Source organism: Rhinatrema bivittatum, chromosome 6, assembly GCF_901001135.1.
Source record: "Rhinatrema bivittatum chromosome 6, aRhiBiv1.1, whole genome shotgun sequence".
Taxonomy (NCBI): Eukaryota; Metazoa; Chordata; class Amphibia; order Gymnophiona; family Rhinatrematidae; genus Rhinatrema; species Rhinatrema bivittatum.
This window is the reverse complement of record NC_042620.1, coordinates 135,349,382-135,612,767: the sequence shown is the minus strand read 5'-3', so window position 1 is coordinate 135,612,767 and position 263,386 is coordinate 135,349,382. Positions and strand designations below refer to the sequence as shown.

Here is a 263,386-nt window from a genome sequence, read left to right as displayed (position 1 = left end):
GCTGCCGCCATGTGACCCAAGGCTGTCAGAATGTTTTGAGCCGTTGGGTGTTGCGTATCCTTTAGTGACCGAAGGAGATAACGTATTGTTGTCTTCCTGTCCTCCGGAAAGAATGCTCTTGTGCGAATGGTGTCCAGGCGAGCTCCTATGCAGTGTAGAACTTGTGTAGGTTGTAACGTGGATTTTGGGTAGTTGATGAGCAACTCCAATTTCTGGAGGCAACTGATTGCTATGGTGAGATGATCCTTTAATAGAATTTGGTCCAACGCTACTATCAACCAATCGTCCAGATATGAAAAAACTGACAGATCTTGTTGTCGAAGGTAGGCCACCACCACTACCATATATTTGGTGAATACCCTGGGTCCTGCCAATAGACCAAAGGGAAGAACCTTGTATTGGTAATGTTGATTGTGATATTGAAAACAAAGATATCGCCAAGAGGATCGGTGGATTGGAATGTGTGTGTAAGCATCCTTCAGATCTATTGAACACATCCAGTCCTTGGGTTGTTATAATGGAAGGATGGACTTCAGAGAAACCATCTTGAATTTTTCCAGAACTATCCATTTGTTCAATTCCCTTAGGTCCAGGATAGGTCGGTTTCCCCCGGATTTCTTTGGAGTTAGGAAGTAAGGGGAATAAAAGCCCTTGTTCCGGTCCGCTCGGGGAACGTACCGGATAGCCCCTTGATGGTGGAGTAGGGTTATCTCTTGGGCGAGCTGAGGCTACAGAGTTTTCAAGCCCCGAGGTGTTAGATGTGGAATTCGGGGATTGGTGACAAACTGAAGTTGATACCCATTCTTCACTATTTCTAGCATCCATTGATCCGATGTTATGGACTCCCAGGCAGAGAAGCGAGCTGTGATTCTTCTGGGCGGTGCTTCTGTTGAGGGTGGCCTGGTCCTTAAAAAGACTGTGAGGTCTTTACTGGGGTCGCTGTTTGCTGCGGTTGCTGTTGTCTTTGCGATCGTGGTTTTTCCCTCCTCTGCTGGTGTTGTGGAGGAGGATGAGTCTGCTGTCTTTGATATGTAGGATAAGACTGCATTCTAAAGGGTTGATAATTCCTATACGGTCGTCTAGAGAAGGGTTGTCTACGAGCCATTTGATAGTATCGTTTGGAGGATGTTGGTGTTGTTAAGGATTGTACTGCGAGAGCTTGATCCTTCAACTTGCTGACTGTATCATGGAAACGTTCACTGAACAAGTTATCTCCCATACAAGGAAGATTAGCTAACTTTTCATGTAAGTCGTCTCGGATAGCACTGGCTTTTAACCAAGCCAGTCTGCGTGTTGCTATTGCTGTGGCTGATGTCAAGAGGAGTTTTCAAATCCTTCATAGACTGCCCGAAGCAGATGACGTGAACATTCTTCCATGTCTAAAATAGGAGAAGGAATGTTATCCCCAGTCAAGGTAAACATTCCCTTGGTTGCTTGAATACATTCATACATGTACTGGACCATGTAGAATTGATGATGATAAATGCAAGATGTTAGCATAGCATTTTGGTAGATTCGCTTAGCAAAATCATCTAAGCATTTATTATCCTTGCCAGGGGAGTTTGAGGCATGTGTTTTTGACTTTTTAGATCTCTGTAATGCTAATTCTACAACGATGGAGTCATGCGGTAACTGTGGGGTGGTATATGTAGAAGGTTTTTGTAACTTAAACTTCAAGTCCGTCTTCCTAGATACCACTGAGACTGTGAACGGTGTCTCCCAAGATTTTTGAAGAACACTATGTAACACATTATGTGGTGGCTGTGATGTAGGCTCCCCCGGTGTATCGAATATTTTTAAAAGGCCCAACGTTTCCGCCCTGGGCTCTGGTAATTTCTGCACTTCCAGTTTTAAAATGGCTCCCATCTTTTCTACAAACTTTGGGTAAGAAAGATCCTCCGGAGGAGAATACGGTTCAGATGGCTGTTCTGGTGGATCTGAAGGGTAGCCTGTGGATGAGGAAGGTGAAAATTGTGACACTACTGACTCCCCTTGTGTGGAGTGAGAGTGAGCTGGAGACGAAGGCTGTGGTCATATTGGAACAGGTGTTGGGTCTACTGGTAATAACTGTGGCTGTTCTGTCGGTTCCCGTGGACTAGATATGTCTTCTGGTGGCAAAATAAATGAAGACTGCAGGGTTTCGAAGAATCCTGCAAGGGATTGTGAGAGATCCCAGAATGCCTTTTTGGTTTGTGCTGGCATCGGAGGGCGTTTATGAGATGTGCCCAATGGTGGCAGGTCATCCGGTGGCTGGACAGACTGCGGGGTATGAGGTCTCGAACTAGTAGCCTCTACTAATGTTTTAGCATGATTCCCTGATTGTTATCCGGAGGATTCCCTGTCAGAAGACTTTGAGAGGGAACGAGATGAATTAGAGGATGAAATTGGTATTGTTCGCCTCTCCGAAGGTCCTGACCTTCCTGCTTGATTGGAGGAAGATGAAGCTGGTGATTTGTCTCCCGTATAATCTGAGGAATGGTGACGTCTATGCCTGTGAACATGTCTGGAGGAGGAAGAAGAACTTCTAATATGATGTTTCAACCTCTTTCGTCTATGCGAATGTGCACTATCCGTTGGAGAATCCCTCCCGGATATTGAGCGTTTTGAAGATGTGTGACTTCTGCCCGCCGAGGACTGTCTTTCATGCCTCGATCGGGATTCTATGTGCTTTATGAGCTGTCTTCGTACTTGCGTCAGTCCTGGAAGTATTCCCGAGACCTGACGCGACGTACTCGGTACCGGCTCCGGAGACTGCTGCACCAGCGTTCGCTTGTGCAGCGCTGGCTCCGATCTCGTCGGCGCCGACCTCGGTGTTATCTGCTCCGGTTCCGGTCTGGTCGGCATCAGCTCTGGCCCCGACGGTGCCGGTCTTTTCGGCGCCGTCTCCGGCCCTTTTGGCGCCAGTTCCGGTCTCTTCGGCGCCGGCTCCTGCATCATGGACGCCGTCTCAAGTGTTCTCGGTGCTAGATTCAATGCTCGCAGCAACGGCTCCGGCCTCTTTAGGCCCATCGAGCGGTGCCGTTTCATCGGCGCTACGTACTTCGGATGGGCTTTAGGTTCCGATTGGGAATCTGCTCTCTGCGTCGATGGATCCCAGTGCGTCCGTACCTGTTCAGATGATCGTCAGCACCGTCTTTTTTGAGTTGATGGTGAATACTGCCTCGAAACCCTCCGTTTTGATATGGGGTTTTGTTTTTCTCCATGGCGTGACCCAGATCCCTGGGCCTTCTCCTGTCCCATGGCCTTACCTCCGGTCCCGGAGGCCTGCTGGTCCCACGACGAGGCTCTTCTCTTCTGGGGTGGCGCCCTTGGCGCTGGCCCCAGTGAGGAATGAGTCGTCGACGGCCTATTTGTGAGCTTGAGCTCCATCATCCTGTAGGGCCTATGACGCCGGGCTCGCGGGGACATCCGTCCACAAAAATCACAATTGGACTGATTGTGGTTCGGTCCCAAACAGTGGTAACAGCGATCATGTTCGTTGGTGACGGACATGATCTTACCGCGGGGACATGGTTTAAAGCCCAAAGGCTTTTTCGACATTTTCTTCTCAAAAAAAAAAAAAAAAAACTGTGTGAGGAGAATATAGCTCCGCGTGCGGGAGCGCATGCGGAAAAAACAGACTGAGGAGAATCTGTTACTTTCCTGCGTGGGAAGATATGCGCAGCCGCAGAGACTGAAAAAATCTACACTCTGCTACTTAAGCTCCACCTCCCGGGCCCTGATTGGCAGTTCCCGTGACAGAATGGCTAATTCAGCCCTGCTATCGACGGGAAACTCCCCTATGGGTTCAGGTTTCTGCTCTGGGATGTTTTAGGGGATGAATAGATGGCAGATCCCTGGCCTGCCACCCCGATGTGGTTCGCTTCCTCAAAGGGGTCAAGCATTTGAAGCCGCCTGTTCGGAAACTGTGCCCAGAATGGAACTTGAACCTTGTCTTACGGGCGTTGTGTATACCGCCCTTTGAGCCAGTGGGTCAGGCTTCTCTCAAGGACCTGACCCTGAAGACGGTCTTCTTAGTGGCTATTTGCTCAGCATGACACATTTCGGAATTACAGGCCCTGTCCTGCCGAGATCCGTTTATGCGGATTTCAGCGGACAGAGTGTCCTTACGCACGGTGCCGTCCTTTCTGCCTAAGGTGGTGTCCGCATTTCATATTAATCAGTCGGTAGAGCTCCTTGGTTTCCCAGTCTGGTCCCGTGATTCGGCAACAGATAGAGATCTGCATTTGTTGGATGTGTGTAGGATTTTATTGCGCTATTTGAAGATCACCAATCCCTTACAGAAATTGGATCATTTATTTGTTCTGTTTGGAGATCCTAGGCGAGAGGACCAGGCGTCCAAGGCCACTCTGTCTAGGTGGCTGAAGGAGACCATTGCTTCAGCATATATTTGCAACGGCTATGCCGTTCCGGTTGGCTTGACAGCACATTTGACGCAAGCACAAGCGGCCTCTTGGGCAGAGTATCAGCTGGTTTCACCACAGGAGATATGTAGAGCCGCGGTTTGGTCCTCTCTGCATACCTTTTCCAAGCATTATCGCTTGGATGTTAAGGCGCCAGAGGACTCCAATTCTGGGGAACAAGTACTTCGAGCGGGTCTTTCGGGATCCCCCCCAGTGTAGTGTGGCTTTGGTATATCCCACTGGTCTAGACTGATCTGGGTATGTCCAGGAAAGGAAAATTGGTTCTTACCTGCTAATTTTTGTTCCTGTAATACCACAGATCAGTTCAGAGGCCCGCCCAGACGTGGCTGCCGAAAGATTGGCTGTCCTTTAGGGGAGCTAATGTGTTGAAGAATTCTGAAGGAAGTACTCCTTATGCCAATATTAAAGGAGACGGGGTTGGGTTTCCAACCTAAGGGGAAGCCAACCCTCCTGTTTTTCTTTTTTCTGGATCTTCGCCTTGTTCAGGGTGAATAGATGTTTAAAAGTTATTTTCAATGTTTTTTTTTGCTTGGGGATTGACCAATACTGCAGATGGCCCCAGGCGCAAACAAAAGTACGCTGGATTTTATAAGATACGCGCGTAGCCGTGTGTATCTTCTAAAATCCTGGATCGGCACGCGCAAGGCTGCCGATTTTGGGCAGCCGGCGCGCGCCGAGCCGCGCAGCCTGTCACCATTCCCTCTGAGGCCGCTCCGAAATCGGAGCGGCCTTGGAGGGAACTTTCTTTCGCCCTCCCCTCACCTTCCCCTCCCTTCCCCTACCTAACCCACCCCCCCGGCCCTATCTAAACCCCCTCCCTACCTTTATCCACGGATTTACGCCTCCCGGAGGGAGACGTAAATCCACGTGCGCCAGCGGGCTGCTGGCGTGCCAAGACTCGACCCGGGGGCGTTTCCGGAGGGCGCGGCCACGCCCCAGAAATGCTGCATCATCGGGTCCCGCCCCCGACACGCCCCCTTCCAAAAACCCCGGGACCTACGCGCGTCACGGGGCTCTGCGCGCGCGCCGGCGGCCTATGGAAAATAGGCGCACCAGCACGCAAGGCCCTGCTCGTGTAAATCCGCCCGGATTTACGCGAACAGGGCTTTTAAAATCCGCCCGTAAGTGTTGGACTTAGCATACTATGTCACATGGAGAGACCAAATCTTATCAAACTTGGAAACAACATTCCTCTGCAGGGTCGAGATCCTGGATAAGTGTAGCAGCCAAAATTAGTGCCTCATGTTATCTCCAATATAGGGCTATCTCACAGCGAGCTGCTAGAAAAATCTGGGAAAGCAATTTTTGAAGCGAACCTCCACACTAGGTACTGGTAAGTTCAATAAAGTATATCTAGTATTGAGAATATCTTTCACCCCCACTACTTCATCGATCCAAGTGGCCAATAACTGTCAGAAAGAGATTACCCCACATATCCATCATATGTGGGGTAATCTTGGACCATATCCCATCAAACCTCCTGAGCTCCATCCCTGACATCGTAGCCAAGCCACTCACAGATATCATTAACTGCTCTCTCGCCCAAGGCCAAGTTCCCAATCAACTCAAGTCTGCAAGGCTCAAACCTCTCCTCAAAAAACCCAACCTTCCCACAACAGATCCTGCTAACTACAGACCTATAGCAAACCTTCCTATGTTAGCCAAAATTATGGAGAAAGTGGTCAACCGACAACTTTCGGAATTCCTCGATGACAACAATATCCTCACCAATAACCAATTTGGATTCCGGAAGAATAAGAACACCGAATCACTATTAACTACTCTAGCTGACACCATCATCTTCAATCTTGAAAAAGGCCATCCTTGCCTTCTCGCACTCCTGGATCTCTCAGCGGCGTTCGACACCGTGAATCACACTAGCTTACTACAACGACTCACAGATATCGGCATCACAGGAGCAGCATTCAACTGGTTTAAATCCTTCCTAGAGAACAGAACATACAGAGTCAAAATAAATAACAAGGAATCTCATCCCATCCAAGCCAATATGGGAGTACCACAGGGATCCTCACTCTCCCCCACCCTCTTCAACATTTATCTTCTCCCACTCTGTCACTTACTCTCCAACCTCAAGCTTACCCATTTCCTTTACGCGGATGACATTCAAATTATCATCCCCATAACCGACACCTTACACAAGACCATGGCCTTCTGGAATAAATGCCTCTCATCCATCAACGAGCTGTTAAGCAGCCTCAACCTGGTTCTGAACACCAACAAAACAGAAATCCTGATAATAGCACCGGAAAAACATACCTCACAGACCTCAAACAACTCTCCAGACACCTCAGGATACACCACCTCACCACAAGTCAGAGATCTGGGTGTGATATTAGACGACAGATTCAACCTCAATAAATTCGTCAACAACACCACCAAAGAATGCTTTTATAAATTACAAGTTTTAAAGAAACTAAAACCACTTCTACGTTACAGAGACTTCCGCACAGTACTCCAAGCCATCATTCTCCCAAAACTAGACTATTGCAACTCACTTCTGCTGGGACTTCCTGCCTGCTCTACCAAACCCCTCCAGATGGTGCTGAATGCCACAGCAAGAATTCTCACCAACGCCAAAAAAAGAGACCACATCACCCCGATCCTCCAGCACCTTCACTGGCTCCCCATTAAATACAGGATACAGTTCAAAAGCAGCATGATGATGCATAAGGCCCTTCATAACATATCCCCACTCAACTTAACCTTCAAGCTGCAACTACATACTTCGGACAAGCCGACTAGAAGTGCATACCAAAACAGAATGATTACTCAGCCCGCAAAATCCTCACTGAGAAAACGCGCGCTATCAACCGCGGGCCCGTCCCTCTGGAACTCCCTACCATCAGACCTCCGCCTGGAGCCGTGCCACACCACTTTTAAGGCGAAATTAAAAACTTGGCTCTTCCTGCAAGCATTCCCAGAGAGCTAAGAACTAACTGATATAACAACCCATAATTACCCTGATCCATTGGTTCTAATGTATTTTTTTTCTCTGCACTACTTAGCTAAGACTAAATTGCCTTACTTATATGTTTAAAGTTTGAAACTAGTTAGTTGGTTTGCTTATTCTTCTCATATCAAGTTCTGATTTGTTCCAATGAAAAAATTTGTTCCATGTAAACTGCCACACGGCAGTAGTTATTACCGTTTAACTGTGAACCGGAGTCATATGTATTGTATACAGGAACTCCCGGTATATAAATTCCATAAATAAATAAATAAATGTGATAAAAAGAGCCAACTTCTCCACAGTCCCTCTAGTATCTATTGTCTGCCTGGGGATACATCTTATGTAGCTTTTCTGGTGTACAGCACCATCGTAATAACACTTTATAGCCATTCTCTGCCAAAGTAGCTGAAATGGAGACTTTACTCATATTGAGGAAAGAGAGATCCCATTTTGCGAATCAGAGAAGTTCCCAAGTTTCTTTCCTAGTCCCTGATAAATTTAGGATGGTCCTTCAAATTACAATTGAGATACTATATAATTTAGAGGTGATGTCTTTTAGGACATCAGTATTTTCACAATATGATTCGAAAAGAGTTTTACCTTTGAATAGGGAGTCTTTGACATTTGTCACAGAGATAAAATGACTGAGTTATGCATATGCTAGGACCTCTTGATTAGTGAGACCATACTTCTGAGCCAAAAAGTAAATGTCATTAACTTGCCCTCATACATTAGATCCCGCACACAGTAAATCCCTTTTCTTTCCAATTATGAAAAGCCCTGCTGGAAGACCCAGTGGAAACTCATGGCTATGGAATAAGTAGGTACTGAAAAAAATAAGACCTCTCAGCCACCAGCCTGGAACGCCAAGAGGACCTGTACGTACCAGGATCAGTCCATACGGTGGGTTATGTCCCCCGTCCAGCAGATGGAGTCAGAACAGAATTCGAGGGACGTCACCAGTATAAGCCAGTGCACCCTCTGCTGGAGCTCAGTATCTTTCTGACTCCAGCAGAGCCATCTATTTTTACCTGCATTTTCAGGGAGGAGTTTTTGGGGTAGGGTTATGTGGGGAGAGGCAACAATGCATTCTCCAAACCATGCGTGTTGTTTCAGTCGGAAAAAGAATCAGCAGGAAAAGCAGGTGCAAATTTGTGCTCGTAGTTTTTCCTTGGATAATTTTCAAAGGGAATGTATGCAGACACTTTCTCTTTGAAAACTGGCACATAATCCACAGGTAAAAAGTTCCTTTTTACCTGTGGTAATTTTCACTTGCTAGAAGATTTTTGAAACTTGCCCCCTAAATATCCTCTTAAATATTTCTTCTCGGAGGTGGAGAAGGGAGAGAGGTATTACCTGCGCTGCCCGAGATAACATCACCCATACCGGGGGGAGCTGGAGTCGAGCCCCCGACGGGGCAAGAAGCAGCTGAACTTGATTGGTTTCCTGACGTCATTTTGAGGGGCCGGCCGAGAAGCCTCAAAACCAGCCCCGCAGCACTCTCTCTTGAGGTGGAGAAGGGAGAGAGGTATTACCTGCGCTGCCCGAGATAACATCAGCCATTCCGGGGGGAGCTGGAGTCGAGCCCCCGACGGGGCAAGGAGCAGCTGAACTTGATTGGTTTCCTGACGTCATTTCGAGGGGCCGGCCGAGAAGCCTCAAAACCAGCCCCGCAGTACTCTCTCTTGAGGTGGAGAAGGGAGAGAAGTATTACCTGCGCTGCCCGAGATAACATCAGCCATACCGGGGGGAGCTGGAGTCGAGCCCCCGACGGGGCAAGGAGCAGCTGAACTTGATTGGTTTCCTGACGTCATTTTGAGGGGCCGGCCGAGAAGCCTCAAAACCAACCCCTCACTGCGGCGCGCAGTCGACGCCGGCGCGCTGCCTAAGCCGCACGCGCCGAAGGGGCGCGCGCGGCTTTGTATCCAAAATTTGAAAAAAGAAAATTTCCTTTTAAATAAGGTAAAGAAGCCTCAATCCCAGGAAATCTCCATCCCAAGAGACCCAAGGAATTATAGTGAAGCGTCGGCGAAACGTGAGTAGAAACAGAGGGCTATAACTTATGAAAACGATGCCTCATTCTGTGAGAAAACGTAGGGCCAAGGAAAAAGAGGCCCAACCGGAAGCAGCTACAACTAAGTTAGGCCCAATGGACGCTCACGTGTACCGTGGAACTCTGATATCGGGTGAAAGTTCGCTGAGTGTGGGTGAGGAGAAAAATTTACCAGGCCCCTCTCCTGAACTGTGTACTACTCTATCCCCGATAGAACGAACGCCCCCTGGTAACCCTGCAGAGAAGAGGCCGCAAATTCAAACCCCTGATACGGTGATGGTCATGGAAGACCATAATTCACCTGAGCAGGGGATTATGCCAGCTATCGATTTGCTTAGCCCCCTGACATTGTCATCGGAACTTGGGGGTAATGTCAGAAATACTAACATAGGGGGGAACTCTGAGGTGAAACATGCTTTTCCACAGTTAAAAAGAGCAAAACTGATTAAACCTACAATGATTTCTTTAGATTCGATTTGGGATGCCATTCAGTCTTTAAACGATAATATTTATAATCAAATGTCGCCGGTATATAAATATGTGGAAGAAATGGATATAAGACTTAAGGGAATAGAAGAAGGAATTAAAATAGATAAAGAGAATATTGCTAAAGTGAAAATAGAATTAGAGAGCAATAAAGTCACTCAGAGTGCTATAATAAAAGAAAATCAGATTCTGACTACTAAGTTAGAAAATATAGAGAACACTTTGAGAGGAAAAAATTTACATTTTATTAATTTTCCCAAAAGTCAATTGATATCACCTAAAGAAATGTGGAAAAAGTATATGTTAGAGATTTTGAAGGTTCCAGAACAGGCAGTGCCAGTAACAACTAGGATTTATTATATACCAGCAGGGAAAATTGGTAAAGTAGATGAAGAAAAAGGAAGTAAAGATTTACCTCCAGTAGATAATCTACAATTAAATCTTACAGATTTTCTAGAAACATCACAGAAAGACCAGATCGTACCAGCTACATTAATAGTTTCTTTTTTGTTGGAAGCAGAAAAAGAATGGTCATTGAAAATGTTTTTTAGGCATAGATCTGAGTTGTTCCTAGGTTATAAAGTGAATGTATTCCCAGACTTATCTAAAATGACCCAAAAAAGGAGAAAGCAATTCCTAGTTCTAAGACCTAGAGTTTTGGAAATTGGAGGATTGTTTTTGCTAAAATTTCCATGTAAGTGTTTAATTAAGTATCAAGGTTTATCCTATGTCTTTTTTCAACCAAATCAGTTAACGGCCTTTTTGGTTGGGAAAAGCTCATTACCTGATAGTTCTACTCCTAAGGATTAGTGAAAGAAAGATTTGTTCCATGTAAACTGCCACCCGGCAGTAGTTATTACTGTTAACTGTGAACCGGAGTGATATGTATTGTATACAGGAACTCCGGTATATAAAAACCATAAATAAATAAATAAATAAATGAATGAATGAATGAATGATAAGTTTGTTTATATGATGATATATATCAGCAGAGTTTCCGCTTCCATTTTCCTTTGAAAAATGCTTAGGCAAAAAATTTCTTGTGGTAAAAACTTGGATCTCTGATTGTGGGCTTGGAAATGATACAAGTAATGAATGTTTATAATATTTAGATTTCCTGTTTATTAATGTAACAATTTGTATCTTGTTTTCAAACAAGAAGTGTTATCTTTATTATAAATGGTTAAAATAAAAAAAATTAAAAAAAAATATTTCTTCTCCGTTTTTACAGTGTGTTATATGCAGGAGCAAAAATTGTGTTTTTCAGTTCTAACCAATTTAGTTTTAAAAACTTTCCTGTCTAATGATGTCATCAATGATGTAATCCAATGTTCCGCTGGGCACGTTCTCAGTGTTGCCGCTGCTCTTATTCTGTTGCGGATTCCTAGCACTACTCCCTCTGATGCAAAACTCATCCTAACTTGTGCTGCATGGGATAAACTTTCTGCAATCTGGAGAAAGGCTGAGGCTGCTGTCTTTGGGACTGTCCTCATGCCACTCTGGAGGAAGGTATCCTGCCCCTTTGTAGAGATAAGCAGTAATTCTTTTTTTTTTTTTTTTAATGACTTTACCACTACCTTTATCAGCAGTAAGGCAGAGAGGATTGTAATACTGTAATAGCATTTTAGTTATTTAGGACCAGAGAAAGCTGTTGCCCCTCCTGCCCTTTCTAATCAAGTATGGACCAAAAAAATCAACACATACTACTAAATGAAACAAACAGTTCTCAGCATTTAAACAAGTGCGTGTTTTGCTTTTTTTTTTTTTTTTACTGCTATTTGCCTCTATGTACCTCCATGCACTCTCCCCCAAGCTTCTCCTGCTCTAATTGTGACGAGGGAGGGAGTAAAGATGTTTGGCTTCTAATTCTTTCAAAAAAAATCTCCGCTCGTGGTGAGATCAAAATATTGAATCCAATAAATTACTCCACAATACCCCACCCACTATTAATATAATACATTTTTAATATGGGATGAGGTAGGTTTCATACTTTATCTGTTGCATGCCTCCACAGCCTTGTTGATACATTTTTATGTAAAAGCAATGGTGTTTGTGAAAAAGTACTTTGTGCTTTCATAAGTGCTATTGGGACATCTAAAGCAAATAAGGAACTCGAGCAGCGTGCACAGCCGACATCGAAAGTGTGTAAGAAGTTGTAACAGTGCTGAGCGCCAAGCTAGTCAGATTGGTGTTAAACGCACAAAGTGCTTTTTCACAAACACCATTGCTTTTACATAAAAATTTATCAACAAAAAAAATAAAAAATATTCAATAAAATTTGTAATTGAAAGTGGGAGGGAGGTAGGTTTATGATTACAATCGAACCATTGCTGTAGCAAGGCCGTGGAGGCATGCAACAGATAAAGTATGAAACCTACCTCATCCCATATTAAAAATGTATTATATTAATAGTGGGTGGGGTATTGTGGAGTAATTTATTGGCTTCTAATTCTGTCAGAACTTTCCTGAGAAACATACTGTAACCTGTTAATTTTTGAAAAAATGTTTACCTGTCGTGCAATATTTTACTTCTTCATTTTTATTTTAAAAAATTGCAAAAATTCGTAATCATATAAATGTTGAGTTGATTATTGTAGTTCTAATATTGAAATAATAAAAGCATCAACAAAATGGAACATAATTAGATTTATGCTTTTTAAATTTAATACACCTAAAATGGTATCCAGAATTACACTTTGTGTCATGAAAACACTGATAAACACTGAATTTTAGTTACCACCAAACCAGACCGCCCCCTCCCCCTAAATTTATACTTTTTAGACCCCTAGGATCAGAAGCCATAGCTATAAAACAAGGGCTGTTGTGAAATATAAACAAGTCTATGGATATGCTTTATAGCATGACTGAAATTCTGCTGCTAGTTTTTCTCCAGAACTGCAAATCACAGTTCTAGAAGGGCACAAGGCCCTCTCTAAATTCAGAAATTACTGGGAGATGACTTTCTCAAAATTAAATCACATCCAAGGAAAGATAACCCGAGGTTCCTCCTTGATCAAATCCTCTCTCTCTGCCCCAGGCTCTTCCAAATCTTCCTCTCATCCTCCTTCAGAAACATTAATGCATTCCCTCATGTAATTGGAATTCCTCTGCACTCAGGCAAGCCAAACCACACCAGTGGGTTATGCACCTCTGCCAGCAGATGGAGATGGAGTAAAGCTGACTCGCTTATATATAGCCCTGCTCTGACATTAGCCCACCAGTATTTTCCAGCAGATGTTGGACATGCATCTCCCTTATGGGGATTGCTTGTGGTAAAAAAAAATACAAAGAAATATACAGAAGATAGAAGACTAGGAGAAGATTCAAATGCTCTGCTTGAGCTCCTGAGGTGACACCCTTTTGGTCCCACCCTCAGCTGAGCGCTTTTAAGTGTGGAAACCTGGACAGCTGTAGATTAAAAAAGAAAAAAGCGTAAAAGAGGACGAGGGAGTGCTCAGCGATGAAGGTTTGTGCCCTCTTCTCCCCGCCCCTGTAGCCAGTGACTCAATCATATTCTCAGCCAGGGAAGGCTGAGCTCAGGTAAAAAAAAAAAAAAAAGAGTAGGGAAGTATTTCCTTACCGGGTCCTCCTCCTCCTCTTGGCATTTTTCCTCTGCGTCTTACTCCTTTTTCCCTCTTGCTTCTCTGGGGAGTTAATGTAGAGTGGAGGCAGCTCAGGCTCAGCAGGTTGAGCAGCCATTGCTTAAGCACTTCTCAAGCTTGGTTCAGTCAGCCGTATGGTAGGCTGCGGCGGTGTTTTTTTCCTGACACGCTTAAGCATGCATTTTCACTGTGCGGCAGTGTCTGAACGGTGCACAAGTGAGTAGGTACTTGTGTGCATAAGGCCTTAGCCACACCAGGGCACTATAGGGGTGCGCACAAGAGGCCGCCTAGAGACGAGTGCAAGAAAACTATTGCACCAGGGACAAAAAAGTCTTAAATGCCCTGCTATCTGTGAGGTTTGCCATATAAAGGCAATCCAGCCATCATTTTCTCTATGCCTATTTCAGCACTGTTTAGATGCTCAAGGTGATTTGGCTACTACAGATGTTGCATGTTGCTGATATTGGGACATCCCCTCAGCCTATGGTGGCTCCAAAGGAGAGTGGGGTGGAAGGCGACACTTTGGACAGTTCCCCCGCCCCCTTATTCCCGATGGCAGAGTAATCCCTGAGAGAGGAGAGTGCCAGGTTTGGGCCTATGGACCCTGGTATGGATCCATCCTCCTTCTCCTCGGTGGAATTTTTCCAAGGACTGCAGGCTTTTCTGCAGGGATGCCCAGAAGAAGTGAAGCAACCTACTAAAAAGGGATTGTGTGCTCGGGTCTCTCATTTGTCAGCCACTGCAGGCAAATGCCGCAGGGAAGCTATCCCTGGAAATGTTCAGGGGGATGTGGATCATGATACGTTGGATGACTCTGATGACTCCGATGGGGGGGTTTAGTTTTCTCCCCTCTAGAAGAGGGAGAAATTCCACTCGATTTGGAGCCACATTGGACTCTACTCCATTTTTGTCACAAAGATGAGTTGCCGAGTCTGTAGACTCAGACCCTGAAGAAGTTCAGTGTAGAAGGGGGTGTCATTATGGGCTTACAAAAGAAAGATCCCATATTGTCACTTTATGCAAAGCGTCCTGTTTCTTTCCCCTCCTGGATCCAATTCAAGAGTTAATTGACCTTGAGTGAAATGTCCCAGAGGCAAGTTTTAAAGGGAGACATGCTTTAGTGGGTTTCTACTCCTTGGATTTGAAGGCAAGCGAATAGCTGTGATTCCCGAAGGTGAATGCCTTGGTATACACTATTACTAAGTGAACCACCATCCCTTGGAAGGAGGGGCAAATCTAAAAAAATACTCAGGATAGGAGGATTGAGGCTATCCTTAAACAGCCTTTGAGGCCATAGCAATGAATTTGAAAATTGCTTCTTGTTGCTGCTTGGTGGCTTGGGCTGATATGCGCGTCTCTGAAGAGGTGAAAGGAGCAGGGTCCGATGATGGATCGGTGATGGAATCAGGAGTCGCATTCTTGGTCAATGCAGGCTATAACTTGGTGTGGACGGCCGCTAGAGCGGTAGCTTCCATGATAGCAGCTAGGCACCTGTTGTGTCTGTGAAATTGGTCAGCAAACACTATTTCCAAGTCAAACTCACAAGGTTAGCCTTTTAGAGTTCTCTTTTATTCAGAAGTGAGTTGTATATCCAAAGTTCCTTGATTGCCGGAGGACAAGAAAGAGGTGTCGTGTCCTTTTGGGGTGAAGTGCCACTCCAGGAATTCCCATCCGTTTTGTCCCTACAGAGTAACTACTCAAAGGTCTCATCCCTTTGGAAGATCTCAGTTCTTTTGGCCTAAGAAGCTTCATAATGATGCCAGCTCCGAGCTGCAAACTCTTTCTTGCTGGGGCACTTTGATCTTCACAATGAATGTGGGGGTGCTTGTCTACTGAATCAGGAGATAGATGGGCATTTATCTCACTTTTATCAAAGGTGGGCCCAGATTACGACAGACTAGTGGTAAGGGATGGCTATGCTCTAGAATTTCTACAAATTACTCCAGATGCATTTATGGTTTCTCTGTGCAAATCTCTACAGAACAGAGTGACAGTTCTTGGAGGAGAAGTCCATTAATGGCTTATCAATTTTACTTAGGGAATAGCCACTGCTATTAATTGCATCAGTAGCATGGGATCTTCTTAGTGTTTGGGTACTTGCCAGGTTCTTGTGGCCTGGTTTTGGCCTCTGTTGGATACAGGATTCTGGGTTTGATGGACCCTTGGTCTGACCCAGCATGGCAATTTCTTATGTTCTTATGTTCTAAGTAAGGACTACATTAAGAGATTTGAAGGGCCTAATTCCTGATCCCAGATCGCAAGAAAATACAGGGTGCAATTCCATTTATTTTGTTGTTCCCAAGAAGGAAGGGGTCCTTTTGGCTCATCTTGGATCTGAAGGGAGTCAATTGACATTTACATGTGACTTATTTCAGAATGGAAACTCTACGTTCCATAATAATGGCAGTACAATCAGGGGAATTTATCACGTCTATTGACCTGGTAGAGGCCTATCTACATATTCCCAATCACCAGAAACACCAGCGTTTCATGTACTTTGCCATTTCAGGACGTTATTATCATTTTCAGGCCCTGCCCTTTGAGCTGGGTACTGCACCCAGAACCTTTTCCAAGATCATGGTTGTGGTAATACCATTTCTCTGCAAGGAGGGCATTCTGATCCGTCCATATGTGGACGACTGATTGATTGGGACGTGAGTCACTTAGCATCTTACAAGGTGATCTTGCTTCAGGGGCTAGGCTGGGTGGTGAACTTGGCCAAGAGCAGTTTACAGCCATCTCAGATGCTAGAGTATCTCAGCATGCGATTCAATATGGAGCAGGGCAGAGTGTTTCTACAGCAGAGTTAAGTTCAGGTTTTGAGACGGACTATTCGCCCAATGCTGTAGTCTTACTGCAGGTCCTGGGATTGATTGCCACCACATTGGACATAGTCCCTTGGGCAAGGGTGTTCATCTGGCCCCTTCTGCGCATTGCTCTTCCAGTGGAATCCGCAGTCGCAGGAGTACACTGTGAGACTTCACTTGCCATTGGAGGTGAGCGTCCCATCACAGTAGTGGTTATAAGTGGATCTTCTCAAGTAGGGGTTTCCTTGGAGATATCGGCTTGGTTAATGCTTATGACAGATGTGAGCCTTCTGGGTTGGGGGGCTCAGTGTCAAGAGTTGCTGGTGCAAGGTCAGTGGAATGCCAAGGAGCAGCAATGGATCATCAATCAGTTGGAAGCACATGCAGTTCAATTGGCATGCTTGTGGTTTTCTGAGTGGCTGGAAGCTCAAGCAGTAAGGATAATGTTGGATAATGCCACAACAGTGGTCTACATCAATCATCAAGGTAGAACGAGAAGCCAATAGATGTCAGTGGAGGTAGATGCGCTCATGGAATGGGCAGAACAACATCTCTATGGCATATCCATCTCCCACATTTCCAGGACTGAAAATATAAAGACCAACTTCTTCAAGATAGATCTTGGACCCAGGAGAGTGGGAGTTGGCAGACAAGGCCTTTCAATTCATAGTGACATTCTGGGATTGCCCATACCTGGATGTACTGGCAAACTCCAACAATGCAAAGGTACCATGGTTCTTCTGTCGCAGAAAGAATATGAGAGCTCTGGGCATCGATGCTCTCATTCAGGTTTGGCCACAGAATAGGGTGTATTATGCCTTCCTACTATGGCCACTGATAAGCAGGATCTTTCAGAAGATTGTGAGTCAGACCAAAACTGTACTTCTGGTGGCTCCAGATTGGCCTCGGAGGCCATGGTATGCCAATCTTCAGACCTGCTGGTGGACAGTCCTTTTAGACTACCACTAAAGAATAATCTATTGCATCAGGGGCCCTTACTGGTTAAAAGGTGAGGTGAAAGAGGCTATTTTAGCCAAAAAGATCCTTCAAAAATTGGAAGAAGGATCCATCTGAAGAAAATAGGAAAAAGCTTAAGCATTGTCAAGTTAGGTGTAAAACACTGATAAGGCAGGCTAAGAAAGAATTTGAAATAAAGGTGGCCGTTGAGGAAAAAACTCATAATAAAAACTTTAAAAAATATATTCGAAGCAAGAAACCTGTGAGGGAGTTGGTTGGACCGTTAGATGACCGAGGGATTAAAGAGGCTCTTAGGGAAGATAAGACCATTACAGAAGGACTAAATTAATTCTTTGCTTCTGTATTTACTAATGAGGATGTTGGGGAGATACCGGTTCCAGAGATGTTTTTAAAAGGGTGATGATTCAGATGAACTGAACCAAATCACTGTGAACCTGGAAGATGTAGAGGCCAGATTGACAAGCTAAAGAGTAGCAAATCACCTGGACCAGATGGTATGTACCCCAGGGTTCTGAAAGAACTAAAAAATGAAATTTCAGATCTATTAGTTAAAATTTATAACCTATCATTAAAATCATCCATTGCACGTGATGACTGGAGGGTGATCAATGTAACCCCAATATTTAAAAAGGGCTCCAGGGGCAATCCAGCAAACCATAGACCAGTGAGCCTAACTTCAGTGCTGGGAAAAATAGTGGAAACTATTCTAAAGATCAAAATAACAGAGCATATAGAAAGACATGGTTTAATGGAACACAGTCAACATGGATTTACCCAAGGCAAGTCTTACCTCACAAATTTGCTTCATTTTTTGAAGGGGTTAAAAAACATGTAGATATGTTTTTGAAGGGGTTAATAAACGTGTATAAAGGTGAGCCAGTAGATGTAGTGTATTTGGATTTTCAGAAGGTTTTGACAAAGTCCCTCATGAGAGGCTTCTAAGGAAACTAAAAAGTCATGGGATAGGAGTCTGTGTTCTTTCATGGATTACAAACTGGTTGAAAGACAGGAAACAGAGAGTAGGATTAAATGGTCAATGTTCTCAGTGGAAAAGAGTAAACAGGGATCTGTACTTGGACCGGTGCTTTTCAATATATTTATAAATGATCTGGAAAGGAATACAACGAGTGAGGTAATCAAATTTGCAGATGATACAAAATTATTCAGAGTAGTTAAATTACAAGCGGATTGTGATAAATGCAGGAGGAATTTGTGAGACTGGAAGATTGAGCATCCAAATGACAGATGAAATTTAACGTGGACAAGTGCAAGGTGATGCATATAGGGAAAAATAATCGATGCTGTAATTACCTAATGTTGGGTTCCATATTAGGAGCTACCACCCAGGAAAAAGATTTAGGAGTCATAGTGTATAATACATTGAAATCGTCAGCTCAGTGTGTTGCAGCAGTCAAAAAAGCAAATAGAATGTTAGGAATTATAAGGAAGGGAATGGTGAATAAAACAGAAAATGTCATAATGCCTGTGTATCGCTCCATGGTGAGACCGCACCTTGAGTACTGTGTACAATTCTGGTCGCCACATCTCAAAAAAGATATAGTTACAATGGAGAAGGTACAGAAAAGGGCGACCAAAATGATACAGGGAATGGAACAGTTCCCCTGTGAGCAAAGGCTAAAGATGTTAGGGCTGTTCAGCTTGAAGAAGAGACGGCTGAGGGGGGATATGATAGAAGCCTTTAAAATCGTAAGAGGTCTAGAATGGGTAAATATGAATCGGTTATTTACTCTTTCGGATAATAGAAGGACTAGGGAGCACTCCATGAAGCTAGCAAGTAGCACATTTAAAACTAATTGGAGAAAATTCTTTTTCACTCAACGCACAATTAAGCTCTGAAATTTGTTGCTGGGTTTAAAAAAGATTTGGATAAGTTCATGGAGGAGAAGTCCATTAGTCAAATTGTCTTAGAGAATAGCCACTGCTATTACTGGCATCAGTAACGTGGGATCTACTTAGTGTTTATGTACTTGCCAGGTACTTGAAGCCTGAATTGGCCACTGTTGGAAACAGGATGCTGGTCTTACGGGACCCTTGGTCTAATCCAGTATGGCAATTTCTTATGTTCATATGTACTGCACAATGATCCAGGTCAGTTTTGTCTTACAATTTGGAACATGAGAGGGCTTGTTTGCTGAAGCATGGTTATTCTTCTGCAGTGATTTCCACTTTGCTGTGGGCCAGGAAATGTTTTACATCTCTAACTTATGTTAGGGTTTGGAGAGTTTTCAAGAGCTGATGTGAGGAACGAGGTTCTTGCCCTCTTCAAGTTGAAATTCCACTGCTTTTGGAATTTTTGCAGGAAGGTTTGTTAAAGGCTTGGCCTTAAACACTCTGAAGCTGCAGGTGCTCCATGGTGGAGGTAAACAAGGAGAACCGGTGATGCGGGTGACTATAGCATGATGGGTGAAAAAAATCATCACAGTTATGTGTTATTATGTGGATGCAGAAGTCCCATTACCTAGACAGGTCAGGGCGTATTCCACTAGAGCTCAGGCGGTTTTGTGGGCAGAGCTTTGGCTGTTGTCTCCTGTCGAGATTTGACAAGCAGCGACATGGTCCTCCTTACACACTTTCTCCAGGCATTACTACTTGGATGTTGGGGATCAGGAGGATGTGGCTTTCACGTGTGCTGTGTTATCGGCACCACAAGCAGACTTCTGCCCTCTTCGAGGGTAGCTTTGGTACATCCCACTCATGTGGACTGGCATGCCTGAATGCAGCGGATGGAGAAATGACTATTTACCTGATAATTTCCTTTAGTCTAAGGAAGGCAGGCCAATCCATAACCCACCCTGGGCTGCCTATTTGCTTTTAGTTTGTTCTTTATATGCAAATGATGAAAAGTGTTATTTCTGTTAATTTGTTTGAAGGACTTGTAAGTGACAGAACTAGCCCCTAAGATTAGTTGATGTTAACGTTTTTGCTGAGCTCAGTGTTTGCCAGTTGGTTGGAAGCATGACTGTTAATAGTCATGTACAAATATAATTAGTTTGTCCACGGTTTGGCTTTTCTAGAGATATTGGGGCAGAGCTATATGACAGTGAGGTCCATGAGTCAGCTTTACTCCATTTCCATCTGCTGGTAGGAGTGCACGACTCACTGGTGTGGATTGGCCTGCCTTTCTTAGAGGAAAGGAAATTATCAGGTAAGTAGTAATTTTGCCTTTATGAAGTTAACTGAGGCTATTAACAAAGCATGATTATAAGATAAGTATGTCTAGAATACTACATTAGATAGAAATGAAACCGTTTTAGCTGCATTTCTTTCAAAGTGAAAGTTAACAGTACAGACTATATTCTATAGAAGCAGTTGCTTTCATGAGTAGTGCCCAATTAGTGACTGCCTAAATGATGAATTTGAAAAGTATAGGAAGTGAGAATGAAAGGCCTCCGTGGTCCAATAAAAACACATGCTCATTTATTTGTAGGGAAGATTTGTGAGGGGTTTCTACTATGGGAAATTAAAAAGGTTCTGGAAATTCATTATCACATGGCAAGCTCCATTTAATTCCATACCTGGAGCAAATTAGAATTTTGCAGTGAGTACAGTATGTAGGATTGCTACCTGCTTTAAAGCTTGGTAAAGGAAGGCAATTAATCATAAAGAGAGCCTGCTACGTGCCAGAGTCAAATACTGCTATTATTATAGCAAAGTGAAGTTCAGTGTCTGGCCACATGCAGATTTAAATGAACACAGGGAGTACAGAGATAAACTTCCATCTGGCTAATGTTCAGTATGCAGTAGGGGGTACTCTAGTTGTATGAAATGTTCAGGTTTTGTACTTGACATTCTTTTGATTCATATTCTTGTCTTTTATCTTTTCTGACTGCTACTCCCAGCAAGCTAGGTATTGTTGTATATTATAAAAGTTGGTTAATATCTGCCGACTCCACCTCAGCTAAACTATTTCTGGAACGAGAATGGGATCCTGCTATTGTTAATATGCACTGATGGTAGGAATGTGCAATGTTAATCAGTGAGTCCAGTGAGCCAGCACTCAGAGGTTAAGGCTGTGCGTAGAAATCAAAGCAACACGTTCACCTGCAGTTATGGCCACTGTTGGTTACATTCTGGATTTTGATGTTAGAAAGCTCAATGCCTGAGACGTATATGCAGAGAGACAACTACTCTATTTGTATCTCCTCCACGTCAACTCGCCACGCTTGAAGGCTCGTGTTCTACTCTAGGGTCCAACCCATTCTAGGGAGCCCTTTCCTGCGCAAAGGAAAGGGAACTCTCCCCAGGTGTAGCCAGCCTCTCTCTTAGCAGCCACTGACCCATGTTGAACCGCTGTTCAAATGGAAACCTCCTCCACGTCAACTCGCCACACTTGAAGGCTCGTGCTCCACTCTAGGGGCCAACAGCCAATTCTAGGGATCCCTTTCCTGCGCAATGGAAAGGGAACTCTCCCCGGGTGTAGCCAGCCTATCTCTTAACACCCGCTGACCCATGTTGAACCACTGTTGACATGGAAACCTCCTCCGCCTCAGCCTTCAAAGTTCTCGTTTGTATATCTGCTATCTCCACCAGATTTTAAAAGACCAGCGAGAGCTCACTAGATGCCAACGGAAACACCCCACTCTGTGGGTGAACCCATTCTAGTGAGCCCTTTCCTGTGCAAAGGAAAGGGAACTCTCCCCGGGGCCAGCCTGTCTTGCCCCTATCAAAACCACAGGGACCTGACTACCTCAGCTCTGCCAGCCTGTCTTGCCCCTATCAACTTTCTGCCACTCTACCTTGCTGTCATACACCAACCGACTCACTCTACTCCTTGTGGTGTTCTTGCCACTATCATGGTTCCTCAGTGTATTGGTGCTAGTCTTTCTGCTGCTTTGTCTCTTTATCGGCGCCTTGTGGTTTTTTCTGACACTCTTTCTGCTTGCTATGTTCCCCCTTCAATGTGCTGTAGGATGTTGATGCCACTTTTCTTGCCACTTTGCCTGTCGTGCTGCCTTCGAGGGTTCATGCAACTGTTATTGGTGCTCTCTTTTGAAGCTGTGGTGTGTTTTTGACACTCTCGCTGCTGCTTTGCACCTCTGTTAAAGCACGCTTGCCACTCCTGGTACCCCTTTGCCCCTTTACAGTGCCTTAGGCTATTCATGCCACTTTGGTGCCACTTTGCAACAGTCTAAGTACCTTGGAGCTCTTTTCTCATTCTGATGATTGCTCCCCAGAAGTTTCATCAAAATTGATAAGAAAACCCCAATTCTGCAGCCAAAAGTAGGCTGCAAATTCTTCCTCCATTGACTTTAATTGGAAAACGGGAAACAAATAAAACTAATCAACAAATTGGTTTTTCCTCCTATGAAACTAATGCAAAGAATTTGGGTCCCGGCAAAACAAAAACTGAATTGAAACAAATGTTTTCTTTCTGCACATCCCTATGCTACAGCTAGCATAAAAATGATTGATTAAAGAGCACGGTCTTCAGCATAGATATAAAAGTATTTAAGCAGTCCAGCTGCCTGATCTCTTCTGACCGTGAGTTCCAAAACATGGGCATGGCAACAAAGGAACCACACTCACGAGTGACAGCCAAGCGAACCTGTGGAGCTGAGGGAATATCCAAGAGTCCACGCTGTTGCGACCTCAAAGCATGAGTTGGACAATACAGATGAACCAATGTATTAATCCAGGGAAGCTTGTCAGAGCTGATCAGTTTAAAAACAATCGTGTCCACTTTGCATTGAACATGTTAGACTACAGGGAGCCATCAATGCCCCACTGGCCACCGTTACCTCCTCCTTCTGGTGCGATCCCCATTGTGGGTGCCTTCGAGGAGGAAGAGCCTTTGAAGCCAAAGGCACCGTCGAACCCTCTGGTTCCATGATCAGTGTTGCCTGGACCGGTCCTAGGGCCTTCGATGCCCTCAGTGCCCAAGCCGCTGGGTCGGGGAAGGGTCCCTCCATGGATGTCCTTGGGTGGTGTCAGTGATGATGATGCTCCTTATGACCCATGGGGGGATGATTCCTTAGTGTCTTCCTCTGATGACTCTGGGGATCTCCCCTGTGACCCATCTCTTCCAGAGGTGCATCGCTGGACCCCGCCTGAGGACTTAACCTTTGTAGGGTTTGTCTGACCCATGGCAGAAGCCATTCTGTTCAAGCTTTTGACGGAAGAATATTCCAGATACAAAATGCTGGAAGTTCTCCAGTTTGTGGATGTCCCAAAAGAGGTGTTGGCTGTTCCCATTCACTAGATGGCCGGCGCCATCTTTAAAAATGGCGCGGGCCATTCAGTGCTCCTACCATGTGACAGGGGCCGGCCAATGGCATGGATACCCTGTCACATGGTAAGGGCAAAGGGCCATCGGCGCCATTTTGATTAGTGGCAGCAGACGGCCCGGGAATGGGAGATTGCTCCCGGGACCCCCACTGGACCACCAGGTACCTGTAAAAAGTTTTTTGGGGGGTCGTGAGGGTGGGGGAAGCTAAGGGATTAGTTTTAAATGGTCGGGGTGGGTTTAGGGGTTATTTTTGTGTGCCTTTTTTCCCGCCTTCCCCAAAAATGATAAGAGAACCCCCAGGAACAATATCATGGGGTTTTCCTATCGTTTCGGGGGAGCCCCCGATTTCTGACGATTTTGAAAATATCGTCTGATATTTTCAATCGTCCGAAGCCCGATTCGCATCCGTATTATCAGATGCCTGTTAGGGCATATTGACAGAATGGCACTCATTGCAAAGAAGCCTAAGCGCCTTGCCCTATGTGTTGCTTGTCATATTCAGGCATCCCAACTTAGCTTTCCCTCTAACTTGTATTAGTGCTGTTTGAAAGCTCAGGGAGAATTGCCTCCATCTGATTTTACTAAGTCCAGTTCTTCACAGCCTGGTGCGGAATGGAGAAAGAGCTGCCAGAGGTGTTGCCTGCTTTTAGGACTCCCCTAACTGGTTTGTCAGTGGGGAAAGGTAGTTCAGTGGGTGCAGGTCTGATGCCCCCTGGTTTTGGTATGGATCCCTCTGCCTTTTCTTGGGTAGAATCTTTTCAAGGACAGCAGTCCTTTCTTCAGGCTCAGTCCTTGGCCCCAGCCAATCTTGACAATTTCAGGATCGCAAGCTGCGGATTCCCGCATACCATGTGTTGTGGCTAAGCATTGGAATAAGCCCAGATCTGCTGCAGGCCTCCATGACAGGGACCCAGATGGCACACATGATGAACCGATCCTTCCTTCCTGGAAGATGGAGAAATTCCTTCGTGATTAGAGCCGTATAGAACTACGTTGTATTTCTTTCTTAGAGACGATTTACCGATTCTGATTTCCCAGACATTGAAGATGCTGGGAGTTCCGGGTGCTGAATCTGTGTCTGAGCCAAAGAAAGATCTAATTTTGATTTCTTTGTGTAAAGCCTCTTGTTTCTTCCCTATTATGGAGGCATTCAAGAAGTGACTGATCTTGAGTGGGGCGCCCCGGAAGATAATTTTTGAAGTAGGATGAGTCTTGGAAGGACTGTACCCCCTGGATCCAGCTGCGAGAGAGCAATTGCACTTTCTGAAGGTGGATGCTCTTGTGTGTGCCATTACCAAGCAGATGACTATCCCCGTAGAATGGGGAGTGGCCTTGAAGGATGTACAGGATAGAAGAATTGAGGCTATCCTTAAGCAGGCTTTTAAAGCAATGGCAATTAATTTGCAGATTCCTGTTGTTCCCTGGTGACTTACTCTTCTTTACTTCTCTCTCAGGAGGTCAATGAATCTGGTGTGAATTCCAGGGCAGTGATGGAACCACTGCCCACATCTGCCTTTTTGGCAGATGTGGGCTGTGATTTGGTCAGCGCTTTGGTAATAGTGGCTACGCATCAGCTATGGCTGAGAAATTGGTCGGCCGATACAACCTCGAAGTCTAACCTTAGGAGGTTGCCCTTTAAAGGCTTGCTCTTATTTGGGAGTGAGCTGGAGAAAATGCCTAATAAGTAGGGTAAGAAATAGGTGATGAGCTGATGAGCTCATTCAGCACAAGAGAAGGTTCAGACATTTTTGACCCTTCAGAGAAGTGGCTTTTCAGAGGACTTGTGCTTTGGGTAGGTCTCAGACTAGTCCTTTCATCCCAAGCAGCCCAGACGGGGTTCAGGCTCGGATAGTGGAGCATCCCAACCCACATCTGGGAACAAGAGATAGGAGGTTATCTCTCTCTTTTGTACTGGAGGTGGGTCGGGATCATTTATTTATTTATGAAAAATCATATCGCATCGGTTTACATATAACTACAGTTGGAAAGTACAATAAACAAGGGACTTTAACCTGGAAAAAAAGACAACTCTAGTGAGAGTCACAAATAAGGGTAGAGGTGGAGAATGAATAGTAACATTAAGGTAACAACAATGATAACTGTGTTAAATAATGTGGTGAGGTGTAAAGAGTTTGATGGCATACTTCAGTTCTTCATGGAAATGCTTGGCTGAAGAGCCAAGTCTTAAGCTTTTTCTTGAACGTCTTTTGGCAAGTTTCTTGGCGTAGGTCAAGTGGTAGAGAATTCCATTGTGTGGGCCCTGCTGTGGAGAGGACGCATTTTCTAAGTGCGGTCTTGGCGGGGGGTGCATAGAGTGAGCCTTTGTATGCTGATCTTATAGGTCTGGTGGACGAGTGAAGTTGAAGAGGGAAGCTTAAATCAAGTGGGGTTTGCATGTGGATAGACTTGTGGATCAGCATTATAGCTTTGTGAATGATTCTGAATTTGATGGGGAGCCAGTGTAAACTTTTTAGAACTGGAGAAATATGTTCACTTCTTTTGGTATTCGTCAGAATCCTTGCAGTAGAGTTCTGTAGCATCTATAAGGGTTTTGTGGTGGAAGCTGGAAGGCCGAGTAGGAGAGAGTTGCAGTAGTCAATTTTAGAGAATATGATCGCTTGAAGGACCGAGCGGAAGTCATGAGTGTGCAAGAGGGGTTTAAGTTTTTTTTAGAATTTGCAGTTTGTAGAAACCTTCCTTTGTTGTATTGTTAATAAATGTTTTGAGATTCAGCCTGTTGTCGAGCGTGACTCCGAGGTCCCTCACATGGGTGATGGAGGTCAAGTGAGGAGCAAGAAGGTTGCTAAGGGCCGGGTTATTGTCGTTCTGTGAGATAAGTAAGAGTTCAGTTTTTGAAGTGTTAAGAACTAAGTTTAGGCTGGATAATAGGTGGTTGATGGAATGTAGACAACTGTTCCAGAAGTCGAGGGTTTTTGACAGAGATTCGGTAACTGGAATGAGAATCTGGATGCCGTCCGCATAGATAAAGTGAGTAATTTTAGATGTGAGAGAAGTTGACAGAGTGGGAGGAGGTAGATATTTAAAAGTGTAGGGAAGAGCGATGACCCCTGTGGGACTCCGAGTGTTGAACTAATAGGTTGAGATTCCTTGTTGTTTATTCTGACATTGAATTTCCTGTTGCAGAGGAAGGACTTAAACCAGTTGAGGACAGTTCCTGAGATGCCTATGTCAGAGATACTTTTTATGAGGATGGAGTGATTCACAGTGTCGAACGCCGCTGAGATATCGAGTAGGGCCAAAAGGTATCTTGTTTTTTTATCGAGGCTTAGGAGTATGTTATCAGAGAGAGAGATTAGAAGGGATTCTGTGTTCAGTGATTTGCGGAAACCAAACTGAGCTGGGGAGAGGATTTTGTGTTCCTCAAGGTATTCAGAAAGCTGTTTGTTGACCATTTTCTCCCGGGGTTTGGTGATGAAAGGGAGGTTGGCTATGGGTCGAAAGTTTGCCGGGTCGGTTGGATTAAGATTAGGCTTCTTTAGCAGGGGTTTAATGGAAGCAAGTTTGAGAGAATCTGGAACTGAGCCTTGAGATAGAGAGCAGTTAATAATTTCAGCGAGTGGCTTAGCAATTGCATTAGGAATGTTGAGCAGTAGTTTTGAAGGGATGGAATCAGTTGGATGATAGGCAGGTTTCATCTTTTTTAGTATATTTTCTATTTCGAGGGAAGAAGTGTATTGGAATGAATTGAAGTTTGCTTTCTGGGTGAAGGTAGAGGAATGAGGAGGAGGTAGTTGTGTCTTTGAAGCGGCGAGCGGGGCTAGAAGGTTTAATTTTTTTCTGAAAGAAGATAGCCAGTTCTGAAGATTTAGATTGGGCTAGGTCATCTGGGATGGTGGGGGAGGCTGGCTGTGTAAGATCCTTGACATAAGAGAACAGGGCCTTGGCGTCGAAGAAGAAGTGGTGGATTTTGCGAGCGTAGAAGTCTCTCTTTGTACGGAGGATTGTATTTCTGTAGTTGTGCATAGCTGATTTGTATGCTGATGAGGTGGCAGTGGAGGGATTCTTGCGCCATTGGTGTTCTTTATGTCGTAGTTCTAGTTTGAGGTTCTTCAGTTCTGGTGTGAACCAAGGTTTTTTGTTCTCTTTTTCCTTCTGAGGGCATAGATGATCTGCCACCTTGTTGGTGATGCTAAACCAGGAGGTGAGGGCTGAGTTTGCATTGGTAATGTCGATGTTCGCAAGTTCAGTGCTGAGGCAGGAACTGAGGTCTTCCGAAGAGCAAGATTTTCTGAAATGGATAGTAGTTTTGGGTGGTGGGGGGGCTGAATTGGCTGGGATATAGAGATCAGTTGTGATCAAATAATGGTCTGACCACGGTATTGGGGAGCATTGAGGAGGGGAAGTTGGGGAAAGGGCTGAGTTTGTGAAGAGGAGATCCAGAGTATGACCAGCTTTGTGAGTGGGGCTATTGATAATTTGTTGGAATCCCATGGCCTTGAGGGAGGAAAGTAAGGTATCGCAATTGGATGAGAGGGGTAAAGAGTCTACATGTAAATTGAAGTCTCCCAGAATGATAGCAGGGGCTTCTGAGTCCATGTGTTTAGCGATGAGTTCAATGAGTTGAGATGGATCTGCCTCAAGTATACCCGGAGGGGCATAGATTAGGCAGATTTAAAGTTGTTTAGATTTGAAGAAGGTTATTTCGAGTCTAGAGACATGTTTGGTATTCAGGAGAGTTAATCTTAGCTCTTTTTTTGCTGCTAAGAGCAGGCCACCCCCTCTTTTTTTGGGTCTGGGAACAGAAAAAATGTCATAGAGCTGAAGCGGAAGTTGATTGATTAAAGCACTGTCGGTGGGTTTCAACCACGTTTCTGTAATTGCGCAAATGTCCGGTTGTGAGTCCAGAAGGTAGTCATTGAGTAAATGGGTTTTTTTTTAGAGGGATTGGACATTGAGGAGTGAGAAAAGAGAGAGTGAGAAAAGAGAGAGCCCTAAAAATTGAGTGAGGGGGGGAAGTCATTATAGGTAGCAATCTACTGTGTTGGGAGGAGGGGGGGAGGGTGCTGTACTTTCTTCTGTTATTGTATAGGTTCTTAATAGTGGGGATGGGAAAGGAAAGCATAATGGAAGCTGGAGAGCAGCCGAGTTTGTGGGGGGAGGAGGAAGCTGTTTAAGTTTAAATCCAGGCAAGTTGTTGGGGCGGGATGGCAGCAAGGAAGTGGAAGCTGTTACGTCGGAAATGATTTCTGTATAGCCGAATTTAAGTGTTTAGTTTCTGCTGGGAAGGAGTCTAGGGCCCGACCAAGGAGGATAGCTGAGTCTCTTATCCTTGAGCTGGCAATTTGAATATATACTAGAAGATAGGCACTCTCACTAGGTATAGGTCTTTTACATTTGAAATTCTTGAAATGGAAGGTGAAGGGTGGATGAAGAGTTTGCATTGAGGATACCTGGGGTGATGTCCAATTGATCAACGCTTCTGAGAGGCTCTGAAAGATGAAGGTCACACTAAGGGGCACACCAAGGGGCAGGCCCCTTAGGTCGCACTCCTTCGTGTGTACGACGCCCGGCACGCGGTGCCGCAGGATTGAGCCCAAATTTAAAGGGCCTTCCTTCCCCCCTCCCAGGCGCTGATGTCAGCGCAGCTCTGACCTGCTATTGGCTGGTGGAGGCAGGAGGCGGTCAGCGCTCAGGGAGAGGAACGCCGGGGCGTTGGGGCTGTGTCCGTGTGGTCCGGGGTCTGGGTCAGGTCGGAGGCTCGGCGAAGCAGGCGGTCTATCGGCGGTCCGAAGGGCTGGAAGATCCTGGGCTGAAGGGCATGTCAATCAGACATCATGTCAGACCAGTAGGCTCTGGAGGTGATAAGAGATGGCTATGCGCTGGAGTTTTGCAGTGTTCCTCAGGATGTCTCTCTGCAACTCTCCGCAGAAGAGATAGGCAGTGGAGTATACATTGTGAAGACTCTCAGCCTGCGGGCTATGGTTCCAGTGCCCTAGTCTCAAGAAAATGTGGGCCAATATTCCATTTATTTCATTGTGCCCAAGAAGGAGGGCTCTTTTCATCCTATGCTGGATCTCAAAGGAGTCAACCGTCATTTGCATGTGACTCATTTCCATATGGAAACCTTGCATTTAGTGATAATGGCAGTACAGTTGGGGGAGTATCTGGTGTCTCTGGATTTGTCTGAGTCGTACCTGCATATTTTCATCCAGCTAGAGCATCAACGATTTCTGCGTTTTGCGGTTTTGGGACGCCATTATCAGTTTCGAGAGCTACCTGTTGGCTTGGCCACCACACCCAAAACTTTTTCCAAGGTTATGGTGCAGGTGGTGGTGGCGGCAGCAGAGTTGAGAGAGGTTGGGATCCTGGTACACCCGTACTTGGATGACTGGCTGAGTTGGGCCAAGAGTCTGGAAGAGAGCCTTTGAGGTGATCTCCTTGTTGCAGGAGCTAGGTTGGGTGGTGAAACTGGCCAAGAGCAAGCTAGAGTATCTTGGTGTTCAGCCAAACATGAAACAGGGCAGGGTGTTCTGGCCAGAGGGCCGTATTCAGAAGCTGATGGTGCAGATGTGTCTCTTGATGAACACAATACGCCCGATAGTGTAGACCTATCTACAGGTGCTTGGATTGATGGCAGTGACCCTGGAGGTGATGCCATGGATGAGGGCGCATATGTGTCCTCTTCAGCGCATTCTGCTGTCTCATTGGAGCCCACAGTCTCCGGACTATTCCATTTGGGTTAGCTTGCTGATGAAGGTCTGCACACAACTGCAGTAGTGGTTAAAAGTGAATCATCTAAGAAAGGGGTTTCCCTAAGATCACTGAACTGGCTAGTATTCACGACAGATGCGAGCCTCCGGGGTTGGGGAGCTCCCTGTCAGGAGCCGACAATGCAAGGGCACTGGAGTGCAGAAGAGTCTGTGGAACATCAATTGGCTGGAAGCCCGTGCAGTCTGGTTGGCATGCTTGCAGTTCGGCGACTGATTGCAGGGTTGAGCGGTCTGGATAATGTCAGACAATGCAACGACAGTGGCTTACATCAATCAGCAGGGAGGAACCAAGAGCCAGCAAGAGTTGCAGGAAATAGCCCAACTTATGGAATGGGCAGAAGTGTATCTTCTGGAGATCTCGCATATTACAGGAAAAGACAATGTAAGAGCAGACTTTCTCAGCAGACAGAGTCTAGATCCAGGAGAATGGGAATTGTCAAATGAAGTGATTCAGGTAATAGTGGATCAATGGGGCCTTCCATTTCTGGGCCTGCTGATGACTTTTCAGAATGGGAAGGATCCAAAGTCCTTGGGCATCGATGCCCTCATGTTGGAGTGGCTGGAGGGCAAGCTGCTTTGTGCTTTTCCCCGTGGCCCATGTTGGACAGAATGATTCAGAAGATTGAGAGTCACAGGGTGATGGTGCTTCCAGTGGAACCAGATTGGCCCAAGAGACCGTGGTATGCAGATTTGCAAAGGCTCCTCTCCTGATTACAAGGATCTGCTATGGCAGAGACCTGTTCTTCATGAAGATCTGACTCAATTTTGTATTACAGTATGGCTCTTGAGGGCTCGGTTGCTGAAGCGTGAATATTCTACTGCAGTGATTGCCACCTTGCTACAAGTGAGAAAGTTCTCCACTTCCTTAGCTTATGTGCGGATTTGGCGAGTGTTTGAGGCTTGGTGAGAAGATCAAGGGAGGTTCTTCCTCGTTCGGTTAAGATCCTGCTCATTTTGGAATTTTTGCAGGATGGATTGGCCCTTAATTCATTAAAGGTACAGGTGGTGGTTTTTGCCTGTTTCTGAGGTCAGGTGAATGATGGACCCTTGACTGCTCATCCAGATGTGGCCCATTTCTTGAAAGGACTGAAGCATCTTCATCCTCCCTTGTGGTTACCGGTGCCCTTGTAGAGTTTTAATCTAGTATTGGATTTTTTTAGCGGGCCCTACTTTTTGGCTGATGCATACCCTTTACTTGAGGTTACTGACCTTGAAAACAGTGTTTCTTGTGGCAATTTGTTTTGTGCATCAAGTATCCGAACTGCAGGCCTTGTCTTACTGGGAGCCATTTCTACGAGTGACTCCGGGGGTGATACAGCTGTGTAGTATTCCTTCCTTTTTGCCAAATGTGATCTTGGATTTTCACTTGAATCAGTCCATTTTCCTGCTGTCTCTGGAAAGGGAAAGAAAATTGGAGCAATATTGCCTGTTATAACAATAGGATGTTAAAAAGCAAATATCTTGAGGTATTTGGAGGTTTCTTAACCTCTCAGGAAGACGGATCGCCTATTTGTTCTCCATGGTGGAAGTAAACAAGGTGAGCTGGCGTTGTGGGCTACAATAGCCTGCTAGATTTAGCTGGTACTCACGGCCGTGAATGTGGGTGCTGAGCAGCCATTACCAAGTCAGGTTAGGGCTCATTCCAGACAGTGTCATGGGCAGAGGATAGATTGTTGTTTCCCATCAACATTTGCCGAGCTGTAACATGGTCCTCTTTACACACCTTTTCCAGGCATTATCTTTTGGATGTGCAGGCCTGGGAGGACGCAGCCTTCACATGTGTGGTTTTGACTGGACCACGGGCAGCCTCTTGCCCTGTTCGGGAGTAGCTTTGGTACATCCCAATGGATCTGGATTCACCTGTCTGAACGCTAAGAAAGGAGAAATTACTACTTACCTGATAGTTTCCTTTTCTTTAGTACAGACAGGTGAATCATCCTTCCTGTCCTTGCCTGCTAAATGGTTGTGCTATGATTGTCCTGCATGGCTACATGTTCCAGGGAGTACTGGTAAATGTCAATTCACTCCCTAGATTAGTGTTATTGCACTCCTTGTCTGAGCTCAGTGGTTTCCTGTTATCTGAGTGCTAGAGTGGTTGTCTGTTAATAATCAAGTTTTTGTTAGTTTGTCCACAGTTGGCTTTTGCAGAGAATACTGGCAGGCTGATGTCACTGCAGGAGTATATATACTGTGATGTCAGCTTTGCTCCATCTCCATCTGCTAGTAGAGGTGCATAACCCACTGGTTCTGGAATCACCTGTCTGTACTAAAGAAAAGGAAATTATCAGGAAAGTAGAAACTTCTCCTTCTGTTTTTTTTTAAGTTTAAAAATAACTGATTTGCCTTCATCCACATTTGTATAGTCTTTAATAGGGATGTGAATCGTTTTTTGACGATTTAAAACAATCGTCAGATTTATTTTAAATCGTCAAAAATCGTTAGAGCCGCGATACAATAGCAATTCCCCCGATTTATCGTCAAAAAATCGTAAATCGGGGGAGGGGGAGGGCGGGAAAACCGGCACACCAAAACAACCCTAAAACCCACCCCGACCCTTTAAAATAAATCCCCCACCCTCCCGAAACCCCCAAAATGTTTTAAATTACCTGGGGTCCAGTGGGGGGGTCCCGGCGCGATCTCCCGCTCTCTGGCCACGGCTGCGTTAATAGAAATGGCGCTGGTGGCCCTTTGCCCTTATCATATAACAGGGCAAAGGTAGCGCCGGCGCCATTTTGGTTCCTGGCTCCCGGCGCTATCTTTGCCCTCACTATGTCATACGGGCGACGTCAGCCCGTATGACATAGTGAGGGCAAAGATAGCGCCGGCGCCATTTTGAATATTGGCAATACAGCCTGCGTGCAGGAGGTCGCTCCCGGACCCCCGCTGGACTTTTGGCAAGTCTTGTGGGGGTCAGGAGGCCCCCACAAGCTGGCCAAAATTCCCTGGGGGTCCAGCGGGGGTCCGGGAGCAATCTCCTGCACGCGTGACGTCGGGAGCCAGGAACCAAAATGGGGCCGGCGCCATTTTGGTTCCTGGCTCCATTTCTATTAACGCAGCCGTGGCCAGAGAGCGGGAGATCGCGCCGGGACCCCCCCCACTGGACCCCAGGTAATTTAAAACATTTTGGGGGTTTCGGGAGGGTGGGGGATTTATTTTAAAGGGTCGGCGTGGGTTTTAGGGTTGTTTTGGTGTGCCGGTTTTCCCGCCCTCCCCCCTCCCCCGATAAAACGATATTTTAACCAAAAAAACCAAGACGATCAGATTTCCCCCCCCCTCAGCCAAAGTCGATCGTTAAGACGATCGATCACACGATTCACATCCCTAGTCTTTAAACTATCAATAATGTTCTGTACCGATAGGATAAAATCCATTTCCATAGGAAAATAAACCTGGATTTTTCAATTTAACTTCCCTCTGCTCACAATACCATTGTAGCAATCTGGTTTCCCACTAACTATCCACTTTGTAACAAAGTCCATAGGTATTTTTTACTTGTGTTCATAGCATTTTTTAACTCATCCCATTCAAGTGCCCTAGCCAAGATAGAGAATGTGACCACACTCCTTGACCTTCATAGTTTCCATGATCTATGTACTAATGCAAAATAGTGTTAGAATGTATTTAAGTCATTCATTCATTCATTCATTCATTCTTTCAAGAAAACTAAATAATAAAGTAGTGGGGTTGCAGTGTTAATATACTTGAATATACAAAAATAAAGATCAACACGCAAAAAAAAAAATAGTGATTCCATTTTATTGAACTTAAAACAAACATAGATTTTATTGGACTAATTTAATATATACATAAATAATGATATGGTCATAATGCATAATCCAGAAAACTATGGCCATCATAATTTGGTGATTAATACCTACTGAAACAGCAATTAGATTACCATACCCTTTATATGCACTATACATTCATTCATTAATGCCTAGGGACCTTACAATGAATGTTGAGCTAATCACTAAGTTACATACAGACTGAAACATATTATATTAAAATTACTGTTTCCCTGCCCCTTTTTGTGATGTTTCTTGTGTGTTAGCACAAATTGCCCTAATCAGGGTGTACAGCACCTTAACTATTCTTGAGTCCCAGTTACCATACTAATATTCCACTCGAGTGGTACAAGACCTTTGTAGCTTTATGTGCCCTTATGCAATGGCCCAAAAAGTTGCATTTAATGACAAGCTATTAAGTTTAGAATTTTATCTCCCACTGTGTTTAACTCTCTGTTTTTAAAACTTTTCGATGTAATAGTCTCAGTGAAACAAGGTGACATCTAGGTCCCAGGCCTTGGAGTAAAATGCTTTGTATTCTCCTTTTTGTTTTTTTTGTTAATGAATCATTGGGAGGAGAAAGCTGGAGTTTCTAGATATCTTTCCAGTTTCATGTTAGCTTACATTACACTAGAGGTGTGAATCGTGTGCCAGATCGTCTTAACGATCAGGTTCGGCTGGGGGGGGGGGGAAATCTGATCGTTAAGATATGTGAATTGGAATCGTTTCCGATTTCAATTCACATCGCTAATTTGTTTTTTAGGGAGGCCCGCGCCGCTAAAAAAAAAACCCACCCGAGCCTTTAAATCGACCCCCCTTAGCCTCCCCCACCCTCCCGACCCCCCCAAAACCTTTTAACATTACCTGGTGGTCCAGGGGGGCCTCGGGGGACGATTTCCCGTTCCCAGGCATCAGCTGCGCTAAAATAAAATGGCGCCGATGCCCCTTTGCCCTTACCATGTGACAGGGTATTCGTGCCATTGGCCGGCCCTTGTCACATGGTAGGAGCACTGGATGGCCGGCACCATCTTTAAAGATGGCGCCAGCCATCTTTACTCATCAGCCCCTAATGTACTATATAATAGGGGCTGATGCCATCTTTAATTATCTTTAAAGATGGCGCCGGCCATCCAGTGCTCCTACCATGTGACAGGGGCGGGCCAATGGCACGGATACCCTGTCACATGGTAAGGGCAAAGGGGCATCGGCGCCATTTTATTTTAGTCAGCTGATGCCTGGGAACAGGAAATCGTCCCCCGAGGCCCCCCTGGACCACCAGGTAATGTTAAAAGGTTTTGGGGGGGTCGGGAGGGTGGGGGAGGCTAAGGGGGGTCGATTTAAAGGGTCGGGTGGGGTTTTTTTTTTAGCGGCGTGGGCCTCCCTAAAAAACAAATTAGCGATGTGAATTGAAATCGGAAACGATTCCAATTCACATATCTTAATGATCAGATTTCCCCCCCACCTCCAGCCGAACCTGATCGTTAAGACGATCTGGCACACGATTCACACCTCTAGTGTATTGTAAAATAACATGAAACTGGAAAGATATCTAGAAACTCCAGGGGCTGATGAGTAAAGATGGCCGGTGCCATCTTTAAAGATGGCGCCGGCCATCCAATGCTCCTGCCATGTGACAGGGGCCGGCCAATGGCACGGATACCCTGTCACATGGTAAGAGCAAAGGGGCATCGGCGCCATTTCTTTTTAGCGCAGCTGATGCCTGGGAACGGGAAATCGTCCCCCGAGGCCACCCTGGACCACCAGGTAATGTTAAAAGGTTTTGGGTGGGTCGAGAGGGTGGGGGAGGCTTAGGGGGGTCGATATAAAGGGTCGGGTGGGTTTTCTTTTTAGCGGGCCATCGGCGCCATTTTAATTAGTGGCAGCCAAAATGACGTCGATGGCTCGAGAGAGGGAGATCGCGCCGGGACCCCCCCCCCCCCCCCATTGGACCACCAGGTAATTTAACATTTTGGGGGGGGTTTCGGGAGGGTGGGGAGGGTAAGGAATTGGTTTTAAAGGGTCGGGGTGGGTTTAGGGGTTGTTTTGGTGTGCCGGTTTTCCCGCCCTCCCCCAAATAATTCCCGTGCCCTATTTAACGATTTAGGACGATTTATGACGATAAATCGGGGGCATTTGTATTGTATCGTGCACTCTGATGATTTAGGACGATTTAATGGCACTGATTCACATCCCTACAATACACATGCCTGCAGAACTGGAAAAAATATGGCAGGGGAATTAAGTTACCAGGAGAGCAGCATATTGTGGCAACGGATCTGGGATTAAAACTGAAAGCATAACAGGCTCTGTTCTTTATAAAACAGGTGAACAGTTTGAAGACTCAATGATGGGCAACTCTAAAGTTTCTAACAAGTGTCAATATGGAGAATACTTAATACAGTAATGGTGGAGAGATCTGAGAATGCCCAACATTCTTGGATGCCTGCATTTCAGCTCTTTAGAGTCTGTTTTCTCAGCTCTAGTCACACCCTGACAGCTCTAATCATTTATCAAACTTATCAGCAGTGAGGAATTGAAAGTATTGGGGTAAGGGGACATAAACAGGTAGCATAGAAACACCAAGCCAGGGGAATGAAATGCAATGCAGGACGCTTATTCAAGACTATGCTGGCACAAACCCAGAAAGTTGGAAGTAGTGATGTAGCTATGGGTAAGCCTGGGTGAGCCACGGCCCAACCACTTTGGGCTCAGGCCCACCCAATTAGTGTATCTTGGGAATTTCACAAGACCAATGAGGGAAGAATGAGGTGCTGGTGTCGGTACCTTGCAGCTACAGAACTGAAATGGAGAAGGTGGTGTTAGTGCTGTGTGGGTCAAAGAGGCGGCTGGGCATTAAGAAGAAGAGTCAGAGCTGTTTCAATGCCGCATGGCCAAAGAGAAAGATAAATTTGAGCTGTTTCGGTGCTGCACAATGAGAGAAAGAAGAGTCAGAGCTGTTTCAGTGCCAAAGTGAAAGAGGCTGCGGTGTCAAAGTTTGTATTAGTGGCCCTTGGAGACTTATGGCCTGAATGGGATTGCTATGGGGTGACAAATGACTCCCTTTGCCACCCCAGCTAGAGCACAGCAAGCAAAAAGAGCTCTGGGAGCCTAGTTCTCCACACCACACCCCTTTTCCTTCTGTGATTGTTATGGTGGGTGCACCATGATCAGATTCAAAACTTGCATGTGTAACCTCCTGTGTGCTAATCTCACAAGCTCAGCAACAGGAAAAGCTGCTAGCAACTATTGAACGTGCTGGTGATGCCAATGCCATAATAAAGAAGAGTGGTGGGGAGGGGAGGAACAGGCTTGTGCTGCTTCATTCATTTGAAGGAGAGTAGGGAAGTAGGAAGTGGTGAGGCAGATGCTGGGAGAAGGCTGGACATGGTGGGGCAGATGTTGTAGTGGGAGAGGCAAGGGGAAGATGTGGTCTTTTTCTGCTGTCAATACTATGTTACTATGCTGTGGGGGAAGGGGAAATGGGGAGGTAGGTGGAGGGGAAGAGACAAATTACTGGAGGGTGAGGAAAGAATGCTGAGAAAGGAGGCAAGGGGAGATGTGGAGAGCAGCAGGGGCAGATGCTGAGAAAGGGAAGGGGAAAAGCAGTGGGAATGGATGAAGAAGAAAGGCAAGAGGGAGGCTACTCGGAAAAGAAGCAGAAGGGCAGGTGCTGGAAAAGTGGGCAAATGGCAGGAGGGCAGATACTAGAAATGAGGTGACGGGAGAATAGGGACAGAGTAAGGTGGGGACTCAAATTTTGTGGGAGAGTAAAAGAGCATGGACTTGGGGATTAGGAGGAGAGTGGGAAATCAGGACTTGATTGGATATTGGGTAGGGTGACAGAATGCTAAGAGTTTGGGATCTCAATGAATAGGAAGAGGGCAAGGACTAGGCAATTTAGTAGGCAATGAATAGGGTTATTTTAGATGGCCAGTGGAGTATGAAACAGGGTAACAAACAGTGCAGAGCCATGGGGAAATGGTGTGAATGATCTGGAAAGGCTAGAATGGGCATGGAAGGCAGTAAAAAAGGAAGAGACTGAGCAGGGAATAAGAGACAGAAGAAAAAATGAGTCTTCAAAGGGGGTGGAAATGGAAGAGGTGAAAGGGGGAATAGGAGACTAGAAGGTAAGAGACAGAAGAGGGGGCTGGAGGCAGAGAAGTAGATGTGTGACGGAAGGAGCTGGGGCTGGTGAGGTATGACAGGCAGAGGAAGGTAGATGAGGACTCAGGAGGTGGTAAGTATGGTGGATGGAAATGGTGAATATGAAAGCAGGTGAAAAGGGAATAGAAGTTCAGGGAAGGAGTGAAAGGGGGGAATGGGAGGACTGGGGAGGTGAGAGTTAAAGAAGGAAGACTGGTAGGTAGGTTAAAGTAAAAAGAGGCAGACTGAAGACTGGAGGTGAGAAGGGGAGGAGAAGAAGTAAAATCTAGCTATGGGTGGATAGAAAGGCTGATGAGAAAAATTGAGGAAGAAGATGAAAAGGAAAAACCATTGTCAGATGCAGATGTTGTGGAGGAAGAGAAGAAGACAGGAGGAGAGAGAAGAAACAGAAAATGGAAACAAGACCCTGAAAAGAATTTAAGACTGACATGGGGAAAGTGGAGAAAAACAGACTGGGAGCAACCCAATCAGAAAAATAAAAAGAACAGACAACAAAAGTACAAAAAAGTAATTTTATTTTGAGTTTTTATTGGTTAGAATATGCCATGTCAGTCTTTACTTAAGTTATTTTCAGGGTCTTGTTTCCATTTTCTGTTTCTCAGGCTTTCCATTTCAGTTTTGTCTGCATGTTTCTATTTCTAATGTTTGGTCCCTTATTCTGTATTAGGTAAGTGTTAGTCTATATTCTGTGTGCCTGACTAGGGTGCAGTATTTCTAGTAGTGTGTAGTTTTTTATGTAAGGATTTGTAGCAGTCCAGGTTGTTCTGTTTTACCAGTAGGAGGTGTATTGGTGTTCTAGGGCCTTGTGGAATATTTGCATTACTGCCTTTTCATATATAAGGTTGCTGCTGTTTGAATCCTGGGAATTAGTGCTCTTAACATATGGCAAGGTTGTAGTATCCTTTTTTAAATACATTTTTTGCAGGGAGTTTGTGTTACTTCACAAAGTGTTTGGCAGTGAGGTGACATCAGAATTTCAATATATATTTTTTCATGTTCGGGTTGTAATGTGAACTATCCTAGTGCTGCTCTGCACCCATAGGAAATCTGAAGTTCTAATGATTTTTATTGTTATTTTATTGTAGTTATGATGCTCTCTGTCTTTCTGGAAAGGAGAATCATAAAAGAATACATTGATATTTGTTTTATTACATGATTATTGGATATGACGTTTCTGCAATGTGTTGTTTTTCAAATGATATTCTTGTGTATTTATGAATTTCAATAAATATAAAATAAGACTTCAAAGGTAGATGATTTTATAATACACTTGTGTCTGGTCACGTTTAAATTAAGTTGTGAGATATTGCTTCTTGAGTCATCTTTAAATATAATTGAATTGTTTCTATAAGTGTGCATGTGGTTCAGTATTGGTAAGGGCTTGAAATAACTGAGTTAAAATATTATACTCACAATACATGACAGATGTAGCAGGCTATTTAGAAATCCACTGTCAAGTGTACTCTACGGCATTATTTAACTTTAAGAGTACAACTAGTAGGGTTCAGACCTGTATGCCTAGTGCTCACCCATGTTAACCTTGGGATCCTCCAAAAAACCAGTTCTGGCTATACCACTGTTTGGAAGGTTTAGTAGATAGTAGGGATGTGCATTCGAGAAAAATTTGTTTTCGGGTTTAGTGCGCACTAATCCGAAATTCGGGTCCCCCCGAATTTAAAAGGCCTGAACTGCAGGAAATATGAAATTTCCTCCAGCAGGCTTCGCACATCTCTAGTAGATAGGAAACAAGGTGGCACAGGCCATGCCCAGAAATAGTGAAGGAGTCCTGGAATCTATTTGCATGGGCTGGGGGAGTCCATAAAGCATTCTGGCTATTAGAAAACCAGTAAGTGTGGGGTTATTTTGTACATCTATATGCAACATTTCATTTGTATTTTATGGTTTACACAATTACAGAACAATTTGATCCTTCCGATAAGAGTATGTCCTTGCCAGCACCTCTGCTTCATTTATAATCTATAATTAACTGATGATATTCAGAAAATGATAGTAACAAGAAATTTACAGGTTAATCTTTAAAGCAGATTAGTTTGTAGATACAAGCCCCCAAGTACCACATGAGTAAAGTTGTGCTGTCCGATATTTCCTCTGCAGGGGCAGGCTCATACATGGCAGCAGTGAATGTTTAGCAGTGAATGTTTATAATCAATATAATGGATGTTTCACAAAACACAGTACATAACAGATTGGTAATGTCATGTCATCACTTGGAAAAATTGTTGAGAGCAACCATATAGTATAGTGTGATGCATGTCATCAGGGAAACCAGGGATCAAATCCCACTGCTGTTCTATGTGATCTTGGGGAAGTCACTTTACCCTCCATTGTCTCAGGTATAAACTTGGATTGTAAGCCTTCCGGGGATAGCGAACACCTACAGTACCTGAATGTAATCTGCTTTGAAGTGCCAAAAAGCAGAATATGAAAAACAAATAAAATAAAAATACTGGTGCAAAACTGGCCCTTAAACAACTTGTGATGTTATGTGTGATTATACCCAATGTGAATGCTCCTTGTGGGAAGGGAAATTGCTTAAACAATTAATTTAAAAATAACAAAATAAAAACTAAGACTAAGAGGATTGGCCTGCTGGAATGGAGGGTGGAGAGGAGACTCTGATTATCAACGACAGATAGGCCATATAACCTTTTTGCTACTGTCATGTTTCTATTTTTCTATTTTCGTGTGTAACATTTTAAGTTGTTTTTGAAGTACATCAGTGCCAGTTTTGACCGGACTTGATCTTGTTTTTCATATCGGAAGGTGGCATAGATTTTCTCCACATTCACCATCTTAGGGTCAGACAGCGTGTCCTTCTTCTGGTGTCCTACAGAAACATCTCTGCAGGAACCAACGAGCAGGGTGCCCAGTCCATCAATAAAAAACTCTGCAATGAAAGCAACTACTGGTTAGCACCTGCATGCCACACAATCTCCCTATGCTACAGCTGTGCAATTAAATCAAGCAGTATACATAATTAGCACACATGATGGATTTCAGACAATAAACCCTCCAATCACACAATATATAACCACATGATAATATCCTAATACTAAGCAAACAGGCAGGGAAAATCTAGGAGGATATTATGCAATAGAACCTGTTCATTGGTTTTTAGGTGGGGCTTTCCTCTTACCACTAGAGGGCACGTATGATGTATCCTAATACTCAGAGTCTCTATTTTACTGATCTTAGGAAATCATTGTCTGTATTTAAGGCAATGTCTAAGAAAGGTGTGTTAGAACTGTTGAAAACTGCATCTTTAAGTATTCATTAGTCATATAAAGGTATCTCAAAACAGCTACTTTGATAGTTTACTTTCCATGAACTATACTTTTGCCAGATCAGGCAAACCTCCCTATTTTCTGAGATAAAAGATACAACAACCGATCTCATGCCAAGTACAGGACTAACTGACAGTATAAAAAACAAACATAAGTTAGAAAGCTGATATACCACTTGGGTACAATAAGAAGTTAATATTGTCTTTCAGTACAGTCTGGCAAACATACAGGCCGATACAGTAAAGCGCGGCCATGGTTACCCTGCTTCTAACCCGCTTTGTACCCACAATTTGGCCACGTAAGTCCAACCCGCGATTCACTATCCCTTTTAACCCATCCTTACCACTTCTTTAAATCAACGGGTAACCCTTTCCGCCCGCGGCATGTATATGATATGTAAACGATCGGATTAGCTATTCCCTCCGATCCAGGTTAGTACGCCTCGATTATCGCCTTTTTTAACCTGCAGTTTTGCCGCGTGTTTAACCTGCTAATTTACCGCCTACCCTTACCCCTGCGTTAGTGTGGAGCGTCAGGCAAGCCCCAGCAGAGAGAGACGAAATTTCACGGGCAAACTTTCCTGTGAGGCTTCAGCAGCCTGGGGCGGATCGGGCGCTCCCCATGTGAGGCGGCTTCCAGCAGCCCCTGCCGGCGAAGGTGCATGAGCGCATGCAAATGATTGCTTCACTGCCTGACCCCCTCACCCCCCGGGACAAGACCTTTAGAGGAGCCAGGATCGGGCAAACTTTCCCCCAGCACCCGCTCACCTGCCCTGGTCGCGTCCATGGGTGCCGGTCTCCCGTGCGGGCGCGCTGACAACTCCGGAGCAGCCCCAGTCCTCTTTCCCCTCCTCCCGGGGGCAGCCGGCGGCGAAAGCGGCTTCAGCAGCCCGGGGCGGATCGGGCGCTCCCCATGCGAGGCGGCTTCCAGCAGCCCTCGCTGGCGAAGGTTCATGAGCGCATGCCGTGACCTGAGCGCCCGGCTGGACGTCCAAGGTCACGGCATGCGCTCATGGCAGCGAAGGTGCATGAACGCATGCCGTGACCTGAGCGCCCGGCTGGACGTCTGAGGTCACGGCGTGCGCTCATGCACGTACAGGCGGGCGTTCATGCACCTTTGCCGGCGGGGGCTGCTGGAAGCCGCGCCTCGCATGGGGAGCACCCGATCCGCCCCGGGCTGCTGCTGAAGCCGCTCGGGAGGAGGGGAGAGAGGACTGGGGCTGCTCCGGAGCTGCCAGCGCGCCTGCACGGGAGACCGGCACCCATGGACGCGGCCAGGGCAGGTGAGCGGGGGTTGGGGGAAAGTTTGCCTGATCCTGGCTCCTCTAAAGGTCTTGTCCCGGGGGGTGAGGGGGTCAGGCAGTGAAGCAATCATTTGTACAGGACAACAAAACAAACTGCACCAGCCCTTCTCCTGTATCCACTTCCTGGTACCTGTCATTTCAAATGTCATTTGAAATGACATTTGAAGTGACAGGTACCAGCGCACCCAGGATACTGTATAGGCGCTGTATAGCGCTCTATACAGTAAAATGGTTTGCGCTTCATGGACGCTTCATGGACGCGCTTTGGATGCGGCTTACATGTGCATGCCATTGAAATACTGTATCGAGCGGTATGTGATCCGGACTGTGCATGCGGCAAACGAGGGTGCGCCCGGCACTACGGCACTCTTTCTTCCGCATCCTTACTGTATCAGCCTGATACTGAGGAGGGCTTTAAACTAGGATCATCGGGGAGGGTGAACAAAGCCCTAAGGTAAGTAAAAATACTCAGGTAAGTAAAATATTAAAACATCTGTATAGAAATGGGGAAAAAGGGCATTATCTGGAAAGATAGGTACACTAATGCTCATAGTATGTAAAATAAAGTCCTGGATCTAGAGTCAGTTAAGTGTAGAAGCTGGCTATCATGGAAAGAAAGCCATGATTGGGACATAGTTATACCAGGTGACAATCTATTCAGGAAAGACATGAAGAAGGAATGGCAATATATATAAAAAATATTAAAGCAACAGAATTGTTGGATTTATAGGGTAAGGAGGGGAACTGTGGGTTAATCTTGAAAGAGAGAATGAAACATCTATTTATATTGGTGTAAAGCAGAGTTGCTTACCTGTAAAAGGTGTTCTCCCAGGACAGCAGGATGTTAGTCCTCACAGAAGGGTGATATCATCAGATGGAGCCCTGTCACAGAACACTTTTGTTAGTTTCTAAAACTTTGACTGGCACACTGAGCATGCCCAGCATGCTACCAACCCCATGGCCACAAGGGGTCCCCCTTCAGTCTCGTTTTATAGTAAAAAAGCACGAGCGAAAAAATAAAATAAGAAAAGGTCAGCAAACCCAACTCCACGGGGTTGCGGGTGGGTTTCGTGAGGACTAACATCCTGCTGTCCTGGGAGAACACCTGTTACAGGTAAGCAACTCTGCTTTCTCCCAGGACAAGCAGGATGGTAGTCCTCATAGGTGGGTGAAAAGCAAGCTCCAGGCTGTCCCTGAAATACCCTGGGCCAACTAACACCCAAGAAAGTGCAACAGGCATAACAATAGGGGCGCTGTTGGCAACAACGGGGCAGCTTGAAGATCATACTGGGCCCTAGGTAGGAAGAGTTGGATTGTTATACTGGAAATTATGAAGGACAGATTGGCCAAAGATGTTGTCATGTCGACCATCCTTGTCCAGGCAGTAATGGGCTGCGAAGATGTGGAGGGAGCTCCATGTCACAGCCTTGCAGATTTCGGTAATAGGAACTGCTTGGAAATGCGCCACTGATGCTACAATGGCCCTTACTGAGTGCGCTTTCACTCTTCCATCGAGCGGAAGGCCTGCTTGCTGGTAGTAGAAAGCAATACAGTCCGCCAACCAATTTGAGAGGGTCTGCTTGCCTACTGCAACTCCCAGTCTATTCTTGTCAACGGAGACAAAGAGTTGGGTGGACTGCCCATGGGCTGCGGTGCAGTCCAAATGAAAGGCGAGAGCACGCTTGCAGTCCAAGGTATGCAGAGCCTTCTCCCCTGGTGTGAGTGTGGCCTTGGGAAAAAGGTGGGCAACACAATGGACTGATTTAGGTGGAAGTCAGTCACTACTTTAGGCAAGAATTTGGGGTGAATGTGCAGTACCACCCTGTCATGGAAGAACCTCGTGTAAGGTAGGTAGGTTACTAGGGTCTGCAGCTCACTGACTCTGCGAGCAGAAGTAACCGCCATGAGGAAGAGAACCTTCCAAGTGAAGTGCTTGAACTTGCAGGAGCGCAGAGGCTCAAACGGAGGCCGCATGAGCCACGCTAGCACTATTTTGAGGTCCCAGGCCACAACAGGCGGACATAATGGAGGCTTCAGCTGAAGTAAGCCTCTCATGAAGCGCCCTAACAAGGGCTGCACCGAGACTGGGGTATCGCCCACCCCTCAGTGGTAGGCACTAATGGCACTCAGATGTACCCGGATTGAGGTTGTCTGTAGACCAGACTCCGAAAGACACTAGAGGTAGTCCAAAAACCTCGGCGTGGGGCAAGAGAAAGGGTCAAGGCCTTCCTGCATGCACCAAGAGGAGAACCTTTTCCACTTCATCTGATACGATTTTCACATGGAAGGCTTTCGCGAAGCTACTAGGACCCGCAACACATTATCAGAAAGGTTGAGGGACTGCAGTATCAACCTTTCAACATCCCAGGCTGTTAGGGTCAGCGACTGGAGGTTTGGGTGGTGTAGTCTGCCCTGATCCTGCATTATGAGGTCAGGCGAGGTGCCCAGGCAAAGGGGCTCCTGGATAGAGGTCATGGAGAATGGGAAACCAGACCTGATGCAGCCAATGTGGGGTTATGAGGATCATGGAGCCTTGGTCCCGCTGTAGCTTCACAAGAGTGTTGCCTATTAGCGGAATTGGAGGGTACACATATAGGAGGCCCGCACTCCAGGAGAGGGTGAAGGCATCTTCGGCCAGTCTCTCCCGGTCCTCATGCAGGGAGCAGAATTGGTCCACCTTGTGGTTCTGTGAGGACGCAAAGAGATCCACGTCCGGCAGACCCTATCGGTGGAAGATCCTGTCCGCTACACCGGGGTTCAGGGACCACTACATTCTCGGTGCCTGCCAGGTAGATGGCTTGCAGGAGCATGGCATGCAACAGGGCCCAGGCCCAGATCTGTTCTGCCTCTTGGAAGAGCAGATAGAAGCTTGTGCTCCCCTGTTTGTTTACGTACCACTTGGCTACCTGGTTGTCCACCCGGATCAAGAAAACATTGTTGGACAGGCAGTCCTGGAATGCGTAGAGGGCGTACCGCATCGCCTGGAGTTCCAGGAAGTTGATCTGGCAGGCCGCCTTGGCTCTTGACCAAACTTTTTGTGTCTGTTGTTGCGTCTGTTGGTGGTAGATGGCTTCGCCCCATTTGCCTCACCTTGTTCATGGCTCCACCCACTTCCCTTGGGAAAATGGCTATCGCTGCATCTACAAGCCAACCTCTCCCGCGTCTCTGGAATGGCTATGGTGCTGCCTCCCACCATGCTCCTCCCAAGGGCCTACTAGGGTGTGCGCGCGCATGCCACCCACGTCTTTATTCCAGCATTGGCGTGAACCTCGGGGGCGTTCCCCTCTACTGACGTCACCCCATCCGGGTATATAGCCTGTACTTTGTTGCTAGCTCGTTGAGTTAGCAAAGGATTGGTTTCGGCTGGTCTAAGCTACTCTGCCGCTTCCGTGCTGCCTCTGGAAGCTCTCCCTCTGCCCTTTGGGGTATTGCTAACCTGGGTACCCACTTCTCGGGGGCTCTCTGCTTTATATAGGGTGCCTTACAGGGATCAGGTACTCGCTCCTCGAGGGCCTGCTCTCCCTGCCTCGGTGCTGCTACCAAACTTCTTCAACCTGGTGGAATCGCATACCAACAGCAATCATCTAGTGAGTAATCTAACTCTCAGTCTATCTCATCCACAGTACTGCCTTGCTGGCAAACCTACATCGGATTCCCCCTATACCAATGGGGTGAGAAGGGTCCCCTCTGCCGAGGGTCCTGAGACTGCTACATCCAGACTACCTCACTACTGCTATCTCTGGTGGTACACTTCAAGCTGTTTAATAAAAGAACTAAACTCTGTGTTTGTGCGTCTGTGTTTAGCCTAGTACTGTGGCGCCTCATGGGGCTCCTCCCCATGGGCATGGTCATCTGCCACAGTACCCAAGAATCCACCCAAATACCGCTTAACCATAACATCTGTAGGCCGTTAACATGGGCTTCCCAGACTAGGTTGGAGTTGTCAGTGGTCAAGGTCACCTGAGCAGCTGGGGGCTGAAAGGGAGGTCCCTTGCTCAAGTTGGATTCCTGCACCCATCAGGCGAGGGAGAGCTGGAGCGGGTTGGTTATCTGGACGAGTGCTGGGAGTTTCTAAGTGGCTTGTTGCCACTGAGACCGCAGGGTCCACTGCATGAACCTCATGGCAAGGTGGGCTATTGGGGTGACATGCACCGCTGCTGCCATGTGATCCAGCAACTTCAGGAGCAGGTGGGCGGAGGCTGACTGCCGGTAGCGGATGGATCTGGATAGACCGGCCAGGGTGGCTATGCATTCGCTGGGGAGGAACGCCTTGGCCACTGTGGTTTCCAAGTCCGCTACTATGAAGGTCAGTCACTGGGATGAAGTTAGCTGGGATTTCGGGTAGTTGACAAGAAACCCCAGTGACTGGAGGAGGTGTAACGTCATGCTGAGGGACTGAAGGGCCCCTTCCCTTGACGAACTGTTGAGCCAATCATCCAGATATGGGAACACATGTACCCCGTTCCAGCACAAATGTGCTCCCACCACTGCCAGGCACTTTGTGAAGACCTGGGGCGTGGAGGCTAGCCCAAAGGGAGAACCCTGTACTGAAAGTGTCGGTGGCCAACCACAAAGCACAGATATTTGCGATGAGGAGGAAAAATCGCAATGTGCGCATAAGCGTCCTGTAGATCCAGAGAGCAGAGCCATTCCCCTCAGTGCAGAAACGGAAGCAGGGTGCCCAAGGACACCATTCTGAGGAACTTGTTTAAGGCTCGAAGACTGATGATGGGACGGAGATATCGAGAGTAGAACCTTTGCCCTCACTGAGCCCGAAGGACCGGTTCCACGGCTCTGGACTGCAGCAGGGCCAAGAGTTCTAACTCGAGGGTCTCCGCCTGCTCTACCAGGCTCCACACCGGGAAGGGTAGAGAGTCTGGAGGAACAGCAAGGAGATTCAGGTGATAACCATGAACTACAATGGACAATACCCATCGCTCGGTGGTGATTGGGCACCAATGGTTGGCAACGTGGCATAGATGACCTCCCTCAGGTGGGCTGGACAGTGTGGGCAGAGGGGATTGGTTTCTGCTCTCTGGATGCCAGTCAAAACCCAGCTTCAGGACCAGGCTGGGGAGCTACTGAGCTCTAGGTGCTCTTTGGCAAGAGTGCCCTCTTTGGGAGGACCGAGCTACATGAGCACGGGAGGCCAGAAGGTAGTATCTCAGTTGTTTGTAAAATTGCTCCTAGTATCCCTATGTGGACCTTTATGGGTTGCTGAGGGGTAATGGACAGCTGATGCAGGGTCTCATGGTGGTCCTTGAGTTGGGCCACTGCATCACGGATCTTGTCCCCAAATAGGTGTTCTCAGCTAACTTTTCTGGACCTCTGGACAAAGGTCTGAGGCTTTGAGCCATGCCCAGTGTCTGGCACTAATGCCCGCAGCTGAGACCCTTGATGCTGTTTCAGAAACATCATAGGCTGCCCTCACTTCGTGCTTCCCAGCTTCCAATCCTATCTGGAGGATGGAGCCCAGGCCCTCCTGAAACTGCTGTGGCAAGGTGGCCGAGAACTCTTGAACCTGTTTCCAGAGGGTCCTATTGTACTGATTCATGTAAAACTTGTATGCAGATATACGCATGATCAGCATAGACCCCTGGAAAACCCATCGCCCAAGGGTGTCTAAGGCCCTTTGGTCTTTTACTGGAGGGGCGGAGGAGTGAGGGAAGGTCCTCTTGGCCTTTTTCTGGGCCTATTCCATCACCACTGACTGGTGAGGCAACTGGTTCTTTTGAAAACCCAGGGCCTGTTGCACTAAGTAGGTGGCATCCGTCTTCTTGTTGACCAGGGGCACAGTACCTGGATGTTCCAACAGACGGTAAAGGAGGTCCAGAAGAACCTCATGTACCGGGACTGCCATTACTTCTTTAGGAGCATCCAAAAATTGTAGGACCTCCAACATTTTGTGGCGGGCATCTTCTTCTGTTGACAGCTGGAAGGGAATGGTTTACGCCATCTCCCTGATGAAACTGGCAAAGGAGAGATTCTCCGGAGGTGAGCGCCATCTCTCTTCCGGGGGGGAAGGCTCTGAAAGAAGGTTCTCTGAGGCCTCCGAGGAATGTTGAGAGGAAGCGTCCCCCCATGGGTCATAGGCGGCCTCTTCCTCACCGGCGAAGCCTCTGGGTCAAGGAGAGAGGCTAAACCCCAGGGCACAGGCACTGATGGATGGTACAGTGGCACCAATAGTGGTGGCACCGGCATCAAGGGCACTGGGGCCTGTGAGGGACGCCGAGGCACCGGGAGGTACGATGGCCCAGGGACAAGCTCCAGCATCGGTGGCTCTGACCACAGAGATGGGTGAATAGCCGCATCTTCTTCCTCTGAAAAGCCCGGGATCGGGATCGAGACTGGAGAAGGCTCCAGTGGCTGGCTGGGCACTGAGGGGCCCGCCAGTACGGGTTGCATTGGTAAGGTACTGAGCAAGACGTCCAGCTTTTCCAGGAGAGGTGCTAGCATGGAGGGCACTGGTTCCCATGCCGGTATGGGGGCTGGCATCAGTGGCAGTTGAAGGCCCCAAAGGGGATTGAGCACTGCCTGCTTGACCATGCAGTCCAGCTCCTTTCAAAACAAGGGTGCGGACAAAAACGACCCTGGAGAAGGAGGCAGGCTGGGCATCACCAGAGCGTTCATGGGGGTCCTTGGAGGCTCGGTGCCCGGCACAAGTATCATTGGGGAATGCCATGGGGCTTCTTCTCCCCGGGGCCTCTTCAGAGGGGGCTCGGTCAAGGTCGATGCTCCTCCGGTATCGGTGCCGGCACCGGACGGTGATGACAGTTAGTGCCGGTGTTGATGCTTCCCATGGTGCTCAGCCCAGTCCTTCTCCAGTGCCAAGGACAACGATGCGGAAGTCTTCGAATGGGTCGATGCCAGTGAGGGGCGGTCTCCCACTCCTCTGTCTTCTCGGCAGTGCTTCAATGGGAAAGATCCCGAGTCAGAGTGATCCCCACAACTCGATGCACCCGGCACCAGAGTCAATGGAGCAGATTAATTGAACCCAAACAAGTGCACCATCTTCTCCAGGTGGGCGCACTGGCCTTTGGGGGTCATCTAAGCACAGTTTGGGCATTGACTGATATCATGGGAAGGCCTGAGAGACAGGCCACAGACGTCATGTGGGTCCATTATGGATATCGTCCGCGGACACTCCGGGCACTTCCAAAAAGCTGTCGCCATGGCAAAAAAAAGGTGGCGTGCAATCGGTGACCATCGGTAACCGAGTTAAACAGCTGGGAACCGAACGCAAAAACGCAAACGGACCTACTGGACGTTGGCGAAGTCGATGCGCGATGGGGGACCCCGAATGGGGAAAAAACATTTTGAAGAAAACTTCAAAGTATTCCATGTAAGGAAAACCTCTCACAGAGCTCCAGTAACCGCGAGGCAATTGCTGCATGGAAAAAAAAGAGACTGAAGGGGGACCCTGTGTGGCCTCGGGGTTGGTGGCATGCTGGGCATGCTCAGTATTCCGTGACAGGGATCCATATGATGATGTCACCCATTTGTGAGGACTACCATCCTGCTTGTCCTGGGAGAATATACATACTTCTATTGTAAACAGAAAAAATGGATAGAGATTTAATTGAGGATATTCACAAAATTGCTATGAAAGAGGAAGTGCTATTGCTATGGGATTTCAATCTCTTGAATGTTGATTAGGACAGCCCAGCTACATGGTCTTCTAGAAGCAGGGAGATCCTGGAATCTCTGCTAGGAGAACTGATCCATGGCATCAACTGGGAACGGAACCCACACAGGAGGGATTGATACTGGATCTAATGCTTACCAATGTGGACAGTGTTTCTGATGTTGTGGTGGAGAATTTGGGATGCAGTGACCAACATGCTGTGGCTCAGAGTGCAGGAGATGAAGATTCATTCAGCGGTGAGGATCCTAGATTTCAGGTAAACTAACTTTCGGGCCGATTCAGTAAAGTCCGCGGGAGAGTCACTTGCCTGCGCACGCGATTCAGTATTTAAATTAGGTCCGGCGGTAGAAACGGGCAAAAGGAGGCGCTAGGGACATTAGCGCATCCCTAGCGCCTCCTTTTAGCCCAGAGCGGCGGCTGTCAGCAGTTTTGACAGCCGACTCTCAATTTTGCCGGTGTCGGTTCTCGAGCCCGCTGACAGACACGGGCTCGGAAACCGGACACCGGCAAAATTGAGCGTCCGGTTTTCGACCCGACAGCCGCCGGCCCATTTAAAATTTTTTTTTTTTACTTTTTTTTACCCTTCGGGACCTCCGACTTAATATCGCCATGATATTAAGTCAGAGGGTGCACAGAAAAACAGTTTTTACTTCTTTTCTGTGCACTTTCCCAGTGCCGGTAGAAACTAGTGCCTACCTTTGGGTAGGCGCTAATTTCTTAAAGTAAAATGTGCGGCTTGGCTGCACATTTTACTTTCTGTATCGTGCGGGAATACCTAATAGGGCCATCAACATGCATTTGCATGTTGAGGGCGCTATTAGGTGCCGCGGGTTGGACGTGCATTTTCCGCCCCTTATTGAATAAGAGGTAAGGGAAAACGCACGTCCAAGGGCAGGTTAATAGTGCGCTCCGTTGGAGCGCACTGTACTGTATCGGCCTGTCTGTTAAAATAGGTGGGTGGGGGTTGGGTTAACCTCAAGGATTCATTAGCTGGATGGGAAAATTTAGGGGAAATAGAAGAGCAGTGGGCAAAACTAAAAGGAAGTATTTTAAAGGCAATCTTTTTGTTAGAAACATAAATAAAGGAAAGAGAAAAAAGAGGCTGTTATGCTTTTCTAAAGGAGTAGCTGAAAAGAAAGAAAAGAAAGGTTAGCATTCATAAATTACAGGAGACTGATGAAAAAGGAAGACAGGCAACACTATCTGGAACAGTTAAGAGAAGCTGGGAATGTAGTCAGGAATGCAAAGTTGCAAATGAAAGAAAAAAAATTGCAAATAAGTTAATATTGGGGGCGGGGGAGGATAGGACTCTTGTTAGAAATGTTAGGGTCAGAAGGAATTGCAAGTGTGGCATTGTGAGAATCAGAGATGACGGGGGGAATATGCAGAGGCTGAAGAGGAGAACGCAAAATTTCTTAACAGATATTTCTGTTTGGTGTTCACTGTGGAAGAGACAGGAGTGGGCCTATGTAAAATAAACACAAATAGGATTGGAAATGAGGAAAACATCAAATGATTTTCAGAAAAAGTGTATTTGTGAGGAGCTAACTAAACTGGATAAAGTGATGGGGTATTAAGGGAACTTAAAGAAGTTCTGGCAACATCTCTGGCTGACCTTTTTAAAGTGGATGTGGTTCTTGTTCACAAAAGTGGAAGTAAAGAGGAGGCTGGGAACTACAGATCAGTTAGTCTGACTTCTGTGGTGAGCAAATTAATGGAATTGCTGCTAAATTCTGGAATTCAATGGAGAACAAGACCAGAGGTAGGTCTTATCAGACAAATCTGATCAATTTCTTTGAGTGGGTCACCAAAGAGTTGAATCAGGAGAGCACTAGATACTGTGTAATTGGATTTCAGTACGATTTCAGTAGGTGACTTATAAATTAATTGAGGACTCTTGATATGGGCCCTAAAGTGACTGAATGGATGAGAAAGCGGATGAGTGGGAGATGAAAAAGGAGGGGAGGGGAAGAGGGGGGACCATATAGACAGTTATTGAGGAGCATAATTAGATCAGCAACACTACTAATAAGGGTTCTAAATGGGATGTGTCTCACTCCATAGCTAACTCTGTCTCCCTTCTGTGTAGTAATGCTATGGTGCAAATAGATAGTGCAACAGAGTACACCTTTCTATATTCCAGGCCCCACAAGTACACAATGTACACATCTGGGTGCTGAAATGTCAGTGTTACTAGCAAGGTAAGAAGGAGTGATGGTGAGAAATATGCTGTGTAAAAGCACAGATCATGCACTGAAACATGTAAGGCACCGGCGAGCGGGGAGGCCACCCTCCATCCTGGGCCCCCGCGAGAACTGAACACCAAACTGAATGGCAGGGGGAAAAAAGATACGGAACCAACAGCAGGAGGTGAGGGAAATGAATGACTGCGATGTGTGACCACGCCCCCCCTGACGTCACTGGGTGCCCCGGCGATGGTTGAAGAGCGCCTCACCATCAGGCGCCGCGCCGTGTGTCGCGCGCCGAAGGGGCGCAACAAAGGGGCTCTCCCCTTTGTGCACCCCTTCGTGCAACCCTTGTGCTTCTAAAAAAAAATATATATATTTTATATTTTTCTGTAATTTAACCTTTATTCCAATTCTTTACCTTTTCTTTTCGCTTGTTAACAATTTTAATTAGAAATGTTCATTGTATTAGACTATGGAAATTTATTTCCTGCTATTCTGTTTAATGTAAACCGGTATGATTTACATCGGATGTAAGAATGTCGGTATATAAAAATTAAAAATAAATAAATAAATAAATAAGATGATAAGTAATTACATACCTAGGAGCCACCCGTTTCCCACTTGGCCACTCTCAAATTTCTCAGACTGGGTAAGAATGTATGCATTGTGGTGGGACCCTGGGTATTTGGCTAAGATATCCGTGATAATATCCAGGGTCGTTACTAGGTACTTAAAAGATCCAGGGTACGAGCCCATAGGTCCTTCTACCACACCCCACACCCAAAGATTTTGATATACATTGAAGGATCATAATGACCTCCTCCTTCCAAGCACAATCTTCTAAAAATACATTAGCCATCATAATTTAAATTATTTTATGCTTTTATTGTATTTCACTGATGGTAAAAGTACAGAGAAAGAAAAACAAAGATATTGTATAAAAGAATAAAATATATATATATAACATACTTTCAGAACTTCAGGATTTTACATTACCTGAACACTGCAAATATTCAGCAGGCCCCATAACAAAACACCAATGCACCTCCTATTAGAAAATCAGAAAAAGCCAGGCTTCTATAGATCCTTACACAGAAACTACATGCTAGCAGAATATCTCACCTTTGTCAAACATGCAATACTCAGGTTCGGGGGATGCGAACCACAAAACGGATTTTCTCCTCACTTCGGGGAAAATTAGTTTTTCAGATTAGTGCGGAGGGGAGGGGCACATTTATTTAAAAAAAAACCCCACCCCAACCCTTAAAATTTACTGTATTACAAACCCCCCCCCCCCACCATCCCGATCCCTCCCCAAGACTTACTAAAAGCCTTGGTGGTCCAGCGGGATCCCGCAAGCGATCTCTCCCTCCGGGCCATCGGGCTGTCAGGCCTGCTACGAATCAAAATGGCGCCGATGGCCCTTTGCCCTTACGATGTCATGGGGCTACCAGTGCCATTGGTTGGCCCCTGTCACATGGTAGGAGCAATGGACGGCCGGCGCCATCTTGTGCTCCTATCATGTGACAGGGACCGACCAATGGCACCGGTAGCCCCTGTGACATAGTAAGGGCAAAGGGTATCGGCGCCATTTTGAATACTGGCAGGCGATGGCACAAGTGCAGGAGATCGCTCCAGGACCCCCGCTGGACCACCAGGGACTTTTGGCAAGTCTTGGGGAGGTCAGGAGTCCCCACAAGACTTTCCAAAAGTCCGTGGTGGTCCAGCGGGTTTCCTGGAGCGATCTTCTGCACTTGGGCCATCGGCTGTCAGTATTTAAAATGGCGCCGATAGCTTTTGCCCTTACTATGTCACAGGGGTTACCGGTGCCATTGGTCGGCCCCTGTCACATGGTAGGAGCACAAGATGGCGCCGGCTGTCCATTGCTCCTTCCATGTGACAGGGGCCGACCAATGGCACCGGTAGCCCCGTGACATCGTAAGGGCAAAGGGCCATCGGCGCCATTTTGATTCATAGCAGGCCTGACGGCCCGGAGGTAGAGATCGCTTGCAGGACCCCGCTGGACCACGAGGGCTTTTAGTAAGTCTTGGGGAGGGATCGGGATTGTGGGAGGATTGTAATACAGTAAGTTTTAAGGGTTGGGGTGGTTTTTTTTCCGAATCAGATTTTTTTTTGTATTCGTTTTTCCGGGTTCCAAAAAACGATCCGTGGGAAAATTAGTTTTCCCACGAAGTGCTGAACTGAAACCTGAACCGACCCAGAAAAACGAAGCTCATCTCTAATAGCCTGGAGGCCCGAAAGATCCGCTGAGTCCATGGCCTCAGCAAACTGTTACGCAGAGTGGACTCTTGGGCCGAGGTGAGGTTGATGCCACCTGCAGAAGGAGGTCCTCATCGTCAGTAGGTGGTGCAGGTGATGCGTAAACCCAACAGGGCACCAATACCAGCCCTCGTTTCCTGCAGGTTGAGCCCTTGGGTACCGGGGCTGGTTGGATAGGTCTCCAAATAATAAATCCAAGGGCAATGACAGATAAGTGGAATCCAGAAGACAGTCTGAAGATTGGGGCAGGCAGCAAACAGACGAGTCCAGGAGGAGGCCAAAGGTCAGGGCTGGCGGTGAAGAGAGCAGAGTCCAGAAAACAGGCAGAAGATCAGGGCAGGCAGCAGACAATCTGAAATTAGTGGAATGTACCAAGGTCAGGCCAGAGAATCAGTCCTTGGAATGGGATCTCGAAGTCAGGATTAGGAACATGGAAGCAAGACCAAGAACATGGAGGCAGGATCACCATGCTGAGCAACTCACTACTCGTAAGAGTTTGATCTGTTGTGGAGGCAAGGGTTGGGCAGCAGGGGCTGCCTTAAAAAGTGCTGTGGGCTGACATCAGCATCCGGAGATGCGGGAAGTTTTCCCACCGCGGTCCCTTTAAGTTCAGCAGAGAGCCGGTGCGCATGCCTAGTGGCGGCTGAGGCGGGCAGTGCGGCAGCGGCAGTGTCGGCGCCCCACCACACTGGAAGTAAGCAACGATGGCTGCTCAGGGACGTCATGAAGGGGCCCAGACTGGCTAGGAGGGTGAGTGTGGCTGGCCGTGTGGTTCTACGGTCAGCCATCACAACATCTTCTTAGGAAAAGAAAATGACAACAGCTGCTTTCTTATTCTAATATGCCCAGCTATGCATTATTAATCGCTTTTTTCAGATCAGACGTATTTGTTCTGATACAGTAGAATTTGAAAAGCAAGCTAGTGAGCTATGGCTTCACTTTAAATCTAGAGGTTATCCGACTAAAGCGATTAATAATGCATATAAGCGAGCTAAATTCTCGGACTGACAATCTCTATTACAATATAAACCTAGAAAGGAAAATTCTCAGTTAGTTTGCGTTTTAAAGCAGACTATAGCAACGGCAGTGATTTCATCATCAATCCGCAAACACTGGCATGTACAGTCTCTGCATGAGGTTTTCCAGGAACCCCCTTTGATTGTTACTACATGGGGGAACATTATACGGGACATGGTTGTTGATGTTCAACTAAAAGCCTCCTCGGAAAGGGAAGAAGTGGGACACTTTAAATGCGGACAAATGTTCTCATTGTGTAAAATGCATTGAAGGTGAAGATCGGATAGACCCCACATTTGTAGTATATGCATTAATATGCACCTGCCCGATGATTTATGTTGGACGTACTACTCGTTCGATACGGGTTTGACTATGCAAACATAAATCACGCTTAAAGAACAAGCAGCTTTCAGCCCCGATCATGCAATATTGTATACAGTATGATCACAGTTTTATGCAGTTAAAATGGACCATTATAGATCATGTGAGCATTTCTACTAGAGGGGGGATAGAGTGACTAAATTGAATTATCGGGAGGCATTTTGGATTTTTACTTTAAGAATGCAAAATCCAGGGCATTTAAATTAAGAATTGGATTGGTTCGCTTTGGTCCAGTGAACACAGAGTATTCATGTCAGTTACTTGTTTCTGATTGGTCAGTTTTTATTCTTCTGGGTAGTATATATTGGTCAACTTAGAAAGGATATGGCATCTGGAATAGTCAAGAAGTGAAGCTTATGGAACAGCGCACCTTATTGAGTTAACAATTCATGATATGATTTGGATAAAGAAGTCAATGGATTAAAGACAAAACATCCCCTGAGGAAAGACTATGGATGTCTGAAACGCAGCCTTGTTGGGAGGGTGGTAAATTTTTGATTCACGTCAAGTTTAACTTTTTTGATTTATAAATGGAGACGCGCTTGAGAGCATATTGACTAGTATGAAAATAGATAGATGTTACGAACTGTAAGATTAAATATTTAAAATTGTGAACTGAGATGTACACAATTTTTATTTTTTTAAATAAAGTTTCCTTTGATAAAAACCTCAACACATTAATTGGATTGATTTATCATGCTCAAAAATATAAACAACAGCTGGAGGTTGGAGGGTTGATGATTAAAACATGATTATATCATTACTGGATGGTACTGCTTAAACGATATGAAACCTTCCACTCCATCTTTAAAAATTATTTTCATAGTTTTTTTTCATAGTGATGATTTAATCGATAGCACAGTTTATTAGGAATGTGAATTGGGTGCCCAATCATTCCCGCTTTCGGGTTCGTGTGGCCGCGGGAAAATCTCATTTTCCCGTGGATCCCCCTTTTTTTTTTTTAGTGAAAAATCATTTTTGGGTTAGTGCGTGCTAACGGGAGTTAGCACGCACTAACAAAAATAGCAAAAAGTAACAAAAAATAAAAAAATATACGTTATTTTTGTTAGTGCGTGCTAACAGGAGCAAGAGAACCCCAGCAGTGGATTAGGAGTTGAGCCCAGGTCCCCTGAGGAAGAGAATCCTAGTGGCAGTTCAGGAGGTGACCCCAGGTTCCCCAGGAGGAAGGGGACCTCAGCAGTGGATCACAATTTTATGCCAAGTCCCCCATGAGGATGGGGAAGCCAGCAGTGGACCAAGAGGCAGAGTCAGGTTCCGTAAGAGGTGGTGTTGTGTCCCTCAGAAGGGTGTGGATTCCAGCGGTGGACCAGGAGGTGGAATCAGGATGCCTAGGAGAAAAAGGACCCTAGTGGTGGGTTGGAAGTTGACCCCAGGTCCCCCATGAAGAAGTGGACTCCATCAGTGGACCAAGAGGTGGAATCAGGTCTCCCATGAGAGTGTGGACTCCAGCGGTGGACTAGGAGGTGGAGTCAGATTGGCCAGGAGGGTGTGGACCAGGAGGCAGATTCACATCCCCCAGAAGGGTAGGGACCCCAGAAGCAAACCAGAAGGCAGAGTTGAGTCCCCTAAAGAGGGCACAGACCTGTCAGAGCAGAAGTGGCTCAGAGGAGCTGGCAGCAATTTAGACATAATGAACTCCAGCCCACCCTAGCCCACCACTGCCTAGGAGCCTAGTTGCATCTTTTCACATGAGTGAGACTTGGGATAAAAGGGGGAGGATAATAATAATAATACTTGATAAAGTGGGAACACAAGAGGTCCCTCTTATTCTATATGGTGGTATACTGTGTTGACCAATAACCCCAAATTGCCAAATATTACATGTTCTTGCTATCTTGCAGAAATGTATATAATTGCATGGCCTGAGATTACTAACCAAAAGCAGATAAGAGTGTTTGATATCCTATTAGCAATGTATATAATCAAGTAGAAATGTATAATTATATAGTCTAATAAACCTGTATATATTTGTATATATTGCCAGTCTTGTTCACAGTCCCAGTTCTTTTCCTGGGGGAAGGGAAGGAAATCCCACCCACTAACACCTTCTTCCCTAGGAGGAAGCACCAGGTGCCATGAACACAAGGACTGGCGGAGTATGCCCTGGGAGGGGGTGTCTCTCGCCAGATCATTCCCCAACCCAGGAATGCCCCATGAGGTAAGCGGTGAAGGTGGCATTACAAAAAGGAAACAAATTTCATGTAAAAAAAAAATACCTTTAATATTCAATGAATACCCTCTCACAGGCATATCTGTTCACCCTGGAATGCATGACATCATATACAGAATATGCTGGTGATCAAAACTGAACCAGAAATTATGTTTTGTGTAATTAAGAAGACAACTGTGCTTGTTCTGCGAGGTATAGCACCTTGGGATGATATAATCTTCTGATATATTGTGTGCACTAAAGAACTTTGACACATAGTCCCATGATGCTGTCTGAATTCTGAAATGACAATGCTCAAATCTCAATATTATAGTAAGATTTTGTATTACTTATGTAATGTTCAGATACATTATCTTTTCAATATAGTGTATTTATCTGCACAAAAAGAGGCCCTATTTAAATGCATGATATTTACTTGTGGTAAGCAGACTCTGTTCATGTGGATCATTATATGAAGCTTAGTTAATCTGTGTGACAAACAGAGGCCTTATTTACCTGTGTGAGCCACTCTCTGATATTTAGGATCAAAGCCAACACTTCGGATTTTCTCAGTATGTGCCAAGAAGAAATTCACCACGCCTCCAGTAACCACACAATTTGGAAATCCTTCCAGTGGGTGGTAAAAGCCAGACCTCCAATGCAAACAGTCCCCATCTTCATCTCCTTCTTGCAACAACAACTTAAAACTGAAGAAGTTTCCATCCACTCCACCACTCACCTGTGCAGAACAGAAATCTTCTTTATTTCTTGAAGGTATCCTTGTATACATACAGGTAAATTTTAAAAGGAGTGCACGTGTGCATGCAAGTACATGTGTATCATTTAAAATATCTCTGCTGTGCATATGTGTGCAGCCTTTATGTGCACAAGTGACCATATGAGAGAGAAAATCTGACACTCTGGGGTAGATCTTAAAAAAAATACGCGATCGTGTACTTTTGTTCGTGCACCAGGCGCGAACAAAAGTACGCTGGATTTTATAAGATACGCGCGTAGCCATATCTTATAAAGAGGGGCACTTTCAACTCAGGGTGGGTTTTGGGGAGGCAGTGTTACCTTGATCTGCCTAGGGTGCAAGTGTCTGTAGACCCTTGTAACATCACCCCCCCAAACGCCCCCCTGAATTGAAATGTCTCTGAGATGCCAATTAAGTCTATATCATCATTCATTGTTATGCCCACCTCTTTATCTGTTACCTGTTTGAAGTGTTTTTCTCGTTTCAATGTAAATCGCCCTGCGAGGCGTTAGTTTTATTTCCTTGTAAACCGAGGTGATATGTATTTTATACAGGAACCCCGGTATATAAAAACTAATAAATAAATAAATAAATAAATTCATTGCTTTGCATTCTAATTCTCACATCTTACTTCTTAGACTTCTGGCATTAGCATACAAACATTTCAAAGTGTGTTTTTTGTTTGTATTTTCATTCTGCTTACTAATTGATAGGGATAAATTGGAATCTTTTAGCTCAGGTGAGTTTAATTGCAGACACTTGGATTACTTTTCTTATTAATGGAACCTCACTGTTGGAACGCCCTAATTCTAATGCGTCATTAGTATCCTTTGAAGATACCTCCCTTCGAACCATGCACTGCTGAGCGACTGTCTGCTTTCCCCTTTGTTCTAGTTTAAAAGCTGCTCTATCTCCTTTTTAAAGGTTAGTGCCAGCAGCTTGGTTCCACCCTGGCTAAGGTAGAGTCCTGCTTCTTATTGTCCTCCAGCAATTGAGGAAGTGAGGACTTGCCCCAGTTACTGGCCAGCTTTTTCAATTCGCAACCAAATAAAAGTGGGCCTTTAAAGAGCATTTTCATAAGATTAGCTTTGGACCCCACATCAGCTGACCAATTCTGCAACTAGAGCTGACATCTGGCTGCTACCACCGAAGCCAATCTTCTGGTTGGAGTTCGGACTAAATCACAGTTCACAGATGCCAAAAAATCAGCAGCAGGTTCCATAACTGCTCTGGAATTGACCACAGAATCATCTACCTCCTGAGAGAGAAGCAGACAAGAATGGACCACAAGAGTGCAATAGGAAGCAATCTATAAGGTCATTGCCACTGCATCAAAGACCTGCTAAAGGATAGACTCAATCCTTCTATCATGTACATCTTTCAAGACTGCTCCTCCCTCCACAGCTATAGTCATTCGCTTAGAGATGTCATAAACCAACGTATCCACCTTGGGAAAATGCAAATGTTCTCTCACAGCTAGATCCAGAAGGTAGAAACCCTCCAATGCCTGACCACCTTTAAAACTGGCTTCTGGGGCATCCATTCAATCAGTTCCTGAACAACAACCATAACAGAAAAAGAAGCAAGAAGCTTTGTGCAAGGAAACCAAAATGGTATTCTTCTTCTGCTCTGACATAGGATCTGCTCCAAGCACTCCCAGCATCTTCAAAGTCTGGGAAATCAGGGCTGGCAGTTCATCTTTATTAAAGAACCGTAACATGGTCCAATATGGATTCAAATCAGGTGTTATGCCTGTCGGTCGCAGACGGCTGCGACCGCTATTGCTCACCTTATGTCTGACTGCTCTCTCCCCTTCGGGAATACTGGCGGCCTCCGCCAGTTATCTCCGGCCGTCCTGCCTCCATTCCCGGGCCTCCCAGGGTGGCGAGAACGCTGCCGACTGCCTTGTTATCTTCGGAGTTCCTTAGGCGCTCGCGTGCCCCTGGGCCTATTTTAGGCACGTCATGGTGGGAACCTCGGGGGCGTCCCCTCTGGATGACACCACTACCCCTGGACTCTTAAGCTGACTGGCCCAGACTCTTAATGGCTTAGCAATGAGTTCCTTCCTTGCTGAATCCTGCTACGCTTCAGATGCTGATCCAGTTCCACTTGCAGCTGATGCCAGACATCGGGTCCCCGCTCCTTGGGGGCCCTCTCTGTCTCTTGACTATCCGCTCCTCGGAGGGTCCTGTGTCTTGCTTCCTTCTTCTACCCGCGCTCCTCATGGCACCTTGGAACCTTCTTCATTGCCTGGAACCTACTGCGACTCTTCACCACGGTGTACCCTGCTCTGCAGACCATTACCGTGCTAAGCTGTTGTGATTCCCTGCCACGGTATACCCTGCTCCTCGGATTACTACCGTTCCTTCACTTCTGGGAGTTCCTCCTCAGTGGCCTCTTCCCATGGACAGCTACCGTGAGTCTCTGCTATGGTGTACTCCGCTCTGCTGGCCATTCCTATTCTTCTCAATGGGACTCTCTCTGTCAGTATACTTTGCACTCAGGACCACCCATGCTACACTGCGGTGCTTACTTCCCTGCACCCTGTGCTACAGGCCTTGCTAGCTCTCGAGCTCAGAACTGTATGCCCTACCCCGCTCCTCTGGATAGTGCATCCATGGACCAGAGACTGTTCTACACCTCCAACTCCTCGGAACAACGTCTTGTCTCCTGCTTCGAGGTCCCAACCTCTCTGTGTGCCACTTGGTCCCAGCTTCCTCCTCAGTTCGGACTATCCCATGGCTCTGCCCCTGTGAGTCACTCTCTCATTCTGGCACTGTCCCTCTCCGCATGCACCTCGCTCTCCGGAGTGATTCCAGCACTCCACCACTAGAGGGACCTACTGGGGACTTCACTCTCTCTCTCTCAGTCCTCCTGTCTCTCGGACTGACCACTGGCTGAACCTCGCCTCCTGACGGTGAGGCTCGCGGGGGCTCCTCCCCGAGAACTGTTCATCGCTCACCTCAGACCAAGGGCCCACAAACCATAACAGATTGCCAAATCCATGGACCCGGCAGAGGTCTCAGTTCTCCAGGCCATTCCAGGCCTAGCACAATGAATTTCTGAACAACAGATGTTTTTAGAGACTTTGGATACAGCCATAGATAACCTCACTAACCGGCTAGACTCCACCTCGACGTCTTCCAAACCAGACTCTGCTTCACATGTGCTGCCTTTCCAGCCTACAGTGCCCTTGCCGGCACCTCCACGCTTCTCTGGGGATCCCTGTATGTGCTGGGGTTTCCTGAACCAGTGTAATATGCACTTCTACCTACAACCTGCATACTTCCCAGATGTGTTCACTAAGACCATGTACATCCTTTCCTTCCTGGATGGAAAAGCTCTAGCCTGGGCTTCACCCCTCTGGGAGCGAGCGCACCCCATTCTCCAAGATCTGCCCGGTTTCCTCATGCTGTTCCGCTCGGTGTTTGATGATCCAGGATGGAGAACCATATCCAGGTCTTCCCTTCTCCATCACCAGCAAGGCTCCAGACCCTTGACCGATTACGTCATCGAGTTCAGCACCCTTTCATCTGAACTCCAATTGAACTCGGACTGCCTACGGGCTATCTTTCTCGAAGGCCTGGGCCAGCATATCAAGGATGAACTAGCTGCCTGGGAGCTACCTGAATCCCTGGATTCCCTAATAGACCTTACTGGCCGTAATGATAGCCACCTTTGAGAGCGCTGACTAGAGGCTAAAGTGTCAAAAGGGATGCTCCGAGTATATCTACGACATACATAATCACCTAAGCCCAATGCTGCTCCAAACAAAGAAGGGGAAGAACCCATGCAGATGGGTTGAAGTAGACTCTCACCGAAAGAAAACGTCGTCGTCAACAAACAGGGCTTTGCTTGTATTGTGGCCAACCTGGACATGCCCTTGCTTCTTGCCCTGCTTGTCCGGGAAACTTCCAGGCCTAGGTGCTGCCAAAGGACTACTCCTAGGCCTGACATATCCCTCTCCTCCACTAACCCTATCGGTCTCTATTAAACTTGATGCCCAGGAATTTCATACACTGGCATTAGTGGACTCAGGAGCTGGTGGGAACTTTATCCTGAGACACCTCATGGAACACCTTCGAATACCCACCGTCCACTCCCCAGTCCCATTATTACTATCCTCCATCCATGATGAACCACTTCTTGGTGAGGTTTCTCATTCCACAGCTCTCATCCAGCTTCGTACCAGCTCTAGACCATAACCTTTTTTGTACTGGACAAGGCCATTCACCCCGTGGTCCTAGGACTGCCATGGTTAAAGTTGCATACCCCACAGTTTTATTGGACCACCTTACAGCTCTCCCAATGGGGTGATTCCTGTCACAGTAAATGCTTGGAGTCCGTACCTCCGGTACCCTGCTTATCCACTTCAATGTCTCTTCCAGGCCTTCTACCGCAGTATTCTTCATACGCGGACGTCTTTTCAAAGAAGGCTGCTAATACCCTACCACCGCATCATTCCTTTGACTGTGCAATTAATTTACTACCGAACACCGAACCTCCTTGAGGTAGGATTTACCTACTCTCTCTGACTGAGACGGAAGCCATGTCAGTATATACAAGAAAATCTCGCTAAAGGCTTCATCCGGCCCTCCAAATGCCCCGCTGGTACGGGTTTCTTCTTCGTGGGGAAGAAAGATGGATCTTTGTGACCATGACTACAGTGGTTTGAATGAAATCACCCAGAAGGACCGCTACCCACTACCGCTAATTTCTGAGCTCTTTGACCAACTTCATGGAGCGCAGATCTTTTCCAAGTTGGATCTCAGAGGGGCTTACAACTTAGTCCGAATTTGTCAGGATGACGAATGGAAGACAGTGTTTAATACCCACGATGGACACTTCGAGTAGTTGGTGTTGCCATTTGGCCTTTGTAATGCTCCAGCGGTATTTCAGAATATGATGAACGAGGTATTCAGTGACATGCTCTACTACTGTGTAGTTGTGTACTTAGACAACATTTAGGTCTTTTCTTAAGATCTTGCCAGCCATGGCAGGATGTCTGCAGAGTACTCCAATGACTACGGGACAACCAATTATATACCAAATTGGAGAAGTGCTCGTTTGAGCAGGAGTCCGTTCCCTTCTTGGGCTATGTGGTGTCCAGCCTGGGTTTCTGGATGTATCCTCAAAAGACCAAAAGTATACATGATTGGCCGCAACCCACAGGCCTCAAGGCTCTACGGCGATTTCTGGGCTTTACTAACTACTACAGATCTTTCATCCCACATTACTCCATGCTCACTGCTCCACTCACTGCTATGACGTGTAAAGGTTCTAATCCTTCACAATGTTCACCCGAAGCCATAACCGCCTTTCAAGATTTGAAAGCAAGTCTTGAAAGTCTCCGCCACCTCGACCCTCAATGACCCTTCATCGTTGAAGTTGACGCCTCCGATGTCGGCGTGGGAGCAGTTCTTAGCCAGCATTCAGACTCGCACACCTTACACCCCTGCTCCTTCTTTTCAAGGCGCTTCTCACCTGCGGAATACAACTATGTAATTGGGGATAAGGAGTTGTTGGTGATCAAACTGGCATTCAAGGAGTGGCACCTTGGCTCGAAGGAGCTCAGCATCAAATTACTGTATACACAGATCACAAAAACCTTGAATGTTTGCACCAGGCACAACGCCTCAATCATCGCCAGGCTCGTTGGGCTCTTTTCTTCTCTCAATTTAATTTTTTGTTGAAGTACTGCCCAGCCAACCAGAATACTCAAGCCAACACACTTTCCAGGTCTTTTGTGACTGAAGACGTCCCAGATGAACCGCACCACATCATTGACCCAGCCAAGGTCATTCTAGCTGCCACATTCACCGTACCGCCTGGGACAACGGTACGGTGAATGTGACAACTTCGCCAGAAACTACTCCATTGGGCCCATGACTCTCTGACTGCAGGTCATCCAGGTCAAGCCACAGCCCTTTCTACACTTCAACATTTTTACTGGTGGCCCTCCATGAGGAAAGATACACAAGCTTATGTCACATCGTGCCCCTCTTGTGCGCATCATAAGCCTCCAGCAGGCCTTCCTTGGCGTCTCATGCAGGCACTGCCTTCACCTAGTGAACTGTGGACACACATAGCCATGGATTTCATCATGGATCTCCCTCCTTTGGACGGTAACAACACGATCTGGGTTACAGTGGACTGGTTCTCTAAAATGGCCCACTTTGTGGCACTTCCTGGTCTGCCCTTGGCCCCAGAGTTGGCAAAGCTGTTAATCCACCACATTTTTCGACTCCACGGACTCCCAAGACACATCTTATCCAATCGAGGAGTACCGTTCACCGCACGGATTTAGATAAGCCTTTGTAGAAAATTTGACATCACCTTGGACTCACATCAGCTTTTCACCCGCAGCTAATTGTCAGACGGAAAGGACCAACTGGACTCTAAAGCAGTTCCTCTGGGCATATGTAAATTCTCGTCAGAACGATTGGTCTGAACTACTACCATTGGCCGAGTTTGCCCTTAATTCTCACCAGTCTGCATCCAAGGGTCTTCCCCATTTCAAGTGGAAACGGAAGCCAGCCATTGCCTCACCTTCCACTCTCTCTGTCAGTGCCGTCCCTGGCGGCACAAGCAACCGCTCAAGAGCTGCACCATCTCTGGATTCACACCAAACAACTTCTTCAACAAGCCGCACAAAGGGCAAAGACGTTCTATAATTTCCATCATCGTGAAGCACCTCAGTTCGCTCCTGGGGATAAAGTGTGGCTCAGCACACGTTTCATTCGCTTGAAGCTCCCTTCAGCGTGCTTTGCCCCCAGATATATTGGACCACTCCCCATACTCCGTCGGCTAGGCCCAGTAAGTTACAGTCTGCGACTCCCTCCATCTCTCAAAATTCATAACGCCTTCCATGTCTCACTACTCAAACCACTCATACTGTCTGACTTTTCTAAGAAACCGCCTGAGCCCCAACCACTGACATCAGAAGATATTACCTATCAGGTCCAAGATGTCTTAAATGTACGGAAGCACGGTAGGAGTATCTCATTTCTTGGGAAGGCTACGGTCCCAAAGAAAACAGCTGGGAACCTGCAGTCAATATCCTGGACAAAGAGCTATCAAACAATTCCATGCCTCTCATCCAAGAAAACCCAAACCCCCGGGGGGCCTCCCTAAGAGGGAAGGTACTGTTATGCCCATCGATCGCAGACGGCTGCGACAGCTGTTGTTCACCTCATGTCTCACTGCTCTCTCCCCTTCGGGAAGACTATCGGTCTCTGCCAGCTATCTCTGGTCCTCCTGCCTCTGTTCCCGGGCCTCCCAGGGCGGCGAGGACGCTGCTGACCACCATGTTATCCTCGGATTTCCTTAGGCACAAGCACCTGCCCCAGGACCAGTCTTAAGCACGTCATGGCGGGAACCTCGGGTACGTCCCCTCTGGCTGACATCACTATCCCTGGACTCTTAAATTGGCTGGCCCAGACTTTCAACGACTTGGCAATGAGTTCCCTCCTTGCTGAATCTCACTACTCTTCAGATGCTGATCCAGTTCCACTTGCAGCTGATACCAGACATCGGGTACCTGCTCCTCAGGGGCCCTCTCTGTCTCTTGACTATCCGCTCCTTGGAGGTTCCTGCATCTTGCTGCCTTCTTCTACCCGTGCTCCTCGCGGCACTTTGGAACCTTCTTCATCACCTGGAATCCACTGCGACTCTTCACCAAGGTGTACCCCGCTCTGCGGACCATTACCATGCTATGCTGCTGTGACTCCATGCCATGGTGTACCCCACTCTGTGGATCACTACCGTTCCTTCACTTCAGGGAGTTCCTCCCTAAGTGGCATCATCCCACGGACAGCTACCATGAGTCTCTGCTATGGTGTATCCCGCTCTCCGGACCATTGACATTCTTCTCAATGGTACTCTCTCTGTCAGTTTACATTGCACTGAGGACCACCCATGCTACACGGTGGTGCTTACTTCTCTGCGCCACGTGCTATGGGCCTTGCTAGCTCTCGAGCTCAGAACTGTATGCACTACCTGCTCCTCGGGATAGCGCCTCCGTGGACCAAAGACTGTTGTACACCTCTCGCTTCTCGGGGCAATGTCTTGTCTCCTGCTTCGAGGTCCCAATCTTGGGACCTCGAAGCTTGGTCTCAGCTTTCTCCCCAGCTCGGACTATCCTGTGGCTTCGCCCCTGTGAGTCACTTTTTCCCTCTGGCACTGTCCCTCTCCGCATACACCTCGCTCTCCAGAGCGATTCTAGCATTCCACCACTAGAGGGACCTACTGGGGACTTCACTCTCTTTCTCTCAGTACTCCTTTCTCTCGGACTGACCACTGGCTAGACCTCGCCTCCTGACGATGATGCTCGCGGGGCTTCTCCCTGAGAGCTGTGTCATTGCTCACCATGGACCAAGGGCCCTCAAACACCACAAACCATAACACCAGGAGGAATTTCCCCATCTTCCAAGGAACCAGGATTCACCTCATCATCCATGCCATCTGGGTCCCTGTCAGGGAAACATGGTGAAACGAGACGTGCCTCGATGCTTAACGTAGGAGTGGAAGAGGGAGGGGTCACTGGCTGAGCGTCTGACCTGATAGGAGTGGGCGAAGTAGAAGCCTGAGCCTGAACAAAGGCCTGTACATCCTGAAAAACCCCCACCCAAGAAAAAGCAGCTGGATCCAGACCAAGCCCAGAAAGTACTGGAGGGGGGCCAACAGAACTGCCATCTCCTGTGCATCTTAAGTCAAAACCGTAACCAGACCATCATCAGAATGGGTGGATCCAGGCTTAGCAAAATCCAAGGAAGACAATTCTTCCTGAGGGTATGTACAGTGCTGACACATGTTGGAAGACAGGTCAGGCTGAGAAGCCCTAATATGACAGGCAACAAAAAGAGCAAGGCACACAGGCTTCTTGGTTATCGGTGCTATCAGCGACGGTAACAGTGCATGCAACCAGCTTGCGCAGAAAAATTTATTCGCACAAAATTCAGGCGCCAAGGAACAAGTGTGACAAGGCACATGCACCACATGTACACCAAGACAGAGCATTGTGGCAATGCACTAAAAAGTTGTGCATGCAGGGGTGCATGCCAAACAGTATACACTGTGCATACCGGCATCCTGTAGAGGGCAGTATGGCATGCACAAGAGCACACGAAAAAAAGTCACCACGGCCTACCATAGAGAGTGCCAACAAAGCCCAAAGCAGGGCCTAGCCCAACAGGGATGCTCAGCCCACAAGGCTGCCCAGGTCCCAAAATCCTGATGGGAGTGGGAACGGATATTGGAATGGCGTGTTGAGCACGGAGACCGGAGGAAGTCCTGAAAACCCCTCTGACTGTCTCTGTCGCTAAGGGTAAAACCTTTTCCTTTTCTTTTTTTTAACACTTATCTGAGATCAGTGCTTACCGGCTGAGTACAGAGATGATCTCTGGCTGTGGGGCGAGAGGGCTTTAGCCATCACTGTCACACTCGGCCTATACACCTGCTGCCTTTCAGCTGCACAAGCAGCAAAGTCCACGCTGGGAACCAGCTACAGGAGCAAGGCACACCTCTGAGGGATCACAAAATCACCTCACAAATATCTCAAGTGGGGGAGGGACCTTTAAGTATCACCGCAGGATAGTGGGGCTTTTCCTTTTTTCTTAAATTAGAATTCTCCTTTCAAAAGAAGGGCAAACCCCATAGGGAGATACACGTCCACCGTCTGCTGGAGATGGAGAATACTGGGAGGCTGGGATCACTGCATACGTATATATACTGTGGAGTATATATACTTTAGTGTCAGCTTGCTCTGTCTCCATCTTCTGGCAGGGGAGCATAACTCACTGGTCCTGAGTCTATCTGTCTACATGCTATGAAACAGGGTAATTTAAAAACTGCAAGTTGCTGTAAATTTTGCACTTACCTTTTATGTGCAGACTTTACTCATAATTTTCAAAGCAAGCTTTTGCACATAAATTCACTTTGAAAATTCCTGGATTAGTGGCCTGGAGAACACCCAAATTAACCCTGCTGTATGGAGGGTGTAACTTGTGCATACAACTGTGTTTTATGCATATAATAGGTTTGAACATCTGAGCCTAAGAGACAAACAAATACCTTCAGTTCATCTCTGCATACTCATTACCCATGTTCATAAATATCCTTTTTATTCTTGCATGTGAAGAAGTTGAGCCTCTAGTGAAGCATCTGGACTCTCATTAGCAGGGTTTGAAAAATGAGCTCTTGCTTTCCTTGAGTCAATGGATTTTTTCATTATGTCAGGGCAGAGCCTTCAGTCTCAACTGGGGCCCTAATAGAGGAGGCTGCATTTCTGGATCCAATCAGGATCTAGGAAAGAAAAGGCTGTGGAATAGGTAGGAGAGCAAGAAGATAGAAAGTGGGGAGGAAGAGAAAAGTGTTGTGCTGGGAGGTGGACCCTTGGCCTAGTGCAGGATTGGTAGGCTCCCTGGTCGGACCCAGAGAGCGCTTGTCACCAGGAGGTGGAGCACAGGAGGAGACAGAGGCTTAACTGGAGCTTCAACACTAGCAACCCGGGATTCCCTCAGGTTGAGCCCTTGGTTACCCGGGCTGCCTGGTCTTAGGTGGGCCTCGCAGGATCTCTTTGAGAGAAAGTTCAGAGGTGTGCCCATCATGATCAAGGGTGCGCGGTCGATGTTCTGGCTAGAATTCCGGGGTGCCAGATAAGGCCAGAGTAGAGACTTGGAATGAATGGCAAGGATCAAGGCGAGAGTCAAGATAGCATAGTCAGCCAAAGCAGAGGTCAATATCAGTGGTCAGTCCGTCGATAGTCAGCCAAAGCAAGGGTCAGGTTCCAGTGGTCAGTCCGTGGGTAGTCAGGCAAAGCAGAGGTCAGGTTCCAGGCAGCCGTCAGAGGTTAGGCAGAGGTCGGTTCCAGGCAGCGTGCAGATGTGGTTGAGGAAGCAGGCAAAGATCAAATCCAGGCGGCGATCAACGTAGCCAAGAACAGGCAGAGGTCAGTACCAAGAAGACAGTCTGAGAGGCACTACCTGGGGAGAAGAAGAAACAGGAGAACACAGGAACCGAAGGATGCTGGAACAGGACTGGAACGAGACTGGAACAAATACTGGGTATGCAGGCAAACTAGAAATCACAGGCGTTATCGACCCGATTGCCAAGGGAAGGAAGTGTAGGCAGGCACTTCTTTTTATACAGTGTTCAATCAGGACGTGCCACGGAGCTGGGATCCACCCCTGGCCCTGTAAGGGACTAGGTGGTCCGCGTGCACCTAGGGGCGGGGCCGACGCCATGGAGGACGCCGAGCCCTGCTGTGAGGCCTGGCTGGAGGTAGAAGGCCCAGCGAAAGACCTCGTGGGATGCCGAGACCTGGCTGTGCTCGCTGCTGCTGCAGGGGAGGACGACCTGGGACCCGTGGCGGAGTTAGTGAGGTGAGCAGGCCTGGACGGAGGCCGATTGTGGACGGGATGCACAACAAAAAGAAACTTGGGGGGAAAAGAGGAGGGAGAGTGAGGGTGGATAAGGAGAAAGAGTGAGATGAGAGTAAAAGTTATGGCTGTCAAAAGAAGAATAAGGCAGGAGAAGAAGAGGAGAGGGCTCCATAGGGATGGGATGGGGTGTGTCTTTACCAGGGAAGAAATGCACTTATCATTTACTCCTGCCTCTTGCTACTCTCAAATCAAATTATATTTTAGGGAGGGGGAGGGAAGAACTGAATGGGAGTACATGGTGAGTGCATTTTTCCCTAAAGAGTAAGTCCTTCAGGGTTTTTTAAAATCCTGCTTATTCAGTTGTATTTTCTGAACAAATCACCACCTTGTCCCAGGAGTATTCTTAGCTCTTACCACATCCAAGTTTGTCTTTTCCAACACATCAACCAGCTTCTCAATTTTAGTTTTTTCATTGAATAAAAAGTCATCATCAATCCAAAGGAAGTATTTGGTTGTAACCTGAGATACTGCCAGATTTCTCCCAGCAAACCAGCCCTGTTACAAGAGAAAATCAGATTCATTAACCGACTCACCTACAGCAATGAAGAAATCCAGTCTTAGAAAGGCAGATATAATAAAAACTAAAATAATCTGTTGGTGCAAGAGTTTTAAAAACTGGACTTCTCCTTCCATTGTTTCATAAGTTTAGTTACACTATACTTTCTGTCTATTCTGTCCACTGGCCTGAATGGCCTCTTACAAATCAGCCAATAAAGGACATGTCTTTTGTCTCAATTAGTTCTTCTCATGTTTTAGAGATACCTCTCACTTCAATTATGTCATAGTTTCCTAGTTACCCCAAGTGCTTTTGCTTCTTTTGAACACCACATGGCCACTTCAGTTTTTGAGAGGTCCATATGCAGTCCATTTGTCTAAGTTTAGCACATTATAAATTAATCAATGGTTTAAACTATACAGCTACTAACACAAACATAAATAAATAAATAAGTATTTATATTTATTAATATATATCTCAAAAAACAACAAAATCTGTACCCAATTATTTTAAAATAAGTATACCATAATCAAATGTACTAAATAATGATAACATAACAAAACTTATGAAACTTGAATTTACATCAACAAATATTGCATATAATACATAATCTCTGGCCACCACTGATTTACATTAACCAGTAAACATAAAGAAAAAAATACAACAATAAAATAGACATAGATTAGGGCCCACAGATGAAAAAACATATAGTACACACACACACACACACACACACACACACTCTCACACTTACATATCAATGACAACATAAACCTGGGACACCACTACCCAAAAATATCTCAAAAGAATCCCAAAACAATAAAAAGATAATCTACAAATAAAAAAAAAGTGTTCATCAAAATCCAAATAAAGAGTAAAAAATAATAATATTCAATGTCCATCAAATCTTTAAGTGCTTTGCTATAACAAATCCACAGATAAACTTAGTATAAATTTACAAAGCTTCACAAACAACATTGAATTACCAGATGATTTCTAGTTTTATTGGGATTGTTTTGAGATGTTTTGGATGATGGTGTCCCATTTTTATATTTTCTTTTATATTTGATTGTGTGTGTGTGAGTGCTTTTTCATGTGTGGACCCTTATCAGTGTCTCTATTTTTGTTTATTGGTTTATGTTTATTGGTTAATAAGTATATCTGGCTAACTTAGCTGATTTTCAGTGCTATCCTGCTAAGTTAGCCAGATAACTTTAGACCTACATCAGAGCAGGTCTAAAATTATCCTGCCTTGTGTGGCCTGATAACTAGCTACTTAACCAGATATCTTTAAAAATAAAAATCCAGATAAGTAGTACTGTCAGAATTAAAAAAAAAAAAAAAGAAAAGGGTCTGTGGACAAATCTCTCCTTTCCCCAACCTAATTATTAAATGGCTCTATCAGGCCATATGCTCCCCATCCCCCAAAACATCTCTGATATTACTGTAACTTTCAGCACTTATACTTCTAATGCTGAAAGCATAAACCGATCATAGATTATGCTTTCAGTGCTGCTTCCATCAAAAGCGGTGCTGGAGAGGCATGAATGGGAGAGTTAAGACCTTATGCCCAGCAAGGATTTTTTTGGGGGTATTTCGGCGTGGGTTGAGGCAGTCTGAAGGGGTGGAGATGACCCGGGCCTATTGGGATTGCAGGAGAGAGGAAGATCCAAGGGGAACAATTTTCAAGAAAACATTGAAAATGGGGATGGGGAGCTGTGGACTGTAATGTGTACAGTAATGTTGGAGATGTTTAGCGGATTGCATGACCTGACAAGGCCCTTTATTAATTAGGTTTGGAAAGGGAGAGAAACAGGCTATAGGCTCTTTTATTTCTTTTTATTTTTTTAATTCTGACTGTGCTACTTGATGTTTTTGAAAATATCCAGTTAAGTAACTAGTTATCCAGCTACACAAGGCCACAATAATTTTAGACTTGCTCTGAAACCTGTCTCACGTTATCTGGATAAAATTGAAAATCAACTAAGCTAGTCGGATATCTCAACTCCTCCCCAAAATGCACCTGGAATGTCTTTTTTTTATCCGACTAGATTTTAGCTAGACAATGACTTATCCAGCTGTAATAAATGGCTTACCATATAACTTTCAGCACTTATACTTCTAGTGCTAAAAGCATAAACCTCCTCTCCCACCGTTTTCCTCAAGCTAAGCCATCTTGTGATACCTCCTCCGTTTTTTGTTTATGGCTCCTCTTAGTTCAACTCTCATGGTTGTTTACCTTTCTTCTATGCTGCGCTTAAGTTTTCCCCCCTCCCAGTTCCTTCTCCCTGTTACATTGTAATTTCAATCCTGTTGTTCTTATGTAAACCGGTATGATGTCCCTACTAATACCAGTATATAAAAGCCTATAAATAAATAAATAAATAAATAAATAAATAAGGGATAACCTTTGAGTTATCCATCTAAATGACTTTGAATATTGACCTCCTTGTGTATTCATTAGGGACACATTATTTAGAAAATACAGGGAATGGTAAGGCAATGTTTCTAAACTCGATCCTCTTAACCCACCCAACCAATCCAATTTTTCAAATATCCACAAAGAATATGCATGAAATATACTGTATTTGATTCCACAAATTCCACTGATTATAATAGGTAGAGGCATGGATAGCAAAGGAACAAATAACATCAGAAAGGGAAAGTTGAAAGAGTGAGGAAAAAGCATAAGCATTGCCATGTTAAGTGTAAAACATTGATAAGACAGGCTAAGAGAGAATTTAAAATGAAGTTGGCCATAGAGGCAAAAAGTCATAATAAAACCTTTTAAAAATATATCCAAAGCAGCAAACCTGCAAGTGAGTCGGTTGGACTATTAGATGACCGAGGGGTTAAAGGGGCTCTTAGGGAAGATAAGGCCATTGCAGAAAGACTAAATTAATTCTTTGCTTCTGTGTTTACTAATGAAGATGTTGAGGAGATGTGAGTTCCATAAATCATTTTCAAAAGTGATGAGACAGATGAACTGAACAAAATAACGGTGAGCCTGGAAGATATAATATAATATAATTGCGATGGAGAAGGTACAGAGAAGGGCTACCAAAATGATAAGGGGAATGGAACAGCTCCCCTATGAGGAAAGACTAAAGAGGTTAGGACTTTTCAGCTTGGAGAAGAGACGACTGAGGGGGGATATGATAGAGGTGTTTAAAATCATGAGAGGTCTAGAACGGGTAGATGTGAATCGGTTATTTACTCTTTCGGATAGTAGAAAGACTAGGGGGCATTCCATGACGTTAGCATGTGGCACATTTAAAACTAATCGGAGAAAGTTCTTTTTTACTCAACGCACAATTAAACTCTGGAATTTGTTGCCAGAGGATGTGGTTAGTGCAGTTAGTATAGCTGTGTTTAAAAAAGGATTGGATAAGTTCTTGGAGGAGAAGTCCATTACCTGCTATTAAGTTCACTTAGAGAATAGCCACTGCCATTAGAAATGGTAACATGGAATAGACTTAGTTTTGAGGTAATTGCCAGGTTCTTATGGCCTGGATTGGCCACTGTTGGAAACAGGATGCTGGGCTTGATGGACCCTTGGTCTGACCCAGTATGGCATTTTCTTATGTTCTTATGTTCTTATTGATAAACTAATGAGTAGCAAATCACTTGGAGCAGATAGTATGCACCCCAGGGTTTGAAGGAACTAAAAAATGAAAAATGAAATTTCAGATCTGTTAGTTAAAATTTGTAACCTAGAATTAAAATCATCCATTGTACCTGAAGACTGGAGGGTGGCCAATGTAACCCCGATATTTAAAAAGGGCTCCAGGGGTGATCCAGGAAACTATAAACTGGTGAGCCTGAATTCAGTGTCGGGAAAAATGCTGCAAACTATTCTAAATATCAAAATCACAGAGCATATAGAAAGGCATGGTTTAATGGAACACAGTCAGCATAGATTTACCCAAAGGGAAATCTTGCCTGAGAAATCTGCTTCATATTTTTGAAGGGCTTGATAAACATGTGGATAAATGTGAACCAGTAGATGTAGAGTATTTTGATTTTCAGGGGTTTGACAAAGTCCCTCATGAGAGGCTTCTAAGAAAACTAAAAAGTCATGGGATAGGAGGCATTGTCCTTTCATGGATTGCAAACTGGTTAAAAGACAGGAAACAGAGGAGACCAGGAAGGGGAGAGAGTGAGCATCCTGTGTGTGTGTATGGAGAAGGAGACTGGAGACCTGTTGGGAATGGAGCGTTCTGGGAGCACCGACGAGGTGGGCCGAGGACACATCCTAAGTGACGTCACCGGCATGCGACGTTGGAGGAGGCTTAAAAACCGCCTCCCAAAGTACTTTCCCCAGTTGACCGGGAAGGGGAGAGAGTGAGTGTCCTGTGTGCATGTCTGGAGAAGGAGACCAGAGACCTGTTGGGCTAGAGCATTCCGGGAGCACTGATGAGGTGGGCCGAGGACACACCCCCAAGTGCCGTCACCGGTGTGCGACGTCGGAGGAGGCTTAAAAATCTCCTCCCTGCAGCGTGCAGCTGCCGCTGGCATGGCTTTGGTTTTGATTTATCTAAGAAGCTCCTGTACTCTTCTCATCTCCACCAGGGGGAATTCAAGAAAAAGATGATCTAACTCAGCTAAGTACCTTTGTTTTCTGGATTTCTTTCTTTCTTAAAGTTATGCCTCACTCAGCCCGTAAACGTAGGGTTAGAGAGAGGCTTACAGTGGAAGGTACGGTAGCGAGTCCGGTGTTGGGCCCAATGGATGCCTACATCAAAAGGGGAGTCATAACTCCGGGTGAAATGTCACTTGAAGGGTTACAGGAAGGCATTGTACCCCTTCGTGACTTAGAGATCTCGTTGTCCCCAGATCAAAGAGCACCCCCTGAAAACCCTGCAACGGTAAGATTGGAATCATTTAAGGACACTCTGTCACTTCTTGAAGAGAGTAGCGAACGAGGTGGTGGACTAGGAACAACTTTGATTCCAGTTGCAGGAGAGACCAATGTGGTTAATATTTCAGAGGGGAATGTTATAGAGGGTTTGTTGTCGCCCCAGGAAGCTATTCAAGGTTGTGATGATGCTGGAATATTGCAATTGTAAGACCACCTGCATTTTCACTAGACTTATATGGGAAACCCTAGTGGACTTAAATAAAAATGTTACTCTGCAATTGAAACCTATGGTTAACAATATAGAAAAATTGGAATCCAGGGTTAACAAGATAATTCTTGATGATAAAAAGAGAGATCAGGCAATAGAGAATACTACTTGTGAATTAAAAAGATTAAGTAACCAAAATGAGTTGATAATAAAAGAAAATCAATATTTGTCTAGGAAGATGGAAAATCTTGAAAACCAAATGCGAAGTAGAAACTTGAGGCTGGTAAACGTTCCGAAGTTGCCAGCCTTATCGGCGAAAGAAATGTGGAACAAATTTGCTTTAAAATTTCTGAAAATTCCCCAACAAGCGTTGCCTCCTCTTACTCAAATTTATTACATCCGTGCTTGGAAAATTACGAGAAAGAACAAGAATTTCAGTCAATAACACCATTAAATGTTACTGAAATTTTGGAATCTACAAACTTAGAAATGGCTCAGCTAGCCTCTTTGATTATTTCCTTTTTATTAAATTCGGATAAAGAGTGGGTACAAAATTATTTTTCAGAAATATTAAAGAGAAATTTTGTCAGTTGAATGTTAGAATGTTTCCTGTTGTCACTAAAGACACTCAAAGGAGAAGGAAGGAATTTCTCAATATAAGACCTAAACTTTTGCAAATGGGAGCAGTTTAAATTAAAATTCCCAATCAAATGTAGTATTACATACCAGACAGTACAGTATTGTTTTTTTCAGCCGTCACACCTGATAACGTTTATTACAGATAAGGATATTGAACAAAATGTAGAAGCTGCAATTCCTCAGTAATATACCTAGAAATAGCTCTAAAAGATGGAAATAGCTATCCTAGTAAGACCGTCTATTATTTCTTTAGAATATCATGTGAATAATATGCCTTTGAAATGTTACCTTTTGAATTTTCCCCCTATTTAGAGGACTTGGAACTTAAATATGGTTTTGACAATGTTTCTTATTGGTAACTTTATATATATGTATTTCTGAATGGCCATATATGTCTATCAAGGTATTCTTGATTGTATTGTTAAAAATTTGAGAAATAATAATAAAAAAAAAAAAGACAGGAAACAGAGAGTGAGATTAAATAGTCAATTTTCTCACTGGAAATGGGTAAACAGTGGAGTGCCTCAGAAATCTATACTTGGCCTGATGCTTTGCAATATATTTATAAATGATCTGGAAAGGAATTTGATGAATGAGGTAATCAAATTTACAGATGAAACAAAATTATTCAGAGTATTTAAATCACAATCAGGAGGAATTGGGCATTCAAATGGCAGAAGAAATTTAATGTGCAAGGTGATGCATATAGGGAAAAATAACTCATGCTGTAGTTACACATTGGGCCTTTTTTTCTAAGGCTATCGCACGCTTGCTCTACCAGCACAAGCGTGCGATAGCTAGAAATCGTAGCGCACACCTGCGAAGGGGACATCAGGGCGGAGTCGGCCCCGGAAGAGGAGGAGTCGGTGCGTCACCGGAGCCAACTTTGCGAAGATGGCGCAGACAGCGAAAAGGTAAGGAGCCTTTTCGCTGCCTATTTTGCGCCTAATAACTACACCTTTTATGGTGTAGTTATTTGGCGCGTCGCCGGCAGCGATCGCAACACGGCTGTGCGATCGCTGCCGGCTAGCGCAGGTCCGCCCCCCTGTTTCACCCCCCCACCAGATTTTCTAAATTCTGCGAACTTAGAAAATCCGCCCCCTTATTATGTTCTTGTTATATTCTTGTTATATTCTTGTTATATTTATTCTTGTTATATTTATTACCATGTTATAATGTAAAATATTCTTATATCTATTTAATACCATGTTATAATGTAAAATAGGGCTGTTATCACCCTATTCCTTTAGTTATCTGGAAACCGATGTGATATCTCGATCGAATGTCGGTATACAAAAGAAATAAATAAATAAATAAAATAAATGTTCCATATTAGGAGCTACCATCCAGAAAAAAGATCTAGGCATCCTAGTGGATAATACATTGAAATTATTTGCTCAGTGTGCTTTGTCGGTCAAAAAAGCAAACAGAATGTAGGAATTATTAGGAATAGAATGGTGAATAAAATGTTTTAATGCTTCTGTATTGCTCCATGGTGAGACTGCACCTTGAGTACTGTCTACAATTTTGGTCGCCACATCTCAAAAAAGATATAGCTGCACTGGAGAAGGTACCAAGAAGGAAGACCAACATGATAAAGGGAATGGAATGACTTCCCCATGAGGAAAGGCTAAAGAGGTTAGGGCTGTTCAGCTTGGAGAAGAGATAGCTGAGATGGGATATGATAGAGTTCTGTAAAGTCATGAGATGTCTAGAATGGATAAATGTAAATCAGTTATTTACTCTTTCAGATAATACAAGGACTGGGGGCACTCCATGCAGTTAGCAAGTAGCTCATTTAAAACAAATCAGAGAAAACTCTTTTTCACTCAATATGTAATTATGCTTTGGAATTCATTGCTAGAGGATGTGATTATGGCAGTTAGTGTAGCTGGGTTTAAAAAAGGTTTGGATAAGTTCCTAGAGCAGAATTCCATAAACTGCTATTAAACAATAAGGATTAGTAGCCTGGAATCTATTCATTTAAGGGTAGATTTTTAAACATATGCGTGCACATGCATCCGTACGCATGCTATAAAATCTGGGGCGGGGCGTACAAGGAGCGGACTGGGAGGGAATTTCCCTATCCCCTTGCCCATACTCCGTCCCTCTTCCCCTTTCCTCCCTAACCCCTTAAAATGGCCTACCTTTTTTTTGTTTCAGAACTTACACCAGCTGTATTGGCCACCTCCAACTCTGCCCCTCCCTGCCCCCTGGGACCGTCCCTTTTGCGAGGCCCAGCCGCACATGTAACCCCTGGAATTTACGTGCACGGGGGAATAAAAATGTGGGTCTTTAATGTTTGGTTACTTGTCAGGTCCTTGTGACTTCATTGGCTACTGTTGGACACAGAATACTGGGCTTGATAGACTCTTGGTCTGACCCAATATGTTCTTATGAGTCAGGATGATGTGTTCCTTAAGTCAATATCCAATGATGGAATGGAAATACTAAGAGATCCATATGCAGCTGCTTGCTGGCTAAGAAAGTTAGCTGGATAGTAGGGATTTGCATTTGTTTGAAATAAATGGGTAAAATGCAACCAATGAGACAATTTTCATTTCATTTTTGGCCCTTCAAACAAATAGTGTCCATGAAATAAAATAAAAATTCTCATTTAATATTTTTCTGTTTACTATTAAAGTATATGGGCTATGTAAAACTGCAGTAGAAAAATTGGTATTTTTCACCTCAGGGAAACTATAGCAACTAAGAAAAGCAGTCAGAAATTATGAGTGACATGCAATATTTGTTGATGTCAAGTCAAGTCAAATAATTTGTCATGTTATTTTATTTATTTATTTATTTTGTATACCGTCGTTCGGGGATGCCATCACAATGGTTCACATGGTTACAATGATTTAAAATAAAATAAACATAAAAGTTAATTAAGTTATAAATACAAGTAAAAGAAAATAAAATTCAAGCTTACAGTAGAGCTTCATCCAAGTAAAAGAAGATAAAAGACTAAATAAAAAGGAAATAGGCCTTGACAAAGAAACAGAGAAACAGGCTACTGCACCAGAGTTTTGTCATAGATATTATTCTGAGTCTTGATAAGCCTTGTTGAATAACCAAGTCTTTAGGTCTTTTCTGAAAGACTTTAGATCCGATTATAAATGTAGTTCAGTTGGCAGGGAGTTCCAAATTTTAGGACCGGCAAGTGAAATGGCTCTAGCCCTAACCTGACTGGTATGATTATTTAATACATTTTATTTGGTATACTTATTTTAAAATATTTGGGTACCTTTTGTTTATTGATATATTTGTTTGGTACTTAGCAAGACAAATGCTGGGATTTCAAAATCTTGCTTGTCTGACCACCAATCATGTTGTGTTCCGTGCTCGTGGAAGGCCACGAGCGCGGCCCCCTACCTTGCCCGTGTTGGCGACCCGCTGCGGGAACTCTGGGGGAGACCCCTGACCCGATGCCCGTCGCTTCGGTGCCGGTCCCCACTCTGGCCGCCAGGTGGGGAGCCTCCCTCGCGGCGTCCTGCAGCATTTCCTCCGCGGAGGAAATCCAAGATGGCCTCCACCATCTTTAGGTACGAGGCCATGCCTCCTCATTAGATTTAAAGGGACCTGATCCCTTTAACCAGGTTCAGCTGTTCCCTATGAGCCAGAGCAGAGGAAGTATAAAAGGAGGCTTCCTCGCTCATTCCTCGACTTGGCAACTTTTGGGTTAGTTAGTTCTGCTTGCTTCGGTGAGTTCTTCTACTTCGGATCCTTGTTCCTGTCTTGTCTTGGTGTTCCTGGTTCCTGACTTCAGATCGACTAGCGGTGATTCCTGGTGTTTGACTTCGGATTGGGAAACGGTGATTCTCTGGTGTGTGCCTTTGGACTGGCAAGAGGTGATCCCTTGGTGTGACCTCGGACTGGTAAGCGATGACCCTCTGGTACTTGACCTATGACTTCTTCTGGACCATCGTCTCCAAGGGCCCACCTAAGTCCCAGCGGCCCGGGTCCCTACGGGCTCCTCCCGGGGGGACCGCGGGCTTCCAGGGGTGAAGCTCCAGTCGGCCCTTGCACCAAACCCACTGCTTCTTGAGCTCTCAAAGGTCCACCTAAGTCCCAGCGGTCTGGGTCCCTAAGGGCTCCTCCTGGGGGGGACCGCAGGCTTCCAGTGGCGAAGACACAGCTCCTTCCTCGACGTCACAACTCTTCGTCTGCCTCCACAGTCGCCTCTGTCTCCAGTGCCGAGGGTCAGCTGGTCACGTCTTCTGTTCCTGCCTCGCAACCCGACGGGAGAACCTACGGATCTTCCTCCTAAGGTATTCCATCCTCCCTTCGGCCCAAGGGTTCACAAGCCTGAGCATAACAAATCACATAGCATGATAAGTTTTAGCTCGCTGAGAATTTATCCAGCTATGTCAAGGGTAGTTTAGGGCATTCTGGAGCAGAACAGCTTTATCCAGCAGAAGCCTAAATTTATCAAAATGCTGTAAATATAGAGGAAATAGCCCCCACGATTAAAAAGTGGGCATGGTTAGACTAATTTCTTGTGTACTGCATTGCATAAGCAATTTTCACAAAGCATGTTACATTATTGCATCTCATGTAGTGTCAGTGTGTCGAGCATCATTTTACACTGTGCACTTTAGTTTACACGTGGCAAGTTATATTTTTTGGTTGTTTATATATACCAGCTTCCTGCAGCTATCTCTTTGAGGTTGTGTCTAGGCGCTGCTTAGAGGAGAGAAGGTGAGTTGGTGATTTAGGTAGTTGATCGGTGTAAGAGATTAGCAATATTTGAATGCATTGTCCTGTTCTTTTCTGTTCTCATCTGTTTTCATTTACCTTTGTCTCTTGTCTTTATCTCTGTGTGAAAGTTTTTGTCAGTTTGTCACATTTGACTGTCTTTTTGTTTGGAGGAGTTGGGAGGAATAGTGGTGATTGTGGTGTGGAGGAGTGAGGAGGAGTGGTGGTGGGGAAGGGTGGAGAGGATGGAGTGGGAGAGGCAGGGGAGAGAGGAGAGGCGTGAGGAAAGAAGAAGGGGGAGGGAGGATAGGAGGAGGGAGTATGAGGGCAGGAGTGCTAGGCGAAGGAGTAGTAGTAGAAGTAGGGTCAGGGTTAAGAGTAGGGAGGGGGAAGGAATAAGAGGAGGTGGGGGGAGGGGATAAGCAGATGAATCCAGTGGAATGAAGATGACAGGCTAGGGATAGACAGAGAGGGCAAAATGGAGGGGAGTTGGAAGGGCAAGTACAGGAGGAGAGTGAGGAAGGGATGGGAGAGATGAGTGAGAGTGAGCAAAGGGAGAACATCTCTCTGGAAGTAGAAGTGGCAGCCAGGCAGCAGGGTGTGTTTGTCTGAGGGATTGAAGAACAGCCAGGAGGACAATGAGATGATCATCGCAGGGGTTCTGGAATATTTTGCCATGCTCTTTGGCAACCATGCGTCCAAGACCTTGAGGGCATCCAAGGTCCAAAATTGGCCCACCATTGTCCAGGCTATGTCCTGGCGAACTGGTGTGAAATGCAATGGGGAGCAGGTGGCCCAAAGGTACCGGGACATAAAGGCACAATTGAAGACAAAGGTTGCTAACCACAACAAATACATATGGCAAACCAGTATAGGAGCCCTTTGTCCAACTGTGCTCATACCCATGGAGGAGCACCTTGTCCAATGGCTGGAACCAGATGTGCTCGAGGGCATGGCTGAGTGGCTAGACACCACTTGAGCCAGAGCTGTAGATTCACCTTACCTTAAATGGCAAGGCTGCTACAGTTGTGAACATCATTTGGCATAAGATGCTCACATTGATCTGGATTGAAAATGTGCATCTCATGCCAAATGGTGCATATGTGCACTTCTTGGCTTTGGTACTTATGTCTTCTTTGTTTCCATAGCTTTCACCCAGGACTCAGTCAGATATTAATTGTTTGAAAGCCAGTGCACATAAGGTCTTCAATTTTTTTCTTGAGCTCCTTAGGATTGGATAGTAGCCTTAGGGAATCTGGTATAGAGTTCCAAAGCGTGGGACCTGCAACTGAAAAGGCACGCTTCCTTGTGAGATCAAGCCCTGACTAGTTTAACTGATGGGACTTCAAAAGGTGAAGGTGATGTGTAGGTTGATAAATGCGAAAACTTGAACATAACCAAATTGCTGATTTCTTGTACATGAGATTATGAATGATCGTGAAAATATTGTACTGTATGCATAGAGACAAGGGGAGCTGATGTAAAGAACAGAGAACATGTGTTATGTGATCATGGTGTTTTGCATTTACAAGAATGCGAGCAGCAGTATTTTGAAATACCATATATACTTGTGTATAAGTCAAGAAATGTATACCAAAAAAATCAGCATAAATTAGCTGGCTGGACTTATACACGCACACTATACACATGTTGTGCACACCCCCCCCCCCCCCCATAAAAAAAGAAACAAAAACTCACTGAAAGTCCATGGTAGTCCAGTAGGGGGCCTAGGAGCGAACTTCTGCTCCCGGGCTGTCAGCTACCAGTAAATCTCTCCCTTCCTCCATGGTTGCCCTCCCTGTTCAAGGCCCCCTCCCTCCCTAACCCCTCCAGAATCAACAAAGTCCCTGAAGGTCCAGCGGGGGGCCTGGGCATGATCTCCCATGCCCGGGCTGGTGGCTGCCAGTATTCAAAACAGTGCTGGCAGCTCTTTGCCCTTACCATGTGACAAGGGCTACTAGTGCCATTGGCCGGCCCCTGTCACATGGTAGGGGCCATCCATTGCTCTTACCATTACATTCTGCAATTGTTTCTATTGCACACAGGGACCACAGTAGTATCTCAGAAAATATATTGATGGCCAAGCTCTATTCTTGACTTCTCATGTCTTTAGAGTTGCCTTGTAGGATCTCTTTCCTTCCTTCTACCTGTCACTGGTACATATTTATAATCTCATTGCCTCTTGTCACTTCATGAATTTTACTAAAGAGCGTGATTTGACATGATTTATGTTTAGGAAATAAAAATCCTTGGTGGAAGTACTGTTATGTAGAAGATATGGTTCCCATGCAAGACTTCTGTTCTTGAGCCGGCCAGAGCTAGGGATGTAGTGAAGACAACAGTCACAGCCTCTGTGGTGATGGAGTCTTAGCTACTGCTCAGCAGTGGCACTTAGTGACCAGATTTAGCATCCATCTGAGCCAGATTTTGTAGACATGTGGTATGTGACTTTTGACCAAATACTATCACGATAATGTTTGAGCTAAGTGGGAGATATAGAGAAGGAGAAAGTCCTCCATGTAATTGCAAATGGAGGCTCATGAGAACATAGTTCTCTGGAGGCGAGTTCTATTGAATTTAATGAAAACCCAGAGGAACATAAAGAAACTGATGTCTCCTCTCAAAAAAAATAATTCCTTAACCTTAATAAAACCTTTCTAATTAATTCCCATTTAATAAAACAATTAATTAATTCACCATAAGTTGAAATGCCTCACAGCCAAGGGTGGATTGCAGGAAAACATCAGCCCGGGGGATATTTTTCAAAACCATCCCACAGGATATCTGTGACTCACTTGTGTGCTTTCTGTGTAGCACATATTTTAACAGTTCCATAAACCACACCGTCAACCTGTGAGAGGCCTGGCAGAATTAAGAAATCTTCAACAAATTTAATATTTTTCCTAAACAACTAACTACAGAACGCCTTAGACTAGGGGTGAGCAAACTGACTGCAGTCCCCTTCCGCCCAAGCAATTTGTTGGGCCCCCACAAGTTTGGTTACATCTCTCATATATATATCCTGGTCTGGAGTTAAAGTTGCTTGCCCAATTAAGCTCTGGAATTTGTTGCCAGAGGATGTGGTTAGTGCAGTTAGTGTAGCTGGGTTTAAAAAAGGTTTGGATACGTTCTTGGAAGAGAAGTCCATTAACTGCTATTAATCAAGTTGACTTAGGGAATGGCCTCTGCTACTACTGGCATCAGTAGCATGGGATCTTCTTAGTGTTTGATTATTTGCCAGGTTCTTATAGCCTGGATTGGCCACTGTTAGAAACAGGATGCTGGACTTGATGGACCCTTGGTCTGACACAGTATGGCAATGTCTTATGTTCTTATGTTTTTAACCAATCAAATGTTGAACCAGTTGCCAAGAACTTAGACAACCACACTGCCAACCAGTGGGTCATTCGCACATACAAAGACATTTGGTGATGTGCTGCTGCTCATATGCTCACTCAGCAAGTGCCCCCTACCCCAGCACTTCCACTTCATTATATAAAAATGTGCTTGTTGCCAGCCTAACCTCAGGCTACTCTCTTTCCCATTCTCACTCCCTCTTGGCATCCGTTCTCGCCCACAGACTCACTGATTCCATAGCCAACTTCCCCTCTCAAAGCCCAGCCACCTCTGACAGAAGCCTCACTAACGCTGTACAGGCACTTCATTCTGGCTTACCACTCTCTTTCTATGATAGTAGCTTGCCTCAACTTGTCAGGGCCCCACCCCAGCACATTTATATTGACTGTGTGCTACATAGAATGCTGCTTTTATGGTTCCCTAGGCTCTTCTCTGCCAACCAACTCCAGAGAAGGGGGAACCAGAAGTGATCCATGCTGCCAGCTTCCTCCAGGGCCTAAGAAAAAGAAAAGAAAAATTAAACCCTGGTCAAGAAAGAGGTTGGGGAGAACCTGGCCCAAAGCAGCACAGCTCCAGATGGGATCCTGCTTTCCTACATGGAGCCAGTGCAGTTAGAGCTAGATTGGTGCAAGGGTATTAGGCAACCCTTACAGCCTTTCATCCCCCCCTCCCCCCAGCCCCAACCTCTCCACATGAAAATGGACAGAAATATCTTTACAAGCACTGCTGTGGTACCAACCAGAAAACCCTGTAAAAAAGTAAACACCACAATTGGAACTCATATTATATTAGACCTATTGTAATATGTTTTGGCTGTAGGTTTGGCCCTCAGAAAGCTATGAGTTAACTAAATTACAAAATAGTAAACCTCCCATATGAAAACATCACTGCCAGCGCTCAAACAGTAACAAACCTATCTATGAAAAGGCAACACTGCATAACCAAAAACACTAATACCCCTCCTATTAGGAAAATAGAACAAGCCAGGCTACTATAGATCATTACAAAAAAACCACACGCTAACAAGATAGCTGACCTCAGTTACACATGCATAACAAAAGCAGACCCTCATCAAATTCAGAATAAAAAGAACAAAAAGAATAAAAAGGAATGTGCAGACAATAACTAAACTGGAAAATGCAACAAGCCAGACTCTGTATGTAGTGCAACAATAAAAAACAAACATTACTATTGCTCATAAAACATTGAACAATAAAAACTAAGAAATATAAAATATAATAGTAAAACCAAATCAATAAATATAGTAAATGCTAATAAAAACACATATTTCAAAACTATTTTTTTAAATTTCCCAATACCAATAAAATATTGAAAAAATGAGTAGATGCATAAAATAACACCCAATATTTAAAACTAATAAGGATAAAAAAATACCCTCCTTTCCATACCTAGAAACATTTGATTTCTAGTCATTGTGAGATTGTCATGGATTAACAAAATGCAAAACTACATACACAAGCTTCCCTTCTCTCTCACAAAAAAAAAAAGCTGCCTCTCTCACACACACACTGCCTCTCACACAAACACACATACACACACACAAAAGCTGCCTCTTTCTCATGTGGGGCCTCTTTTCATTCTTCAACCCAGCAGGCATGGACTCCGGCGGCAGCCGCACAGCCTCTCTTTGATATTCAACCACTGCCAGCCTCTTTCCGCTATTCAGCCGCTGCCAGTCTGGGTTCCAGTGGCAGCCTCCAGCCTCTATCCACTCTTCAGCCGCCACTGGTCTAGGCTTCGGCAGTGGCCCGCAGTCTCTCTTCGCTCTTCAGATGCTGCTGGCCTGGGTTCTGGAGGCAGCCGCCACTAGCATGGGCTCCAGCAGCAGCCAACAGCCTTTAGCTGCTAATGCCTGGCTCTTCACTCTGCACACCAGAGCACATGGACATAGAACAACAGAGGAAATGCCTATACCAAGCATCATGTGACCAGCTTCATCAGCTGGTCACATGATGCTTGGGGGATGCCCGATCCCCCAATAGGCCAATCTGTCCCTGCTCAAAGCAAAGTTAAAATTTCATAACCATACAAATTACTTTCCTGGTTATTCCCTCCTCAATTCTCTTAGGACTGAAGGTACCTTTGCATATGGCATGAAATATTGTTCCACATGGGGTTCCTGCAGTTTTTCAGGGGGATCACTGTCATCTGCAACAATTATTGTCATGTCTGGATAATACTGACGAATACTTTTAATTAAAATTCGCAGTTTATGATAACGGAGAAAAGTCTTTGTGGTAATTGTCACCAATGAGCTGATTTTCTTGTCTGCAAAAAAAGAAAGGCAAAAATAAATGCAGGATTCTTTCATCTTAGGGTATCAAATCTCTGAGAAGCGCTCGCTAGGGTCATTGTGAGTCACAGGGTTTTGTTTCTGAGGGTAATCGCTGGGGTTAGTCCCCAGTCTCAGGTGGTCCTGTACTCTAAAGGGGAATTGTAGGAGTTGGATCCCAGTCTCAGATGTTCAGTTCTTGAGGGGTTATTGTTGGGGTTATCCCCCTGTTACAGGAGTCCTGAACACAAGGAGGCACCGCTAGAGTTGTTCCTCATTCTCAGCGAGCCTGTCACCAAGATGGAATCTCTGGAGTTAGACTCCAGTTGTAGTGGTCCTGTCCTCAAGGGTAAATCACTGGGATTGCTCCCTAACTTCAGACATTTCTACAGTTAATCTCCACTCTCAGTGATTCTGTCCCTGAAGAGAGTTTATTTCCTGTCTCTCTCCAAAGCATTCCCAGGAAATGCACTTGCCAAATCGCAAGGAACATCTGCCAGAAAAGTTCCTGCACAGCACATTTCATGTACCCTTCTGGCAAAGCATAAAACAGAATATAGGCTGTAACTGTATGATTGTGAACTATGGTAATATGCATCACCCACTGTGGCACTGCAAAGTTGACAGTAACAAAGTTCATATACAATAGTAAACAGCTGAAAAATATACATAACTTGGGCTTATTCCTTTCCACATGATGCTGAATCATCAAAAGAAAAGAAAATGCTCTCAACTGAGGTAAAAAAAGAGGGAGAGGTCATTTGTCAGTGGACACAGGACAGGAATGAAAGTACCAAGAGTAATGTGGCATTGAAACATTCTAAATCACAGGCTGGCCAGGAGGAAAAGTATAGGGACAGAGAAGTGCTGCGACAGAATTAAGTTAGGAGGGAGAGGAAGTTCCCGAACTGGGGCTTGAAGGGTTGAAAGGCCATAAGGTGGAGTGGAGGAGGGGCTTAGTGATTAGAGCAACAGATGGAGAACCAGGGTCAAATTCCATTTCTCCCACTGATGTGACCTTGAGCAAGTCATTTCGTCTTCCTTTATCTCAGGTACCAACTTAGATTATAAGCACACTGGGGCAAGGAACTACCTACTGTACCTGAATTGTATTTTGCCTTTAGTATGAGCTTGGAAAGACAAACAATTATTATTATTTTATTTGTATACCGTCAATCTGGTAAGACAATCTTGGCGGTTCACAATAATTTACAAATACAGGTATGTAATGACAAATAAGCAACACACATAAACTACATTAAAAATCGTACTTAAAATACAAAATTGAAATAGACTCAGCTGCTATAATATTGTCCTGCTGTCTTTTCCTATTTATGGAAACATGATGCCATGTAGCAAGGTTAACGTAACTTCACTGTTATGATGTTTCCCTGTTAATCTATCTCTGTCTGTGCAAAAGCAATGCCGGATAGCCATATTTTTAATGCCTTTTTGAAGATTGTAATATCTGGTTCAAGTCTTAGCTCGACTGACATGGTGTTCCAGAATTTGGGACCAGTTATGGAGATAGATCTCTCCCTGACTTCACTCAGGTGAGCGCCCTTAACCGATGGTATGTGTAGAAGCCCTTTATTAGCTGATCTTAATGTTCTATTGGGTCTGTAAAGATGTAAGGAAGCATTTAACCAATGAAATCCAATAACCAAATACAAAATTACAAAGTGGAGATAAAAGGACACGCACAGAAATCCTATGATGAACCTCCCTGTTCCACAATGAAATATGAGTTTTAATTAATATTAGCGTTGGAGATTTACCTGCTCCAGGATCATATAACTTTGCAATGTTTGGTTGTCGGATAGCCACAGGAAATTGAACTACATGTGATCCCATCTCGAAGGTGACTGAAAAAGAGTAGAATAGAAAATTAATATTTATAGAGACCTCCATCCCTCTCTTCTCTATCCCTATCTCCCTTCTCTGTCTCTAATATGCAGTAGGGGTGGGGATTCATTTGCATTTCCTTGGACTAAAAAATGAAAGAAAATCTATGAAATTTCCTGTGTTTTTTTCTTTTGTTTGCGTTTTTTTTAAAGATGCAATGTATTTATTTTTTTTAAAAAACCCTGCATCCAGAACCCACTCCCAACCCTTCCCCTTTAATAAGCAATTGAACCCCGACCACTTTAACCCACCCTCCTGAGCTCCAATGGACTCATCCAAATGTTCCTGGTGGTCTAGCGAAGGCCCGGGAGCAACCTTCTACTCCCGTGCTGGCAGCTGCCATTATTCAAAATGACGCCGGCTGACCCTTTGTCCCAATCTTGTGATAGGGGCTCCCGCTGCCATTGGGCAGCCCCTGTCACATGATAGAGGCAAGTCTTGGGCCCCTTTTGAATAATGACAGCTGCTGGCCAATGAGTGAGAAGTTTCTCCCGGACCCCTGCTAGACCACCAGGAACATTTTAGTGAGTCAGGGGGAGCTCGGGAGGGTGGGCTAGAGTGGTCGGGGTTGAATCACTTAATAATGGGAAAGGCTTGAGAGTGGGTTCTGGGGTATTTTTTAGTTATGAAATAAAAAAAAAAAATCTGGGTGGCCTAGCCCCGAACGAAATTCAAAATGCAACACATTTTTTTTGAGATACCACTCCTACTGTGCAGCAGTCTTCCCTCCCCTAAATAGCACCTCCCTCCATCCTACACCTCTATCTTCTTGCGTGGCCACACCCCTTTCATCCTTACACTCCGCCCATAACCTGTAAATTGGTGTGTGTGTCCAGTATTATAAGAGGAAACACTATGCACTGCTGCACTGCCCTCCTGCACCCCTCAGAAACTAGCATCTCAGTATGCATTACGGTTGTACATTCCGGTGAACAAATGGGTAAATCTGAACCAAAGAAAAGTCCATCTTCATTTTGTTTCATTCTTTTTTGTTTTTTAATTTATATTTTATTAATTTTCAAATAATATAACAAGACAACCTTGTAAGGAAATACAGAAACTCAAATCTTAAAGATTATTATACATACATCCACATGTATTTATTAATACATATATGTGAAATCCTATTTTAGCTGCATTTCATTGGTAAAGAGGGGAGGAGGAGCAAGGGGAAAATCAAAGGAGAACAGAGGAAATTTATATCACTTAAATTTGCTGCTGTATAGGTCTCTACTTACTATATGCTCCCTTTATACATGGTTTATGTCCCCCCTTCCAGGAACTGTCTCAGTTGATCGGGCGTAAAAAAAAATATATGAATTACCAGCATACTTTATAACACATTTGCATGGAAAACGTAACAGGAAACTTGCCCCTTTGGCCAATACCTCGGGGCGCATTGTTATAAACATCTTCCTCCGCTGTTGGGTGGCCCTGGAAAGGTCTGGATAGACCCTAACTGTACCTCCCATAAAGGGAGTATTGATATTTTGAAAATATGCTTTCATCATTTGTGCCCTTTCTGGTTCGGTGAAAAAGGAAAGAAAGAGAACTGCCCTTTCTATAACTTCCATATTTGTGTTTTCTAGATACTCCGTTAAGTTTACTAAGTCAACCCTATTGTCCCTAATAGGTAACTGAGAAACATCTCTTCTAGTTGGTAAAAATAAAACTTTCTTGAAGGAAGGCAACAATTCTACAGGGATCTTTAGTATTTCAACCATGTATCTTTTAAAAGTCACTATTGAAGGTTCTCCCATTATTTTAGGAAAGTTCACCACTCTTACATTCATATGTCGCAGGTAGTTTTCAATTGATTCAATTCTTCCTTGAGATATAATTCGATCTTTCATAAGAGAGGTATTTAAATCTTGAACCTGTTTTAAATTAACAGAAATATCTTGAATAACCTTAGCTTGTTCATGGAATTTTCCTTTTTGTTCTTTATCCACCAAATCGAGTCTTTTATCGATATTTCCCATCTGCTGAGACTGCTCTCTGAGGGTCTGGGCATTTACCATCATTAGATCCCAGAGGGACTCTAATGTTATTTCCGCTGGTTTTTTAAACTCCCAGGGCGCCAAAATATCAGTTCCTACCTCCTCCCATCGGGGCTTCACGCCCAATGTTCCTGGCGAGTCGACTCCCATTTCAGGGTTTCCCCTATTTGAAGTCTATCGTCCATCAGCCGGGAGAGATAGTCCCAATACTCTTGTCCCTGCTCCTGTAGTGTTGGTGGTTCCTCCACGCTGAGTCTGCCCGGTCAAACTTGGATCAGCAATCTCAGTCCCACCGACCATACCGAGGGGAGAGCTGCACAGCGGACCTCGAGGGTCAGGTGGGCTCAGAGTAATCTCGCCAGGCAAAAGTTCCGCTCCTCGCAAGACTTCCACAGCGGCGTTTAGAGCCCCTGGGATTGCGAAGTCGGTCATAAACCGCTACCCTGTCAGGCCAGGTAGGTCAGGAGGATAGACTCTGACCTTTCCCTTCCTCTAATAAGGCATTATCGAGAGAGGTTTTGATAAAGAAATTTCAAGGAAATATTAGGATGCAAAACAGTGAGACTCAGCGTCCAGTAGCAGCGGCCATCTTGACTCCTCCCCCATTTTGTTTCATTCTGAACAAAATGAATGGGCAGAGCTAAAAAATTACTGAAATACTTCTGATTCCTTTCATTTTCATTTCAATTAAAATCTATGGATCAAGTAAAACAGCATTTTTTTCCTTTGCACAAGGAAAAGATCAGAACAAATCATGAGGAATCACTTTTTCAGCCACCCCCAACCCAGAATCACTTCCACTTTTTTTAAAACCTGAAACTGGAAGGAAAACTGAACTTTGAGCAGTCACCATTTTATTGAGAGAAAGAGGAGGGAGAGATGTATTTAAAAAAAAAAAAATTATCTCCTGCCTGCCTCCAGATTTTGTTCACAAGCTCTTTATTTTAGAGCAAAATAAAAAGTTCTAAAAAGATTGAGATAAGAAAAAAGCAAGGTGAGATGTTGGCAACTGTTGCTTCTTAGAAACAGAGGGGATGCTATTCAGGAAAGCTAGCTAGATAAAATTGTTCAGATAACTGGCAGGATATTCAGTAGTGGAGCTATACCATTGAATATTAGAGATGTGAATCGTGTGATTGATCGTCTTAATGATCAATTTCGGCTGGGGGGGGGAGGGAATCGGATCGTCGGGGTTTTGTTTTTTTAAATATCGTGTAAATCATAAATCGGGGGAGGGCGGGAAAACCGGCACACTAAAACATCCCTAAAACCCACCCCGACCCTTTAAAATAAATCCCCCACCCTTCCGAACCCCCCCAAAATGTCTTAAATTACCTGGGGTCCAGTGGGGGGGGGGGGGGTGTCCCGTTGTGATCTTCCACTCTCGGGCCACGGGTGCGTTGATAGAAATGGCGCCGGCGCTACCTTTGCCCTGTCATATGAAGGGCAAAGGTAGCGCCGGCGCCATTTTGGTTCCTGTCCCCCGACGTCACAAGCGTAGGAGATCGCTCCCGGACCCCCGCTGGACCCCCAGGGACTTTTGGCCAGCTTGGGGGGCCTCCTGACCCCCACAAGACTTGCCAAAAGTCCAGCGGGGGTCTGGGAGCGATCTCCTATGCTCGTGACGTTGGGGGACAGGAACCAAAATGGCGCCGGCGCTACCTTTGCCCTGTCATATGACAGGATACCCAAACTGGCAATTTATTCATATATCACAAACCAATTAACAACTAATACATATATTGTGACATCAATCCAATTAAGCTGTGCGTGTTAAGCTGTGCGTGTTAAGCTGTGCATCTGGGCAAGCTCTTTGGGACGTACAGGTATGATAGTATTTGAAAATCTTTATAAAGTATCAAATTGTGAAATGTGTTAATTTAAAAATTTAAAAATTGTGAATTGTGTTAAAATGTTTTTAGAAAGCCCTGTGGATAGATGTTGGATACATGAGCAGTGGGAGATTGTTTGGAAAAGCTCTCCTGAAGAAGCCTGAGGGAAGGCGAAACATGTAGAGAGAACATAAAGTGATCAAGAGGATTGGCGTTCGTGTAACGCATAAATTTATGTGCAATATGACTCTTTCTGCTTACAAAGCGAATTGTATCTACATTTGACAATGTGTTACGAGAAGATTTGCATTTCATGTTGAATTTGAATGTTTAGAAATTTGGAAATGATGTTTTATGAGAGGTTGAATGAAAAATGTATGAATGATATGTGATGGATGGGTGGTGTATGAGTATGTTTTATAGTAATATCTATTGTGTAGGGTATTTTGGATAAATTGTGGATGTTTTTTATGAAATTTTCACCAATAAAGTTTGATAAAATTGGATTGATGTCACAATATATGTATTAGCTGTCATATGACAGGGCAAAGGTAGCGCCGGCGCCATTTCTATCAACGCACCCGTGGCCCAAGAGTGGAAGATCACAATGGGACCCCCCCCACTGGACCCCAGGTAATTTAAGACATTTGGGGGGGGTTTGGAAGGGTGGGAGATTTATTTTAAAGGGTCGGGGTGGGTTTTAGGGATGTTTTAGTGTGCCGGTTTTCCCGCCCTCCCCCTTCCCCTCCCCCTTCCCCCGATTTACGATTTTTGACGATAAATCGGGGAAATTCCTATTATATATCGCCTCTAACGATTTTTGACGATTTAAAATATATCCGACGATTTTTTAAATCGTCAAAAAACAATTCACATCCCTATTGAATATACGCAACCATCTTAAAGTTAGCCGGTTCTATTTATCTTGCTAACCTTAAGGCTGCTCTATAGCATGACCAGTGTTAGAAGGATAAATTATCCAGCAAATGCTGAGTACTGGAGTTCGCTGGCAAACTTATCCCGTTAACTCTGTCCTGGAATGCCCTTATGTTATCCAGTTAAAGTTTAGCTGAATAATGAATTATCCTGCTAAACTTTAGTTAGATAAGTGGCTGAAATATTCAAAAATTGGAATGTACAGAAGCTGGATAACTCACGAGTTATCCAGCAAAATTCTGCTAAATATGGATCCCATAGAAACAAAGAAATGTGATGGCAGAAAAAGACCATATAGCCTATCTATATCAACTACTCAGCTCTATGATCCTATCACTAATCTCAGAGATCCCCTATGCTTGTTCCATGCTTTCTTGAATTCAGCTACTTTTTTTTTTTTTTTTTTAATCTCCAGCACCTCCACAGGGAGGCTGCTCAATGTATCCACTACCCTTTCTATAAAGAAATATTTCCTTAGATTATTTCTGTGTCTACCCCTTTTCACCCTCATCCCATGACCCCTCGTTCTAGAGCCTCTTTTCCTTTGAAAGCGGCCCATCTCTTATGTATGAATACTTTGGAAGTATTTAAATATTTCTATCATATCTTCTCTATTCCACCTTTCCTTTAAGACAGTGGTTCTCAACCTTTTTCCCATCGTGACAAACCTGACGGACCACGCTGACACCTCTCATTACAATCCACTGCAGAAAAAAAAGAATGACACAAGGGAAAGATAAGTACTCTCTCTGAACAGAAATTACATAAATAGTACAACCTCCCATACCAGAACAACACCAACGTCCAGCACTCAAACAGTAATCACCTTACCTAAGAAAAGGCAACACTGAAAATATTACACCAGGCCTTAAAACACCAATACATCTCCTATTAGGAAAACATAATAAACCAGGCTGCTATAGAGCCCTACACAGAAATTACACGCCAGCAGAATACCTCAACTCAGTCACATGTGCAAACCCTCACCAAACAAAGAATAAAGAGACCATAAAGCATAACTAGAAACATGCAGACAAAAACTGAACTGGAAACTGCAACAAGCTAGAGACTCAGTATGCAGTACAACATTGTAAAAACAAAACATCACCAGGTGTCATAAAACAAATCAAGAAATATGAAATCAACAGTAAAACCATATAATAAAAAGAACAGATTATTTCAAAAAGGCTGATGAATGGAATATCCAATAATTAAAAACTCATATAAAACATTTCAGACACTAATAAAATATTTCATAACAGCAGACACAAAGACCCAATTAAAAATAATACAGATAAAAAAATGTTCTGCTCTCCATTCCTGGGAATGTTGGCTTTCCAGGTGCCCTGAGATTGTTGTGAATTAGCAGGAGGAGGGGAGGAGGGGTTTGCTTGCAACTTTCTCCTCTCTCTCAATCACACACTTACACACATGCTCTGTCTCTTTCTCTCACACACAGGCTCTCAATCTCACACAAACACACATGCTCTCTCTCTCACTTATACACCCAGACTTTCAATCACACACACACATATGCTCTCTCTCTCCCACACAGGCTCTCAATCACACACACACATATGCTCTCTCTCTCCCACACAGGCTCTCAATCACACACACACATATGCTCTCTCTCTCCCACACAGGGTCTCAGTCACACACATGCCCTCTCTCTCTCACTTATACACCCAGAGTTTCAATCACACACACATGCTCTCTCACAAATGCAAGCTCTCAATCACACATTTACATTCATGCTGTATCTCTCACATACATATGATCTCAATTACACACAGACACACAAGCTGTCAATCACACACACACGGCTCTCTTTCACACAAACAGGTTCTCAATCATACAGTTACACATATGCTGTATGTTTCACACACAGGATTTCAAACACACATAGTAACTCACTCATTCCACCACCCTCCCCCCCACCACCAAAAACCAACTGGTGGCAGTAGCAGCCTCCTCCTCTTCCAGCCATTTTGGTCTTGAGAAAAGAGTCCCATCGGCGCGGGGGCTGATGATACTCCTCTTTTTGCTCTGGGATGCGCTGCTCTTCTCCTTCGGGCCAATGCTGCACGCATTTGTAACTTAGCATGGTCTCTTCTTCCTGTGCGTGTGGCCACTGCACACCACTTCCTCTTCTGGGAAGTGGAGGGTCGGAATAAGAGACTATGCTGTTAGAGCTGCTGACTGAATGCTTCTTCTAGCTCTTCTGCTGCGTTCTGCCTGGGCTACTAGACTTTTAAGCCTGGGTAGAGGAAGATGTTGCATATCGCTGAGGCAGGGGGAGCAGCTGGGCCAGCGGTGGATCAGGAAGTGTGGTGACACACCTTTGTGTGCTTGGTGACACACTGGTTGAGAACCGCTGCTCCAAGGTATATCTTCCCCCATAGCCCCACTTGTGACCTTCCCAAAGCATGAGGCAGCATCCCCTCAGCCCTGCCCCTATACTTCTCCAAACCCTCCTCCCTCCCCGTGTATCCTAATGTCCCGCTCTGCCTACCCTAAACGACTGGCCCCGTGAAAAGAGGTAGCCACCTGCCTCCCACCCGCAACTGCTCCCTGACCCATATCCAACCTTTTGTCCCTCCCGCCCCTGGACCACCAGGGCTTTTAGTAAGTCTTGGGGAGGGATCGGGATGGGAGGGGGTTGTAATACAGTAAATTTGAAGGGTTGGGGTGGTTTTTTTTCCGATTTGGAATTTTGTTTTATTCATTTTTCCGGTTTCGGGTTCAGGTTTCAGCTTCGTTTTTGCTGAAAAACAATCCGCGGGAAAACGAATTTTCCCACGAAGCGCCCGAACTGAAACCTGACCCGACCCATACAAACGAAACTCATCTCTAGTTTCTACAGTTAGAGTGCAGCTGGCTGGGTTCGCCTTTTTCCAGAAATTAAAGGGATGGGGGAACCCGATGTGTAGTTTCCGACTTAAGTGATGCTTGGGGGGGGTGGCAGAGAAATTTGGGGAATGAAGGTGACTCGAGAAAGCCTATTATTTATTTATTTATTTATTTAAGTTTTTTTATATACCAACATTCAAGACAGTAGTCCCATCATGCTGGTTCACAAGAAACAGGGGTGCAATAAACTTTACAATTTGAACAATGGTGCAGAAAAGCAGTTACATGTAACAGGGAATCAATAACTAGGAGTAAGAAGGAAAATGAAGATCAAATAATTATATATATATATATATAATAACATTATAAGAGGTGGCTATTAATGCTAATACTAGTGAAGAATGTTGATTGGCTATTAATGCTATTACTAGCGAAGAATGTTGATTGGAGGAGGTTAAGTAATGTTGGAGTTAGGAAAGGCCTGCGTGAACAGCCACGTCTTGAGTCTTTTCTTGAATGTTGAGATGCTGGGTTCCATTCTAAGATCCGGGGGAATGGCGTTCCATAAAGTTGGACCAGCTGTGGAGAAGGCCCGATCTCTAAGCGTGATGTGTCTGGTAGTTTTGGCTGGAGGTACTTGAAGAGATCCTTTGTAAGCATCTCTTGTCGGTCTTGTTGAGTAGTGTAATCGGAGGGGGATATGGAGATCGATTGGGGCTAATTGATGGATGTTTTTGAAAATGGTGAGAATGGTCTTGTAGATTATTCTGAAGTGGATAGGCAGCCAGTGGAGGCCCATCAGGATATTAGGTATGGTAATTTAATTGCGATGATCAGTTTGCTGCCTGCGGTGTGTTGGTCGGAATGCGAGGTTTTGCTCTTCAGGATGGCATTTTCATTGGCATTTTTTGGAGCCTTGTGGATAAGCGAATTGGTGGCAAAGTCTATCAAGGCAGTGTTAGAGCAAGGGTTATTAGTGCAGAGTGTACAAGTGCTTGAGGATTCAGTGGTTTTGTTTTTATCTAAATCTAAACAGATCAAAAGGGTAAGGGCAGGTCATCACATTTCTTTCAGCCTTCCCTGCCTCTGTTTGCCCAGTGAATGCACTGCAGTCTTATTGGATGACCGCCTATTGGTACAGGGGACCTTATTAGTGCATTTGAATGGGAGGCCGTTAACCAGGTTTCAGTTCTCCAGAGTGCTGCGTATGACAGTGCATGCCATGGGGAAGGATGTGAATGAATATAGTTCGCATTCTTTCCGAATCGGCGCTGCTATGTCAGTGGCTAAAGGGGGCATTTCAGGGGTGGGCATACAGGAAATAGGGAGGTGGAAGTTGAAGGCCTTCCTATCTTATGTGCAGTTGTAAAAATAATTAAAAATAATACAATTAAAAGGGGAAGGGAAGGGGGGAGGGTAAGTAGGCAGACATTTTCAATGGGGGTCGGGCGTGGAGGCTCTGCGATTAACGGTGATATCTCTTTGCAGAGCGAGTCAGGGCTGTGGGGAAATGAGAGTGCATCTGGATTGTGGGCCACTCTTACGTGCATTGGGCACAGCGACAGGCATGGAAGAGACTGTACGGAGAGCACCTCGATCTCGAGAGCCAGAATGTGACAGTCACCTGGTTCAGCAAGCAAGGAATGGAGTGGGATGAGTTTTTACCTTTCCTATGGGAAAGGGAGGGCTTGTGGGGGGTGCCCGATATATTGTTGTTACATTTGGGGGGTAACGATGTGGGGTCTAAAACTTGTAGGGCATGGGTGACGTGCGTAAAAAAGGATTTATCTCAAATTCTCATACGTTGGCCATAAGTCAAGATGGGTTGGTCAGAGATTATCGTGCAGCTTTGGTGCAAGGATGATGTTTTATGGAAGTCTGGGGTGCCCAAGATGAACAAACAGATTGGAAAATGGCTGATTCAGGAAGGGGGGTTTTGGGTGTGGCATAGTTGGGCATGGGGGGTGGATGAGGGTTTTTTCAGAGGGGATGTGATCCATTTATCGGACACTGGGATGGATTTGTTAAAAAATGATTGGCAGGAGGGGTTGGAGCATGTATTGCGGGTAGGCTAGAGGCTGCAGTGGGGGAACAAGGGTGGAAACCCGAGCCCAAGGGATTGTTGGAGGAATGTGGGGTTGAAAGGGGAAAGGGGGGGCAGCTCGTGTAGCGGGGGGGAGGCTGCTACACGGGATGGCCAGTGAGCTGAGGGGCTAAAGCTCAAGGCCAGGTTTGCCCACGCTGGTAGCGAGGCGGGGAAAATTTGGGGGGGGGGGGGGGCCCTTTACCACTGGGGTGAGGTGGTAAAGCATTCGGAGGGAGATGTGGGAAGTTAAAGGGGGGCAGGGGTTGTTAAGTTTCAGTGTTAGTTGACTGTTAGGGCTCCGGTTAGGTAAATAAACTGTGGCCTGTTATAAAGCCAAAAGAGATAAACTGTGTCATGTGTTATTTGGGTGGGGGGAAGGGTATTGAGCCGAGCACATGTCTTGACTCCTTGTGTTATAGTCTATTTTAATTTATAGCTCTGATACGACTAGCAAATTCAGATACATATGAAACTCAGAATTGGTCTGTAAGGGCCAATCCCATTTTTAAAATTTTATTCTTTTTATATCTGTTGGAATTTCAAAGTATATTGATTAACATCCTTGCTCTTGCTTTTGAAATGAACAGGACATAACAGCACTAGGGATGTGCAGAGGGACGCCATAAGTTGAATTCCAGATTCATACTCATCGGGGGGCAGATATGTTACATTCGGCAAGGGGGGCCCCCGATACGTACATGCGTTAATTCTTATTTGTTTCCCGGCTAAAATTGAATTAGTACAACACCCACCCTCCTGACTCCCACAGGACTTGCCAAAAGTCCCTGGTGGTCCAGCAGGGGTCCAGGAGCGATCTCCTGCACTCGGGCCGTCGGCTGCCAGTATTCAAAATGGCACCGATAGCCTTTGCCCTCCTACCATGTGACAGGGGCCAATGGTCAGCTCCTGTCACATGGTAGGAGCACAAAATGGCACTGGCCATCCATTGCTCCTACCATGTGACAGGGGCTGACCAATGGCACCGGTAGCCCCTGTGACATAGTAGGTCAAAGGCTATCAGCGCCATTTTGAATACCGGCAGCCGAGTGTGTGCATGCAGGAGATGGCTCCCGGACCCCCTGCTGGACCACCAGGGAGTTTTGGTAAGTCTTGGGGGGGTCAGGAGGGTGGGGGGGGGGGGGGTTGTTTAAATTGGCTCCTTTAGACAGCCGAATAATTCAGCGAAGATTTGTTGTATTCATGGGGAATCATGATATGTTTCGCTTTCCCACGAATACAACGAATATGGCCCTATACGTTGTGGATTACAAATACGTAGGAAACAAAGGCACACCCCTAAATAGCACTGGCTTTATTAATTTGTTTAGTGTTGCCAGTATAGCAATTGTCTTTGCTGGTGATATACACGGAAAAGAAAAACATGAGTGTGTTGGAGAAACCAATTCTAGGGCATATCCAAGATTTACTAGTGTCAGGTAATATGGATCCAATTTTTGTAAAAAAATTTGCTCTAGGTTTCCTGTAAAGTAATATTTAACCTCAGGAAGTCTCTGTGATTTTGATTCATCTTGACTCAAGACTAGTCTCAAGTATCTCGCCAAATTATCTCTCTTTGCAAGGCATTTGCAAGGCATTTGCTATTCTGCTATTTTACAAAATTGCTCATTGTATCCGATGTAATTAATCTATTGCTAGTTGTAACTGCTGTAAATAGTCCTTTCTGTAAATAAGTTCCTCCTATTTCTTATTTTTGACGGTTGTTCCTTACTCTCTTTCACGCTACCTATCTTTCTCTCTCTTCTCCTGTCTCCCTTACCCCCCTCCTTTTTTTCTGGCCTGCTCCCATCCCCTGCCCCCTGTTCATTGTAATTTCCTCCTTTAATTGAGTTACTTGTAAACCGGCGTGATGTGCCATACGAACGTCGGTATATTAAAAGTTGTTAAATAAATAAATAAATAAATAAATAAATGAAATTTGAAGATAAAGCCAGCAGCCTAATGCCTGAGTCATTGAGGGCTTCTAGCTCCTAATGTGCTAGTGATCTGGAAGAACTAACAAATTCATTAACCTTGACAAAATGATAGGTAGTTGTGGATTCAAATTGTGTCATCTGTTCTCCATCAAAAAGCTGCATATTTTTGTTGCATAAAGCCCTTTCTACCTACTAGTACAGATGCCATCAACACAGAAAGTTGATGGGGAAACAAAAAAGTGAAGCATAATCCCTTATGTTCTACACGTGGTAAGAATCTCCAGCAACTTGTGTCTTAAAACAGATGTTACTTTACCTGAAAGTAGTTTAATCTGAAAGTAGTTTAATCTCCAGTTCTGCATAGAGTGGAAAAGCTATGGATACCTTCTGTGTCCTCAGAACTCAATCACAGAGGGGAGAATATTTCATACCTAAATTTCAACTTAGTGAAACAGATGGATTATTGAGACCTGCTATTGCTCAGAATTAATTTTTTTTTAAAGACTGAAAGGCTTTGTTTAAGATTCGTAAACCTCAGAGGCAACCTGCCTTATCAATGTTTTAGACTTAATTTGACAATGCTTATGCTTTTTCCTATTTTTTTCAGATTGATCCTTCTTCCAATTTTTGAAGGATTTTTATAATACTTTTTCAATTTTTCTTAAAATAGTCCTCCATCCATAGAGATTATCACAAAACAGACTCTTGAAAATAATTGTTTACATAGCCCAACACGGCCAGTGTTTCGCTTAATAGCTTCCTCAGGGGCATATGGAGAGTATTTCAACAAGTCTTTAACCTGTAAATAACAGTATTGTTCTTAGAAACGTTAAATCAAAGAAAACATGGAAAAATTACTTATCTTAAATAGGTAAGGCTACCCTTTAAATGGGACATAGCGTCTCAACCATCTCATCAGGGAAAACAAGGGAGGAACTGAAGCCGAGGCTCATATCTCTTTAAATCCTCGATTACTATTGCAGTCAGAACAACATTGGATTTACCGATTAAATACTGTTGCACCAATGGGCTTGAATACTGAACTTGATTTACATGTCTTTTTGGGTTGAATGAATTTTGATATTCTTTATGTTTGACGTATCAATATAGAAAGACGCGTCAGTGGATGTTTTACATATTCGATGACGTCATGCAGGAGTTGAGGATTTAAAGAGATGCGAGCTTCGGCTTCAGTTCCTCCCTTGTTTTCCCTGGTGAGATGGTCGAGAAGCTACGTCCCGTTTAAAGGGTAGCCTTACCTATTTAAGATAAGTAATTTTTCCATCTTCTCTTTGATTTAACATTTCTAAGAACAATACTGTTATTTACAGGTTAAAAACTCTTATTGAAATCCTCTCCGTTTGCCCGAGGAAGCTATTAAGTGAAACACTGGCCGTGTTGGGCTATGTAAACAATTATTTTCAAGAGTCTATTTTGTGATCATCTCTATGGATGGAGGACTATTTTAAGAAAAATTGAAAAAATATTATAAAAATAATTTTTGATGTATTAAAAAATGATGAAGTGAATGATTAGAAGATCTGTTAGTGTCTTGTATTTCGAAGTCACACAACGTCAGGCTTGCTGACACCTTCTTAGGCTAATATTTAAAAATTTGTTGGGTTCCACACCATTTGTTTTTTGGTTTTGGTTAATGTGGTGAACTGCTGACTCCCTTTGGTTAAGTGGCGATTGAAATCTCCCATTATTACTGTACCGTCAAACTGATTAGCTTCCCTTATTTCTCTTACCATTTCATTATCTGACAAGAGTATACTACATCCACCTGACCATTTTGGCCAGGTGGATGTAGTATACTTCTGTCACAATACTTTTACCCAACTCACATGGGGTTTCTACCTATATAGATTCTACTTTGCATTTAGTCTCTTGTATGATCTTTCTCCTGTTGAATTCTATACCTTTCTGGACATAAAGTGCCAAATCCATACCAAGTTGATCCTCCCTATCATTGCGATATAATTTGTACCCAGATACAGCACTGTCCCATTGGTTATCCTCCCTCTAGCAGGTCTCTGAGATGCCAGTTATGTCTATCTCATCATTCACTACTATACTCTCTAACTCTCCCATCTTACTTCTTAGACTTCTGGCATACAGACATTTCAAAGTGTGTTTTTTGTTTATATTAACAACCTGCTTTTCAGTTGATAGGGATAACTTGGAATTCTTAAGCTCAGGTGATTCTTTACTTATAGGCAGATAGACTGTGTTTGCTTTTAATGGAACCTCTCTGTTGGGATGCCCTAACTCTCCTGTTACATTAGTATCCTTCAAATACATATTCCTCTAAACCATGCACTGCTGAGTGACTGTCGGCTTTCCCGCTTGTTCTAGTTTAAAAGCTGCTCTATCTCCTTTTTAAAAGTTAGCACAGCAGCCTGGTTCCACTCTGGTTAAGATGGAGCCTGTCCTTTCAGAAAAGTCTCCCCCTTCCTCAAAAGGTTCCCCAGTTCCTTACAAAACTGAATCCCTCTTCCCTGCACCATCATCTCAGCCACGCATTGAGACTCCGGAGCTCTGCCTGCCTCTGGGGACCTGCACATAGAACAGGGAGTATTTCAGAGAATGCCACCCTGGAGGTTCTGGATTTCAGCTTTCCACCTAAAATTCTGAAATTTGGCTTCCAGATCATCTCTCCCACATTTTCCTACGTCGTTGGTGCCCACATATACCACCTTGTGTACTGTGTTGTTCTGCCACTATTTGAATGCAAAAATAACTGACTCTTCTTTGGTTCAGTAACTTGTTGTGGTGTTCTGCACTATTCTGCTCCTACCCCTCTTATGGTGCCTTGGGGAACTCTTGAAACTGTGTTTTCTGCTTTTCCCCTCACTCGGTGCCATGGAATGTTAATGTCACTGTTGTTGTTTGACCCTCTCATGGTGTTTTGGTTCATTCATGCCACTATTGGTTCTTCTTTACCCTCCTCTTGGTGTCTTGGAATGCTCTTCCCTCTGTTATTGCTATCTCTCTGCAAATTTAATTAAAAATGGATATAAAATAAAAATTTTAGAGCCCAAAATAGGTTGCATTGCTTTCCATATTGAATTAATGGAAAATGACTGACCAAATGACACAAACTGAAACAAATAATATTTTTGGTCCTAAACTGAACAAAAGAAATCACCAAACCAAATGGAATGAATAAATGAACCAAACCAAAATTTTTTTTCTGTACTCATCCCTAGTGTACATTCTTCTTTGTGCACTTGAGCAGGGCATTGCTGCAACATAGAGTTTCCTTTCTGCTACAGCTGTCACTTATACTATCTTTCCAAATAATATTCCCAATGTTCCTTTGTACCTAGAACTTGTTGCTGTGATGATGATCAACTGGAGGAATGCAAAGAAACAGTCTCAGAGCCCCCAACTGGCCATTAGAGATGTGCAAAGCCTGAACCTTTTGGTTCGGGCTTTGTTTTCAGCCTGCCGTGGGAAATTTTGTATTTCCCGCGGTTCGGGCCTTTTAAATTTGGATTATTGTGCGCTAACATTTTTATGTTAGTGCTCACTAATGGGGGAGTTAGTGCGCACTAAACCCGAAAACAAATTTTTCCAAAAATTTCAGGAAGAACTTGTTCGGGTTTTGGGCTCCCCGAACCAGGACGAATGCACATCCCTATTGGCCATCACTACTGTAGAATGATCATCTGGATCCATGTTCTAAGATTTTGTTGCTCATAAGTAGAGTGCCATGGCAACGCCTCTTAAAAGCTGTACTGGCTCATGGCCCTAAAGCAAGTAGAAGCAGGATCCCTTTTTAGTTTGGATACATGATGCCTTCAAAATTTGCCCCCACTCTAGGCAGTTGCTCATGTTGCCTATGCCTAAATCCAGGCCTGGGAACAGGTAGTGAGTGAGAAAGGACATGCTTCCCATTTGCTCCAGGGGTTATCTGCTATATCAACCTCCACAATGATATTAATTGGCAATTTCCTTTGCAAGTAAATTATCCTACAGTAAACTACACATGTCATTGTATGGACAGTATTGTATTTAAAAAGAAATGCCTCAAAATGGCCACAAAAAAATTTCTAGAGAGACAGGGAAAAGGAATGGGCTGTAGACCCTAGGATGGAGGATACTCCAACAGATAATCCATAATTACCAGTAAAAGATTTTCTGGTGCATAAGGTAGCAGTAACAGTAGTAGTGGCTTTGGAGGATAAAGTTGATACTATCTAGTCTACAGTAAATTTGAGAAGATTAATCACCCATTAGCTTACATAAGTAAAAAAAATAAATGAAGCTCAAACAAGAATCTCAGAAGCAAGAGAATGTTAGGTTAGACAGTAAGAAGAATTTTCTGAGGGTAATGAGGCACTGGATTGTGTTATCTGAGGGAGGGGTGGGGAATTCTCTTTGTATGTGTAATTTTAAGAGCAGGTTAGTTGCACATCTACTGGGGATGGTTTATGGACAAGGGATCCTGCCTATAAATAGTGGACATCTCAACAGTAATCCCATACAATAGAAGGCTGTGACTTTGAAAGGTATGAGCTTTAAAACAACGGTCTTTTATAAAATACATTTTAATATGCTATTTGTAATTGATTATAAAAGTTCTACAATCGTTGGAAATTGATGACTGTGTTGCAATCTATAAGCCTTTTTTTTAAGAGAGATTAACATGTACTAAATGCTAAATTTGGTGCTTAACATAATTTAATTCATGTTACTACAAATTAATGAAAACAATTTATTTTAATGAAGACCAAGTGTTACTGATCTGTGACAAAAGTAAATGCATGAAGAGCGGATTAAACCATTCAGTTTGCATTGAGCCAAATAAAGTTCACTACTGCTTAAGGGCCTGCTTAAAAGCATTTTATGTAGATAAAATGAAGTTTTATGCCTGTAAATGATCCTTAGAAAATTGCCCAGGGGTGGGGGTTCATTGTAAAAGTACACACAGAGGTGTGTTATGCTCAGGCTTGTGGACCCTTGGGCAGACGGAAGGATAGTATACCTTGGAGGAGATCCGAAGGTGCTCCCGTCGTGTGGCGAGGCAGGAACAGAGGAGGTGATCAACTGACCCTCGGCACTAGAGGCAGATGCGACCGTGAAGGCAGATGACGAGTCATGACATCACGGAACAGAGGTGTGTCTTCGCCACTGGAAGTCTGCGGTCCCCCCAGGAGGAGCCAGTAGGGACCTGGACCGCTGGGACTTAGGTGGACCTTTGAGAGGTCAGACGTACGGTGCAAGGGCTGACGAGCTTCCTGGAAGTCCACAGTCCCCCCAGAAGGAACCCGTAGGGACCTGGGCTGCTGGGACTTAGGTGGGCCCTTGGAGACGATGGTCAGGAAGAGGTCCAAGGTCAAGTGCCAGAGGGTCGTCGCTTACCAGTCCGAGGTTACACACCAGAGAATCACCGCTTGTCAGTCCAAAGTCAATACCAAGAATCACCACTTGTCAGGCCGAAGTCAATACCAGGAATCACCGCTAGCCGATCCAAGGTCTGGAACCAGGAACACCAAATGAAACTGGAACAAGGAGTCAAGACGCTGGAACTCACCGAAGCAAGCAGACTCAAACAACTCACAGGAGACGTTGCCAAGTCGAAGAATGGTCAGAGGAGTCTCCTTATATACTTCCTCTGGCCATGGAGATAGTAATCAGCTGCAGGCAATTAAAGGGACGAGGTCCCTTTAACTCTAGTGAAGAGGCGCGACCACGTGCCTAAGTATGGCGGCAGCCATCTTGGATCCGGGCCGTGGAGGAGAGCATCAGCGGCCACAAGGGAGGAGCAGGAACGGCTCCGATCCCAGTGGCCAGCCCGAAGGCCCACGCCGCTGCGCGGGGGTGCCGAGCTCGGAGCAGGGCAGTCGGCCCCGACGCTGCCGCTGGCCTGGTCGGCAGAAGAGGTAGGGGGCCACGCCCATGGCCGCCCGCGGGCGCGGAACACAACAAGGTGATTCTGCACATACTTTATGTGCACTGGAAATAAGCATTCCAAGGCGGGGGAGGTGGGGGAATAGAATTTACATGCATGCATTTATAGCTACTAATTAGCAGATGTAAATATGTGTATGTATGCCGCAGTGGGTTCTGTATGTACACCAATTTTCAAAGTCTGCTTTGAAAATCAAGCTAAAGTTTGTTTGTACATTTGCATGCAAACCTTAGCTCTGCGTGGAATGCTGAAAGTTATTCGGTAAGAAGGGTTCTTAAATTTTGGCCAAAAGCATTGGCAGGTAAACACACCTGCCAACAAGTCAGCTTCCCCAGCAACAGGGGCAAATAGCCCCGAATGTTCCCATACCAATACTCACTTTTTCTCATTCCCAAGCAGACCCCTCTAAGCAACCCCACCCCCCCAGAGTCCCTGCACCTGAAAACCAAACCCACTCTCTGCCCAGCTGAAGAACCCCCCTCATGTCACCCCAAAGCCTCTTCCCCTAGGATCTTCCTAACAGAACTCCTTAGGAAGCAGGGTTTTCTGAATAGAACTGATTCACTCTTGCATGAGCAGCTCCGTTATTCAAACTGTGCTGGTTGACCCAATGTTCATCTTGGTCCTGCAGGCCTCACTCTGCTCAGAAGAACTTCCATCTAAGGAGTTCTAGTAGAATAATCCTAGGGAAGAAGGGATATGAGGGGTGTTTCAGCTAAGGGGTTTCTTTGGCATTTGGATGGGGTGTGGGGTGTGTTAAGTGTGCAATAAGGGGCTCTGGAGGGGGAATGGGGCATCATAATTACATACCTCGTTTATCTGGGAGAGGAAGTCATATGGGTAGGGTTCTGCTGAGGACTAGAGGTCCTTTTATTTCTGGTGGGAAGGCCACCTTGCATTATTGTGGCTAGTAATCATACAGGTTGTGAAACAATCACACACAAGAAAACACAGAAAAAGGAAAATAGAATGATATTTCAAAGAACACTACGCATAAATTTGTTCATTACAAGGCCATTATGGGGTAAGGGGTGAGCGGTGACTGGAGGATTGATTAAGCCAGACAAATGGCAAGATTTGAAAATTCCTGCTGGCTGATCATCTGAGAGTTATCCAGCTAGTTATTCAGATACATCTTATCCAGATAACTTGAGGCAATCCAGGGATTGTTTCAGGGCAGAGTTAAGTTAGCCGGATAAGTTATCTGATTAGTCCTAGTATTCAGAGTTAATCAGATAACTTGTCCTGCTCACTCTGGTCATACTGTAGAGCAGTCCTAACATTAGCTGGTTAAAGTTATTTGGCTATCTTTAAGATAGTTGGGTAAATTCAACAGCAGCGCTGCACTGCTGTTTATCCCAGCAAAATTAACTCAATTTGTTTTTGGCCAAATTGCAACAGGAAATGGACCCCTATATTGTATATGAGAACTGTTTTGAGCTCCCAAAATATTAGTAGAAAAGTTGCCAATAATGCATGCACTTTACCACTACTGAGAATTTGCATGCATTACACACACATATATACACAACCTGGTTTTTTAAACACTATTACCAAAATCACAGCCACTTATGGTAAGTGATTACAAGGCTCATTTATAGTAATATTCTAAAAAAAAGTAACTTGATCCTGCTCTCTTTCTGTGAAGAACTCTATTTGTAAGAAGTACTGTGGAGAAGACAGGAAGCTTTGAATGGAAACCTAGCTGGAATATTCTGAATTCGTAAATCAAGCTGGCCAAGTGCTACAATGTGGTATAATTTATAGGAAATGTGAGACAATGCTATTCGCTTTGAATTCATCACCTATATCCAGTGCTTGGACGTGGTAAACACTGCTTGTATAGGTGATATGCTGCAATATGTAATTTAGAGAAGCAATGTCCATGATAGAAATAATCAGATGATTCTTGCCACGACCTTGCACCATCTTTTCCGAGACAACTATAAGGGTGTTCAGTGTTCCCAAGGATGCACGCAATGTGACCTGCAACAACACAGAATTCAGACTATTAGTGCCATTCATGCAGTCCCTTTCTATGTGCAGCAGGCAGACATTCAGGGCCTTATTTTCTAAAGGATTTACATAAAGAAACCATGGTTTCTATGCATAAACCACCTTTTAAAAATGAATTAGGAGTCCCTGTGAATTAAAATACACACAGAACATGATTTTGCCACCCCACGGGTCCAGAAAGTGTCAGGAAGAGAGGAAGGTATGAAAGGAGAGATGAGCATTTGCCCAGGCATTGCACCTGTATGGACATCTTTAGCTTACTGGCTCAACCTGAATTCTGATGTAGCCCATGGGACTAAACAAAATGCTCTGCTGCTGCCCCACCATCCTGATCCAACTCATGCAGGGCTGAAGAAACTGACTGCTACCAGAGCCAAAACTTTGAGTCAGCTGCTGGTGCTGTCTCCTTCCCATGATTCACCACAAGCCAGAAGAAGAGTGAATCTGGTGCCTTTCTCACACTCTCATGCGGTTTAAAGTCTAAGATACCATTGGAACCATATGGAGCTCCCTCGAAATCTAAGATGTACTTAGAGCCAGTTGGGCAAAGGAGAAGGAGGGAAGGAGAGAAGTACTTTATGCATTTGGAGGAGAGCTGCAACTCTGGGTTAGGAGGGGGAAGAACACCTGGGGCAGTAGGGAGTACAGCATGGACAAGGGGTTGGGGGAGAGAAGCACCTGGGGATTTGGTGAGTGAGAGATTAGATGTGGGTGGGAATGAACAGGGAGTAGGAGACTGGGGTGTATGTGGAAAGCATGGATTGGGAATCCATGGGTTTGTGGGGGAAGGTGGCAGCTAGGGGGTCAGGATGAGGGGTAAGGGGTGAGTAGTGACTGGTGGATTGGGTAAGGTCTGGAAAATTGGGAGAGAGGCACATGAGGTATGGGTGGATGGGAGAAGACTTGATGATTTAGTGAGGAGAGCAGCACTTGGGGCATTGAGAAGGAGAGTATGGACAGAGATAAGGTAGGAACTAGAAGATTGGGGGTGGGTGTGGGTAAAGATATAATTTGGGAGGTTAATTATGGATGGGAGCTTGGGTGATAGGATACTGGGATGAGCTGGGGTTGGTGGAATTGAGTGTGAGTCTAGAGAATGAGAGACTGGGAACTGTGTTTAAGAGTGAAGATGTATGGGACAGGGAGCAGATAGTGTAAGCTGGGAAAATGATATGCAGCTAGGGGATGGGAGCTGAACAGTGAAGAAGGGGCCAGAAATGGTATGAAGGACCTGGTGGATTGGGAGGGGGAAACAGCGGAGAGGGATGGGTGAGAGAATGGAAATGGAAGACCAAAAAAGAGGGTGAGAGGAGGAATGGGAAGCAGGAAAGAGAGAAGAAAGAGACTAGAGGCAGGAGAGAGTGTGGATTACAGGGAAGGAGTTTAAGCAAGTGACGGTATAAGAAACATGAGAGTTAGGGAAGGGTGAGCACAGAGGATTGAAATGGATGACTAGGCAGTGGGTGAAAAAGAGGGAGAAAATGGAGGAAGGGTTAGAGCAGAAAATATGAGCTGGGAAAGGGGTGTGTAATAGTGTGAGAGAGAACTGGTAGGTAAGTGAGAGATGAAAATAAGGAGACTGCAGATTGTGAGGAAGAACTGTGGTAAGGACAAAGGAGTCAGAGCTGGAGATCAGTGAGAGGGAGAAATGAAGGATAGAGTTGGGAAAGGAATAGCAGGAGCAGGGAGAACTAGAGAGAGCAGGAGGAATGAAATCTAGCAATGAATAGAGAGTCAGAGAAATGAAATGAGGGGAAAAGATCAATGTCAAAGACATAGGGAAGGAAGAGAAATAGAAAAGAACCTGGAAAAGTAGTTTGGAAAAAAGAAGAGGAAAGCACTGAAGACAGAAGAAACCAGGAACAATGCAATTAGAAAAAAATAAAATACCTAGACAGCAAAGGTAGAAAAGATTTTATTTTAAGTTTAGTGACTGGAATATGTCAGCTTTGGAAAAGTGCATCTCTAATATCTTTGTATTTTACATAGAAATGGATTTCCTCCTGTACTATTTCTTTTTCCCCAGTGTTGTATTGTATGCAGAGTTAGGCTTCTTGGGGTTTCCATTTCAGTTTGTCTGCATATTTCTGTATCTAATTTGTGGGCCCTTGTTCTGTATTTGGTGAGTATCTGTTGGTGTTCTGTTTGTGACTTATGTGCAGTATTCTGCTAGTTTCTTTTTTCCATGTTCAGATCTCTAGCAGTCTAACTTGTGTTGGGTTCCTAGTTGGAGGTATATTAGTTTCTAGGGCCTAGTACATTATTTGCAGTGATGCCTTTTCATAGGTTGGGTTGTTGCTGTTTGAGTCCTGGAAGTCAATGCTGCTTTGTATGGCAGGTTGGCTATAAATAGGTTTGTAATATGTTTTTTGCAGGGTTTTGAGTTATTTCTGAAGTGCCTGGTAGACTAGAATTTGTGTTGCTGAGTTGACACCAGAATGTGTATATTGTACTTCAACTGTGAAAGCATGATTGTGAATTATCTGCTGTGGTATAGATCAATAAGCAATGTTTAAAAATTCATATTTTGATAGTGTCTGGATTCTATATTAATACAAATGAATATATTAGGGATGTGCATTCATCCTGGTTCGGGGACCCCGAAACTGGAACAAATGTTTCTCAAACTTTCAGGAAAAATTAGTTTATTGGGTTAGTGCACACTTACCCGAAATTCGAATCCCCCTGAATTTCAAAGGCCCAAACCGTGGGAAATACGATATTTCCCGCAGCGGGCCAAAATCAGAGGACATCCCTAGAGCACATTCCTGTTTAAAGTTTGTGAAATTAGAAAGTAATAGATGTGACAGAGCTATCTTTTTCTTAATTTAGAGTGGCTAAGAGAACAATTATCTATACCCTTGAGTAAGTCCATTCTGCTCCATTCCACCGAGAAGACTGTGTGTGTAAGTTGATATCTGTGTAGAGTTGCCTGCAGCTTCACTTTCTCCCACACTTGCTTGAATATCATCATGCAGATCTGTTTTTTCAGTTTTATTTATCTATCATGTTAAATACAGTACATGTGCTGAGGGCACATTTTTTTCACTTGGCCATAGGTGCTAAACTGACTTATGGTTGTGACTGTTAACAGCAATTACATTGGTTACCAGTGGGAATAAGAGCAACATTCAAGATGTTGATGAAAGGTTTGAGTTTTACATGTTAGGGCCCTGCATGCTTATCTGGTAAACTACAAATTGTGTCTTAAGATTAAGTCATGGAGCCTTTTTGCATACTGCATCCCTGCAAAAGATATGTCTGACTCAGTGGAGGGAAGATCCTGTTCAACTGCAGCTCTTACCATATGGAATAGTTTGCCAGCTGATATTAGATTAGAGAAGATTTTAACAATGTTTAAGAAAAAGTTAAGTTAGAGTCTGATTCACTAAGGCATTTCTCCCATTCTGTTTTTTTTTAATTCTTTATTTTTGAAATTTTGAAAATTACACCCAAGAGATCATCTTGTACAGAAAAAAAAGCTGTTTTCATTACAAAAAAAGTGTTCAAGAAAATATCATAACAATTAGAATTAGATACAAAATGACCAGCAGCAAAATTATAAGGATTTATGGAGGGGGGAAAGGAGGAAAGAAATAAAGAGCGATATAACCAAATTTTTTTGTGAAAAATCAGGTCGCTACACACTAGAACAAACCTATGTACTATATAGCTGAAGCAGTAATAGGATTCTCTGGGGATAATGACCATATAAAGGCTCTGAGCTGGTCTGGTTCTAAATATATATATTGTACATTCCTATATCTTATACAACATTTTGCTGGATATTTTAACAGAAAGCTTGCACCAAGCTGTATAACCTCTGGTTTCGTTTGTAAGAATTCCTTACGTCTCATCTGAGACTTTTATGACGTCCGGGTAAATCCAAATAGGATGGCCAAAAAAGGATACCTGCCTATTTCTCAAAAATAATTTTAAAACATAATTTCAGACAAGAAAGCAAATGAGATAAGAAGAGGCTTCCTTATTTTGATCTCTGAATCCAGTGAGGTTTCCAAGAAATTTGTTAAGTCCAAATTCTCCATTAGAGGCCCTGCTATGGCTTGCTCTGTAGTTTCCTCTTTGCTGTAAGTAATAGGCCTTAACAATAACAGGTGTCGCTACTTCTGGAATCTTTAATATACGGTTCATACAAATCTTGAACATATCTAGAGGGGATGTTAAATGCTTAACTGGAAAATTAAGAACTCTTAAATTGTGAGCTCTTAGTGAGTTCTTTATTCCCTCTAGTCTTTTGTTAGCAATTCTCTCAGAAGTTATCAACTTCTGTTGAATTTTCTCTATAGAATCCACTCTTTTCCATGCCGTCCATTTTTTCATTAAATGTCCTTATTAATTTATTATTGTTTGCTCTCTTGTATCCAAAGTTATCTGGGAGAGGGATTTAGAGGTTTCTATAGATTTCAAAGCAGCCCATATCCCTTCCAGTGTAATATTAGTAGATGTAGAAATCCCAAAACCAGCAGTCATTGCCCTTAGACGGTTTTCTCCCTCCTCCATGTTACCTTGCTCGCACCTCGCTGATACTTGCAGTTGTTGTCCTATCGGGCGAGGGGCAGCCATCTCTACTGATCTTCCCAGGTTGGCCGTTTCCTCTCTCGCTCCGGTACTCTCACCTCCGAGTCGCCTTATTTGCTCCACCCAGATTGACCGCCTGGGGAGCCTCTGAAGCGACCGGGCTGCTTGGTATCACAACATTTTTGATAGATGGGGCAAGCCGCTTTGGCTCGCCGGGGCTCAGAGATGTCTGAGGTCAAGGATGAGTCCGCTCGCTCTAGCGTCTCCGTCCCAGCAACTAGTCTCACCGGTGTTGAGGCTATGGATCCGGCGAAGAAACAGTCGATTCAAGGCTGTGAGGGCTGTAAGGGAGGTAAGCTGTCATCCACCCCCCTTAGTTTCCCTTTTCTTTTTGTATGCACTGCAGCATGTTTTTAGGTAATTTAAAAGAAGAAACAACCAGCCTTCTCTCGGCGTTTCTCGCTGACCTAGTGTGTGGTGACCATCTTGCTCCGCCCCCCCCCCCCTCCCATTCTGTTTCTATGGGAAAATACCTTGATGAATTCGTTCCTTAGGGAGTCATTTTCCAAAGGGATCGCACGCAAAAAGTCCCTTTTTGCGTGCGATACCTAGATTGGGGCGGAGTCCGGACTGGAAGGGGAGGAGTCTGCAGTATCGTGCTGGACTCCATGACGACTTTGCTGACGGCGAAATGTAAGACTCCTTATCACCACCAGTAGCGCGCCCAATAGCACCACCTTTCACAGTGGCGCTATTGGGTGGGAAAGCCAGCAGCAATAATACCGCAGTGGTGCAATCACTGCTGGCTTTTGCAGGCCTGCCCCCCTGGTACTGTGCGATTCTCAAAGGCCTGCGATTTTAGAAAATCCAGGCTATAGTTAGATAAAACGTATCCTGCTAACTTTGTAGGGATATTCAGTGGTGCAACTGTTCTATTGAATATAGCCAGCTATCTAAGATAGCAGATCAGTTTATCCAGCTAACTTTTGGACTGCTTTACGGCATGACCAGTTAGCAAGATATGCTATCCTGATAACTTTGAATATCAATGTGGCACTGCAAAGGGTCTTGAAATAGCCAGAGAACAGACACATGCTGAATTCTGACAATCTTTCATAAGCTTTTTTATTTGTGACAAACAAAAGCAGCTCTGCTATTCACAGTTCAAAAAACGTGGCAATACTTATGGTTCAGCAATATTCTCTAGGTTTCCTTCTCTCCCCTGGGCCTACTGTTCCCTCCTGGTCCTGGCTAGTTATACAGCTTGACAGGGACCTCTGCCCAGGCCAGAATACCCTGCTGTCTTAGACTTAAGGTGGACTAGACCAGATCTCTAGCTCCATCCTTTAAGGCAGAGCTTTCCAAAGTGTGTCGTGACACTTTAGTGTGTCGCGCAAGCCTGGCGCATGTGATGGGGCGGAGCAAGTGGTATACCGAGGAGAGGTCAGGGGGAGCCAATACAGCCGCCGGTGGACCTCATCCCACTGGCGGCTGAGTAGTGAAGTATTGCTGTGCTGTCCCGGAGACGCACAGCAGGAAGATGGCACCGCCGTGGTGGAGCTCACGTCACCACGACCCGAAGAAAAGGCCATGTCTAAATGTGCAGGTGCTCCTCCTCCTTCCTGCCTCGGAAGAAAAAATGTTGCCAGAGCCGCGTGGGCAGGAAGGACAAGGAGCATCAGCTATGTGCAGAAGAGGAGCAGCGTTGTTGCAGTGGGCTGAGAAGAGGAGGCCCGGTAGCAGGGCCACCGCTGCGGATCGGCCCGAGAAGATCAGGGCCGCTGCAGAGCCCATCCTGCAGCGACCTGTGAAGAGGAGGCCCAGAGGTAAGTGAGAGGCTGAGGGCCCATAGAGTGTGTATGAGATGAGTTGAGAGACTGTGTGGGAGTGAGGACCTGAAAGTTTGCAGAGACAACATGAGAGAGCGGCAGCATGTGACAGTGAGAGCGAGCCTGGGTGTGAGAGAGTCAGACAGCATATGAATGATTGTATGAGAGAAAGCATGCGAGAATGAGAATCTGACTGTTTGAGGGAAGAAGATAGATGGAGAGAAAAGAAATAGAAAAAAAGACAATGTGAAAGGAATTGGCAAAAAAATAAGGGAAGGTGGAACAAAAGAGCCTGTGACCAACCGATTAGAAAACTAAGATCAGACAGAAACATAGAAATGACGGCAGAAGACCAAACGGCCCATCCAGTCTGCCCAGCAAGCTACACACTTTATCCATTTTTATTTCCCTTTTTCTCTCTCCCACCTGTTACTATTGGCTTCCAGTACCCTCCAGCCCTAATTCCCCTCCACCCCACCACCAATTTAGAGAGCAGCACCGTATCTACATCCAAGTGACATCCAGCTCAATTAGGGGTAGCAACTGCTGTAACAAGCAGGCGACACCCTTGCCCCATACTCTTACCCACCCCTGTTATTTTTTATTTTTTTTTGGAGATAGCAGCCCTCCATCCTTCCACTCCGTGAAGGTGGAACAATAACTACTGGCCACTGGCATCCTGCTCCGTGAATGCCTCTGTGGCTACTGCCACTCCGTGCAGTGTTTTGCTGCCTCCACTTTATTCACGCCCTCTAGACTTGATGGATCCACAGTGTTTCCCACGCCCCTTTGAAGTCCTTCACAGTTTTGGACTTCACCACTTCCTCCAGAAGGGCATTCCAAGCATCCACCACCCTTTCCGTGAAGAAATACTTCCTGACATTGGTTCTTAGTCTTCCTCCCTGGAGCCTCAGCTTGTGACCCCTGGTTCTGCTGATTTTTTTCTGACAGCAAAGGTAAAAAAAAATAAAATTACTTTACCAAAGATTGCGTGTGCTAATCAGTAATGTGCAAGAGTAGCACTTTCTCTATGCGGATCTCACAATGGAGGAAGTGGAAACCCATGGGGCTTGCACAGAGGAGGCAGCAGAATGGGCTTCAGTGCCAATAGCAGCAATCAGCCCCTCCCCAATAGCCATGGGGCATCAGAGGAATGAGAGGGGCTCCGAGGTTGATGGCAAAAGAAAGAGAGGGGGTCTGCCTTTAGTGTGTGCATGTGTATGAATGGGAGTCTGCCTGGGGGTGTATGTGTGTGAATGCATGGGTGTCTTCCTGGGGTTTATCTGTGTGAGAATGAATGTGTGCATGCCTGGGGGATGGTGAGGGAGTGGTGTGAAAATGAATGGGAGCTTGCCTGGGTGTGTGTATGAGAGCATGAGTGTGTATGAGAAAATCCAGGGGAGTAAGAGTTTGTGTGGGGGTGTGTGGAGGGGGAGAGTGTGTCAGTGTCTGTGAGACAGAGAGGTTATGGTGGGTATAAGAGCATGAATGTGTATGTATGTGTGAGAGAGAATGGACATGTGAATGTGTGAGAGAGGATAACCTCCTAATCCTTGACAATATCAGGGTGACTGGAAATCAAGAACTCCCACATATGGACAGCAGGGGCTTTTTAAAATCCTTAGTTTTAATTATTGGGTGTTATTTGATATATGTGCTGTTTTGAAATATTTTATTGGTGTTTGGGAAATTGTAAAAATGTAAGATTTTAATTAATAGAAATTCTATTTATCAGTAGTTTTAAAATATTCTTTAGTATGGTTTTATGTTTCTTGATTTTGTTTTAAGAGGAATGGTGGTTCTGTTTTTCCATTGTAAATACACAGTCTGGCTTCTTGGGGTTTCCATTTCAGTTTGTCTAATTTGTGCTCCTTTATTTTGTATTCTGTATTTGGTGAGGTCTGCCTCTGCTCTGTGTGTGACCATGGTGAGAGATTCTGCTAGCATAGGGACCTATAGCAATCTGGTTTGTTTTGTTTCCTCAGTAGTTGGTGTATTGGTATTTTAGGACCCAGTGTAATATTTACCCTTGCTTTTTCACAGGTAGGGTTATTGTTTGAGTCCTTGGTGTTATTACTGTTATGTTACAATGGGATTGCAGTATAGATTTTGAGTGTCTTTTTTGCGGGGTTTTGTATTAGTTCACAATGTGCCTGGCAGTGGAAGGTGTTTGTGCTGCTGTTATTGTGAGGTGACACCAGAATTTGAAAATATCTTTTAGTATGATGAGCTGTAAGGGAAACATCCAAGCTTCATTGTTTGGGGGAATTTCAGTGGATGCACAGAGTTACAGAACTGGAGGTGCAGGATTTATATTGACATTGTCCCTTCCTATAAATTCCATACTTCACTCTCATAGCCATATATAATTAGTTGAATGAGGCTATCAAATAATTTTATAGTGTGAAACTGGCCAGCTTTTTAAAATTATGCAGAAGACCCTTTGGACTTTTTTTTTATTAACACCAAATATTCAAAAGCTGTGTTCATCCCATCAAGCTCATATATCTCATTAAAGAGGTAAATTGAACATGATAACTTTGTTTTATTATTGTTACTCAAATTATAACATCTTGGAATATTATATATTTAATATAAATGAAAGGTTTTCACAGGATAGGTTGTGTCGTGAAACATATGTATATATTTAAGGAAACATACATAATTGTCGAAATACATTTCGTTCGTTTAACCTTTAACCTCTGGTTTGCTAGTAGACTGAATTACTGTTTCACAAAATTATGTTTGTCTATAAAGCGTGTCACCAACATGAAAAGCTCTGCTTTAAGGTATTTTGCAGTTTTCTCCTGTATACTCCTTCACCAGGGATGTGCATTTGTTTTGAACGAATGTGCAATCCGCAATGTATTGGTCCCTATTCATTGCATTCATGGGTTCTGAAACATATGGCGAACCCCATGAATGCAACATATTAACGAATAAAACCCCTACCCTCCTGACCCCCCCCCCCTTAAGACTTGCCAAAAGTCTTAAGGGGGGGTCAGGAGCAATCTCCTGCACTCGTGCCATCGGCTGCCGGTATTCAAAATAGTAAGGGCAAAGCAGTGGCGTAGCCAGAATTGATTTTTTGGGTGGGCACAAGGTTAACATGGGTGGGCACAAGGCATGCAGGTCTACTAGTTTTCTTACTGATAAATAATGCCATATACTGCACCCTAGAATGGCTTTCTAAGTAGTTTGCAACAGCCATTATGTGTCATGTATGAAACTTTAAAATAATTTACTTCAATTATTTCAAGTATAGAAAACAATCAAATCCAATCATATAATAAAACAAAAATTAATGTATTCTTTCATGAACCATCTTTGCAGAAAACCAGAAATCTTCATAAATACAATAAAATATAATTAATCATCAGAACAGGTGCAGCGCAGAGCTAGGGCAATTCACATTACAAGTAACATGAAAAAAAAATTCAAATTCTGGTGTAATCTCAGCAAAAAATAACCCTCCACTGCTATTTTGTGAAGTAACAAACTCTTGCAAAGAAAGAGGCATCTGGAACCTTGCCAAACAATCACAGCACTGACTCAGGATTCAAACAGCAACCTTATGAAAAAGCAGCAATGCAAATACTACACCAGGCCCTAGAACATTAATACATCACCTACGGGAATAACAGAACAGTCTGGACTACTACTACAGAGAAACTATATGCTAGAAATACTCATTTCTGTCACAAACAGGCAAAACTGAGACCGACCCTTACCTAATATAGAAATAAGAGACTATAAATTAGAAACAGAAACATGTAGATAAAGCCAAAATAGAAAGCCTGAGAAACTAAAATGTCTGAACAGTGGAATACTTAAGAAAGAGCAAAATACAAAAATATAAGAATGCACATTCTCAAAGATGACATATTTAAATTGGGTTATTATGTTCACTGTTTGAATGCTGGCCGCAGCTCGGTAGCTTGTGGTATATTTAAATTGCTAACATCTCTCTCTCTCTCTCTATATATATATATATATTTTTTTTTTTTTTACCTTTGTTGTCTGATCTTTGTATTTTTCTAATCAGTTGGTCCTGGTCTCTCTTTCCCATTTTTTCCCTTGTCGCTCATTTCCTAATTCCTCTTCAGTGTCTTTTCTACTACTGTCTTCTTCCCTTCCACACACACACACACACATATATATACATAAATGCTTTCTCTCACAGACTCCCTCACACACTCAGGCTCTCACTCTCATATGCTCTCCCCCCCCCCCCCCCCCAAGCTCACAGTCTCTGCAGACACACATACAAGCTCTCACTTTCTCACCCCTCCCCAGGCTTATATTCTTATGCACACACAGACGCACATCCAGGCACCCATTCTCATCCACACACACAAACCCATTCTCCCATTCTCACCCACACACACACTTTCAAGCACCCATTCTTACCCACATATTCAAGCTTCCATTCTCACACACACACACACACCAACCCAGGCTCCCATTCTCACCCATATATATACACATTCAAGCTTCCATCCTCACCCACATATTCAAGCTTCCATCCTCACCCACATATTCAAGCTTCCATTCTCACCCACACACACAAACCTAGGCTCCCATTCTCACCCATATATACACACATTCCAGCTTCCAACCTCACCCACATATTCAAGCTTCCTTCCTCACCCACATATACACACATTCAAGCTTCCTTCCTCACCCACATATTCAAGCTTCCATTATCACCCACACACATTCAAGACTTCATTCTCACTCCCATACACACCCAGGGTCCGATTTTCACCCACACACACACACCACAAGGCTCCCATTCTCATCCTCACATACACATTCAAGCCTGTGCACAGTTTCCGCTTCCTCCCCCCAGAGCAGGAAGATCAGCTGGCCTCTCCTGCTGCCACTGGCCTCCTGCTATCTTCGGGCTGTATGGCCGACCGATCTTCCTGCTTGGGGGGGGGGGGGGGAGGAGAGCGGAAGCGCCACGCACAGCTTCCACTTCCTCCCCCCAAAGCAGGAAGATCAGCTGGCCTCTCCTGCTATCTTCGGGCCGTATGGCCGACCGATCTTCCTGTTGGGGGGGGAGAAGAGCGGAAGCGCCGCGCACAGCTTCCGCTCCCCCCCCCCAGCAGGAAGATCGGTCGGCCGTATGGCTCGAAGATAGCAGGAGAGGCCAGCTGATCTTCCTGCTCTGGGGGGAGGAAGCGGAAACTGTGCGCGGCGCTTCCGCTCCCCCCTCCCCCCGCAAACAGGAAGATCGGTCGGCCATATGGTTGTAGGACCGCTTCCCCACGTGTGCCGTGATGGCGTGCCAAGCATGGGTTCTCCTCTTCACTGTCGCGGGGATGGGATCCCGCGACAGCCTTGCAGTTCTGGTGTCAGTTGGGTGGGCCTGGGTCTAAATTGGGTGGGCAGCTGCCCACCCAGGCCCACCCGTGGCTACGCCACTGGGGCAAAGGCTATCTGCACCATGTCACAAGGGCTACTGATGCCATTGGTCAGCCCCTGTCACATGGTGGGAGCAATGGACATCCAGTGCCATCTTGTGCTCCTACCATGTGATAGGGGGCTGACCAATGGCACCGCTAGCCCCTGTGACATAGTAAAGGCTATCGACACCATTTTGAATACCGGCAGCTGATGGCCCGAGTGCAGGAGATTGCTCCAGGACCCCCGCTGGACCACCAGGGACTTTTGGTGTGTGTGTGGGGGTTTGTAGTTAGGGGGTTTTTTTGTTTGTTTTTCCTACTTAATGGAAACCGATACCAAATGCAACTAATGGACGAATCGGGTTTCCCCCATGAAAATGGATGCAATGGATTTGGGTCCTGGCACAACGAATACTGAATAGCAATGTATCTTTTCCCTCTGCACATCCCTATCCCTCAGACAGAATCAACCAGATAATCTAACTTCTCTCAGAAATATCCCTGGAATACCCCTAAGTTATTCTGTTAAATTTTAGCGGGATAATGAAATATCCATTTAGCCAGATAAGCTCCCAAAATATTCAAAAGTTGATATTTAGCCAGATAACTTGTTAGTTATCTGGCTAAATGTCTGTGAATATAGACGACATCTTAGTTCTTTCCATATGAAATCCATTGTTTGGGGTATAGATGTTCCCCAAGGACCATAAAAGTATTTGCTTGTGTTGTCTCCACAAAAATTTTCATCCCTTTTCTCCAGTTTCTATGGGGTGGATTCATTCTGTGGGGGTAAAGAGAGTCATTTGTGGCCCAGGTGATGGAGTGCTTTTGCCCAAGTGTGTGTAGTCATTTGCTGATCTTAAGGGATGAGATGCTGGGACAAAACAGGCTGGACACTTTGCTGGGTGTTCAAAAATAAAATTGACTGAATCTCTTAGCATTAAATTAATGTCTAATCAATCCAAAAGTGTAAGATTATAGCTCTATTGCTTACAGATGTTTCTCTTTCTCTGGGTATGTGTCCTGTCTCTCAAATCCTGGGATGGAGCTTACCACTTCTCATAAATAAATTGTCCTAGAATTTCAAGGAAATCTTATGGGCGATAGGACTAATTATAGGGTGCACATCTTGTAAAAAACTTTGTTTTGACAGGTGGCCGTGCCCACTCCCAGTTTAAGCCCTGCCCACTGACTCCACCTCCCAGCCAATCTGTGTTCACTTCAGGATTAATTCCTACCCCCTTTCCACATTCTAGTTCCTCCCCATTCAGCCTAGCTCCACCCAAGTCATGCCCCTTTTTTGTCCAAGAGGCAGCCATCTTAAATGACATCTGGGGCAGCTATCTTGGTTGCCCTGGGGGTGACCATCTTGGATTGCATCAACAGAATTGACATCATGGCTAAATGGAGGCAGCCATCTTGGATGGCAACACAGGAAATATAATGGCTGAAAGGGGGAGGCACCATGTTTGATTAATGACAACACAGCAAAGAAGAATTAGGAGCTACCCCTTACTACTCACCACGCAAAAGAGAATATTCAAATTCTGGTGTCATTAACGTAATAGCGAGCAATACAAACTCCTTCCACTACCAGCACTCTGAGAAACACTGCACTCTGCAACACCATATTCACAGAAACTCCCCTAATAATGGGTCAGAGCAGAATTAGGAGCTTTCCCTTATTCACCATTCAAAAAAAAGAATATTCAAATTATTTTGTCATCTCAGTAACAGCGACAAGCTATTTCTTCATACTTTCTAGTTTTACCAAAATAAAAAGCCATAATCGAGAGAATAAAATCACTTTCACTGCTGGTCTGCCTTGCCCCATATTCAGTGTCCTGGCTTCCAGCTTAGGGAATGGGCCATCACTAAAAAAAAACAAAAACAAAAAAAACCAGGCATCCACTCCGGTCTAAAGGAAAGTCTATAAGGACCGAAGGCAAAACCCATTGGCAGGGAGTACTGCACATCAGGGTTAGCCTTCTATGAACAAAACAGTGAGTAGATAGGCCCCACTCTAAAGAAAAACCTCCATGGTACTCTTTATTCATTCAAAACTATAACCAAATTGCCACATTACTCCTCTTCTTAGCCCCACTAAGTACCCTGAGACAACCAATTACCAACCAACCTCGGACAAGCATCAGAATTGTGATCTCAGTACTAAGCTGTTATAACTCCTAATGTGCAGGTACATAAGGCCATCTAATGGCTGACTAGAGGGTTCACCACACAAAATAAAGTATAAGCTGAAAAAGTTTCAATCTTTTCCTTCTCTTGTACTGCAATTGTGCAATTTTTGGAATCCAATGGACTACAAGATCAGAGGCAGCATTGTTTTATAGAAACATAGAAATGACGGCAGAAGATCAAACGGCCCATCCAGTCTGCCCAGCAAGCTTTCACACTTTTTTTCATACTTATCTGTTACTCTTGGCCCTTAGTAACCTTTTGGTTCTATTTCCCTTCCACCCCCACCATTAATGTAGAGAGCAGTGTTGGAACTGCATCTAAGTAAAATATCTAGCTTATTTAGTTAGGGGTAGTAACTGCTGCAATAAGCAAGCTACACCCATGCTTGTTTACCCAGACTATGTAATTCAGTCCTTGTTGGTTGTTGTCTGTATAGAGATCCACTTTTTTCATTCCCCCCTGCCGTTGAAGCAGAGAGCTACGCTGGATATGCATTGAAAGTGAAGTATCAAGCTTATTTGGTCTGGGGTAGTAACCGCCGTAACAAAGCAACATCTCTGGGTAGATTGATAGGTTTGGACTCACCGCTGCCCACTCTGACCCTGCCGTGTAGGCACGATTCAAACCAGAGGAGGTGGTGCTCCAGCCATGCCAATCTCTGTGAGACGGGCCAACAGCATTCTGTGGTTTACTGTATCGAAGGCGGAGCCCACCTCATCCTCTGAGACAGTATCTATTCTTAAGAAAATGAAACCGGCACTACACCCTCCCTACCAAATCCCTCTTGTCCATCCATAGCATAATTCCACAATCCATTGCCAACATCATTAACTGCTCCCTCTCCCATGTTCCTGCTCCCTTCAAACAAGCCTCTGTCAAACCCTTACTCAAAAAACCTAAACTTGACCCCACTGACCCTGCAAATTATCGGCCCATCTCAAACCTACCCTTCCTGGCTAAAGTACTTGAAAAAGTAGTTAACCTACAGCTTTGACTACCTTGATAAACACAATATCCTCTTCCCTTCACAATTCAGCTTCTGCAAATTCTTCAGTACTGAGACCTTCTTAATTTCACTCACACAAGGGCCAATCATACTTACTCGCTCTGCTAGACATATCCTCCGCCTTCGATACAGTAAACCACAACACACTATTAACCCGTCTCACAGAAACCGGCACAGCTGGAACCCCCCCTCCGGTCCAAACTGCACCCACACAGACTCCACAAGGTCAGAATAGGCAACAGTGAATCCAAACCCATCAATCCACCCAGAGGTGTTCAAGGCTCCTCTATCCTCCACCCTCTTTAATATCTACCTGCTACCCCTTTGCCAACTTCTCAGAACTGGGCCTCACTCACTAAATCTTGTCAGATGAATCTAATCAATTTCTTGGATTGGGTGACCAGAGAGTTGGATCAAGGGAGAACATTAGACATAGTATACTTGGATTTTAGCAAGTCCATTAACACGGTTCCGCACAGAAGGCTTAAAGAAATTGTGCACCCCTGGTATGGATCCTAGAGTAACTGACTGATTTAGAAAGTGGCTGATTGGGAGGTGACACAGGGTAGTGGTAAATAGAGTTTTCTCTGAGGAAGGGGTAGTTACTAGTGGTAAACCCCAGGGATCAGTCCTTGGCCTGGATGTTTTCAACATTTGTGAGAGACATAATGGAAGGGTTGTTGGGAAATGTTTGTCTTTTTGCCAATGATACCAAAATCTGTAACAGGGTGAATAGCCAGGGAGGAGTGGAAAACATAAGGAAGAATATAGCAAAGCTCAAGGAATGGTCTAAGGTCTGGCAGCTAAGATTTAATGCTAAAGATGCAGAGTAATGTATTTAGGATGCAGAAATGCAGGGGAAAGGTACAGTATTGAAGGAAAAATTCTAAGCACAAAAGAGCAGGATGTAGGGGTAGTTGTATCTGTTGATCTTAAGGTGGTCAAACAGGTGGATAAAGTGATGGTAAAAGCCAGAAAGATGTTTGATAGATGGTGATATTGTTCCTGTATAGATTATTCTGGAGATTGCACCTTCAAAAGGATATACATAGGATGGAGTTAGTCCAGAAGGTGGCTACTAAAATGGTCAATGGTCTTCATTCTAAAGCATATGAGGATAGACAAAGATCTAAACATGTATATCCTAGAGGAAAGGCAAGATAAGGGAGATATGAAGAAAGACATTCAAATATCTCAAAGATTTCCATGCAGAGGAGGTGAGCCATTTTCAAAGAAAAGGAAGCTTTAAAACAAGGGGTCAGGAGATGAGTGTGAAAAGGGTGTAGATTCAAGAGTAATCTTAAGTAGTATTGCTTTACAGAGAGGAAGGTGGATATTTGGAACAGCCTCCCATAGGAAGTGGTAGAGACAAAACAGTATCTGAATTCAAGAAAGTAAATACAGGGGATCTCTAAGGAAGTAATGCTAAATTAATTGATGGATGGGCCGAATGTTTTTTTCTTCTACTGTCATGTTTGTGTTTCTATGCATAGTAAGTGTTACGAGTGTGACCTCAGTCAGCTGTTGCACTCCACAGCACGGAGGCACGCTCGTCTCTCAAATGGGGTTGTGAGCCCATGGCATGACCCAGGGAGGAGCCCCAAGCCACACCACAGGAGGTGAGCTGGTGCGGGCATGGGTAACAAGACAAGACAAGGCTGAAGCAAGGGCTAGGGTACAAGGTCTGATCCTTAAACGGACCTGCACACCCCGGACAACCAACAACGCAATGTTGATTGATGAGCAGTCCTCCGACCGTTCCAAGCCCTTATGGACCTGCCACTGGGTATGGCAATGGGCGGCAGGCCGGACAGAGGACAAGGGCAGATGGAGTCCTTGGAAAACAGAAAAAAAACATCTCAGACGAGGGCTGATGCAGAGACATCACAAACAAAGCAAGAAGCTGGGAAGGAAGACATTGGCACTCTCTCAGGGCACCCTACACAGCCCACCTACATGGGTGGACTAAATGGCCTGGTCATGGACCACCCTGTCCCACTGTGCACCCTACATAGCCCGAGAAGGCTGTCACGGACCACGTGGGGAGCGGGACAAGCACAGGAAGAAATCCAGTCGAGGTGAGACTCCGATGATGGAGCTGGTGTCATCTGGAGAACCACAAGGGCTGGCAGGTCAGGAAGCTCAGGAGCGCAGGACAAGAGTCCACTGCAGGCAACTCGGAGATCCAAGGAGCCGGCGGAACAGAAAGCTCAAGAGCACAGGAGCAAAACATCAGGGAGTCGAAGACATGAAACACAGGAAGTATCGAGATAACAGAAGAGCAGAACATCAGGTACCAGGAACTTGAAGACATGGACAGAGGACGTCCAGAACCTGAAGACGCTAAAGACCTGGACGACGAACATCTGGAGCATGGAGACAGCTGAAGACAAGGACATCTGGATCTGACTGACATCAGGACTGGAAACAAGGAACATGAATACACTGAACACAAAGCCATCAAAGCAAGAGAAGACCACGGAGGACCTGGACCGGTTTGAAGACACAGGCAACTGTGGAACCTGATCCGAAGGCAATGAGAGACTGAAGAGGAAACCCTTTTATAGGGCTGAAGCGGGAAGTCATGAGGAGGAGCCAGCAACATTTCCTATGGCTGGCCCTTTAAATGGCATGAAGAGGTGCGCGCCAGCACCTAAAGGAGGGCTGGAGAGATGCAGCTCCATGGACAGCGGTGCTCTCCTGCACCCGGCATGGAGGCGTAGAAACAGGCAGGTAAGCTTCAGACGACGTAGCAGAGGCTGGCCTGGGGCGGCTCCAGGCTGCAAGAAGGCGGAACAGCACGGCCTCCAGGCTGCGGGTCTCGGCAGTGGCTCAATGGTGCTGGCGGCAGCCCTGCCGCATGGGACCCGGCGTGGGTGGTGGCGTCAGCTTGGCGGGGCGGCCCTGCCGAGGCCTCAAGGTATGGTGTCCGCAGCATAGGAACGGAGATGGCCATGGCCTCCGGGCCACAGTAAACAGAGCTGGTGGCGTCCAGCCATGTCAGAAACCAGGTGGGTGGCGAGGCCTGCTCGTGGAGAATAGCTCCACGGGCAGGAATCATAACAGTAAGTACTTTCTTTCCAGATGGGAGGATGGGGTTTTTGCAGTTGGAAATATTAGGATTTATGTAATATGTGCAGAGAACTTGGGATTCTTTATAGTAGTTAATTATGTAAATGTTTTTAATAAAAGTATTGGTGATTCTGCTATATTTTGAGGTGGAGGGTGGTCAGTTAATTCTTATAATCAAAGAAAATCTTTTGGCAACCAAGCTTTGGTGCTTAAGATATGAAACTACCATAGTTCCACTTTACTACCATTTAGGTCATTTTTTAAAACTTCAAGCAGAATTTTCACATATTAAGAGAATAGAGGGGTTAATTTTTATTTTTTATTTTTTTAGTTTGGGTTGATATTGTTAACCCCAAGAGTAGAGATTTTTGACACTGAGTTTGCTATTTATGCAAGGCCAGTGGCTTTTCCCTGTTGCACACACAGGCCTTGGCAATCTGTTGCGGGAGTGCTGGGAAGCGATCCCTCTTCCAGGAGAAGAGATGTACCTTTAGGCCTTGGCAAACTGTTGCGCTGGGAGGCCTTGGGAACCTGTTGCAGTAGGACGAGTAGAGTGTGCCCTTCGACCTTGAACTGGGAGAGGAGCTCCGAGGAAGTGCCGAGGCAGGTGAGATGGGACGTCGTTTGGGTGGAAACCGGAAAACCAGGCTCCTGCCAACCTGTGCAGCCTCAGGGAGGCCAACCATGCAAAAGTAGGTCTTTGAGTAGTCCTCCAACCACTCCAAGCCCTTTTGGACCTGCCGCTGGGTAATGGCAGGCCAGACAGGAGGCAGAGGTGAGTCTCACAGGTGAGCAAGGTCCCTCAGGTGCCCTACACAGCCCAGCCTGGCTGGTCACAGACCCTACTGTCCCCTATGCGCCCTATACAGCTGGTCGGCTGGTTGCGGACCATGAGGGGAGCGGGGCAAGCTCTGGACAACAAACAGGTCAGGAACGAAGCAACCCCTAGACCCTTCGAGATCAGAACAGGATACTAGACTCAATTATAACTACTCAGGACCTGGAACATCAGGACTGGATCACAGAACATCAGGTCTTGGAACATGGAATGGATCATGGAACATCAGGAACAGACGAGACAGAGACCAGGAACATGGACAACGAGGGATCTCAAAATGAAGAAAGGAAATGCTGAGCAGGAGCAGGAACATGGAGTCCTAAGGAGGACTAGCCCTTTGCAAAGGCAAGGAAGGAATGGAATCAGGGCCCTTAAAGAGGGCTGAAGAGGAGGAGACACCCAGGGAGGAGTTCAGGTGGGGCCTGGGGCATATCCAGCCACGGGCCCTTTAAATGAGGCAGAGAGATGTGGCCTCGCCCCTTAGGAGGAAGGGGCAGGACCCTGGACAGCGGCGTCCCTGCCGCTAAGCACAGGAGCAGGGCTGGGCCAAGGAACAGGCCCTGACGTGAGGGAGGCAGCTTCCTGCCGCATGAAGGAGGAATGAGGGTGGTTCCTGCTACAAGCAAGGCCAGGGACTGTGGCCTCCGGGCCGCAGAGCGATGACATCAGTGGCTCCTGCCACTTCAAAGTGCTAGCACGGCCCTGCCGTGCAAAAACATGAAGGTGGCAGCTCCTGCCACTCTGGGAGGTCCGGGGACGACAGCGGCCTCTGGGCTGCGAAGTAAGCGCTTGCTTGTGGCTGGGCCCGCGAGCAGGAGTGCAACAGTCCCTTGCCTAATTTTAGTTAAATTAATAAAAAAAAAGAAAGCCTGTGGCATAAATACATCCATAATCTCATTTTTATATATATTTTTAACTATGTTCTATTGTTCACCACTTTGAATGGTCATACGATCATGAAAGAGGTATAGAAAATTAAACATAGCTAAATTCCACTTTAAGAAGCAATACTCAGAATTGGAAAATAAATAAAAACAGTAGATGTACCTGCTGTTCACCATTCTTTAATGCACACTGTCCAAGAATAGCAGCAGCAAAACGTTTTGGATCTCAAGAATAGTTTGATAAAGGCTGCTGGGAATGTTGTTAGATTGGTATACATAACTGCTTCTTTATTTCAGCCTTGCAATCACATCTAGATATCTCAAAAGCCCCATCTACTGAGTCACTAAGAGGTACAAAGATTCTAAGACAATTGCTAGAAATAAATCTGAAGCCAGAGACAAAGCATGTGCTGACTAATTGAAAAAATAACTGAGGAATTCTCCATATTGTTTTAGCTGATGATTTTCTTTTTGTCCAGAAGTTTACTGCTATTCCTTTGTGCTTCCAGTTCAAATCAGAACTAGTTCCAATTGAACTATAGTGCTATGAGCCTTCATTTCCAGCTACCTAGGGTTTTCCACACTTTTTAAATTCCCTCCACCTCTCTAACTTAGCCCAGCCATTGCAGTGAGTGTCCTTGGCAATGGTCGCCTCAGACCCTGGCTCCCTCTAGATCATAAGTGTAGACTAAGTCTGGCAGTTAGGTATCACATACACTGGCCAAGACTATCCCCCCCCTCAAGGCTTGTGAATGCTGCCTTCATAGCATTCAGGAGCAGAAGCTGGGACCAGGAATCAAACCTGGAAGATGGCCTATCAGTGGGTGCTTTGAAAATCATTTGCTGGAATGGAAAGATGTTGAAAGAACCTACAGAGTTTCAGTTGAGAGAGAAACACAGATCCTACAGAGCAAACTTTCAAAGGGGCTCCAGGAGGAAAAACAACTTGTATGCACAAATGTTTGACATACACATGTACAAGTACTTTAAAAACAAACTGAGTATACATGAACTCACATGTTGATGCAAGAAAGTATTTGTATACAAAGTGGGCATCTTTGGGGCATTTCAGTGTGTGGTTGGATGCTTGTACATACTTTGATATTTTATTTTATTTATTTACTAGACGTTAAGCCCGTAATAACGGGCTACATTAACATTTTTTTTTGGTTCATTTCCTTCACCCTCATTCTCCCCCCACTCTCCCCTCCCCACTCTCTCCTCCTCCTCCCACTCAGTCACTCCTCTCCCTCCTCCCCCCTCCCCTCAGTCACTCCTCTCTCCCCCCCCCCTCGGAAGATCTCCGGGGGGGGGGGTCCTTCCGTCCCTCCCTTGGGTGCGCGTGCGCCGCCGCTGCTCCTGCAGTGCCATTTTTAACAGGCATGCTCTGACCGATGTGCTCGCATGCGCGGTAGAGCTGCTCTACTGCGCATTTGCGGCACGTCGGTCAAGCTTCATTTATCTAGTTAGATTACATTTGTATTCCACTACATCCATGCAATATGAACTGTGTGGAGCACAAATAACCATTCATATACATAAAACACACTTTTACTAATAAACACACAAATATTGGGGCAGATTTTAAAGTCTACATCTGATTTTATAACATGTGCGTGCAGCCGTGCACATGTTATAAAATCCAGGGTCGGCGCACGCAAGGGGGTGCACAATTGTGCAACTTGCGCACACCGAGCTGCGTAGCCTGCCTCCATTTCCTCCGAGGCCACTCTGAAATCGAAGTGGCCTCAGAGGGAACTTCCCCTCCCCTACCTAACCCGCCTCCCAGCCCTACCTAGAACCCCCCTTAACTTTGAAGAAGTTACGCCGCCAGCCAACGGCCGGCCCGCAATCACGGGCACAGTGGCAAATGGACGCTGTGCCTGGAGGCTCAGGCCACGCTCTGCCCTGCACCTGGACCACTCACGCCCCGGGACATACGCATGTCCCAGGACTTGCACGTGCCACCGAGCCTACGCACGTATCTTATAAAATCCGGGGGTCGGCACGCTCAAGGCTGCACAAAATCGGCAGCCTGCGCGTGCCGAGCCGCGCAGCCTGCCTCAGTTCCCACTGCAGCCCCCCCACCTTCCCCTCCCTTTGTTGTGCAAGTTACGCCTGCCGCCTCGGCATCCCATGGCACAGGCAGCAGTGCCAGGGGACTCAGGATTGCCCTCCCGGCCCACCCCGGGACTTTGCGCGCACCAGCGGCCTATGGAAAATAGGCGCCGGTGCGTGAGTGCCCTGCACGCGTAAATCCGGTAGGATTTACACGTGCAGGGTTTTTAAAATCTACCCCAAAGGGCAAATACTAGAATATTTTATAACCAGCTCTGCCAATGGGTACTCTTCCACATTTATTGCCTTAAAAAGTAATAAGTACCTTGAAACAAATCCTCTCTGCAACTGGTAATTAATGTAATGCTTCCAATGCAAGAGTAATGTGCTATTGGTGCTTTACTCTAGTTAATACCTATGCTGCACTATTCTGAACTAAGTGTGAAACATCTAATAGAACCGTCAGCAAACCTATATATAGTGCATTAATTGATTGTTGCTTTGTTATTTGTAATTGCTATGATATGTATTGTATGGGCATGTTTTATGTATTTGAGTAAAGTAACATTATGGGGTAGATTTTCAAACCCCCAGGCTTTTACGTGTGCCGGGATTTTATGTGCGTGGCTGGGCTTTATGCACTCCGGGCCAATTTTCAAACGGCCTGGCCACGGGTGTAAACCCCTGGGGTGCGTGAAAGTCCCAGGGATTGAAAAAAAAAAAAAAAAAAAAAAAGGTGGTCTGGGAACGGGGCAGGGCTAGAGGCGCCTGGCACAGTGGCCATTTGCCGCTGTGCTGGGGGATCACTCGTCAGTAGGATGCCAGCATGCACAACTTGCTCCTTCTCCGAGGCAGGAGCAAAAGGTGAGATAAAAATCAGGCTAGTTAGGACATGGATAGGGGGAGGGCAGGATAGGGGAAGGGAGGTTAGGTTAGGCTAGGGGGTAGGGAACTGGGGAAGGCCCCGATGAGTCGCCATGGATAATTTCTTAACTCAATCCCCCCTTGTGTGCGCCAACCCAATTTATAAAATGCGAGCGCAGGGTAGAACACACATATGGACACGTGAGCATAAGTTTTGAAAATCTACCCCCATATGTACCACATGATATATATAATCAAATTAGATTACTATATTTTGTTTATTAAAATTATATCATTCTTATTATTTATATGCACATTAGACCTGTATATATACTTTCAGTGTATTTTTCATTTGCATTTATGCTTCCATTCATGCCAAAAAAAAAAAGTTGAAACAGGAGTGAAATAAAACACCCCCCAAAACATCTCAAGTGTCGTACTGTCAACATTAATACAATTAAATATGTCTAGAACATGCTATGACAAATTAGAAAGTTAGAAAATTTTAGGACCTTCATAAAAAAGGGCCAATTACATTTCCACAGGCACTTCATGTAACTATAGTTATAAAGCCCTTATTTTAACCATTGGTCCACATATCTTTTTTAAATTTTTTTTTTCAATTAAAATTCAGTACACAAGATATAAGCTGGCATCTTGGTAATGGATGGCCCTGTCCCAATAAATGACTCATTGTGTTCAGTTCTAGGTCCTCACCACTGCTAGAAGAGTGAGGAATCTTCACTATTGAATTAAAAAGTTCATTGAATATTATTTACATTAGTGGATTATCTCAAATAGAAAATGAGGAAATTTACTGCTAAATGGATTAGCATACTGAACAAATGCTCTCAAGATCTTATAATACTAAGCGTAGAACAGGTTAAGATGGAAACCACAGTTATTCACCAGTCTATTGTTGCAGCAGAAAAAAAAAATATTGTCTTTACAATGACCTCAGAAGTATGTCCTTGTGGGTGTGGGAGAGATTGTTCAATTTAAAACCAGGATTAGACAGAACAAATTGAACAAGTTCTGACGTGATGAATCAGACTCAAAAACAAGGGTTGAATATACACTCAGAAAAGCTGACACACAGAGTCCTCAAAAGATTCATTCAGCAGTGGTAAGAATGGGAACCAAAAACTTGGACAACCCTATTCCAAAAAATGACTCCATCATCAAGAAGCAGGTTTACATCTCTTGTACTGAATTTGTTTTAATTATAAACAAAATGAAGGTCCTAAAATAATTTAACTTTCTGATTTGTCATAGAAGCGTGTTCTAGCTATATTTAGTTGTATTAATTTTGTCAGTTCAACAGTTAGAGCTGCTTTTATATTTTTGGGGGATCTTGTGTTCCATTCATGCTAGCTAACAGCTGACCACTGTTCCCTATACGTACCAGGATCAGTCCAGACTGCTGGGTTATGCCTCCCCTCCAGCAGATGGAGTCAGAGAAAAGCTGAAAAGCACCCCCTAGATATACCGGTGGTGCCACCTGCGATCCCTCAGTATTTTCTCTGACTCCAGCAGATTGAGAGGCATAACCTGTGGTCCTGTTCCTTGCAAATTTCTTCTGTGGTGTACAGGTTTTTTTTTTTTTTTTCTGGTCATTTGCTCTAACCCTGACTAGATCAACTGGTTTTACTCTGTTCTGTTTAAAAAAAAAATTATATATACTTTAGGAAGAGGTCTATTCTATTCTGATTTTTCCTTCAAGCAGGTTTTTAAGGCAGGCTTGGCAGGGCAATGCATGGAGGCGATTCCTAGGGACCAGTTTACCGGTGGGCCGGTCACCCCCCCCCCGTCAAATTATTCCAGAAGTGTGAGACTTCTGAAGGGTGCTGTGTTTTTGGTGAAGACTGCATTTTATTTTTTTTTTAAACCAAACAGTGTAGAGTGGTTTAAGTACCCATCAGTCCTGTTGGTGACAGGTAGGGTACAATTCCGTTCAGCCTTGGCCTGCCGACCTATTGTTCCAGGACTCTGGAGGGGTGGCTAGCTCACCCAGTGCGCTTACCTTTGTTTTTGGCGTGCTTTAATTCTCCTTCTCGTCGCATCATGCCGTGATCTTTGGCCTGCGGGGGTGTGACTCTCCCGCTGTCTTCCTGGGGCGAGGGACCCTCGGGGGGCTGAGCACTGCCCACAGCTTTTAGTCTTCTTTGCGGCCGAGGAGAGTTCTTGCTGCCCGGTCGACAGCCCCGCCTCCCATAGAGAAGGAGGTAGTGGACATTTTGAACACGCTGCCGTCTGAGGGAGCAGCGGAGGAGGGGGATTCCCCTCCTCCCTCACCTCAGCTCTAAGCCCACAGGAATTGCCCGATCTCAGAGCCCCTTGGTCCCCCCTCCCTCCCAACCTGTGGGGGACATGTTAAGAAAGGTGCCATTTTCTTCTCAGTTTGTGCTATTAATGCACAAAGCCTTCTTAGAAGTGCAGGTGGGTTGGGAGGTCACCAGGCCTTCTCCACCCAAGTTCCCCAGAGCAGCCCCAGACCAGGAGAAAGTGGGGAATTGTTGTCCCCGTCCACAAGGGGGGGGGGGGGTGCAGGGATTCCGGTGACTCTGACTCCTTCTCCGGACATTCCTGATACTGTCGGGAGTGGAGAATTGGCCGGTCAAGTCTGTGGAAGGGGATGATCCCCAGGTCCTTTGATTATTTGGCAAGGACGAGCTAACTTATGATTCCCCATGTTTTGAAGGAACTGGATATCCCGGCTCCACACCGGGAAGCGGACACTTCCCTGGGTGATGTAGCTTTGGCAGGCCTTTGGGACCCTCCGCAAACTTTTCCATTTCATCCCAAACTGTTGCAAATTGTTTAAGGAATGGGAACTTCTGAAAGCTTCCTTGAGGGTCAGTAGGGCTATGGATAAGTTGTACCCCCTACCGCCTGAGTCCTTGGACCTTCTTAAAATTCCCAAAGTGGATTCAGCGGTCACGGCCGTGATAAAGCATATTACCATTCCTGTGACTGGGGGTATAGTGCTGAAGGATCTCCAGGATAGGAAGTTGGAGGTTGTATTGAAGCGCATTTTTGAAGTTGCGGTGTTAGGGGTCCGAGCGGCGGTCTGTAGCAGCCTAGTGCAGAGGGCCACTCTCCGATGGGTCCAGCAGTTGCTCACAGCCCAGGAGCTTCCACAGGATGAAGTGGAGCAGGCTAACTGCGTGGTGGCTGCGGTCGCCTACACAGCGGATGCCTTATATGATCTCCTGCGGACTTCCGCTCGCACTATGTCTGCTGCTGTGTCAGCCAGGTGGTTGCTTTGGTTCCGGCGCTGGGCGGCAGATGCTTCCTCTAAGTCATGCTTGGGTTCCTTTCCCTTCAGAGGGAAGTTGTTTGGATCAGCTCATCAAGGACTTGGGGGGACAACAAGGTTTATAAGTTGCCCGAGGACAAGCACCCACAGTCACGATCTTTCAGTAATACCAGGGGCTGGTTCTTTCCCCAAAAGCAACAGGTGTCGAGGTCGCAATCTTGGACACCTTCCTTTCGTGGCAGACTACCTCAGAGGTCGGGATCCTCGCAGGCCTTTACCCCAAACAGCTTCCCAATGAAGGCGCGCGGGCCCATTCCTCCCTTCCATGCATCGGGGGTCGGTTGTCCCTATTTCAGGAGGAATGGGTCAAGATAACATCGGACCAGTGGGTTCTAGACGTTGTAAGTCGTGGTTATGCTTTGGATTTTGCTCGTCCGCTCTGGGATCTGTTTCTGGTGTCACCATGCGGTCCTTCGGAAAAGCAGCTAGTCATTCCACAAATGTTGGACCGGTTGCAGGCCCTGGGGCGGTAATCCTGGTGCCGTCTGCTGAACGACTGGCCGGTATTCCATTTACTTCCTGGTTCCAAAGAAGGAAGGCACATTCAGACCGATCCTGGATTTAAAGCAGGTCAACAGGGCGTTGCGCGTTCCATGTTTTTGCATGGAGATGCTGCGGTCTGTTATTGTGGCCGTCCACAAGGGAGAATATTTGGCTTCTTTGGATCTAACAGAGGCGTATCTCCACATTTGGAATCCAGGAGCAGCAGAGGTTCATTGTTGGGGGACCATTTTCAGTTTTGCGCTCTTCCGTTCGGATTAGTGACTGCCCCCAGAGTTTTCACCAAGGTTCTGGTGGTGGTGGCAGCTTCTCTTCGACATCAAGGGATATTGGTCCATCCCTATCTCGACGATTGGCTCATCTGAGCAAAGTCGGAAGCCCCGTGCAAGCAGGCGGTTCAGTTAGTGGTGGAACTTCAGAAGCTAGGTTGGGTAGTCAACTTCGTGAAGAGCCATCTAGAACTGACTCAGCAATTGGAGTTCCTGGGAGCCCGGTTCGATACCTCGGTGGGCAAGGTGTTCCTGCCACAGTGGATGGTCAATCTGATGGCTCAGGTGCGAAACCTATTAGACTTGCTCCTACCTACGGCCTGGGATTTACAGTTCATTGGGCATATGGCTTCTACTCTGGAAATGGTACCTTGGGCCTTTGTGCATATGAGACCTTTGCAAAGAGCAATTTTCTCGTTGGGATCCCAGGTCCGAGGACTACGACACATCACTATCATTGCTGGAACCGGCCTGGTCCAGTCTTGGTGGTTGAGCCCGGACCATCTTCTGCAGGGGGTGGACTAGGAGCCTCCACCTTGGATAGTCGTGACGACGGATGCCAGTCTGTCCGATTGGGGAGCTGTGTGTCAGTCCCGAGCGGTGTAGGGGAGATGGTCCTCTCAACAAGCCAAGTGGTCCATCAATTGCCTGGAGACCAGGGCGCTCCGTCTGGCCTTGCATCAACTGCTTCCGATGGTGCGTTGTCGGGCAGTGCAAATTCTATCAAACAGCGCGACCACGGTGGCATATATAAACAGACAAGGGGGCACTTTTTGTGCCCCCTTGTCTGTGCCCGGTAGTAGCTGAAGCATCTTTGTCGATGGCCTGGGCGGAATGACATTTATCCCACATCATGGCCACCCATATTGCAGGCATGGACAACGTTCAGGCGGATTTTCTCAGTCGCTAACATCTAGACCCAGGAGAGTGGGAGCTGTCGGCCAAAGTGATGAGACTCACTCGAAGATGGGGGTTCCGCACATGGACCTGATGGCCACATGGCTAAATGCCAAAGCGGCGCATTTCTTCAGCAGACGGCGAGAGCACGGGTCGAAGAGGGTGGATACGTTAGTGCTTCTGTGGCCTTCTTGCATCCTTTCTGTTTCCCCCGTGGCCCCTGGTGGGAAAAATTTTAAGGCGCATAGAGTCCCATCGGGGTCTGGTGATTCTTGTGGCTCCGGAGTGGCCAAGGTGCCCGTGGTTCGCGGATCTTGTCAATCTGGCTGTGGACGGGCCCCCTGCATCTCTGTCATCTCCCGAATCTTCTTCGGCAGGGCCCAGAATATTTCAATCTGGCAGATTGGCTTATGAGCGGAGGCAGCTGAGAAAGAAAGGTTATCCAGAAGCGGTGATTTCTACCCTCCTTTGGGTGTGCAGGTCCTCGACTACTTTAACCTATGCTAGAGTGTGGAAGGTTTGACACCTGGTGTAGTGAGTTACAGCTTCCTCCCTGGTGGGCTTCGGTAGTTAATATCCTTACGTTTTTGCAGGATGGTTTGAAGAAAGTTTTGGCCTACAGTTCTCTTTGGGTTCAGGTGGTGGCTGCCTAAGGGGCAAGATTGAAGGTTACTCTCTTGCAGATCACCCAGATGTTGCTCGTTTTTTGTGCGGGGTTAGGAATTTGCGTCCCTGTGAGAGCTCCATGTCCATCCTGGAGTTTGAACCTGGTTCTCAGAGGTCTATGCGCTGCCCCATTTGAGCCTATTAAGAGAGCCACCTTGAAGGATTTAACTCTCAAGATGGTATTCCTAGTGGCCATTTCGTCCGTGTGTTGCATTTTGGAACTTCAAGCGCTTTCGTGCAGAGAACCGTTCTTGCGTATTTCAGAATCCAGGGTTTCTTTGCATACAGTACTTTCCTTTTTGCCTAAGGTGGTATCGGCTTTTCATGTCAGATGGTGGAATTACCTTCCTTTACGGAGGAGGAGCTCTGCTCTTCGCAAGGTTGGGATTTGAGGTGTTTGGATGTCTGTCGAGTACTTCTGCAGCATTTGGAGGTGACTAATGAGTTTAAGGTCAGATCACTTGTTTGTGTTGTGGAATGGGCCCAAGAAGGGTCTGCAGGCATCCAAGTCAACTATTGCCGGCTGGTTGAAGAGCGCGATCGCATCCACATACATTGGCTGCGGAAAATCTGTTCCTGAGGGGCTTAAGGCTCACTCTCTGCGTTCTCAGGCAGCTTCGTGGGCTGAAAGCCAGTTTGTGTCTTGCCAGGAGATTTGCAGGGCGGCCACTTGGAAATCCCTGCACACGTTTGCTAGGCATTATCGCTTGGATGTTCATGGTCCGTCGACAGAGTCCTTTCGGAGCAGCGTTCGAGTGGGACTCTCTGGGTCCCATCCCATTTAAGGCGGCTTGGGTACATCCCAGCAGTCTGGACTGATCCTGGTACGTACAGGGAAAGGAAAATTAGTTTCTTACCTGATCATTTTTGTTCTTGTAGTACCAAGGATCAGTCCAGACGCCCGCCCAAGTCAGTTTATGGAGAGTCTGCTCGTAGTTCTATTTGTTTTTCCATTCTTTTTTGCAGTTTTCTACATCTGTGGATTATGGTGCTAAGTTTTTGCGGCATATTTTCCGGTAAGTTTGCTAAGCTCTGCGTTTTGTTGCTTTCTTTGTGCATAGAGAGACAGGCTTGTTTATGCCTTTAGGGCAAGGTTACTACTTGATCTCGTCAGTGGTTCAGTTAAAAAGGGTTTATTCATCAGTGGAAGTGTACGATTAGTTTTCCTTCTGCTTGGATATTCTTTATACTGAGGGATTGCAGGCGGCACACTGGTATATCTAGGGGGTGCTTTTCAGCTTCTCCGACTCCCATCTGCTGGAGGGGAGGCATAACCCAGCAGTCTGGACTGATCCTTGGTACTACAGGAATGAAAATTCAGGTAAGAAACTAATTTTCCTTTACAGTGGCTCTTCACTTTCCCCTTTAACATCAATATATTTAGAATAGCTTCTGCCCACCCCACTCCCACCACTTCCAAAAGCTTGTGACAACAAATTATACTTTAAAGCTAACGGTAGCCTTGGATTCCCTTTGTTCAGAGTCATCAGCCTGGAGTTTCTGGCACCATAAGGACATTGGTTTTGTTCTCTAAAGCTCCTTGGAGGGCTGTGCTGCTCTAACAGCTGTGCCTATTGAACTGCACTCAGCCCTAGTGTGCTATTTGTAAGACATGAAAACTTTTCCCAGACTACTGTGCAAAACTATGTTCAGAGTGCAAAAACCTGTACCACATTCAAGTGATTTTGCACGTGCACCCTGGTTGCCCTTTTTTTTTTTTTAACTCCTGGTTCCCTTGAGGTACATACCTACTGGTGGTAGGAGGCTCCATGGTTAAACCCCTGGGAGACACCCTGCTGGATAGGGAAGAGCAGGTGCTCATTGGTGACAATGATGGAAAGCAGCCTGGCTTCATCACAGGCTGAGGAGTTTGGCTTGTAAGCTAGGGGATGCCCAACAAAACCTGAAGTCTGTATACATTTATTTATTTTATAAGTTTATATACTGAAGTATTGATGAGAAAGTATATATACATACTAAATTTCTTAAACATGTTTAAAATATTGCATGTTCTGGAAAGTATGTGGTTATTTTAGGGGGTGGAGATATGCACATTTTAAAAAACATCTGCATATGACTCCATGAAAGTTCAACAATACTTTATTATTATAACTGTGTGTATACATATATATATGGTGCTGTACAGATATATTTTAAACTTAGACTGAAAATTCAATATTGTCTGCCCAAGAGGCAATCTAAACAGAAAAAAACAAGCAAGCTTTTAATAAGAACTGCAGTCTTTGACTTTTATATATAACATGGCAGCTTGAGATTCTAATATGTTTTATATATGTGTTTACTTTGTACATCACTTAGGCCTTGTTTGTGTTAAGCAATTAATAAATTTGATAAATGAAATGATAAAAATAGGGCATTGCTCAAATGTATAGAGAAATGGATTCATGTTAGCCCTGCAGTTCTCCTACTCATTTTGGATTTCCATCTTAAGATGCAGCAATATAAAATGTCACTTCTGACTTTTACTGTACTGCCTTTGGCATGCAAGCGCTAACTTGGCTTACTAAATGGTCAGTTAAATATTTTCACATGTTTCAGGTATCACAAAACTCAATTCTTGAATCCCAAACATTAGAATGATGAACAATTCAGCACTCACTGTGACAAAGCACCACATACATACTCTGAGACTTAGTGTAACACCTAGAGATAAAAAGTATGCAAGATCTGTCTTAATTTGGGCATTTTGAAAATTGACTGAGACCTACATTACATATAAGGTCAGTGCAAGGGTATTAGCTACCCTGAGTCCAAAATTCAGAAGGCCGAAGTAGCCAAGTTATCTGGATAAACTTGTCCATTATATTCAGCAGGATAAATGTCCTGCTAAGTATAAGTATATTTGGCTAAATAAAGCTGGATAATATTAACTAGGGGTGTGCATTCGTTTTGAACTTAGGTAAAACGCAACTTATTTTTTTTTAACTTAAAAAAGTGATGAGGCGAAAACGTATTCAACATAGCTATGTTGAATACGTTGGAAATTGCGATTGTTGATCCTAAATACAAATTTAAACCCCTCACCCTCCTTAATCCCCCCCCAAGACTTACCAAAACTCCCTGGTGGTCTAGCGGGGAGTCAGGACGCCATTTCTGAACTCCTTTGCGAGGAGCACGTGATCCCCCCAAGCTGGCCAAAAGTTCCTTTTGGGTCCAACGAGGGTCCCGGAGCGAACCCGCGGGGAATCACGTGACGTCCGCGTCACTCCGACGTGACGCCGACGTCACGTGCTCCTCGCAAAGGAGTTCAGAAATGGCTTCCTGACTCCCCGCTAGACCACCAGGGAGTTTTGGTAAGTCTTGGGGGGGATTAAGGAGGGTGAGGGGTTTAAATTTGTATTTAGGGAATCGGTGCACGTATGGACAGACTCAACTTATGGAATTCTCCACATGTCCATATTGACCGAAATTGACCCCCCCTTTCGACTTATGGACATAAACTTTTGGTCTGCACATCCCTAATATTAACCCTAACCTGCCATTAGTTGAATATCTGGTCTCATGTGGCCAGAAAACTCAGTAAGTACCCGGACTCCTCTGTCTTCCCTTACATCTACCTTCCCACCCACCAGTTACCTTTAAATATGGGCTCCGTCCTCCTGCTGGGATCACTGTGCTTTGCAATCCCAGCATTTCTTAGGTAACAAAGCTGGAAGCATACTGTTTACTGTAAAGTGGGTGGGAGGGTATGAGCCTGGGGTGGAGAAGGGAGGATGGCTGTATTGGAAGACAGAGGAGGTTGATTTTATGATTTTTAAGTGGGGAGGAAGGAGTGAGGAGGGAAGCAGGATGCCTGGATGGTGGTGATACTGTTGCAACAATTTATAAGGTTATTTTTTAGGTTTCTCCTCCATATTTGACAGCAGAAGAGGGAGGGGGAGGGATGGGCATCAGGCTGGCAGGCCAGTGATTTAGTTTTTTTGGAAGGTGTGTTACTTACCCTAATATCTCTGAAGATATTCAGGTAAGTAGAGAGTTATTTGGTCACACAAGGTAGGATAGCTTTAGGCCTGATATTCGGCTAAATTTGCAGGATATATTAGTCCTTCCCTGGAATGCCCCCAAAGCTCCCTTTATATCCAGCTAAATTTGCCAAATTAGCTATTTTGATGGATACTTTCCAGTTATCCATCTAAATGGCTTTTGAATATTGGCTTCCCTTTGCAAATCCTCTTCTTTCCTCACATAGGGAGGAGGAATAGCCTAGTGGTTAGAGCAGTAGCCTATGACCCAGAAGACCAGTGTTCAAGTCCTGCTGTCACTTCTTGTGACCTTGGACAAGTCACTTTACCCTCCATTGCCTCAGATACAAAAACAGATTTTAAGCCCTCTGGGAATAAAGAAATACCTACAGTACCTGAATATAAACCAATGTGATATCTTGATTGAATGTTGGTATATAAAAATACATAATTAACAAAATAAGCATTTATAAAAACAGATTTCATATTTTAAAAGGACTTTTAAAGTACAGTCTTCCAAGACAAGAATATTTTTATGTATCCATTCTGGTTTTGTCCTAGACTTGGGGTGCTACAGGTCCAGGTTCAGACGGGGAGGAAGACCTCTTCTGGGGCCTCTGGTGCTGTCTATCACTATCCCTATGACTACTTCACCCTCTATAAATAGTTCCAGGAGTTGCCATATAGTGAAAAATAAGAGCAGGTTCACACTTTGGTTAAACTCAATTAAAACACTGGAAATTGTGGTTGATTTAAAATAAAAGGCAGGCTTTACTGTAACTTAAAGAGGATCCAGGTTAAGATGAAAAAAGAAAAAATGGAAGTAGAAATACATTCAATGATCAATAAAAAACAAATGGTTTCTCTGTCCATCCTTCTGTTCACTTCCTTTCTTGCTCTTGCAACTTATGTTACGGAACGCTTGGAGAGCGATCCCACTCCTGGGAGAGGTGTGTGCCCTTGGGCCGCGGCTCAACGCCAGAGAGTCTGAAGAGGTGCCGCGGGAGGCGTGGCATGCCCGAGCATGGGCTAGACGGAAGCAACCTGGAGAGAAAGACTGGAAGACAGGCCCTCCTCCGGACCTGCACGCTTCAGAAGACCCAACAACGCTATGTTGGTCTAGTGAACAGTCCTCCGACCGTTCCCAGCCATTTCGGACCTGCCGCAGGGTATGGCATGAAGCGGCAGGCCGGATGGAGGCCAGGACAGCGAGGACTGGAACATGGAAGCAGACGAGATACAGGCACAGGTACTGGAAGTGTAGACGTGGACTCAGAGACAAGGTACTGGATGAGCTGACGTAGACTCAGGAGCAAGGTACTGGACGTGTAGACGTGGAATCAGAGACAAGGCATGATGCATACAGGAGACTCTAGGGCGAGGTACAAGACTGGCAACATGGAGCACCCTACACAGCCCACCCGCGGGGCTGGTCATGGACCACTACAGAGGTTGCCTTCAAGAATAGGGTAAGGCTCTCACAGATTTAGGGACGAGGTGCAAGGCTTGCATCACGAAGCACCCTACTCAGCCCACCCATGGGGCTGGTCATGGACCACGACATGGCTTGCCGCGAGGCACCAGGACATCTTGAGAAACAGGAACAAGGTGCTAGCTTTCAGAGGTTCAGGAACAGGGTAAGCTGCGCACCAGACAGTCTATAGCAGGGATTGCTGCACACCGGCAGCCTGAAGCAAGGCAGAGGCATCAACTGGACTGGAACACGGGATCGGATTGGAAAACAAGCCAAGGGCAGAAACAGGAACAGGCAGACATCAGGACTGGAACAGTGGGTAAACATCAGACGAGGAGGTCCAACAGAGAACGAGGAACACTGGACCTTGCAGAAGGCTGGAACTCAAGGCAGCTCCTGGAACGAGGCTCCCAGGAGTGACCAACTCCTTGCTAAGGAAACGTTAGACTGGAAGCTGGGCCCTTTAGTAGGGCTGATGACAACGCCCTGGGAGGAGCCAGCAGGGGGCCACACCTAGCTGGCCCTTAAAGAGGAGTAGAGGGGCGCACGCCCACGCCCTAAGAAGCTGAAGAGACAGGCTGGAGGCTGATGGCGTCCTCCCGACCACGTGGACCATCCAGGGGAGTCAGGCAGGCCGCGGAGCAGGGCTGCTCTGAGGTGGAAGTGTGGCAGGCTGCTAGCGGCTCCCAGCCGCGAAGACTGAAGCAGGAAGGCAGGGCAGCGGGTGAAGCGGGGCCAGAAGCAAACCGGAGTCCGAAGCAGGCTGGAGTCAGAGGCTGGCTGCAGGCACCGGCAGGGATGGCCTCCCTGCCGGGCGAGGACCCCGGGAGCGGCCGAGCGTGTCTGAGTGAGCCAGGAGAGACAGCGGGGGTCCCGACCGTGAGGGAGAGCTCACGACAGGTCGGCCCCGCTGCACGAAGCAGAGGGCGGCCGGGGAGGAGCCCGGACACCTCAGAGGGACCGCCGCAGCGGCATCAGCGGCCCGGCTGGCCGCAGGGAGGTAAGGGCCTGCCCGCAACAACTTATTCCTGATTGAAATTATCCTCACCAGTGAGTGAGAAAACTAGTATGCAGTTCCAGTTGTGGCATGAACTGGTCTGAAAGAAAAAAATATCCCCAAGCTAAACTATCCAAGAAAACAGGTTCAATAAAAGTCAAACTCTTCAACTGTAAGTCAACTATAAGAAACACAAGTCTCTTGAGTTAGAGACTCAAAATTCTGTATCCTTCTCTTCACCCAATCTGTTAACTGGTCAAATGAGTCAAAAGAACTCAGATTCCAGGGGAATATCCTCTTCCCTCAGGCACTGATCAGTCAAAATCCAAAAATCCTTGCTTAAACTCTTTTCCTCAATACCTCTTTGCCAAATGCTTGACTTGTCTTCTGGGAGATCCAGGGGGAATCTCCAGTTCTCCAACAACTTTGCTTTGAGATCCTGGGGAAATTTGTCCTTTTGCCCTGAGATCCTTTAGGAATCTCTAGCCTCTTTTCTTCTCCTTAGCTCCTGATGCACTGTTTGTGAGATCCTGGGGGGGATCTCTAGCTATGATTCCTCTCTTCCTCTGTCACCTTCCCACTAACCCTCTGAAATACTAGGTGTGCTCCATGAGTCTTTATACCCCAGAAGGTTTGGATTATAACAATGGAAGGAATAAAAAATATCAAAACCCCTCCTACTGCTCCTAGATAGAAAAATCATGTAGGGATAATATTAGTGACTGGCATAACCCCATCACATTTATAATATCTATATTATATTTACATACATTGCTGTGATGCCAACCAGAAAACCATGCAAAAAACTATACGGTTTTAGGCCTACTGTAATGCACATTGGGTGTGGGCTTGACCCTCAGAAAGCCATGAGTAAACTAAATTACAATTATACCAAAATAGCACCAACTGCTAATACCAGAGTAACATCCCCACTTATAAAGAGGCACCACTGAAAATATTTCACCAGGCTCAAAATCCCCACTATATCTCCTATTAGGAAAACAGAACAAGCCAAGCTGTTATAGATACCGACACAGAAAGTACATGCATAAAACTGATAGACCCTCTCCAAATATAGAATAAAGAGACCATAAATAGTTAGATTATTATTTTTATATACAACATTTGGTTTATATTCAGGTACTGTAGGTATTTCTCTATCCCCAGAGGGCTTACTAACAGGCCGATACAGTACAGTGCACTCCAGAGCAGCGCACTGTTAGCCTGCTCTTGGACGCAAGTTTTCCCTTACCCCTTATTCAGTAGGGGGAGGAAAACATGCTTCTAACCCATGGCACCTAATAGTGCCCTCAACATGCAAATGCAACATACAAATGCATGTTGATGGCCCTATTAGGTATGTGTGCGGGATACAAAATGTGCGGCTTGGCTGCACATTTTACTTTCAGAAATTAGCGCTGACACAAAGGTCTGTGCAAATTTCTTCCGGCACCAGGAAATTGCCCAGAAAAGCAGTAAAAACTGCTTTTCTGTGCACCAGACTTAATATCATGGTGATTTTAAGTCTGAGGTCCTGAAGAGTAAAAAAAAAAAAAAGTAAAAAAAAATAAATTTGAGTTCGGGCCAAAAACTGGATGCTCAGTTTTGCTGGCATCTGGTTTGAGCCCATGGCTGTCAGCGGATTTGAGAACCCAACGCCAGCAAAAGGTTCCTAGCACCTCCTTTTTGACAGGAGTGGCGGCTGTCAGTAGCTGCGTTTTTACCACCAGGCCTAATTTAAATACAGAAGCACGTGGCTAGTGGGCGTATTGGCCTGTAAGTTTTGTACTTGAGGCAGTGGAGGGTAAAGTGGCTTGCCCAAAATCATAAGGAGCAACAACAGGACTCAAGCCCTGGTCTATAGCCCACTGCCCTAACCACTAGGCTATTCCTCCTCCCTATATACTGAGATAAAACATGAACTGGAAACCCAGGAAGCCAGATTCTATACATAGTGCAACAATGGAAACTGAAATTTTACTATTTTGCATAAAAAATAAAATCAAGAATATAAAACATAATTCTTAATAGTAAAATCATATAAATAAAAATAAATTTCAAAACAGTTGACAAATACAAGAATGTCCAATAACAAAATTCTCTACAAATTTTCAAAATCTTTCCCAAATAGCAAACACATCAAGTAACACTGCAAAATTTAAACTAATAATGTAAAAACATTCTGCCATGCCAACTCTGCATAACTGGAAACTTTTGATTTCCAGTCACTCTTAGATTGTTGTTGATTAGTGTGTGCATACACAGTCTCTCTCCTAAGAACATTAAGAAATTGCCATACTGGGTCAGACCAAGAGTCCAAACTCAGTGTCCTGTTTCAGTAGCCAATCCCTGGCAAATACCCAAACAGTAAATCTAAATCTCATTTTCTCTCTCATATGCACATACTCTAACACAAACGTTCATTTGTAATCAATCACGTGCATAAAAAACAGGGGTTATGCGCAGGGCTGGGCCTTCCGTGCACCGCACGCATTTTCAAAGGGGCCTGGCCAGGCTCCTGTTACGTGCAGAAGTGCTGGGCCGAAGGAAAGGGGCAGTCTGGGAGTAGGGAGGGGCGGGGTTGGAGGCAGCCGGTACAGCAGCCATGCACAAGTTGCTTCTGCTCCAATAGAGCAGTAAGCAACAAAACAAAAATAAAAGGTAGGAGAAAGGGTTTGGGGGTGGAGAGGAGAGGAGAGGGGAAGGGGAAGGGAGGTTCCCTCCCAATCTGCTCCTTAATTGGAATGGACTGGGAGGGAAATAGGGAAGGAGGGGATGCATCGTCGAGCGAAAATTGCTGAAGTTTCCTCCCCCCTTGTGCGCACCGATTATAAAAATCCAGCATGCATGTGCGTGTGGCCCCTGGATTTTATAACATACGTGCACCAGGGCACGCATGTTATAAAATCAGCATGTCCATGTGTGCGTGCCGGGAAGTGCATGCACATGGACATGCACCTGCACCTTTAAAAATTTACCCCATACTCTAACTTGCACACCTGCTCATAAATGGATACCTACTTGTTCACTGTCACACATGCACATGACCATACAGATGTGCATACACATATTTATTTTCACTTTTATACATACACGAGCACACACAAACAACTCTTACATGTGCACACATTCTGTCATGCTTACTCTCACTCACTCATGCACACACATTCTCCCTTTTAGTCAGCGCACATGTCTGTCTTTGTCTGGGACCAGGGGCAGTCTGATCTGCCTGCAGCTCTAGTCTTTGTCCCTGAACTGACTGCACTAGTCAATGTGGGCAGAAAGAGTCCTGCACTACAGCCAATAGCTTTTCATGTCATGAACCACCAGGCAGGATGTGCTGTTCTCTCCCTTGCAGTTCCAACCTGCTCTGACTTCTCATTGGAAAATCAGGGGGCCCATGGTGTGAGGCCTCAGGGAAGTAAATCTGAAACCAGAGCACGAATCTGCACTACAATTGCTGCTGAAGGGGAGGAGTTAGAGATGCTGAAGAGAAATTGCTTCTCCTCCTTCCTGCTTGTTGAAGGAAGAGAAGGAGAAGGAGCAACAATGGCTTTTGGTTTGCCTTTGCCACACCACCTCCCAAAAATGTGGCACTTTAGGCAGCTGTCTAGTCTGCCTTATAGAAACATAGAAAATGACAGTAGAAGAGGACCAAACGGTCCATCCAGTCTGTTATGTCCACCGGCCACGATACCCTTGGTCGGCCTTCTTCACCTTCAGCTGCGACAGGAGAAAGTCCAGTCCCTTCCGACGTGGGGGGGAGAGCCTCCAGCGCTGCCTCCCTCACGGCAGCCTTACTGGTGGTTGGCGCCATTACGGTGTGGTAGAGATGCCATCACTGCTTTCTCAGCCGACCCGCCCTCCTAGGCACACGCGACTCACTGGGACTTTTAAAGGGCCCGCGGCAGGAACCAAGCTGCGGACCCCGGATGATGAAATCATACCCTGCATAGTATATATACTCCAGTGTTCCACAGAAGCTTTGCCTTTGCAACAGGTCCCTTGCTCCTAGTTGCCACCGGGCCTCGAGTTCTGCTTCTTCTAGATTTCTTGCTTGGACCTTGACCAATGCTTCATCTGACATGCCTGCCTTCTCCGTGCCTCGACCATTTCTTCGAATCACTATGCCATAGATTTTCTTGAGTCCAGAGTTCTAAGTTGCTTGTCTCAACTCCTACTTGTCACCAGCCCTGATCTTCACCTATCCTCTGGATTTAGACTGATAAGGCTTAGGCCTTCCCTTGCTCTAACATCTCCAGTCTTCCCTAGTTCCTTTGGCACCCAGGTTCCGGTATCAAATCCAGTCCAGGATAGGACTATGCCACCTATCGGCTGCTGTCTCTGGGCTGAACCATCTCATCTTTAGCTACCCTCGAGGCCCACCTAATTCCTGCCAGCCCCGGCACCCAAAGGCTCAACCTGCTGGGAACGAGGGCTGGTATAGGTGAAGCTCCAGCAGCCTCTGCCCTTCAGCCCTCTGATGGTGGGGACCTGTAGGTCCCTACCTACGGGTTGCATCAACCTCACCTCGGTCCAAGGGTCCACCTCCACCACAACATAATCTGCCCAGCAAGCTTATGTTAGCATCTGCCACACCATACAGGTCATCCCCGTACTTAGTTTCCCAAACCGTCCAAGTCAGGGCCCTTATTGGTTGCTGTCCGAGTCCAGATAATACTTAAATTGCAGTAAGAATCCTAATTTTATTGCTTCTGTGGGTTTTGCAAGTTTGCAATTTAAAAAAGCCTTACCAGCTAGCTGTTTCCTGCAATAATATATGTGTTCTCTGCTGCCAATAATTGCAGTGGCTATTCCCTAAGTCAACTTGATTAATAGCAGTTAAATGACTTCTCCTCCAAGAACGTAACCAAACTTTTTTGAAACCCAGCTTCACTAACTGCACTAACCACATCCTCTGGCAACAAATTCCAGAGCTTTATTGTACATTGAGTGAAAAACATTTCTCTGATTTGTTTTAAATGTGCTTCTTGCTAACTTCATGGAGTGCCCCCTTGGCCTTCTATTATCCAAAAGAGTAAATAACTGATTCACATTTTATCCATTCTAGACCTCTCATGATTTTAAAGACTTATCATATCCCTCCTCAGCCCTCTCTTCTCCAAGTTGAACAGTCCTAACCTCTTTAGCCTTTCCTCATAGGGGAAATAAAAACCTACCATACAAAATGAAGTAAAAATTACTGTCTTGTGGTATTTAAGATTTATTTTGTTTAAGCATTTTATATACCGTCATTCCTAATAAAGATCACAGTGGTTCACAAGACACTCATAGATCATCAAGCTGATGATCCAAGACTGTCCATACACCTTCAATTGTGTCTGTTCCAGGGTCCAATCCCTGAACAAGCTTCCCTGGCCACTCAGAAACTCAAATAGTAGTTTAAGGTTATTTATCTTTACAAATACTCAGGTGGGGTTTGAACCCTCTCTACCTGGATGAAAGGCAGATGCCCTCCCCAGTGAGCCAGCAACTCCCTCTGCAATGGGTGGCTTCAAAAGTTCATCATCAAACATCAAGTCCAATGTTCAAAAGTCTGGCCCCATGGGCCTAACTGCCACCTCCCACAGTATCTGTCAGGATATTTTCCTCATCCCTTAGATACAACCACCCACTGGCAGTCTCTCAAACAATAAATCCAAGCAAATAGAAGTCCTTATATCCCCAAGCTCACCTTCTTTGTGATAGCTGTTGCTGTCCTTCTTCACACAGTCAGGGAATATCCAGCATCACAGTCTCCCAGAACAAGCAGGTAGTCCAATTCTTCCTCCTCAGTCCCCAGCAGGAGACTGAGACTGCTCTTCTAGGGAGTCCTTTTTATCCTGTGGAAACTCCTCCTCCACTCGTAGGCGATTGGCTTTGGAGAGGCTCCTCCTCAATTTGGCCCTCCCCTTTAAGCCACGGATTGGTTTCCAGAGCTCCACCCTTAACCTCCCACACCTGTGGTTCCTCTGCCCTTGTAACATCCGGGGGAAGGAACCAGGGGATATCTCTAGCTTGGTGTTGCCTTATTTTCCTTCCCCCCTTCTCTTGAATCTTTGGTTCTGGGGTTTTTAACTGGCCTCTCAGGCTTGGGACATAGACCCCATCACACTAATTCACTACATTCATGTGCAGTGGCATTCTCAGATTTTCAAATATCGTAATTCTATACTTACCCCAAACATTTCATCATCTGGTCTATGGATTCTTAGTCCTAGGGGCAACACAGATTAAAATTACTATAAAGATATTTCTAGAACAGAAACGTTTTGTCAGATATTTCCTATACTCCCACAACCCAGTCACGGCCCTCCTTTATTCAGATCCTGTTTTGTCAAGTCTTTTCATAGTCTATTATCCCATAGCTCAATTCCCAACTCCTTTCTAGCCCAGCTATCAGTCCTACCTTGAGCTTTTCCCAATACAGTTCTATCAGTAAGGAAGTGGCATCCCTCCTCTGGTGGGAATCTAGCAGCTGTATCAGTGACAAGTGCTATGAGTCCCAAGCAGAAAGCGTTAATTATGTGATGATGGTATAATGGTATTCTTTTTTTCAGTATTTATATAGATTCATAAACTTTAGTGTTTTACAACAATTATATAGAGATGTAATGAGTTCCTTCCCAAGAGCTTAGGTTACCTAGGCCTCCTGTTTCTTAATGCATAATTCTAAGCACTAGGCCTCCCGCTCTCAATGCAGCAAGATGCTAATAGGGATGGTAGCTTAAAAAAATCTTTTTTTTCCTTTTTGTTCCTGGGAAGGCCATTTTGGATCCACCCCAGATAATTTTTTTTTTAATTTTTGTTTCCCTGATCCATTGTAAAAAAAAACCCCAAAAAAACAGAACCTAACCCAACCTTTCCCATTTATTAAAATATAGAAGCCACCCCCCAGGACTCATAAAAAAATGCATGGTGGTAGCTCCTGTGAAAACAGTAGGGGCAAAGGATGGCCAGTGTCAATTTCACTAATGGCAGCTGCTGGCCCGGGAGTGGGAGTTTGATCCTGGACCCCTTGGTAGACCACCAAGAGTTTTTGTTGAGTCCTGGGGGATCAGGAGTGTGGGTTAGGGTGGGTGGAAGGGTCCGCTGGTGGGGGTCCTCAATATTTTAATAAATGGGAAAGGTTAGGGCAGGTTCTGGAGGTTTTTTCCTAACTTGATTTTTTTGGTTCCCCTGCCCCCAAAATAAAATAGGAAAAACAACATGACATTTCGGTTTTTTCCTATCAATTCTTATTTTTAATTCCGAAATGCAACAAAACAGAACATATCGGTATTTCCTATTTTGTTGCAAACGAATGCCCACCCCTAGAAGCTAACGTTTATCTATGGCATAGATTGCTGACTTGCTCAACTATCCAAGACATGAATATATTCCATAGCAATAAAATAGTTCATTGTCAAGAACACAGCAATACTAGAACCAGAAGATTGAGGCAACAGCACTATTAGATAACCACCAAAAAACATATACATTATCATTCTGTCTGCAACTTAGCAATCTTAGGGTTCTATTTTCAGGAGAGAACATCCAGGACTTTGGTTTGGAACTGGAGTTCATGTTTGAGCAAAACAGTGATACCTGGGACCAAAATGGTGTGAAGGGGCTTTACTTCTACTCCATGGATAGGGTAACTCAGCGGGGAGTATGGCTCAGCTAGGAGCACCTTCTGATACTGAGACGCATACCTGCAGGAAAGCCAGAAAAGTCTCACATCAGGGAAAAAAGAATACAGAGAATGCTAAGAAGGTGGCTAAGGATAGATTTTCATATGCCATTATTCACTCAAAATTATGTAACTACAAAATATTAGATTTAAAACTCAAGAAAGAAGGTGCCCTATGTCATTCTTTCCCACCCTTCTGGAAACCATATTTGGGGGAGGGGGTGTTTCTCCATATCCTACTGGGGTGATCAAGGTATAATGAGGATGTTATTATAGGGATCCATTATCTTACCCACCCGGGGGGGTCTTCACCATTACTCTCTTCCCAGATAGGTTTATAACCCACCTAATACAAGGCTCTCCCAGAGGTTGAGAGGGGAAGCAGGGATAAAGCTGGATTATTGAAAAGAAAAAATCATCTGTCAGAGGATATTATTTAGTTTGCTTTATTGTCTAAAGATGTGGCTAGTAGAAGAGAGATGATAATTCAATAAACAATTTCACATTACATTTTAAATTTTATGTTTAATAATAAGTACTTGCTATAAAACTTAGTAACAGTACTCTATAGTTATAGTTAACTGAAACTCCTGAATTTTAAATACTATAACTTACATTTCTTATAGGACTAATTTTACAACATAGAGCACTGTGACCAGATAGATTTTTTTAGTAATACTTTCTCTTCATTTCTCAACCAACGTAATGTAAGAATAAACTGCTATTAATCAGTAAGGAATAGTAGCTTGAGTTCTAGTTAATGTTTGGGTACATGCCAGGTACTTGTGACTTGGATTGGCCACTGCTGGAAACAGGATAGACCCTTGGTCTGACCCTGTATGGCACATCTTATGTTTTTATGGTCTTATGTAGCTGTGAACTTCTTTCCCTGTTGTCATGTTGGTGGTCAAGGAATAAGGCTTCTGGATATCCAGTAAAGTGAAAGAAGTTCAGTAGATGGTAAAAGCCACATCGAATTTATACAGTAATAAATGTGACTTCAATTTTATCAATAAATAAAATTTTATTTTTAAAAAATCAGCTGGCAGGAAAAAGTTAAGTTATTCTCAAATTACTTTCAATACATAACTCTGCTGATAGATATGTAATCCTTCTTTGCAAAGTTCTCTGTCCCTCTCAATGAAACTTGATTGTAAAATAAGATCATGTCTCTTTAATTAGACTGTTTAACTATGATTAAAAGGCTGTTGTGAATGCCTACATGTGGATAACCACTTTTTGAAATGTGCACACCTTACTCTTTTTGTTAGACTGTAGTTTTTCTGATAGAACTATCTCTGCTTCTGTAATATCTCTATTGTAAATAGTTCCTTGCCTAGTCAATTTCCATATAAACCTGTTGGCACAGGGATCACCAGGATGCTTCTTAGGACATAAAACTTTCATGGGACCCTCTCCTAGTCTTCCCACCTGAAATCAGGGCTTTTTAAATTTTATTTTTATTTATTTTGCCTGTTTTTAAAGTTTTAATTCTTCTCCAGGCCAGGACCTGTTGAATGCTAACATCATCAGTGACATCAGCGGGATTAAGGCCTGCATGCTACAATTGCGCTGTGGGCTTTCCCAAGGCCCTTGACGTCTTTGGTCACCCTCCTGCAGTGTCACTTTAATTTTTTAATCCACTGCCCACCCCATCTTTGGTGGGAGCATTGATAGTGGTAGCTTCCCATGCCGCACTGCTTGCTTTTTCTGCAGCTTCTAAATTGCTGCAGGAGATCCTTTCATGTTCCTGCGACTCTGAGCAGCGTCATGGATCACAGCCATTCAGACCTTACTCTTCTAAGGCCCCTCCTGGCCACTGCAAGATTCTGGGGAACTTTCACATTATTCCCGCAGCATCTCTACCACCACAGCACACAGCTGCTGGAAAACAGTACCATGCTACCTGAACCAGGCCCATTGGAGCCCCATGAGAGGCCTTGCCACTTCCCCATGGCAGCTCCAGAATTTCATCCCTAATCATCTCCTAAATCCTGGGTCCACAAATTCCCTGACTGTATCAAAGTATCTCACAATGCCAGGGGCTAGAGACTCATACAGGAAATTATATTTGTTTCTATTTTATTTAACCCCTGACCACAATAAGATTCTTTCTTAAAAGTTATATCTATTTTCTTCTTGCAGAGATGTTACCCTTCTTCAAATTATGTGGGTTCAGAGAAGTATGAAAGTGTTTTTCTCCCTTTTATCCTAAGGAGTGGAATTAGCTCCGTCACTACAAGTAGAATAGCTGACTAGAACTGAGTGTTTGTGCAGAATATTGCTCACAAATTCAAAACCTGATTACTTAGGGCACCAACCTTCTGTGTCCCTGGTCTCTGTCCTGTTCTGGTATCCGATACTCTGTCTTTACAAACTCACTAAGAAAAACTTTATGACTCTCTCATGTCCATCTTTCGTAAGCTATAGTCAGTATGTAGCTTATTCACTGGATACCTAGGTGATTTTTGTGAAACTAAGTAAAAGAAAAGATATGTTTCCCTGCCTTTTTCTGTTATGTTCTTTGTTTATTCATTGGCTGTAATTCCCCAATTCATTACCTTTATTAAGGAAGTTTTTCTCTTTGGACAAAAAAATCCTTTTAGTCAGCCACTTATCGTTAATACAGATCTGTCACTGCTCCTTCTTATGCTGGCACTGCTGCTTCAGCATCAGTTTATTAGCATTCTACTAGCACAGAGAAAGGATTGAAATCTGCTGCAGGTAACAGGAAGTCACCTTTTTCTTATTCTAAGAAAGGAATGTTTTAACTTTAATCCCTTTCAAGTTAGCCAATTGATTTATCCTAAATTTGCCAAGTTTCACAACTTAATCACCCAAATAGTGACTTAAGGCTTTGGACAGCTGTCAGTGAGGGACAAATCTTTTAAAAGTGACTGTTAACTAAGTACAAAAAAATTAAACTATTACATTTTCACTTTTTTTTCTCTAAGCTTATTGGTATTTATTACAGTTCATAAACTTTTGTCAGTCACTTCATTTCCACATTTCTGCTTCAACAATACATTTTCTTTTTATCTTATTCTGAAAGAGAATTTGTTCTCAAATTAGTTAAAAAAAACTCACTCTTTCTTTCCTATCTGCTACATCATTTCAGAATGATTGGGTTTGGTCCCTCATCCAGTTGATAGAGAGAAAGAACAATCTCTTAATTTTTTTAAAAATAATCCTTTGGCATCACTACTACATATATGTGGTGCAGTAACAGTTAAATTAAATATGGGTGGATTTACACGTGACTCTCATACACAATAAACATCACAAATGAACTTAATGAGAGTCTATATTTATTCAACCAAATAACATAATTCAAATACCCACATTAACATTATAATTAATGTTTGGAACCATGCCACTCTACATTTAAAGGGAAACTTAAGACTTGGCTTTTCAAACAAGCTTTCCCCTAGAGCCAAGAACTCGAATAAAAGTCTTTTTCAAGCCCACAACGAGTTATTCAGATCTATTATTTTCTTCCTTTTTTCATTCAGAAATTTACACATGCTGACTTCAATGTAAAATCTTGTTTACTTAGTTCTTGTTCAATGTAAAACTTCTTGTTTATTCTGTTCTATGTAAACCGCTATTTGTAGCGATAGTTACTGTTCTTTGTGAACCGGGGTGATATGTATATTATACAGGAACCTCCAGTATATAAATTATTTAAATAAATAAATAAATAAAATGCCACACACAACACGTTCACACTACAATCATACCTTAAAAACATACTTCACACATGAAATCCACAGATTGGTACATATAAGTATATATTAAGGATGTGAATTGTTTTTGAACGATTAAAATTATCGTCCGATAATTTTAAAATCGTTCTAAACCGTTAGAGTACACGATACAATACAAATGCCCACAATTTATCGTCAGGAGCATTTATATTGTATCGTTAAATAGGGCACGGGAATTATTTGGTGGAGGGTGGGAAAACCGGCACACCAACGCAACCTCTAAACCCACCCCGACCTTTTACAACAAATTCCTTACACTCCCCCACCCTCCCGAACCCCCCCAAAATGTTAAATTACCTGGTGGTCCAGTGGGGGGGGGGGGGGGGGGGTCCCTGGTGCGATCTCCCGCTCTCGGGCCATCGGCGCCATTTTGGCTACCACTGATAAAAAGGCGCCGATGGCCCGAAAAAAAAAACCCACCCCGACCCTTTTCAAATTACCCCTTTGCTTCTCCCACCCTCCCGACCCCTCCAAAAACCTTTTAGATGTACCTGGTGGTCTAGCGGGGGGTCCAGGAGCCATCCCTTCAATCGTGCCGGTGCCGGTGCTGGAGGTTTCAAAATGGCGCCGATCGCCTTTGCCCTTACCTTGTCACAGGGCGCGACGTCGCTCCCTGTGACAAGGTAAGGGCAAAGGCGATCGGCACCATTTTGAAACCTCCAGCACCGGCACCGGCACGATTGAAGGGATGGCTCCTGGACCCCCCGCTAGACCACCAGGTACATCTAAAAGGTTTTTGGGGGGGTCGGGAGGGTGGGAGAAGCAAAGGGGTAATTTGAAAAGGGTCGGGGTGGGTTTTTTTTTTCGGCCAATCCCATTTGTCCATGGGATTGGCCAGAGCTGTATCTCACAACTGGGAACGAAGCTCTTCCACACATAATTTCAAATAAATAAATAAATAAATAGCATAAGTGTCCACAGGGTACTTTAAATGGTGGTGATAGAAATCAGTTCTACTTTGTAATTTTTAAGTCTGGTAGCCACAAAAAAGCTACAGTGCGTATATATATTAAGAAAAAGAAGAAGATCCTCTAAGAAAACTTTTAAATCTTCACTACTTTTCATTTTCCAATGGTAAGAGGAACAAATAACTCTCTTGAACTCCGAAAAGTAAGGCCAAAGGGCATTCCACCATGAGATTCAAGCTGCTTAAAATCATTTTAGCCATCATCTTAGAGTTCACAGAGCCATTTTAAGCCCTTCATAGGCCAATACTTTATCAGCTTTATGGCCTTAAACAAACTTTAAATTAATTAAAAGAAGAGTCATATATTTAACAAGCTTTGCTAGAATAAAACATTTCATTTGTTGTTTGTATAATAGAAGCCTTTTTGAAAAAAGCTCACACACAGCCTTATAAAAGCAAAACTCAAATCCCATCTATTTTTTAAGCCAGAACTTTATGTAAAATGGGACAGTCTGTTTTCTAAATACATAAAAATGCATCTCCGTCAAAAACAGGAAGCCTCTGGTTACCTTCAGTGGTGCACAGATATAGAAAACCAAAACCTGTATATATCTGATTTTTACAAAAAAGAAGGTGTGATTTTATGTCCAGACCAGGTTAGCATGAACCCCACAAAGCACCAAATTTCTAAGCTTTTTTTAAACTCTTTGTGGGGGAAGTTTAGCCAAAGAACAAATCTACCCATTACAAGTATTGTGAGAGATCCTGGTAATCTCTATAAGTATTTGTTTTCACCTAACTTTGAGGTTTCATCATGTGACTTTATTGCTAATGAAACAGCATGTGTGACAGGGAAGCACTCAAAAGACCGCAGCATGCTGTCAGGTAATACAAACATATTCATTGACTGTTTTACAACAGCTTATGCTTGTTTAGAACTGTATAATGTGCTTGACACTTTGCAAGAACGTTGTCTGTACCATGATACAGACTGTGGAATTTGTGAGTCGTGAGGGTGATAGTGTCCCCCTTGGGAAATTATTTAGGTGATCTGATGAGCAAAATACCTGCAGATGATCATATCACAAAGTTTGTATCGGCTGGGCCTAACTCAGAATTTTGTAAATAGTTTTTTCCATCTCATTTTATTTTTTTTTTTTTTTTATGTTAACCTATCTAACCACCCTCTGGACTCTTTATCCTTCCACTTCTTTCCCATCTTGTTCCTTCGCCGCCCTGTTTCATGTAACTTATTTTTCATTTTCTAAATCTTGTTATATTAACCCCATTATATGTAACCGATGTGATATGCAAATGAATGTTGGTATAAAAAAGTTTTAAAATAAATAAATATGGCTACAAACTGTCAAGTGGAAAGACCTATTTAAAAGTGAAAGGGATTACACTAAATACAGAAAACTGTAAAAAGATCAATTTCATTAGTTTGAAAGATCTCGTCTTTAACTATAAATCTGTGGCTGTGGACAAGAGTCCAAAAAAAGATATAGATACAACAAACAGGTATCATGACAAAGAAAAAGACCTGGACCATAGAGACTGGCTTACTTAAGAAAACACAAATGGATGTATGTAATAAAAGGGTGATAAATGATGGCTTTAACAGACTGCCTTTTGGATACTGAAGTTGTGGATGTGCGCTGGAGGCATCCATTTTCATGTATTTTAGCTGGACCGTCAAATAGCGGCAAAAGCTTTTGTTAAAAACTATTAGAACACGCAGATCGTGTGTTGACTGATATGCCTAACAAGATTGTGTGGTGCTATAGTTGCTGGCGGCCTTTGTATAAAGAAATGTTATGTAAATATCCTTTAATTATATTTATGGATTATTTGCCTGATACTTTTAATTACTTTCAATTGTTTCCAACCAATAAAGTAAACATGGTTATAGCAGATGATTTGATGGACGCTGCTTGTAAAAGTGGCAAAATCAAGAAAGCTTTTTACTCAGTACGTACATCACAGAAATCTGAGTATTGTATATATTGTACAAAATATTTTCTGTAAAGGCAAAACAAACAAAACTATAGTTTTAAATACCAAATATATGGTGCTCTTTAAGAATCCTAGAGATAAGCTGCAAATCGCTGTTTTAGCCTTTTTCCTGGCCTGCGCTCGCCGGTTCCCCACCCACCCACCCATAGGAGCAAAAAGGGGATGCCACGAAGAGACGGGGTCAGCAGGAGACAAGGGGGCAGGAAGGCGAAGTTACATCTCGACAATAAAGGAAGGATTTGTCGCAGCGGGGCAGAGGTACCTGAGTCGGTAGGTAGGGGGGGACCTCGAGGACACGGTCAGGACGGACCGGAAGTCCTCGGGAAAAGAAAGTGCGTGTATTCAGGCGTGGGCGGCCTGGAAGAATGGCCCCGTGGCTTTTGGCAGGCGGGGGGGCCGGTAAGATGGTGGCGGACTGGCTTAAACGGCGGACGCCGGTTTTGACGCCCGGAATGCACTAGGGTTGAGCGTACCAACGGCTCGGGTACCGGTAATGTAATTATGTTGATTCATGCTAATTAATGTTAATAAATGCTGCGGCCTTGTTTCACCAAACATTGAGTTTCTGTGTAATATGTAGGGCGGCGGCAGGAGGGGACACGGGGGGCGGGGGGACGGACACGGAAGTGCAGACTGCCAATGTTAAAAGCATAAACAGCTTGACACATACAAATAGTTGAATGTGTAATGATATCTTTTCAATAAAAATACTCTAAAAAAGATTGTGGACATTTTGTTCATTTTTCAAAAACCCTCAGAGAGTGATGCTTTTTTTTAGGATTAGTATAACATTCCTGGTATGGAACACACATCTGGGGGTTGTTGAACAGGCAGTGAAAAGATCTAGACATACATTGTTTTCTGTGTTATTTTTTTTCACAAATTGTTATACCATTTTGTCATTTTGTAATGGTTCTTCAGAATACAATTTTAAAATATTGTCAACAGACAACCCTTTACAGCGTTGATATAGGAAAACCACACAGTGATAACCATGGCTGTGGATAGTGGATGCTGTAATTGCCTATTGCAGTATAACACATCCTTACAATGTTTATTTAAAAAGTCCATAATACTGTTAGGGAAGAATAAACTTTCAGGTTGTTGCCAATAGGAGTCAAAAAAATTGCCTATGCCATTTTCAGTCACATAGGGCCTTATTTTCCTGCGCTACCTAAATCGGGGCGGAGTCAGCCCCAGAAGAGGAGGAGTCGGGGCGTCACCGGGGCCAACTCCGCGAAGACGCCATGGACAACGAAAAGGTAAGGGCCTTTTCACGTCCTACTTCGCGCTCAATAACTACACCTTCTATGGTGGCATTATTGGGTGCGAAACAGGCAGCAATCGCACCCAATAGCGATTGCTGCCGGACTGCAGGACTGTGATACTTTAGAAAATGAGGCCCATAGATTGCTAACCAGTTCTCTCCAGGAAGGCCATGGGGGTGAATATTTACTACTAAGCATGCAGGATTCCTTTCTATTTGTACATCTGACAGTCATTGGACAGTACATCTAAAAAAGATTTTGTAACATATGGGTCCTCCTTTAAAATACAGAAGATCTGTAATGTGTTCATTATCATAGATAATCAAAAAGAACGTTCTTTCTGCAGTTAATTAATAACTTAATAATGTAATGTTTAAAATTGAAGGGGTTTAAGTGTAATTACTGCTGAAAGCATCATTATCCATAAACCCCAATATGATAAATTTGGTTGAAAGAGGTTTTCCTGACTAGTTACAGGGCTCCGGCAGGTATGCTAATGACTTACCTAATAACATAGTAACATAGTAATGACGGCAGAAAAAGACCAAAATGGTCCATCCAATCTGCCCGGCAAGCTTCCCAAGGTAATAACTGCCGCTCCGTGCAGGTTACTCCCACACAGCGTATTTGGCATTAGCTTTCAGTAGAGCTTTTGCATGCCACAAACTCACTCCCAGGGACACTTTCACTCTCCTTACAAAGAGGACTGTGGATAAAATAAGGAGTTTGTAGTACTCATTGGCATAATCGCTCATTAAATAGAATGTATCTTTGTTCTGCGTTAGTTTAATTTTTACATTCTCACCATTTATGAGCAGGTTTTCTTGAAAAAAAAAACAGATCACTACGTAAATGGCCCATCAGCTCTACTTTATGGCAAGCTGCAGTAAAATATGCTCTTTCAGTAAAACTGCAATTACAGGGCCCCAAATCTCTCACTTGACTTCATGGTTTCTGGCTGTGTCTTTATAAAACAGACTGCTTGTAAACCGTATTTTGAGAGGTCCTTCACCATAATTGAGGGCTTTGTAAGGGTCGCAGTTGTTGCTCTGACTAATGAGGGGGTCTCCGAGAGTGACATCCAGCTGGCTAAAATAGAGGCCACCAGATAGTTCAAGAACGAGTGTTACTTTGACCCCTATGTCAAGATCCATCCCATTTTCTTTCACAATTTTACAGGTCAGGTACAGCAACGTGTTGTTTAAATCCAGGTAATCATTGCCATGATCTAAAGGGGCTGTTTCTAACAAGGCAAATAATGGTGAAATTTCCACATAAATACTTTTTTGATGCTGGTTTGAGTGGGAGCTAGTTGAAACAGATCCATTTCTGATTTCAAGCATTCTTCAGACCCCTGATGTGCAAATGACATAGTACTTTAGAATATATCTTGCTTCCTGGTGAAGAGGTTTCTTTTCTTAGAAATGCATTCAGTCTTCTGAGACTTGGTACATTTGGGCTTCTTTTTTTTTAAAGGTTCAGGAGGCCCCTGTTGATTGGTTCTCTTTCTTTTAACAGCTCTTCTAATCACCACTAATCCTGACCCTGACTGCACAGTGTTGTGAGTCATTTTATTCAGAACGGCAGTTGTGACATGGCGCATAACATCTTTGGTGATGTTTTTTTGCTGCACTTTTCACATGAGGTTTAACAATCTCAAAACTCCTTCACAAAAGCGGTTTTGCTTTTCTAAACAGGTTATGAAACACACCACCTATCCCCACACCATATATGACCGGAGCCCCATAAAACCCTGAAAGCCTGTGCTTGGCCTGTGCTGCATAATAATTTCTGTATGCACTGGGGTCACCATATTCTTTAACCACAACCATTTTAAAAAACAGCTTTCCGGGGTCACAGGTATAGCTTAAGGATCACCTTCCCATAACGAAATGAGATGTGTTGGTTCTGGTCTGTCTTTATTTCAAACCTTATGGTGTCAATGTGCTGCAGGTTCACAGGAACATACTGCACCTTATCATAAGTGAAGGTGATAAACTCATTCTTAACCCCTTTAGCAGTAACATAGTGAAGTAACTGCACAAACTGGTCTCCCACCAGCTGGTTCTCTAAAATATCTGTACACAGGTATAGGGTATTAAACCCACCTGTGATATCTGTTGGAAATAGCAAGCACCGTGTATTTGTTTTAGCTTCTAGCCCTAAAATGGTTGCTGAATCATCCTCTGTGGAAATTACTGCATTGTCCTCTGATATTATTTTGATTCTTTGGGTATTAGAGTCATAAATGATCCTTGGTGGTATGGGTTTAAAGAGACTATTTATATCATGATTCATTTGGTCCTCTAAACTTTGAATAGTTGCATAATGCCTTCTTCATATAACAAAGTGATGTGCCTTGCTTCCTTTTCCCATGGTGACAGTGTACTTATGATCTTCTTTAATAGTATTCCACATGTGCGGGTACTGTATTTCCACTAGCCCCACTTCCCATGGTCCCTGTAGGTCCAAAGGCCTAGCTAATTGTATCATGAAATTAGAACTAGAATTATTTTTTGGAAATATCCTCACAGAGGCGTTACTAAGGCAGCGTTATATAAAATCCCCCTTCATTCATTTTTCTTTTTTATGATACAAGGCCTTTTCAAATCTAACATCTTGAATCTTGTGCCTTTATCCAACTGTTAAATTTTTCAGGCCAACCCCGCCATTTCACAAAACACTGTTCTTTCCTCTCTCTCTTACCTTTAGAAACTTATCAATGTGGTATACTCTATCGTTTTGAGGGCTGACTTTCAGTAATTCTTCAAGATAAAAAGAACTTTGAATGGCTTCCTGATCATAATCTTGTATTTTGTACACTGTTTTCTGCCCCTTGTTTAAAACATCTGTTATTATAAATATATCATTGGTCCATATTTGTTCGTAACCTTTTTCAAATTTTCTTTTAGTTTTAACAGTCTAACATGATCCCCCTTTTTAAAAGAGAGCTCAGCAGGTTCATGTTTGCTGTATTGCCGTAGATTACTTTTTAGAACCGTAGAGAGTTCGAGGCTATTACATCGACGGGGCTGGCCTGTATTATTCTATGAAAGCTTTGGTTATAACTATTTACAAAATCCTTCAGCACATCTTCATATCAAAAAGTATTGTGCGATGTAAAGTATTGCCACATTTTGGATTTTAAGGTCCTGTTAAATCTCTCCACAACCACTGCTATAACATCATTGTTGGTCACAAAATGATGAATACCTCTGTTTTAACAAATTCTTCCCAGAGCTATTTAAAAACTCTTTACTCTTGTCTGTTTGTATTTTATTGGGAATACGGCCACCGTTAAATATTTTTTCAAATGCCTTTGCCACTTCACGGCCTGTCTTTGTTTTTAGGATAACAACCCATGTATTTTTTGACAAGATATCTATTAGGGATGTGAATCGTTTTTTGACGATTTAAAAAAATCATCAGATATTTTTTAAATCATCAAAAATTGTTAGAGTGTGCAAAACAATAGAAATTCCCCCGATTTATTATGAAAAATCGTTAATGGGGTTAGTGTCCACTAACGGGAGTTATTTGGGGGGAGGGCGGGAAAACCGGCACACCAAAACTCCTCCTAAACCCACCCGACCCTTTAAAACTAATCCCTTACCTTCTCCCACCCTCCCAAACCCCCCCAAAACCTTTTAGAAATACCTGGTGATCTACTGGGAGTCCCGGGAGCGATCTCCTGCTCTCGGGCCGTCGGCTGCCATTAATAAAAATGGCGCCGATGGCCAGATAAAAAAAACTCACCCCGACCCTTTACAAATGACCCCTTTGCTTCCCCCACCCCCCAAAACCTTTTACATGTACCTGGTGGTCTAGCGGGGGGGCTGGGATCCATCCCCTGCACTCATACCCTCGGTGCTGGTCTGGTTTCAAAATGGCGCCGATCGCCTTTGCCCTCACTATGTCACAGGGACCGACGGTCGGCCCCTGTGACATAGTGAGGGCAAAGGCGATCGGCGCCATTTTGCTTACTGGCAGCCGACGGCCCGAGTGAAGGAGATCGCTCTGGACTCCCGTTGGACCCCCAGGGACTTTTGGCAAGTCTTGGGGGACCCTCCTGACCCCCACAAGACTTGCCAAAAGTCCAGCGGGGGTCCGGGAGTGACCTCCTGCACTCCGGCTGTCGGATGCCAGTAAGAAAAATGGCGCCGATCGCCGTTGCCCTCACTATGTCACAGGGACCGACGGTTGGACCCCCGCTGGACTTTTGGCAAGTCTTGTGGTGGTCAGGAGGGTCCCCCAAGACATGCCAAAAGTCCCTGGGGGTCCAGCGGGGGTCCGGAAGCGATCTCCTTCATTCGGGCCATCGGCTGCCAGTAAGCAAAATGGTGCCGATAGCCTTTGCCCTTACTATGTCACAGGGGCTGCTTCAGTACCTGCCTGGTTCCTGCCTGCTTGCTACAGTACCTGCTTGGTTCCTGCTTGCTCGCTTCAGTACCTGCCTGGTTCCTGCTTGCTCGCTACAGTACCTGCTTGGTTCCTGCCTGCTTGCTATAGTACCCGCCTGGATCCTGCTTGCTTGCTTGCTACAGTTCCTGCCTAGTTCCAGTACCCGAGCCTTGCTACAGTTCCTGCCTGGTTCCAGTACCCGAGTCTTGCTACAGTTCCTGCCTGGTTCCAGTACCCGAGTCTTGCTACAGCGTGGTTCGCTGTCCTTGTCTGGTTCCAGTTCCCATCCAGTTCTCCAGTCTACTCGCCTAAGTCCCAGCGGCTGGGCCCCTATGGACTTCTCCCGGGGGGGGGGGGGGGGCTTCAGCTTCCAGGGGTGAAACCTCACCTAAGTCCCAGCGGCTGGGCTCCTACGGGCTCCTCCTGGGGGAGCACCAGCTTCCAGGGTGAAGAGCACCATCTACGTCTTGCCTGACATCTGCCTCCCGACCTGTGGATTGCTAGAGACACTGAACACCTTCTCCCAGTCTCTGAGAGGTCGGCCCAAGGGTCCACTAAACTGAGACTCCCACAACACTGGTTTCAAAAAAGGTTTGGATAAGTTCTTGGAGGAGAAGTCCATTAACGGCTATTAATCAAGTTTACTTAGTGAATAGCCACTGCTATTAATTGCATCAGTGGCATGGGATCTTATTAGTGTTTGGATAATTGCCATGTTCTTGTGGCCTGGTTTGGCCTCTGTTGGAAACAGGATGCTGGGCTTGATGGACCCTTGGTCTGACCCAGCATGGCAATGTCTTATGTTCTTATTCCAAGAAAATTATTTACCTTCTCTGAAAATGACTCAGTTCCATCTTTCTTCTTTTTTTGACAAGCTCAATCTCATCTGGGCTGAAATTATCTTGCAGCTGATAGGTCAGCATTCCTTTCACATTCTGACACATGCATGACTTATTCTGGAGCAGGCTGTAGAGAAAAAATAAACTATTAATTAAGCCCCATTCACAGGAATTCTTATTGCCTCCTCTAGTATGCAACTGGGAAGACATACAGTATATAATTAAAATGTTGTCCTCTGGTGCAGGAGTTCTCAACCTAGCCCTCAGGATCCACCAAGCCAGTCATGGCTACTATGCCCATGAAGCTCTCATCTATATACCTCTCTGTCTCCTTCAAGTCTGCCACTCTAGCTTCCAGAGATCAGATTTGTTCTCTGAGAGACAGGAGCTCTTTGCATTGGATGCAAACATACAACTTCTCACTGGTAGGTAAAAAATCATACACATGGCACTCGATGCAAAAGATAAGGAGGCCCCCCTCTTGCTGCTGGTCTGCTGCCTTCATCTCAGATTTGATCAGTTCCTAGTTACGTTTTAGGTTGCTATGGGAGTAGGAATGTGTCTAATTAGAGTCCTTTAAATGTATTAGTGTATTCATTATATATCTGGTAGTGGCCTACAAGGGAATGATCAAACTCTTCATAAGGTGTGGAGAATTCATGAAGTGAAGTTATAAGCTGATTTTTTTGTGTGTGTGCGTGAAAGTGGCACCTGCGTATACATTAAAAAATGAGCTAGGGGTGGGTGGGAGGGTTGGGAAAACAAACACACTAACTTGTTAATTAGCTGCTTCAATGACTTTAAAAAAAACCCCCAAAAACAACACACACTAACTTTTGTTTATTAGCTTCCTTTCTATTTAAAAAACAAACATTAACTTCTGTTTATAAGCTGTCTTACTGACTATTTAAAAAACAAACACACTTAATAATATACCCCAATAGTTTACTTCTCCCCAATACTTTAAAATATTTTTCCAAGCAGAACTTACTGATTCCTTTCAGCCACCTGTAAGGTGATCCTCTCCTTTCAGTGCTCCCATTGGATTCAAAATAAGCTTTCCTAGCTATAGTCAGCAAGATTTGAACCTGCACAGGGAAACCCCTAATGGATTTCTAATACATTGCCTTAACCATTCAGCCATGACTAAATCCTATATGATATTACCATTAAGGTTCCCTTACCTAGTAATGTTTCTTTAGTCACAGTACCTAAGAACTCAATAGTTACTGTAGGGGGTGTGTCTTATACTACCTAGAACCAGACCCAATTTCCACAGAAGTAGAAATCTGATATGTTTTGGGGCCATGAAATCAACTTTAATGAAAACCTGGTATATCATTTAGGCTATAAAGAATCTCACACTTAACTGACTGAAGACCAAGACACGTAGAAATAGCTGATTACAGTTATAATTCCAGAGATGAAGATATTTTACAAACTGTATAAAGTTTTATGCCTTACCTGCTTTAGCCATGGTGATCGTAGCCCACTTGCTATTTTCAATTACCCTGTTTATCATGATAAGGACCTTAATGAGACACATATGGGAAAGATCTCGCCATAAAGCTATACTCTTGCGAAACCTCCCACAGCCCCCATCTCTGGAACCATATGAGGTACCAGATAATCAGTGATAAATTTTTCTCACTTTTCTGACTTGGAAAAGGAGGGTTGCAGACACACTCTATCTCAAGTCTGAGATGAGATCTCTACCTCATATTTCTACAGCATGCAGCACGTGAGAACTACATTATTTCCTTATTTCTTATCACCCATATATATTTCCTATTACTATTATTCATTTATTTTTCTTCATTATACCTTTTACCTTTCCTCATCATAATGATTATTTTATTCCTTATTACTAAATCTATTACCTTATTACATTACTCCCATGCTATTATTACTATTATGATTCTTTATAAGTACTATGATTAATATTATTGTTGCATTATTCCTACCTCATGTTGATGATTTCATCATTGATGGTCATATATGTCATACAGCTGAAGCCTGCATAGTAGCAGATAGTTAGGCTTAAGTGAGATAAGCTCTATTGCTGGCTCATCTTACTTAAGAAGAGGAAAATGTAGGGAGATATCACTGTTTAACACAGAAGCACATATATAAATTATATTAGCTATGTATAAGCCAAATTCTATCAGGCCCCAGATGCTGTTACAGCAAGAGAAGGAAGTTTATCCAGTTGAATTTTAAACTGTATTGCATTTCATCAGTAGAATCAAGAGGCCTTGTCTTGATACACTGAAGGATACCTTATCAGATGTACCTGTTTGTAAGTTCCTGTGCAAATAAAGAAACCAGACAGAAGAGATATGACTTAAACCTAAGCAGGAGTCATAGTTCGATCAAAGAAGAGTGCAGAAGGTTTTGAAAACCCCCATCCTTGTAAGGAAGAGGGGGGAAGCCTGAGACAATGCTGACACTCTGTCATACAGCTTGGCATACAAATGTGGCAGTTCTCCCCTTGAAGGAATGGGAGGGGGAAAATGACCTACAATGTGGCAGGACCCTCCGGAAGTAATGGAGAGGGGGAAAAGACCTGCAATGTAGCAAAAGACCCTCCACCCACCACAAGGTTATACATGAGCTTATGCATATTTATTAGCTGGGAAATATTAGACAGGGGGGCAAGGAAGAAAAAATGAAGGAAGAATGGACCCCCTGGGAGAGCCCTGAAAGAAAGGAAAAAAGAAGGGACCCCGTAGGAGAGTGACCCTGAAACCAAAAGGGAGCAGGGAAGCAAGCAATGGACCTCCAGAGGAAGAGGAGGCACAAACCCGGGGTGAAAACCCAGAGAGTGAGAACCTGTGCTGAGGTGTCCCTGGAAGCAAAAGGGGGCCAGAGGCAAACCAGTCCTCCCTTCTATTGAGAAGAGAGAAGAATAGATGTAGCCAGTTGATTGGAGATAGGAGACTCCAGCTTAGGTGTGGAAAGTGACATGGAGTCATAGACGAGGAAGGGTGAGAACCAGCCCAGACATCCAGCAAGCACCAGAGCCAAAAGCTAGCCTCCTTTCTGTACAGCCTGCATGCTCTGCCAGCACCAATCCAAGGAAGCAAGCCTTTCCCCTGCCCACATTCTTCAGCTCTCCAGCCAGAACCTGCTCCAGAGGTGAACAGAGGTATTGCCTGAAAGTTGGAATCAGGGGTAAGTTTGCCATAAGTAATGATACCTTTAGCAGGCTAAAGTTTATGGCATGTTTTGTTACCACCCATGATCCAGAATTTTCTGTAGGGAAAACTGGTGCTTAGTGGCCAGGATGTTAAAGATAGGAGCTGTTGTTATTTTCTAAATGCTATGTCCTGCCAAATCTGATAAATAAAAGTCTATTTCTGAGGAGAATACACATGATCTTTTCCCTGACATAGGATCGCAAATAAGATGGGAGGGCAGCTCGCAGTGTCTTGTAGTAGATAGATCCCTGAACCCCTAAACCTGTTTATAATTGTGTCAGAAGTAGGAGGAGTGAAGACCCCCATGTTTATGGGGACGTATTAGGAGGCATCAGGCTGAGTTAGACCCCAATGTTGTTTATGGGACTGTGTCAGAAGGCAACAGGATGTGACAGACTCCTGTGTTGTTGATAGGGACATATCAAGAGGCAGCAGGATGTGACAGACCCCAGTGTTGTTGATGGGGACGTGTTGTGAGGTAACAGGATCTGACAAGAAAATGGCACTGGTCAGCCATTAAATGTCACCAGTGTATGTCACAATATGGAACCAGTCTCAGGGCCAGCCTGCAACATTTGAATTATAGAGAAGCTAGGGGCAAGAGGCGATTGGGCATATCTCATATCCTCCTAGAACGATAGTCCCCTATGGACGGGGTAATTGGAAGCTGGTGTGGTTCCCATCTCCAAGACTTTGTTTTGGGAGGGAGAGAGAATGCACAGAGTAGGGGATTGGAGGCCCAGAAGGCCTCATAAAAGTCTCAGGGCTTCAAAAGGGATATTTTTTTTCTATTTGTTTTAAACTTTCAAAATGAAATGGAAGAAACAATGAAATTTTGTTGTTTTTTCTTTCATTTTGTTTTGAAAACATTATGAAATGAAATAGGAAATGTTGTTTATTGTCCATCGGGGAACTTATTTATATTTTCTGACCCTGTCCATCTAGATGCATTTTTGTAGACACATCTTTTGTGACTAATTAATTAGTTTTGGGGTGCTTTGGAGTTGGAGTATTAATTGTACTAGGCATTGTCAAAGTCTCCTTGTATTTGGTTTTAAATTTTTCCTCCATTTTTTTCTTTCTTGTCCTCGGTTTATTATGGGGTCTTGAAATGTGCTATATGCTTCCAGTGTTACTTAGGTAATAACACTGGATACATACTTCTAAACTGCACAGTACACTTCCAGCATTATTACCGAGGTGCGATTTGAATGGTAACTGGGTGAATGGGAGGATGCCTGGCTGGGGGGGGTGGGGGGGGGGGTGTTCAGTGAATGTTTGGGGGGGCAGAAGGGATAAAGCTAATATTTTTTAGCCAAGAGGAGGAGGACTGGAGGCCCAGGATGGCAGCACTCATCTTCTTGCACTTTAGTGTACTTTTTAAAGATTGGGGACCATTTTTTTGGTGATCAGAGGAGAGGGGGAGTTGAGACAGGTGATGAGAGAGTGAGCATCGGATCAGGAGGCCCACAACTTGGTGCCTTTTTTAAAGGTAGGCTACTTAGACAGATATCTCTGAAGATATCCAGCCACATGAGGCCAGATAACTTTAGGTCTAACTGACCATATTCAACCAATGGCTTGTTAGTGTTATATGAGTGTTATATGAGGCCAGATAACTTTAAATAAGTCTATTCAGTGGGACATTTAACCTGCTGAATATACTGGACAAGTTATCCAGCTAACTTTAGCCAGATAATTTATCCATTAAACAACTTACAGAATATTGGCCTCAAAGTTATCAAATTAAAAACATTAGATTTTAAAGGACATCAAATAATTTAAAACCCCTTAAATTGAGAGACCTACCTACTCCATCATCAGCTTTAAAACTTTATCAACTTAATAAAATTAAGATGCTGACAGAAGTTTAGCAACGAGTTGGGGGCTATCTAGTCTTTTGCATCGAATGCCACATGTATGATTATCTACCTATTGGTGAATTGTTTTGTGTGTACCTGGTGGAAAGAGCTCCTGGCTCTCATACAGGCCAATACAATAAGAAGTGCAGGAAAATGGGCACTTCGTGTTGAGTGCTCGCTCTCCCAACGCATGCCCAGCCACCTCTCATGGGTGTGCGATACTATATTTAAATGATGGGTCACGCTAAAAAGGAGGCACTAGGGACAATAGTGCATCCCTAGTGACTCCTTATTAGCAGAAACCCAGGAGAGGTGGCTGTCAGTGGGTTCAGAAAACAGACACTTATTTTTACGAGCATCAGTTTTCTGAACTCGCCGGCACATTTAAAAAAAACCATTTTTTTAACATATTTGATTCCTTTGACTTAATATCGCTAGGATATTAAGTCAGAGGGTGTACAGAAAAGCAGTATTTTCTGCTTTTCTGTACACTTTTGTGAACTGCGTAGGGGTGAATAAATAGTAGCCTCATCAGCATGCATTTCCCATTCTGGGAAAGGGGGAACCTATTCTGATGGGATGGGTTCCATTTTAACCAGAGTGGAAACAGGCTATTGGCACTAACCTTTAAAAATGAAATAGAGCAGTTTTTAAATTAGATGATGAGGGAAAGCCAACTGTCACTCAGAAGTACATGGTTTGTAATGATGTATCTGTTAGCGTCGTCGGCCGCGGCACGCCATGACCGGGATCGGGTGTCATGGCCGCAGGCCGTGGCGGGACGAGACCAAGGTCAGGCCGGCAGTTGCAGGGCAAATAACTCACCTGGGGCACCAGGTGTTGTGCAAGCCTCCGGAGGACTGCAGGCAGTCCCTTGGTTCTCCTGGCGACGGCTTCCGCGGTTTGGCTCGGCTGCTGGGTTCCTCGGTTGAGTCGGCTCCTCCCCCTCTGTCTCTCTAGAGCTGTGCGCGCGGATGAGCTGTATTCTTAAAGGAGCCATGATAGGAAATAGTCATGGCTCCTCCTGAGACTCCTCCCCTGACATCCTTTCTGACTCCTGTTAAAGCCCTATAGTTAAACAGTTGATAATGTATGTTTAACCCTTGGTTCATTGTAAACCGATCTGATATGACTCTTGTCATGAAGGTCGGTATATAAAAGAATTAAATAAATAAATAAATAAATAAATAAATAAATAAATCCTGTATTTAAGGCAAGGTCTGATACTCAGACCTTGCCTTGGTATCGAGGTTCCTGGCTGAGTTTGTTCCTGAGCTCCCTGTTCTTGGTTCTTCATCCTGCTCTGCTTCCCTGCTCTGTGAATTTATTCTTGGCTTCTGACTTCTGGACCGGCGTGCGTGTTTCCCTGGCTTGATCCTGATATGGCTTCGGACCCTTCTCCTGATTGCTCCTGGACTGGCTCTGGATCCTTCTCCTGTTTTGATCTTGGACTGGACTTTGACTCCTCTTGTGTACCGAACCCTCGGATCAGTTTTTGGACTATTCTGTGACTCCATCCTCTGAGGCGCCAGACGTCTGGAACCCACGATCTGCAGGAGGCGCCTGCATCCAGATCTTTTTTCAGTCTTCAAAGGAGTCTCCTAAAGTCCCAGCGGCCGGATTCCTACGGGCTTCTCCTGGGGGGATCTCGAGCTTCCAGGGTGAAGTATTTGTGCAACAACTACAGCCTGCGGCCTTTCCCTTCGACGGTAGAGACCTAAGGGGATTGCGTCCCTTTCAGGTGACACTGACTCTACCTCGGAACAGGGGTCTACCTTCAGGTTCATAATAGAATACCAAGGCCATGGGCCTGGCGGAGACCTCAGCTCGACAAGCCATTCCAGGACTAGCCCAGAAGGTCATGGAACAACAACGTATAGTGCAGTCCATGGCATCTTCATTGGAACGACTCAACGCACGTCTTGATTCAATGGCAGCTGCTCAGGCCATTTCTCCACCAGTGCCATTGGTGATGCCGAGCAATACCCGGTCCACTATTCTGCTACCCATCCCTCCACGTTACGCAGGTGATCCTCGCCTGTGCCAGGGATTCCTCGACCAGTACAGCATGCACTTTCAGCTTCAAGCCTCTCTGTTCCCGGATGACCTTACTAAGACTACATATATCCTGTCTCTGATAGAAGGTAAAGCCCTGGCTTGGGCTTCTCCCTTTTGGTGATGGCCGGATCCAGTCCTACAAGATCTTCAGAAATTTTTGGAATTGTTCCAAGTCGTATTTGACGACTCAGGGAAACAGGTGGTCGCTGGCTCCAAGCTTCTGCAACTTCGGCAAGGAAGTCGACCTCTGGCGGATTATACCATTGAATTTAGAACACTGGCATCCGAACTCCACTGGGAGGAGAATTGTCTATGATCTATATATTTAGAGGGCCTATCATCCAGAATAAAGGACGAGATGGCAGCCCGAGAGTTACCGCAATCATTGGACTCTATTGTGGACTTGGTAACCTGGATCGATTGGCGACTGCAAGAAGGAGCTCGCGAGGGAGCTAATACGAGAAGGTCCACAACGGTTATCCCCCTCTCGTTCGGTTGCTTCCGCTCCACGAACAATACCCACTACTGAAGGGCCTGTTGAAGAACCTATGCAATTGGGACGTTGTCCCCTCTCTCCAGAGGAATGGCAAAGACACCGCCGAGCGGGCCTCTGTATGTATTGTGGAGGAGCGGGTCATCTCATAGCAAGTTGCCCAACACGTCCGGGAAACTCCCAAGCCTAGGCTTCTGTGGGGGAGTAACCCTAGGCATCACTTCTCCGGCTCCCCCACTCACTCTACAGGTCTCCTTGGTTCTTGGAGGTCTCCGATTTTCTACACTGGCTTTAGTAGATTCAGGGGCAGGAGGGAACTTCATCCTCCAAGATATAGTGGAACAGCTACACATTCCTCTTCGCCTTTGCCCTAGGCCATTGATCATATCTTCTATCCATGGAGATCCTCTGCCGGGGAGGATAACTCACTAAACTGTTACTCTGGTTTGTCACATTGCTCCCAGTCATTCGGAACAGATATCATTTTACGTCATTCAGAGAGCCATACATCCTGTGGTTTTGGGCATCCCCTGGTTACAATGTCATAACCCTCAGTTCGACTGGACGTCATTAAAACTTCTTCACTGGAGTTCCGCCTGTCAAGAAACCTGCCTGAAAGGAACTACTCCAGCTGACAGTTATATCTGTACTACTCTTCTTGAAGTTTTACCAGCTCAGTATGGTCAATTTGCTGACGTCTTCTCCAAAACAGCTGCTGATACCTTGCCTCCACATCGGGAGTTTGATTGTGCCATTAATTTGGTTCCGGGGGCATCTCCTCCTCGAGGTAGGGTCTACCCATTATCCGCCTCGGAGACCCAAGCTATGACAAAATACATTCAAGAGAATCTACAGAAGGGGTTCATTCGACGATCTACGTCTCCAGCCGAAGCCAGTTTCTTCTTCGTGGGGAAAAAAGATGGGACTCTGTGTCCATGTATCGATTTCCGTGCTCGCGCCTCTCTACTCCTCTTCTAGGGCCAGCCAGGTGTGGCCCCCTGCTGGCCCTTCCCTGGGCGTTGTTATCATCAGCCCTACTAAAGGGCTCAGCTTTCAGTCTGTCTTTGCCTTCGCAAGGAGTTGGTCACTCCTAGGACTTTACCATCCTTGCTCCAGGAGTTGTCCGTGTTCCAGCCTTCTGCAAGGTCCAGTGTTACTTGTTCTCTGTCGGAGCTCCTCGTCCTGTCCTGATGTTTCCCTGCTGTTCCAGTCCTGATGTCTGCTTGAGGTACCAGCCCTGATGTTTGCCTGTTCCTGTTCCTGCCCTTGGCCTGTCTTCCAATCCGGTACCCGTGTTCCAGTTCAGATGATGCTAACCTTACCTTTGGCTGCCAGTGTGTAGCAAACCCTGCTTTAGGCTGCCGGTGTGCAGCAACCCTTGCCTTTGGCTGCCAGTGTGCAGCAACCCTGCTATAGGCTGCCAGGAGTGCAACAACCTGCTTCTACCCTGTTCTTGAATCTCCTGAAAGCTAGCACCTCGTTCCTGTGTCTTCGAGATGTCCTGGTGCCTTGCGGCAAGCCATGTCGTGTTCCGTGACCAGCCCCATGGGCGGGCTGAGTAGGGCGCTTCATGATGCAAGCCATGCACCTCGTTCCTGAGTCTTTGAGAAAGCCTTACCCTGTTCCTGAATCTTCTGAAAGCTAGCACCTCGTTCCTGTGTCTTCAAGATGTCCTGGTGCCTCGCGGCAAGCCATGTCGTGGTCCGTGACCAGCCCCAAGGGCAGGCTGTGTGGGGCGCTCCATGTTGTCAGTCTCGTACCTCGCCCTTGAGTCTCCTGTATGCATCATACCTCGTTCCTGACTCCACGTCTCTTCCTCCAGTACCTCATTCCTGAGTCTACATCAGCACGTCCAGTACCTTGTCTCTGAGTCCACGTCTGCACTTCCAGTACCTGTGCCTGAGTCTAAGTCTGCACTTCCAGTACCTTGTCTCTGAGTCCACGTCTGCACTTCCAGTACCTGTGCCTGAGTCTATGTCTGCACTTCCAGTACCTTGTCTCTGAGTCCACGTTTGCACTCCCAGTACCCGTGCCTGAGTCTACGTCTGCACTTCCAGTACCTCGTTTCTGAGTCTCGTCTGCATCCATGTTCCAGTCTTCACTGCCCTGGCCTCCATCCGGCCTGCCGCTTCGTGCCGTACCCTGCGGCAGGTCCGAAAGGGTTGGGAATGGTCGGAGGACTGTTCACAAGACCAACATAGCGTTGTTGGGTCTTCCGAAGCGTGCAGGCCAGGAGGAGGGCCTGTCTTCCAGTCTTCACTCCAGCTTGCTTCCATCCAGCCCATGCTCGGGCATGCCACGCCTCCCACGCGTCGAGCTGCGGTCCAAGGGCACACACATCTCCCAGGAGTGGGATCGCTCTCCTAGCGCTCCCCAACAGCCCGGGTATTTTCTAAATTAGATCTCAGAGGAGCATATAACCTAATCAGGATTCGTGAAGGTGATGAATGGAAAACGGCTTTTAATACTAGAGATGGCCATTATGAATATCTCGTTATGCCATTCGGATTGACCAGTGCCCCTGCAGTTTTTCAACACCTCATTAATGAAATCTTTCAAGATCTACTTTATGTCTGTGTAGTGGTCTATTTGGACGAAATTCTAATATTTTCTTCCAATTTTCAGTCACACCGGCAACATGTCATTCAGGTTTTACGCCTAAGAGAAAAGAGACTGTATATATACCCGTTCCTGGGGTAAATTATCTCTAAGCAGGGTTTTCAAATGGACCCCTCCAAGTTGAAATGCATAAAAGAATGGCCCCAGCCTAATGGATTACGTGTGCTTCAACGCTTTCTTGTATTTGCGAATTATTATCGTAGTTTTATTCAGAACTTTTCTAAATTAGTAGCACCTCTCACTGCTCTGACTCGTAAGGGAGCAAACATCAAGGCTTGGCCCATAGAGGCTGAAGAAGCTTTCCAGGCACTTAAGAACTCTTTCCTACAACAACCATGTCTTCAACATCCCGATCCCAAACTTCCATTTATTGTTGAAGTGGATGCATCAGTAGAGGGAGTTGGAGCCGTCCTAAGTAAAACCAATACATCGTGAACATCTCATCCTTGCTCGTACTTCTCCAACAGACTATATAGTAGAACTTCCACCATCTGAAGGCAACACTGTGATATGGGTAGGGTAGATCGCTTTTCAAAAATGGCCCACTTCATCCCACTCCCCTCCCTCCCATCTGCTCCACGGCTGGCTCAATTATTCATGTTTCACATTTTCCGCCTTCACGGACTACCTCAGCACATCACCTCTGACCAGGGTCCTCAGTTCACGGCTAGATACTGGCTCAACCTCTGCAAGAAATTCCGGATTTCTCTGGACTTTACTACGGCGTTCCATCCTCAGGCTAATGGTCAGGCAGAGCGTACAAACCATACATTGAAACAGTTTCTACGGCTTTACGTCAACTCACGACAGGATGATTGGGTGTGACTTCTTTCCTGGGCTGAATTCTCCCACAATTCGCAAGCTGGCACCTCTATGGGGGCATCTCCTTTTCAGATTGTCTTTGGTCGTCAGCCCAGGCCACCCTTGCCGGTACCATTGCCCGTCCCGTCACCGGCACCTCAGCTAACGGCTACACAGCTGAAACAGCTTTGGGTCCATACTCAACAGATGTTACGTAAAGCAGCTCACTCCACAAAGAAATTTGCTGACCAACATCGACGACGGGATCCCCAGTTCCATCCAGGGGAAAAGGTGTGGCTCAGCACCCGGCACTTCCGATTGAGAGTTCCTTCTATGAGATTGGCTCCTCGCTACATTGGACCATTTTCGGTGCTGCGACAATTAGGTCCTGTGACCTGCCACATTGAGAATTCACAACTCATTCCATGTGTCCCTTCTGAAGCCGTTGGTCCTCAAGTGGCCTACCCGGAAACCTCCCGAAGTAGTGCACCATAGAGCAGTTGACGAAACCATATATCAAGTACGTGACATTCTGGATGTCCGGAGACGGGGCACCAAACATCCTGGTAAACCCAAGCCTTCTAGGGGGAGGCCTAAAGGGGGGGTACTGTTAGCGCCGTTGGCCGCTGCATGCCACGACCGGGACCGGGTGTCATGGCCGCTGGCTGTGGCAGGACGAGACCAGGGTCAGGCCGGCGGTTGCAGGGCAAATAACTCACCCGGGGCACCAGGTGTTGTGCGAACCTCCGGAGGACTGCAGGCAGTCCCTTGGTTCTCCTGGCGACGGCTTCTGCGGTCTGGCTCGGCTGCTGGGTTCCTCGGTCGAGTTGGCTCCTCCCTCTCTGTCTCTCTAGAGCCGCGCGCGCGGCTGAGCTGTATTCTTTTTTTTAATTATTATTTATTTATTAGTTTTTCAAAACTATTACAAAGTAAGAATCAACTTTGAGCTGTATTCTTAAAGGAGCCATGACAGGAAATAGTCATGTCTCCTCCTGAGACTCCTCCCCTGACATCCTGTATTTAAGGCAAGGTCTGACACTAAGACCTTGCCTTGGTATCGAGGTTCCTGGCTGAGTTTGTTCCTGAGCTCCCTGTTCTTGCTTCTTCATCCCACGCTGCTTCCCTGCTTTGTGGATTGATTCTTGGCTTCTGACTTCTGGACCGGCGTGCGTGTTTCCCTGGCTTGATCCTGATGGCTCTGGACCCTTCTCCTGTTTTGATCTTGGACTGGACTTCAACCCCTCTTGTGTACCAAACCCTCGGACTGGCTTTTGGACTATTCTGCGACTCCGTCCTCTGACTACTATGACCTGCTGGAGGTGCCAGCCATCTGGAACCCACGACCTGCAGGAGGCGCCTGCATCCAGACCTTTCTTCAGTCTTCAAAGGAGTCTCCTAAAGTCCCAGTGGCCGGATCCCTATGGGCTTCTCCTGGGGGGATCTCGAGCTTCCAGAGTGAAGTCTTCATGCAACAACTACAGCCTGCGGCCTTGCCCTTCGATGATAGAGACCTAAGGGGATTGCGTCCCTTTCAGGTGGCACTGACTCTACCTCGGAACAGGGGTCCACCTTCAGGCACATAACAGTATCTTTGAAGGATACTAACAAAACAGGTAAGTTAGGGCATCCCAATAGAGAGGCTGCAATAAACGCTAAATTAAGCCAGGTACCTTTAAGTAAAGAGCAGACAGAGCAGTAAGATTCCAAATTATCTGTCAACTACTAAATAGGTTGTTCGTATAAAAAAAATGTACTTTGAAGTATCTGCATACAAAAGCTAGAAATTTAAAAAATAAGATGTAACAGTTAGAATATATAGCAATGAATGAAGATGTCATTATAATTGCCATTTTGGAGACCTGATGGAAGGAGGATAATCAAGAGGACAGTGTGATACCAGGGTACAAATTATATTGTAATGATAGACTGGATCAACTTTTGGTGGAGAGGTGGTGCTATATGTTAAAGAGGGCATAGAGTCAAACAGGATAAAATTAACTGCAGGGAACTAAGAACAGTGTAGAATCTTTATGGAAGAAATTCCATGTGAGAAGGGGAATAGAATAGCAGTGGGGGTTAGGGATGTGAATCGTTTTCCATATCGTCTTAACGATAGAAATCGTGTGGCAGGGCAAGAAAATCGTCTTAGGCACAATTTTTTAGTTAAAAAATCGTTAAAAATCGTTTTTTCCGATTAGTGCGCACTAACTGGGAGTTAGTGCGCACTAACTGAAAATGATACAATTTGACACTTTTCAGGTCAGTTAAGGTCAGTTTAGGAATGAATATGTATTCCTATTGGCTGCCCTCTTATTTATTCATGTTACCAAGTTTCCTACTGACAGTATATGGGGGATGGGAAATGGAAACAGTTGGTAGCTTGACAAAACAAGTAATGTGATCAGTCAATGTGACTAGAACTTGTGCCCTAACCCTGATACCAGGGGTATTGTGATCTTCCTGCACACAGTGCCCTATCCCTATTAATACCAGGAGTGTTGTGATCTTCCTGCACACAGTGCCCTATCCCTAATACCAGGGGTGTTGTGATCTTCCTGCACACAGTGCCCTATTCCTGATACTGGGGGTGTTGTGATCTTCCTGCACACAGTGCCCTATTCCTGATACCGGGGGTGTTGTGATCTTCTTGCACACATCCCGATATCAGGGATAGGGCACTGCATGCAGGAAGATCACAACACTCCTGGTATTAATAGGGATAGGGCACTGCATGCAGGAAGATCACAACACTCCTGGTATTAATAGGGATAGGGCACTGCATGCAGGAAGATCACAACACCCCTGGTATCAGGGATAGGGCACTGTGTGCAGGAAGATCACAATACCCCGGAGGAGTGAGGGTCAGGCAGCTCCCCCCTGTCTGTGAAGCCAGCCTCTCACTAGTAATGCAGGGAGGGAGCTGTCTCAGACTTCACCATCCTCCCCCCCCCCCCTTACCCACACACCATTCACTAGCTGGGACATGGGGGAAGTCAGGAGTGAGGGTCAGGCAGCTCCCCCCTGTCTGTGAAGCCAGCCTCTCACTAGTAATGCAGGGAGGGAGCTGTCTCAGACTTCACCATCCACCCCCCCCCCCCTCACCCACACACCATTCACTAGCTGGGACATGGGGGAAGTCAGGAGTGAGGGACAGGCAGCTCCCCCCTGTCTGTGAAGCCAGCCTCTCACTAGTAATGCAGGGAGGGAGCTGTCTCAGACTTCACCATCCTCCCCCCCCCCCCTCACCCACACACCATTCACTAGCTGGGACATGGGGGAAGTCAGGAGTGAGGGTCAGGCAGCTCCCCCCTGTCTGTGAAGCCAGCCTCTCACTAGTAATGCAGGGAGGGAGCTGTCTCAGACTTCACCATCCTCCCCCCCCCCCCCTCACCCACACACCATTCACTAGCTGGGACATGGGGGAAGTCAGGAGTGAGGGTCAGGCAGCTCCCCCCTGTCTGTGAAGCCAGCCTCTCACTAGTAATGCAGGGAGGGAGCTGTCTCAGACTTCACCATCCTCCCCCCCCCCCTCACCCACACACCATTCACTAGCTGGGACATGGGGGAAGTCAGGAGTGAGGGTCAGGCAGCTCCCCCCTGTCTGCGAAGCCAGCCTCTCACTAGTAATGCAGGGAGGGAGCTGTCTCAGACTTCACCATCCTCCCCCCCCCCTCACCCACACACCATTCACTAGCTGGGACATGGGGGAAGTCAGGAGTGAGGGTCAGGCAGCGCCCCCCTGTCTGTGAAGCCAGCCTCTCACTAGTAATGCAGGGAGGGAGCTGTCTCAGACTTCACCATCCACCCCCCCCCCTCACCCACACACCATTCACTAGCTGGGACATGGGGGAAGTCAGGAGTGAGGGACAGGCAGCTCCCCCCTGTCTGTGAAGCCAGCCTCTCACTAGTAATGCAGGGAGGGAGCTGTCTCAGACTTCACCATCCTCCCCCCCCCCCCACCCACACACCATTCACTAGCTGGGACATGGGGGAAGTCAGGAGTGAGGGTCAGGCAGCTCCCCCCTGTCTGTGAAGCCAGCCTCTCACTAGTAATGCAGGGAGGGAGCTGTCTCAGACTTCACCATCCTCCCCCCCCCCCCTCACCCACACACCATTCACTAGCTGGGACATGGGGGAAGTCAGGAGTGAGGGTCAGGCAGCTCCCCCCTGTCTGTGAAGCCAGCCTCTCACTAGTAATGCAGGGAGGGAGCTGTCTGAGACTTCACCATCCTCCCCCCCCCCTCACCCACACACCATTCACTAGCTGGGACATGGGGGAAGTCAGGAGTGAGGGTCAGGCAGCTCCCCCCTGTCTGTGAAGCCAGCCTCTCACTAGTAATGCAGGGAGGGAGCTGTCTCAGACTTCACCATCCTCCCCCCCCCCCACCCCCACACCATTCACTAGCTGGGACATGGGGGAAGTCAGGAGTGAGGGTCAGGCAGCTCCCCCCTGTCTGTGAAGCCAGCCTCTCACTAGTAATGCAGGGAGGGAGCTGTCTCAGACTTCACCATCCTCCCCCCCCTCACCCACACACCATTCACTAGCTGGGACATGGGGGAAGTCAGGAGTGAGGGTCAGGCAGCTCCCCCCTGTCTGTGAAGCCAGCCTCTCACTAGTAATGCAGGGAGGGATTTGTCTCAGACTTCACCATCCACCCCCCCCCCCTCACCCACACACCATTCACTAGCTGGGACATGGGGGAAGTCAGGAGTGAGGGACAGGCAGCTCCCCCCTGTCTGTGAAGCCAGCCTCTCACTAGTAATGCAGGGAGGGAGCTGTCTCAGACTTCACCATCCTCCCCCCCCCCCCTCACCCACACACCATTCACTAGCTGGGACATGGGGGAAGTCAGGAGTGAGGGTCAGGCAGCTCCCCCCTGTCTGTGAAGCCAGCCTCTCACTAGTAATGCAGGGAGGGAGCTGTCTCAGACTTCACCATCCTCCCCCCCCCCCTCACCCACACACCATTCACTAGCTGGGACATGGGGGAAGTCAGGAGTGAGGGTCAGGCAGCTCCCCCCTGTCTGCAAAGCCAGCCTCTCACTAGTAATGCAGGGAGGGAGCTGTCTCAGACTTCACCATCCTCCCCCCCCCCTCACCCACACACCATTCACTAGCTGGGACATGGGGGAAGTCAGGAGTGAGGGTCAGGCAGCTCCCCCCTGTCTGTGAAGCCAGCCTCTCACTAGTAATGCAGGGAGGGAGCTGTCTCAGACTTCACCATCCTCCCCCCCCCCTCACCCACACACCATTCACTAGCTGGGACATGGGGGAAGTCAGGAGTGAGGGTCAGGCAGCTCCCCCCTGTCTGTGAAGCCAGCCTCTCACTAGTAATGCAGGGAGGGAGCTGTCTCAGACTTCACCATCCTCCCCCCCCCCACCTCACCCACACACCATTCACTAGCTGGGACATGGGGGAAGTCAGGAGTGAGGGTCAGGCAGCTCCCCCCTGTCTGTGAAGCCAGCCTCTCACTAGTAATGCAGGGAGGGAGCTGTCTCAGACTTCACCATCCTCCCCCCCCCCCTCACCCACACACCATTCACTAGCTGGGACATGGGGGAAGTCAGGAGTGAGGGTCAGGCAGCTCCCCCCTGTCTGTGAAGCCAGCCTCTCACTAGTAATGCAGGGAGGGAGCTGTCTCAGACTTCACCATCCTCCCCCCCCCCCCTCACCCACACACCATTCACTAGCTGGGACATGGGGGAAGTCAGGAGTGAGGGTCAGGCAGCTCCCCCCTGTCTGTGAAGCCAGCCACTCACTAGTAATGCAGGGAGGGAGCTGTCTCAGACTGGTATCAGGGTTAGGGCACTGTGTGCAGGAAGATCACAACACTCCTGGTATTAATAGGGATAGGGCACTGTAAGAGATGACTGTAGTAGATTGAATAAAGATCTGATGTTTCTGCTCTCCTCACACCAAACAAAAACAACACACAAGCAGAGAAGCCCTTCTTACAAAGCTGAGCTAGTGAGTTAAGTAGGAGGAAAAGTAAACATACTGGTGCCAGTGTGGCTACTTAAAAAATACACTTACCAACAATCAATTACATATATTTGAACTGTGTACAGTTCCAGCCAGGACCACCTTTCTAAAATGCACAGTGATTGGCAAATTCAACATGCACTAGCATTTCAGGTGCCTGCTAACAAAAATAATAAACAAACAAGTTCTAGTCACGTGAGTGCTGATCATTACATTACTTTTTTTGTCAAGCTTCCAACTGTTTCCATTTCACATCCCCCCAACCATATTGGTAACATCAATAGATAAGAGCACAGCCAGCCAATAGGAATACATACATACATATTCATTCCTAAGTGACCTTTACTGACCTGGGAAGTGTGAACACTTTGTTTCATTTTCTGTTGGTGTTCGTTAGTTTCCAGTTCCATTTCCCATCCCCCCAACCATCACCTCAGTGGTAACCTTGGTAATATCAATAGATAAGAGGGCAGCCAGCCAATAGGAACACATATTCATTCCTAACTGACCTTCAGTGACCTGGAAAGTGTTTATTTGTATCATTTTCAGTTAGTGCGCACTAAATCGAGTTAGTGCGCACTAACGGGGAGTTAGTGCGCACTAACTCGAGTTAGTGCGCACTAACACGATTTAACGATTTTTAACGATAAATCGTTAGAATTTCTATTGTATCGTGTTCTATAACGATTTAAGACGATATAAACATTATCGGACGATAATTTTAATCGTTGAAAAACGATTCACATCCCTAGTGGGAGTATACTACTGTCCATCTGGCTAGAATGAACAGACATATGATAAACTGCTAACAGAAATTAGGTAAACTAACAACAATTAGTGACACAGTAATAATGGATGATTTTAATTACCCCAGTATTAGCTGGGTAAATGTCAAATTAGGACATGCAAAGGACAAAGTTTCTAGGCAAAATAAATAACTGCTTCATGGAGCAGCTGGTAAAAGAATCAACAAGAGAGAAACCTATTTTAAACCTAATCCTTACTTGCACACATGATATGGTGTGAGAGGTAATGGTACTATAGAGGCCACTTAGCATTAGTGATCATAGCACAATCAAATTTGACTTGATAATTGGAGGGAAGGTACTAAAACATCTACTGTGATAACATTTAACTTTCAAAAGAGAAACTATGAGAAAATGAGAAAAATGGTTAGAAAAAACTAGAGATGTGATTCGGCCAAACCTTTCGGTTCAGCTTCGTTATCAGCCCTCTGTGGGAAATTTTGTTTTCCTGTAGTTCGGGCCGATTTTTTTTTTTGGCTGCCCCGAACCGAAAAACCCAAACCCACCCCAAACCTTCAAATTAAATTAATAAAATCTTAAAAAATGGCATGGGCCATCCATTGCTCCTACCATGTGACAGCGGCCAACCAATGGCACAGTAGCCCCTGTCACATGGTAAGGGCAAAGAGCCACCGGCGCCATTTTGATTAGTGGCAGCCGACAGCCCAAGAGGGGGAGATCGCTCCTGGGACCCCTTCTGGACCACCAGGGACTTTTGGCAAATCTTGGGGAGGGGTCGGGCAAGTCTTGAGGGGTCAGGAGGGTTGCAATTAATTAAATTTGAAGAGTTGGGTTGGGTTTGGGATTTTTTTTTTCAATGTGCCTTTCTCCAACTCCAAAAAAAAGGATTGGATACGTTCTTGGGGGAGAAGTCCATTACCTGCTATTAAGTTCACTTAGAGAATAGCCACTGCCATTAGCAACGGTAACATGGAATAAATTTAGTTTTTGGGTAATTGCCAGGTTCTTGTTGCCTGGATTGGCCACTGTTGGAGACAGAATGCTGGGCTTGATGGACCCTTGGTCTGACCCAGTATGGCATGTTCTTATGTTCTTGTGCTCTTAATATGATAAGAAAACCACATACAATTTTGTGGGTTTTTCTATCGATTTGTCAGCCCCCCAAAATGAAACGAAACAGGAAATATTGTCTTTATTTCCTATTTCATTGCAAATGAATGCACAGCCCTAGAAAAAACTGAAAGGAGCAACTGCAAAGATTAAGAGTGTACATCAGGCATGGACATTTTTTTTTTTAATACCATCTTGGAAGCCCATGTCAAATGTATTCCACACATTAAAAAAAGTGGAAGGAAGGTAAAAAGGTTTCCAGCATGGTTTAAAGGTGAGGTGAAAGATGCTATTCTAGGAAAAGTACATCTTTAAAAAAATGGAAAAGGGATCCAAATGCAGAAAACAGGAAACAGCATAAGCATTGATCTGGAAAGAAATAAGACAAGTGAGGTAATCAAATTTGCAAATGATACAAAATTGTTCAGAGTAGTTAAATCACAAGCAGATTGTGATAAATTGTAGGAAGATCTTCTGAGACTGGAAAATTGGGTATCCAAATGTCAGATGAAATTTAATGTGGATAAGTGCAAGGTGATGCATATAGGGAAAAATAACCCATGCTATAGTTACACAATGTTAGGTTCCATATTAGGTGCTACCACCCAAGAAAGAGATCTAGGTGTCATAGTGGATAACATATTGAAATCATCGATTCAGAGTGCTGCGGCAGTAAAAAAGAAAACAGAATGTTGGGAATTATTAGAAAGGGAATGGTGAATAAAACGGAAAATGTCATAATGCCTCTGTAATGCTCCATGATGAGACCGCACCTTGAATACTGTGTACAATTCTGGTCGCCGCATCTTAAAAAAGATATAGTTGCGATGGAAATGACTCTAGGAATATAATATTCCTGGTTCCCTGTACATACCAGGATCAGTCCAGACTGCTGGGTTATGTCTCCCGTCCAGCAGATGGAGTCAGAGAGAAACTGAAAAGACACCACCCATATACCCTGGTGCGCCCCCTGTGATCCTTCAGTATATCTCTGACTCCAGCAGATGAGAGAGCATAACCTGTGGTCCTGATCTCTTCGGCAAAAAAGAAAAGAAAAGAGAGGGTTTCCTCTATCAGGTTTGGTTTAAGCTATCTGGGGACTCCTGTAACTAGATCAAGGTGTAAGGAGGAACAAGGTATAATAAGAAGTAGGGAGCTGTAGCAGGCAAGGCAGGGCTTTGCCCTGGAGCCTTTTCCCGGAGCGCATTCCTTCCCTGCCCAGTGAGAGGAGGGGGAGGATTCATCGGTGGGCCGGTCGCTCTCCCCCTCTGCCTCCAGAGACGCTTAATTCCTCGGAGAGGTTGGGCAGATGGGTATATTTTCCCTCTGCAGGCTCCACAGGAAAAAAAAAAAAAGTTGTGCTGCATTCGCATAGCTGCCGGTGGCAGCACTACTGAGACTTAAAAAAAAAACAAAAACGAGGTACGTTTCTCGAAGTTGGTTCCTCTGCCTGCTGTCCTCACTTGGGCCTCCGGAAGGGGTGGCTTGTCACCCGACCCCGTTCTGCGCCATTTCGGTTACCGGGGAAATGCCTAGGGGGGCGGTCTGCTCCGTGTGTGGGGAACCGGGTCTCCGGCTCTCGTGCGAAGGCCTCTGCTCCCGGTGCATTCCCGGGGACGAGGGGCCTTCGCGAAGAGCAGCCGCAGCCGGGAAGTCTCTCCCTCCATGGCAGAAAGAGTCGGGCAGGCAGCAACATGGCTCGCTCCCGATATCGGGGGCGGTGGCCATTTTGAAACGCTCGGCAGCCATCTTGGGGGAGCCCGATCACGATACAGACTCTTCAGGGGAGGGGGAGGATATCGATCCTCTGTCTCCACCGGATCTTAGCCCCCATCGGCCCCGCGGTTCTTTAGAGGACATTGGTTTACCACCTTTGGGTGCCAAGGGAGGTCCTCTGAAGAGGCCTCATCCCTTCTCCTCCCAATTTGTCCTGTTACTCCATAAGGCTTACTTGGAAACCGAAGCTAACTAGGAGCAGGGGGCTCCAGCCCCCAATAAGCGTGGAAACATTTCTACAGGTCTCGAGGGCCTGGGATTAGGAAACTCTGGTCCAACCCTGATTCCTAAACCTCCGCAGCACACCCCTGTGGATCCCTTCCCCCAGGATCCCCACGCCCCGGATTCAGGTGCGGACATGGGAGGCACGGATTCAGTAGAGGGGGATGATCCACAGGTCCTCCGGTTGTTTCACAAGGAGGAGTTGGATCCCTTGATCACGCATGTCCTTCAGGAACTGGGGATTCCAGTACCACAGATTGACTCAAGATTCCTTGCCGGGGGACTTGGAGTTGGCCAGGCTCCGCGCGCCCTCGCATGCATTTCCTTATCATCACAAGCTTTCTCAGATTGTAACACGGGAATGGGATGCTCCGGAGGCTACCTTGAGAGTTAGCCGAGCTATGGATAAGCTGTACCCGCTCCCTCTTGAGGCATTGGAGCTGCTTAAGATGCCTAAGGTGGATTTGGCGGTCACTCATTGCTAAGCATACCACCATCCCAGTTACGGGTGGCACAGCCCTTAAGGATCTCCAAGATCGGAAATTGGAGGTGTTACTTAAGCGGATTTTTGAGGTTTCAGCCTTGGGGGTGCAGGCGGCGGTTTGCAGCTGCATGGTACAGAGGGCTACTCTCCGCTGGGTTCAGCAGATGTTAACAGCTCAGGATCTGCCTCCGGGGGAAGCAGAGCAGGCGAACCGCATGGAATCTGCGGTGGCTTATGCTGCGGATGCCTTGTATGATCTCCTCCGCACCATGGTGTCAGCAGTTTTGGCACGACGCCTCCTATAGCTACGTCACTGGGTGGCGGATTCTTCGTCTAAAGCGCAACTCAGTTCCTTTCCCTTTCGTGGTAAACTTCTATTCGGTGACGAGTTGGAGCAACTTATTCGGTCCTTGGGGGAGTACAAGGTCTTCAAGTTGCCGGAGGACAAGCCCAAATCGTTTCGTTCTTCGGGCACCTTTCGCGGTCGTTTTCGTGGTCAGCGCCGGTATCGCTCCGGAAGATCTTCTTCGTTGTATGCCCCACGGCAACCGCCCACGCGCTCCCAAGGATGGTCTCATTCCTTTCGTGGCCAGTGACCATCACGCTCGGGAGCGGCTCACGCCTTCGCCAACAATAAGATGGCTCAATGAGGGGACACTGGTCCATCCCTCCGTTCCGGAAGTGGGAGGACGTCTCTTTCACTTTCGGGAGGAATGGGCCAGAATTACTTCCGACCAGTGGGTCCTCAACATTATAAACCGCGGCTACGCTTTGGATTTTGCACAACACTTGCACGATCTGTTTCTAATTTCTCCCAGCGGTTCGCCAGAGAAACAGAAGGTGATTTCGCAGATGCTAGCGCGGTTACAGGCTCTGGGGGCTATAGTTCCGGTACCGGTGGCCGAGCAAGGTACAGGTCGCTACTCCATCTACTTCATCGTTCCAAAGAAGGAGGGCACTTTTCGGCCAATACTAGATCTAAAACAGGTCAACAGGGCTTTCAGAATCCCACGCTTCCGGATGGAGACTTTGCGCGCCGTCATTGCGGCGGTCCACAAAGGCGAATTTTTGGCTTCTTTGGATCTCACAGAGGCTTACCTGCACATAGGAATCCAGGAGTTTCATCAGAGGTTCCTATGGTTCATGATCCTGGGATCCCATTACCAGTTCTGTGCTCTTCCGTTCGGTCACGCGACAGCCCCGAGAGTTTTCACTAAGGTGATGGTGGTAGTAGCTGCGAGCCTCCAGAGAGAGGGGGTACTCGTACATCCATACTTAGACGACTGGCTCATTCGGGAAAAATCAAGACTGCTTTGCAAGGAGGCAGTGCAGGCTGTTCTACACCATCTGAGTTCCCTTGGCTGGGTCGTCAACCACCCCAAGAGCCAGCTGATTCCCTCCCAGAGATTGGAGTTTCTGGGAGCCTTGTTTGACACCAATTTGGGCAAGGTTTTCCTACCACAGGCAAGGATGGAGCGCCTGATGGCACAGGTTCGCTATTAGCTCTGCCTTTGCCGGTGGTGTGGGATTATTTGCAGGTTCTTGGATATATGGCGTCCACTCTGGAGTTGGTTCCTTGTGTTATGAATGGGCAGTGGGCAAGCAAGAGGTGGACCCTTGGGCCAACCTGCAGGTACACTCAGAGCAGGCCGGGAGGCGGAGTCAGAGCTTGGCAGGAACACCCGGAGCCGGAATCCCCCCGGGAGGGGCCCGTAGGGACCCGGGCTCTGGGGATTAGCACAGTTCAAGATAGTCCAGAGGGTTCAGAGAGTTCAGGAATGGCTGCCAGAGAAGAGACAGGTGACTGGATAGCCGGCGGGTCACGGACGAAGGCAGGGTCTGAGCCGGCCGCGGGTAGGAGGTCAGGCTGCGGGCCTACCCAGGAGCAGGAGAGTAGCGTGACCAGCGCAGGGGTCCGAGGCGGACCGGGACCAAGGCAGACAGTTGGCTAGCGAGAGGTCCGTAAGGCAAACCAGGGTCAAGGCAGGCAGCAAGCTGCCGAGACGTCTGTGAAACAACCGGGATCAAGGCAGGCGTCAGGCTGGCAAGAAGTCCGTGATGCAAACCGGGATCAAGGCAGGCGGCAGGCTGGCGAGAAGTCCGTGATGAAAACCGGGATCAAGGCAGGCGGCAGGCTGGCGAGAAGTCCGTGAGACAAACCGGGATCAAGGCAGGCGGCAGGCTGGCGAGAAGTCCGTGATGCAAACCGGGGTCAAGGCAGGCAGCAGGCTGGTGAGAAGTCCATGAGGCAAACCGGGGTCAAGGCAGGCAGCAGGCTAGCGAGAAGTCCATGAGGCAAACCGGGGTCAACAACCAGGAGACAACGAGAGCAGCAAGTAAGAACAGGAACAGGAAGCAACTAGTCATCAGGAAACCTCGTTGCAAGGCATCTAGTGAGGGACTGGACGCCGGTTAAATCTGGAGCAGAGCGTGACATCAGTAGGTGAGGCGGAGCCGGGCTTCCGGGTGCTGTGTGCTTAAGAAGCCTCTTCTCGCGCACGCGCGGGGCCAGGCAGGGATAGGCCTGTAATGGCGTCTTCCTCATGGGGAGTTGTCGGCTGGCGGCCCTATCGAGCCAGGATTCAAGCGGTTTCTTAAGGGAGCTGAAGTGCCGGTAAGCGGGCCTGAGCCTGAACATGAGAGGGGCGGTCGGGACCGCAACAGTACCCCCCCCTTTACGGCCCCTCTTCATAGGACCAGGTTTATCCGGGTGGTCCAGGTGAAATTGTCGAAGGAGGGACTTGTCCAGGATGTTGCGAGCGGGTACCCAGGTATTATCTTTGTCGCCGCAACCCTCCCAGGCCAGGAGGTATTCCCATCTCCGATTGAAAAAGCGCACGTCAATCACGTTGCGTACCTGGAACGTGGGATCCTCTGTTTCGGGTGTAGCGGAAGTGTCCGGGAGTCGGCGGTGGAAGCGTGAGAGGACCAAAGGTTTTAGCAGAGAGACGTGGAAGACATTGTGGATTCGCAGGGAGGACGGTAACTGTAATCGGTATGAGACGAGGCCCACCCTCTCAGCTACCCGGAAGGGTCCACAGAACTTGGGTGCAAATCTTTTAGAAGGCAGTCTCATGTGGATGTTTCTTGTACTTAGCCAAACCCGGTCCCCGGGTTGGTACACCGGGGCGGGTCGCCAGTGACGGTTGGCCACCTGTCTGGCCGAGGTGGCAGAGGCGCCCAGCTTGGTCTGGGTGGTCTGCCAAAGAGACTGTAGTTGCTGAGCGGTGAGTTGCGCGGCTGGAGAAGCACTGGGCTTGGTGATGGGTAGCGGAGGTTTGAGCTGTTTCCCATACACCAGCTGGAAGGGCGAGACTCCGGTAGCAGCATGGCACTGATTATTGTATGCGAACTCGGCCCAGGGTAGGAGCTCGGTCCAGTTGCCCTGTCTCTCATTGATGAACGCGCGCTGAAAGATTTTTAGGGTGCGGTTCATCCTTTCGATTTGTCCATTGCTCTATGGATGGAAGGCGGTGGAGAAGCTGAGTTTCACTTTAAAGCATTTACAGAGTGCTCTCCAATAGCGAGCGGTGAATTGGGGGCCCCAGTCAGAGACAATGTCCAGGGGGAGTCCGTGGATCCAGAAGATGTGTTGTGCAAAGAGAAGGGCCAGTTCGGGTGCAGAAAGCAACTTGGGGAGGGTACTAAGTGGGCCATCTTGGAGAAGCGATCCACGGTTACCCAGATTATGGTCTTCCCATGTGATGGCGGTAGATCCACCATGAAGTCCGTAGCGAGATGGGTCCATGGTTCTGTGGGGATCGGAAGGGGTTACAGGAGGCCACACGGAAGGCCTGGGCTGGGCTTCTGTTGAGCGCAGGTAGGGCAAGAGTTTACGTATGCGCGGACGTCCTGTCGCACGTTGGGCCACCAGTAGTACCGGTTAAGGAATTCCAGAGTTCGCTCTTCACCGGCGTGACCTCCGGTAAAAGAATCATGGGCCCAATGCAACACTGTCAGTCGCTGGCGTCGGGAAACCACGGTTCTGTCTTGCGTGAGGACGGACATGGCAGAGAGTCGGACCTTGTCGGGATCCAGGATGTACTGTGGAGGCTCCAGATCCTCCTCGGACAGAGAGGACCGGGACAGGGCATCAGCCCGGACGTTCTTGGCTGCGGGACGGTAGTGGAGCGTGAAGTCGAAGTGGCTAAAAAACAGGGACCACCGAGCCTGATGGGGGTTCAAGCGTTGAGCTTGGGACAGGAACTCCAAGTTCTTATGGTCGGTGTATACGGTGACCGGGTGGTTAGCCCCCTCGAGCCACTGTCTCCATTCCTCGAAGGCGAGCTTGATGGCCAGCAGTTCTTTATCCCCAATGGAGTAGTTGGCTTCAGCGGGCGAGAACTTCTTGGAGTAATAGGAGCAGGACAAGAGTTGACCTGAAGAGGTGTGCTGGCTGAGGACGGCCCCGACGGCAACGTTGGAGGCATCGACCTCCACTATGAAGGGACGTGTCGGGTCCGGATGGCGGAGGCAGGTGTCAGTCAAGAATGCCTTTTTCAGATCGGCGAACGCCTCAATGGCAGTTTTGGGCCAAGTCTTGACATTGGCTCCCTTACAGGTCAGTGCAGTCAGGGGAGCGACCCGATGGGAGTAGCGAGGGATGAAATGTCTGTAAAAGTTAGCAAATCCCAAGAACCTTTGCAGTGCCTTGAGGCCGCCCGGGCAGGGCCAGTTCGTGATGGCGGAGACTTTCTCCGGGTCCATGCGGAAGCCTGTGGACGAAATGATGTACCCCAAGAAGGGTAATGATTCTGCCTCGAAAACGCACTTCTCGAGTTTGGCATAAAGATGGTTGTCCCTGAGGGCTTGTAGCACTTGTCTGACGTGTCGACGATGGGATTCCAGATCCTTGGAGAAAATCAAGATGTCATCCAAGTATACGATGATGTGTGAGTGCAACATCTCACGCAGAACCTCGTTCATGAGGTTTTGGAAGACTGTCGGGGCGTTGCAAAGTCCGAAGGGCATCACCAGGTACTCATATTGCCCATCCCTGGTGTTGAAGGCAGTCTTCCATTCGTCCCCGGGGCGTATGCGAATAAGGTTTATAGGCCCCTCGAAGATCTAGCTTCGTGAAGAGTTTGGCTCCTTGGAGCCTATCCAAAAGCTCGGGAATCAATAGAAGTGGGTAGCGGTCTCTCTTGGTAATGGCATTTAGGCCCCGGTAGTCGATACAGGGATGGAGCGAACTGTCCTTCTTTCCTACAAAGAAGAAGCCAGCCCCGGCAGGGGAGCGTGAAGGGCAAATGAAGCCTTTGGCGAGGTTCTCGGCTATGTACTGGGACATGGCGGTTGTCTCAGGCATAGAGAACGGGTATACTCGGCCTCGAGGTGGTGTGGTGCCAGGAAGCAGGTCAATAGGGCAATCAAACGGTCTGTGTTGTGGTAGGATTCCAGCCATCTCCTTAGAGAATACATCTGCAAAGGCTTGGTACGGCTCTGGAAGCAGAAAGGACGAGCAGAGCTGGATCGGTGATGGGGGACGCGGTATGTGCAGACAGTGGGTGAAGCAAAAGGGACTCCACTGGGTCAACTGGAGTGTGTCCCATTGGATCATCGGAGAGTGGCGGCGCAGCCACGGTAGGCCCAGGATCAGAGAGTGTACAGCCCATTCCAAAACTAGCAGCGAGATTTCTTCAGTATGAAGGAGACCGATCTGGAGGGTCAGCGGGTCTGTACAGTAGGAGATGGGCCCAGGGAGCAAGGTACCTCTGATAGAAGAAACGCGGAGTGGAGGGTCCTGGCGCCGTGTGGGTAAGGACAGTTGGTCTACCAAGTCCGCTATAATAAAGTTACCCTCTGCCCCAGAATCAATGAAGGCGCAAGTCTGGAGTTCCCATCCGGGGTATTTGAGTTTCACCGGTATGGTGCATTGAGGAGCTGAACCTGTATAGCCTAGGAGTAGCTCCTCGGAATGACCTAGGCATGGGCGTTTCCCGAACGCTCCGGGCATCTGGCAAGGAAGTGGCCCTTTCCTCCGCAGTAGAGACAAAGGCCTTGAGTCCGGCGTCTCTGCTTCTCCTCTGCAGACAACGGAGACCTGCCTAGTTGCATTGGCTCCCCGGGTGGAGCGGAAGCGGGTGGCACCTTGGGGACCATAGGCCGAGCGTGTCCTTGGGAAGCCGGGGGAGACCTTCGGGAGGAGCGAGACTCCTTGTCTCGTTGCTGGAGCCTGCGGTCAACCCTTCCAGCGACGTCGATTAAATCATTGAGATCCTCCGGGAGATCCCGACCAGCCAGCTCATCCTTGATACGGCTAGCCAGACCTTCAAGGAATATCCCCCGAAGGCAGTCATTCCGCCAACCGACTTCCATGGCAAGGGTGCGGATGTCTATGGTATAGTCCGCCACTGAACGCAGCCCTTGCCTGAGGTGCAACAGTTCAGATGCAGCTGTGGTTTGACGAGCAGGGTCATCAAAAGCTTGGCGAATGTTAAGCACAAATTCTTGGAGGTTGTGCAGGAGGGGATCCTGCTGCTCCCACATGGAAGAGGCCCAGTCCAAAGCCCTACCATCTAGTAGGGAAAAGATATAGGCCACCTTGACGGAGTCCGAGGGAAACTGTGCTGGTAGCAGGGTGAACCAGACGTAGCATTGGTTCAGGAAGCCTCGGCATGCTTTGGTGTCCCCAGCATAGCGGGTTGGGGCAGGCAACTCGGTCACTGGTGTGGAGCTGGAGACCGAAGCGGGAGGCGGAGCTGGACGTGGATCTGGCGAGGGTGTCTCCAGGTGGGAGACCAGCTGTTCCACAGTGGCTGCAAGGGCGTTAACGCAATGCTGCTGCTGTTGGAGGCGCTGTGCCATTCCGGGAATGGTCTGTAGAGTGGGGGCCTCCGCCGGGTCCATGGCCTTGCAAACTGTTATTACTGCGCAGTGGGCAAGCAAGAGGTGGAGCCTTGGGCCGACCTGCAGGTACACTCAGAGCAGGCCGGGAGGCAGAGTAAGAGCTTGGCAGGAACACCCGGAGCCGGAATCCCCCCGGGCTCTGGGGATTAGCACAGTTCAAGATAGTCAAGAGGGTTCAGAGAGTTCAGGAATGGCTGCCAGAGAAGAGACAGGTGACTGGATAGCCGGCGGGTCACGGACGAAGGTGGGGTCTGAGCCGGCCGCGGGTAGGAGGTCAGGCTGCGGGCCTACCCGGGAGCAGGAGAGTAGCGTGACCAGCACAGGGGTCCGAGGCGGACCGGGACCAAGGCAGACAGTTGGCTAGCGAGAGGTCTGTAAGGCAAACCAGGGTCAAGGCAGGCAGCAAGCTGGCGAGACGTCCGTGAAACAACCGGGATCAAGGCAGGCAGCAGGCTGGCGAGAAGTCCGTGATGCAAACCGGGATCAAGGCAGGCGGCAGGCTGGCGAGAAGTCCGTGATGCAAACTGGGATCAAGGCAGGCGGCAGGCTGGCGAGAAGTCCGTGATGCAAACCGGGATCAAAGCAGGTGGCAGGCTGGCGAGAAGTCCGTGAGACAAACCGGGATCAAGGCAGGTGGCAGGCTGGCAAGAAGTCCGTGAGGCAAACCGGGATCAAAGCAGGCGGCAGGCTGGCGAGAAGTCCGTGAGACAAACCGGGATCAAGGCAGGTGGCAGGCTGGCGAGAAGTCCGTGAGGCAAACCGGGGTCAAGGCAGGTGGCAGGCTGGCGAGAAGTCCATGAGGCAAACTGGGGTCAACAACCAGGAGACAACGAGAGCAGCAAATAAGAACAGGAACAGGAAGCAACAAGTCAGCAGGAAACCTCGTTGCAAGGCATCTAGTGAGGGACTGGACGCCGGTTAAATCTGGAGCAGAGCATGACGTCAGTAGGCGAGGCGGAGCCGGGCTTCTGGGTGCTGTGCGCTTAAGAAGCCTCTTCTCGCGCGTGCGCGGGGCGAGGCAGGGATAGGTCTGTAATGGTGTCTTCCTCGTGGGGAGTCGTCGGCTGGCGGCCCTATCGAGCCAGGATTCAAGCAGTTTCTTAAGGGAGCTGAAGTGCCGGTAAGCGGTCCTGAGCCCGAACATGAGAGGGGCGGTCGGGACCGCAACACCTTGGGCTTTTGCACATATGCGGCCTTTACAGAGAGCGCTACTATCATGGTGGGATCCCAAATCGGAGGAGTTCCGGGTGCCTTTACCGCTCCTAGACCCGGCCACGGCCAGTCTGCAATGGTGGTTGCAGCCGACCCATTTGCTCCAGGACGTCGATTTGGAGCCCACGCAATGGATCATCGTCACGACAGACGCCAGCCTGTCGGGCTGGGGGACGGTCTGCCAGTCTCAGTCAGCTCAGGGGCATTGGACGCTTCCACAGACCAAGTGGTCCATCAATCGTCTGGAGACCAGGGCGGTTCGCTTGGCACTGCAATGTTTTCTTCCCCTGATTTGGCATCAAGCAGTTCGGGTTTTGTCCGACAATGCGACTACGGTGGCTTATATAAATTGCCAAGGAGGTACCAGGAGTCAACTGGTGGCAAGCGAAGCGAGCAGATTGATGGTTTGGACGAAGAAGCATCTGTCTCGCATAGCAGTGTCGCACATAGCCGGAGTCGACAGCATTCGGGCGGACTATCTCAGCCGACAACAGCTAGATCCGGGCACTCAAGCATCGTTCAAAGATGGGGGACCCCCCGAGTAGATCTCATGGCGACTTGGTGGAATGCAAAGGCAGCTTGCTTCTTCAGTCGCAGAAGAGAACACGGGTCGGCTGGAGTGGACGAGCTAGTTCTTCCATGGCCCACGCATGTTCTTCTGTTCGTGTTTCCTCCGTGGCCACTGGTAGGTAAAGTATTGCGTTGGATAGAATCCCACAGGGGCCCGGTCTTTCTCATGGCTCCGGAGTGGCCAAGGATACCGTGGTTCGCCGATCTGATCAACCTGGCGGTGGACGGTCCCTTGCGTCTCGGTCACCTGCCTCGCCTCTTGTGGCAGGGTCCAGTGTTTTTCGACCAGGCCGATCGCTTCTGTCTAGTGCAGGGGTGGGCAAGTCCGGTCCTCGAGGGCTGCAAACCAGTCGGGTTTTCAGGATACCCCTAATGAATATGCATGAAATAGATTTGCATACAACTGAGGCAGTGTGTATGCAGGTCTCTCTCATGCATATTCATTAAGGATATCCTGAAAACCCGACTGGTTTGCAGCCCTCGAGGACCGGAATTGCCCACTTGCCTTATGAGAGGCGACAATTGAGGAAGAAGGGATATTCCGATTCTGTCATCACTACTCTTCTTCAAGCTCGTAAACCTTCCACCTCGGTTACCTATGTGCGGGTATGGAAAGTGTTTGACTCTTGGTGTCGCGAATTGTCCATGACCCCGAGGCAGGCTACAGTGTCTCATATTCTGGCTTTTTTGCAGGAGGGTCTAAAGAAAGGCTTAACCTATAATTCCCTTCGTGTGCAGGTGGCAGTCTTAGCCTGTTATCGGGGCAAAATTGACAGCGTTTCCATTGCCATGCACCCCGATGTAGCCCGATTTTTGAAGGGAGTCAAGCACTTGCGACCTCCGGTACGAGCTACCTTTCCCGCTTGGAGTCTGAATCTGGTTGTTCGTGGCTTTTGTACTTCTCCTTTTGAACCACTAAAGAGGGCTACACTCAAGGATCTAACTCTCAAGACTGTTTTCTTTGTGGCTATTTGTTCGGCGAGGCAAATTTCAGAGCTTCAAGCGTTGTCATGCAGGGAGACTTTCCTCCGTATTTCGGACTCGGGGGTTTCGCTTCGAACTGTTCCTTCCTTCTTGCCAAATGTAGTTTTGGCTTTTCATGTCAATCAAACGGTAGAACTACCAGCCTTTTCCGTGGAAGGCAGTGAGGCGTCGGAGCTTCGGAGGTTGGATGTTCGACGGGCACTATTGCAGTACTTGGAAATAACCAATCTTTTTCGGTTATCTGACCACCTATTTGTCTTATGCAGTGGTCCTAAGAAGGGGTCCAAAGTTTCCAAGGTGACTATAGCCCGCTGGTTGAAGGATGCAACTGCTTCAACTTACATTTTTCAAGGTCGGGCTGTTCTGGAGGGTCTTAAGGCGCATTCACTGCGCTCCCAAGCGGCGCCTTGGGCGGAGAGTGCTTTTGTTTCCCCTCAGGAAATTGCCGGGCGGCTACTTGGAAATCATTGCATACTTTTGCTAGACATTACTGATTGGACGTGCAAATACCTGGCAAAATACCCAAAAACGAAGTCTATTCCATGTTACCGTTGCTATTAATAGCAGTGGCTATTTTCTAACTCAACTTAATTAATAGCAGGTAATGGACTTCTCCTCCAAGAACTTATCCAATCCTTTTTTAAACACAGCTATATTAACTGCACTAACCATATCCTCTGGCAACAAATTCCAGAGTTTAATTGTGCGTTGAGTAAAAAAGAACTTTCTCCGATTAGTTTTAAATGTGCCCCATGCTAACTTCATGGAGTGCCCCCTAGTCTTTCTATTATCCAAAAGAGTAAATAACCTATTCACATCTACCCGTTCTATACCTCTCATGATTTTAAACACCTCTATCATATCCCCCCTCAGCCGTCTCTTCTCCAAGCTGAAAAGTCCTAACCTCTTTAGTCTTTCCTCAAAGGGGAGCTGTTCCATTCCCCTTATCATTTTGGTAGCCCTTCTCTGTACCTTCTCCATCGCAATTATATCTTTTTTGAGATGCAGCGACCAGAATTGTACACAGTATTCAAGGTGTGGTCTCACCATGGAGCGATACAGAGGCATTATAACATTTTCCGATACAGAGGCATTATGACATTTAATGTGAAAAGAGAACTTAAAATTGCTATGAGGAGGCAGAGTACCCTCAGGATAAAATATGCATACTTCTGTCTAGAGACACAACTGGTTATACACATAAGCAGTAACTGGCTATCTGGTGCTTAGGGATGTGAATCATTTTTTGACGATTTAAAACAATCGTCAGATATATTTTAAATCGTCAAAAATTGTTAAGAGTTGCGATACAATAAATTTCCCCCGATTTATCATGAAAAATCGAAAATCGCGGGAGGGTGGGGAAAACCGGCACACCAAAAAAGCCCCTAAACCTACCCCGACCCTATAAAACAAATTCCTTACCTTCCCCCACCCTCCCGAACCCCCCCAAAGCTTTTTACGAATACCTGGTGGTCCAGTGGGGGCGCGGGGACCGATCTCCCGCTCTCAGTCCATCGGCGCCATTTTGGCTGCCACTCAAAAATGGCGCCGATGGCCTGATAAAAAAAAAACCCACTCGACCCTTTAAAAATGACCCCTTAGCTTCCCCCACCCTCCCGATCCCCCCAAAACATTTTAAAATTACCTGGTGGTGGTGCCATTGGCCGGCCCCTGTCACATGGTAGGAGCACTGGATGGCCAGCGCCATCTTTAAAAATGGCTGCCGCCATCGTAAAGGAGGCCGCTGCCATCTTTAAAGATGGCCGCCGCCATATTTAAAGATGGCCGCCGCTGTCTTTAGAGATGGCGCCGGCCATTTTTAAAGATGGCGCTGGCCATCCAGTGCTCCTACCATGTGACAGGAGCCGGCCAATGGCACGGATACCCTGTCACATGGTAAGGGCAAAGGGCCATCGGCGCCATCTTTATGAGTGGCAGCCGACGGCCCGAGAATGGGAGATCGCTCCCGGGACCACAACTAGACCACCAGGTAACTTTAAAATGTTTTCGGGGGCTCGGGAGGGTGGGGGAAGCTAAGGGGTCATTTTTAAAGGTCGGGTGGGTTGTTTTTTTTATCAGGCCATCGGCGCCATTTTTGATTGGCAGCCAAAATGGCGCCGATGGACCGAGAGTGGGAGATCGGTCCCCGCGCCCCCACTGGACCACCAGGTAATCGTAAAAAGTTTTGGGGGGGGGGTTCGGGAGGGTGGGGGAAGGTAAGAGGTTAATTTTAAAAGGTCGGGCCTCACTAAAAAAAAAATAACGATGTGAATCGGAACCAATTCCGATTCACATCACCCACATCACCCACGATCAGATTTTTCCACCCCTCCTGCCGAACCCGATCGTTAAGACGATTGGGCACACGATTCACATCTCTAGTGCTTATGCACAGCAAGTTGGAAAAAAGCATACATATCATTCCAATCCGACATGTTAAACAGCTAAACAAAACAAAATCTTCCCTAATTCTGCAATTAGACTTTAAAGTAAATCTCATGGAAGGTATCATCTATCTGAATGTATATTCTTCCTTAGTAGTACCCCAAAAATGTACTTTTACATGCTTTTTACGTTTAAAAAGTGACTGACCTGATTCCATCATAGATAAACATGTTGCTAGATTCTTCTGCTGAGAAGATACTCCAGTTGAAGCGAATGTGTGAAGGCTCATGTGTTTCTCTTTTTTTTGAAACAAACTTTGCTATTTTAATGATAGAGTAACACCCAAAGGCCAGGATGAACAATTTTCCCAGAAACTTCAGCTTATCATTCCTTCAAAGAAAGAAAAGAAAGGGGAGTAAGTTGAAATGTTAAATAAATAAATGAATAAATAAAATAAAGCAGAAAAAGACAAAGTTTTCATCAATTTGAGGAGGGAGAAGGGAGGGTGAGTGGCATGTTCAAGGGAATTTTTGCCGGTAAATGCCTCTGAGAGTAGATCTCAAAGGCATGAAATCTAACGTGCTCCCTGCAAGTGATCTTGATGATAGGGAATAGAGGACATCCACTCTAACATATGTCAGTTGCTATTACAGGTGTTATTCACTACTTAAATATGTCTGAAATATGTTCTATAAATAAACAGATAATGCTGCTTAAGTGTTCAGAATGATTGGTGTCATCCCAGTAATGTGAAGAGAGAACTTTGAATTGCTGTGAGGAGGCAGCATACCCTCAGGATAAATATGCATACAATAATATACAACACAAGGCAGAGTATCCTAGAAGTCAGCACACACATGAAAGATTTAAAATCAGTATTTGTCACTGTTACTTTTACATTTGTGCTACTAAAAGTAATTTGATGCAATACTGAAAATATGACTATATGACAAAAAGAGCCAACCAGAGTGGGAACCTCACTGACTCTTCTCTGTCACATTTCTGCTATTTTGTTCTGTGGTCACTGATAGCAATCTCACAGGCCAATGCAATATCTTGTGTGCAGGTCAGCACACCGCTATATGTGTAGTTGGATGCGCTAGACTTTCACCTGATGCAAAACTGGGATTAGAGCATCCAAAATGCACATCCAAAGCAGCGCGTAGCTAATAGCGCTCATCACATGTAAATTCCATGTAGACAAGGCTATTAGCTATAACCTCACAATTCAAAAAAGTCCCGCATGCCAATGCACCCATTGTAATGCGGCAAATTTAACGACAGTTGGCATTAAGGCAAGCCGTGCTCAAGGGCTCAACCAAAAAAACCAAAAATTCTGCTTTCTGTGGTTTCTCCTAAAAGTATTGTCACGATACAAAGTAGGAGAAACCACAGAAAGCTGCATCATACAAAACATAAAAAGTCTTGGAAAAAAAAATTCTGGGAGCCCAGTACACATGTGCAATATACCCTGTCCAGGCTGTGTATATTGTGCCAGTAGCTGGAGAAAATGGATGCTCATATTGAGCGTCCGTTTTCCTAAAGTGCATTGACAGCCTGATGCTCTGGAGGTGCTAAGGACGCACAATTTCCACTAGCGCCTCCTTTATAATGCCGCAGCTCATTAGCCTACTGCATTGCGTGCCCAGGAAAGGAGGATGGGTGCACATTAGAAAATCAGGCACTCAATCATGAGCGCCCATATTTTGCATGCCGATATTGCAATGGCCTGTCAGTTTTCAAACACTGGCCCTTCAAGAACTATACACATACTCCTTTTCAGCTCTGCCATGCCAGATTGCACTGAGGCTTTACAAAATACTTTAGCTTGGTGAAAATGTGAGTATCCTTGAGGGCATACTTTTACCTCTTGAATATGTGTGTGTGTCTGGTGAAGGAGGAGGAGGAGGAGAGGAGAAGTGGCTATGCAAATGGGGATTTCTGAAGATAATAACTGCTAATTAGGCAATGCATTTGCCATCATAGGAGACTATCAAAGATAGAACCATATACGATAAAGATATGGAAGTGAAAGAAGAAGAAAAGAAGAGATTCTGACCATTAGAAAACATAAATAGCTGTGAGAGACCCCTTTATTATATTAACTACTGCAATGGTGTTGGATCCAGCAAGACTGGCATACAAATAAATATGACCCCCCCCCCCCTCCAAAGGAGATGGAATTTAAAGAGTATGCTACCATTAAGCGAACTGCAGCAGAAACAAAAGAGGACAATGAAGCTATGTAACATGAGCCGCCAACCCAGGAAACCCAGAATGAGATTAAAAAGGTTGCTGGACCCCTTACTGTGAAGGTACTTAATGACCATTGAATAGATGAGTCAGAGTCTCAGGTAACATAAGAAAAGAAAATTATTACTTACCTGCTAATTTTCGTTCCTGTAGTACCATGGATCAGTCCAGACCGTGGGTTATGTCCCCAATCCAGCAGATGGAGTCAGCCCAAAACTTCGAGGGGGCGTCACCATAAGTACTACTACCCCCTCTGCAGGAGTTCAGTATCGAGAATATCAAAGCCCGAGTAATCAGAAACCCCCTGAATTGGATCAAGTTAAAACAAGACGGCAATAATGAGCCGCTGAATTTAAAACAGAGAAACTGTACCATCCCACCAACGGATGGGAGGTCACAACTCGTGTCGATCCCCAAGGAAAGAACAATCACAAATAGTGAAACGGGGAACACGTGAGAGAAGATAGTAAGAGAAGACAAGAAGACACTACTGTATAACAGCTGAGTCAAGTCAGACCCCAAGACAGCCGAGCAGGAGTAGAACCCAAAAGCGGTGGGCGTCTGGACTGATCCATGGTACTACAGGAACGAAAATTAGCAGGTAAGTAATAATTTTCTTTTCCCTGTACGTACCTGGATCAGTCCAGACCGTGGGATGTACCCAAGCTTCCCTAACCCGGGTGGGATTCTGCGAGGCCTGCTCGTAGAACCTGTTCGCCAAAGTGTCCATGGACAGACGAGGCGAGGTGTAGTCTGTAGTGTCTCGAGAACGTGTGTAACGATTTCCAGGTGGCCGCTCTACAGATTTCCTGCGAAGACACCGATCGGCTCTCCGCCCAGGAGGCCGCCTGAGAGCGTGTAGAATGCGCCACAATACCGGGTGGAGGAGTCCGCCCCGTCCCGATGTAGGAGGCGGCAATGCCGGCCTTCAGCCATCGGGCAATCGTAGTCTTCGAGGCCTGGGATCCCTTCCGGGGACCAGACCAAAGGACGAAGAGATGGTCAGAAGTCCGAAAGTCATTCGTGGCCTCCAGGTAGATCCGCAGAGTGCGCTTGACGTCGAGGAGACGAAGAGTCCGTGGCTCAGACGAGGAGAAGGAGGGCAATTCCACCGTCTGATTTACATGGAAGGCGGACACCACCTTCGGGAGGAAGGAGGGCACAGTCCGAAGTGAAACGCCCGAATCGGTGAACCGTAGATAAGGCTCTCGACAGGACAGAGCCTGCAGTTCCGAAATACGCCGAGCGGAACATATGGCCACCAGGAACACCGTCTTGAGAGTGAGGTCCTTGATCGTCGCACTCCTCAGTGGTTCGAACGGAGGTCCGGACATGGAACGTAGGACCAAATTGAGGCTCCAAGAGGGACAAGGATCCCGCAATGGAGGCCGCAAGTGCTTGACGCCCTTGAGAAAACGGAGGATGTCCGGATGGTGTAACAAAGATCCCCCTCCCCGCAGGAGGGAGCCAAGGGCGGCCACTTGAACCCTAAGGGAGTTGTAAGCGAGCCCCTTTTCCACTCCCGCCTGTAGGAACTGGAGAATCTGCGGGACAGACGCCTCCGTGGGTCTTGTGTTCCGGTCGGTACACCACAGTTCGAACACCTTCCAGACCCGCACGTAGGCCACCGACGTCGAAGTCTTCCGAGACCGCAGCAGAGTTGACACTACCGCCTCTGGGTACCCTCGTCGGCGGAGGCGGCGCCTCTCAAAAGCCAGGCCGCAAGACAGAAGAGTTCTGCCTGGTCGAAAAATACCGGTCCCTGGTGTAGGAGGCGGGGAAGATGTCCCAGCCGGATGGGTCCATCGATTACCAGGTGGAGGAGATCCGCAAACCAAGGTCGTCTTGGCCACTCTGGGGCGACGAAGATCACCGTCCCCTGATGAACTTCTATTCATCGGAGTACTCTTCCCACCAGCGGCCACGGTGGGAACGCATATAGGAGCAGATCGGCCGGCCACGGGAGCGCGAGAGCATCTACGCCCTCCGCTCCCCTTTCTCTCCGGCGACTGAAGAAGCGTGCGGACGCCATGAGATCCAGGTGGGGGGAGCCCCACCGCCGGACGAGTAGTTGCATGGCCGTGTCGGAGAGCGACCACTCTCCGGGGTCCAGGAGCTGGCGACTGAGGAAGTCGGCCTGGACGTTGTCCACGCCCGCGATGTGTGAGGCCGCGAGGCGGCGCAGATTCCGTTCCGCCCACTGCATCAGCATCGCTGCCTCTAGCGCGACCTGCGGACTGCGAGTGCCGCCCTGACGGTTGATGTAAGCCACCGTGGTCGCGTTGTCCGATAAGATTCTGACTTCCTGATTCCGAAGGAGTGGCAGGAAATGGAGGAGCGCCAATCTGACCGCTCTGGTCTCCAGGCGATTGATGGACCACTTCGATTCCTCCGCGGACCACGTCCCCTGCGTGGCGCTTCGGTCGCAGACGGCTCCCCAGCCGACGAGACTGGCGTCGGTGGTCACCACCACCCAATTTGGTAGGTCGAGGGACACGCCGCGAGCCAGATTCCCCGGTACCATCCACCAGTTCAGGCTGTTCCTGGCGAACTGGGGCAGCGGAAGAATCACCTGGTAGTCCTGCGAGAGCGGTTTCCAACGGGACAGGAGAGCTCTTTGTAGAGGACGGAGGTGCGCAAAAGCCCAAGGAACCATGTCGATGGTGGAGCCCATCACCCCCAGGAGCTGAAGATAGTCCCAGGAGGTGGGAGCTGGTAATGCAGAGAATCGCTGTATATGTTCCCGTAGGGCGTGCGCCTTGTCCTGCCGTAGGAAAACCGCTCCCAGTCGGGTGTCGAAGGTCGCCCCCAAGAAATCCAAGCGCTGCGAGGGCACGAGGGAACTCTTGGAGAAGTTCACCACCCATCCTAGGGACTGCAGAAACTCTATCACCCTGGCCACCGCCGCCTGTCCATGTCGAAAGGACTTCGCTCGGATGAGCCAATCGTCCAGATAAGGATGAACTAGAATCCCCTCCTTCCGGAGGGCAGCCGCCACCACTATCATGATCTTGGTAAAGGTGCGCGGGGCCGTTGCCAATCCGAAGGGAAGAGCCACAAACTGGAAATGCTGATCCAGGATCTTGAACCGTAGTAGGCAATGATGCTCCTGGCGAATGGGAATGTGAAGGTAGGCCTCCGTCAGGTCCAAGGAGGCCAGAAACTCCCCTCGATGAACCGCCGCGATCACCGAACGTAGCGTTTCCATGCGGAACCGGGCCACCCGAAGGGATCTGTTGACTTCCTTCAGGTCCAGGATGGGGCGGAAGGAACCGTCTTTCTTCGGTACGACGAAGTAGATGGAATAATGGCCCGAGCCCACCTCTCCGGAGGGTACGGGCGTAATGGCACCTATCTCCCACAATCTATCCAGGGTCAGCTGCACCGCCCGTCGCTTGATGGCCGACCCGCAGGGAGAAAAGATGAACCGTCCCTTCGGAGGGCGGGCAAATTCCAACGCGTAGCCGTGTCCTATGGTGTCCAGAACCCACTGATCCGAGGTGATCCGTGCCCACTCCTCGTAAAAGAACGCCAGCCGTCCCCCGATCTTGGGAACGGCGGAGTGGGCGAGCTGAACATCATTGAGAGGATTTGGGCAAGGGCTGTCCCTCCGTGGGCGCGGCCCGCGCTGGGCGGCGCCCGCGAAAGGAACGGGACCATGGCTGAGCCCTGGAGGGAGGGGGCCGGGAGACCGCCGGCCTGTAACTCCTGTAGCGTCTTTGCGCCCTCGCTCTGGTCCGGGAGGACGGGAACGACCTGGTAGAGCGATATCTGTCTTCCGGCAGGCGATGGACCGCGTTTTCCCCCAGCGACTTGATGATCTGGTCCAGCTCCTCTCCGAACAGGAACTTACCCCTGAAGGGCAGGGAACCCAGGCTCGACTTGGAGGACGTGTCCGCTGCCCAGTTGCGGAGCCAGAGGAGTCGGCGCGCCGCCACTACCGAGGCCATGGAGCGTGCAAGGATCCTGAATAGATCGTAGGAGGCATCGGCCCCGTATGCCACTGCGGCTTCGAGCCGATCCGCCTGGGCGGCCTCCCCGGGAGGCAGCACCTGGGAAGTGAGCAGTAGCTGTACCCAGAGAAGGCTGGCTCGCTGGGCAAGAGAGCTACACATCGCTGCCCGCAGTCCCACTGCGGAGACCTCGAAGACCCGCTTGAGGAATACTTCCAACTTGCGATCCTGCGTATCCCGCAGCGCCGCTCCACCCGTCACCGGAATGGTCGTCCTTTTCGTGACCGCCGTCACCGCGGAGTCCACCCTGGGTACCTTGATGAGATCCAGAAAATCTTCCGGCAGCGGGTACAGCCTCTCCATGGCTCTGCTGCCCTTTAGCGCAGCTTCCGGGGAATCCCATTCCCGAGTGAGAAGTTGCAGGAACGACTCGTGGATGGGAAAAGCCCGCGCCCGCGGACGAAGAGCCGCCAGGACCGGGTCCCCCTTCTTCGAAGAAGTGACGACCGAGGGCGCGACTGGAGCTGGCGGGTCCGGCGGGGGATCGAGATCCAACCCCTGAATGATTTGTGGGATTAGGTCATCCAGCTCTTCCCGCTGGAATAGTCGCAGCGTGCGTGGATCCTCTCCCTCCGAGGTCGACTCCCCTTGTCCCGAACCGGCGGGGTCCGATCCTGGGGAGACTGGGTCCGAGCCAGCCCCCCCCGAGCCCACAGGAAGCCGGACGTTTGCGGGGAGCTGTGGGGCCCCCACGCCCCCCGGAGGGGGGGGGGGCCGAGGAGAGGGACGAAGGGCGCGGTAGTTTGGGGGGCGGAGGCCCCATGGGAGCTGCCAGCTCCTGCAGGTACGCTGTGTGCATCAGACGAATAAACTCTGGGGAGAACCCCGGCCTACTCGGGGGAATCTCCGTGGGGGAAAAACCCGGGGGGCCCTGCTCCTGTGAGTCCAGCTCCGGATCTTCCTCCGGAAGCAGGTTCGGGGGAGAATCCCCTGAAGCCTCCCCATCCCCCAGCGCTGTCCGATCTTCCTCGCGTCGCAGCGCGTGCAAAATGGCCGCCGTTCCCGCCAAGAATGGGGGAGGGGCCGGCCCACGGCGCCCGGGCAAAGCTGACAATGGAAACCGAGTGCGGGGCCCGGACGTGCCTTCCCCCCCTGGGAGGCACCTGGCACAGATGCCCTCCCTGGAGATGCGCGAGCCGGGCTCGCCGCAGGCCGAGCAACGCGACGGCCGCGGCATATCCGGCGTTCAGAGGAACCACCCCCGGCTACTAAAGTCCCTCGGTGAGTCTCAGGGCGGGAGGGGGGGGGGCCGCAAGACGGTGCGCCGCTGCGGGGGGGCCCGGACGGCCTGCACAACCCGCGGAGAAAACAAGCGGCGCCGCGGGGGGGCCTGTCCTGGCCTCGCAACCCGCTGAAGACGAGCACCCTGCTCCCTGCAGCCCACGAGGAGCGCACAAGATGGCCGCGGGAGCGAGGAAAATTGCTGGTAGGCCGGTCACACCGGCAGTCGTAATTCAGCTAGCTGAAAATAAAAACTACAGCCCAGCAAAGCAAGAAAAACAACTTACCCCGGCAAGAACACAGGCCGTGCTGAGGAAACAAAGGAGACAGAGAGCCAGCACAAGGAAGGAGCCCCGCCTCCCCAATTAATCAATTAGTTAGTTTTTTTTTTTTTTTTTTTTTAAATAAAGCACAACTTGATCCAAGACAAGACAGAGACAGAGAAGAAAAATTCCAACTGAGGGAAAAAACAGAATAGGTTACAGGAAATCGGGAGCAAGCCCAGATTCCCCTACTCGCAGCTGCTGGAGTCAGAAGATACTGAACTCCTGCAGAGGGGGTAGTAGTACTTATGGTGACGCCCCCTCGAAGTTTTGGGCTGACTCCATCTGCTGGATTGGGGACATAACCCACGGTCTGGACTGATCCAGGTACGTACAGGGAACATAAGATATGCCATACTGGGTCAGACCTAGGGTAAATCAAGCCCAGTATTCTGTTTCCAGCAGTGGCCAATCCAAGTCACAATTACCTGGCAACTATCCAAACATTAAATAAATCTCAAGCTACTATTTCTTATTAATTAATAGCAGATTATGGATTTTTCCTATAGGAACTTATTCAAACCTTTTTTAAACCTATTTACACTAACTGCTGTAACCACATCCTGTGGCAATGAATTCCAGAGCTTAACTATGCACTGAGGGGTAGATTTTTAAAGGGGTACGCGCGTAGGATACACCAAGGAGATCCTAAGCTGCGAAGAACCAAATCTCAATTCAGCCACCAGTCGGATCGCCCCCCCCCCCCCCCCCCCATTAGATGCAGAGGAACATCTAGGGGACCCAATGCTTCAAGTCACCAAGGATGATGACAAACCTACCCTTTTGGTAGAGAATAATAGTCCATTGTCTGCAGTGGCCACGCCCGGGCTCAGAAGGACAGCCCAAGAAGGGGATAAAGAGTACGACGCAGATGCCAGATGCCTCGTGGAAAAGGACTTCTACATAGATGATGAGCTAAGGTTCTTACCCACTGCAGAGGAGGCAATACTGGCAAGCACCAGTCTAAGGCTCCACAAAATAGCCTCCGATAGTCCTGAAGTAACAAAGGCAATCCTTCAGATGATCATGCCAGAGATTCAGAGAACTCGGACCTGAGAGTGGACACACCTTCACTCCAATGAAGCCTTGGGTTAAATTGGGATCCAAACAGTGATGTCTTCACGTCCCAAGTCTCGAAACAAGGTGAACCATACACTTACCGAGGTGTTACGTCCATAGTCAACAGCCTGCACGTTCCACTGGGGTTTGTGACTCCAGCCACGATACAAGGAAGAGCCTTGTTAAGAGAGCTTGCATCAAGTGCTACCGAGTGGGACACCCCACTACCTCAAGCAAGGAAGCCAGGATGGGAAAAGTGGAAGAGCCCCCTAAAAGCGCTCGAACAGTTTCACATACCACGCACCCACGTTCCAACACCACTCAATACAGCCAGCAGCAAGGAGATCTGCATCTTCTCCGACACATCGGTGAAGGCCGTAGCTGCGGTAGGCTTTTTGAGAGCGACAGACGCAGAAGGAACAGTGCATGGAGACTTCATCTTCGGCAAAGCCAAGCTAGCACCACAGCCTAACCACACCATACCATGTCTAGAACTGTGTGGAGCGGCGCTAGCAGTGGAAACAGTGGAGTTAACGACAGCTGAAATGGACATTCAAATTTATGCTATCCATTTCCACATGGACAGCAAAGTAGTACTGAGCTACATCTACAACCAGACAAGAAGGTTCCATGTATACGCTTAACTCTGGGGTTCAGCCACCCAGACCCGCTCCGAATGTGGAACCGACTTTGTAGGAACTCGTAAAGAGTTGAACACCGCATCTGTCATGCCTTCAATGCAAAAGACTATGAACATTCCTGCACCACGCGGAAACTTGACGGTGAGGAGCTTTACAGACAGCGAAGTAAACAAGTCCAACAGCTTTCCAATGCCCTCCGGATCCGTCGGAAGAAAGAATACTTGCCGACTCTCCAGCATCAAATCAAGTGGCGATCCAAGATCTTCAACAGGCCCATCAATGAGGTGGTACTCCTCATGCCACATGAAGAAACTTGAACTTCGTAGACCGTTGTCCACACCAAAGACTCTCTCTCTCTTTGTGTTGTCTGTCTTTCGTTTCAGCTTGGTGAAACCCCATGAAGAAGACATTGCCTATTGCCTGGACGACTGGATGACCGAGATGATCGGGATCTCCCTCGAATGTCAAAAGATCCAGTTACAATGGACTTTGCACTGTTGCATAATGATATAAAATCTGATATGGTGGTAACTTGCGATACCAGACGGGGAGTGTTCTATCCCCAGCAGTAGGCACATTTTGGCATCTGTTCATACATTGCAGTTTAACAATGTCTAGTGCAGCCCTTATTTATAACCCATGATAAAAGCCTGTGAACCCTGCCTTTAAGGGGAGTTTTGCCTTTAAGAGAAACTCCCTCCCCCCTGCTTGGTGAATTAGGGCATCCCGACAGTGAGGTTCCAATAATTAGAAAAGTAGTCCAAGTGCCTGTAACTAAAAACTCACCTGAGCTAAAAAATTCTAACTTATCCCTATCAATTAAAAAGCAGAATAAAAATACAAACAAAAAACAAACTTTGAAATGTTTGTATGCTAATGCCAGAAGTCTAAGAAGTAAGATGGGAGAATTAGAATGTATAGCAGTAAATGATGACATAGACTTAATTGGCATCTCAGAGACATGGTGGAAAGAAGATAACCAATGGGACAGTGCTATACCGGGGTACAAATTATATCGCAATGACAGAGAGGAGCAGTCGGGAGGAGGTGTGGCGCTTTATGTCCAGGATGGCATAGAGTCCAACAGGATAAACATCCTGCATGAGACTAAATACAAAATTGAATCTTTATGGATAGAAATCCCTTGTGTGTCAGGGAAGACTACAGTGATAGGGGTATACTACCGTCCACCTGGTCAAGATGGTGAGATGGACAGTGAAATGCTAAGAGAAATTAGGGAAGCTAACCAAATTGGTAGTGCAGTAATAATGGGAGACTTCAATTACCCCAATATAGACTGGGTAAATGTATCATCGGGTCACACTAGAGAGATAACGTTCCTGGATGGAATAAATGAAAGCTTTATGGAGCAATTGGTTCAGAAACCGACGAGAGAGGGAGCAATTTTAGATCTAATTCTCAGTGGAGCACAGGACTTGGTGAGAGAGGTAACGGTGGTGGGGCCGCTTGGCAATAGTGATCATAATATGATCAAATTTGATTTAATGACTGGAAAAAGAAAAGTGTGCAAATCCAAGGCTCTCGTGCTAAACTTTCAAAAGGGAAACTTTGATAAAATGAGAAAAATTGTTAGAAAAAAACTGAAAGGAGCAGCTACAAAAGTAAAAAATGTCCAAGAGGCGTGGTCATTGTTAAAAAATACCATTCTAGAAGCACAGTCCAGATGTATTCCACACATTAAGAAAGGTGGAAAGAAGGCAAAACGATTACCGGCATGGTTAAAAGGGGAGGTGAAAGAAGCTATTTTAGCCAAAAGATCTTCATTCAAAAATTGGAAGAAGGATCCAACAGAAGAAAATAGGATAAAGCATAAACATTGGCAAGTTAAATGTAAGACATTGATAAGACAGGCTAAGAGAGAATTTGAAAAGAAGTTGGCTGTAGAGGCAAAAACTCACAGTAAAAACTTTTTAAAATATATCCGAAGCAGAAAGCCTGTGAGGGAGTCAGTTGGACCGTTAGATGATCGAGGGGTTAAAGGGGCACTTAGAGAAGATAAGGCCATCGCGGAAAGATTAAATGATTTCTTTGCTTCGGTGTTTACTGAAGAGGATGTTGGGGAGGTACCCGTAATGGAGAAGGTTTTCATGAGTAATGATTCAGATGGACTGAATCAAATCACGGTGAACCTAGAAGATGTAGGAGGCCTGATTGACAAACTGAAGAGTAGTAAATCACCTGGACCGGATGGTATACACCCCAGAGTTCTGAAGGAACTAAAAAATGAAATTTCAGACCTATTAGTAAAAATTTGTAACTTATCATTAAAATCATCCATTGTACCTGAAGACTGGAGGATAGCAAATGTAACCCCAATATTTAAAAAGGGCTCCAGGGGCGATCTGGGAAACTACAGACCGGTTAGCCTGACTTCAGTGCCAGGAAAAATAGTGGAAAGTGTTCTAAACATCAAAATCACAGAACATATAGAAAGACATGGTTTAATGGAACAAAGTCAGCATGGCTTTACCCAGGGCAAGTCTTGCCTCACAAATCTGCTTCACATTTTTGAAGGAGTTAATAAACATGTGGATAAAGGTGAACCGGTAGATATAGTATACTTGGATTTTCAGAAGGCATTTGACAAAGTTCCTCATGAGAGGCTTCTAGAACACTTTCCACTATTTTTCCTGGCACTGAAGTCAGGCTAACCGGTCTGTAGTTTCCCAGATCGCCCCTGGAGCCCTTTTTAAATATTGGGGTTACATTTGCTATCCTCCAGTCTTCAGGTACAATGGATGATTTTAATGATAAGTTACAAATTTTTACTAATAGGTCTGAAATTTCATTTTTTAGTTCCTTCAGAACTCTGGGGTGTATACCATCCGGTCCAGGTGATTTACTACTCTTCAGTTTGTCAATCAGGCCTCCTACATCTTCTAGGTTCACCGTGATTTGATTCAGTCCATCTGAATCATTACTCATGAAAACCTTCTCCATTACGGGTACCTCCCCAACATCCTCTTCAGTAAACACCGAAGCAAAGAAATCATTTAATCTTTCCGCGATGGCCTTATCTTCTCTAAGTGCCCCTTTAACCCCTCGATCATCTAACGGTCCAACTGACTCCCTCACATGGGGTTTCACCAAGCTGAAACGAAAGACAGACAACACAAAGAGAGAGAGAGTCTTTGGTGTGGACAACGGTCTACGAAGTTCAAGTTTCTTCATGCGGCATGAGGAGTACCACCTCATTGATGGGCCTGTTGAAGATCTTGGATCGCCACTTGATTTGATGCTGGAGAGTCGGCAAGTATTCTTTCTTCCGACGGATCCGGAGGGCATTGGAAAGCTGTTGGACTTGTTTACTTCGCTGTCTGTAAAGCTCCTCACCGTCAAGTTTCCGCGTGGCGCAGGAATGTTCATAGTCTTTTGCATTGAAGGCATGACAGATGCGGTGTTCAACTCTTTACGGGTTCCTACAAAGTCGGTTCCACATTCGGAGCGGGTCTGGGTGGCTGAACCCCAGAGTTAAGCGTATACATGGAACCTTCTTGTCTGGTTGTAGATGTAGCTCAGTACTACTTTGCTGTCCATGTAGAAATGGATAGCATAAATTTGAATGTCCATTTCAGCTGTCATTAACTCCACTGTTTCCACTGCTAGCGCCGCTCCACACAGTTCTAGACATGGTATGGTGTGGTTAGGCTGTGGTGCTAGCTTGGCTTTGCCGAAGATGAAGTCTCCATGCACTGTTCCTTCTGCGTCTGTCGCTCTCAAAAAGCCTACCGCAGCTACGGCCTTCACCGATGTGTCGGAGAAGATGCAGATCTCCTTGCTGCTGGCTGTATTGAGTGGTGTTGGAACGTGGGTGCGTGGTATGTGAAACTGTTCGAGCGCTTTTAGGGGGCTCTTCCACTTTTCCCATCCTGGCTTCCTTGCTTGAGGTAGTGGGGTGTCCCACTCGGTAGCACTTGATGCAAGCTCTCTTAACAAGGCTCTTCCTTGTATCGTGGCTGGAGTCACAAACCCCAGTGGAACGTGCAGGCTGTTGACTATGGACGTAACACCTCGGTAAGTGTATGGTTCACCTTGTTTCGAGACTTGGGACGTGAAGACATCACTGTTTGGATCCCAATTTAACCCAAGGCTTCATTGGAGTGAAGGTGTGTCCACTCTCAGGTCCGAGTTCTCTGAATCTCTGGCATGATCATCTGAAGGATTGCCTTTGTTACTTCAGGACTATCGGAGGCTATTTTGTGGAGCCTTAGACTGGTGCTTGCCAGTATTGCCTCCTCTGCAGTGGGTAAGAACCTTAGCTCATCATCTATGTAGAAGTCCTTTTCCACGAGGCATCTGGCATCTGCGTCGTACTCTTTATCCCCTTCTTGGGCTGTCCTTCTGAGCCCGGGCGTGGCCACTGCAGACAATGGACTATTATTCTCTACCAAAAGGGTAGGTTTGTCATCATCCTTGGTGACTTGAAGCATTGGGTCCCCTAGATGTTCCTCTGCATCTAATGGGGGGGGGGGGGGGGGGGGCGATCCGACTGGTGGCTGAATTGAGATTTGGTTCTTCGCAGCTTAGGATCTCCTTGGTGCTTAGGTGATTAGGACATGGTTCAAATAGGGTATGATTTCCATCCTTTGAGACATTCGTGGCGAATGCCTGAACGTATGGTCCCCTTGTTCGCTTCAAGCCGACCTCGCCAACTATCACCTATCACAAGGCGAGTCGATAAGCGTAGAGACTGGCTGTTGGGCCATTACGCATCTCCAAGACCTTGGTTAGTGCTGGTGCGTCTCTGCCCAATAGCAGCAGGATTTCTGCTTCCGGATCCAGTGGTGGAAGCTGGTGCATTATGGACTTTAGATGAGAATGCAACTGAGTGGCTTCTGGTGTGGGAATCTCATCTCTGTTGTCAGGCATCTGGTTGCACTTGATGAGCGTGGGCAAGTTTGACTTGTTGCTGCCGTCCATCGCTTCTATCACATATCCACCTGCTCTCCTCCCTGTCACACGGGTGACCCCTGAGCAGGTTTGGAGATTGTACGAAGAGCAGTGGTGATGGATACCAAACAAGTTGAAGAATTCCGGCCTTGCCAGGGATCTGTTGCTCTGCTCATCTATGATGACATACAATTTGACTGCCTTCTCAGGTGACTCTTCGGGATACACTCTGGCCAAGCATATTTTTGTGCAGCATTTCCCGTTGCTGTTTCTCCCATACACTTGTGTGTATTTGGGGATCACTTCAGGTTCTGGCATTAGCTCATCCTTCTCCTCCCCACCGTGGTTTGGACTGGGGTGTGAGGTTCCTGAAGGGTGAAATCTTGCTTCGTCAGGGTGCAGGGTGTTATCGTGTTGGTCGCTCCCACACTCTGAACACTTAATGGCTATTTCACAGTCTTTAGCCATATGGTTAGATGAAGAAAAGCACCGGTAGCAAATTCTGTACTTTTTCAACAGTTCTTTGTGCTCTTTCAAAGATTTCCCTTTGAATCCTCGGCACTTTCTGAGTGGGTGAGGTTTTTTGTGTATGGGGCACTGCCGGTCTGGATTCTCTGTCCTATCTGTATTGCGAAGTTGATCTGACGTAGATGCCGTAGGCGACACTTCTGTTTTGTATACATAAATGGGCTTCCTGCTGCTGCCATGCTCCTTGGTTGACCTTTCACCCACTTGGTGGCTGATTCTGTGTGTCTCATGTGTGCTGAATGAGAAGCTGGGGTCATTCCTGCACCTTGCTAAGTCCCGTATGAACTTTGCGAAGACATAGAAAGGTGGGTACTTTTTGTTGTCTTCTTTGTACCGTGCACCATGAGATGCCCATTTATCTTGTATATCACTTGGCAATTTATTTATGATGGTGTTCATGCCTCGTGATGTGTCCAAAAGGTTGAGACCCGGATAAATTAGTTTAGCCTTCGCTGTCTCCACCTCTTGGAGGAGATCTCCCAATTCTTGAAACTTTCGGTTATCCTTTCTGGATATTTGTGGAAAGTTTTCCATTTCCTCGAACCACGCATTCTCTATGGTGACTGGGTCCCCATAGTATCACTCAAGTCTCTCCCACACCTCTTTTAGCGCTGTAGGAGGATCATCTAGGTGGATGTCTTTTAATCTTGTCATGTGTTCGGCCGATTCACGTCCCAACCATCTCGTCATCAAGTTCATCTCTTCCTTCGGGGTCAGTCTCATATCCTTCACAGCATCTTGGAAGTCAGATTTCCATGCCCTGTAACTCTTAGGGTGGTCGTTAAACATGCAGAGCCCTGAGGTTATGAATTCCCGGCGAGTCATGTACCTTGCTAAGTCTTCTCTTTCTGAAGACTCGTCCTGAAAGGTAGCAGGCCTTGCTGGGCGGATGTCCTGTGGTTGACTATGCACATCTCTCCCTTTATGCATTGGCTCAGATTGTGGTTGGTCAACTGTCTCCTGTTTAGGCTCTGGGTGTTCAGCTGCGCCCTTCCTGAGTGTGGCTGCCCAGTTTTTTCTCATTCCCGATGCTCACGGGACGTTGTGATGGTTGCATGGAAGTGTCTGCCTTAGGGCGTGTGCCTAGCACAGGAGTTAACTGCCGTGCATTCGTGCAATTTAGAGCCCATGGATCGCTGCCCTGGGGTCTGGTATTCGTGGAAATTTGCAGTTCAGGTCTGATTCTTTTGTTCAAGGCCACTATCTGTGAGGGGAGGTGTGCTCCCTCCTGGTGCGGGGGTTGTTCTGGGGGAGGTGGTGTTTTGATGCCGGCGTGAGTTGGAGGGTGAGCCATGACATAGTTCTGCAACTGCTGGGCTGTGTCCTGCTAGGCCATGAAGCTGAGTGGGTCCCCCTCATCGCCGTGGTTCTGGGCAGCGTCAAATACCTTAATTTGGGCTTCAAGGATCGCTGCTTCTCTTTTCTGCTGCAACAAGTCCAGGGTGATCTCTCGTTCAGCTTCGGCTGTAGCTGTAATGGCAGCAGCTGCCTTCTGTTGTTCCTCTATTTGGAGCCCTTCTCTTTTAAGGGCTGCTTCTTCTTCATCATACTGTATGCATGCTATAGCTGCTTGGGACTCTGCTCTCTTTTGGAGAATGATAGAGCTGAGTTGAGAGTAGCTCGAATGCCTTGACCCACGTGACTTTGCGGACCTCAATGTACACTTGGAGGTGCGAGAGTGCTGAGAGCCGGTCTCGCTTGTTGGGTCACCTGGTTCTGCACTGTCAATGGTGTCAGTTACCATCCTCTGGCGTATTTGGCCTAAACTCAGCTGGCATCCTTTTTTTTCAAGGCTTTCTGCAGTGTTCGTGTTAAGAACTTGATATACTCTTCTGTGATGAGATGATAGGTTAGGGAATGACGCTTCAGCTGCTTTATGTGGTGGTTAAGATTGGTGGGGCTTTCTAATACTTTCTCTTTCTTTCTGGTCAAGATTTGCCATTCTTTCTCCACTTTATTTTTATAGTCCTGCTTTCTTGCCTCATACCTCTCTGCAGATCTCTCTGTCAGTACACATAGCCTCTTTGATTTTCTGCTTTTATCTCTCCCTTGAAGTTCTCCCTTCCTTCTCTGAGTCATTTCCTAGGTCCATGGCTTCAGCTAGCTGGTTTGAGGTGTTTTGCTTTGAAGCTGCTTCGGCCATGTGGGTAGCAAACACTTTTTATTTCAGCTACTGAGTTACTTCAGAAACAGGACCAGGCTAATTAACACTTTGTTGCCTTGGGCTCTCTGTTCCCTGGCCTTGGTGTAGGCAGGAATCTGGTATCTATGACAACTGTTTGCTTTCAGCTTCCTGCCTGCAGAAGCGTAGAGGCGGAGGGGAGGACTTCTGCCTTTTTCTGGCAGCAAATGTGTAACAAAGGGTTGGGGGAGGAGTAGAGCAGCTTTCACTTTGTCCTTTCAATCTCGATCTCCCAAGTGATGTGTGCTCAGTTGAATTCAGTCTTTTTATTCAGTTCGATTCTACACACTCACCAGTGTTTTACTTCAGAACCCTTTATTAATTCTCAATGAAATCTCCACAATTATTCAGTTCTTTGTTGTCAGTCTTTTACTGCTCAGTCAGTAAAATCAGCAGAGCTCTGGTATCTGCAGCAACTAATTGCTTTCTGCTTCAGGCAATGGTAGAGGGGAGGGGTGAGTTTCTTGGCCCAGGGAAACTTGAATGGACTTAAGTACAGTCGTTAAATCCTTTCTTTCACTGGCAGGAGTTACTTTGGATTTTTTTCCTGCCAAGAGCTCAAATTACAGAAAGCCAAATGCTTCTTTACTGCTCCTAGTAATCCTTGCTTACAGTATGGGCTGATTTTTAAATCTGCATTTGCTTCTTAAATGCCTTGCAGACTCAAAGTTAGTTCTGAAGTATAAATCTTTACACTCTAGGTTTGTTTTTTTTTATGCTTGGTTCTTCCCACACTGCGGGCATGAGAGGCTCATTCAAATGCAAGGCAGTCTTTAATGATTTCTTTTAAATGCAAACCTTCTGTAGCAGGCTGAAATCACTGTTTCAATGTACTGCATAGTTCCTTGAAAGGCTTTCAGTTCAACAAGTTTCACAGACTGTACAAACACATTTTACTGAGTTTCTACTTGCTGGTTTCTCACTTGTTATCTTCTGCATGATTTGAGCTTTTACTTTCAAACCACTGGCGAGCTACAACTGCAACCTCATGTATGATACAGCTTTTTTACTTGCTGTTACCTAATTAGCTTTTTTACTGTGCTGGCTCAATAAGAATTATACAAATTTCCCTTCTCCAGACAGCTAACTTCTCTTCTTAATCAGTCCTCAGGACAAAGATCTTTTAAGTTTGAAATTATTTATTGAATAGAAAATGTTCCATTACTTACAATTATCACATTCCAAATGCATACGCTTCTAGCAGAGATATTTGTAGCTGGAGATAGGCAGGAGAAAGGATATGGAGTTTCTTGGGATTCAGGGTGAGAAGGCAAGGGGTTCTGAAGCTGATTAGTCTTTAGAATTAAAGCAGTAAGAAGAAATGTAAAAAAGCTAATTGTATTACAGAGGTCGCAGGCACTTCTGGCCTTTGAAGCCTCCTGGCTTAGACTAACAGTCTTGGAAAGTGATTACAGGAAACATCCCCACAAGCTGGGGCTTGAGGGTGAGATCCAATAGCAGCGAGCCTAGGATCCATGTGATGCAGGGGGGATTATGAAGGGCAGTTCTTTGAGCCAATAAGGCACTTAAGAAGATTCAAGTTAGATTGAGAGAGCATGCAGACCCTTCCCAATTAGAGAAGCAGGGGGGGAGGGAGTTTCTCTTAAAGGGAAAACTCCCCTTAAAGGTAGGGCTCACAGGCTTTTATCATGGGTTACAAATAAGGGCTGCACTAGACATAGTTAAACTGCAATGTATGAACAGATGCCAAAATCTACCCACTGCTGGAGACAGAACACATTGCTTCCCTGTGCCTTCACCCACACTGCCTGCACATGGCTATGACAATGATTGTACAAACTGAAGATGACCTTTCTGCTGAAAGTGGTCCTGGTGGGCACTTTATAGTTTGGCTCTAGAAGCTGCAGCAAATGCCTGAGACCCATGTTCTCAATGACCTACAGGGGCTGATTCTCTAAAAAGCGATCATCTCACCAATAGTCCTTTTCACCACTTTGGATGCTGCCTGCCTCTTTCCTCATGGCACTGCCACCAAACAGCACCTTTTTTCCTCCATTGTGGCTATTGTTTCTTAGATGTAGCTGGGAACTGCAGGCAGAAGGAGTCTAAGTCTTGGAAGCAGCTTCAAGAACACTTATCCCCTTTTCAAAGACTAGTGTGCTCTGTCTTGCAGAAGGGGCCCCCTGACTACTACTACTACCACCATCACCAGGTGTATATTGAAAGGGATACTGCTTCTTCACGTGATGCTGCATCCCAGAATTGCTTAATTCACCCAGTTGCTTCCCTCTGCTTATGTCCTTTGCACAATAGTTACAACGTCCAAAATGTAGGTAATCCCTCATTTGAAAATGGCTCTAGATCACAGATTTCTTTTGTGATCCCTTGCCTCTGTCTGCATCCTTGGGGATGGATGATGCTGCTGGCACTGAAGTGGGGATGGTCACAGATGGAGCCTGAGGAACTTCAGATGAGGATTCACTCATCCTCTCTTCCTATCAGTGTGGCCTGCTGTCCTTCACCAATATGCGCTCCTACCTCTTTCTCCTCTTTCAATGAAGTGGAAGCTAGGATGGTACTGACTAAACCTCTTAATACTGGGTCTTCAGCTAATGCCTCTCCCATCTCTGCTTCAGGAAATCCTTTGAAGGGAGATTCATCAAGCTCTGATTCAGAAGAGGATGACAAAACTGATTTGATGGCCTCTGCTGCACTAAGAGTTTGTGCTAGTGGTGCTTTAGGTTTTACTACTTGTACTTGTACTTCTAAAGGCACTGGTGATGGTACTCTGTAGCAGCTGCTACTAGTGACACTGCCTTCTCTTTCCTTCTCCTCTGACACAGCAGGATCTGGCTGAGACAGTGATGGAAATGAAATATCCTCCCCAAATCTCAATTTCTTGCAGCTTGACATGCCTGCCTCTCATGCTGACATTTTGGATTTGAAAAAAAAATCCCTCTTTATTTTAGTTGGGGGCTCACTGTTGTCTGGCTAGCAAATCCTCTACCAACAACTGCAGGGTCTCCCATGTCTTCTAGTACCACTACCTTTGCCTGACATCATGGAATTTAATCTGATGCATTGCTGGACAAAAGATGTTTTAAATTAATCTTTATTTCTGAAAATGATGTGGATATTTGTGGGACCCACTGACACTAGTGTGATTACAGTGAGCCTTCTATATGTAACGATGAACAACACACAGAGAGAATGCACTACAGTAGAAGAACTATTTTAGTATTTTGCTCTGCTGACTAGTGTTGTGCATGCACATGCACACACACACACAGAAAAATCAAAGAATGGTATAATACTCTAATATGTGTGTGAGTAGTACTGGTAGAACAGCAGTGCACTAGTACTAAATGCAGTAACAAAATTAATTAATCCACAAAGTGATTGGCTATATCTTTGGTGGTGACTGGCACAGACTGCTCTCTTTGTGGATGCACTGACTTACACACATAGACCCAGGCACAGAAAGTTAAACAGCCTCTCTGTGGAGCTGATGCAGTATCATGCATTCAAAAAATGTGCATCCAACCTGGATACACGCTTTTTGAATGTGCACACATTTCCTTTCTTGGGTACTCAATGTAATACTCAAATGAGCTGGTGCACTAAAAAGGATGCACTATGGATAAATTGCATGTCCCTAGCACATCGAGCACCCAGAATAGGCTAAGCACACGTAAGGAAAACGGACACTTAACTTTCCATGCGTCTGTTTTTCTAACCCATGCAGCTTCCCTTTTCATAACCTGACCACTGTGAAGATTTTCTTTTCATATTGCAGTTTTCTGTAGGTTTTCTGCTTAATTTTGCAATGATATTAAGTAGGAAGAACCACAGAAAAGCGGCATTTTTGCTTTTCTGAGCATGGCTTAGTGTCTTAAAACTTAACACTAGCTCTGGCCTGGCATTAATTTTTGAGGTTTTAAAGGTGCATGTCAGGCGCACTTTTTTTTTTCACATTGGGTGTACTAGTTAATAGAGATGTGCAGACCAAAAGTTTATGTTCATAAGTCCATAAGTCGAAAGGGGGGGGGGTCAATTTCAGTCAATATGGACATATGGAGAATTCCATAAGTTGAGTCTATGTCCATACGTGCAAATAAAAATTTAAACCCCTCACCCTCCTTAATCCCCCCCCCAAGACTTACCAAAACTCCCTGGTGGTACAGCAGGGCGTCAGGACGCCATTTCTGAACTCCTTTGCGAGGAGCACGTGACGTTGGCCAGCTTGGGGGGGTCAGGAGGCCCCCCCAAGCTGGCCAAAAGTTCCTTTTGGGTGCAACGAGGATCCCGGAGCGAACGCGTGGGGAATCACGTGACGTCGGAGTGACGCGGCGTCACGTGATTCCCCGCGCGTTCGCTCCGGGACCCTCGTTGCACCCAAAAGTTCCTTTTGGGTGCAATGAGGGTCCCGGAGCGAACGCGCGGGGAATCACGTGACGCCGACGTCACGTGCTCCTCGCAAAGGAGTTCAGAAATGGCGTCCTGACTCCCTGCTGTACCACCAGGGAGTTTTGGTAAGACTTGGGGGGAGGGATTAAGGAGGGTGAGGGGTTTAAATTTTTATTTAGGATCAACAATCGCGATTTCCAACATATTCAACATAGCTATGTTGAATAAGTTGGAAATCCGATCGTTTTCGCCTCATCACTTTTTTAAGTTAAAAAAAAAAAAAGTTGCATTTTACATTTAAGTTCAAAACGAAAGCACACCCCTACTAGTTAATAGCATAATCAACATCGCATTTGCATGTGATGATTGCTATTAGCTACATTCTGGTATGGACATGCATTTTGGATGCACTAATCCCGATATTGTATTGGTAGTATTTCTAGCACATTCAAAACATGCATCCAACCATACGTTTAGTGGCAGGCTGAGTTCAGCACCTGATACTGAATTGGCCCCTAATTTGGATACTGTGGTACAGCTATAGCACTGGTACTACACTAGTTAGTTAACACAGTAACAGATTTAAAATTGAATAAATCACTGCAACACAGCCTGCCTTCCCTGAAGAAAGAAATGAAAAAGACGAACCTTCCTCTAGATAAGTGGCATTGACAGTGAAATGTAAAAAAAAATTAAAAACCTGTTCAAATTAACACTGTGACTGCAGCTAAAAGGAATAGAAAAGATGGAGTGTTTCTAATCTTGAATGAAAGCACTGTTGCCACAGAAGACTGCAGTAAAATACAGAATTCCCACACAACAGCAAAGCAACATGTTTCCTCAATGCGTGAGAGATCCAAATGCAAGCTGTAACAATCTGTGGGTCCAACGGGGGTCCCGGAGCGACCTGCCGTCCGACGCCAGGACTCAAAATGGCGCCGATAGCCTTTGCCCATACTATGTCACAGGGGCTACCGGTGCCATTGGTCAGCCCCTGTCACATGGTAGGAGCACAAGATGGCGCCGATGGCCATGTGACAGGGGCTGACCAATGGCACCGGTAGCCCCTGTGACAAAGGCTATCGGCGCCATGATGAAACTGGCACCGAAGATCTGAGTGAGTTCCCGGACCCCACCGCTGGACCACCAGGGAGTTTTGGTAAGTCTTGGGGGGGTCAGGAGGGTGGGGGGTTGTAGTTAATTTAGTTGTAATGTATTTACAGATCGACAACTAATTGAATTCTCCATACTTCCGCATGAAACGGAATTGACCCCCCACGAATACGGATCACGTACGCAACGAAAACTTTTTGCCTGCACATCCCTATTAAAGCCCTCCTCCGTAGATTTTCTAGTCTGTTTTGGTAGATAGTGCACCCCTTCTTTGACAGGTGTACTCCATCCTTAGAACATCATTTTTTACCAGAATGATTTTTCTGCTTTTTTAGGAATTTTGACACTACCTTGTGTTTCATTCTACAGTGGATATATTCTTTCAATTCTGTCACCACTACAGGTGACTTTTCTAGAATACCTTCTGTTTCCAATTCCGTGAAGGTGTTCTGTATTGGTGCCCTTTGGGCTATGTGTCCATTTCACAGGTTTTATCTTACCAGAACCAGGGACAAATTTAGGATTTGTTATTCCTAGTAGGGATGTGAATCGTGTCCTCGATCGTCTTAACGATCGATTTCGGCTGGGAGGGGGAGGGAATCGTATTGTTGCCGTTTGGGGGGGTAAAATATCGTGAAAAATCGTGAAAAATCGTGAAAAATCTAAAAATCTAAAAATTGCAAAACTGGCACATTAAAACCCCCTAAAACCCACCCCCGACCCTTTAAATTAAATCCCCCACCCTCCCGAACCCCCCCCAAATGAGTTAAATAACCTGGGGGTCCAGCGGCGGTCCGGAACGGCAGCGGTCCGGAACGGGCTACTGCTCCTGAATCTTGTTGTCTTCAGCCGGCGCCATTTTCCAAAATGGCGCCGAAAAATGGCGGCGGCCATAGACGAACACGATTGGACGGCAGGAGGTCCTTCCGGACCCCCGCTGGACTTTTGGCAAGTCTCGTGGGGATCAGGAGGCCCCCCACAAGCTGGCCAAAAGTTCCTGGAGGTCCAGCGGGGGTCAGGGAGCGATTTCCCGCCGCGAATCGTTTTCGTACGGAAAATGGCGCCGGCAGGAGATCGACTGCAGGAGGTCGTTCAGCGAGGGTTCCGGCGCCTCGCTGAACGACCTCCTGCAGTCGATCTCCTGCCGGCGCCATTTTCCGTACGAAAACGATTCGCGGCGGGAAATCGCTCCCTGACCCCCGCTGGACCTCCAGGAACTTTTGGCCAGCTTGTGGGGGGCCTCCTGACCCCCACGAGACTTGCCAAAAGTCCAGCGGGGGTCCGGAAGGACCTCCTGCCGTCCAATCGTGTTCGTCTATGGCCGCCGCCATTTTTCGGCGCCATTTTGGAAAATGGCGCCGGCTGAAGACAACAAGATTCAGGAGCAGGAGCCCGTTCCGGACCGCTGCCGTTCCGGACCGCCGCTGGACCCGCAGGTTATTTAACTCATTTGGGGGGGGTTCGGGAGGGTGGGGGATTTAATTTAAAGGGTCGGGGGTGGGTTTTAGGGGGTTTTAGTGTGCCGGCTCATGATTCTAACGATTTATAACGATAAATCGTTAGAATCTCTATTGTATTGTGTTCCATAACGGTTTAAGACGATATTAAAATTATCGGACGATAATTTTAATCGTCCTAAAACGATTCACATCCCTAATTCCTAGGCACTTTTGGTGCTCTCATCCTCCTCCACCTCCTGTAAGGGTCTGTTATAGGGTAGCAGAGAGCTGTTCTCTGCTGAATACGATTCAACAGAGATGGAAGGCAGCAAATCTTAGCAAGCCTGCTGCCCCTACATGTTTGCCACCCTAGGCACAAGCCCAATTGGTACCTGTTGACAAATTCAGGGCTGCTAGAGCCCATGTAATCCATTTTACCTGATCCTTTGGATCAGGGGTGGTATGTGTAAAATATCAGCCCAGCGGATTTTTTCAAAACCAGCCCACAGGATATCTGTTAGACTTCTTTGTGCTATCCCTGCAGTGTGCGTTTCAACAATTTAAGAAGCATGACAAACTGACCCTTCAGAGGTATATCATGTGACTTGGAGCCTGAAAGAACTCAAGAAAAAAATCTCCAACATAAATTTCACATATTTCTTAAATAACAAAATAATAGTGCATACCCATGACTGGAGGTGAAAAAACACCGCTGCAGGCACCCTTCCATCCATGCAAACAGTTGCAAACACCCCAAATGTGGTTGCATCTCTCATATATACGTAAATCCTGGATTCTTAGTCTAGTATTAAAGTCTCTTGCCAATCAATTAGCTCTTGAATCAGTTGCCAAATAATGAGACAACCACACTGCCAACCAGTGTCAAATATTCAGTCTCTCAGACAAAAAACACTCCCCACACTCTTTCAGATACCCATTTTGTTACTGAGAAAGTGAGAGGGTGACTTTCTCTCTGTCACAAAGGTACCCAACACACACACTTGCTGTCATTGTGTGGATGTGTCTTGTCTGTGTCACAGACAAAGAGTGTGTGGATGCGTGTGTATGTCTTTCATGGCAGAGAGAAAAATAAAAGCACCCACCCATCCACATACTCAGACACAAAGTGTGTGTGAATATCTCTCTCTGTGATATAGAAAGATGCCCTTGCATTCATTCTCTGACACACACACACACATTCTATCATTGTGCTGCTGTTCATGTACTCACACAGTGAGTGCCCCAGCTCCAGTACTGCCACAACATTATGTAACATTATTTTGCTTGCTGCCAGCTTTTTCCCATTCCCATCCCTTCTTGGCACCCCTATTCTCCAAGAAACTCACTGTTCTAGAGCCAGCCACCCCGTTCGGAGATGAGCCTGTTGACAACATGGACCCTTGGGCCAAGGTGGAGTTGACGTTCCCTGCAGGGTGGAGCTCTACAGGTCCCCAACATCGGCAGGAAGACTCAGATGAGGCAGATGCTCAACTGGAGCTTTGCCTTTACCGGTCCACATACCCCTCGGGTTGAATCTTTGGGTACCGGGACCAGCAGGTCTTATGTGGTGGCCTCTGCTTGTGGCATGATCTGTGAATGTAGCTGGGTTGGAACAGGAGAAAGCAAGATGTAGGCTATGATTGGAGGCAGACTGCGTCAGACTGGTCTAGGAGACAGGGCAAGGTCAATATCAAGTATCTGTCCGAAGGAACAAGAAGGGATGGATAGGCAGGGCAGGCAGACAAGGGGCAAAACAAGCAAGAGAAGCACACTGAAGATCTGAAGAAGCAACAGAAAGGACAGACAAGAAGACTAGGACCACAGAGGCTGAAGATGAAGACTGCCATGATTGAAGACTAAAGACTCAGGGCCAGAAACTGAAGACAAGAGCTGGAACTGGAGATGTAGGAACAAGGATACTGGCAACTAACACTACTGGAAACAGGTTCACCTGTTGCCGAGACAAGGACTAAGGCATGCGAGGGCCGTTATAGGCCAGGACTTGTGACATCAACCCCAGGGGCCACGGGGCTTTTCCTGCTGTGGTTCTTTTAAATCTTTGAGTGATGTGCATGTTCCTAAGGAGTCAAGCAAGAAGAGTGTGCTGGAGCGGTGGCATCTGCCACATATTGGCAGTATCTCACCGCATTCACCAAAGCAGGCCTTGCTATTCTTAGGCCCGGGGCTGGAAGTAAGAGCAGCAGTCTGCAGGAGCAGCCCATGGACTCATGATTGCAATACCTACTTATGTAAACCAACACTGTAAATATTACATCAGGCCCTAAAATGCCAATACATCTTCTATTAGGAAAGCAGGCTGCTTTAATTCCCTACATAAAAAGTATACAATAGCAGAATTTGGATTAACCAGATTAACCAGAGATTAACTTCTCTGGATTAACCAGAGAAGGCTTCTCTGGATTAACCAGAGAAGCCTTCACCAAATTCAGAATAAGGAGACTATAAAGTATAAATAGAAATTTGCAAACAAACTGAACTGGGGAAACTGCAAGAAATCAAACTCTGTATGCAGTGGAACAATGGAAAAACAAAAATATCATCATTCCTCATAAAACATCAAACAATCAGGCCGATACAGTAAAAATTGCCGGAAAGCTGGCGAGCGCCCGCTCTCCTGTGCGCGCGATTCAGTAAATTAATTTATTTAAATTAGGGTCCGCAGTAAAAAGAGGCACTAGGGACACTAGCACGTCCCTAGCGCCTCTTTTTTGGCAGGAGTGGCGGCTGTCAGCGGGTTTGACAGCCGACGCTCAATTTTGCCAGCTGACAGCCACGGGTTCGGAAACCGGACGCCGGTAAAATTGAGCATCCAGTTTTCAACCCACGACCCGCGGACCGATTTCAAATTTATTAATTTTTTTTTTTTAACTTTTTTAACTTTCGGGACCTCCGACTTAATATCGCCATGATATTAAGTCAGAGGGTGAACAGAAAAGCAGTTTTTACCGGGAAAAAACTCGGCATCGGGAAAGTGCTTTTCTGTGCACTTTCCCGGTGCCGAGAGAAATTAACACCTACTTTTGGGTAGGCGCTAATTTCTGAAAGTAAAATGTGCGGCTTGGCTGCACATTTTACTTTCTGATCGCGTGGGCATAACTAATAGGGCCATCAACGTGCATTTGCATGTTGCCGGCGCTATTAATTTCGGGGGGGGGTTGGACGCGTGCTTTCGGCATGCTATTACCCCTTACTGAATAAGGGGTAAAGCTAGCGCGTTGAAAATGCGAGTCCAAATGCGGGTTAACAGTGCACTCCGCCAGAGCATGCTGTACTGTATCAGCCCGAATGAAAGATAAATCATCACTAATAGGAAAACCATACTAATAAAAATCATAAATACCTCAAAACAGCTGATGAATAGAACATCCAATAATGAAACTCATAAAAATTTTTAAATATATCAAGATAGATTTACATGCACTGTGTAAATCTATCTCAATCATATTCATTGTGAATATCTTGAAAATCTGACTGGGTTGAGAAGCACTCCCATTCTTATATACACACAGACGCACACTTACACACACACTACTATTCTCATCTTCTCCCCCCCCCCCCCCACTCATATATATACACACTGGCTCCCATTCTCATCCACACACACCCACTCAGGCTCCTTTTCTCACATACACACACACATAGGCTCCCAGTTTCACCCCAATATACATATTCAGGCTCCTATTCTCACCTTCCCACACACATACACACAGGGCCTTTTCATTAGGCATAACTAAACCCCTACTTCTGTCGCTGTGGCGATAGGATTCTGCGACACCATTGCTACCCCATTATGGTATGGGATCCCGCAACAGCCTTGCTTTTGAGTCCTACTTCTTTGCCGCCACAGGGAATCGGATCCTGACACTGCCTTGCTTCTATGGCCCTCTTCTTTGCCGCTGCAGGGATGGGATCCCACGATGCCATTACTCCAACAGGCCTCTTCTGGTGTCAGACAGCCCTGGTTGGATGGAATTGAGCTCAAAGTGGTTGGACCCACCAGGGCACACCTGAATGCCCGATAGGCCAATCTGTCCCTGCTTTGAATAGTTTGTGGAACAGGGATAGATTTTCTGGATGCTATATATAGGAAAAAAACATTTCTAATCAGGGCTGGTGCTAGCTTTTTTGCTGACCTGTGTGAACAATTACTGTTCCCCCCCCCCCCCCCCAATTCATTCTCTGTCCTGGGCCCACCAAAAAAACACCCAGCTCCCTTCAGTGATACAAGCTTTAAAAACTGACACCATCCCCCGCCCCCCCCCCCCCCCCCAAACCATGGCTTGTGCAAGGGTATTAGGTGCCCTAGGCGAAACTTAAAGTCTGGTATAATGACCCCTACCCCATTCCATACACACATTTAAGAGTTATGCATTTCTATTTTATATTAAAAATATCAAAGTACAGTATTCTGAGGTAAAAATATAGGGCCATATTTTAAAAGCCCTGTGCGTACCGAGCTTATTTTGCATAGGCCCGGTGATGTGCACAAGCCCTGGGACACGCATATGTCCTGGGGCTTTGAAAAAGGGGCGGGAAGGGGGCGGGGGCGTGGGTGGGGCGCTAGTCCGGGGATGGTCCGGGGCGGGACCGAGGCCTCCGGCATAGTAGCTGTGCCAGGGGAACGCGCGCTGACAGCTGGCCGGCGCGCGCAACTTACGCCTGCCAGAGGCAGGTTTAAAAAACAAAATAAAAGTAGAGGGAGGATTTAGGTAGGGCTGGGGGGCGGGTTAGCTAGGGGAAGGGAGGGGAAGGTGGGGGGGAGCGGAAGGAAAGTTCCCTCCAAGGCCGCTCCGATTTTGGAGCGGCCTCAGAAGGAACAGCTGCCAGCTGCTCCGATTTTGGAGTGGCCTCGGAGGGAACTGGGAAAGCCATCGGGGCTCCCCTAGGGCTCGTCGCGAGCAAGGTACACAAGTGTGTGCGCCGACCCCGGATTTTATAACATGCACGCGGCTGCACGTGCATGTTATAAAGTCAGGCATAGATTTGTGCGCACCTGGTTGCATGCACAAATCTATGTAGCTTTTAATATCTGCCTGATAATTTACATTGGGGTAGATTTTAAAACCCCTGTGCGCGTAAAGCCTTCTGGATTTACGCGCGCAGGGCACTCGCGCGCCGGCACGCCTATTTTGCATAGGCCACCGGTGCGCGCAAAGCCCCGGGATGCGCGTAAGTCCTGGGACTTCGTAAAAGGGGTGGGAGGGGGCGTGTCCGGGGCGAGTCTGGGGGCAGGGGGTGGGTCCGGGGGCATGGCGACGGTTTGGGGGCAGGCCGGGAGGGCGGTCCCGAGTCCCCCGGCACTGCGGCCTGTGCCGGGGGATGCCGGGGCGGTGCGCGCAAGTTACGCCTGCTTCAAGCAGGCGTAACTTGCCCAACAAAGGTAGGGGGGGGGGATTTAGGTAGGGATGGGGGATGGGGTAGATAGGGGAAGGGAGGGGAAGATGGGGGGATGCGGAAGGTAAGTTCCCTCTGAGGCCGCTCCAAAATTGGAGCGGCCTCAGAGGGAACGGAGGCAGGCTGCGCGGCTCAGCGCACGCAGGCTGCCGATTTTGCGCAGCCTTGCGTGTGCCGACCCCGGATTTTATAAGATATGCGTGGCTACGTGCGTATCTTATAAAATCTGGTGTACTTTTGTTCGCGCCGTGGCGCGAACAAAAGTACGTGCGCGCGTATGTTTTGAAGATCTACCTCATAATATTTACATGAACTGCTGTGATGCCAACCAGAAATCCCTACAAAAAAGACACTTGGAACTCATATGATATTAGGCCTATTGGATGTGTGTGGGTGTGGGATTGAGTCTATTGTGATGTATTTTGGGTGTGGGTTTGGGCCTATTGTGATGTGTTTTGGGTTTGGGTTTGTCCCTCAGAACATCCGAATACACTAATACAATTTCTATTAGGATAATGCCAAATAGAGCAACCATAATGTAGAAATACAATCTTGCAGACAAAAACTGAACTGAAACTGCAAGACGCCAGACACTCTATGCAATGCAACAATGAAAAAACAGAAGCATCACCATTCCTCAAACATCAAACAAAAAAATCAAGAAACAAAATAAATACATAATCATAATACTAAAAACATACTAATAATGTTGCGCTGCGATGGAAGGGAGTGCTAGGGGGCACTCCCCATAGCGGGATGCCTTGCGGTGAGACGAAGCCTTGTTTGGGAATGGAGCTAGTAAGTCCGGAGACAAGATGTGGAGCTTGGAACTCTGAAGACAAGATGTGGAGCTTGGAACGCTGAAGACAAGACGTGGAACTGGAGCTTGGAACATAAGGAACGAGACATGGCAAGCAAGATCCCTCAGGCGCCCTACATAGCCCGTAGGCTGGTCGCAGACCACACTGTCCTCTACGTGCCCTACACAGCCGGATGGCTGGTCGCAGACCACGAGAGGAGCGGGCAAGCTCTGATGCAGACACAGGTCAGGGCAAGTTACCCCTTGGATCCTCTGGAGTCGGAACAGGATACAGTCTTTAAAACACGGAACTTTGAAACTGGAAGCTCGGATTATGTAAAAACAAGGAACCTCCGGAGGCACGGGCACTCAGGACCTGGGACATCAATACAAGGACATCAGGATGTGGACATCAGGAACTCGGACAACAGGAACTCGGATGCCAGGCAGGAGCAAGGTGCAGCGAAGTCCATGGAGGAGAAGCTCCCAGGTGGACTGGCTCCTTGCCAAGGCGAGATTGAAGTGGCAACTGAACCCTTAAGTAGGGCTTTGCAGGAACGCCCAGGGAGGAGTTCACAGAGGGCCACACCTGCACTGTCCCTTTAAGAAGGGGAAGGGATGCATCCTCACCCATTAGGAGAAGGGGCAGGACCAAGGACAGCAGCCATGCTGCTGCTTGTATCAGAGGAGCAGGAGGAGCCGGAGAAAGGCTGCAGGCAGGCCCTAACGTGGAGTGGCGGCGTCCTGCTGCTGAAGAGGAGCTCCGGAGAGGCCCACCAGCCGCAGAAGAGGACGGCATCGACAGTGGCCTCCAGGCGGCGGGAGGAAGACTGGTCGGCGGCTCCATGCCGCGGGAAAGGCCCCAGCTTTGGCGGCCTCCCAGCCGAAGGCCAGAAAGCAGCAGCAGCGGTCCGGGCCACAGAGGGCAGAGGCGTTGGGAGTTAGGCCGGCACCAGGAAGCAAGCTCTCAGGAAGCCACGGGAGGAATCGCAATATTTCAATATTTCAGAAATATTTCAGAAATATTCAGCAATATTTCAGAAAACGTTGATGAATAAAAGATCAAATAATTAAAACTCATACACAAGTTTTTTAAATGTGCCAAACACCAATAAAATATTTCAAAACAGCAGACACATCAAATACCTGAAAAAAAAACCTAAAAAAGGATTTAAAAAATTCACTTTCTCCATACCTGGGAGTATTGAATTACAGTCACCCCCCCACACCCCCCTCCACTCAACCCAGGCAGGTTCCCATTCTCTGTCTTACACCCCCCCCCCCTCCAAGACAAGCTCCCATTCACATTTACACACCTCAGGCAGGCTCCCATTCACATCCACCCAAATCCCAGGTAGGCTGCCATTCATACACTCACACTCTCTGCCCATCCCAGGAAGGCTCCCATGCATACATTTGCGTGCACACACACACACACACATACACACACACGTGTGCGCGTGCACATGCGCACACAGATCCCCATCCATCCCAGGCAAGCTCTCATTCACACACCGGTGGTATCAGGTCCACCGGTGGCATTATGGATCTCGTGCTTTCCCGCTGCCATTGGGATCGGGTCCATCGACGGCACCATGGGCCTCCTCAGTCTTCTGCCGCCGGTGGACCTGATCCCACTGGCAGAACCATGGACGTCCACTTCTTCCGTCGCTGATGGGATCGGGTCCACTGGCAACACAGGCCTCTCCCTGTTCCCAACGCTGTCCCCACCAGGTGTGCATATCCAGTAGCGCTGGACCTGTTTCTAATTCTAGCCAATGCCTCTCTGAAATAAGTCATCTTCTTCACTGCAGAAAGTTATATACAGATGGACGTTCTGGAGGCTCAGAAGTTGCTCTAAGGACTAGATTCCCCACATTAAATAATTTCCATGGCATCTAATCAATTTTTATATAGAATACATTTCCTTTTTTCCCCAATGCTTCTCCAAACCTTCCTTTGCTAACCACTTATTTAATTCAATAAAGGTAAAGAAAACTATGATATTTGAAATTCCATATATTAAAAGCAGGAAATGGGATGTGAGACTATAAATAAAAAAAAAATTCCTGAGCTATTAAGCATTAGTATAATACATTTAAAACACACTTCTATCACACAAAATGTTTGCTAGACAGAGTAAACATTTTAATCAGCAGTTTATAAATACAAATAATTTCTTAATTTCAAGTTTCGAAGCTACAATAAAGTTCACAGCCTTATTCACATATGGGCTGATATAATAAGCTGTGCTGAGCTTACCACAGGTTTTTACTCCGGTTTTAGCATGGATTTTTCGGCATTAATCTTACTCATGAATGAAATATGGGTTTTAGTGGTGAAAAACCCATGCATAGAAAGCCTCGGTATACTTAGCGCAGGTGCATGCAAATCACATTTAAACACAGCTATTAGCAATTTCAGGGCAATGCAGGCAGCAGTGTTAGCAGGGAGATATTTTAATGGGTATTTTGAAAGGTGGGAAATTTAACATCCAGGTCAGGGCTGGAGTAAAACTTAACTCATGTTTCTGGTGGCCTTGTGCCTACTCTGGCAGTGTCTAGCTGCTTTTACCAGTCTGGGTACAGCAATAGAAAAACTTTGCCACCTAGGAGTTTAATTTAAGCTCTTGGAGAAGGCACTTGCAGCTGAACAGTACAATGGCAGAGTACATCCTGACAGTGGCATATGGTTTAACTATAGATGCCCACTCCAAAGAGCTTACATTTTGCTTAGCTAGCTGTAAGTGCCCACTCCAAAGAACAAATTCTTGCATCCAAGGCCATTTTGGCAAGGAATGTTAAGTAAAATAAAAGAATATGCTCTCTAGGGAAGGCACCTACAGCTAAATGAAGGACACCAAAAGCTGAACAGTATATACTTTAGCTCTTTGCGTGTACTGTCCAGCTGTTCTGGAAAACAAAACCTGTGGCTGGTGCCTGTCTCAGAGAGCTTACATTGGAAATTAAACTCCTGGGCCTAAGGTAGAGTAAATTTACATTTTTGGTGGCCAGTGTTGTCTACTGTTTTGTCCAGTGTGGTACTTCAACTTAGATCCAGGAAAGACTTAAATTTCCAATTTAAGGGGGTCATTTATCATAGTGCTATATGGTGTTTTCGCATGCAAAAAACACCTTTAACACATGTGAAAATGCCATAACATTTGGTGTGATGCAAATGAGAAAAAGGGGAGGATATTTTGGCCAATCTCACAGTTTTGCAAAGCCATATTGTATGGCTTTAATGTGAATTTTAACTATGCCTTTTTCATTTGCATAAAGCTGTGTGATAGCGCTTTATTGTGTGTTGCAATGTTTTTTTTAGTGGTTTTAAGTTCCTGAAAAGCCAACTTAGCTATCAGAGCCCTCCTCCTGCCACCAATGGGAGGCTCACCTACTAACTTGAGGTGAGGTTTAGGTATTAGTGTAGGGATTAGGGGACACTTTGACATTCAAAGTGAGACGTACAAACAGAACAGTGCTCTCTTATGAAGATTTGATGAACTTCTGAGTGAGGAAACTCTGAGTGAGGAAACTCAACCAAAGTTGAGATTTGTGCAAGCTAGGTTGAGAGAACATTGTACAAATCTCATCTTTCGGTGAGTTTCCTCACTCCGAAGGTCATCAAATCTTCACAAGAGAGCACTGTTCTTTTCATACGTCTCACTTTGAATGTCAAAGTGGCCTCTAACCCCTACACTAATATCTAAACCTCACCTCGAGTATCTAAGTGGGCCTCCCATAGAGATACAAATATCTATCTAGTGTGAAGGCATTATGGTTTCTCTCTCTTTCTCTCTCTCTCATTCTCATAAACTGTCTATTACCATAAAACACACCCCTTTTGATAAATCCAGGCCTAAGTTCTCTGAGGCTTGAATCTAAACAATGGGGCTGATTTTAAAAGTTACTGCTGCGCGCATGTTATAAAATCCAGGGTCGGGGGGTACACACTAGTGCACTTTCGCATGCCAAGCCCTAGGGGATGCCCAATAGCTTTCTCTGTTCCCTCCAAGGCTGCTCCGAAATCAGATTGGCCCTGGAGGAAACTTTTTTTTTGGTCCCCTCCCCAACTTTTCCTTCCTTCCCCTATCTAACCCACCCCCCAGCCCTACCTAAATCCCCCCCACCTTATTTCGTCAAGTTATGCCTGCCGGCTGCTATGCACCATGTCCCAGCACAGGCCGTTGAGCTGGAGCACTCGGCCCCGCCCCTAGACTGCCACCACGCCCCGGCCATGCCCCGGACCTCCCCTTTTCCAAAACCCCAGGACATACATGCATCCCAGGGCTTGCGTGCACCGCTGAGCCTATGCAAAATAGGCTCGTTGCGCGCAAGGGTAGGTTTTCGGGGGTTATGCGCGTATCTTACGCACATAACCCTTTGAAAATATACCCCATAGTGTAAGTTGTCTGGAGCTGGCACCTACAGGGAAACAGACTAGTATGCCAAAGTCAGTATGTACAACATCAAAGTGCATACTATTCAGCTAAAAGTGCCTGCTTAGGAGTGCTTACACTGGAAATTCCTTCTTTAGTTGACATGGAGTAAACTCACATTTCTTTTCTTTTTTTTTTTTTTTTTGGTTTGATGTTTTTTTATTGAGGTTTTCATAACATACAAAGTATATAAAAATAACAATTAATAAATTACAGTTTAAAAATTACAATTAAAATAATATGATTTAAAATATAATATAAATAATACCATATCATTTTTACTTAATTCCCCAACTACTAATCCCCCCAGCTACTTTCCCTTATATTTATAATAAAGAGTTGGTTATAAAGAAATAACATGAATACATTTTTACTATTCTAATCATTCTCCTTTAAATATATTAAAGTAATATATAGTGTAACATCCTTCCACAATTGGAAATATTTTTTTAGTTTTATTTTTTGTCAAGGATTTTGAATATATTTACTTCTTTGAATCTCATAAAATGCTGTTTGATGCATTAATCTGCTCCATGTTTCATATAATGGGGCTTCTTCTTCCTTCCATTACAATAATATATTTTTTTTAGCTAATAAAAGTGATAAACACAAAAATGTTTTTTCTCCACCGGACATTGTACTCATTTTTTCATCTAAGTGTAAATATAATAATTTACCTGACCATTCTATGTTGGTATTTAAAACCTTTCTAATAAACATTGTACTTTATTCCAGTAAATTTGCAATTTAGGACATCCTATAAACATATGACAAAAAGCACCATTTTGTATTTTACATTTTAAACGTAAATTATTATTCCACAATTTCATATGTACACCCATTGCTCTAGTAATATAGGGGCAGCTTTTCGGGGGTTACGTGTGTATCTTATGCGTGTACCCCTTTGAAAATCTGCCCCTTCCACCCCCTGTGTGCGCCGAGCCTATGTTGCATAGGCTCTGGGGCATGCGTAAGCCCTGGGATGCGTGTAAGTCCTGGGGCTTTCCTAGGGGCCGTGTCTGGGGGCGTGTCGTGGCTGGCCCGTCATCGGGAGAATTCCAGGGGCGGGGCCATGGGCGTGGTTCTGGCCCAGGAGCGTTCCGGGGGCTTGGACGTGGCCTCCGGACCAGCCCCTGGACTGGAACATGGTGCGCCGGTGCGCGCAAGTTACGCCTTCCTCGGGCAGGTGTAACTTTTGAAATAAAGGTAGGGGGGGAATTAGTTAGGGCCGGGGGGCGGGTTAGTTAGGGGAAGGAAAGGGAATGTGGGGGGTGCCGGAAAGAAAGGAGGCAGGCTACGCAGCTCGGCGCACGCAGGCTGCCGATTTTGCACAGCCTTGTGCGCGCCGACCCCGGATTTTAAAAGTGCGGTACGCATGTATCTTTTAAAATCTGGCATACTTTTGTTTGCACCGGTTGCGTGAACAAAAGTACGCGCGCGCATACTTTTTAAAAATCTGCCCCATAGCTTCTATGAATAATTTTAAATTGAATTTCTCTCAGATTAGCTATCATTAAATACTTATAGATCAAAGAAAATGCAAAAATAATATATTTTTCAGTTACTAATATTCCTAAATCCTTTCCCCACAAAGTTGTTAATTTATTTAAATGAGATAATTGTAATTCTTGTTTTAAAATAACCCATATTGAAATTTTATTAAACTTAGGTGTAGTATCAAAAATATTTAATATTCTACAGAAAATATTAATTTATTAACATTAGTTTTACTTTTACTCAAGCAATAATATTTTACATACAAATATGCAAAAAAATGTTTTCTTGGTATAAACCAATTATTTTGAATCTCTTGAAAAGAAAATAAGTTTTTTGTGATGACATTGAAAAATTGCTCTACACTATATAATCCCCTACATTTCCAATCTTGATAAATTAACAAATTTCTATTTAATGGTAATTCTAGATTATTTAAGAACATTAAAAATGGAGAAATACAAGGATCCTTTTTATGAAATTTTCTCCACCACCACCATGCCTTTCTAAAAGCTGTATGCCAAAAAGCCTGTGTTTTTATTTTATTAACAAATCCTACAGGCAAATGGAAATAATTTATTGGGTTATATGTAAAGAAACTAATATTTAATAAACCTTCTGGGTCCCATTGAATTCCTAGTGAAATCCATTCTTGAATATATCTCAAAAGAGATATACACCAGTCAGGAATATTTAAAACCCCTTTTTCTTTTTCAAATATTAAAATATTATAATTTAATCTTGCCATTGTACCATTCCAAATAAATTTAGTAATTATTGATTGCAATTTCAAAATATCTGTTTGTTTAATCCATATAGGCAACATTTGTACAGAATATAATAATTTAGGCATTCTTTTTCTTTTTATTGGAGAATGAAGACCATCTACATTAAGTGAACATATTTTTAAATCACCTTATTATATATTTTAAATATATATTTTAATAAATATTTGCTATCTAAAAAGGAGATAGCCCCCCAACTTAGGCTACCTTCCCATAATACTAAATATATTTGTATCCATATAGATATTTATTTATTTATTTAGATACATAAACAACCAACCTTTTATATTTATTTTTTTTTATATTAGTTCTCTTTTTTCTAACTTTAACCCTTCCCTTTCTAACCATATCTTAATCTACTCTTCCCTTACCCTTAATTTCCATACCCATTAATTTACTTTATGGTGATCAGTTATTTTATTGCTGTACCCTGTCTGGTAGAGACAGCTAGATACTACCATATGGATATAGCATTAGAATCTCATAGCTACCAGAAACATGAGTTAACCTTGATTCCACCTCGGGTGAAGAAGTTAACAAAACACAGGAGGAAGAAGGTAAGTGCTTGAAGTTACAAGGGATACGACCAAAATGGCCTTGCATGCAAGACTGGCACTGGGCATCCCAAGTTGGGCTTGGGCACAATCTCACATGCAAGGCCATTTAGGAACAAGCACTTACAACAATTAGGGATGAACAGCACCTAAGTACATACTTTTTGTCTATATGTTCCCGCACTAGAATTCTTACCCTTTGGTTTGACTTTTCTTGCCTTACCAAAATGGCCTTGCATGCATGATTGTGCCCAAGCTGCGATGCCCAATGCCAATCTTGCATGCAAGGTCATGCTCCTGACTCCTGTTTTAAAGCACTATTTAAAGCACTTTTCTGCAGTAGTGTATATTTTTCAGGATGTTACTTTTTAGAATGTTTTTTTCATTTTGCATACTTTTTATACTCCTGCTCAGTTTGTATCGAATTAGCTTACTGGTTACATTGAGACTGCACGCAGATCTTTATGCAAGCATTCTTTGTTGACACAAGCAGTAATCTGTCCCTCCTGATGCAGTATATCTGTGAAACACGTATTTGTCGGGGAGACTCAGCAACTTTCAGGATATCTCTGAACATCAGTATTTTCAAGGAATAAATAAATTACTTCTTGATTTTCAGATCAATCACTGCCTTGTATACGTGATTATATTTTGGCACTTGGAATTAAAAGGATTTTCATTTGTGACTTCTTCACTACTTTTTTGCTCTATTTATGCTTATGTGGTGCAGTTAATGTGCACTTGTCCTATTGAATATTAAACTGTAAACAATTGAAAATCTTGAAGTTTGCAGAAGGGTTTTAAATGGTATCCTGGACTATCAAATTCTATAAACCTTGCCCTCCCTTTTTTACAAGGTTTTGTCTGTTTGCTACCCCGCTTTACTTCACAATACAATCTCAGTACTGTTTCACCTTTCATACACTACCTGCCCCTGACTGATTTATTCATAAGTGACAGCCTGGATACTGATTAACTAATTCTGCTGAACAAGAAAGGTAAGAAAATTTGAAAAAAAAATCATTGCCATAGGTCTGTAGATGCAGAATTTGAATGCGCCTAATAGCCTTGTCTCTGATCATGAGCCAGGCCACTGAGCGAAGGGAGGATTGGAAGAAAAAGGAGAAATAGGAGACACTGGAAGCTGAGGCTCTGGCTCTGTGAACTTGCTCTGGACTTTTGGCAGCGGTCCGTGGACATTGACAGGAAGTTTAAGCGAGGCAAAATTTTGATTCTCAGCTGCACCCAACTGAACTGTGTGACATGGCTAGGCTACCACATAGAGCTGGCTTTCCTGCAGTATAGGTACCCTGAGAAATGGGGAGGTTACTGCAAAAAATCCCAGCCGGCCCCACACAAAGGGGCTCATTTTCCAAAGCGATCGCACGCGAAAAGTCCCTTTTTGCGAGTGATCACTAAATGGGGACGGAGTTGGGGCGGCATCAAGACCGGAACAGGAGGAGTTGGGACGGCACCGGGGCAGACGTCGTGAAGACTTCACGGAGAGCGAAAAGGTAAGAACCCTTTTCGCTGCCAATTTCGCGCCCAATAGTGCCACCTTTTATGATGGCGCTATTGGGTGTGAAAGCCGGCAGGGATCGCACCGCAGAGGTGTGATCGCTGCCAGCTTTCGCAGGTCTGCCCCCCGCTTTGCCCCCCCCCCCCCGCCGCCCAGTATTGCGCGATCCAAAGAGCCTGGCGGTATTAGAGAACCCAGGGCAAAGGAAGGGAAGCTCGCCCTGCAGCTATGTAAGAAAGCAGTAGAAGGGTGAGAAAGGGCTGCCAGGGCTCCTCTGAACTCTTCCTTACCACTTCTTCCACCAGCTAGTTCTGACTCTTAATCCCTGCTGCCTGTTTCATTGGATCCTTAATCCTTCCTCTTCCCTTCTCCCTGCTGTCTCCCCAGCCCAATCTCTGGTATTTAAAACTTTATTTCCTTCCCAGAGGCTGTTTCCAAGATATAATTCATTTCCCCTTAGCCTCCTGAATTACTTTTCTCTCCAGAATATGCTACTGTTCTTCCTTTTCTTTTGGTTTCTCAATTTATTTTGAATTCCTAAAATAAAAACATTGGGATGGGAGATAGAGGGACAGGGGGAAAAGAGAGAAGCCACTAGGACAGAATACAAGTGCTTCCATCTGCCAAATAATATCCTCCCAGAGAAGTCACAGAAATCACCCTGATCCTAGAAATACAGATGCCAAACCAAAAAAGTGCATTAATCCCCATTTTAGAAAAGCCCAAAACACTGTAATTTAACTAACCTGGTGCTGCACATCCTCATCTCCCCAGGATAGCATTAAGATGAAATTGAAAGGGATAATGCAATGATAAACTCTGCCAAAGAGTTGCTAAAGAGCTGCATACCTAACCTTTTATAAATCCAGCCTACTAACCACACCTATTTACATAAGAATATAGAAAATTACAGTCTACCTGTTTTTTTTCCTGTCTATACAGGATACATTTGCCTGTCAGCTAGAGAAGCTTGACCAGTTTCAGAATATCATTCCGTATCCTCCTTATTTTCATTCACCACCCTACTAGATAAATGAGCATATATAAATTCACATATTTCCTCCCCTGGCCCAGATGCCCTTCTCCTATTTCCCACATATATATCCTTTCTTCTCCCTTTCCTCCACCTCTTCTCCCTGATTCCTGAGATTCTACTCCTAGGCTGATACTCCATTCTTTCTCTCTTTCTTCCCTTTTCTTCTTTGTATTTTCATGCTCCCATGCTCCTTATCCCTTCCCTGTACAGATCATTATTACATAGTAGATGAAACAGAAAGGCTAACTGGTTCATCTAGTCTGCTCAGTTATCTTGCTGCACATTGTCAAGAAAATATCTCAGGTATCATTTACAGAATCTAAAATAAAATTGGTTCTTATCTATAATTTTCATTCCTGTAATACCCCAGATCAGTCCAGACAAGTAAGTTTATGCATCCCTACCAGCAGATGGAGGCAGAGAACAAAACATTAAGCCACTGCACTTAACCAAGAGTGCCACCTGCAGTCCTTCAGCACTGACCTGTACCCATGCCAAGATTAACCTCAAAACCCCCCACCAGGGCAAACAGGAAAAGCAGGGCTGGAAGCCCTGCACTGGAGCCTCTGACACCTCCAGAACACCAAAAACTTGTGTACAACTGAATCAAACTCTTAGAAATATTTTACAGTGACCAGCTGGAAAAACACACAGGGCCAGATATTCATACCTATGCGCGGGCGTAGATTTGTGTGCACAACCCGGTGTGTACAAATGTATGCCTGATTTTATAACATGCATGTGCAGCCGTGTGCATGTTATAAAATCCGGGGTCAGCGCGTGCAAGGGGGTGCACACTTGTTCACCTTGCGCGCACTGAGCCCTAAGGGAGCCCCGATGGCTTTCCCCATTCCCTCCGAGGCCGCTCCGAAATCGGAGCGGCCTCAGAGGGAACTTTCCTTCTGCCCCCCACCTTCCCCTCCCTTCCCCTATCTAACCCGCCTCCCAGCCCTACCTAAATCCCCCCCACCTTTATTTTTTTAATTAAGCCTGCCTATGAGCAGGTGTAGGTTGCGCGCCCAGCAACAGTGGAGAGGCCTCTGGCCATTCCCATGCCCCGTCCTGCCATGCCCACACCCTGCCCACGCCCTACCCATTTTTCGAGCCCCGGGACTTACATTTGTCCCGGGCTTGCGTGCGTCGCCGGGCCTATGCAAAGTAGGCTTGGCGTGCCAGGAGTGGGTTTTCGGGGTTACACACGTAATATATGCACGTAACCCTTTTAAAACCACCCCACAGTCTTTAGGCAGCTATGGGGAGGGTCTCAGGAACGAAAATTAGCAGGTAAGAACCAATTTTACTTTCCTGTACATACCCGGATCAGTCCAGGCAAGTGGGATGTATCGAGGCACCGCCCAGTTTAGGGGTGCTTGGATACATCCCACTTGCCTGGACTGATCCGGGTATGTACAGGAAAGTAAAATTGGCTCTTACCTGCTAATTTTCGTTCCTGAGACCCTCCCCATCGCTGCCTAAAGACTGTGGGGTGGGTTTTAAAAGGGTTATGCGCATATATTACGTGCGTAACCCCGAATACCCGCTCTTGCATGTGCTGAGCAATACTGGGCTGTGCTTGGATACCCGAAAGACCTGCGCGCAGCACACTTTCACTAAAGGATGCATCCTCCTGCACCCGCACATCCAAATGATAATGTCTGGTGAAAGTATGAAGCGAGGATCAAACCACTGCCCTACAAATTTCCTGAGGAGAGAGCAACTGACACTCTGCCCAAAAGGCCACCTGCACTCTTGTAGAATGCGCTTTCAGACCCATTGGAATCTTGTGATCCTTACAAATATTCGCTGCAGAAATGGTCTCCTTTAGCCAACATTTAATCGTGGTCTTGGACGCCTTCTCACCCGCCAACCAACACAAAAAGATTATCCGACTGCCGGAAAGGATTAGTGACTCCGTATACTGCAAGAGAATCCGACGCACATCTGAAAGATGTAACTCCCTCTCCTGCAGGGGTGGAAGAGTTCAGGGGGAGGGGGTCCTGTCACTGTCTCTGTGGGGAATTTGGCTGGTATAAGTAACATATAATGGGTAATGCTAGGCATTTGGGTGGTGAGATGACCTCTCATACAGCCCTTGCTAGGAGAATGCTACCTCTTCCTCATTTGCCAAACACTTTGCCTCCATCTTGTATAGTCTTGAAGTCCCTTCTCCAGAAGATATCCAGATGAAATTGACCAGAAGGCTCTGGACAAAATTGAGCCTGGAGTCATCCTCCACTATACTTACCTGCTCCCTTTCCTGACCCACCCTTCCCTTTGCTCCATATGCCTGTGACATGAGGGCAGGGCAGATAGGTGTCAGGAGGTCCCCTTGATAATGTGGATGGGGGTTTGAAAGGGTCCAGTTGACTATCCACTTTCTCGCCCCTCCTCCCTCTTCTTGCTGTAGAGCTACCTTTTCCTTGTAGATCTGATTTTCTTTGGTTTGGAAGATTTCTTTTTCTGGAAAGGGTCTATTCTATCCTTCTTATTTCTTGAGGGGGTAACTCTATTACCAGATCTCCCTGTGTCTGGGTCTTCTGTTAGGGTCCAAGACACATCTTACCCTTCACCTCTGCTCCCAGGGATGGGGAGTTGGACCCATCTTCGGGCTCCTGGTTACTCATACTCCCGTGGATTTTTGGACCTTATGAGTGGTTTGTATTGGGGAACAGTTTTCAAGGGTTTGGGTTTGTTCCCGGACTGCCTTCAGTAATGCCTGGATGGTGGCCATGGGTGGGGCACGCAGGGTCCTCAGTCTCCTTCTGACCCAAGTCATACTGACCCTACTTCCTGAATGCATTTGGTGCTGAGGGTTTTCCACCATCCGGGCACATTGGCCCGGCAGACATATAGGGGGTAATTTTCAAATGGATTTACACATGTAAATGCAACTACTATTGTAACAAGCAGATTTTCAAAAGCCATTTACCCACGTAAAGGGTACTTAGATGGATAAATTCTATGGACAATTCAATGGCAATAATGTGAAATTTTCAAAAGCCCACTTACACAGGTAAAGTGCATTTATATGTGTAAAACCCAGTTTTATGAATGTAAATGCTATTTAAAATTGGGCCCTAAGGCAATGCCACCTTCGGAAATAATATGGGCAAAATGACTCATTAGGCTTGAGGTGGAGGGGGCGTAGTTTCATGCTTGGGCATCTTTCCCCAAAGGAATTGTTTCTTTTGGCTTGCAGTGGGTTTAGCCTGAGTCAGATGGGAGGCTTCTGCCCTCCTGTGATTCCCAGTCTTCGGGTATATGAGGTGCATGTGCACCAACCCTTGACACAAAACATCTTGCCTCCTCGATTTGGTAGTAAATTCTGTGGAGGACACCCTCACACTTGATCTCCAGGTGCCCCTCCAACTCCTTCTGCCCTTCCATCAAAATGATTCAGGCCTACTGCTTATATAATATAGTGGTGAGCATGTGCCTTAGGCCTTGGTCATGGTGACTGAGGGATGACACTGAAACGGTCTTTATTTCATCCAGGTGTGCAAGATGGAGCAGCACATCCAGGAGATAGGGTGGTAGATTAGAGATGACCACTCTAAAGCATGGCACTTCCAGAGGCTCCAGCAGGTGGATGATTCCCCCCACAACTTTAGAGCATGGCGCATGGCCGCCAGCATCTGAATGAACATGAAAGCTTTGCCTTACATCCACATTCAGCTTGCCCACCATGAGCACAAGAGCCAAAAAGTATACATAGATGTCATCGAAAGCCAGGATAGGGTAGTAGACCGCGTGCTTCCTTGAGAGTCCATTGTTGTCTTCCCCAACTGTGCCAGTCTGGGCTTGAGCCATGGAGGTTAAGGGGGGGGGGGTGTATTTGTGGCCACAGCTGAAAAAGGTTTGGAGGTTGAATATATATTGAAGCAGGAGCTCCACCTCCTCCCCTTCTTCAGGGTTGGGGTCAGGAGTTTTTTCTTGTCTTTCTTTTTCTTTGGTGTAGTATCTAGGACTCCTCCTCCTTTTAGAGCTTGGTGGCCCATGCTTCCACTAGGGTTAGAGGCCAGTGTCACAACACCAGTGCCTTCTGCAGAATGCTGTTTGATGCGGGGCTGGTGGCATTCATGGGTTCTATCTTACTCAGGCAAAGGGAGCCTGGATGCCCTCCAGTTTTCCGGGCTCCTTGAGGTGGGATAAAGCTTTTACGAAGTGTGATCACCTTCACTAAGGAGGCCACAGGTAAGTCCTCAAAAAGATTATTTTTATTTCTGCTGCTCTTGGCTGGGGTATGGCAGCAGTAGTCCTCCCAATTTGCCTACCCTTCTGAATGAATGGGACTATATTGAGCCCACCCCTTCAGCCTCTCCAGGACAGGATGAGGCCAAAGTACTCCCTGCTTGCCCACCCCAAAGGGTAAGTGTTTGCCAGTGGGTTAAGCCTCCCAACCCTCTGCAGGACAGGTAATGGCCAAAGTCCTCTCCCCCTCCTTACCTGCTCACCCCATAGGGTCTATGTTTGTTAGTGGGTTAAGCCCCCCAACCCTCTGCAGGACAAATAGTGGCCAAAGTATCTCCCCCTCCCTGCCTGCTTACCCCCTTAAGTTTGGAACATATTAGTGGGAAACCCACCTGGCCCCTCTGGGACAGGTAGTGGCCAAGGTTCACCTTGCCTGCCCATCCCCTTAGGGTTGGAACATGGAATGACCATCCTTGCCCCCTTCCCTATCCTCTGCATGATGGGGTATGACCGGGGTTCCTCCAGAGCAGGCTTTCCCTTTCCCACTTGAGAAGCCCACCCTGGGACTTGACATGTCTGTACTGGTAGGGTGAATGGACTGGGGGTCTGTGGTGTGGGGGTTTTAGCCATGCCCCTCCCCTCATGGCCAACAGCTGTTATGATGGGGTGGTTGCCTGCAAGTTTGATGAGAGGCAAGCCTGGCTTGTGTTTTTTATGCTTTGGCTTGTGTTTTGTTTGGCTTTTTTTAAACTAGGGCATTTTCTGTATGGAATGCAGGAAATTACTGCAATGTTGCTTTTGTCTGTTAGTATATGAGGATCCTAGATGCTGAGTCACTGTGTGAATAAATAGAGGATAAAATGAAATAAGGAATAGACTTAAATTCAATCTAATGGCTAAAAGGTATAGGTATGGGGAAAAAAGCTCTCCTTTGCAGTAGTTGGTTTTTTTTTTTTTTTAATTCCAGCTCTGTTTTGTGCTGGTTGTGTGATGAGGTTGGGGGGAAGGGGTAACAAACACTCAAAAGAAAAAAAGTGAAGACTGAGGCTTTAGCTGCAGACCCTGCTGGGGAGGAGGGGAAGTAATAGGAAAACCAAAACAAAAGGAATTGTTTTCAGTCAAAGGGAGGGGGAGGAGGAGCAAAGCAGAAGAGGAAAAAAAATCAACACAATAATGTAAATGTTTATGCAAAAATCTATTTGGTGTATTCCTTCCTTGACCCCTGGTTACCTCAAATGCAGTTTTTGAATAGAGATGGCTGCTGCTTACTGGGTGGGGCTGCTGCAAGCAGTGTGGCTTGTTAGTGTTCTCTGCGCTAAAAGTAGCTGCAGTAATTAAGGGTTGATTTTAAAATCGATTTTAAAACATGCAGGCAACGGCATGAGCATGTTCTAAAATCTGATTGCCATCCAGTGTGCAGGGAGGGGGATTTTCCAATTAAGCGCAGTGATGCAATCGGCCTTTTTCTCAGTTCCCTCTGTTTGCTTCAATTAAGGAGCAGACTGGGAGGGAACTTCTCTAACCCCTACCTAACCTTCCTCCTCCTCTCCTCCTCCCCTCCTCCCTGCTCCTTAAACCTAACCTAACTATCGCCAATTTTTTTATTTTGGTACTTGCTGCTCCTCTGGAGCAGAAGTAATCTTCGCTTCCCCGGAATAGTATCGAATGGTGCTGTCCCAGCCTGCCCCCTGCCCCATCACTCCCCGCCCAGACCCTGCCCCCTCCAGCCCACCCCTTTGGAGAGGCCCGGCACTTCGGCGTGTGCCTGTGGCTTGGCCCATTGTAAAATGCCTGCAAGGCCCAAGCCATGCACATAATCCCCGACATTTACACGTGTAGCCCATTTAAAATTTACTTATAAGTACCTATGACTCTGGTAGTTAGCCTGTTTCCAGCCCAAGGTAAATTTGTAATCCACACTATCACTAAGGTTTTGATGTTATTCTTAGTTATGGTTCAATAAATGAATGTCTTTGGCTCTTGGCAGTTAGCCAGCTCCCAACCCAGTGTAAATTAGCTAACCTCACAGTCCTAAAAGGGTTTATTGTTGTATACAGGTGGTATATGAAGCAATAGAAAAAAAAAAAAGGTTTGGCTCTTGTCAGTTTAACTTGTAAAGTCCACATAGCCCTCTAAGATTTTCTTGCTGGTGTACCATAGCTGTGGTCTCTTTCTCTCCTGGCCTGTAAGATGTCCTCCTACTAGTAGGCTCCTGCTCCCCCCTCCCCTTCTGGCTGTCCCCTGCAATAGAAACTGCATAGGGCTCTGTAGTCTTGTGAGACCTGCTGGCCCTATGCAGTTCAGATTTGCAAATGGAAGCTGGCAGAGGAAGATGCAGCACTCAGTAAAACAACTCCCATATTTCTGTTGTTACATATAGAAACATAGAAACATAGAAATGACGGCAGAAGAAGACCAAACGGCCCATCCAGTCTCTCCAGTAAGCTTTCACACTTGTTTTTTTCTCATACTTAACTGTTGCTCTTTGGCCCTTAGTAACCTTTTGGTTCCAATTCCCTTCCACCCCCGCCATTAATGTAGCAGTGCTGGAGCTGCATCTAAGTGAAGTATCTAGCTTGATTGGTTAGGGGTAGTAACTGCCTCCATATGCTTGCTACTCCCACGCTTATTTCTTTACCCAGACTATGTTCAGCTTGGAGAAGAGACGGCTGAGGGGGGATATAATAGAGGTCTTTAAGATCATGAGAGTGTCTTGAACGAGTAGATGTGACTCGGTTATTTACACTTTCGAATAATAGAAGGACTAGGGGACATTCCATGAAGTTAGGAAGTAGCACATTTAAGTCTAATCGGAGAAAATTCTTTTTCACTTAACGAACAATTAAGCCCTGGAATTTGTTGCCAGAGGATGTGGTTAGTGCAGTTAGTGTAGCTGGGTTCAAAAAAGGTTTGGATAAGTTCTTGGAGGAGAAGTCCATTAATGGCTATTAATCAAGTTTACTTAAGGAATAGCCACTGCTATTAATTGCATCAGTAGCACAGGATCTTCTTAGTGTTTGGGTAATTGCCAGGTTCTTGTCGCCTGGTTTGGCCTTTGTTGGAAACAGGATGCTGGGCTTGATGGACCCTTGGTCTGACCCAGCATGGCAATTTCTTATGCTCTTAATTCAGTTCTTGCTGGTTGTTGTCTGAATATAAATCCTCTTTTCTTCATTCCCCCCTGCCATTGAAGCAGAGAACTATGCTGGATAAGCAGAGAGCTACGTTGGATATGCATTGAAAGTGAAGTATTAAGCTTATTTGGTTTGGGGTAGAAACCTCCATAACAAGCAAGCTACTCCCTGCTTTTTTGTGAATGCAAATCCATTTTTTTCCACATTTCCTCTTGCCATTGAAGCATAGAGTAATGTTGGAGTTGCATTAACCGTGTGTATGTTTATTGAATAAGGGTATTATCTCCAGGTAATAGCCGTCATTCCCGCAGCCACCCTCTCTTCATTCACATCCTTTAGACGTTATGGATCCACAGTGTTTATTCCACGCCCCTTTGAAGTCCTTCACAGTTTTGGTCTTCAACACTTCCTCTGGAAGGGCGTTCCAGGCATCCACCACCCTCTCCATAAAGAAGTACTTCCTGACATTGGTTCTGAGTCTTCCTCCCTGGAGCTTCAAATCGTTACCCCTGGTTCTGCTGATTTTTTTCCAATGGAAAAGTTTTGACGTTGTCTTTGGATCATTTAAACCCTTCAAGTATCTGAAAGTCTGTATCATATCACCTTTGCTCCTCCTTTCCTCCAGGGTGTACATATTTAGATTCTTCAATCTCTCCTCATAAGTCATTTGATGAAGACCATCCACCTTTTTGGTCGCCCTTCTCTGGACCGCCTCCATCCTGTCCCGGTCCCAGCATTCTTGTTATTTGATTGGTGGTAGGGAGAGGAAAGGGAAAGCTGAATATGCCACTGGATGTGGAAGAGAGGGAAGGGAAGGTGATGATGCCAGGGATTGGGGGAGAGGGTTGGAGGGAGAGGTAAGATGATGATAAGAAACATAAGAAATTGACATACTGGGTCAGACCAAGGGTCCATCAAGCCCAGCATCCTGTTTCCAATAGTGACCAATCCAGGTTACAAGTATCTGGCAGCTACCCAAAAATGAAGTATAGCCCACACTTCTAAGGCTAGTAATAGCAGTGGCTATTTTATAGTTTATAGTTTATTATTTTTTATATACCGACATATCGGGGTTCCATCATATCGGTTAACAATATAAATAAACGTAAAAAATAAATAATAAAATCATAGTCAGAAAATATAGCTAAACAAATAATGCTAAGATACTAAAATCACAAACAACATCGGTTTTAACAATATAAATAGACTTTAAAATTCAATAAAATGCATAAATGTACTAAGATAAATCTATATTAAAATATACTAACAACATCGTATGATATACCTTTGCATTCTAGCTAAAATGAAGTGTTAAAATTCTAGCTGCTATCCAAGTATGCACATTTAAAAAGCCAGGTTTTTAACTCTGCTTTGAATTTTTTACTATCATTCTGGAGTCTCAATTCTACTGGCAAGGAGTTCCACAATTTTGGGCCTGCGACTGATACCACTCGTTCTCTAACTTCGGTCAAGTGTGCAAATTTTACACGATATACCAGCAATATTGTACTAATAGTGCAACTTGCGATAACAGCCTTTCGCATAGGTGATAGTGCAACTCACGATACACATGCTTATTAGCATAAGGTACACCCCTTTTTGGTATTGCATGCAATATTGGAAAATGAGGCCCTAAGTTTTGAAAGTAATTGCACATGACTGAACTGAGGTCTTGCTCATATACAAAAGATATTAATAGGGTAGCTCTTTCTATTATTTCTATCGTGGAGGACTATAAAAATTCTGTTAAATTTTCCAAATTTAATTGGAGCTGTTGTTGTTGTTCAATTCTTCCTCCTGGACGTCGATATGGCAAGAAATACACCCTATTAAAAGATGGATAATTATCTGGTGTAATTTTCAATACCTCAGTCAGGTATCTTCTAAGTATAATTCTGGGCTGTTCACCTATTACTTTAGGGAAGTTCAGTAGCCTGAGATTTAATCGTCTCAGACGGTTTTCCATATATTCCATCTTCCTATTTAGGGACATTTGAGCTTGTATAATAGTGGTCTGAACTTCTAGCCCTTTTTTTGTTCCAACTTCCAGCGCTTGTATCCGAAGTTTATGATCTTCAAGCAGAGTATTACTTTCCAAAGAAAAGGTATCCAATTTTAATGTGCTTGCTTCTATTTGCTGGCAACACTTTTGAACTTCAGACCTTAACTAGGCCATTAACTCCCATATGAGTCTAAAGTCACAACAGTAGGTTTAGAATGAGAAATCTCCACAACATTTATTTGAGGATAAACTTCTGAAACTGTAGGGACTTTATTCTCCTCTGTCGTTGCTGTTGTTAAGCTCACAGATTCCATTGGTGTACCCTCTGTGAGTATAGTTGAGCTCGCCAGCTCACTAACAACACACACCTTTCTTATGGACACCTGTGAGGGTGTCAACGACACTGTCCTCAGGAGTGGGGGGCTAAGAGAGACCTCCCCAGGTGAGAGAGAGGCTCCTTCTTTTATCTCACCATCGGAGATATTCGCCACCTCAATATTTGAGTGAGACCCTGTATACTGTGGGATGGTACATTGCCCCGGAGGGATGTTAGACATAGAAGGAAATACTCTAACTTTCCCTTTTCATTTAGAGGGCATATCAAGAAAAAAAGTCTCAAGTAGAAATAATGAGAACTTACCCGGGGCAAACAGTCTCAGGGAGCACGACTCAAGTTTCACTTCCTCCATTCAACAAGATCGCGAGAGTATCAAAGGAATTTCAAGTTCTTTTTCCCCCAGCCGTATGATGTTAGGACTCAGATTTTCTTGTTCCAATTAAACAAAGCCGCGCGTCCTGTTGTTGTAAAAATTCTATTACAGGCGAGATATTGTGTTCCAGTAGCCCTGGCAGGCAATATAACAGATACACTTGTAATGATTCAGATTCAAAGAGGGTGACTTCATATGGCGGGACAATGGTGGCAGTTACAATTGACATTTTAAACTTTTTCTTTATAATTAACATTAGACCTCCCCCCTTCCATTGTGCCCATGGTATAGAAAGAATATCATACCTGCTATTTGCTATTTGGTTCATTACTGTTGTATCTGTCGATTTCAACCAAGTCTCTGGAATTGTAATGAAATCTGGATCATGCTTCTCTAAAATGTCAGTAATAAGTGCTGCTTTTTTTAGTTAATGCCTGAATATTAATAAGGAAAATAAATGAATAAAAGACAGTTATTAAAATAGTTCTTATTATTTTTGCAATAAATATTCGTTAAGTACGGTTTAGGCATGTTGTAGGTTTCTTGCTGGCTTTTTGTTTTTGATTGATTTTTTTGTAAGTCATCACGATATTTTTCTCTATTCATGTTGACTATCTTCAAAAAATCTTGGTGATATTGTCATATGTGGTTACTTATAGTAATATGTGATGATAACATATTTTATTGATTTTGTAACTATTACATTGAGCTTGTAATTTGACGGGCCCCTTTGTTGTGCTCCTTTGTTGCGTGACGCCGGCCCAGTGCCAGTGCTTTATGGCCCCTTGGTCGCCCCTGGATGATGTCAGCGAGGGGGCGGGTCACTGGACCAAGGGGGAACAAGCACGGTGGGGAAACAGGGCCATCGCAGAGCAGTTCTTACTTTAATCCTTGGGGCCTCGGGTGTCAGCAGAGGCAGTAGCAGAGAACGCGGCAGAGAACTTGATTAATAGCAGGTAATGGACTTCTCCAAGAACTTATCCAAACCTTTTTTAAACCCAGCTACAAAAACTGCACTAACCTTATCCCCTGGCAACAAATTCCAGAGTTTAATTGTGTGTTGAGTGAAAAAGAATTTTCTACGATTAGTTTTAAATGTATTACAAGCTAACATCATAGAGTGCCCTGATTCTCATTTACCCATTCTAGATCTCTCATGATTTTAAAGACTTCTTTCATATCCTTCCTCAGACATCTCTTCTCCAAGTTGAACAGCCCTAACCTCTTTAGTCTTTCCTCATAGGAAAGCAGTTCAATCCCCTTTATCATTTTGGTTGCCCTTCTCTGTATCTTCTTCATCACAACTATATCTTTCTTGACCTCTGGTGACCAGAATTCTACACAGTATTCAAGGTGTGGTCTCACCATGGAGCGATACAAAGGCATTATGACATCTCCATTTTATTCACCATTCCCTTCCTAATAATTCCTAACATTCTGTTTGCTTTTTTGACTGCCGCAGCACACTGAGCTGACGATTTCAAAGTATTATCCACTGTGACACCTAGATGCTTTAAGGTGGTGGGGAAAGGGGGTGGAGGAAACTGATAATGATGCCAAGGAGTAAGGGTGAGGGAAGTTGAAGACAGGGGGTGAGGGAAAATTATGATGATGACGTTGGTGAGGGAGAGGAATGGTTTCAAGGGTTGGAGAGATGATGCCAGGGGTGCCAGGGGGCTAGAGAGATTATGCCAGGGGTGCCAGGGGGCTAGGGAGATGTGCTTAGGAAGAGGGAAGAAGATGATGCCAAGGGTGTTACTATCCTGCCCATGGACCCCATCCCACGGACAGGCCCTCCACCTAGCACCATTTTCGCAGCCTTAGCACCGCTTCTGGGACCTCCGCTACTGCCGCTGACTCCACTCTTTGCGCCTGGAAGCTGCCGACGCTGACTTCGCCTCCACAGCGGGGAAGACCTGCTGAGATTCCCTCAGGAGCCAGGAGGCCACCGCCGCCACTCCTTCCCTTTCCATGGCAGGAGCCGCTGCCAGACTGTGTCTTCATGGCTCTAGTGCCGCCACCGCCACTCCCTCCACTTACGCAGCCCAAGCGCCACCGTCGGGGTGCCTCTTTGTGACAGAAAGCTGCCTGTGGCCTTGTCCTATCACCTCCTTGCAGCAGAACGCCGCCACAGGCCTCTTCTCCTCCGGGCTCTACAGAGGTGCAGGTGTGCGCCTCTTCTTTTATTTAAAGGGCCGGTGGCAGGAAAAGCCCGCGGCCCCATCAGATGATGTCATCACAGTGTTTCCTGGTCCAGCCCTATAAAAGGGCTCTGTTTCAGTTCCTCGGGGACTTCAAATCTGATTCCATGGTCGTCCATGTCTCCTCTTCTCCGGTCAAGGTCTTCCGTGGTTTGCTCCTATCCAGATGGCTTCATATTCCATGTTCTTCTTGTTCATGATCTTGTCCGTCTGATGTTCCTGGTCTTGTCCCTCATCAGAGTTCATTTGTTGCATGTTCCAAGTCCTGATGTTCCTCGCCCAGGAGTCCTGATGTTCCAAGTCCTCACGTTCCTCATCCAGGAGTCCTGATTTCCCTTGTCCAAGTTCTGATGTTCCCAGTCCTGATGTTTCTCGTCTAAGTCCTTATGATCCAAGTGCTGATGTTCCGTGTCCAGAGGTACCATGTTCCACATTCCTGATGTCCGACGTTTCTGTCCTGACTCCGTCTGTCTCTTCAGCTCTTCATCCAGTTCCCAGGTTCCTTGTCTGTCCACCTTTCCTGGCATACCACCATTGTGGTCCATGACCAGCCCATGGAGAGCTGTGTAGGGTGCCTCATTGTACAAGGCCTTCTTCTCGTCAGCAGCGCAAGTCTCCAGAAGACCCTTGCTTTTAATGATCTGAGTTCCGATTTCCAAGTTTCGAGTCTTGAAGTCTTGTATCCTGAGTCTTGTATCCTGTCCCGTTCTTCAGAGTACCTTGCCTCCTTCAGTCCATGCCCAAGACTCTGCCAGAACCTGCTCCACTCCACGACAAGCCACTGATGGCTGTATAGGGCACACCTCAGTGCAGGCCTCTCCTGAATCTTCGACATGTCCTGGCTTCAAGTTCCACTGCTTCGCCTAGAGTCTGCTTCGCTTCCGGCATGGTCTGTGACCAGCTGTGGGTGGCTGTGTAGGGTGATTTGTGTTGCAGCACTGACCCAGTCCTTTCCTGAATCCTTGCCTGAGACCTCCAGCTTCCTCTAAATTCCTCAGTGTCTTCCTAGCGCTATAATTACACAATGTTGGGTTCCATATTAGGTGCTACAACCCAAGAAAGAGATCTAGGCGTCATAGTGGATAACACATTGAAATCGTCGGTTCAGTGTGCTGCGGCAGTCAAAAAAGCAAACAGAATGTTGGGAATTATTAGAAAGGGAATGGTGAATAAAACGGAAAATGTCATAATGCCTCTGTATCGCTCCATGGTGAGACCGCACTTTGAATACTGTGTACAATTCTGGTTGCCGCATCTCAAAAAAGATATAATTGCGATGGAGAAGGTACAGAGAAGGGCTACCAAAATGATAAGGGGAATGGAACAGCTCCCCTATGAGGAAAGACTAAAGAGGTTAGGACTTTTCAGCTTGGAGAAGAGACGGCTGAGGGGGGATATGATAGAGATGTTTAAAATTATGAGAGAGGTCTAGAACGGGTAGATGTGAATCGGTTATTTACTCTTTCAGATAATAGAAAGACTAGGGGGCACTCCATGAAGTTAGCATGGGGCACATTTAAAACTAATCAGAGAAAGTTCTTTTTTACTCAATGCACAATTAAACTCTGGAATTTGTTGCCAGAGGATGTGGTTAGTGCAGTTAGTATAGCTGTGTTTAAAAAAGGATTGGATAAGTTCTTGGAGGAGAAGTCCATTACCTGCTATTAAGTTCATTTAGAGAATAGCCACTGCCATTAGTAATGGTAACATGGAATAGACTTAGTTTTTGGGTACTTACCAGGTTCTTATGACCTGGATTGGCCACTGTTGGAAACAGGATGCTGGGCTTGATGGACCCTTGGTCTGACCCAGTATGGCATTTTCTTATGTTCTTATGTTCTGAGTCTTCCAAGTCCTCATCTGAGTCCTCCAAGCACCCTGGGGCTTCCAAGTCCTCGTCCGAGTCTTCCTAATCCTCAGAATCTTCCTATCACCCTGAGTCTTCCAAGTCCTTGTCCGAGTTTTCCTAGCACCCTGAGTGTTCCAACTCCTCACCTGAGTCTTCCAAGCACCCTGCATCTTCCAAGTCCTTGTCTGAGTCTTCCAAGCACCCTGGGTCTTCCAAGACTTCGTCTGAGTCCTCAGTCTGAATCCACCAAGTATACTGACTCTTCTTCATGTCTTCCAAGTATCCTGAGTCTTCTGTTCCTGCTCTCTGCCTCTGTCTGGCCTCACGCATTCATTGCTTCCTAGAGGCGGGTCCAGAAGGGCTACCGAGTGACCGGAGGGCTACTCTCGAGATCAACATTGCATTGCTGGGTATCACTGTTGCAAGCTCAAGTGCTCATTTTCTCCCAGGAGCAGCTTCAGCTTTCCCTGAACTCTGCCAAAACAGAGCTACTGCTCATCCACAACCAACAGGCCTTTAAACTTTCTCCACCCAACGACTTTATGACCAGCGCCTTTACCTCACAACCAGTTGTTCGAAACCTAGGGGTCCTACTAGACCCACAATTGAGCCTAAAAAACCACATCTCCTCCGTTATTAAAGGAGGTTTCTACAAGCTCATGATTATAAAAAAGCTCAAGCCCTTACTCCATACACACGATCTCAAAACTGTCATTCAAGCCACCTTGTCATTCAAAATTGACTACTGCAATTCCCTCTACCTTGGCCTCCCCCTCTCCACCATCAAACCCCTGCAGATACTACAAAATGCCACAGCAAGGATTATTAGCAACACCCGGAAATCAGACCACATAACCCCCATACTCAAAGACCTACACTGGCTCCCCATCTCTTTCCGTATCCTGTTTAAAACCCTAACCATTATTCACAAAGCCATCCACCAACATAACTCCTCATGGCTCACTGAGCCCCTACAATACACAAAATCCTCCCGCCCCACCAGAATGAACCAGAATTGCACCCTTCATGTCCCCTCACTCAAGAAAGCCCGCCTCACAGCCACAAGGGATCGTGCCTTCTCCATTGCTGGTCCCATGCAATGGAATACCCTACCTCCCGATTAGAGATGTGAATCGTGTCCTCGATCGTCTTAACGATCGATTTCGGCTGGGAGGGGGAGGGAATCGTATTGTTGCCGTTTGGGTGTTTGAAATATCGTGAAAATCGTGAAAATCGTGAGCCGGCACACTAAAACCCCCTAAAACCCACCCCCGACCCTTTAAATTAAATCCCCCACCCTCCCGAACCCCCCCCCAAATGCCTTAAATTACCTGGGGGTCCAGCGGCGGTCCGGAATGGCAGCGGTCCGGAACGGCCTCCTGCAATTGAATTGTGTTGTCTTCAGCCGGCGCCATTTTTCAAAATGGCGGCGCAAAATGGCGGCGGCCATAGACCAACACAATTCGACTGCAGGAGGTCGTTCCGGACCCCCGCTGGACTTTTGGCAAGTCTTGTGGGGGTCAAGAGGCCCCCCCAAGCTGGCCAAAAGTCCCTGGGGGTCCAGCGGGGGTCAGGAAAACGATCTCCTGCCGCGAATCGTTTTCCGTACGGAAAATGGCGCCGGCAGGAGATCGACTGCAGGAGGTTGTTCAGCGGCGGTCCGGAACCCCCCCCCCCGAACGACCTCCTGCAGTCGATCTCCTGCCGGCGCCATTTTCCGTACGGAAAACGATTCGCGGCAGGAGATCATTTTCCGGACCCCTGCTGGACCCCCAGGGACTTTTGGCCAGCTTGGGGGGGCCTCCTGACCCCCACAAGACTTGCCAAAAGTCCAGCGGGGGTCCGGAACGACCTCCTGCAGTCGAATCGTGTTGGTCTATGGCCGCCGCCATTTTGCGCCGCCATTTTGAAAAATGGCGCCGGCTGAAGACAACACAATTCAATTGCAGGAGGCCGTTCCGGACCGCTGCCGTTCTGGACCGCCGCTGGACCCCCAGGTAATTTAAGGCATTTGGGGGGGGTTCGGGAGGGTGGGGGATTTAATTTAAAGGGTCGGGGGTGGGTTTTAGGGGGTTTTAGTGTGCCGGTTTTCCTGCCCTCCCCCTTCCCCCGATTTACGAATTTTTGACGATAAATCGGGGGAATTGGTATTGTATCGTGGCCCTAAAGATTTTTGACGATTTAAAATATATCGGACGATATTTTAAATCGTCAAAAAATGATTCACATCCCTACTCCCGATATTCGCCTCGAGCCTTGCCCTCATAAATTCAGAAGAATGCTAAAAACCTGGCTCTTCCACCAGGCCTTCCCGGACTAATCGCGACGTCCTTTCCCCATCTCCCTCGATTACCAACCCCTTCCTCTTGAAATTTGTTAATCTGTAAATACTGTAATCCTTGGTCTTGTAATCTGTAATGTTTTGGCCATGTAATCGGTAAATTTTTGTCATGTCATGTAATCTGTAAATAAGTCTTAAATTTTTGTACTCTTTTAAAGTCTTGTACTCTTGTAAAATTAGTTCCGTTATCGCTATCCTTTCTCGCCTATTCATTACAATTTTGTGCATTGCTCTCTACTTTTAGAGCCTCTCACCGTCTTCTGCCAGTTGTCCAATCTCCCCCCTCCCCGTTTATTGTAACTTTCCTCCTTTCTAGTTGAAATGTAAACCGATATGATGTGTACTTTAATGTCGGTATAGAAAAGCTGTTAAATAAATAAATAAAAAATGTAGGTCGAGTGGAGGGCTGAGCCTGCCTTGTTCCAGCTCCTATTGTTCCTTGCCTGGTCCCATCCAGCCTTGTTCCTGCTCCACCCGTGCCTGTACTCTCTCACCTCCCTTGGGTTGTGTCTTGGGGCTTCTGCCTGAGCTGCCCCGTGGCTCAAGTGCTCATTTTCTCCCAGGAGCAGGTAACTGCACCTCTGCATCCCTCAGCAAGACCTACAGGATGCATTCACAACAAAGGGGTGAGGGAGAGGAGTGTAGTCAGCCAAGAAAATGATGCCAAGGGGATGGGAGATTTGATATGCTCGCATGAAAAATTGGTATAAAAAATTATTAAATAAATAAATAAAAATAAATGTAAGTGTATGACTGAAAGTGTATGTGTGCATGTAAGTGTGAAAAGACAGACAGCAAGTGTATAAATGTGTGATTAAGAGCCTATATAAGTGAGAGAGAAAAAGTATGTGTATAATAGAGATGTACATAGTTTAAAAAATTTGTTTCAGGCATCGTTTTCGGTGAACCGCAGGAAACTATGTTTTTCTCGTGGTTCGGGTTTTTTTTTTTTTTTGTGGCCACCGATCTTTGGGTTAGTATGCACTAAACATTTTAGTGCTAGTGCACAGTAACCCAAAATATGAATTTTTCCAAAATTCGGAAACATTCTTTTTGGCTTTCGTTGCCCTAGAACCATGCCAAATTAGACAATTTCATTGTATATTCTCTCCTCTTTGCATGTCACATTATATGGCTACACAGGTAGCTAAAATTCAACTTCGTTCATGAAGACAAGAATATTCTTAAACTCTGAAACATTTTTTGAAGAACATAAACTGGAGGTATAAATCTTACTTGAGGATGAACAAGTAAAGGTCAACAAAAACAAAAATATATGAAGTGATATATTTTTATTACATTTTCTTTTTCATTGAAATTGAAATTGTCTAATTCGGGAAAAACAAATGCACATCTCTAGTGTATAAGTTCGTGATTGAGATCCTATGTAAGTGAGAGAGAGAGAGCATGTGTATATGTGAGTGACTGAGAGCCAGTGTGAGAGAGAGCATTTGTGCTTGACAGAGAGTGGAGAAAGTTGCAAGCAAATCATCCCTCCTTCTGCAAATTCAAAAAAATCTCAGGGCACCTGGATAACAATTGTTCCCAGGTATGCAGAACAAAGCATTTTTGTATCCTTATTTTTCATTATTGGGTCTTTGTGTCTGCTATTTTGAAATATTTTATTGGTATCTAGAAATGTTTGATATGACTTTTTTAATTATTGGATATTCCATTCATTAGCTATTTTGAAATCTGTTCTGTTAATATGGTTTTACCGCTATTGATTTTATATTTCTTGATTTGTTTTGAGGATTGGTGAAGTTTCTCTTTTTCCTTTGTTACACTGAATACAGACTCTCTGGCTTGTTGCAGTTTCCAGTTCAGTTTTTGTCTGCATATTTCTAGTAATGCTTTATGGTCTCTTTATTTTTGTTAGGTGAGGGTCTGCACATGAGCCTGAGATAAGGTATTCTGCTGGCGTGTAGTTTCTGTGTAGGACTCCATAGCAGCCTGGCTTGGTCTGTTTTCCTAATAGGAGGTATATTGGTGTCTTAAGGCCTGGTGTAATATTTTCAGTGTTGCCTTTTCTTAAGTAAGGTGGTTACTGTTTGTGTGCTAGAAATTGGTAGTGTTTTGGTATTGGATGTTTACTATTTATGCAATTTCTGTTCTGACAGAGTACTTATCTTTCCCTATTGTCATTCTTAACAATAAAAATAATCCTGGACCTTTATTTTTTATTTCCGCCGTGAATTGTAATGAGCAGTGTATCACACGTGAGTGTGGTCTGTCAGGTGTGTCACGATGGGAAAAATGATGAGAACCACTGTTCTAGAGTATAGGCCTAGGGCATAGGCAAAGACTCAAAGCCCAAATGTGAGTGGAGGCAAGTGCCAAAGATGAAGCCTCTGCTGAGACCCTCAAAAATTAAAAAAAAATAATACTTACTGATTCGTAAGGTAATCCAACGAAGGCTGGGTCCTGACACTGGAGCCTCAGCCTACTCCAGGGCACGAGCCCAGGCCCAAGGCCACAATGTGACCTGGAGGTCTGGTCCCAATGTTGAAGCTTTGGCCCGGACCCAGGACCAATGCTGTAACCTGCCCTAGAGGCCGAGTTTTGACATTTGTGCCTTAGCCTAGGTTGGCCAAAACTAATATACCAGAGGTGAGCAGGCAAAAAATCCAAAGCCCAATAATTAAATAATTTTATTAAATATGTTATCTTTATATATCATGCTGACTTCATGTGAAACATATACACATCCTAAAATCTAATAACTTAACATCAATGATATCTCAATCATACCACATACATCCATTCATTCAATAAAATCCTAAGACGTGCACAATGTAAACATTATAACATGAATTAATATATGCTGAGAAATACCCTTATTAACATCAATCTACCCACTCCATGTACATTTAACATATATTTTCCAAAAATACCCCTGTTAACATTAGTCTACCCCCCATTTAACATATGTTTTCCAAAAATACCCCTATTAACATTAGACTATCCGCTCCATACACATTTAACATTTATTGAAATTCTCTGCTCCGACGAGTTCACTCGTTTCGCCTGTGAATACAGGCTTCCTCAGGGAACCTCTATATGTTATCAATCCGGGTCACTTTCCTTATAAAACTTCTGCTTTTAATATTTCCTGATCTCTCAGTTCTTCTCCCAATCATGGATTCACCACCATGCTTTGTGAATCTCCTTCCATATATATGTTTCTCATTCAGCCATGCATTATTGTATACTGGCTTATCTCAACAATATTCCTTATATAGACCGCTGGTAACCAACCAGCCTAGGTTGGAGCATGAGCCCAGGCTTGATGCTGCGACCCAACCCAGAGACTGCGTCCTGATGCTAGGGCCTCAGTACAATTCCATTCATGAAAATTATGCCATCCACTTGGGTGAATGCACTGGAATAACTCCGGTGCAACCATATCGTATGCAATCATTTGGCTGTGAAGTACCACAGAAAGAAGAGGATCCAAGAAGAGGAGCTACCAGACCTGGGCTCTGAGCCCTGGCTTGACCCTGAACTAAAGCCCAGGCGTCGGGCCCCAGCCTCTGGATTGGGTTGCGTTTTGATCCTGAGTCCAGGCCTAAGCTCAGGCATTGAGACCTGGCCTCTGAGTCAAGTTGCGGTTTCAGGCCTGGGCTTGGGCTCCAGCCAAGGCTGAGTCCCATGCGTCTGGAACCTGCCTCCAGATTGGGTCATGGCATCGGGCCGAGGCCCCATCATCAGGACTCAGCCACTGGGTCTGGTCACAGCGTCTGGCCTGTGCTCGGACTCTGGCCTAGGCTAAGGCACAGTCATCGGGACCTAACTTCTGGGATGTGTCATGGCATCGGCCTGGGTCAGGTTCACCCATCATCAACCACTACATACCCTCCAGCCCCACTGATATTACCCACTACCCACCCCACACCCAGGCCCCCATGAAGCAACAAACCCACTCCCACTCCCACGCTCAAGGCCAGGTGCACCCTCATACCTGGCCAGCACTATTTTACAAAATGGCACCAACCTGACCTTGCCTCAGCCATATGACTGGGGTAAGTGCGAGGAATTGGACCAGGCACTCTGAACTGATTTGTTTGGGGGGGGGGGGGGGGGGCTGGGAGTGGGGTAGGCAGAGGATGATGTCGGTGGGGTGCGGAATGGGTAGTGGATGATGTTGGGGAGGTTTGAGGATGGGGACTGGGTAGTGGATGATGTTGGGAGGCGAGGGTTGGGGGCTTAATCTTCAGTGGGGCCACTGCCGCCTCTTCTGTGTGTATAATTTCAACATGTTTTTCAATTTTGAAGGCATCAGGGTATCCTCTACCAGCATCCCTGGGTTGAAATAGGTGTCAGCACTGACCCCTTCTCAACCTCACCATTTTGGCTGTGGTTTTGTGTTTTGGGGCCAGTGCCACTTTAAGGTGATGCAGTCCCATGGGTTTGGAGTTGCCATGGCATTAAAGGGCCGCTTGTCATGTTCTTTTGTGTCGCGGTGTTTGGCTGTAACACAACGTGTCATACAGCTGTGATGCTTTTTCTGGGATGGGACCCCACTATCGCAGCAACACCCCCTCCCCAATGATAGTGGGACCCCCATCTGTGAGAAGACATCAAGGCTTGGTGAATCTAGATGTAAATTTGCACCTCAGTCAATAGAAAGTGAAGTGACATACCCAAGATCATAAGGAGAAACAGTGAAATTTGAATTCTGGATTCCCTGGTTTGCAATCCATTATTCTAACCACTAGTCTACTCCTTCACTCTGCTTGATCTGACATAATACATTTATTCACTAGCTATCACACACTGCTTTATTAAGGATGAAATGGAGACAAGAATAATTGGAACAAAGTTTTTGGATTATATTTCCTGTGTGTTCCTTACCTTATGTTACTGTTATGACTGTCCAAATCCGGAAGTGGATCCTTAGGCCGACTGACCCGGGGGAAGGGTCGGGAGGCAGAACACACACTGGGCAGACGAGGCTTCACCTGGAAACCCGTGACTCCTCCAGAGGAGCTGTGGGAGCCCGGGTCGCTAGGACTTAGGAGTCTTCACCCTGGAAGTCCGAGGTCCCCCCAGGAGGAGCCCGTAGGGACCCGGACCACTGGGACTTAGGCGAAGAACCGAAGAAACCCAGGAAAGGCGTACAAACCGGAGTCAAGGCAGGCGGCAGGCAGGCAGAAGTCGGAGTCATGAACTGGGGTCGAGGCAGGCGGCAGGCAGTCTGAAGTCGGGGTCACGAACCGGAGTCAAGGCAGGCAGCAGATAGGCAGAAGTCGGGGTCACGAACCGGGGTTGAGGCAGGCGGCAGGCAGGTGGAAGCTGGAGTCACGGACCGGAGTCAAGGCAGGCAGAAATCAGGCAGAAGCAGAACCGCAAGGGCAAGCAGAAGTCCAGGAACCAGGCAGCAGGCAAGAATCAAGGTCAGGCAGGCAGAATCCGAAGACAGGCAGCAGGAATCAGGAACCGGGTAAGCAGAACGGCAACTAGTACTTCATAGAAGGAACCTTGTTGCAAGGCAATTTGAAAACCCCCGGCTCCCTGTTTAAATCCCCTACCCGGCGTCTGACGTCATTGGAGGCGTGTCAGCACATCCGGGTGCTGACGACTGAAAACACAGGCCCCTGCGTGCGCGCGTTCCCCCGTCGAGGGGAGGAGTCTTTGGCGGCGTCTCCCTCGTGGAGACGCCGCTGCCATGCGGCCTGGGAGGCCACGAATCGGGCATTTTGCGGCGCGATTCTCGGCGCGGCAAGAAGCGGTAGGTGCCCGGTCACTAACCTAGTGACCGGGATCGTAACACCTTAGTCCTAATTTGTTTCTGTGGGTTCCTACCCTGCCTTGTTCCAGCCTTGCTCTCTCCTGTCTGTACTGTTGTATTTCTCTCCAGGCCTGATTTATCATTGCTTTGACCTCAGCCTGGACCTTGATTCCGCTTTGCTCTCTGCCTGCTTCAACCTCAGCTCAGCCACAAATGTGATTGTATCCATCCTAGAAAGCCCTGCCAGCCATCAAAACCTGTAGGGCCAATGCAAAGGGGAACATAAGAACATAAGAAAATGCCATACTGGATCTGACCAAGGGTCCATCAAGCCCAGCATCCTGCTTCCAACAGTGGCCAATCCAGGCCACAAGAACCTGGCAAGTACCCAAAAACTAAGTCTATTCCATGTTACCATTGCTAATAGCAGTGGCTATTCTCTAAGTGAACTTAATAGCAGGTAATGGACTTCTCCTCCAAGAACTTATCCAATCCTTTTTTAAACACAGCTATACTAACTGCACTAACCACATCCTCTGGGAAGGTGGCAGGTCAGATAGAAGATCTCAACTTGTGAGCTATCTCTGCTGCCTGTGAGGGACAAGATAAGCAGTATCTATTTAACAGAAGTCCAAGGGCTCATTACCCTCGCTAGTCAATTTAATGCAAATTAAATAACGCACTTGACTTAAAAAAAAAAAATCAGCACTGCTACTTGTTTGCATTTCAGGGAGAGGCCATTGGGATGCTAATGTGCATACTGATGACCCTGGGATGAGCATTAAAGGTCCAAGTGGCTCAAAACAAAATCCTTCCTGAAACTGATAAAACTCCCTTGGGGGTCTAGTGAGATTCCAACCTATCCCCACTATCTCTAAAGGCAGCTGCAGATACCAAAAGTAAAAAAAAAAAAAGTAAAACTTGCATGGTGATGCCCCACCGACTTCCCAAGCCCCTCTCTTTTTGGAGCCCCTCTGTCTGAAGGAAAGCCCCCCCCCCCCCCTGTTAACAGGAACACCCTGTGCCCCCAATCCCTCCCTCCAGGCCTCCCTTTCCCAAAAAATAAGGCCCTGGTGGTCTATGGTGGCCCTCCCCAACCCCTCTCTGCCATCCAAAAAAACAGAACATGGGAGACTCGGTGACCCCCAGACCCCCCCTACCTAATAAAAGCTTCATTGGTGACACATATTAGGAGCAAAGACTGGTCAATGTCATTTTGGAAAATGGTGCTAACTGACCCAGAGCTAGGGGGAGCTCCGGTCTACTGCTGAGCCACCAATGAGGTTTCTGTCAAATAGGGGAGCTCCAATGGGTGAGGGTCGGCGGTCTAGGGTAGACCACAAAGGTCTGCTTTTGAGGTGATGTGTCAAGGCGGGAGGAGGGTTGGGGAGCATTTAGAGGGGGCTTTGCTTGGGGTGGGGGTTTCTGAAAATGGTAAGGGTTTGGGAAGGGGGCAGGGCATCACTGTGCAAGCTTTGCTCTCTATTTATTTTTTAACTTTTGGGGTCGATGCCACCTCTAGAGACAGTGTGTGTGTGTGGGGGGGTTGGGCTAGGATCTTGCTACACACCTGAGGGGTGTTGACACTTTCAGGGGGGTCAGGCTGCTGGGCCCTTTAAAATGATGGTGGCCCTGTGCAAACAGGGCCCCAATGGAACATTTTGCTGGCCTCTGCCATATTCTTTTTTTCTCATAGAGTTTTCCAAATTAAAAAAAAAATGCACTGATATCGGTCCAACATATTGTCAGGGAGGAGAAATATATCATTGACCCAGCCCCTCAAAATTTTGCCCGTTCCACCATTAAATATCATGGCTTCATAATAATCCCTCTAAATTTGCAGCTGAATTTTCCATTAAATCCAACCCTCAGAAAATTTGTGCAATTTTGTGCAAACAGATTTGAGCTGGATTTGCAGTTAAAAGCCAATTTTAACAGCATAAATCTTTTGAATATTCACCCCTCTTTATATAGGGCAATGCACATAGTTATTCTTAGTTCTACTTTGGTGAATGATTTGTTCAATAAATATGATTGGTTGAGGATATTCTCATCACATTGTAACCTGGAGGGCAATGGGATATCAAATATTTTGGACCTAACCTGGGAGTAAGGAGCTGTCAGCTGCAACTCTAGCATAGTATGCAACCTGGGAAGATGGAATTCAAAATAATATAATTTTTCCTGTTTGACAAATTTTCCTGAGCTATGCAAAAGGCTAGATATATGGATATATTTAACCTATGGCATTTTTCCTCTTGACACATTATTTGAATTGCCTCAGGCATATTTGGCTTTGCTTCATAGAAATATAATCTGATGCATACATTTTTCTTACATGCCTTTGAATTTCATAAAACAGAATCTTTGGTGAGAGGCAACATTTGACCCTTAATTTCAAAATGCCGTGGCATGAAAATAAAACCCCAGCACAAATGAACATAGCAACAAAAGAATATATGTAAACTGATCACAATGCTGTTATTCCTACAGTTACATTAAATTGCATGCATTATTTGGGTTGATCAGTTGCTTGCTGTATCTTTAGAAAAGCTCCTGACTGCACAGGATGCTTTATCAAAAGTACATTAGCAAAATAAAAATGGAAATAATATGCTGGACTAGATTTGGATAGGCTTGATTTTATTGTAAACTACTGTGAATAGTTTTTTTTTACCTGGAGTCTTAAGAATAATTAGTGGCAGTCCAGAAAGGAGGAGGGAGGCTGGTTAGTAGATAGGCCCATTGTGGCTCAGAAGACATGGACCCATGCTGGGGTGAAGGCCAGGGTGATTGAGGTCTTGCTGAGGAGCGTTCATTGACCTGTTTTGGGCCTAGGGAATCAGTGCTCCTGGAGCAGTTTGGGCTTACCTGAGGTTCACTTAGGGTAATGCTGTGCTGACAGTAACTGCAGACCATCATATGCCGCAGAGCATAAGAGGCTCCCCATGGCCTGAGAGGAAACTAGTTAGCATGTGGCACATTTAAAACTAATCAAAGAAAATTCTTGTTCACTCAACGCACAATTAAACTCTGGAATTTGTTGCCAGAGGACATGGTTAGTTCAGTTAGTATAGCTGTGTTTAAAAAAGGATTGGATAAGTTCTTGGACAAGAAGTCCATTACCTGCTATTAATTAAGTTGACTTAGAAAATAGCCACTGCTATTACTAGCAACGGTAACATGGAATAGACTTAGTTTTTGGGTACTTGCCAGGTTCTTATGGCCTGGATTGGCCACTGTTGGAAACAGGATGCTGGGCTTGATGGACCCTTGGTCTGACCCAGTATGGCATGTTCTTATGTTCTTAGTGCT

The 263,386-nt window shown here is 46.0% G+C and overlaps 1 protein-coding gene across 1 annotated transcript; it reads right to left on the bottom strand.

Moving 5' to 3' along the window:
- Positions 1-36,214: 36,214 nt before the first annotated feature.
- Positions 36,215-237,698, bottom strand: LOC115093750 (beta-1,4 N-acetylgalactosaminyltransferase 2-like). Its single transcript, XM_029605955.1, has 11 exons — positions 237,623-237,698; positions 198,029-198,211; positions 164,433-164,570; positions 151,161-151,267; positions 149,753-149,790; positions 108,557-108,737; positions 89,067-89,153; positions 87,097-87,284; positions 71,091-71,231; positions 59,055-59,277; positions 36,215-41,156 (listed from the first exon to the last, which is right to left on the bottom strand). Exons 1-11 carry the CDS (start codon positions 237,640-237,642, stop codon positions 40,945-40,947), a joined length of 1,518 nt encoding a protein of 505 aa, XP_029461815.1. The 5' UTR covers positions 237,643-237,698; the 3' UTR covers positions 36,215-40,944.
- Between the last annotated feature and the right edge of the window lie 25,688 nt (positions 237,699-263,386).

Bases quoted from the DNA above. Each gene is read 5' to 3' on its own strand.
- LOC115093750 (XM_029605955.1), bottom strand. From the start codon at position 237,642: ATGAGGATGTGCAGCACCAG. The intron at 198,212-237,622 runs GTTAGTTAAATT...CTTTCTTTGAAG, and splicing joins ATGAGGATGTGCAGCACCAG to GAATGATAAGCTGAAGTTTC. The intron at 89,154-108,556 runs GTGATGAATTCA...ACTCTTTTTCAG, and splicing joins CGTCCAAGCACTGGATATAG to TCACCTTCGAGATGGGATCA.